The sequence below is a fragment of the Meles meles genome, chromosome 11, assembly GCF_922984935.1.
Source record: "Meles meles chromosome 11, mMelMel3.1 paternal haplotype, whole genome shotgun sequence".
NCBI lineage: Eukaryota > Metazoa > Chordata > Mammalia > Carnivora > Mustelidae > Meles > Meles meles.
In genome coordinates this window covers 19,466,579-19,744,840 of record NC_060076.1, presented here as the reverse complement: position 1 = coordinate 19,744,840, position 278,262 = coordinate 19,466,579, and the positions used below count along the sequence as shown (strand labels likewise).

Genomic DNA, 278,262 nt, shown 5'->3' with positions numbered 1-278,262 from the left:
TTCACAGAAGAGGAAAGTCTGGATGGGACTGCAACTGGTCCAGATGGTAGATCTGGGGTTCAGCCCTGGGGGGGTCTGATTCAAAGCCCTGTGCCTAGCCCTGCCTTCTCGCCACTCTCTCAGTGACCCCACCCACCCACCACCGCCGGATCTGAGCGAGGGCAGCAGAATCAGGCACGGTTGGGTCAAAGCGGGAAAAAGAGGGGCTCACCGTGTGCAGAGTGGGCTTCGGTTCCTGCTCCCCGGGGACACACTCACCTAGATCAGGACAGTTGAAAGAGGTGAATAAGAGTGCTCTGTTCCTTTCATCATGCTAACTGTATGTTAGCTAACAGGTGGGCACTAGCTGGGACCAGTCTCGGGCATCTGCCCACTTCAAGAATGGCTCCACGCACGCGGCGTGCTGAAGGTCATTACTGGCAAAGCGACAGGCTGGTGGCCGTGCCGTCACTGCCGCGGGCACCAAGACACCAGCGGCAACGGCTCATCTCCACTGAGCCCTTGGCAGACACCAGGCATGGCACTGCTGTATTTAAACGCTAGTTCGGTGACTCCTCACAGTGACGTCTAAGGGAGGCATTGTTAACCCCCCATTTTACAGATCAGGAAAACAAGGCTCTGGAAGGCGGAGTAGCCAGAAGTCCTCCCCTGGCACGTGACATCCTGTCCAGCACTGAACTGCCTCCTAAGACGTGCCCATGGGTTCTGGATATAACCTCACTGAGACAGGTGGCACTAGGGGGGACTGGATCCAGTCTCTGCTCTCCTGGGTATATGCTGCGTGACCTGGAGCAAATACGGGGCCCCCGGCTGCCTCCTCTGTAAGACGGGTGCGGGGGGAACTATAACCCTACTTACCTCAGAGGGTTGCGGGAAGTACCCAGGGGCTGGGAAGATGTTCTCGGAGGGCTGTGAAGGATGAGGAGGGGACCGAACTGTGACGGGTGTTGAGGCTGCATTTACCTTTGTCGGCCATTGTGAAGATGGAGTCCTCGGGGATGCCCACACCCAAAGCGACCTCCCGGAACTCCTCCAGCAGGCTTTCTCGAAGCTGTGGCTGTCGCCCTGCAGTGGAAGCAGAAAAGACGCCTAGAACCACGGTTGCCTGGACTGGCAAGGCCTGAGATTATGGTGCGCAGGGATTTTCATTTAGAAGTTGAAGTTGAAAACCATCAGCCCAATGCGATCCCTTCAAAACACTTAGGGAAAGATTGGCTCCCACGAGAGGAAAAGGTGTCCCTCCCAGGCTCCCACCCACATCCCCCAAATCCCCACACATGGTTCTGTCCACTGGTTAAGGGCCTGGAAGCTCTGGAATTCTCTGGGCCTAGAATCTTAAAAGACCAAAAGAGGATTCTACTCAGATGGAAGACTGAGCTCTGCCTCCTCCAGGAAGAGTAAATGTTTCCACCTTCCCCATAGCTGGAGTTTCCTCACAAGGATAAAGCAAAGCTCCCAACTCCTCCCCACTCCACTGTCCCTAAATCATGGCCCTCCTTCCCACTCCCAACTCCCGCGGGCTTATCTAGCTCCAGGCCATTACCATAGAGCTTGGCAGTGATGGTGGGCCCGTGGCGGTGGCTGAATTTCTTGGTCAGAAAGATGGCATACTCATCATAGTTGGTGTGGACCACGTAGGACTCCATGGTGATGTTCCATTCTGCATGGGCAATGCAAGAAGCCAAAGGGATCAGTGGTCAGAAGGCTCTTCTGGCCTGAGGTCCTTCACCTATTCCCCCACACATCATCTATCCATCCAGCCTTCTGTCTCTCCGTCTGTCTCCTCCGTATATTTATTAATTCATCCACTGTCATTCCATCCATGCGTCCTCTCCGTACATCAAACCATAAATCCATCTATTTCCTTCCCTTCTTCCTTCTTTCCTTCCTTTCTACCCTCCTTTCTCCCTCCATCCGTTAATCTATCAATTGATCTGTCTGATGACTAACTCACCCGCCATCCGTATCTACATTCACTGACTAATCACTTGCTGCTTGATTCACTCATCTTTTTTTCTAACTATCCATCTACCCAAACATTCATATGTTCAACCACTAATGCGATTATTCAACACATACAGCATATTCGATAAACATTTGCTGGACGAATGATAAAATTCATGTCCAAGTCTCTCTGCCACTCAGCCCCGTGCACACTGTACGTGGTAGATGCTTAGCAAATTCTCCTCAGCTGACTATGGAGGCCTACCGTGAGGGCTGACGGAATCTTCATGCTATCCTCAGAATGCAGCAACATCTTTCGTTCTGGATGCCCATGAGTGCACAAGAGAGAAGGAGAGAGCGAAGGAGGACAAGGAGAAGGAAGCCGAGAGGACATCTCAGAAAAATGGGAGGGGAGGCTTTAGGGGCACAGAGAGCCGACGCAGAAACAAAGAGAGCTTAAGACACATGGAGGTCTTTTCTCCAAGGGCAGAACCGCGGGGAAACCCTCCTACTCAACTTACTGGGTTTACGATAGAGGAACTTTCCGTTGGTGCTGGTTTTCTCATAAGCCCCGGAGATCTCCTCACAGGTGCCTCTCCTGGAGATGGATAAACCAGAAGAAAGGTAACCACTGGGAGAGACCGAGGTCCTGACACCCACTCTCCCCCAGGGTCCTTTCCACTTTTTTTTTTTCTTTTCGTAATTTGGAAAGTAACACTCTCAAATGTCTTAAGCTTCACACCAGTCCTAGGGGACCAGTTCACGTGTAAAGGAACAGAGGGACAGAGAAAAAAGGGACGTCCGTGCCATCCTCTTGCCAAAGCCAGCACTAAACATCAGCTTCCTTCCCCAAATCTGCATATCAGCACGGGGAAGGGAGGGGCGGGTGATGAGTGAGTGCTTTGACGTGTTTATTACCCTGCATCCCTCTGGCCTCAGTTCCCTCATCTGTGAAATGGGGCTCGTGAAGCCTTCCTTACATGGTGGTTGTGAGGTCCAACGGGATACTATTAAACAGCTTCCAGCAAGCACTATGAACATACCAGCTGTCTTTACAATGACTGCTCATTATCTTATGAACATTTATCAAGCTACATCTATGTGCTAGGCCCTGTTGAGGATACAGAGGAAGGCAAGATGGACTCTGTCTGCTCACGGACCTTACAGCTGAGCGGGGCCCAGGGGCAGGCCAGAGACAGACGCAGTCAGTGCGATACGTGCCATGCAGGGAGAAGACTGAGGTGCTCCAAGAGCAGAAAGGAAGGCTTGTAACCTGAACCTCGGGGGTGGAAGGGGAGATGTTAGTCAGGGAGGGCTTCCTGGGCAAAGTGACATAGAACCCGAGTCCTCAAGGGTCTATAGGAATTAGCCCGGGGAGATGGGGAGAGGTTTTCCCAGAAGCAACATCAGGGGTGAAACGGTGGAAGGTTCCAGGAACTGAAAGGTCTACTTGGGTGGGTCACAGAGTACCTGGTGAGTGCTGGGAGGGGCCTGGGAGGTGATCTGAATTTTATTCCCAAGGGCCACAGGATGCTATGGAAAGGTTTAAGCAGACTTGAGTTTTTAAGAGGTCTTTTGTTTGCTGGGTAGAAGATTTGAGATTAGAGGTAGGGAGAGGCATGGGCAGGCTGCTGTAGAGAGCCAGGAAAGAGAGGCAGGTGGCCTGGGCCAGGGCAGGGACAGTACAGAACGGAGAGGCAGATAGTGTGAAGGGATTTAGGAAGAGAAAAGACGGGGCCTGATGGTGGACGGAACGGTTTGTGGCAGCAGAGAGGAGTCTCAGCACCTGCCTCCCACCCAGGTTTCAGGGTCAGGTCCTGGGGCCTGGAAGGACCCTGAGCTAAGGGACATCAAAGGATCGACAGCAGGTTCCGAAATAGGCATGTACTGGGGTGTGGCCCAGAGGTGCTGATGGGACAGTACAAAAGGCGTGTCCTGCTGGAGGGACCTGGAGCTCAGAGGCAAGGTTTCCCCTGGGAGGAGACAGCTCAACTCTCCAGGACAGGGTGGTGACCAAAGCTAGGGGGCGGTGACAGGTGGGCCTTGGCCTCTCGTCCCTCCCACCCTGTCCCCTCACTCACCGCCAACGTGTGCTGGTCATGCTGATCTCCCCGTCTGTCACCCCCTCGCCCAGCACCAGCGTGCTCATTGACATCCTGTCCATGAACTTCTTCAGCCATGGGCAGGTGGAGCCCATGGCCACGTGAAACCATTTCCCATAGATCTAGGAGGCAGCCACAAGCTCTGAGGATCTGGGTTTGCCTCAGACCGCAAAGACGATTTGCCAGACACCTGCTCCCCTCCCTCCCTCCCTCCTCTCAGTGAGAAGCTGTAATGTCAGAGAGCTATCTGCAGGCCACACAGCATCAAGGAAGGACAGACCTCCTTACAGCAAGCCTAGGAGGGGAGGTGCAGATGGGGTCCCACCCCGCTCCGTGGAGGGCCTTACTCCGCTTAGGTACAGATCTGTGCTGCTCGCTTGCATGAGGCCCAAAGCCCTAAGGTTGAAGGTCACCTTCAACTGTCTTTTGCCCTTCCAGGGACAGGGAGCTCAGTACCTCGCAGGCAGCCCATAGCTCCATGCTAGAAAGATCTCCCCTCCTTAAACTATCTCAGGACAATCCTGCTACCCTTTCTGGCCACACAGCAGAGAGGTGACTAAGCCCTCACATCCTAGGGAACAATTCAGTGAGCCTCTAACCCTTCACCATCCCAGACCACCGCAGGACCCCCTCACAGTGCCCCTACACCCACAACCCCTGCTGTCTCTGAGCATAAACAAAATCCATAGCTAGAAAGGTCTGAGAGCCCCTTATACTGACGTGGAGACTGAGCCCCCCATGGGCAAGGTCCTGTTCAAGGTCACCCAGTGATTGGGGATAGTGCAGGAACTGGAAGGTGGTCCTGCGGTTCCCACACACACCACCTGCCCAGCCCTCTTAATCCCTCCAGCCCCATCTCCGCCTTGCTTCTCTTCTCCCCAATATCCCATGTCTGCCCTGTGCCACCCGGGATCTCTGTCCACAGCCAGGCCTGCAAGGGCAGAGCACCCGGGATGGTAATGGGCTGTGGGGAGGGGGGAGCAGCCAAGAGAGGGGCTGGTGGGGGTGGGGGCAGTCACCACAAGAAGTTAAGCACTGTGAGGCAGCCACAGAAGACTTCCCCGGGGGAGGGGTCCTGTAATCTGTAGTGGGAGGTGAGGAGCCCCCTGAGCCCCGGAGGGCATGTTCACATGTGAGATCGTGAGATCGTCAGACAAGGGGCCTGCGGAATGGCAGGTGCATAGCATCGTAACTTCAGTGAACCCCAGATGGTCTGAGCAGGAAGGGCCCCGAGGGACCCAGCCCCGAGTTCCAGATCAGGAGACCTGCCCCCCGCCGCCCCCATAAAGCCATCGCCACCAGAGAGGCCAGCCTTACCCGAGAGATGTCGAAGTTCTCTTGCACTTGGATGTCGTCGGGCGGCGTCACCATGGGACTGCCACTCACAGCCAGGCAGGCAGTCAGCAGCAGAAACACAGCCCTGAGACTCCACATGGTTCTGGGCTCTCCTACCTTGGAAGTCGCTCACAGGCTTAGGCTGGGGACAGAGGACACACGGCCTCTCTGCCCACAGCAGTTGCGAACTGAGGCTGGGGAGGGGGCCAGCAGCTTGTAGGTGACCTTGGTATTTGCCCTGCTCAGCCTGAACCAATCAGGGCCCTGAGGCCGGGTCTGATCGATCCCTTGCAGTGTCCTGCCTGGGGTCAGTGGTCCCAAGGGGTCAGGGCGGCTGTTTCAGAGAAGGCGATGGCCAAATACAACCCAGCCCGGAGGCAGCCCAACGCGGGGTTTCAGGCCCCAGCCGGCTCCCCGCAGAGAGGAGAGGAGCAGCCTGTCACCTTTCCCGCTGCCACCGGTTCAGCGGCCTGGACCTCCTGCTCCGGGAGTGAGCAGCGTGATCCCCATCGGGCCCCTTCCTCGCAGGTGAAGACGGAGGTCCAGGGAGAAGAAACATTGGAGCAAGGACCACAGGGGTTGGTAGGGGGGAGGGTCTAAAGGCACAGCCCAGAAGAGAACTCCGGCATCCTATCTCCAGAGTTCCCCTCTGAGCCCTGGCTTCCTGGAGCCGCAGCAAGTAACAGCAGGAGTAATGACCATGATTTCCACAGCAGCTTCCATTCCCCGAGCACTTTCCACAGCAGCTTCCATTCCCCGAGCACCTGCTCTGTGCCAGCTTTGCACCAACACTGTACACACGCCACAGACTTGAATTCTATCCCTACAAGAACCTAGAAAATAGGTGCTATTCCTCCCCTTTCAAGACCGGGGACTTGAGGGGCCTTGCTGCCTCAGTCATTAGACATTTGCCTTCGGCTCGGGTCATGATCCCAGGATTCTGGGATCAAGCCCCATGTGGGGCTCCCTGCTCAGCAGGGATCCTGCTTCTCCCTCTCCCTCTGCCTCTCCCCCCGACTCATGCACACACACTCTCTCTCTCAAGTAAATAAAATCTTTACGAAAAATAGAAAATAAAGACAGAGGACTTGAGTCTCTGGGAGGGAGCTGGGGCTCCCTGCGGGGAAGCAGAGCTGCTGGGGCAGGCGGCACTGGGGGGCAGCAGAGAAGACTCCAGAGCTAGACCACACCCCGTGCTGACCTTGGGCAAGTGATGTGTCCTCCCAGTGCCTGCGCTTCCTCGCCAGTCAACGGGGACACTGATCGCTGGTTCACAGCGCTATCATGAGGTCATGGGCACCAAGCTTTGCAAAGCCCGAGGGCAGTGTCTGGCATGTGGTAAGAGGTGAATGTGTTTGCAGCAGGTTGAACATACTACCTCCCGCAAAATTCAGTGCACCTGGGACCTTAATGTGACTTCACCTGCAGAGGCCACTAGTTAAGATGAGGTCACACTGGATGAGGGTGGGCCCTCCATCCAACGCCTGGTGCCTCAGGAAGAGAAAGGGGAGTGAGACTCGGACGCACAAACACAGTGACAGGCAGGGAAGACCGCCACGTGAAGACGGGGCCGGAGGTGGGAGCCAGCCACAAGTCAAGGCACGCCAGGGACTGCTGGTACTCACCAGGAGCTAGGAAGACGCAAGCAAGGATTCTTTTCTAGGAACTTCAGGGAGACTGTGGGCCCAGTGACAGTCTGGTGTCAGACTTCCAGCTTCCAGAACTGTGAGAGAACACACTTCCGTTGTAAGCCACCCAGCTATGACACTCTGTTAACGGCAGCCTTAGGAAACTGTATACTGTACATTAAGCAATTTCAAAGAGAATTTTTAAAAAACTTAGGTCTGTTTGTCTCCAAAGCTCGCCAGTGTTACTGCAGGCCCTCCCTGTGAAGCTCTTTCCCAGCCGTGAGCGCCGCTGTCCTTGCTTCCTCCCTGTTCCTGACATGGAACATTCCAGACTCACAGAAGGCCTCCTGCTATGGCTGGGCATGCCCCCTTCAGAGGGCTCCAAATGCAAAACTCATACTCAGGTGAGAATCCAGGAATTCCCCTCTTCCACCCAGTGGCACCAGCAAATGGTGTGTCCCATCCCTCTGTAGGAGCCACCTAACACCTTTGCTCTCTCCCAGCAGCAGGAACAAATGTCTCTATTCCTAAGTGAGTGTTTCCTTTGCTCCATGACCAACAGCTTGGCTACTGACAGCATTTCCTCTTTGCTTTGGCTGCCGGGAAGCTCAAAGCCATGTTACAAAGCTTTATTACACCAACCATCCCGGCTTAGATTTCTGGGACAATGACCTTCCCTCTAGTTCACATTTCTTGATCTTTTACGGTTTGGTTAGTGGTGGCAGGAAGAAGGCAGTCTGATTTATGAGGCATTCAGAGAGCTGGGAGCCAGGAGCCCTGACTTCTTTTCCACTAACTTTGCAGAGGTCTTTCCTGCTCTGAAGCCACTTTCCTCATTTGTATACTGAAGATAACAGGCCTTGTTCCGTCTGCCAAGAGGTCAAGTGAGGCAGTGGGACAGAGTGCTTTGTAAACTGCCCACTCTCCTACCTGGTGATGAGCTCTGGGCATCTGGGGAGAAACCAAGCTGCAAGGAGAATGAGACACCACCAGCGAATCAGTGGGAATAGAGGCCCCCTGTGGAGCTTGCTCGAAGCCGCACAATGGCATCAGGGTCGTCCACCCCACTGGCCCCACGGGAAGGCTGCGGCACATTGCGGTGAAGACAAGGAGTGGCCTCTTTTGGACAGGACTGTGCAGGCAGCCCCATGGCCTCTCCTGGAGGGAGGGCAGACGCCCGGATGTTGATCTCTCCGCCTGCCTCCAGAGATGTTTGCTCTCCTGAGATGATTAACCAGAGCAAACAGAGAGAGCAAACCCTTCTGAAGCCCACCTGGACTTTGAGCTGTTTTTTAAAAATCAGCCCTGGACTGCGGGACGCAAGGTCATAAGCGGTCTGGGGATACTGACCCCTTTTCCCCCTCTGGCCATCGGGGTGGGAGGGTGGAGGCTCTGGGACCACTTCCGCAACCAGTTCATGTGCAGAGGGTGGGGCCCACCGGTGCAGGAGGCGCAGCAGGAACAGTGGGTCATTTCCAGATGAACACATGGTGGCTGAGGGAGGGAACAGGGCTCATTCAAGGTTACTCAGCTTCCGGCTGAGCTGGGGGTCACATCAGCCTGACTCTAGGGCCCAGGCTTTCTCCCACACTTACTCCTTCATTCGCTCATTCATTCACCAAGCTCGCACTCTGTGCTTGGTGCTGGGGGTATGATGGAGTGCCTGAAGGACTCTAGAGCTCACTCCCCGTTGGGGGCAGGACGGGGAGGAGAAGACGATAAGACAGATGGTCATTGCAGTGACGGGGAGCAGAGGCCAGGGGAGGGGAAGACCCACCTAGTTCACCAGACAAAAGGGCAAGGGGGCCCATGGAGGGAGGACAGGGTGCTCTGGACAGAGGGATAGCACCCAGCGGAACCACAGAGGAGGCAGTTGGAGAGAAAAAATGGTCCATCTGGAAAGCAAAAGCCAACCAGCCAACCAACCAGCCATCCAAACCTCGGAGTTGAAACTAAGCAGTGGCTGGGGGGTGGGATGGGGGGGAGGCAAGGGGCGAGAGTGAAGCTGGGGAGGGGGCCGAGGCCCAGCAGGTAGGACTGTGATGCCCCCCCCAAAGGTCGCTATGAGTCTCAAGTGTGTGGGGAATGCTGGTGGGTTTCCAGAAGGGAATGGTCGGTCAGATTTGTAATTGGGAGAGATCCACAAAGAGGGAGCAGAAGCGAGGGCCAGAAAGCAACTCCCTTCAAGGTTCTCCAGAAAGAAGGAAGGACCAACAGGGGCATCCAGGCCATGGGATGGGACTCAGACCAGAGGGCGCGGTCAGGATTCGGGCCCTTCCTGTGCTAATGGTGGAAGGGGATAGTAGGGATCCTTCCTTCCTCACGAGGAGGTATCCAGCCCCAGGCCCTGCCCCAGACACCTCACTCTGCGCAGCTCCCCCGGACTCAAGAGTGTGACCTGTCCACGCATGGTGAAACTGGAGGTGGGCGGCACCCGGGACTCCATAACCAGCATCAGGAGAGGGGACCCTCTCCCTGCTCAGCTGTTTCTAGGCTTTACTTCTTCCCCACCCATCCCAAAGAGCTAGGCGACCTACAGCCTTGAGTCCCAGCCCTTGTGATTTGCTGGGTGACCTTTTCTTCCCTGACCTCACCTTCCTCATCTAGGGTCAAGTAGCTCACTGGAAATGGCTGATATAGAAGCTCAGGGAGGGACGCTCTCCCAGCTGCCCAAGTGCACACACTGGAGGGACCTGTGTCCTCACAGGCACTTAGCACAGCTTGGGGTACCAGGTAAGGGCTTAGAAATGCAGGAATTATGCTGCAGGGAGGCGAGAGTGCCCCAGGTCCGCTAGAGGGCAGCAGAGAACTTCCAGAAAGGCCACCCAGGTTTGCTCAGATGGCTCCACCTAGACCAGGAACCAGGGGCTTAGAGCAAAGGCCCACAGAAGTGGGAGAATCAGCGCTAGAACCCAGCCCTCCTTGCCCCAGGACTGCTTCAGATTTCCTGGGGAGTGTAGAACACTCAGCCTCTACCTCGCCTATCCCCCGCCTAGCTACAGAGCTGGATGCTTAGATGGGGCCCTTTCAGAAACCGTTTCCTGAAAGAGTCTCTCTGTGAGCCAGACTTGGGTGCCACGGCTCCAGACGGATTCAGTTCCTACAACATGCGAGGCCCCGGCCGGTGCCCCAGGAGCACATCTTACTGAACCCTCCTGTTAAGGCTCCGTCACTTTATTACAATAGTGTTTCTATCTTACAGAGAGGGAAACTGAGGCTAAGAGCTCAGGCAATCAAAGGTATCAAAGGCCACCTAGGCAATGAATCGCGATTCGAACTCGGATCTGTCTCCGACACCTGCTCTCCCTCTGCTGACCTCCCAGAGCCTGTCCCCTCCTAAATGGCACTTTGGGCTGTGTTCTTTCAGACACCTGGAGCAGCAGAGTGGGTCATCTCCCTCCACAGGCCTCCTCCCTGCAGGAGTCAGGCTGATATGTGCCTGCTTCTCTCTTCCCCAGCCAAAAGCAGACTCGGTGCCTGCCATACCATGAGACCTGCCAGGTTTCTTCCTCTCTGGAGCCAGCGGTATGCCGGGCACTTAGTAGGTGCTCAGTGAACACACACCAAGGGACATCCTTAGAGCTGTGGAGGAGAATATATTAGACCCCAAGAAGGTCCACCCAACTAGAAGGCAGCTGAGGGAGGCTGGAAGATTGGAATCGCTACTCCAAGTGCTTCAATCATGATCAGTGAATAACTAGAAAGCTCAATGACAGTCCAAAAGGCAAAGAGACTCGGCTTGGTGGTGGCATTTCCTTGTGTCCCCAGTTTTGAATTAGTCTGTGTGCCATGGCCAGGAGGACCCCCAAACTTAGTTTAGCAGAGTGATGGCCATGTGGTTGAACTCTGCCCCCAGACAGACCTGGGTCCCAGTCACTGCTGTGCCCCCTTCCTGCCTATGTGATCCTAAGTGACTTCACCTTTCTGGACCCGAGTTTTTCCCTCTGTTAAATGGGGCTCAGAGGGGCCACGGGCTGTGGAGGAATGAAATGATGGACAGGTCACATTCTCGCTCCTTGCAGAGAGCGGAGCGAGGAGTGTCCTTGGATGTTGTCAGTGTAGCTTCCTGCTTGCAGGAGAGGCAGGCTCAGCCAGGAGAAGCAGCCCACGAAGCGCGACACTCTGGAGCCGAGTGTCCTTGAGACCCAGGGGACAGAGCTTGCGGCCCGCCCTCCAGCTCCTTTTGCACCACTGAAGAAAGGGTTTTCCCCAAGGAGTAAGCTTCCAAAGTCCGGCCTCTGTCCAGGCAGAGGACACAGGCATCTTCCTGCTCTTTGCAGCCGGGTCTTATCTGTCCATTACAGCAGGACCTCCAGGGACCTGCCCTGACTCTTGGCTCACCAAGCTGATATCACCCAATGTCCTCACACAGACTAAAATAGCTCTTTTCCAAAACCTTGAGGCCAGCCAGACTCTCTGGAAAGTCCCCCTGGCCCTTCCTCAATGCAGACAAATGACTCGGTGAGCCCTGGCAGACTCGTCCCTGGCGCTCACACCGGCCAGCAGTGCCGCACGGCCACTTCCTCCCCTTGTAGGATGGAGCCCGCAGAGCAGCGATGAACGAGGTCATGCCTGTGCAATGACCAGGCAGCAGGTGGCGACACCCATTCCTCTCCTGCGAGGACAGGAACATCGCACGTGTGTGCTGAGAGCGTCTGTTACTAATAAAAACAGTAATACCGATTCGCATTCACGGAGCCCTGACCAGGGTGGCAGGCTCTGCCCTCAACAATTGATGTGGAGTCGCTTTCAATCCTCGTCTCCTATCCTCTGTGAGCACTTACGGGCTTCTCACAGGATAAACCGATCTTATCCCCACTTTACAGAGAGGGAGTCTGAGGTTCTGAGAGCTTAACTATCTTGCCCAGGCTCTCACAGCTGTAGCTCGGCCAGACGGGGGCTGGGAGAGGGGGTGCGTCTGCCGAACGTTCCAAAGCCTGGAGACCACCCAGGCCTCCAGCCTGACCACCAGGAGAGCAGGCCCGGCCTTCAAGAGGGACCTGGTAAAGGGGTGATGAGCGAGAGTCTGTGTGATCATAGCTGGGGGCTGCAGGAAGGCTCCTGAGGACGAGGCCCCTGCCAGCTTTCCAAGGTCTCCTTGCTGGCTGGCCAGGGCCAGGGTGGGGCTCCTGCGGCTCCCACAGGCGGTCTGCTGCAGGGCAGGCTTTGAGCCCAGAGCTCAGGCACCTGCGGCTCCTGCCCTCTAATCACAGCACCACCTGCTTACAACGCCCAGTGGCTACTGCTCCTCGCTTCAGAGCAAGACCAGCCCCTGCACAGAGTGCACGACGCTGCCCCACCATTAAAATAAAGGAAGGGGAATCAGGAAGCTCGATAAGGACATGAAGGAAGAAGACATCTAAGAGAACACAAAATGTCCCTCGGAGGGGCTGAAATTCATCTGTTGGGTACAAAACTGAGTATGAACTGGGGCAAATGGGTCATTAGACAAAGGGGAAAAACCCCCCAGAGCAGGCAGGACACGTGTGGGAGGTGAAAGCAGGCAGCGGCGGGTGCCGCCGGAGCAGACAGTGACTGGAGTGAGATGTTATCAGCGGTGGGTTCTACACACTCCGTCACACTGTCTACACCGGTGGCGTCTATCTTGGGGTTGATCGCCCAGAGGAGCCCTCAAAGGAAGAACAAGGACCCACAGGCGTGCCCTTCCTTAAGTGTGTGTCGTACAGTGACGCTTCCAGCCACACTCCCGCTCTTGCCCTGGCCAAGAGGGAAGGTCCCCAAGGATCTGGAGAATTCAGCTGGGGCTCTAGACATCTAGATTCATCTCTAGATTTGCCAGCATTCGAGAAACTCATGGATGGCCTTCCAAGCTCTGCTAAACATCCCCCCAACCCCCCAGCTAGAGAGTCCAGAGAATCCCTCCCAATTATTATGTGCAATTTCACAGCACGTGAAATTTCTGAGAGATCACTTAAGGATCTGGGATTCTGAAGAACGTCTACAGTGCTCCAGGATTTCCTAGAGCTTCCCCCAATTCTGATATACCAGAGACCTTCCAAGCTTAACAGTTCTGGAGAATGACTACCCTATTTCATGGGGCCGGAGAACCGCCACCCCCCTCCGATTCAAGCATCCTCGGGAAGCCGTGTAGCCTTCAGGGCTCCAGAAGAGCTCTCTGGAGTCCTCGAGCTCTCAGTACTACCAGACTTGAAGAGTCTTGATGCATTACTGAGGTCCTCTGGAATTCCTCCAGAGTTTCAGGATTCTGGACAAGGGGCAGCTCCAGAGCAAGGACGTTGACCCGGGTTTGGACACATGGCCTAGGACATGGGGCGCTGGAGACTGGTCTCCTTCTGTCTCTCTCTGGGAAAGTAAGTGGGGGTTTTGCTGAGCTGGAACTAGGAAACTGGAAAATCATAGCCGGCTCCAGCGGAAGAAGGAATCATCCAAACACAAAATGAACCAGCAACAGCCAGGGTCGCCCTGGGTGGTCCCTGTCCACCCTCCCAAGGCAGCTGAGGAAAGCTCTCACGCTCGGTGCCAGGGGACTTCCCTGCCGGGGGGCTGGAGACCTCCCAGCAAGCAGGGACCCCATACAGTGAGAGTGAGAGAGAGGGAGAAGGAGAGAGGGAGAGGGAGAGAGAGAGAGAGAGAGAGAGAAGGGCTCTTCGGAGGGGAGGAGCCCAGGCTCAAGCCTGCCAAGCCACCGGAAACCAGGTGGCACCACATTGAAAAAAGTGAAAAAAAGAGTTGAAAAAAGTGATCTGACGGCATTAACCAGGTTCACCCTCCTCCCCTCCTTCGGGTCTGGACATGAACGTCACCTGCATGGGACCTTTCCTGATCCTCCCATTAGAATTGCACCCATCCTGGTGGATGGACCTTCCTGCGAGATTTTGTTCTGTGGCACTTATCACCGAGTTCCCTCTATTCTGCCCTTTCTCTGCCCTTCTGTGTTTGGTGATGGTGAGGATTCTTAGGCTTTGTTCAATGTTGGCCCAAAGTGTGCTCTTCATAGGGCTTTGTGAAACGACTTTTTTTTTGAACCCAGATCATCGATTTCATCAAATGGTCATATTGACTGAAAGTTGCTTTTGGCTGAATTGCAACAAGCAAAGCCTTGTGCCACACTCTTCCCATCTCCAAGTAGATTTGATGCCCACAACTGTCCAGGGAGGGGCTACTGCTGCTGCAGCCATCCTGCCCATGAGAGGACCCAGGTTCGGAGCAGTGAAGCTGTCTGCCCGGGATCACTCATGGTTACAGAAGGCGGCAAGATTCGCACGTTGTGTGGTTCAGGCTGTGGACTTAACCAAACCCACTCTGCTGGGCCCGGTGGCCTGTGGCGTCTGCTTGTTACCCCCATGTCCCGGGCTCTGCCCCCTGGCACTGGCCTCCCACTGAGTCTCTGCGGCTGAACACCCTGAATGCCAGCCATGCGTCTCGCCTTTCAATACCCAGCCTCCGTGAGCTTCCTGGGCAAAGCCGCGTGTCCCTTCTCAGTCCTGTTCACCACCTAGGCTGGTGTCGATGCCAGGAGTGTCGAATGAATAAATGAGCGAACAAAGGCAGGAAGGAGCCCTGCAGGTCTCGGTTCCCCTAACTCCAAAATGGAAGAGTTAGGATAGTCTCATAGCTGCTTCTCTAACGAGGTCCTCCTACTGGCACCCCCAATTTCTCATGTCACATCTGGACTTCCCCCTAACTGTAGACCCACTGCACCCTACTGGGATCCTGACATTCTCCACCTCCTGACCCTCACCTGAACTTCATGAACAAGGAGCCTCTCCCACCCCATCTAGCTGGCTGAATACCAGAAAGTGGTCTGGGAGGGTTCAAGGCCTGCCCAAGGCCCCAGCAAGTGTGTGGCATCAGAACTCACACCTCACAACCCCTGCAGCACCAGCACGCCTGCAGCGGGCAAAGAACCTGGCTGGAACTGGTCTCCCCCGTGCTCCCACGGGGAGATGCTTGCTGATTTCCCCTCAGCTGCCCTGCTGCCTGTAGTAGTCGCTCAATTAAAACTGTATCACATACAAAGGAGAGGGCAACCCGGATTATCCCCAATCAGAAGGCGCATGCACCTCTACCAAGAGTCCTTGGCTCCTCCTCGGGGTCCCCTGGAAGCCCCTCTCTGGGCTGCCTCCACACGGAAGTGCCTGACGCCCCCAAAACACGACCCGCCACGCTCGGAGTGACACCTTTCTTTAATTATTTGTCTGTTTCATCACCCACTGCCTGGCTTCTCCCAAATCCAGTCTCTCCTTTCTCACAGTCTGGGGTGTCACCCTCCCTCTGCTCCCCCAAACTGCCCACCAGCCCCCAGCCGCAGCCCTCAGGAAGTGGCCTCTGCCCGTCACAAGTGCACAGGGGGACAGCAGCTGCCATCCCCATTCATAGATGGGGAGACAAAAGCCTGGGAGTGCAGAGCCCAGACCAAGGTCATGCAGTAGTCTCTTAGGTTTCTATTTTTCCCTCAGCAGGGAGGGAGGACTCGCTTGGGGCTCCCAGCAGCCTCGCTGGGGGGTGGCTGACTCCGGCCGCGGCGCAGGGAGCTGCCAATCTGGTCTCGGAGGGCCTCCAGTCTCCGGGCCAGGTTTGGAACTGCAGCCCCACCTGAGAAGCACACGGTGAGACTTGAGGCCTGCGCTCCCTTGGGCCCTCCCCACTTGGACCCATCAGTGTCCCATCATCCTCTGGGGAAGCCTCAGGGGGCTCCCCTCCCCCTCAACCTACACCACGGGCTCCTGCACACAACTGGACATACAGATGGCCCCGGGAAGCGAATTCCAAGTTTGGGAACTGGAAAGATCTTACAGATTGCCTCTCATCACACACCCTGTTTCAGAGATGGGTAGACTAAGGTCTGGACAGGGTGGGTTCTGGCCTAAGATCACCAAAAAAACACCCAGGAGGGGCCGCTCCCTCTCTCTTCTTCACCTCTCAGCACCGGTGAGGCGTTCGGGGGCCCTGCAGGCAGCGGGGGTGCGGAGGGTACTGCCTCCTCTTCCAGCAGCATCTCTGCCAGGACTCGGGCCTGAGGCCAGTCGCTAGGACTCCTGGGCCGGGGTGGGTTGGGTAGTGGGAGGTGAGCCTCGGGTTCCCAGGCCCGGTCCCCTCCTCTCCCGTCCCAGTGCCCCAAGGCTGGCCCACCTCTCTCTCAGACATTTGGCAGAGCCAGGGTTGCCTGGGGGTGCCCAGGGTGAGGGCTGGGCAGACAGGGGCACGCCGCCTGGGGCCTTAGGGCCAAACACCTGCAGGAAAGACCAGAGCCCACCCTGGGTGAGCCTGCCTCTACGTGCCCCATCCTCCTGGTGCCACCGCCATCTCTGCCAGGCCTGCCCCCTCGGGACACCAAGCGTATCAGGGGGACAAGGCGCAGGCTCTTGGTCCCTTTTTCTGTGGGCGGCAGGTAGCCCTTGGAATGTCCTCTCTGGAGATAGGAGCTCTCTGAGGGCAGGAACCATGCCTGGTCTCTTTTGGAATTCTTGGCATCCAGAACTGGGGCTGCCACAAAGCTAGAGCTTAGGGAAGAGTTACCGAGCGAGTGAGTGAACACGTAAGTGAAGACGTAAATGAGTAATGTGTGAGTGGACGAATGAGTAAGTGAGTGGCTCCGTGAGCTCCCGAAAGAAGGTAGGATGGGGAGCAGAGGGAGGCGAGCGAACCAGCCCAAAGCTACCCCTCACCCCACGATCCAGCCTGGGACCCTGGGACTCTGGAGCCTCCCAGGCTGCCGAGCCCTGGATCCAAGTCTCCAGCCCTCCCTGCTCGCTCAACCCCCTGCCCCCGCCTTTCCTACCTGGGGCAGGTGGAGCTCCCCACGTGTGCAGGCCCAGTGGGCCAGTGGTGCTCGGCACAGGGGGCAGAAGCGGCCGCAGGAGCAGAGGGGAGGCAGGGCCTGCAAGAGGGCATGTCAGAAGTTCTGCACCGGTCCTGCTCCTCCCCTCTCCTGGCCAGGCAGAGACTCACGTGGCATGGGGGAGCTGGCACCATCACACAGGGACACGGTGGGGCCAGGCCAGGGTGCGGCTGGTGATGGTAGCAGGCACTGAGGAGGCGCCTGGAGAGAACAGTGGGGTCTGTGCCTACAGCCCGCGAACCAACGCCGGGCTGGCCTCCACGTCCCCCCTGTTAACCAACACTCAGGGAGCACTAACTATAAGCCAGGTGCCGTGCTCAAGGCTTTACAAATGAACTCATTCAATCTGAACTCTACATCCACCCTGTAAAGTAGGCTCTGTATTCTCCCCATTGTGTATGAGAGGAAGCCCAGGCAGGGAGAGGTAAAATGACTCACCCAAGGTCACACAGCTAGTGGGTGTCAGGGCTGAAGTTTAAACCCATGGGGTCTGCGTCCAGAGGTCAGACCCGTGACCATTTCACTGAGCCACCCTTTCCCACCTGCCCCGGGTCCCAAGGCCTGTCTCCTGGCCGGCAGCCGTGCTCACCGCTCCAGCTCCTGGACCTGCTGGGCCAGGATGCGCTGTTCGTCCCGGGCCCTGGCCTGGCTACTCTGCAGCTGGCTCTTCTCTTTCCTGGGAAGAGCAGGCCCCAGGCAGGTGACAGGAGGCAGAGCTACCGGTGGGGGTATCCGCTCGCCCTCCTCTCTGCGGTGGAGTGCGAGCCCCAGGAGGCAAGCAGGGGGACAGTGGGGTAGCCACAGACTAGGGAGCGGTGCAGCTTGGCAGAGCAGCTCAGAGGGGCGGGGTGGGGCAGAGTGCCCCTGGCTGAGGCAGGCCCTACCTGAGCCTCTCATTCTCCAGCATGAACTCCTGGAGCATGCCATAGAGGTTCCGCTGGGCCCAGGCCACCCGAGCCCCACTGAGCCTGGAGGCTGAAGGGAAGGAGAAGATGGCTGGATCCAGAGGAGCCCTGGACCCTAGTCTCACCCTACCCCTGCCTCCAGGGAACTCATACCCTTGGGGTCTATTTGCCCCAGCTGGGACCGCAGGCAACGGTTCTCCTCCTGCAGCTGCAGTATCTCAACCTCCAAATGCTGGGGATGCTTTGCCTTTGGTGACTGCAGAGAAAGAGGCCCAGAGCTGCTGTCTGTGGCTGCCCAAGTTGTGCACTGCACAAAGGCTTCCCAGGGTGGGTAAGGAGAGCCTAAAACCCAGCCCATGCTTCACCGGCCAGCCTCGCACCCCTGGGCTACATCCACCTGGAGGAGGCACTTTGTGCTAACGGCATCAAAGGGTCAGGAAACCTTCACTGAGGCCTGGAGGGCCTGCTCTAAGCTGGACCCTGCTCCAAGTCCAATCTTAAACTCAGTTCCGTTCAAACCTTGGCCCAGATCCTGACCCCAAAGGAGACACTATGTCAGACCCCAACTCAACAACTCAGACTTAATCATGGTACCAGCTGGGATCCTGGCTACACCCTGAATCATATCCAAATCAGACCATACACCTAGACATGCCCTAACCCTGACCATAACCCTGACCCCACCCTACACAATCATGACCCCATCACCAGGACTCTGACTCTAATCCCGACTCTGACTCAGTTCCAGACTTCCCATAACACCAACTCGGACTCCAACTACTGCCAGATCCCTAACTATCTCCTCTGCCCTGCCCTTCTGCCTGGGTCTCCCTCCATTCACCTTGGGGGCCTGTGGCCGAGTGGTGACCCGCTGGGCCCGGCTTGCATATCGCAGGGTGCTGAGCGTCTCAGGAAGGCACTGGGCTGAAGGGGACACGCAGGCCACCTGGGGAGGACTGCCTCTGAGTGTTCCTCTCTGGGACCCCCCCTCCCTCAGGAGCCATTCCTCCCTGCCAGTCCCTCTCCGGTACCATGAGGGTGACCCCGCGTCCCCCCAGTGAGTCTGCCAACAGCTTGGTGAGCTTGCTGTCCCGGAAGGGGATGTGGCTTTGCTTCCGCTGTGGGTCCAGCAACAGGGAGATGCAGTGACCTGGTGGGGACAACAAGGCCGGCAAGGTCACCGCTCTCACTCAAGGCCACCCAGCTGGTACATGCAGAGTTGGGACCTCCACCCAGACCTGTGTGACTTGAAAATCCCTCTTCCTATGAGATCTAGTTACTTGGTCAGACCAGTCTCTGCCACCAGACAGGGGCTCCTGAGGGCAGAGATGGCCCTGCCCACCCCGATCCCCAGGGCAACCAAAGAGACTGACCACTCCTGAACCTGGCACTGGGCAGGGGCTCAGGAAATGAAGAAGAGTTCCCTGAAAATCTCTGTACACACACTGCCGAGGAAGGGACCTCAAGGCCCAGTGACCTGGGGCTGGGGTGGAAAGAAGGTCACTTCCTTCCTCTCATGGAGCCTCAGTCTTCCTAACTGCACATGGGGACAGGGTGAATGCCTGAGAGCTCAGCCTCTGCACTTGGATGTTTCTACTTCTTAAATGAAAATGTACCTTTATAAACCCTCAGTTTTATAGACTCATAAAGTTCTAAGAGGGGAGGCACTAGTTGATAGCACGGTAAGGCCAAGAGGAGGTAGGTGGCTAGTGGGTCACAGCTCTTGATCCCCCCACTACCACTCCTCTGGTTCCCCCACCAGGGACAGCTCTGGGTCAGGCTCAGGGCAAGGACACAGGACGTCCATGCGGCTGGCCCCACGTCTCACCCAAGGCCAGCAGGCTGCGGTTGATGCTGTTCGCCTCAAGCATCAGCTCCCCCCGGGATCCTGTGGCCGCCACCTTCTCACTGCCAGCCAGGTCTACAAAGCACAGCTTCCCCGCCATGGGGGGTTCCCCAGGGTCTCCTGGAGGCATCTGTGGGGCAGAGGGATCAGGGCTCAATGGGGACTTGTGACCAAAGTCACAAAGCCGAAAAGATTTCCACTATTACCTCCGGCACCTGACCAAGTTGCTTGCTATATCCAGAGGCAGACCCTGGCTGGGTGACCCTGGGCCAGCTCCTTCCCCACCTGGGGACACTCACAGTTTGGCGGCTGATGTAGAGCGTGAGCAGGGCATGGCTTCGGCTGGAGGCCTGGTTCAGGGTGTGAGCTGAGCTCCGTCGGCGGGCAAGACCTAGAGGCAGAAAATGGCAGGAGCTGGACCTGGTAGGAGGAGCAGGTGGTCACCAATAAAGGAAAAGAAGCGAAAGCATCCTGGGAGAGGGGCCAGCCCATGCAAAGGCACGGAGGCAGGGAAGGGGAAGGAGGGGCTGCCAGGGCTGTCTCTAGCATGGACATGTGAGAGGAAGACGGAGAGTCCAAAGCAGAGGAACGTCGGTCAAATTCACGTTTTATGAGCATCTCTCCCATTGCCTTGCGGAGAAAGAGAGAGACTCAGACAGAAAGTCCAGCTCTGGGCACACCTTTGGGGTCAGAACCCAGAGTCCCAGTGTCCCCAGTGCTCCCACAGGGTGAGTGCTCCATAAATACTTGATGAATGAATGGGGCTGGAACAGAAAGACGTCACAGACTAGCCTAAGAGGTATGACATTTACCTTTAAGAAACTGGAAGAGTCTGGGGGTCTGAAGAGGAAGAGGGATGTGGTTTGCTGCATGTAGGGGAAAGGACTGGAAGGGGAGAGCCTTGAGGTGGGGAGACCTCCTCAGGGGACAAAGATGGGGCCCGACCAAGGCAGAGGCCCTGGACAAGAGAAACCATGACCCTGACCCCACCCTACCCAACCATGCCCCATCGTCAGGATTCCAAGAGTTTGGACAGCAGAATCTGGAAGCCTGGCGGGGGGGCGGGGATGAACATCTCTGGGCTGTGTCTGAATTGCTGGTTTGCTGGCCCTTTCCTCCCACACGGAGCATCTCAATCCACAGCTCCAGCCAGGAACTCGGTGTGCACAGTGAACAGCTAAGGAATGGACGTCCCCACACCCCCACAGCGCCCCTGAAGTAGCACGCACCCGTTTGGAGAAGGTCCATCAGGACCCCCAGACTCCCAAATTCCACCACCCGCAGCTGGTCCACATAGAAGCCACGGGTCTTATTCCAGCGAACAGGGAGGGGCCGGGGAGATCCCACACTCAGAAGGTCACGAACCTGAGGTGAAGGTGGCAGGTGAGGGAAGGGGTCCTGGGCCCACGTTCCATTCACCCCTAGCCTTTACCAGCAACAGGCCCCCAGCCGCTTCTGTCCCTCCACCCCTGCTCCTTGGAGAGAAATGCCTCCTTCTCCTTGAGGGCTCTCTCTTCATCTCAGTCCCCCACCTGCTCATTGTAGATCTCCAAATAGGAGGCACGGAGGGTAACAGGCGCGCCTAGGTGCTGAACCCGGTCCAACAGCCAGGTGAAGGTCCTCTGTATGATGCCGGTTAGGTTGGGGGGTACCGGCACACCCTCGCCCTGGGGGCAGAAAAAGCTGAGCCTGGGGCTGGATCATGCTCCTCCCAGCACAAAGTAACAGTCATAACCACCCTTGGTAGAGGACTGCCCTACTATGCGCCAGAACTGTGCCAAGTTCCCGCGGAACAGGGTAGTAATCCTCGGTCAGAACTGTCACTTCCGCGTACCGATGGAGAAACTGAGAGCTACTAAGTCAAGTGGATAAAAGTGGCTCCATATGAGGCAGGCGCCTTCACCTCTCCCGTCCTCAGTTTCCCCGTCTGCAAATGGGGCTGGGCGGCATGAAGGCCCTTCCCCCTGGAAGCGTGCGGCTCCCCAGGGCCTCGCGGCTCCCGTTCCCTCCCCGCTCCCCGGGCGCCAGGCCCACCTGCGGAGGAGGCCCGGTCAGGGTGTAGGTCTTCCCGGAGCCGGTCTGGCCGAAGGTGAAGACAGTGCAGGAGAAGCTGCGGGCGGCAGGGGCGCGTCTGGACCCGGGCGGCGGTGGGCTGGGGGCTGGAGGGGAGGGGGCCCGGGTAGTGGTGGTGGGGGCCGGGGGCCCTGGCGGCGCCTCACTCACCCGCGCAGCGCCAGCTCGCCCAGGCGCCGCACGCCGCACGCCCGGAACACGTCCTCCTGCGTGCGCGCCCCGTCCAGCACCGCGCCGAAGCGGAACGCCACCTCCGGGCCGCCGCCTGGGGGGCTCACCTGGGGGAGGGGGCGGCCGAGGGGGCGGGGCACGCTGGGGCGGAGCCTGGGAGGGCGGGGCTCACGGGGATATCCGGGGGAGGCGGGGGCCTGGGACAAAGTTGCCCCGGGAAGGGGACGGAGGGTCCTTCAGGTAGGTTTTGGGGGGAGGGGTTTGGGGCTCGAGGGGGCAAGTGTTCCTCACTTGCAGAGTCCGGGTCCCCGAGCAGTGCAGCGCGCTCTGTTCCCCTCGACGCAACTCGGCGGCGCTCATGGGACGCACCCTGGGGTCCGTTGGGAAGGTGGACGGTCCATCCATTGTCGCCATCGGTCCTGTCCTCGCTAGCGCTCCCCCCCCCCCCCCGCCCCGCACTCCCCAACCAGCCTATACCTACCTGAGCACCACCTGGATGGGCGTTTCTGGCCGCTCTGGCCCCTGCTCCAAGCTCCGCGCGGGGTCCCTGTGGCAGCAACGGGAGTTACCATCCCTGAGCCCAGAGGCTCCTCGAAACCTCCCACAATCTCTGCTTACCCGTCTGGAGACCCGCGTTCCTCCATGTCCGGCTTTGCACACGAAGTTAGCTCCGCCCGAGTCTCGTTCCTTTCTCTCTCCGCTACCCGCCCTTTCCCACCTCACCGGGACTGCTGGACACACCTTACATCCCCCACCCCTCTTCCCCCTTCTCAGGCAGCCATCCATCCGGAAAGGCTCCAGCCTCCCCAGGGCTAGCTAGTTAAAGATTTACCCACCCCCACGTCTGGTGGAAAAAGTCTTCAGCAAAGGGACCCCTAGCTAGGGGGTTCTGGAGTCTGAGGATCCCTTGCTCTTGCCCATTCCTATCAGGAGGGACTACCCAGACCAGCCTTCTCTGTACACAGATGGGGATAGGGAGGGCAGGGATGGGAAGGGCTCAACCGGGCCTGGGCAGAGCATGGACCAGGCCCTCCCCGCTCTCCACCTACACTCCTCCAGCTTTGTAAAGCTTCCTCCCTGCTTCCCCACCCTGGCAGCTCCAGCTACTTGGCAGCCTGGGACCCAGGAAGTGAGGCGGGAAGAGGCGCCTAAAGGGGCGAGAGGGACGCAGGTTTCAGCTCTCAGAAGACCTGGCTGGATTGAGCTCCTGAGCCAAGCTTACAAAAGGAACAGAAAGAATCTGGTTAAACATTGGACCACCTGCTTCTCCAATGCCAAGGCTGATCTAAGGCCAGGGCTGCTGTTTAACCCTCTCCTGGGCTGGCCGTCAGGAGCCGCAGAGCTATGTGCGTAGGTGCTGGGGTGGGCCAACCACCCATTCAGGGGCAGTCTCCGTGCTGGGCATCGGGGCAAAGGAATCATGCGGTCTTAGTTCGGGACACAAGTAAGAACAGGCTAGTGTGCAGGAATTTGGGGGGGCATAGTTCAGAGTCCTGTAGAAGCTGGGGGGGTGAGGAGGTTCTTCACAGAGGGAACACATTGCAGGAAGCCTGGGTGGGGTGGGGAAATGTGGGAGACATGTAGAGGGGGTTCAAGACTGGACCAAGCTCATGGAAGGTACACGAAGGAGTCTGGACTCCCTCTTCAGGGAACCAGGAAGCCATTCATGGGTTACAAACACGGAAGTGACACTATCAAATAGGTGTTGTGATTATTATTGCCATTCTGGCTGCCTCTGTATATTCTCTGAATATTTCTGTCAACTTCTCCTCTCCCTGACACACAATAGGATGAAAGCCTTTAAAGATCACCCCTCCCCCACCCAATGCAATGTGCTCCGTACCACCACAAATGACAGCCAACTATCGGAGCCGCCCAGCTAGGGACTGGCTTAACTTGGGTGGCAGTGAGCTCCCCGTGCACTGGAGGAGTACAAGCAAGAGCTGGTGAACCTTTGGGTCATAGTGCCTTCAAGCTGGATCTACAGGGAGAGTTCAGTAGAGCAAAGAGCCACCGCTCCCAGCCCTGCCACTTGGGCAAGTCATTCCCCCTTTCTTAACCTGTTTCCTTCCTCCAAAAAGAGATGAATGATGTCCCTTGGTTGTCCTGAGGTTTCCGTGAGACCGTGTAATTGAAAGGGATTCATCGGTTGTAAAGAATTATCTGAGAACAATAATAAAAGTCCCTAGATGATCTCCAAGATTTCTTTCAACTGTGAAGCTCCTTAATCTGTTACATTTTTTTTTTTTTTAATCCTTGAGGTGGATAGGACAAGAATTACTTTTCCTGTTTTGTAGATGAAAAAAATGGGAGAAAAGAGGGGCACGCAGGGGAGGCTGTCTGGGCGGAAAGCAGCCGTGAGCGGCAGATCCCAATAGAACCCAGAGCTATGAAAGGCTGCGGGCCTGGGTGCTGTCTGTGATGGCAGCTTGCCTTTTTCTGTCGTGGACCCAGCAAGAGAGCAGCCTGCTCCTTCAAATGTCCCTAAAAGGGTTAAGGACTACCACTCATTTGAATCTTTGTGTGCTCTGGTTTAATCAAATTGCTGTCCCTCTTCAAACTGGACCACGATGAGCCACACGGAAGGGATTTTTGAGAAAAATGCCAAGACAAGGGATATGTGCGTGATGGGGTGGGATGGGCTGTTGGGCTGTGACTTCGGCAACCCGGGTCAGAACATGTACGTGGCTGGATGTCCGCAGGCAAGAGCAAAGTTCTGGTTCTGTTCTCTAACAGCAAGTGAGGGTATCTGCTATCCTTAAATTGTGAATTCTTTCAGATTTTTTTATTAAGCCTTCCTTGTGTGCTAGGCTTCCAGGAACGTGAGAGCTACACGACTGAACAAAACAGACACTGCTAAGTGTGGCTTGTGGGGCCCCTGGAACCACCCTCCCCCCACCCCGGCCCGCATGGCAGGCAGGAGTGTAAAGACAACCGTGTTCTGAAAACTATTTGGCTTGATCTAGTAAAGTTAACATGTGCCTATCTCGTGATCCAGAACTCCCCCTTCCAAGGTGTGTGCCTAAGAGAACTGAGTATACGCTTCAAAGACGGGGACAAGGAAATCCAACCATATCAGCCACCACCTCTATCCCCACTACCACAGTCCCTACCTCCCTCCTTGTCCTCATGACCATCACTGTAATCCCATCACTGCCGTCACTCCAATTCTGCCGTCACAACCAGTAGCTACAGAAATAGCGTTCCCTGCCCCCGTTGCCACCGTACCATCATCATCATGACTGTGACCATCATGATAGTGATAGGAGTCCACACCATCTCTGTCCATTCATTTGAGAAAGTTAAAGGACACAACCCCGGGGCCCACGTGCACAGCTGGGGCTGAGTCCCTCTGTGTCCCCCTCCCCTGGCCTGTCCTCTATTCCCTGGGGGCAGTGAGACTCCTGTGGTCCCGGTAGGGGCAGAGGGAAGAAGGTCTCCAGAGAAACAGTGTTGTAGAAGCGGGCCCACACCGCAGGGGTGAAGCTCCAGCCCTCACTAGAGGGCAGCAGAGCACTGTGCCGCCGGGGCCCGAGGGCTCATCACAAAGGAGTTTTGTCAAGTAAGGCCTGGCGCTTCGCATACATTTTCTCCTAGCCTGTGCCCTGAGGAGGGGTTTAGCCAGCCTGGTGCTGTGGAAAGGGGTGAGCAGGCCCTCAAGAAGCACTGCCTGGGGAGTGAATGAAAGCTGGGCTGAGTCAGCAGGGACCCTCCTCCACACACCCCTGCTCCCGCTTCAGCCCTAGACATCCCCCTTGAGAAAGCCCTACCCCGACTCCCTGGGGCCACGATAAAATCTGAGCTACCTTGGCTGGGACTTAAGGCCATTCGGGCTCTATCTCCTATTGACCCCTCTGGCTGTTCCTCTCCTCTCCCCCCCACCCTCCACCATTGCCTCCTGCACTCCCACCCAAAGCTTCTCGAGGCTTCCCTGACTCCTCTAAGCCTTTGCCCCTGCTCTTCCCTTGCCAGGAGTGCTCATTCGACCTGGTGGGCTTGTCCTGCATGCTGTGTTGTAGAAAGCCTTTCCTGGGCCCCTACCACCCAGTTTGGGCTGGAGTCACCCTGTCCCCACAGCGTCCTGGGCTCTCCTCTCTTACAGGACTGATCACATTGGATTGTGCCTCTTGTCTTTTGGGGGGGGGGGTTGCGGCAGGGACTATGTTGGCTTCATCAGTAGGAGTTCAGCAAATGTTAGTGGAGGAAGGGAGCCTGGTGGGCAGGCTACGGGGTGCATCCCTGCATCCTACCCTAGCCTCCCTCTCTCCCTTCCTCTCGAGGCTAACCACAAACACTCAACTTCTGGATGTAAGGATTCATTTAGGGCTCATTTATCATGGAGATCATCAACTCCTGCCATAAAGCTGCTCTCCGATGTGCCCAGAAGCTGGGTGACATTCTCTGAGCCCCAGCCAAGCTGGCCTCTCGGACCCAACCATCTGCTACAAATTTAGAATTCCCAGAGGGTGGGGGACAGGCTCCGCTTGGCCCCTGGAAACCTAAGTGTCAACGCCCTTTGCTCTTTCCAACACACTTCACGGAGGGCTCGTCCCCATTTGTCAGGTGCAGAGACTGAGGCCCTGGTGGGGAGAGGCTGAGCCCAGTCTGGGGCTCACACCCTGCAGGGATGGCCTCACACAGGACAGAGGTGGAACAGAAATGAGGAAGAAGATGGTGAGGAAGCAAGTTCTTTTATCACATGACACTCATCTCTCCTTGTTCGCTTGTGAACCCCACCCCCCAGCAGAGGAAAAGCCAGATGGGTCCAAGGCTTATTGTGAAATTTTCCGAACAGAGCTTGATGTAATCTTTAATTAAAACGTGAATGTGGGCCATGGGACTCATTCCACAAAATTGTCCAAAGCAGGAACCTTAAGGGATTATTGCATTGACTTCTATCTGGTCCCTGCCCCATCTACAGATGGGAAAACCGAGGAGGGGGGCGATACAGGCGTGGTGAGGAACAGTGATTTTAGATTGAGGTACAGAGAGTCACAGGAACACTACCCGCCCCCACCCCCAACCCTCGGCCACCACTCTCTGCCCTTAAACACCTGCCTCCTTTCCTCCGAAACCTTGCATGGCTTCTCTCGCTGGGTATGGTGGGTATTGGCAGCCATGCCTGGCTTCCCGCTCGACTAGGAGCTCAGTAAGTGTAGGGGGCCCATCCCATCGTTCTGCCCAGGGCCTGGCACAGAGACATACTCACTAACTGTCTGTCTGATGAAGACATGAGGGACCAGCAAGAGGAGATGAAGCATCCTGAAGCCACGCTGTGTCTTTTGGTGAAGATGAGCCTCTAGGGGGTAGTTGTGAAATTGAAGGACCCAGGGTTGTTGAAACTCTGCTGTTCCCAGAATCTCGGCTTTCCTCCCTAAACATGTAAGCAGCTTGCCCTGAGTCAGCTTCAGCCAGGAACGACTTACCTATGAGCTGGCTCTTTTCTTCTAAAAATGGTAATGTTGAGGGGCGCCTGGGTGCCTCAGTGGGTTAAAGCCTCTGCCTTCAGCTCAGGTCATGATCCCAGGGTCCTGGGATCGAGCCCCACGTTGGGCTCTCTGCTCCGCGGGGAGCCTGCTTCCTCCTCTCTCTCTGCCTGCCTCTCTGCCTAGTTGTGATTTCTCTCTGTCAAATAAATAAAATATTTTTAAAAAAATGGTAATGTTGATATGTAAGAATGGGAAAGGGTGTTAGGTACCATGTGTTGCACAGTAATGCCTCATTGTGTCTGGAACCTTCTGGGTCAGAGGATTGGGAGTTAATATTTATTGAACACCAAACACTTGTGCTACTTTATTTTATAATTCAAATTCAAAGCAACCCTCTGGGACTGGCCCTGGGAATGTCCCCATTTTACAGGTGATGAAACTGAGGTTTGGGGATGTTCAGTAATGTGCCAAGGTCAACACATGCTCTAAGTGGTGTAGTGGGGATCCATCTGTCTCCAGAGCCTGTGTTCTCTCCTCTGCTCTCTGCAGCTTCCCTTTGTGAGCTCTTCCACAAAGCTGAATTTGGATAACTGAAGTTGACCTTTCAAGTATATACAACTTGCCTTGGTTCAATCATCTCTGTGGAAACAAGCTCCCATATTGGCTTTCACACTGCCCGGCCTTCTTCCCTGGGGTATGTCCACTGCTACTTTAAGGCAGTGGAGTTCCAGCCTTGGCGTCAGAATCCCCACCCACCAGAGATTCTGATTAATTGGTTTGCATGTGGGCCCCAAGCGTCAGTGGTTTCAGAGCACCCCAGATTTTTTTTTTAAGATTTTAATTATTTATTTGACAGAAAAAGGGAGACGGCGAGAGAGGGAACACAAGCAGGGGGACCGGGAGAGGGAGAAGCAGGCTTCCTGCAGAGCACGGAGTCCAACACAGGTTCCATCCCAGGATCCTGGGATCATGACTTGAGCTGAATGGAGACACTTAACGACTCAGCCACCCAGGTGCCCCCCCCCCAATCCCAGATTATTCTAATGCATAGCAGGGTTGACAGCTTTGCTTTCAGTTTTTCTTGAGGACCAGAGTCATTCCATCTAGCCTGTGTGTTGGCCCTATATACTGATAGTGATTTCTCAGGTTGTGATGGGCATTTAAAGACCTTGTGTTAGCTTCTTCTAGTATACCCTTTCTCTTGGGACCAAACTTCCCAATGACCATGTCCCTGTGGTCCTCAAATTCCTTCTTTTCATTTCTATCTTGGAATCCATTGAGAATTCCTGGGCCAAACAGAGCAGAACGGCCCACAGGCCCTACCTGCAAGGCCTATGGGGCTCCGTTAGGAGTTTTCCAGACTTTTCCTTCCTCCCAAGTTTCTTCCACACAGTTGACAGGGAACTCTCCAATGTGTGAGCTGTTGCATAGTCAATCTGAATGTTAGTTAAGCATGCCCAAAGCACCTACTATGTGCTGGGTCACAAACTAGGTGCTAACATGCCACGGTGTCATTCGGTTATGAACACAGAGGCTGCGTCCTCTGTCAGGAAACACTTCTGGATTGCGAGGAGTCCTCTGAGGACCTATAGTCTCCTAGACCTACCAACATCATGACCTTCACCCATCTGGCTAAGGTGGGGTTGGGGTGTCAGCATCCATCTGTCTCAGAGAACTCTAAGCTCTGTGGGCAAGGACTGATCAGTGAACCTGAGTAGGTACTCCAGGCATGCCTGTTAAACGGAACCCTCATAGCAGCTGGAGCCAAACGGCATGGGAGCACAGGCAAGGCAAGTGAATCCTGACTAGAAAGCAAGGGCCAGGGAATCTGGGAGGGCTTCCTGGAAGAGGTGGCATTGAGCCAGGCTTTAAAAAACCAAAGACCCAGGGTGGAACAAGTTGAAGAGCAAGCTCTTGCTTACTAGGATCGAAGGCCAGGAAGATTGGTGGAATTATGCTTCAGACTGCCAGAAGCCAGAAGCTTCCATGGAAGTCTGGGCAACAGTCCTGGGTAAGAATTTGTCTTTACTCACTCTTCTGAATGAGCAGAGCCTGGGGATGCCCTGTTGCCCTCTTCTTGTTCTACTTCAGGCTCTTCCTAGGAAGCCCCACCCACTGCATCGCAGAAAGGACACTGAGTTCCCAAGGCCTGGGCGGGTGCCAGGCCCTGCTGCTGACTCGCCCCTTTGGCAGCTGAGAAGATAGAACAGGGCTCCCACATAAGCTGAGCCCTCAAAGCTTCCCAACACATTCCAAGTGTACATCACTGTCCCTGTTCTGTTACCCAGGGAGAACAGTGCCCCTCCCCCCACCCTCCTAGAGCCTCAGTGTCCCCGTATGTGAGGAAGACAGGGGACCCAAGCTTCCCAAGCCCTGCATGGTCCAGGGCTCTGGGGTACCCGGGAGCAAACACTGCACCTGCCTCCCTGGGGGAAGCTGGGGGCAGGGGATGCAACTTCTGTGACCCCAAGACTGCCCCAGAGACAGAGTCGTGTTGTCGCCAAGACCAGAAGGATTTGCTTCGTGCCAGTTTCTCGGGCTTTGCTCTCCTTCATTTCTTCTTGCCAGCTCCATCTGTGTGGGCCCTTCTCCTTTCCCATTTCCACGAATGGGAACGTGCCCCTGCTACCCAGCATCGAAAGGGGCGGAATTCTCCTAGCTTTGCTACCTCGCCCCTGGCACATGTGCCCACTTGGGCAACACTAGTACCACTGTCCTACCAGTATGTCTGCTACTAGTACTTCGACTACTATTGCTATCACTGTTTACTAGTACAACTAGTACTTCTACTGCTAGTAACACCACGGGTACTTCTGCCGCGACTATCGGTACTATTACTTCTTCTTACCCACACTGCAACAATTGTACCAGTTCTTCAGCTACGACTACCAGTGCTAGGACCTCTAACCACTACTACCACTAGTCCTGCTGGTCGTCCTTCTACTATGACTCCTCCTATTACTTCGACTCCCACCACCACTACTATGGTACCAGTGGTATTTATACTATTATACGGCTGTTCCTCCGAAAAGGAATATTTATTGGCTGATCCTTCTGATAGCAGCAGGCATTATGAATCTCAATGGGCCAAGGACTGAGCTGTCGCTATCCACTGGTGTCGTCTAATCGTCGCAATAAACTCCTGCGGTAATCATATTCTCCCTGTTTCATGGATGAAGAATCTGAGGTTTGCAAAGGCTAAGCAACTTGGGACAGGAAGAGACTGAAGCGGGTTTTTGACTGGCAACCGGACCGTGGAGCCCACGTCTGACCACTCTCCCCCTCTCTCCTTTGTCTGGTTGTCGTTGTCTGGTTTTACATCCTCGGCTTGCCTTGAGTCCTCAGGAAAAGATTCCCTGAAGTCGAAGAAGGGAAGAAGACCTAAGCGGTGCGAGATGTCTAGAATGCCATGAGCGATGTACACAGTAGGTGCTCAATATATATGTTGTTTGAGTTCATTGGATCCTAACAATGTTTGGAGGCAGGGACAAAGACCCAGATTACAGTTGGGGAAACTGAGGCTCTCAGAAGTGCTATGGTCTATCCAGTGGTAGAGCTGGGGCCAACCACTAGAACTGTCTTTTCATGACCTTGAATACCACAGGAACCTGCTCCCCCAAACCACGAACTCTTCTATGTGTGCTGTGATTTATATTTTACAATTTACAGTTACCGTTCATTTAATTCTCCCGACAACCCTCGGAGAGAGTGATCGACTCCATTTAAAAACAAAAAAAGATTTTATTTATTTATTTGAGAGAGAGAGAGTGCAAACAAGGAGAGGGATGGAGGGAGAGGCAGAGAGAGAATCTTAAGCAGGCTCTTCTCCGAGCGCAGAGCCGGACGCGGGGCTCGATCTTACGACTGTGAGATCATGACTTGAGCTGAAATCAAGAGTCAGATGCTTAACTGACTGAGCCACCCAGGTGCCCCAACTCCATTCTACAGATTAAAAAAAAACGAGGCTCAAATTGCTAAGATAGCTTTTGAAAGGCTCCTCGGGACTCAGTGGCAAATCTAGGATTTGAACCAATTTGGCATTCCCCCACCCCCCAGCCACAGCCTGAGAGAAGGGGCCTCCCAGCTGGAAGAATCCAAAAGGCCTCTCTGGGACAGGCCTCCTGCCCCACTCCACCCAGCCACCTCGGCCCCTGTGGTGGGCGAGCCCACAGCCCCCAAGGGTGGAGAGCACTGGTTATTTCCAACCTGGTACTTAAGGGCTGGCCAGGGAGTGGGGTGTGGGCTGGCCAAAGGACTATGTACTTCCAAAAGGGTCTGGCCTTTGGCTGCTGAGAGCTAGGCAGGGGGTCAGGGATCTGTCCAAGCCACCTAGGCTAGCCAAAGCTGGGCGGGTGTCCCAGGAGAGGGCAGGCCACCCCCTCCTCAAAAAGGTATGATGTAAGTAGCCAAGATGCACACAGTCAGCTCATTCAATCCCCTCCAGCTCAGCTCAGCTCACCAGCTCAGCTGACCCTGTCCGGGCCATGGCCCAGGCTGAGGCACTACCCGTGCTGCTCCCGAGACCTAGAAAGAGCAGGCAGCTCTCTTGATAGGGGCTTGGAGCAGCCACAGGAGGTTGAAAATCAGGTGAGAGCAAACACGTTATGCTGCGAGCACCTACTTTGTGCCATCCTCCCCTCCCACATCTGCAAGGTAGAAATTACCGGCCCACAGGCCCCTCTCCCTCTCATATGAGGAATGCGATTGCCACGCTGGCCTCCTTTCAAAGCATTAAATATTTGCTGCTTCAGGACCTTTGCACATGCTGCTCCCGCTGCCAGGAGTGCCCTTCCTTCAGCTCCTCACATGACTGGCTCCTCTGTTTTCAGATTTCAGTTCAAAAAGTCACCTTTCAATGATGTCTTTCCCGACTCCTCTAACAGGTTTCCCCCCAACCCGGTACACACACCTTTTCTCTTCCCTCTGGGGTCAAGGGCAAGGTCTGTTTTATTGACCATCATGTCCTGAGCACCAGCAGAGGGGCTGACACCTAGAAAAAAGGTTTATCCCACGAACCAATGAAAGGGAGAGGAGGGCACTCGCCTGCACCCCACTGCACCATCAGCGTTGGAACTCAGCCCTGCCTTGCTGCAAAGGCGCCTCCATGTCCTCTGTGAGCATGCTCAGTGATGATGCCACGCTTCCTCCAGTTTCTTCCTTGGCCCAGAGGCATGTCCCTCACACAGGCACTCAGAGCCTTCTCCAACTGTCCTCACACGTCCCTGTTTCTGCTGGCCTGTCTCTGGAGGACAGGGGGCTCACCCCATTCATTGGGACATTTAGAACTCCCTTCCGAAGCCCTGTGACCTTCTGAACAACGGAGTGGACTGTTCCTCGCACTATCTCATAGGCCGAGGAGGGCGAATTTCTGCCATTAGCCCGAGACTGCAGACTTGGACAATGTACTTTTCTGTTTATTCACTTCTTTCCTGAGCACCCACCATGGGCCACGTCTGGGGTCACAAAGCACAGAGCCACACAGCCCTGGTTTGCCTGCTCGAGGATGGGCAAGGCCTGTGACAGCCCTGATGGTTGGGGAGTGTGGGGGGGGAGGGGTCACATGCTGCACGTCGGCTGCTTCTGGAAACTTCTTATGCTCCCGCATCAGCCCCGGAATCTCCAGACGCAGATTTGAGGACCGTAGATCTGGGCAGAGAGTCTGCCCTTCTCAGCAGTTCTCAGGGGGACGCCGCTGCTGCTGCTGGCGCATGGGCCACACTTTGAGCGGTGAGGTGTGGACCCGATGAGCAAAGAAGGCCAGGGAGGCCCAGAGTGAATAAGGGACTTGCCCAGGGTCACCCAGCCAGGCAGCAGGGCCTGAGAAGGGAATGTCTAACTCCCTGGGCCAGGACTCTGGAATTCATGGCGCAGGCTGGGCTCAGTGTGCCTTTGTGAGGCCCGGCATACCTGAGCTCACCCGGGCCGCCCACCCCAGCCCGTGAATAGCAGGCCTCTTTCCTTCCTGCACCCGGCTGGCCAGGAGGGCGCACACCCATGGCCGCCCCCTCCCCTGCACATACACTCACACACACTCACACACCCCGGCCGGCCAGGCTGCCCTCCCTGTTTGGGGAAAGTCAACAAGAGCATTTGAAAAGTCTTTCTGTGTGGAGCATCTGTTTGTATAGGGGGAGGAAACGCAGAGCTGGCCAATAGGTAGAAATATTAATGAAGCTTGTTATAAAGGGCCCATTCACGGCTCTCCGAGTAAATAGGGCTCTTGTCGGGCTGCCACGTTATCTGCCAAGTTCAAGAATGTGGTTTGAAAAAATAGAATTTAAAGGGGTGAGGTGGAGCCTTATAAATGGCCGGCCTGCTGGAGCTGGGGCCCAGTCCAGAAGGAGCCTGCGGGAGGGGGCTGGGGTGGGGGGGGGCGCCACGGAGAGGGGCAGGGGGCTGCTCAGGGAGAAGGGCAGTGGGGAGGAGCTGCCCAGGAGGGGAGCTCAGAGAGCATCCCGGCCACCAGTGCGGAAGGCCAGGTGCCCTCCCTTCCTCCCTTGGTGTCTGGCCCAGGGCTTGCAATGCCTTGATTTGGCCCCCAACTCGGTGCTGGGGGTCAGGAGCAGAGCGAGGCTGGGGGGCCGGTTAGTCACAGCGTCCCCTAACTCCTCCGGGAATGTGGCCCCTTGGGGTGCTGGTAATGGGGTCTCTGCAGCAGGAGGAGGCACACAGTACTGGTCCCCAAAGTTCAGCTTCCCCTCAGCTGCTAAGCTCTGTTTTGCGAATTGTTACCCAGGGGAACATGAGAAAGAGCACAAGAGCCCGAGGTGGTCAACCCATCCATTTCACACAGGACAGCCTCTGCGCCCTGAGAAGGAGGGCAACCCACTCAAGGTCACTCAGCAAGTCTTCAGCAGAATTGGGTCTGACTGCCAGGGGTTTCTTGTTGGAGCAGGGCCCCAGGACTGAGCACGGCACCCACCCACACCGAGGAGGCACCCTGTCCATGTCACATTCGCCATCTTATTTTTAGCCCTGGACTGAAAGCCACTTAGAAGCAAGGGTCCTGCCTTGAGCCAGTTTGCCCCTGGCCAGTTGGGTGGCCTCCGGCAGGTGGCTTTGACTCTCAGAGCCACACCTTCTCTTTCCATTGTAAAATGGGGTCATCAAGACCAGCCCCTCCCATTGAGAAGACTCAACGAGAGGATGTTGGTGAGGTGCCCAGCGCTGTGCCAGGCCCTCAGTGGGTGGCCGAGGAGCAGCGGCTATGGGATTTCTTTCTCTGTCCCAGCCTGTGGCACAGGGAAGGGTCTCCAAGAAGACTGTTCCCTGGGCTTTCGGTGTCAGAAGGTGGTTTCTGCTTGGGTCCTAGAAGTCTGGCCTCTGCGGAGGGTTGTAGGAAGCTGGTAAATTGGAGGTCAGGGGCCTTTGCCACAGATGGCGTTAGATGGCACGGTCACACGTGTGTGTGACCTATCACAAGGGTCTGTGAAAAGGGCCTGCCGGAAGCTGTGGCCAGCGGCTGACCTTCCGCTCGCTCCCCAGATGGCTGCTCAGACTCTGCCTGTCAGACAAGGGTTAACGCATGTGTGGGGAGAACACTGACATTGGCTTTTCTTTGCAAGTAAAAAAAGGGGGGGAAATTCCTATAAAGCAGAAAGGAAATAATCAATGCAAAAACTAGATGGAAACATTTTTTAAAAGGCTCTGCCAGGAGCTTGCTGTGTGACTTTGAACAGTGGGGACTTGAAGAGATTTGGAAAGAGGAAGTCGGTAGCATCCCTTTAAGGGAAGGTGGTGTTGGGTATGGTCACATGCACAGTCATTGGAGTTCACAGACCAGGGTTCAAACCTAGGCTCCACTCCTCACTGGCTGTGTGACCTTGGGCAAATGATGGCCCTCTCTGGGCTTCCATTTCTTTGATCTGTCCAAGAAAAGAGAAGAGAGAGTTAAAGTGTGTGAAGGCCCTGGCACATTGTGGATGCTCATTAAATGTCCATTTCCTTTCCTTTTTGGGCCTCTTGGCAGGCTGAGGGGGAAGTGTCTGACAGGTCTCACCAGCCAGACCCGAGAGAGACACAGCTCGGCAGGCCTCGGCGCCTGCATAGGCGCTCAGCAGCCTGATGGCGACTGTGTCTGCACAGCCTCTAACTGTTTGCAAAGCATTTGCCGGCTCACCATCAGGGCCTCTCAAGAATCCCGTGAGGTGACTGGGGCGGTGTTCATTACCCATGGCACCAAGACTGGCAGAGAGTAAGGGATTTGAACCCAGCGTTCTTAGGGTCCAAATCTGTGTTCAGTTCTTCACTCTTTCGCCAAATACTGGTTCAGGGTTTGTTATGTGCTGAGCACTGTGCTGAACATGGGGGATACAATAGTGAGTAAAAATAGACACAGATGATGGATGGATGGATGATTGATCAATTGATGGATGACAGATGAGTGGATGGGTGACAGATGGTTGGATGGATGGATGGATGGATGGATGGTTGATTGATCAAATGATGGATGACAGATAGATGTATGGAAGATGGATGGATGGATGGATGGATGGATGGATGGATGGATGGATGGGTGGATGGGTGGATGGATGGATGGATGGATGGATGGGTGGATAGATGGATGGATGGATGGATGGATGGATGGATGGATGGATGGATGAGTAAATGAAGGAAGAATGAAAAGTTTCTTGAGGGCAGCCCCATGTCTCTTCTTTCCATCCAATGCTGAAGACAGTTTCTGGCACAGAGGAGGTACTAACCCTTGCCATACCATGTCTCCTTTGTGGTGTGGACTCAAGAACCAGACTGCCTTTCTACATAACTCTCTAGCTATGTGACTGAGGGCAAGTTATTTAACCTCTGAGTGCCTCAGTTTCCTCTTTTGTAAAATAAGTCCCAGACAGTACTTTTTAGGGTGTTGTGAGGATTAAATGAGTTAATCCACGAAAAGCCCTTCGAACAGTCTGTGTCTCCCTTGTGCGTTGTAAATCCCAAGCAAGCATCATTTTCCTAGATCCACCAAACTGCGCCATCTTCTGAAAAGGATGATAAACCCACTGAAGGCAGGGCAGTGGGTGCCCTATCTGGAGTGCCTCCTGGTAAAAATATCTGTTAATGGTGTGGTCCCAGAGATAGGAAAACCTTGAACCTAAATCCAGGTCAGAGATTCGGGAAGCACATACCACTGAGGCCAAGGGCAGAGTCGACTTCTGGCTGAGGGAGGCAGGACAGCAGAATGGTCAGACTTTCGGACTGGGAGGTGAGAGGTCCCATTTCTATTCCGGCCCATGGGGCCCGGCCTTCTTTGAGCCTGGGTCTCCCCAGTTATACATCGAGGGAGATAATCTTCTGTGAACTATTCAAGGCCCAGTCTGAGGAAACATGAATCAGGCTATCTTCGGCTCCTCGTCCTTAATTTTCCTTTCTTTGAACGGATTTTTTCCGGCTTGGAAAAACTGAGCCTTTGCTAGCCTTGGAACACACACACGCTCGCTCTCCCTGCCGAAATGCTGTGTCAGCGGCAGCTACTGGTTGAGGATGGCACCAGATGGAGCTCTCATTAACGCCCCCGAGCAGTGGCCCAGGGTCCCCCCGGGTCACCTCCCCAGAGCACACAGGCCCAGCTTTCTCTCTGAGGGCTGCCTACAGTCCCACCTTGTCCCAGCCCTGCGATTTTTAGGAGCCAGTGGTAGACACAAGTGCCCGCCCGGTGTGGGCTCATGGGCCCGTGGGCTCAGCCCGATGCCAAGAGCCACAGAAACATCTCCCGCCTGCCTGCCCCTCACTCTGTAAGTGAGTCACTGGGGTTTGGAGTGGGCCACCCTGGGGGTGGCTCCTTGTTGGAATAAGACAGTCACCCTCAAACAGAGCAGGCAAAGATGGCATGCCAAACCCTTCGTTTGGCAAGGCTTCTGCCCAGAGGGCACCAAGACTTCTCCCTTCAGCCAAGGAATCGCAAGCACTCAGGCTGGCATGGCCGTCTGGGAGCCTTGAGCCCAACTCCCCCAGGTGGAGAGAGGGAGACGGAGGCATAGCTAAGGAGGGATGCTGAGGAGGCCATGGTCAAGGGCAGAGCTAAAACCATGGACACCAGGTTCACAGACATCTCATGCTCCCCTCTGGTCCTTCTGCTCATGGAAAGGGAACCACTGCTTCAGCCGAGCCCCGGCTGGTCCTCTGGGAGCCAGGTGTGGGCTTGCACGTCTAACCTTCGGGACAGACTCCTGGGTCTCCAGAACTTCTAGGCCAGTCAGTCCGATGGCCCTTTTGGGTGACAGGAAGAGAAAGGGATGGTGTATAGGAGAAAGCCTGGAGTTTTGCCGTTGGGCACACTTGGCCATCTTGGCTCTGTCTGTTACTATCTGGATGATCACAGGTCAGATACTTAACCTCTCTGAGCCTTGGCGCCCTGATCTGTACAATGAGATAGCATTATCACCTACATGTACATTTGTCTGGGGAGAGTTCCAGCGTTTCATCACACTCACATAAAAAGCCAACACCCTGTGGGTTGAAGTCCAGGCTCTTGGTCGGCACTCAAGGCTCTCCCCAAGGTGGCCCTGGCTGAAACTCTAGGTCTCAGCGTCTGCCCCTTCTTGCCCACCCTTACTCCACCTCCACTGGAGAGACCCAAAGTTCAGCCCAAATAATCCCCTTGCCATTGTTCTTGCTGAGATAACTTTCCTCATCTCCCCTCCTGGAAATTTTCCTGGTCTGGCCCTTTCCCAGTCCCTACTATATTACCGTGGCCCTTCCTTTGCCATCGTTCTCTCAGTCATCCTGTCCTCCTCACCCTCTAGCTCTTATGGGGGCTCAGACCCTGTGGACTCTTGCCTGGACAGTTGCAGTAGCCTCTTGTCCATTGCTCTGCCCTCCCCTCCCCAGGGCCAACCCCGCTGTGACACTCTCCTCCCCCAGGTCTCTTACCTCCACTCACCTGAGCTGGATGACAGGGTAGAGGGGAGACAGCGAAGGCAGAGGGGGAGGGAGAGGAAGAGAGACAGAAATGAGAAAGAAACAGGGCCTTGCACAACAGAGAGAGAGATGCAGAGTCAGAGCAAAGGAGGGGCGAATGCAGAAAGACACACGGAGAGACGATGAGAGAGAAGAAAGGGGGTGAATCAGGTAGATAAGACATAGAGACACCAGGAACAAGAGAGAAACAGAAAGAGACAGAGTGATGCAGGGCAAGGCAGGCAGAGACAGGGACAGAGACACAGAGGCCACGAGACAGAGAGGGCCAGAGCAAGAAGTAAGGTAGAGAGAGCAAAAGGGAATGAGGCTGGGAAAGCCCTAGCCCTGCGCTAGAGAAATGGCTTTCCAGTGCCTTCCATCCCTGGAATCCTAGCCCTCTTCCCCTCCTCTGAGCAACTGATCCTCCCAGGAGAGCAAAAGGAGCAGGGCCTGGTACTCGATCCTGCTTTCTGATGGCTCCCCTCCCTCCCCACACTGGGGGCTCTGGCCGGGCTCCCTGTCTGAGACTCATGTGAAAAACTCCAGGAACACCCATCGCTGCCCGCCTTCCCCCAGGAGGTGACCTCAGGCCGAGCTGGGCTTAAGGGTGTCACAGAATTTTAGAATTAGGGACCTCCAGGTTAAGAAAGTCCAGCTGGCTGCCAGATAAGCTGTGTGATACCAGCCTGGGACCTTAACCTCTCTGGGCCTCTGGGGAAGTCAAAGGGCAAATTCTGTGTTGTCTGGGATGGACGCTGAGAGGGGTTGTATCACACCCCTTCAGCCCACCTGCTCCCAACACGCTCCCAAGCCCGGTCCCACTGGAGGCCGATCTTGTTTCACAGTATCTATGACCACTGCTCTGGAAGGCAGGAGAAGAAAGAATTGGGGGGAAGCGGTAGCCACTTTGCTGGAGAGCACGTGGCCCAGGGACCCTCTCACATTCCAGCCTCACCTCTGCGATGGAGTCCACCTCTGCATCTGAGATGGGAGTTAAGTTGCCTGTCACTAGAAAGAGCTTGGTTAACTCTTCTTTGCCTGGGAGGGTGGCCTGGTGCCTGCAGAACCAGGGGCCATTAGGAAACCGGGCTGGAGGATGACAAGGCTGGCTAATACCCCTGAGCTCTCGGCTACTGCTCTACTTCTCATTGTGCAGCCTGATTCTCCCCACTGACAGACAGGGAAACTGAGGCTCAGTGCCCGTGAATGGTGGCACCAGGATTCAATGACCTGAGAGCACTCTTGTCCCACTAAAGGGCAGGCCGAAGAGTGACAGTATTATGGGTGCCACACCCACTCTGGCAACAGTCCTATGGGCCTAGCCCCATGCTGGGAGCTGGGAGCCAGACGCCCAGGAGGCAGTGGTCCCACCTTGGGGGTGCTGAGCGCCCAGTGGGGGAGAGAAGGCTGTTCCCCAGCAGGCAGACCGCTGGCCCGTTAATGAGAACTCCCTGCATGCTTGGCTCTGCAGAATGCTGTTCAGGGCGTGAATTCATGCTACTCGGCTTATCAACTGTGTGACCTTCAGCAAGTTACTTACCCTCTCTGTGCCTCCGTAGCCTCATCTGGAATCGCTCCCTAGAGCTGTGAGGACAGAGCACACGGATTCTTGGAAGGGTCTCGAAAGCTGTGCCTGGCATGTGCTGGGGGCTTAGACATGCCCTCAGCCATCACCTTCATCAGCATTATCGTCAGCTTCCTCTTCCTCATCAGGCCTCTCTGGAGACCATCCTGTTTAACTCTCCCACTAATCCAGAAGTTGGTTCGGTGATCCCCATTTTACAGATGAGGAACCTGAGGCTCAGAAAGGTACAAACTAAGATTGGAAAGCAAGGCTGGAGAAAGCAGAGCCTGTGTTTTTAATCATCTTTGTTGTGAGTCACAGAGGAAACTCTTTTCTTTCTTTCCTTGACTCGGGGGTTATTTACTGAGCATCTTCTACGTGCCGGGTCCCGTGCCAGGTGTTGGAATCTCAGCGCTGCCCCTGGAGCCCAGAGATGCGTTTTCTCCTGCTCCTACCAGAATGGCAGGCCCTGGGGCTCCTCCCACTCCCCCTGGGGCTCCTCCCATTTCCCCAGTGGCAGGGGCAAAGGGAGGAAAGCTTTGATTGGGCCCCAAAAGGTGGGTGGCTGGGCAGGCCTGGGGGGTATCCAGTTCCAGAGGCAGGCGCCCCGGGACACATGCCCCCGTTCTGTTCCCCACTGGCTCTCCTTACCCTCATGAGAAAGTGTACTTGTCCTGGCCTCCATAAGACTTGACTGAGTAGAGTCACCGAAAGGACATCTGCGAGGAAAGGACAGGCCGTGGGTCATGAAAAGAGAGCACACCGGAGGCCCAGAAAGTAGAGGCCTTTGCCAAGATCTGCCAAGAACCCATGGGGTGGGGGGGGACCCTGGGCCAGTGGGGCCAGAATGGGAAGCACAGGGACCAGTCCTCATTCCCCCGTGGAGGTGGGAATTACATGAGAAGGGTTGTCAAGTCCTCCATCGTGGGCCATCTGAGGCCCAGTCACCTTCCTTCTGGAACCTTCTCAGGCTGGGTCCAGGGCTTGGGTTCCCACAGCCCCTTGACCCCCTATTAACCACTTGCTACACAGACTGGGGCTGACTGTGTCTACCTGCCTCAGGCTCCCCTCTGGGCTTCGGCCCTTCTGTTTCCTCTCCTTGGGACCTTCTGCTCCTGGGTTTGCTCTGCTTCCTTACCTCCTCAGGGCTCTCTTCAAATGTTATCTCCTCAGAGGGGCCTTCCCGGGCCACCCTATGTAAACTGGCCTTGTGGTGATTCTTAAAACATGGCCGCAAAGTCCCTGGCCCTCCTCCTAGCAAGAGGTGGCACCTCTGTCCCTTCCCTCTTGAATCTGGGCAGGTTTGCGGCTGCCTTGACCAAAAAGCGTAGTGCGGGAGCGACACGGTGGGGTTTCCGAGGCTGGCTCATAGGGCCGTGGAGCCTGGGCCTTTTCCGTTCTCGGAGTCCTGCAGGCCTGTGGAGAGTCCGGCCGCTCTGAGGCCGCTGTGCTGTGAGGAAGCCCGCTCCACACGCAGCGAGAGGCCCTGTGTGGGTGCTGCCGTCAGCTCTCCGGGCTGAGCCCATTTTCCAGTTCCCTCAGCCAAGGCACAGGCCATGTCGTAGGAGCTTCCTCTTGCTGCGGTGACATATTACCCCAGACGTCAAACGGGGCTAAAATCAAGGCGCTGGCTGGCCTTTCCTTCTGGTGCTGGTGGGGCCCCCATTTCCTTGAGCGTCTTCCATCTTCAAAGCCAGCCCAGGAGCATCTGCTAATCTCTCCTACGACCCCTGCTTCCTTTGCTGTAGCTTTTTCTTTGACTTTCCTGCCTCCCGTTTCCCCTTATAAAGCCTCCCGTGGGACGCCTGGGTGGCTCAGTGGGTTAAAGCCTCTGCCTTGGGCTCGGGTCATGATCCCGGCATCCTGGGATCGAGCCCCGCATCGGGCTCTCTGCTCAGTGGGGAGCCTGCTTCCCCCTCTCTCTCTGCCTGCCTCTCTGCCTACTTGTGATCTCTGTCAAATAAATAAATAAAATCTTTAAAAAAAAAAGACAAACTTTTAAAGCCTCCCATGATGACACTGACCTCACCTGGATCACTTCAAAACCCTGAATGTACTCACACCTGCAAATCCCTTTTAGCAGGCAAGGCGTGCCTTCAGAACAGACAGGTTCCGGGGGAACGAGGACGAGGCCATCTTTGGGAGGGGGTCATTCTTTTGCCTCCCACACATGAATGGAGATACTTCTAGGTGGTTCTAGCCCCCAGCTGTTTGGGTAACCCTCGGTCATTTAAATATTCCCAGCTGAGGCCCCGGATCTCACGGAGCTGAGATAAGCTCTCCCCACTGTGCTCTGCCCAAATTCCTAACCCACGGGATTCCAGAACATAGAAATGGTCGCCGTGCTGTGCCACGGAGGTCTTAGACATTTTTCATAGAGCGGTGGATAGCTTTAACGGGCCCCATCTTTCTCATCATCTCCCAAGCCACTTCACCTGCTCTGTTTTTCTTGCAGTATTTAGAAAATCATATTCTACATTTATGGGTTTCCTTGTTTATTTTCTGTCCCTTCCAACTGGATGGACTATGAGGTCAGGAGAACCGAGGCTTGTTGCTGCGCCCCAACACTTAACCTGCCTCCCAGACATTTATTTGATGCAAAAATTCACGTCTCCCCATCAGACTTGAAGCTCCCTGAGGTTAAAAACAGGTCTGTGTTGACAATCCCTGGGTCTCTGGGACCCCCGCAGGGCCCCAACACAGAGCTAGGGCTCAAGACAGGTTGAACAGGTGACTCTCTTCTCTGCTGAGAAAAGAGAAGTCAGAGGGGGCATGGGAGGCACATCTGAGCTCCTCTTTTCAGGGGTCACATACTCAGATGCCCATAGGTGTCACCCGGGGCATAGGCAGAAACCGGATGCCTACTCTCGTTATTTTCTCCGCCATCTTGGGTCCTCCATCCACTCTCTGCCCTTCCCTGTCCTGCCCTTTGCCCCAGGCAGCTGACTTCTACAGGCTGGATGGTTCCACCTTGGCTCCCTTGCCCCCTAACTTCTGAATGGCTTTGGTCTGTGGGAGGCACCGGCTGGTGGGAGGGCAGGAAGAGAGAGAGAGAGTGGGGTGTTTGCTCCCTTTCCGCCCCGCCCTGCCGTCACTTTGGCGATGGTTGCTTTCCAAAGGCTGCAGCTCCTGCCTGACTCCACTAACTCGTTCCCTCCCTCAGGCCGTTGAGGCTGGGATGGCAGAGGTTTGTCCCTGTCTCCAGCCCCAGGGACTTCTCCACCCCTGGCTGGTTCCCCAAATCCTGCTCACTCCTCTGGGGATGCCTTGCTTAGAACATTTCCACTGAAAAGTTTGGTTCTAATCTTCTTGATTGTTATCAGTAGTAGTAGTATCATTATTTATAAACTACTTGGTCTTTTTGGCCTGGGGCAATAAATGCTCTCTCAATTGACCCCTTTAGCGTGCGCCGGTCTCCTGCCAGGATCCTGAGTGTGACAACATCTGTAGACCTCATTTGGCCCTGGATTCTGATCCAGGCCCCTGACTGGGCCAAGAAGTTTCCCCACAAGCCTCTGCCAAGGAGTCATTGATTTCTGCCTGTGTTGTTCCCTGTCTCCTCCCCCGTGCCCTCCGCCCCAGGATGAGTCCTTTCCCACCTGCTGCTTTTACCCTTTGGCTTTTTGAACCTGGACAACCTCCTTCAGGGCGTAGGCTGACGTCTCCCTCGGGAGTTTCCCCGGAGGCCACCCAGACCACATGGGCTGTTACTCAGTCTCCCCACTCCCGCATCCCACCCAGCCATACACCGGTTGGTCCATGTCTGTTGTCAGTCTGGGAACTAGAGACCAAGATGGGGATGGGACTGGGATTTTCTTGTAACAGTAATGAGTCATGTTACCATTAACAGAGAGACTTAATGAGCTTTGGTGATAACTTTCTCGTACACTTGGCTTTGATCGTTGTGTTCCCTCATACCCTGATCTCTGTGGAACGCCCCAAGATCATGAACATCCATAGGCTTCTGCCACGGCCCAGCCAAAGGGGGTTGGGTACAGTTCTGGCTCTGGTACCCTTTCTGGGTACCCAAGAGTCTCTGTCTCTCTCTGGAACGATTTTTCTTCTTTCGAGAAATGAGTTAGTTTATATTGGGTGATTTAAAAAAAAAAAAAAAAAAGCCTGAGCCGGTCGGTATCTGGGCCTTCTTTTCCAAAGCACTTTGCCACGGTAAGTTTCTGTTCACGTGTGTGATTTTCTAACACACTTCTCGCTGTTAGACCCCGGGCTGGGTCAGGGTCGGAACCTTTGTTTCCTCTGGGTGCCATGCGTAATCTGACAATAGTAGGTGCTCAGAAGATGTGGGTTAAGTGAATGACCTCCTGGCGCTGAATTTTAAAAATGTTGTCCCCAGCTCAGCCCTGCAGATTACCTGGGACTCTGTGCTGGTCCTCAGCCCAAAATGAGACATTTAAGAGCTTCCTTGAAAAATAATTTTTTTTTTATTCTTTTTTCCTCGTGGCCCGCCTGACTGCCCAGGCCCCCTTAAATGCCCCAGGAATATTCCTCCGAGGCTGCCCTGGTACATGAGCCCAGAGCTCTGTGAGGAGCTGCACTGGGTTGCCTATTTTTCCTGCTGCCTCCTAATATTAACCGGGCACTGGGCCCCCAGCCCCCACGCAGTGATGGGAGGCCCTGGATGGAGCCAGCAAACAGATCCATCTGGAAATAGAAAAATAATCCCAACACTAGCGGTTTTGTCTGGCCTCCCCAGTGGGGTGTGGAGCAGGCCCATGAAAGGGGCTTTGAGGGCCGGTGGGTGAGGGCTGTGGCAGGGTGAGCCTCTGCACCCAGCACCAGCTGAGTACCTGTGCCCGGGGGGTGGGAGGGGGCTGGCCCCCCAGGGCAAGGACCAGATCCACAGGGAGTAGGGCAGGCATCCCAGCGACTCCGTGAGCTGCCAGAACTCTGCGGGGCTGCAGCCTCAACTCCAATCCGTGTGACCTTGAGCGAGTCGTGCAGCCTGGCTAGGCCTCCTTGCCCCTATATTTAAAATCGCGGGTCATTAAGACCTCCCCGCCTAGGAAAGTCTCCATATGCCAGAGCTCGGTGCTAGGGGTGGAGAAGGGGCTGAGCGAATATTCCTACAGCCCCTATTGTTTCTGACTTCAGGACATGTGGTTGACCAAGCACTGTGCCAGCCCATGGGCCTCCATCTTCCCACCTGCGTGGTGGGAAGTGACCCAGAGCCCTCCAGCTCTGGAACCCAGTGGGTGAGGTCCAGAAGCAGTATGCCCCAAGGACTGCAGGAGCCGCCTCCGCTTCGGCAGGGAGCCTCCCTCTGCCTTCGGTACCTCAGCAGACCGTGCAGCAGTGGCTGGAAGTGCCCCACCAGCTTCCTAGGAGAGCCCATGAGCATCCTTGGGCCTCTGCGGGGACCGCTCACTATTTCCATCATCGGGAGGCTGGGCATTTGGCAGGAAGAGACTCAGAGGGCCAGAGATGGGGCAGGCACTGCCTCAGGCCGGCCCACAGGCACTCCTCCTGCCTGCTTTACCTATGGAGGGCTGGGGAGGAGGAGGCCTGGGTTTGGGTTCCTTTCTGCCGTGTTTGGTGTGTTCTTGGGCAGGTTAGGTCCTTCCTTGTCGATGTTTCCCACGTACGTACTTCGTTCATTCATTCATCCAGCAAACATGCACAGAGTAACGCCTCTACTCCAGGCCCTGTCCTTGTCATCAGAGATAACAGTAAATGACAAAGTGTTTCTCCTCTGTGGGGGTAGGAGGTGGGAGAGGAGCACTGGTGGGGGCATAAGTTGGAGTAAGGGAGGCGACCATTCAGTTTTGGGCGGCTTGAAATCGTGCTGTCCCTGGGACAGCAGGGAAGAACCTCCGGGCAGTTGGATAAATGGCCAGGAAGTTGGTGGGAGCCAGCCAGAGCCAGAAGGACCTGCCTGGGCTGTCGTCCCACTTCCCCACATCCCTCTGTAGTGGCAGTGCTGGTGAGGACCGTGTTAGTGACAGCAAGGATGGTGCAGTGATAACAAAAAGCATTTATCAGGGGCGTTTGGGTGGCTCAGTTGGTGAAGCGTCTGCCTGCAGCTCAGGTCATGGTCCCAGGATCCTGGGATCGAGTCCCACGTCAGGCTCTCTGCTCCGCGCGGAGTCTGCTTCTCCCTCTGCCCCTCCACCCACTTGTGCTCTCTCTCTCTCAAATAGATAAATAAATAGTGTGATGCCAAAACAATGAACACTGTTATGCTGTAAATAAACAAATAAACGAATTAAAAAAAAAGATAAATAAATAAATAAATAAAATCTTTAAAAAAGAAAAGTATTTATGAAGGGCTCACACAAAGCAGGCCCCAATAGGCAAATATCAGGTGATTTGCATATCACCTTTCATTTACTTATCAGAGCAAACCTCAGGAGTGAGTCTGATTCTCCCTATCTTCAGAAAGAGCTGAAGCTGGGAGGTGAGTGTCTTTGGCTAGGGTCCCTAAAAACAGAGTCTGAGAAAGAGAGTTTCAGATGTGTGTGGCTCACTGAGAAAGCCAGGAGAGGAGTGGGGCCGTGAGGGCAGCAGGAGAGAGAAGGAGAAGCGGGAGGCTCTGGGCTCAGCGGCTCAGCCACACGGGAGCCCGGGAGCCCGGCAGCCGTCGAGACCCACTTGTCAGAACTTGGCCTCTGAGGGCAATTCTCTGGAGCAGGCCAGGAGACTTTCGTAACTTCGAGATGGGTGCACAGCCAGTAAAGGGGAGTCCCACAGCAGTGAGGTTGAATGGGCGTACTGGGTCTGCCGGAACTGGGGGCTTCCGAGGGGCTTCTGGGAGCTGTCGGGGGTCTGTTGAGTGTGATGGGCCCTTCTGGCTAGAGATGCAGTTCCCGTGTCTTCCAGCTCCTCTCCTGGCCTGACCTTGGTGCGTGTGACTGTGTGTGTGGGACTGGGTGTGAGTGGCTGTGTGTGCGTGCATGGGTGTGTGTGCGTGACTGGCCATATGTGTGACAGTGTGTGTGTGACTGTGAACATGCGTGTGCCTGGATGTGTGCGTACACATGATCTGTGACTGAGTCCTCCTGCCTCTCCTTGGTCCACCTCTCTCTCCCTTTCCCTTCCAGTCTGTCTTCCTGTGTCTCAGTTTCTCTGTCCCCGTGTCTTGCTCTCCTCTTACGATCTCTCCCTCTCTCCCCCTTACAGCACATCTTTCTCTCAGGGCCATCTGTCTCGCTCCCTTTCTATCTATGTCTCTTTTCCTCTCTCTTCTTCTGTATGACTCTAGCTTCTCTGTGCCTGCCTCTCCTCTTGCTTCCAGTTTCCTTTCCGTCCGTGAATCTCTCAAATTCTGCCTCTCTCTGTCTTTTTCTCCCTCCATCTCTTGGTCTCTCTCCCTCTCTCTCTCCTTTCCCATCAGTGCCCCCAGCTGGGCCGGACCCCGCGTGGCCAGGATGCTGGGAGCTAGAACAGGGACTGGTCATCATAGGGGGGCAAGACGCCTTGACGCTGGTCTTCTGGACTCTAGAGCAGAAGAAGCCTCTGTAGCTGACCTCCTTGCTGGGCAGTGCACACTCTCCCCCAGGGGGCCAGGCTCTGTGTGTGTGTGTGGTTGCATGTATGCGTGTGTGTGCAAAGAGTGGGGGAGTCCCTCCTAGTCTTGCCATGGGGAAAAAAGAGCCAGGAGCTGTAGCCCCTCTTTTCTTCCCCATCCTCACGGAGATAAATTCGACACCTAGCATTCTGTAAGTTTAAGGTCTAGAGTCATGATTTGCTATATGTATATATACCCACTCCCCACCTCCCACAGCTACAATTTACGTGTGTGTGTGTGTGTGTGTATGATAACTTTTAAGCTTTACTCCTTTCAACTTTCAAATATAAAATAGAATGTTTTAGTCTCCCTGCTGTACGTGACCTCCCCAGAACTTACTCATCTTCTAGCTAGAAGTTGATATGTTTTGACCCCCTACACTCATTTCCGCCACCCCTCCCCCCTCTCCCCTGGCAACCACCAATCTCTTCTCTCTTTCTACGCCTTCTGAGGGTTGGATTCTACCTATAAGTGAGGTAATACAGTATTGTCTTTCCCTGACTTATTTCACTTAACACAATGCCTTCTGGATTCATTCACGTTGTCACAAATGGCAGGATTTCCTTTTTTTCTTGGGGTCGAGGAATATTCTGGTGTGTATACTGAGACGCAGCCGCTTCGAATGGGCTTGTGCCTCACGCCATCCCCCACCACCCTTGAGACCAGATTCCATTTAGATCGCAGCCCTTGGCCAGCTGTATTCAAGATGGCAGGCAGGGCTCAGTGGAGACCCGGGTCAAGGACGCTTCTAGACCCCCATTTGAAAATACACCGTCATCAACACAAGCTACTCAGGACCTAGCCCCATGGGAGGGGAAGAGCAATGCCCATATTTTCAGATGGAGACCCAAGGTGTGGTTGAGGGATGATGGGCAGACTCGTTCCAGGTCTCACCAGGTCCAGGACTGGAAGTCAGGGCTCCAGATTCCAAGCCGGGAGCTTTTTACACAGCTCCCAGATGCTTCCTCATAAGGTGTGGTTCTTCTCTCTCCCCAGGGGTTCTCAGGACCCTTCCCAGGACCAACGGAGCACTGAACCAATGAGTCTTCCCCAGAAACTCCTTTCGGAACCTCTCCCTCCCAACATGCCACACGCAGCTCTAACTTCCCACAGGGAACTTCCTCACTGACCCCACAACCATACCCAGGCCATGCCCCGTTCCTCCAGGGTGTCACTCGTCTCTGTCAGCAAACCATCAGCCTGTTGCTCCAATAAATCCTGCAAGATCCGGGCAAAAAAATGTGTGTGACACAATGAGCTTGTGAGGCACTAATTGGCACTGTGGCCTGTGTGCGACCGCCTTCATCCCCAGTTCAAGGAGGCGATTGGCCCTCAAGATGTTCTTGTCGCTGGAGTTTTGAAGGATCTGAAAGCCAGGCCTGCTTGATGTTAAGTTCTGTGTGAGCTTTGAGAGGGGATGAGGCTGTGGGTCCCAGAGGGGCAGGGAACAGGCGAGAGCCTCTGAAGACAAGGAGGAGCTGAAAGTTGGTATTAGTGAGTCCTCAGGTGGGGGGATACCGATCAAGCCCCAGGAGGGATGCTCTGGCATGTCTCTCAGAAGTCTGGGCCCAACACATTGGTGTCTCAACTTCATCTGTCCAAATCATGAGACCAGGTCATTGGATGTAAAGGGACATCTGGCACTTTGAGACAATGAGTACCTGAGTGGCCACAGATGAGAGCAGGGCAGAGAGACCTCTCAGAATGTGTTGTTCTTCGTAGGACCCCAGGACCTTTGCATGACCAGAACCGTGGATCAGGGATGTAAGGGAACCTCAGTAATGACAAACACTGAATTTCCTGCCAGCAATGGGGGCACGGTGGAGTCAATGTTGGATTTTACTTCTTTCTTCTTTCGTTTTTTCTTTGGGTCGTGTTTATTCAAAGAAAACAGAAGAAGGTCCTCCTTCTTATGCCCTGAGATGCGGACTGAGATTTAACTTTCATGCATGTTGAATAACTGAGTAGGAAAATGAGAGAAGACAAGGGGCCCCCCTCTGTCTCCAGCTAGCACGGTCTTTCTGGAGCCCTTCATGTTCAATGAGCATCTCCGACAGATGTGATTTCCAGCACAGGAAGGCTGTGGCTGAGGCTGATAGGAACGTTCCCAAATATGGCCACTCTGATGCTGGACAAATCAAGTTAGCACTGGGTCCAGGGACAAGCCCACCTTCTCTAGCTTCTCCACTTCTGAGTCCCCAGGGATTATACTGCCTGAGCAGATATATTCCCTGCCTCCCTTTCTCTCGACCTATGGGAGTGGGTGCTGATGGGGAGGTAGGGTGCGGGCGGGCATTCTGGCCTCAGCATCCTTGCCCACAATTGGTGACACAGACCGAGAGCGACCAGGCGGGACTAGGTGGGATTGAGGGGGATCCAAGTGAGCATACATGATCAGGTAAAGGTCAGAAGGCAAGCTGGGCTCCAGGAGGCTCTGGCCACAGAACGCTGCCCTTCCCAGACGGAGGCAGGTCCAGCTCGCCCCACAGGGCATCACTGTTGGGAATGTAATCGCCGCTGGAAATGAATGCCCTCTTGTGTGAGGTCCTTGTCTGTCCTGAAGTAGGTCGCTGAATTGCAGGATCATAGAAGTCCTAGCCTCAGAAGCACAGAATCATCGAAGCTGAAAGTCAGTGCCAGGATTTTGGAGCCTCAGGCCCTGGCGTGAAAAGGCATCAGAAGTCTGGCGCCAGGGGCACAAACATTTTATGGCTCAGGTGATCTAGAACCACAGAATCACAGAACCTTGCACTTGGATGACCCTTAGACCCCGAGGGAATCTGATGGACTCCCTGATACTGTGTTCCCTTGTAAAAAGTTCCAGAAGGTACCATTCTTCTTCAGAGAGACAAGGAGTTTTAGAGTGTGGAAGGAGGACACAGGTTTCTGTGTGGGATGCTTTTTGGAGTTCTAGTATTCTAGTATTTCCTTTTTAAAAAAAATTTTTTTTATTTATTTGACAGATCACAAGTAGGCAGAGAGGCAGGCGGTGGGGGGTCGGGGGAAGCAGGCTCCCTGCTGAGCAGAGAGCCCGATGTGGGGCTCGATCCCGGGACCCTGGGAACATGACCCGAGCCGAAGGCAGAGGCTTTAACCCACTGAGCCACCCAAGTGCCCCTGGGTCATATTTCCTGACCCTGAATGTCTTTTTTCAGTGGCTCTGAGAGTTTGGAAATCTACTATTAGCCTTTCTTTCTTTGGGTCGTGAAAGCCCTCTGACCTCCAAGGATCTACTTTGCTGTAAACTACTTCCCAGGTCAGCAGTGCTCCCAGGGCCTCCTATGTAAGAGCCCTGTGATGAGCAAGGCCACTCAAGATCCAGATGTCAACCCTGGGGCTCTCTCTGCCCCAGCCCTGGGACCCTCTCCCCACCCTCCATGCCTTCCTGTGCCTTGACCACCCAGCTCCTGGCAGGAAACCAGCCGACTGGGAAAGGCGATTCCAACAGCCCCGGGGCGGGTCACAATGTCCAGTGTGGTCCCGCTTCTAATCCCATCACCTCCTTGGGGCAGGCGGCATGGGCAGCAGCCTATAATTTGGGGGTGGGAGATGGGACACCCAGGTCAGCTTTGACCATGGGGTCCCTAGAGGAAGGGAGTGGTCCAGGGGCTTGGGGAATCAAAGCCTTCCTCTCAGCTCCCTTGGTGATCAGGAAGATAAAAATATTTATGGACAATTTTCCTCACTCTGGGGACAGCCAGGCACAGAACAGGGCTGTTTTTTTCCTTGGCTATGGCTACGCTCACAGGATGGAGGGAGCTGGGGCAAATACAGGTTGTTTATAAGGCCTACAGCAGGCCCAGAGAGACTCGGCCGCATACAGTTTCCCCTTTCTCAACAGGGACGTGAGCTTCTGGAAAGTTGCCCAGAGGAACAAGGGTGGGTTTCTGTCCTCTGTTAGCTTAGTTCTTGGTGGGGTTGGAGGGACTTTTTTTTTTTTACCCTGAAAGATGGGGCGAGTGTTTTAGGGTGAATAACATGTTTCCCATAATTTGCCTTTTGAAAACACAAGGAAATTTGCGTATGTGGCTGACACAGTCCGGGCAGAGAGCCTTCTGGAGAAGCCAGTCCTTCATTTCCCCACCGTGTTAGGCTGCTCGAACTCAATAAACACTTGTTGACTGAATGAATGGGTCATAGAAATGGCAAGCTGGAGCTGGAAGGAAGGCCCCGTGGACATCCTCCGGGCCAAACTGCTCAGGTTTCAAGGTAGGGAAACTGAGGCTTAAAGGAGGCTGCTCACGGGGATAGATTTCATTGCTGCTGCTGCTGCTGCTGCTGCTGCTGGTGATGATAATGATAATAAATCATTTTTTCTGGGCACTGGGTGTTTTCCAATTTAACAAAAGCTTTCTCACTGGCCAGATTCCCAGCAAGACCGTGGAAGAGGCAAGAAAAAGATTAGAATTCCTGTATTGTGGACCAGAGAAGCTCCAAGATACTGAGCAACTTGCCTACTCATCTAGCAAGCGGTGTTGTGGGGGTATAGCAACGAATTCGGGCTGTTTTCCCATCACTCAGCAGATGCCCCTTGTGTGAAACCCACCACGCACTTAAAAGGAGGGAACCTGTCTCTGCCCAAGTTAAAATCCCAGCTCACTGTGCCCATCCAGGCCTCAGCTATCTGCGTCTATGATTTGGGGCTTGCCCTTGCCATCTACGGGGCGGGCCTCACAAACTGGTAGGAGAATGGCATTAGAGAAGGGGTATGGCCCGGCTTGGGAAACTGTCAAGCAAGAGGGAAGTCCTGATGCTTGAATTATGATGTGTCCGTGGATCCCTCCATCCATCCAAGGGAGACAGCCTTCCGATTCCAGCTCTCGAGATAAAAATAGCTTTAAGGGGAGGGGGCAGCTCCCCAGGATATCTGGGCAGGATAAAAATAATCCTCAAGAACAGCTGGCTCCTTTTCTCCACTTTGGTATTCACCCACAGTCTTCTGATCTCTTATTTGGTTTCCCAGGCCGACCTACCATCCCAGGCAAACAATCCTCCTTGTTCTGGGGCCAGGCGGTGGCAAATATATTCCAGGCTCTGGAAGCAGAGAGGCTTGGGAAGCAAGAAATATGGGTCCCATCCCAGTTCTGTTTACAACTCACTGTGTGGCTTCGGGAAGTCATTCTCGGAGTCCCCATTTCCCTCGACGCAGTGTGGTCCAATAGAACTTTCTTTGAGGATGGAAATGTTCTATATCCTCCCTATCCAATACAGTAGACACCAGCTGCGTGTGGCCACGAACACTTGAGCTTTGGCTCATGTGACTGAGGAATTGAATACAAATCTTTAATTTTACGGAACTGAAATTTATCGAAGAGCCGCATGTGGCCAGTGACTGCTGTATTGGACAACACGGGCCTTTAAAGATGAAGATGGGAAAGCACTTGCCCCTTGACATGGGGCGGGAAGGATGGATGATGTGTGTATGGAGCCTGATGAGAGATGCTCACTGCTTGTTCAGTTCCCTTCCCCCACTCCTGCCCCGTGGAAGTGTGGATACATGAGTCCTTGAGCTGAAGAATCCTTTGGGAACACACAGCTCCTCTTTGGAGACTGGAGGAAAAGGGGCATATGGTGGTGGGTAGAGAGCCTTGGGGGCTTCTGGGATGTGTGGGCATGTCTGAAGCATAACAATGCCAGGTCAGAAGAAAGACGAGATGGGCTACAACTGCCCGTTGCCAGCCCAACTTCCTACCTTTTAACTTCCGTGAGCACCAGTGCTGAAAAGCAGTCTATCTTAGTAACTCCCTTTCTTTGCCTGGATGAGGTTAAGATCACGGACTCTTAGAATCAGACGGTTCTAGGTTAAAATTTCAGAGCCATCACTTACCAATTGTGTCTCCTTGGGCAAGTTGCCAACCTCTCTGCTTTGCGTCTGTAAAATGGGTAGACTGATGCCTGCCTCTGGGGGTTTGTGGGTCATCGATGCGTTAATGTGTGTGAAGCCCTTTGCAGTAGGCTGAGCACATATGAAGGTCTTAAAAATTGGAAGGCTGTGGCCGATCTTACAGAAATAGAACCATTTAACTCCCATCTCCACCCTGACTGGGGTCCAGTGAGATGCCTGAGGATCCAACGCGGGGGTGTGTCTGGAAGACCTTTTCCAGTGGTCCTTGGGGTAAGGAAGGGACTAGGCATGGGGACAAGCCCTGGTGCCCTCAGATAGCAGATGACCCATCAAATTGTAGAGCTGGAAGTCATCCTGGGGTATTTACACTTGGATCATCCTTCTGTTGACCCGGCCAAATGAGAGTCTTCTGGGATGCATCCAGAGGCAGGAACTCCAGAGCTGACAAAACCAAGAGAAAGTCCCTCCTGGGATCTAAGACAGCTGCCTCGCTGTGACTTCCCACCCTTGGTCCCAGTACAGTCTCTGCTTTTCCAGATTCAACTTCCTTCCCTTGCTGCCCCGGGCTGGAGGTATCTGCAGATTAGTTCTGGTGGAAATGCCTAGCCTAGAGACTGGCTCACCAGGTCAAGGGCAGGGTTAGTCTCTATTGAGTGGGGAGAATGAAAACTTAAAAAAACCTCAAAACCTGCCCTTAGGGAAGAGTAGAAGGTGCCTTTCATCCACTTGTCTTATTCTGTGGGCAAAGGAGCCAAGAGATGGATCTCTCCATCTACCCATCCAGTGCTTTGCCGGACAATAGTTACTGAGCACCTGCTGTATGCCAAGTTTTAGGAACAGAGAAGTGAATTCCTGTTCTCAAAGCTCACAGTCTGGTAGAGGAGACATCTATGTCCACAGTAACTATAGCAGTGTGGTATGGGTTATTAGGTTAGAGCCAGAAGCAGGTTGAGGTAAGTGAGGTATGCATCATGGGAACAAAATTTTTTTTTTTTTAAAGATTTTATTTATTTATTTGACAGAGAGAGATCACAAGTAGGCAGAGAGGCAAGCAGAGAGAGTGAGAGGGAAGCAGGCTCCCTGCCGAGCAGAGAGCCCGATGCGGGACTCGATCCCAAGACCCTGAGATCATGACCTGAGCCGAAGGCAGTGGCTTAAACCACTGAGCCACCCAGGCGCCCATGGGAACAAAATTTAATGCAATGCCCAAAGAACTCAGCCATCAAGATACATAGTATTGTATTGTGATACTTTTTAAAACTCAAAATTAATGCCAGAAAAGCATGGATGAACAAAAGATCAAACTTTTCAATGAAGAGAAGATCCATATTAGTGATTCCTTTTGTCTCGGGCTCCAATATGGCTTGGCATGGTGCTGTGTTCTGGGGGATGTGTGCAGGCTGTGTGGGACAGAAAAGGCAGGCATTACACCTAGCCAGTAGTATCCTGGCCTGGACTCCTATCGGCTTATGCACCTCTTCCCAGCTTCTCCCTCGGGACTGCAGGACCTAGGTTGAAATTGATCACGATGGAATATTTACACCATGGTAACTGGCAGATGCTAAAAATCAGGGCTTTCCCCCATGACTTCCGTAGAGCTGGTTGTTACAAATGATCAACACATCATTATATCCAACCTGCCCTGGGGTGGGAGTCCGTTAAGAGAGGTTTCCCAGAGGAGACACCTTCTGTATTTTGCAGAATAAGAATCTAGAAAAGAAGAGAAAGAACGTTCCTGCCAATAAGAAACTCAGTTGGCAAAGTACTGGAAGAATGGGGGGGAAAAGCACATTGTTTTTAAGGAACTGCGAGGAACTGAGTATAGCTGGAATGTGTGATGTTGCAGAAGAGGGAAGTTTCAAGAAGGCGGAGAAATTTGCCGCACCACGGGAGGTCCTGAGATTGAGCCGGATAGGGGTCTCTGTTCTGGGATGGGATTGGAGATCTATGGAAGGTCATGGTCTCTACTTCTGCAGTGTCCTGACTACTAGACCAAGCAAGAGACAGCAGTGGTGAGCTAGTAAATGTTTCCTAACAGGATTTCTAAGCAAAAAGAACATTTGCCAGATATTTATAACATTTGCCAAATATCCCCACCACGGCCAATTTCTTCTTTTTTAAAATTTCTTTAAATTCAGTTAATTAACATATAGTGTAGTATTAATTTCAGAGGTAGAGTTCAACGATTCATCAGTCTTATATAAGGCCCAGGGCTCATTATCTCAAGTGCCCTCCTTAATGTCCATCACTTACTTACCCCATCCCCACTTTCCTCCCTTCCAATCCCACATCAGTTTTTTTGCTATGATTTAGAGTCTCTTATGATTTGTCTCCCTCTCTGATTTTGTCTTGTTTTATTTCTCCCTCCCCTCCCTTGTGCTCCTCTGTTTTGTTTCTTGAATGCCACATCGGAGTGAGATCATAGGATAATTGTCTTTCTCTTGATTGACTTATTTCGCTTAGCATATGCCCTCTAGTTCTATCCACGTTGTTGCAAAGCACCACGGTCAATTTCAAGCTACTTATGTGATGGGATGAATGCTGAATGGAAGAGAGATGCTTCTAACACACCATCGAATGGTACTTCCACCATCTACCTAAAATAGAAATAAACAACCTCAAGAGCACAGATAATAATAAAATGTAGTAGGAGAACTAGGAAAAGATGAGTTTTGAGCATTTGTTACTTCTATTTTTAGTATAATTTATTTAATTATAAGTTTATGCAATTTAATTGATAACGGCTTAATGGCAGCACAACAAGTTTCCTGAAAACTGAACCATCTGCTCTCACGAGCCACTAGGAACCCGAATAAGCCCTCCAGTGTGCTCCTGGGAGAAGAGATTTGGGTCCTGACTTGCTGCAAGTTCACTGGGGATGGGCGCTGCCTGATTTCCTGGGTCTCACTTTCCCAACTTGAGAGACCGGACCCGGTTATCATGAGGTGTCCTTTGCCCTGATCTTCTGTGCACAGGGACATGGATCAAAGCCTCTGGGTGACTTCCCGGAATGAGGCAGCATTCGCTGGGACATGAGAGTATCAAAAGCAAACAAGATTCTCAGAGCAATTTTTGTGCTCGGAAAAGAAAAGCCTGGGGCCAAGGTTCCATAACCTCCTCATTTCCAGAGTGTTGTTTTATTACAAAGTCGTTGGCACCTAAACTCTCTGAGAATATAAAAAAAATAATTATAGTAATAAATGCAGCTTACATTTCTTGTACTTTTACAATGTGCCAGACACTGTCCTAAGTGCTTTACATACACAAGTTCATTTGATTCTCAGATCAGAAGCACGAGGTGGGTAATAGTATTGTACCAACACAAAAGATGAGCATGCTGCTGTTTTCACAGTGCAAAAGAGAGAAAAGTGGGTACAAAGAGGTTAAATAGTATACCCCAAACCACACAGCTGGGGATTTGAACTGGGATTTGCTGAGGGCAAGGGCAGCAAGAGAGAAGGAGGGGGCTCGTGCCACACGATGCCGCAGGAGACCCCGTGAGTTTGGGGACAGCACCAAGCCAAGACCAGCTGACTTTAACTTTAACGAGGTGATGGCTCACCTCATAAGGACTGATGAGGTTGGGAGGAAGGGTATCACCACGGAGGCACATGCTCATCACTCCCAAGCTCACAAATGAGTTCACAGAAGGGAAAAGAGAGTCCACGAGGTCCCACAGTGCTAACACAAGGCAGCCCTCTGACACGGATGTCAGGGTATCAGCACGGCCATGGTGTGCAGCCAGCTTTCAGTGTGGGCAGGCTTGGAGTTCATATCAAATCACAACCATCCCCAGATATCTAGGTAGGCAAGACCCTCAAATAAGAATCTGATTGAAAAACTACAGAAAATATGGAAAAATAGTCTTCTATGAACAAACGGCCTGTCCCCAGAAGAGTGGTCAATTACCCATCTCTGATGACCTACTAGAGCGGTTGCCACCATGTCCCTTGTCCCTGAGCAAAGGTCTGTGCCTACAGTAGGGTCCTGCATGAATGACAGCAGTTCAACAGGATTTGATGGCTCAAGAAGATTCACGAGACTCAAGATGTCAGTGCTTCCAAATCGCTAGTTCATTGCAGTTATGTAGCAAACTCACTAAGGTAAGAATGTTCCTCTCGGCCACAGGCTCCCTCAGAGCTGGGATCTGCAGACGCCAGCTATGAACTCCACCATCCTCTCTCTCAAGGGCATTATCAGGCCACACTTCTACACCCAGATCAGGGACCAACTACAGAACACCTCAAAGCCAGGGAGTTCAAAGTGGAGACTCAGCTGGGCTTTCTTATCCCTGGTTGGTTACACAGGCATCTTCTTGCTGTGAAGCCAGTGCCAATGGCTGAGTTTTCTAGGGGTCTCACCAAGATCAGGAATAATTGTTAGACTCATTGTTATCCATAAACAATGCTGACAATTTGGTACAAATCACACTGAAATGCCTTAGTCCCATGGGCACAGAGCAACACCATGAATCATTATGGCTATCAGTATGACTAGTGGCCAAGGTCCTGTAGTCACAGATCCTTAGTCAAAGACAGAGAAGCATATCCAACAAGCAACAATTCAGATAAGCTAAAAAAATGGACCATACTTATCCAGGACTCCCCTCAGTAGGAAAACAACTTTATTGCCCTAGAGGAGGCACATGACAAAAACCTTAGAGGTTCCTGATAGTCATCAGCTTGGTGAGAACGTTGTGGTGTAATTGCTAAGAAAGCGAATATGCACCCAGGTTGTATTAACAAGAGCATAGAATATATATGGAGGGAGGTGAGATTCTACTCAACTCTGTGCTGGTCAGATGAAACCTGAACCCTTCAGCTTTGCTGGCAGCAGTTAGGTGACTGAAAAACTGCAATGCTTTCAGAGGAGACAATGTTGGAAGATATGAAATAGGCACCAGATGAGCAGTGGTTAGAGGAAATAAGACCGCTGGGTCTGGAGAAAGGATGCCTTAGGGGGTGGGACTGTTCCTTTCAGAATGATTTCAGCTATAGTGTCAGGCCTTAGCTGACTTCCGAGCTGTTGTTCTCAATAGCCATCGTGAAAGGGGCTTTGGCGTGACGATCCCTGGAGACACACGCGAAGAGCTCCTTACAGAACTATTTTTTTGGATGGGGGAGGGCTGTGTGTGCTGCTCCTCTGTCCTCACTTTGTGTCAAGGACAAGCACCCAGAGACATTGCATTAGCCCACTTTCCCTGGAACTACACATAAGCAGGAGTGTATCATGTCACGGGGCCTGGGCACCGGGTACCGAGACACCTAGGAGCTTAGAGTGCAAATTGTAGCTAGTGGTGGGGAAACGATGACTGTCCATCACAGCTGTCTCTCCACTGTGCCTGATAGCTGGTGGGCCGCCTGAAGACATCACCGAACTGGGCGTTGGACTGGGCAAATGTCCACCTTGTTGAAATTTACTTGGAGGGTGGGGGATGGGGTTGGGGGGTTCCCCTCCCCAGCTGGCTCTGACTGGCCACTTCTTAGCCTGTGAAGGGACCTCCCCCTGACTCCACCCCCACACCGCAGCCCTTGTTCTGCCCTTACTTCTGGATAAGCTTGGGCGAGTCTCTTCCCTTTTGGGATCTGATTCTTCATCTCCAGACTAGAGATGCAGGTATCTGCCCTGTCTCATGGGGCTGTTGTGTGGAAACTGACAATGAAGTTGTTTGGGGCTGTCTGGGGGGAGGGGTTATTACTGTCATTGTCATTGCCATCCCCTGGTTTGTCTGGTACGGACCAGAATTCCTATTCCTCTACTACATCAACTGGGACACTTTCAGAGGCTAAAAATGGCCTTGCCAATGAGAGACACTCTCGTTTTGCGAAAGGAGGGGTCCCCAAGTGATTGAGCATCTCAATAACGTCTTGAAGGCCCCGGTTCCTTTTCTGTCATCCTCAGTCCATTGGCTGGGGACCTCACTGTCACCTCATTGTGGCAAAATGACTGCAGCCTCTCCAACAGCACATCCTCACTCCATAATGTTCAGAAAGAAAAATGGGAGGGGCATCTGGGTGGCTCAGTGTGTTAAAGCCTCTGCCTTCAGCTCAGGTCATGATCCCAGGGTCCTGGGATTGAGCCCCACATAGGGCTATCTGCTCAGCAGGGAGCCTGCTTCCCCCTCTCTCTCTCTGCCTGTCTCTCTGCCTACTTGTGATCTCTGTCTGTCAAATAAATAAATAAAATCTTTAAAAAAAAAAGAAAGAAAGAAAAATGGGGTATATCCCTGGAGTGTGTCGACTTATAAAAGTGAGCAAAATTTTCTCAGGAGGCCCAAGCATATGTAGTTCCTCTCATGTCTCAGTGGTTGGTCTGTATCTTATGTCCACACCCAAAACCCTCCCTGGCCAGGGGAAGGAGACTCTCATGGTGGGCTTAGTCCAAGCAGGAGCCAGTCCTTGGGGCTTAGGAGGACACAGTCTTCACTCAAGAATGAAGCTGCTTGGATGGTGGACGAAGATGGAATTCTGCTAGTGTGGACGAACTACCAGTGTCTGCCACATCACGGGAATGTCCTGGGGTGAGGGTCAACCAGCCTCAGCTCTACCTCTACACCCTCCCTCTCTCCCTCATTCATCCCACACTTACTGAGAGCCTACTGTGGGTGAGCGCTTGGTACACCCCTGGGGATTCTACAAAGTTAAGATACAGCCTTGACCTTGAGGAGGCCCAGTGGACTACGTGTGCATATAAGGCAGATATATATGTCCTGACGGGACCTGGCGTTCTAGTACGGCAGGAGGAGGGGAAGTCGCGGGGAGAAAAGGGAGGCCATGAAGATCACTCGGGAGAGGATGTCACAGGAATGAAGGCCCAGAGCTCTGAACTCATCAGCACTCTGCTTTCACTCTCAGCTACGGGGGTGGCCCAGAAGCCATCACTTGTAGCCTGCTCGGTAAAGCCAATGGCTCCAGACACATCCTCAGGGAGAGTCCAGAGGTCTTAACTCGTCACAGCTCTCACTTCTGGAAAATGGGTCTAATTCTTTCAAGGTTGGCTGAACGGATGGAAGGAGGAAATAGGTTTGACTGTCTATGGTTAGACATTGACGTGGGAGGCCTGACTTCTCACCCTCGCTCTCCCATTGACGCTGTGCGACCTTGAGAAGGTCGCATATCCTGTCTATAAGCCTCAGTTTCCCCACTTGTAAAAAGAGGAATTTAGGCTAGGCAGCTCTAGGGGCTCTTCCGGACTTGAATTTCTTTGGGGATCCCCATGTGGGTCACTATCAGCGCTGCAAAGTGGAATCTGGGTATCTCACTGGCCTCCCCCACGGGCCCAGGCCCGAGGAAATAAAGTCAGACTGAGGTTGGGAAAGAAAGGCTCCAGAGATGGTCTGAACTGCCCAGGGGATCACAAGCCCAGAGGATGTCCCTTCCTGTTTGTTGGCCCAAGAGCTTCCCTGGCCTCAGCCTTCATTCCTCTTGGTGGAATGATGGTGTTTGGGGTCTTGGAAGTGATCGGGCTGGAACGATGTGGCCCCACAGGCAGAGCCCAAGCCCTGGGAGACAGGCGGGTCATGATAACACCCAGCATTGGCTCCAGCCACTTCCTCGGGGGAGAGGGACTGAGCTGGGATTGCCTTGGGGGGGGGGGGGGACAGAGGGAGGGGACAGGATTGGAAGCTGCCTCTCCCTCCCGCCTGGTGTTCATTCAGTTCCTGCCAGTGAAACGCTTTATCCCAGCTGCTGGCAAAACAGGCCCAAGTGAGGCAGAGCAGGGCCAGTGCATCTGCACACCTAGAGTCACGCACGGCACGTGGCCTACGAATATTTGCTGATGGACCAGTGTCACGACGTGGGAAAGAAAACAGGTGGCCGGAAAGCTAATCTCTTAGGTGTAATCTGGCAAACTACTCTCGTGTATTCATCCCCTCTTTCACTTAGCATTTTTGGAAGACCTCCCACGTACCAGGCACAGGAAGTCAACACGGCCATGGGATCTGTTCATCGCAAGGACCACAACGCATAGTTGCTGTGACCAGTGTCCTGCTCAAGGCTTGAGGCACGTCAGCATCTCCTGATTGGTCGAGTGACCTGGGAATGAATGACTCTTCTAAACGAATCTCTTATTCGACATGTATTGTGCGCACACATCCTACGCTATGTGCTGTGTGGGGTCCAAATAAGAAAGAAAACCCCATGGTGTGTCCCGCAGGACAGGGACTTGGGGAAATTGGGATCCGAGTTCTCCTCCTGGTTCTGCAGGCCAGTGAAGCAAGTATGACTCAAGGCAAGGCTTTCTGAACCACAGTTTTTGCCTGTCTCCTTGCTGGTCTCCTCTACCAGCCCGACTGGAGAGAAGGAAGCATGGGTGGGCACACAATGGGTTCCCAGAAAAAGCTGGGTGGAGAAATTAATGGGGTTTAATATCTGGCTAGTGTGCAGCCTCTGTTCTTTTCTTTTTTTCTTTTTTTAAGATTTTATTTATTTATTTGACAGAAAGAACACAGCAAGAGAAGGAGCAGAGGCAGCGGGGGGGGCGGTGCGGGGTAGGAGAGGGAGAAGCAGGCTTCCCGCTTAGCGGGGAGCCTGATGCGGGGCTCAGTCCCAGGAACTTGAGATCATGACCTGAGCCAAAAGCAGACGCTTAACGACTGAGCCACCCAGGCGCCCCTGCAGCCTCTGTTCTGCAGGCTAAGACTTCAGTAGTGATTCATTCATGACTGTTTACTGAGCACCTACTACGTGTCTGCCAGTAAGGCTTTTCAGATGAACAGTTCGTCTCAAGGCAGATGCACCTCGGACAGCAAGGGTCCATGGCTGATCTGCTTGGGCCACTATGTGGCCCCTGGGGCCCTACCAGGCCAGGAATTCTTATTCTTCTACCTTGTGTCTGAGATGTCACCTGGGCCTGTCAGTCACTGTCCACCCAGTTCCTAGTCTCATTGCCTTTTAGCCCACAGAGATGACCCAGTTTAGGCTGGCTCGTGAGTGCCCCTTCCTGTGCACAGAATAGGCAATGGCTCAGTGTCTTTGGGACCCAACCTCTGGCAGAACTGTTTCCCCAGTCGCTGGTGTGGTGCCAGGAACCTACTTGGCGGGAAGACTGGGTGTGACGCAGCAGCACAAGAAGCAAGATCCCTTCCCAAGAATTCCTATCAGTGTCCATGACTTCTGTTTCCAGCTGACCGTGAGCCCCGGGAAGACCGTGAGTTTCATTGCCCTCCTAACCTAGCCAAACACAGTTAGCCCTCAAGAATTATCTACCAAATTGGATTACTGTTGAACAGCACTCTCGCACTCAGGAGCTCAAGGACTCACGCAGGTGACCGTGTGTGACGCACCTAGTTTACACATGGAGAGAGTGAGGCTTTGGAAGAAGATACCGTCGATCTTCATGCACTTTACAGGGTTTCCCATGGGTCTTTGCAGCAGCCCTTCAAGGAGAAGGGGTCCCTGGGCCTTAACATTGCATACTTGGATTTGGAAGTGAGATTTGGAAAGGCCTTGGTGCTCAGCCACTGACACCCCTCCCTGACCTTTAAGGAAATGCATCCCCTTGCCTGGAAATGGCTTTGTGGCCAGTGAGTCACGGGGCATCACCCACACAGTGCAGGGGGGAACTGGATAGCTTCTCCACTACTCCCCCTCCCCCCCACCCCCTCAAAACCTGCCTGAAATCCACTCCCACACTCCTGGCCTTTTGGTGACTCTTCCACTTGAATTGTCTTCCCCCATGGCTCCATGATCATTTAACACACCCTTCAGGAGCCAAAGGCCACCTCCTCCTGGGAGCATTCTCTGGTTTTTCTCCACCCCTTAGCTCTGCTTGACAATTCAATTCATCGGTGGCATTTATCACATTCTCCTTGTGTTATCTTGATGTGATTGCATGGAGGTGTCTGATATCTTCCAGGCAGGCTCTTTCCTGCCCCCAAGCTGCTGACTGAGCATGCCTTCTGTCCATGTTACAAATGAGTGTGTGCCCAGAAAGCAGGACCCTGTGCCAAGTTCTTTGTCTTCTCGCCCACAGTGGCAGACCCTCTTCCTCGGTTTTGTACAGGGTTTGCACGCTGGAAGAGTTAAGGAAACTCATTTAAATTATTAATGGTTTGAGCCTCTATTGTGTCCCAGGCTCCGTGCTGGGTGTGGGGACACGGAGATGGATGTGACAATGACAACACCATGTGACATGCGCTGTAACTCGGGTGTGGGAGAGAGCTTGAGCTGCACTTGAAGGACAGGCAGCAAAGTGGGGGGGTGGGATGGGGAGGAAACCCGGGAGGAAGCAGCCTGGACCAGGCCTTGAAGTAGCCTAGCTTGTCCAGAGCTCGTCCAGGCATCAGAGAGATTTGGGCTTTGGGGCAGACGATGAAGCTGGGGAGGCTGACAAGGGTCGGCTCCGAACCCCTTAAAGGCAAGGGTTTGGATTATTGTGCTCAGCTGCGGAAAACAGGAATCAGACCACCTTGGTTCCAGTTCCACCTCCACAGCCTACCAGCTTGGTGAGTTCAGGAGGGTGACTTAATTTTTCAGAATCTCAGCTTTCCCATCTGTAAATGTTGATAGCAGGCCTGCCGTAAATGGCGACACTTAGCAGAGTGCTACACCTGGCTAGAAGGGGGAGAGAAAGGGTGCAAACCCCTTTTGGGATTTTGGTACCGGAAACAACTCTCAGAAGTGGAGTATTGGAATTAAGGGGAAGCCAAAAGACCCCTAACAAATCAAGATACATAATATTTTAACACAATAGTTTTTAAATGTCAAAACCAATGCCCCCCCCCCCAAATCCATGATGAACAACGTATCGAAAAACTATCCTTAAGGGCTCGATCCGCCTAGCACAAGGTATGCAGCTTCAAAAACCGCCAGCTGCAATTGGTCTGGGAATGAGATCTCAACCTTCCAGGGCTTCAGAAAACCTGAGGAAAACCCGTGGCCCCTCTTACTCAGAACGCTCAAACACACATCCTCTGTGCAATTTTGGGGTGTTTCTGCCGCCCCCTGGGGCTCGTCCGCGTGGAGGTTAAGAATCCAGTTCCACGCGGTGGTGTGAGAGTAGTTGTGGGGGGGGGGGGGGACGTTCCACGCGCCACCGGTCATCTGCGGGTTCCCCAGCACCCGGCCCCGCGGGCCTCCTGGCAGCCATGGGTGCTCTGCCCCCTGCAGGAAGCAGCGCATAGCTATTCCGCTTCTTTTTTTTTTTTTTTCTGGCTTGGCTCCCCCCACCTACTCCCCTACTCCCGCCCGCCCTTCGCTTCGGTTTGGGACTTTTCCTAAAGTTTGCTGAAACCAGACACCTTGCTCCATCGAGCCCGCGTGCAGACACGGTTTAAAAGGCCGCCTTCAGCGCCCCCTCCCCGCCCCCAGCGGAGACTTCAAAAGGCCCGGCGGGCGCCGCGGCCCCAGCACCTATGAGCCGCCCCCCGCGCCCAGAGCCCGCGCCGGAGTCGGAGGACGCAGAGCGGACGAAGTTTGAGCGCAGGCGGACCGGGCCGGCGGCGCAGCCCCGCGCGCCCATGCCCCTCCCGGTGCCGCTGCGCTCCGAGCGCCCGCGCCCAGTTTAGGGAAGGGGACCCCGCACCCCCGCCCCCGCGCCCGCTTCCGGGGCTGCGGGGACCCATGAACACAAATGCCGTTAGGCGCCCGAGGAAGGACTGACCGTCCAGCCTCGCAGCTAGGGACCCAGTAAGTGCTCCGGGGCTCCTGGAGCTCTGGGGGTAGCGGGGTGTGTGCGTAAAGTTGCGCGCGTATTGGGGGGGGTTGCACGTGTGGGGAGTGAATGCGTTTGTGCACGCTTGCGGTGGGCACTAGCGGATAGCTGTGTGCAAGTGGGGGTGCGCGCGCGCGCGTGTGTATGTGAGGTGTGTGTGCACGTGAAGGTGTGTGCGGGAGTGTGTGTTGGGGGGATACGGATACGCTAGTGTGCATTTGTGTGCGTGTAAGTACTAGTGTGTCTGCGTCTGCTTGTAGGGAGTCCGGGTTGCGTTGGAGTCCAGACACCCCAGGGTGTGTTTGCGTGAGCCCTGGAGGAGTGCGTGGCCAAGCTTGCATGTGGATGAGTGTGAGTGTGTGTCTGAGTTTGGGGTAAGCGTGGATGTGTGTGGGAGTTTGTATGCACCGGTGAACAAACCATGGAGGTGGAGGCGGAGGTGGAGGGGACTTCTAATGTCTGGGCTCGGACTGGGGTCGTGGCTGTGCGAATTTCCTGGGCGCTTGCAGCGGTGTCAAGGTGTGTGCCGGGGTGCGCTCCAGCGCGGGATCTGAGGAGTCTTTGGTCGCATTCTGAGGGTGTGTGTGTGTGTGTGTGTGTGTGTGTGTAGGGGGGGGTGTTTAGCTCCCATTTCTTACCGACTGGACAGGGAAGGGAAGAGAGTGACCAGCGTTTAACAACCTCACCCACTATATATGTGCCGGGGAGGTCTGTTCTCCAGGGTGTTCTGAATCTAGGAAGAGGAGTGTGTATGTGTGGTGGGACACTGGGTTGTTGCTGTTGTGGGAGTCTAGATACTGAGTACTGGTCGAGATCTCTCCTCGGAACACTGGGTTCCTTTCAGCAATAATATTTGTCCCCTTTCTCCTTCTATCTCGCCCCCCCCCCCAAGCTCGGGGACCTCTCCCAGCCCCCCAGTCTCACAAGCCAGAAGTCCCAAATCTTCGAATTGTGGTCGCCCTGCTGTGCAGCCTTGGCCGTCTCTTTCCTATTTGTGAATCTCAGTTTCCCCATTTTTACTGGGGGGGGCGCGTAGGTGGGGGTGTCTCTGAAGAGTTGCGGTGGGCCAGCCGAGGCTGTGTGACCAGCTGTGGCCGGCAGGGGGCAGCATGGGGCAGCAGAGGCGGCTCGGCGCGGGGAGGAGAGAAGGTGGAGAGCCACCGCGGGCCGAGACTTTAAATCGCCTTCATTTCCCCCAAATCCTTCCTTTTCCTCTCCTCCCCCAGGCCGGCGGGGAGGCAGCTTCCACCGCCCTCCGCGCGCCCTCGCCCGGCCTCGCTCTGCCTCCGGGGACCGACAGCAGCCCGCCTCCAAAAGTTTGATCATCTCTCTTTTTTTTGCCTTCTTCTTCTTCCTTTTCGGTGGAAGCAGAAAAAGAGCGAGGCAGGGGCGAGCGCGGCGCCGGGACTCCTGGGACCATGGGCCTGGCGCGGGCGCCCGCGGGGCCCCGGCCGCGCTGCCTGCCTGCTCCGGCGCCCCTGGGCGCGGGGCTGCGCTGGGGGCGCGGGGGCCGCGCGCTCTGAGCCGGCCTGGCGCGGCGGGGCGGGGGGCTGGCGGCCCCATGGGGCGCGCCCACACTTGCCCCCCGGGCTCGGGAGCATGAAGTAGGGGCCCGCCATGGGAGCGGGATCGGCGCGGGGGGCCAGAGGCACAGCGGCGACGGCGGCGCGCAGGGGGTGAGTACGCGCTCAGGGACGCCCGCTCCCCAGCTTCCTGCTGCTCCAGCCCGGGGGAGGGCTGGGGGTTCCCCGCCGCGCCGGACGCTTCCCCGGAATGTCGGCTTCCTGCCCCTTCCTGCGCCCCTCTGAGGCGGGCCGCCAAGGGTTAACGCGGGCTGCGCCCCCCCACCCCCCCCTGCCTGGCGAGGCTTGGCGAGCGCTGTCTGCCCTGCCCCGCTGGCCGGGCTCCGCGTTCGCGTTGGGCCGGGGGCCGTGCTAGGGAGGGTCGGTGCGGAGCCAGCCCTGGGGTCGGCATTGGGGGTGGGTGGTGGCGCCTGGAGCGGCGGGTTGGGGGCGGAGGGGGGCTTTGGGGACGCTTGAGGGAGGAAGGGTCCCGTTTCTGGTGTCTCGGTGTGTTTCGGTGTCGGTGTCTACAGGTCTTGAGCTTGTAAGTTAGTCAGTTCTTGTGAAACTATCCGCAGGCGTCTAGGTCTCCGGGTCTCGGCTTCTGCTGCTATCTCGGCGTCTGTGTGTCTTTGCACGTCCCTTGCTTCTGGAAGTCTCCGCATGTGTGTCAGTCTGTTTGGGTCTGTTCGTCTCAGTGTTCCCTCCTTCTCTGGGGGCTGGGGGAGGGTGTGTCTCAGTCCCTGTCATTTTTGGGGTGTGAGAGAGAAAAAGTGAGAGCCAGCATGTCAGAACAGAAAGGGCCCTTGTCATTGCGCCGAGGCAGAGACTGGGGGCCAGCAAGGGACAGGGAATCTCCAAGGAGGGACTGTGGCAGAGCTGGGATCCAGGGGCTGATGGAGTAGTTGTAAAGAGTGAGCGTGTGAAAGAGCGAGTCACTGAGCGTGGGTGTGTGTGGGAGTGAGTGAGGATGGGAGCAGCCCTCCGGGCCCTACGCACTGTGGCTCATAGGACTTGCTCCCTTTCCACCCTTCCAGAACCAGAGGACATTCCCAAGAGGCTGGTCAGGGTTGTAGCTCCGCCCTGTCCCACATGCCCTGCCCCTTGGAGCTGGAATCAGGAGGATGATGTCCCCCCCACTTCTTTCCCATGTCTTGGAAAAAGCTGGCTGGCTGAGATTCCCCCGCCCCCCACCACAACACACACACACACACACACACACACACACACCCTGCGCAAGTAAGCACACTGCTGACTCATTTTCTCCAGAAGACCCTGTGCCAAGGCAGATGCCAGCGGCTGGGCAGAAAAGTGGTGCCAGGCGAGCACCCCATAGTGGGGCCCGAGCTTTGGGCAAATGGGCAGTCACGCTGCTTTGAGGCCCAGCCTCTGCCTTGCCTGGTCTCGCTGCCTCCGTCAGCACAGCAGTGCCCCAGATCCTGTGCCCTCTGGTCCTGGCGAGACGTCCAGCCTTGCTCTCCTTTACCTCGCCCAGACCAGGCTCCTTGACATTATGGAGGACATCTCTGGCCTCTTCTCTCCTTTTCTTCCTCCCTGTACTTGGAATGCTCCCCTTCCTGGTGCTTTCACGTGCCCTGCTGCCCCTCGGGTCTCATCTCAATGGCCATCAGCTCCCTGGGTGGGGTGCACTGGCCAGGGGTGGGGGGCTGCCCTTCCCATGTCACCCACTCCCTATCTCTGTCTGAGCACATTCTGCCTGTTACTTCAGCGGCATGTTCCCTGTTCCCCACTCTGTGTCGGGGGACCCTCTTAGTATCCCACAGCCTGGCCCGGTGGGCAGCGGGTTGGAGGGCAGGGGAGCCCTGCGATCAGACAGTGTGGGAACTTGGACAGGATCCCTCCCCTCTGGGCTTCCCTTCTTTCTGATCCACAAAACGGGCAGCTAAATTCTCGGCTCACAAGGTTTAGTGAGGATTAACAGAGAATCGTGTTCATCAAGGGCTTAGAACAGTGCGTGGCATGTAGTAAATGGTCAATAAATGGCTTCTGTTATTTGTATTATTATTCACTTTGTCTTGAATGGACGTGTGAGTCAACTGGAAAATTCTGGGCTGTATCCTGTCCAGACAGATGACCTGTCTGTGTTCCTACGGAAGAGGTATCAGGTGTGATGAGAGGAGCCTGGGTGTGGCTGTCTGGGCACACGGTGGCCTGGCCGGTCCACAGAGGCAGGTGGGACAGGTGTGTCCCCCTTTGCTGTTCTGCGGTCCTCAGGCCAGCTGCCTGCCCAGCTTGTCCTGTGAGCGCACAGCCAAGCCTGGAGTCCACAGGGACGCTTTCCTTGTGTGTTTTTTCATGCCCTGGGTCTCAGCTCTGAGCTCTTGCAGGACGTTCAAGTTGGTATGGGTCTCTTATGATCTCTTACAGTCGTCTCTTACGATCCCAGGTAGCAAGCATGGGGGGAAAAACCAAGCATACCAGGTGTAGTCTGGCAGCCTACTGGTCCTGGAGTAGCCACATTTGGTGTGCTGGCAGAGGGCCCTTTGCAGGGATAGGGACACCTGGCTTCCCTTCCTGGAGGGCTGTGTGGCCAGGCTGTGTCTCCAAGGTCAGGTTCTCTAACGCGTAGGTAGCCGCCATCGCAGCTGCCTCCTGCCCACTCCGCTCCCCAGGCTCTGGTCTTCCCGACATTCTGGAGCCCTGGGTTCACCGAGCCAAGGCCCACGAGTCAGTGGTGAAAACAGAAGTCGGGAAGAACAAAGCTTGAGCCAAAACGCAGGCACTAAACATTATTAGCAGTAGCCTAAACAGCGTTGGAACGGGAGCAAACGATTCGGCAGGGCCTCCCTCTGGGAGCCAACTTTCCAGGCCTGGAGCTCACTTAGATGGCTTGTTGGCTCCCTAGGCTGCGCCTCTGTTCCTATTGGTAAAGGCTGGACTCCGCTCTCTGGCAAATAGGAAGTCCCTGTAAGTGTCCAGTTTCCTCTCCACAAGAGACAAGTCAAGTGGAAAGGACTGTTTGCTAAGTAGTAGAGCAAATCATGTGGGTCACTGACATGCTGTGTGGCTTTAGACAAATCACTTCCCCTCTCTGGGCCTCAGTTCCCTATCTCCACAACGAGGGGATGGGACTAGAATCTGGTCTCTGGTTGATCTCAGAGGACCTTCTCCTGCTGTCTATACCGACCCTTCACTTTGGCAGGATATGAGTGACGGGCACGCAGCATTCAGGTCCAAGAGGTCAGTTGCATTTGTCAAGGTGAACGAATGGAGAGGCAAATTCATTGATCACAGGCCTTCAGGGCTGAAACGCTTGAGTTGGAAACCATGGTGCTGGGAAGCTTAATTGAAGCAAAGAGTCTGATCCCATCCCTCCTGTGAGTCTTCTTTCTCCTGACCTTCAGGGATTAAAAATGTTTCCCCCAAGTGTATCCTTATTCTCTCCAGAGGGGTCACCTTGGCCTAATGGCAGCCAGAAAAATCAACTAAGGACATGTATGGTTCTTATGCCTTCTCCTCTCCACCAGGCCTCTCTTCATCAGCTTGGGAAGCATCCTAAGCTGGGTGGATGTGACATCACACAGTGAGACACTCAAGGAGTGAGGGCTTGTGCCTGGAAGGGGCTGGGAAGAGAGGATGGAAGGAAATGGGACAGAGATGAGGTTGTTGGGACCCTGGGAAGTGAGGGGCAGTGCCTTCAGAGCAGGCATTCTCCAGAAAAAGGAATTCCCAGGTCCTCTAAGTCTGGGGACCGCTGATGGACAGAAAGCCCTGTCCGTGTCTTCATTGCAGGACTTCTCAGACCCTTTGAGAGGCTAGTTCCATTTAGCTCTTTGTTTGGTTGTGCTTTGGGAACTGTCGGGACTAGGATGCAGTTCTTCCCCAGTTGATGGGGCTCCAGTTTTCTGAAGTGTCTACCTGGTGCATGTGGGAAATAGTCCTGAAGAATTATGACCTCAGAGCCTTCCCAGGGTGACCTCGAGGAGGAACCTGGCCTCCTGAAGCCTTGGTTTTTGTCACAGCAAACGAAGCCTCCTGTCGTTTCTTTTCAGGGCCGATGAGGCTGCCGTGGGCTTCAGGCGGGCAGGCCTTGGCAGAAGGGTCAGTCTCTGTTCTTGCCCCCAGGCAACGCCGGGGCAGCGAGACACTGGTCATTGCTAGTGGCGAGCTGGAGGCGAGGCCCGCGGTGGCAGGGAGGACAGGCCACATGAAAAAGGGTCTTTTCACTGCAGTGGCAGCAGATTGGGAGGCTGAGGGGGAGCTGAGGGTTATCTGGAAGCAACCCTGGAAACAAGTCAGAGGTAGACAGAGGGCCTCTGGGGAGATGCTTTTAAAGTCCAGAGTCCTGTAATACCAGGAACCATTCATTTCTTCCACAAAGATACACTGAACATTTATGATATGCTTGCCAGGTGCTGGGAATATGTGTGAACAGGAGGTGGTTCCTACCCTTCAGGGACTTGTTCTAGAAAGGGAAATGGGAAAACAGGCAGTGGGCTCACACGGGACACCTGCTGCAATGAGGTATGCGCAGTGAGGGGTGACGCCCAAGCTGGGGTCTAAGGCATGTGTGGGAACTGACCAGACAAAAGAGTGCTGTCAGGAACACTTGGGAGCAGCACAGGCAAGGGCCCAGATGCTGGAGAAGGCTTTCAAAGGACCACCATCAGCATCTGAATCTGAATGCGATTTCATTCAGTTTGCCTTGTGCTGCAAGTGACCCGATTCGACATGGCTTACACAAAGGGAGTTATTAACTCCCATATCAAGAGACCTAAAGGAAAAACAGTGACGGGTTGGCTAATTCAGCATCTCAAGTGTCATCAGACATCCACTGTTTTTCCATTCTGTCGTCCTCACGTGCTCGTGGGGCCTGTTAGCCTCATGTGCACAAAATGGCTGCAGCAGCCACGCATCCCTGCTTAATAACATGCAAAGGCTAGAAGAAGACCTTCTCTCTATCCCCTGGAAATACTTTCCCAGGGGCTTTAAGAGCCATCCCTAACATCTTACTGACCATGTTTGGGTCATGCATGCATGCCCACAGCGGTCACTGGCATGGCAAATGACATTCGAAAGATTGGCTTAGACTTACCCAGATTCATCCAGTGTCCTCTGAAGTCCCTGCCTGCCTGAACAAGAAGGGCAGGGGGATGACTAAGGGTAGGTAACCACCAGTGTCTTCTACAGTGCCCATCGGGATCACTATTGATTATAACTGCAATTAAATGGGAGTGATTGCCATTAAATCAGAGAGTGTGAGCTGGTTTTCTGGAGCGCCTAGGGAGCTGGGAAGAACAGGGGGTGCCAGACATCAATTTTGGCGGACAGGTTTTCTGGATTACGCGATTCCCCAGAAGTGCACCATTCTAGCTTTCCTCTTAGAAATGGCTCCCGGGTCTGTGTGTCTCAGCCTTAGCCCGCGCCGCCCGCCGGTCGCGGCTCTCTCTGCCTGCATCCCGGCTGGCCGGCTTTGGCCACGTGCCGCCCTCCCCTCTGCCTGCTCAGGGATCAGATGCCCCGGGTGGCTTCGGGTGTCGCCGGTGGCTGCTCCCACAGGAAGGTGAAATCGGATCACTGCCTCTGCCCATCTTGGCAGGAGCCACTGAGCAGAGCATTAACCCTTCTGGGCCCCAGAGTCCGGGGGCAGCAGTGATGCCGAAGGCGCACTTCTGTGGCTGGCACCAGGCCAAGCCCTTGACATGCATGAGCTCATTTGATCCTCACGCCTGGCCGGTGAGATAGGGAGTGTCGGCCATGCCGCAGAGCCGGAGGCAGGCTCAGGGAGGCTGAGTGACTCACCCAGGGTCACACAGGTGGTAAGCAATGGGGTCGCGTTTGCACCTGGGTCTGATGACCCCCCTCAGTGTCCTCTGTTTACTCTCCCCCCCTTTCTCTGCCAGCCTGAGGCCAGGTGGACAGCTTCCTTAGTGTTCTCTGATCCTGCTTAAGGGGTCTTCTCCCCCTCCCCCTTGTACCTACAGAGGGATTTCTCATCGCCTTTGTCCTTTGAGGATGTCCGTCATCTAAGCGAACCGGTGCTGGTTTTCCCACTGACCTTTCAGTCCTGGCTCTGCTGCCCATTGGGCCTCAGGATCATGACGCCATAGTACAGATGGGGAAACTGAGGCCCAGAGATGGGGAGGGGCTGGCCCCTTGTGGCTCAGTGAGTCAGCAACAGATTTGAAGCTGGATCCCGGGTCTCCTGACGCCCACGACAAGGCTTCCTGCCCAATGCTCCCTACCTTGCGACCTTGGTTTCCTGATTTGTAAAAAACAATATTGGGGCGCCTGGGTGGCTCAGTGGGTTAAAGCCTCTGCCTTCGGCTCGGGTCATGATCCCAGGGTCCTGGGATCGAGCCCCACATCGGGCTCTCTGCTCCGCGGGGAGCCTGCTTCCTCCTCTCTCTCTGCCTGCCTCTCTGCCTAGTTGTGATTTCTCTCTGTCGAATAAATAAAATATAAAAAAAAACAAAACAAAAAAAACAAACAAACAATATTGTACTTGTGACTTGTGCCACGTGAGCAGGTCCTGTCCCTAGAGGTTATGCCTGGAAACCCCAGGACCATGGGCTACCCTGTGGGGTCATAGAGCCTGGGCCTGGCCTCCCCCGCCTCCAGTGGGCAAGCCTGGCCGGGATGGGGGTGTCTGGGGGTGGGTGATTCTTTCCCAGCTCCCCAGCCAGATCTGGGCCCCAGGGTGGAAGCTGATGCCGCCTCTGCTGTGTCTTCCCGTCTCTAGGGGGTTTCTCTTCACCTGGATCTTAGTCTCATTTGCCTGTCACCTGGCCTCCACCCAAGGACCTCCTGAAGGTAATTCCCTCTTCTCTTTGTGTGGGGGGTGGGGGGACAAGGGAGGGCAGAAGAGACCTGAGAACTCAGGGCTTGGAGACCACCATGGCCCAATTGGAACTCAGTGCCTCAGTTTTCCTGTCAGTTAGAATGGAGCCCATCATTGGCAAATTCTCTCCAGGCTGAGAAGAGTGACATTTGGAGTTTTGTAAGGGGCAGCAAGGGCTCAGTGCAGAAATGTGGGAGAGTGACCCTTTCTTTCCTACGGGGGCAGGGGCAGAATTGAAAGAAATCATGGTTCGGTAAGCCTCAGTCGTCCTGATTTGTCCAAGAGTTATACTAAGATCTATCAGAGGAGGCAGGAAGGCCACCACTCCCTCCCCTTGCCGTGAGATCCTGTTCTCCCCTGCCATCCCCAAGGACCCAGCCAGGGGGCCAGAGCGGCGGTGGGCTGGCTCCACAGCTGCCCCGGGGAAACTGAAACCTCTCCCACATCTGTTTGTCAAGCAGCACAAGGCCTCCTAAAATAGCGGCTCTTCCCCTCCTCCACGCTCGCCCGTGGGCCGGGGGCAGGCAGCGTGGGGCACTCCCAGAGCCCCTGTGGCCTGACCTGGCCGCAGCAGGGATTGGGTCCCTGGGAGGGGAGGGCCGTGCCCGGAAGAGACTCCGGCTGCCCGGCAACATTTTGTGCAAATGTCATATTTTCCGAGCTTGCTGTTTCCCCCACAAAGTAGGTGAACAGCTGTCCAGAGTCCTGAGTCAGGCAATGGGGGGCGGGGGGTGTTGGGGAGAGGCCGGAGCTCCGCGGAGCCAGGTTTATGTAATAAAGGGATCTCGCCGCGGCCAGCTGGCAGCGTCCTTCCTGCTTGGCGTCGGGCTGCATTCATTCCCCTGGCCCCCAGCTCCTGGCCCCTGGATTCTGGATGGGTCTCCACCCCACTCTCCAGCGAGTCTGAGGGGCTCCAGCTCGGGATAGCATTGTGCTAAGAACAGGGATCCTGGAGCCAGGTGGCCTGGGTTCAAGTCCCGGCTGTGCCTTTTGTTATAGGCTGTGTGACCTTGGGCTTGTTCCTATAGTGAACTTTTCTGACCCTCCTCAAAGGGGGGATGCTAAACAGTATCTTCTTTAGAGATGATTGGGAGAATTGGGCGAGATAGAACACATAAAGCACTTGACACATAGGAAGTAGTCCGTAAATACTAGTGTTTATTGTTGTTAACTCTAGTATTTACCTGACCACTTGGGCAAGAACGGTCCTTCTCCATCCCCCCGTGGTGCCCATGGTGGTCAGAGGCCTCTGCCTCCGGGGTGGCAGAGTGTGGGGCTTTGCCCATGCCCTGCACACCGTCTCTGAGGGAGGCCTGGAGACTGGCTGGGGTCAGCTTTGAAAGCCACCTGCAGAGGACAGTTGGGGAAGCTCATCGGTGGCACCTGGCCAGGCAGGTAGAAGCAGCTGTCAGCTGCAGAGTGTGAAGGCATGCAGTGCAGGCTGGAGGGGGATGGGGGCAGGGGGGGAGCTGGGGGGGCCACCCAGGGGAGACGAGGGGAGGGAGAGGTGGCTTCCTGCCCTCACCTCTTCCCCAGCAAATGCCTCCTCCCCTGGAAGTTGTTTGCAGGGAGTAGTAGTTTGTGCTTACAGAACGTTTCCGCGATGGAGACGTGGGAAATCCACTGCGACCAAGAGAATCTTGGAGCAGTGGTTTATTTGAGCTTAGGAGCTCAGGACAGATGGAGGTGGGAGAAAGGAGAATTTGAAGGGAAATGAAGGCCCACAGATCCTCAGGGAGGAAGACAGGTCTTCAAGCCAAGCCAGCCCCAAAGAGCAGCCTGGGACTATGGTGTTCTCAGAACATCGTGAGTGCTTAGTGGCCGTCTTCATGTCTGGCTGCCCTTGCCTTCTGGGCGGGGAAACTGAGGCTCAGGGGTCAGGAAGAGACTGGTCTAGAGGTGTCTGGGCGAGGGCGGCCAACAACCCTCTGATGGAGGCGTTCTTCGCCGCCTCGTTTTTCCAGCGGAGGGAACGGAGGCTCAGAGTCTAGACTCCCGGGTGGTTCTGTCTGGCTCTAAAGTCCGGTCTTCGGACTCCAGAGCCTGCTGTGTACGCACAGCACTCACTTTCTCCGGCCCATCTATCTGTCCATCCACCCGTCTGTCCATCTCACAGCTGCTGGCCGAGGGCTAAGCGCTAAGTGCCATATCCAGCCCCACGTGGACCCCACGTGCCATGCTCAGGGACTGGGTTGCTGAATTCAGGGGGTTGGTGGGAGGGAGCTAAGGATCCGAGCCAGGCCCCCGTTCCGGAAGCGGCCTCTCCTTTGCGAGTCGGAGTTCGGGAGCTGCCTTCTGCAGACACTGGCAGCTCCGCTGACTGAAGGAGGTCGATGACCCTGCGAGAGGCAAGGTCAGGAAGCCTTTCCATAAACACTCGGGAAGCCCTCCTTTGGCGAGCCCCACCGTTGTAATTACTGGGCGGATGTGACCTGGCCAGGCCGCAGTCGACGTCCAGACACCTCGCCAGAGGACAGAGGTTACAAGGATGCCTCGATCGCTTCCTCTGCTCTGTCCAAGGCTGCACAGGGAGGCGGGGAGTCCTCGGATGGGTGCTCTTCCTCCTGCGCGGACGGCAGCTCCCCCAGTCTGCTCGGGCTACAGACAGACCTAGGGGGTGCAGAGGGGGCTGGGGACCTTCCTAAAGGCAGTCAAACCAGTCAGGCCCGCTGGACGTCCTTACCGAGCTCCTGTGACCCTGCTCCCTCACTCATGGGACGGCTTCCTGGAGGAGGCGGCTTCTGAGATGGACAGGGGGAAGAGTCCGAATACTCACGGCTAGCCTCTGGTGACGGTCATTATTTCTGGTACAAAGAGCTGTCCTTAGCAAGCGCTTACTGGGTGGCAGGCGCTTATTTTCAAGCGTGCAGCTCGTTCGCTCTTCGCGACAGCTTTCTCAGTCTGGTGCTACTGTGATCGCATTCAACAGATGAGGAAACCGAGGCACTAAGGTCACACGTCTAGCTCAGGGTCTGTGTTGTAAACAAGTACAGGGAGGGCCATTCAGCCAGACGGGGGACTGGTCCCCACTCCGCGCTCCCGGCCCCCAGCATGGGGTAGCAGCGGGTGGACGGGCCTCCCCGTCTGTGCGCCTGGAAGGGGCCTGGGGCGGGATCAGGCCCTGACCGCACCCTCTCCCCTCTGTGCTCCCTCTGCAGATGTGGACGTCCTCCAGCGGCTGGGCCTCAGCTGGACGAAAGCAGGGGGTGGCCGGAGCCCCCCGCCTCCGGGGGTCATTCCGTTCCCATCGGGCTTCATCTTTACGCAGCAGAGCCGGCTCCAGGCCCCCACGGCCGCCGTCCTCCCCGCCGCCCTGGGCACAGAGCTGGCGCTGGTGCTGAGCCTCTGCTCCCACCGGGTGAACCATGCCTTCCTTTTCGCCGTCCGCAGCCGGAAGCACAAGCTGCAGCTGGGCCTGCAGTTCCTCCCCGGCAAGACGGTTGTGCACCTGGGGCCCCGGCGCTCCGTGGCCTTTGACCTCGATGTGCACGATGGGCGCTGGCATCACCTTGCCCTGGAGCTCCGGGGCCGCACTGTGACCCTGGTGACGGCGTGCGGGCAGCGCCGGGTGCCTGTCCCGCTGCCTTTCCACAAGGACCCAGCCCTCGACCCCGAGGGCTCCTTCCTCTTTGGGAAGATGAACCCACATGCGGTCCAGTTTGAAGGCGCCCTGTGCCAGTTCAGTATCTACCCTGTGACGCGGGTCGCTCACAATTACTGTACCCACCTGAGGAGGCAGTGCGGACAGGCCGACACATACCGGCCCCAGCTGGGACCCCTCCTTCCCCGAGACTCGGGCACGACCTTCACCTTCCAGACCGACCTTGCCCTGCGAGGCCTAGAGAACCTGACCACTGCTGCGCCAGCCCTGGGGTCACGGCCAGCAAGCAGGGATCCCAGGGGGACCCCGGTGCCCGTCACACCCGCCAAAGCCCTGAGGACTAGCACCACAGAGCCTCGCTGGCGTGCGGCCACAGGGGGCCCAGCCCGGATCCTGCTGCCGCCTGCCGAGCTGTCAGCCGGTGGAGCGCTCCCTGCTGTGCCCCCCGCCTCTCCGGCCAGTTCCACCACACCTGTCCAGCCGTTGCGGAAGAGCGCAGCCACCAAGACCCCCAAAAGCCATCCAGCCAGGCTCTCGGTCCCTTCTCCTTCAATAGGCCCTGTCCAAAGCCCCCGCCGACCCCAGAAGGCCGCTCAGCCTTCCTTCACAAAAGCAGCCCCACCCACCAAGAAGCCAGTGCCCCCCACTTCCCACCTACTTCCTGCCAAAGCCTCCCGCCCCTCAGTGAAGCCGATCCAGAGGACGCCTGTGACACCCAGACCTCTGCTACCCAGCCCTCGGCCCCTACTTCTAGCCACTGGCTCCTCCAAAAAGCCTTTTCTCCCAGCGGGCCAGACCGAGGCCAAGCTGAGCCGTCGCACCAGTGATCCGGCCCTGGCCCGCACTGGCACCCACAGACCTCCCCAACCCGCTGTTTCGCCCCTGCCCCCTGTCCTCCCTCCCGGCTCTCCCAGGATCCCTCCGCCAGCCACAGCGATGCCTCCCACCCTTGCTCCTGGCTCGGCCCTCACCAGAAGCAAGAAACCCTCTGGATCAGAAGCCACAAAGAAAGCCAGACCCAAGAGCAGCCCCCGGAAGCCCGTCCCCCTCAGACCTGGGAAGGCAGCCAGGGATGTCCCGTCGAACGATCTGACAACCAGGCCCAGCTCCAGACTGTCCCGGCCCCGCTGGCCGACCACCCCAGCCCCAGCGCTGGTCCCCGTGCGATTTCTGTCCTCCAGTCCCTGGCCCACGAGTCACAGCTACTCGTTCTTCCACGGGGCGGGACCCACGCCTTTCCCGTTGCTGATGGGACCTCCAGGGCCCAAGGGAGACTGTGGTTTGCCGGTAAGTTGGGGTGAGGTGTGCATGTTGCTTGGAGCTCAAGGGGGTGGCAGGGGCAGTTGGGACAAGGGGTGACTCCTGGCATTCGGGCAGAGCCAGAGAAGCAACTCAGAGCAGGGAGGTGGCCCTGGGCAAGGCCTCGGCTGGCTTGCAGACCCTTGTTCCTCTCCCTGTGATGTGCTCGTTATTGTCTGCTCTGCTGTGACCCACGGTCCACTGGGGCAGCTCTGGGTTTGGTGGCCAGTGCCAGGAGCAGAGCACCCCTGGGCTTGGGCGGGCCCAGGCTCCAGGTCATTCTCTGCTAACCCAACTGTGAAGGTCAAGTGGCTCAAGGAAAACCACTAGCTGACTGGCCCCCAGGTCACGTGGTCTCCAGAGTCCTGCTCTCCCAGCTGGTGGAGGAGAGCCCCTCCAGCCCACTAGCTAGTCTGGGAGCTCTGGACAAAGGTCACACACGGGTAGTCCTGAACGTGTTTTGTTTGGCACACGCAGCATTGTTTAAAAATATTTAATAAGTTACTAATGTTTTAAAAATGTGAGAGATTTCTTATAAAAGACCCGGTGACCAGCTTCTGTTGGAAGGGGGACAGATGCAGTAGCCTGTGGCCTGCTGCCTGGTCAGAGCCTCCCCTTTAGACAGGATGGGCCCGCTCCCATGTGTCCCCACATCTCCCGATCGGGGGCTTCCAACCCAGTCCTTTCCCCTGTTCCCACTCCTCTAAGTGTTTGATGTGTGGTCCCCGTCGGGGAGTCACACATCAAGGCCCCTGTTGGACGGTCAGGGTAGGCCTGAACGGTCAAGGAAAGGAGAAAGAACATTCCACGTGCAGAGATGTTCTCAGGCCCGGTGCCTCTAGCATGCCTGGGACTGTCTCCAGGGGCAACGACCTTTCTGCAGCTGGAGGCCAATTCCTCCGGGGCGGGGAATGTAGGGGATGGAGTTTCCAGAAAGCTCAGGCCTCCGCTCTGTTCTCCTGCTTTAGAGATGACCACCGTGTGGTTTTCTCCTCCCTGAGGCTGGGTTTCCCACCAGGCTCTGTGTTTGAGGTTAGGCTCCCTACAACGTGGAGACGGTGGCAGATGCTGGGAATTCCCAGGCCTTACAAACACACTTAATGAGTTTTAATAATCATTAGGAATAATATTTATTCAGCCTGTCTCCAAGGGGACTGAGAGCCCATTTTTATTATAACCATATTGTAGAACTTATGGAAATTGTATGCATTGCTTTGCAATTATGTCAACGCTCTGTTCAAGTCCTGTGCTCCGAAATTGTCGGGGCAGGAGGTTGGGAGCCGAGAAGAGAAGGACCTCTTCTCACCCCACCAGGCTGCCCAGGCTGACTTAGGCTCCGGGTGCCTCCGAGCCCTGACAACTCAGCTTCCCAAGCTGTGTGGGTGCTGGGCTCACTGGCCGTGAGGCCAAAATGGGGTGAATGTTCCCCCTCCCCCCACCGCCGAGAGACGGTGTGAGCCTCGGGGTCTCTACCCCATCCAGTGGAGGAGGTCAGCCCTGCCTCCGGAGGCTGTGTGTGTTGTGGGGAGAGGACAGCCATGTCCGAGCCGGCACAATTGGAGCAGGAGTGGTTTTGAGAGTATAGAATCTGCCTTTGAGCCTGTCGGGTGCCTGGGCTATATACTGTCCCCTCGGGGTTTGGCAATGTGGGCCAGAAAGGGTGAGGCCTCACTCCAGATCTGCTGTTCAGTACATGGATACTTAGGGATCATTCCATTCAGCCTTCCTCAGTGGGCAGGTGAGGAGCCTAGAGACTGTGCCCGGAAGGGGCCATGACTTACCCAGGGGCACACAGCAGAGTTGAAATTTACGCCCCAGCGCCAGATGCCAAGACTGGCACATTCTATCCCACTCCGCTGAGGGTCCACTCTGAGACTCTAAGACTCAGGGCAGGAGGCTGGGGGCTTCAGAGATGTGTCAGGGCCTGTCCTTGGCCTCAGAGGAAGATCTCAATGTCTAAAGAATCTGCTGTTTCTAGACCTACCAGATTTATGAGTTACATGAGTGGTACCTTCCTTTAGGACCTCACAGGACCTGGGTCAGGAGGGCAGGCTCGGAATGCTGATCCCTGCTCTACAGATGGGGGGACAGTGGCTAGAGGGACAGAAGACTCGGCCAAGGGCACCTAGCATGTCCTTGCAGGGACTGGAATAAGACTTTGGGTCCCTGACATCCAGAGAGGCCGTTGGCTGTCCCTGCTCCTCCAGCCCTGGAAGGCCAAGGGCAAGAGGGAGGACATCAGTCTGCTTGGGTAGCCTCCCACCTCATGGCCCACCCTGTCCCCTAATCCCACCCTCCCTTAGCTTGGAACCTAGCCTCATTCCAATAGGAACCCAAAAAACTTTGAGACGCCTTGTCCAGCCCATCATGTGGCAGGTGGCAAACTGGTCATTTCTATTGTGGCAGAGCCCAGAAGTCCCATAATGGAAGTGGCATCTCTGAGTGGCGGTGACAAGGGCTCTCACTCCCTCTGTCCCATCTTACATGCCTCCGACCCCCCGTATACATTTGGGATCTCGTCCCAGCAGAGAAGAAGTTGTGCTGCTCTGGGACGGGGGCTTAATTGTCCGCCATCTGCGGACATGCAGACCTGGGCTCCAGCTCTGACTCCGCCCCTTACTAGTTCTGTGGCCCTGAGCCACGCTAAGCCTTGGTTTCTGCAGAATGGAAGTTAAGAATAGCTCCCATCTCCTTTGAGGAAGCGAGCTGGGTGATCTCCAAGGCCCCTTGGAGATGTTTCTGCTGGGTGACTTTGGGAACCTCTTTCCTCTCCCTAGGGCTGTCTCCCTTCTCTGACAGCTTTGGAAGAGCTCCCTCCCCAGAAATAAGTGGGCTTTTATTTTGGAGCCAGAGATGGGTGCCGCGGCTGCGTCTGATGGGATCCCCGTGGTCCCCAGGGGCAGGAGTCAGACTGGCAGAGGCGGAGACAGCTCTTGGCCCCGGGCCTGCCAGCGGTTGTAGCCACGGAGCGAGGGAGCTCTGTGGGAGCCCCAGCAGTGGCAGGGGGGAGCATGGAAAAGCTGAGCTGGGCTCCGGGTGAGGAGGGGCGGGGAGGCTGCGGTTCACAGAGACTGCACAGAAGCTGCACAGAAGCCCCACGCCTGGGAGGAGGCGAGTCAAGGCCTTATTTATTCATGATCAGGCCGCTGGCATTTGCACTCGCTTGCACTTTTTGCAAGCGTCACCTCAGGGAGACCCGGATGAGGGCCTGGCTCACAGCAGATGCTCCATGACTATCTGTGAAATGAATGAAGGAATGTGATCTTTACAGAAAAAAAAAAAGGTTGTCTTGACTCCCAGGACAGGCTCCTTGAGGTTACACAGATCTCTGTTGCTGGTGGAGTCAGGAGGCGGCGTGGAGGGGAATGGCGCACAGACTTCACATTTGGAGTGACCTGGGTTGGAACCACTCCCTTATCCAGCCCTCCTTTCATTCTGTCAGCAAATGTGGATTGAGTGCCTTCTTGGGGCCAGGTGCTGTGTGACCTTTGGTGAGTCACTTAACCTCTCTGAGCCTCCGTTTTTACCTTTGCAAAACGGGGATATGGCACTCCCTATGTTTCTAGAGTTGTATGGATCAATCGAGATGCGGGACATAAAGCATCCAGCGCTAGGATCTGGTCCCGGTGGTTGGTTGTGGCTGTTTACTGATGTGCTGATGGTTGAGATGAGGGTATCGCTGCCTTAGGAGGACTGGGACCGTCTGGATCCAGGAGGGCCTTCCTACTGTTGGTGGTTAGGAGTTGGGGCTAGAACTTGAGAAATTCACCCCTTATCCTAGTTATCATCTAGAACCCAGGAGAATGAGGGCTGTTTTGCCTTGTCTTTAGCACAATGTTTTTTGAGCTCCTGCTATGTGCCAGGCTCTGAGCTAAGCAGTTTGCCTGCCATATCCTGCAGCTCCAGGTGGGGAACAAGGTCATTGAGAGAGTTCAAGGCAGGGGCTATTTGCAGAGGTGTGGGCGGCATCAAAAGAACCGACAGCAGCTGGCAAAGCACACAGGTCGGACCTGAAGGTACAAGGGGAGGGCATGTGTGACCAGAACCCAGTGAAAGTTAAAGTGTGAACGGTAGTCTGTGGTCCTCCGCTGGGCAGAGAAAGTCCCCGCCCACTCACTCTGTCCACTCTTCCGTCTCTTGTTGGGACCTCCCGGTGGCCAGACCCAGCCAGAAGCAGAGAGCAGGAAGGCGTGAGGCTGCAACCTGTAGGCCGGATTCCCAGGGCACGCAAGAGACCTGGGGAGCAAGTGGAGAAAAACCAGCACCTGCATACGTTATCTTGGAAGCTGGATGTTATATCCCCATTTTGCAGCTGAACAAACTGAGGCCTGGAGGCATGGGGAGATGCAGTAATCTGTGTAAGGCCTTAGGGAAAAGCTCTGGCCCAGGAGGCTAGGACAGAGACTGGGGGAAAAATTCTCGGAGCCCTGAGGTGCGCTCAGATGGTTGGAAGTGGGAGGGCCCTTTGAGGACCCCTGCCTCTCCCCATCAAGCCACAGGCACCGAGCAGAGGCCCAGAGACTGAAGAGTCCCAGCGACTGAAGAATCCCAGCATAGGGTCACCGGCAGTCAGCAGCACACGCAGGCCGGGACTCAGGTCTCCCAGATCCTCCGCCGGGGAACCAGTCTGCTTGCTGTCGCGGGCCATGCCAGCCAGGACTTACTTCTTTCTGCAAGGCTTGGCAGGCGGGCTATTGCAGCTGGACACAAGGGTGGACTTGTTCCATGGGACAGGGTTCCCCGAGGTCCTGCTGTCGGAGGCCAGGACCCCCGGGGAAAGCCCAGAGCTGCTGCTTGTTTGTTTCCAAGGCTGTGTTTGTGCGAGCTCCAGAACCCAGGCCTCCTTCACCTCCCCCAGGCAGGCCCGTGGCCCCCGCTCCCCTCCCCCTCTGCTCTGGGCCCTCTCAGAGGCCCCGTTGTTTGCAGCGTGGAGTGGAAAATCCCACCCCGGCCTTCGTGAATCATCCCAGAGTCACCCGCTCAGGCTTCAGGCCCTGGAAAGAAATGGCAGCGTTTTTCCACTGCGTGGAGAACAGACAGGGTCTCGGATCAGGCGAGAGGGGGCAGGGGACGCCCACCCTCACTTGCCCACAGACAAAGTAAGTCCTGAATGGGGAAGGGTTGGGCCTGCGGCTGCGGCTGCGCTGCTGGGTAGCCCCGCCCGGGGTTGGTAGAGGAGAGCCTGGCCAGGCCTGCAGCTGAGGGCTGGGCGACCATGACACGGAGCCGGGCTGTGGACTGACATCACCAGGCTGGGCCATGGGTCCCAGCTGGCACTCAGAGTCTGCTCTGCAGATGTTGTGGGTGAAGTCAGATTCCCAGCCTGGATACCCCTGTTTCTGGGGCAGAAGAAATGCCAAGAGGGAATGTCCAGGCCTCCAGAGCGCTGACCCACCAGGGTCCCTGAGGGAGCTCTACCTTCTGGAGACTGTCTCTCCCTGGAGCCCTGCATGAGCCCAGCCTCGCTGGTCCTTGGCCTTCCTTTCTGTGAGCTGGGCATGGTGTCCTCCTTTCCTCTCCTGCCAGATAACTGGAGAAGGAAGTCATTGCCACCCTGCAACACAGGAAGGGCCCGGGTTGGGAAGGTTCCGGGATGCTCATTCCCTAGATGCCTGCAGAGGGGAAGGGCCTTAGCCAAGGCTGCACACGGAATCAGGACATACCTAGCCAAGATTCTCTGCCTGGAAGTTGCCCAAGAGAGGAGAACAAATCAAATGTCCTAGATTGAACCCAGGTTCTGCCTGTTAGCTGTGTGGACTTGGGCAAGTCACTTTGCTGCTCTGAAGAGCTCCTCGGGGTCTCATCTACTAAAAGGGCTGGATAACGATACTGGGTAACAATACAGTTTAGCTTGAGCCCCTGCATTTCCCTTTCATTCTGGGTCACCTGGAAGAGCAGGGCCAACGAGGGCCTTCTGGAAAGGGAAATCTTTGCTCTTCCTGCAAAACAGATGCCAAGGAGGGTGGTTTAAAATTCTGAGTTGGGAAGCTTCCAGGAGCTTGCTTAACAGAAACAACAGCTAACTTTTGGGCATTAACTGTGTGCCAGGCCCCAGGATTAGCACTTCTTATAGATTATCTGTCAGCTAGGGGCCTTCATATCCTCATTTCACACTTGGAGAATGAAGGCTCGACAGAAGTAGCGTGCCCAGAGCCCATGCGGGCGCGCCCAGTGTGAACCCAGGTTCCTGGGGCCCTGCCGCTCCCTGGGGAGGAGCTGAGACCAGCCTGGCCTGAATCCCAGCAGGGAAACCTGCTGAACAAGATAGAGGAGGAGAAACATCCACCCAGCCCCCGGGCTCTGGATTGAAGGAAGGCAGCTGCCAATTTGGCCAAAGGTCCCTGGAGGCTCAGAGGTGTCTGGAACTTGCCTGAGGCCACGCAGTCACCCCCACCTTCCTCCCCCCCAGGTCCTTTCCAGTTCCCCTGGGGCCTTGGTGCCCATATCTGCCTGTCTGGATCTCTCTTCTGATTTTTATTCATGGCCGAGCAAGCACGTGGTGTTCATAGGCCAGAACTGTTAACTGAAGCTGCCCAGCGTGAGATCTGGATTAATTACCAGCCAAACCGTACTGGGTTTTCAACACTGATTTTAACTCTGGGCAGGAAACCTGGAATCTCGTTGATGGTTATTTGAAACAAATGAATTCCCCAGGCCTCACACATCCTCGAAAGCCAGGCTTCCTTCGAAGGTTCTGTGTTCAGTTCCTCACATCAGACGCTTAGTTAATCCTCATTGATGCCTTCAGGGTAGACGGGGCAGTGGCCACTGAACCCATGGGGACGGGGAGCAGTGGATACTCAGGCTGAAGGGCTTGCAGAAAGTCTCCAGCAATTGAGTGGCAAAACTGGAATTTGAACGAAGGTCAGCCCTCCATTCAGTAAGGCTGCTTGGCGGGCTCCCTTCCATTCTGCAGGGTTAGGCCTTTCTCTTGTGGGAAATAGGGAGCCATTGAATGTCGCTGAGAGGGAGAGTACTTTGGGAAGATGAACAAGGCTGTGGCCAGGAGGACAGGAGGGGAGAGGAGGTGGACATGGGGAGACCAATGAGGGGGCTCTTGCGGGTTCTCTGGGAGCAGTGATGAAAGTTGGATCAGGCTGTGACCCCTGGAACAGATGGAAAGTTTGAGTGACATTTAGACCCCAGTCATTATGTTAAATGTTCAGCTCATTTAAAAGTTAAAAGTCTCTCATTTCATCCTGTGACTGTCCTGTGAAGAGGGTATGCTTGCCCCTGTTTTATAGGCACAGGCTGGCTGAAGAATTTGGCCACGCCCAGCTGGTAAGTGGCAGCATGGGGTTTGAACCCAGGCCTGTCTGATGCAAAAGCCTTTGTCTATACCCTATAATGCTGCATGGCCTCTCCATGTGCGCAGACACACCGTGGGCAAATCCCTTCCCTATCTGGCTCTGTGGAGAAATTGGCTGAGCTCTGAGGTCTCTTGCTGTTTTACTTTTTTTTTTTTTTTAAGGTTTTTTATTTATTTGTTTGACAGAGATTACAAGTAGGTGGAGAGGCAGGCAGAGAGAGGAGGAAGCAGGCTCCCCGCTGAGCAGAGAGCCCGAGGCAGGGCTTGATCCCAGGACCCTGAGATCATGACCTGAGCCGAAGGCAGAGGCTTTAACCCACTGAGCCACCCAGGCGCCCCTCTTGCATTTTATCTTATCAGACATTTAACTGAGCCCTGGGGAGCGAGAATTGGATCCTTTGATCACCACGAACACCTGAGACCCTGGTCTAGTGGGAAAGACAGGCTTCGGGGCAGACACTTCCCCAAATAATATATAAATAAAAAATGGAAAGCGGGGACTTGACAAGCTGGGGGAGGGATCAGGGAAGCCTTCCTGGAGGAGGTGGCACCCTGGGTAAGTTTGCGGAGTGATAAAAGGCGAAAACTTCAAAGACCGTGAAATAGCAGCTGTGAAGGCCTAAAAGGCCCCAAGAACATGAGTTCCTTAGGCCTCAGAGAACCCCTCTTCTCGGTCATGGAGTGGCCATGCCCAGAGCTCTGGAGATGCTTGTGGAACGGCTGCTTGAGCCCATTCCCTGCTGCCCCGTGGTACTGACACTGTCTTCTTGCTTTTTCTTTCAGGGTCCACCTGGGCTGCCTGGGCTCCCTGGACCCCCTGGTGCACGGGGACCTCGGGTAAGTGATCACATGCTGTCCTTTGAGTCTCTGGCTGGCTCTTTGGCCTGTGTCCCAGTGCCCCTGAAGTTTCAGACTTGCTGTGTATCCCCAGGCTGTTTCCTGCCTTCCCCCAGCACCCATTTTTCACTTTGTCCATTGGAGCGAACTTGGGGCTCTTTGGGGGCACTGTGTGGACGGGCATGCCATGGGGACCACAGTGACCTCTTACAGGGTCTCAGGTGTTTGTGGTGGGTATCACCCTTGGCAGCCTGGAGTGGAGAAGGGGTTTCTGCCGACCACACCCCCTGAGCTGATGGGTTTCAGCATTTGTCCAGGAGAAAAGCTGCCTTGGGAGGACACGGCCCTTGTGTCCCTCCTCCCATCTCCACAGGGCCATCCTGGGGTGGGGATGCTGACACAGGCAAGGTAGGTGGGAGCTCCCCATGCTGAGAGGTTTGATCAGAGATGGAAGGATGGCTTTGCAGGACTGCAGCGGCAGAGAGGAGCTAGCTTGAGCCTTGGTGTGGAAAAGAATTCCCATGTTATGCCTTGCATGGAGGGAACGCAGCTCTGTTTGAGCTCCTCTCCCCTGCCCCAGAACCCCCGTGGACCAGGATAATCATTCGCATGTTGGGGATGAGGAAGCCGAACATATAGGAAATGGAAGAGCCAGGATGGGAACCTAGTCCCTGAACCATATGCTGGCACCCCTGGGGGTCCTCTTGGAGAAAAATCTGTCCTTTTCCCAAGAGGGCTCAGACCCATGACGCCTGGCACCTGCACCCAGGCTGAATCAGCCTTTCCCACGCTGGGTGCCTGGCAAGGCTCTGGCAGAGACAGCTGCCTGGGGCATATTTTTAGCTCGGAGCCCAGCGGATGGTTCTGGTTATGCAATTACTCCAGACCTGGCCCTGTGCTCTCTGGGCCCAGGGCTCTGGAATCTGCTGTCTGAGGCAGCATTTCCTCCTGGCTCCAGAGCCTCTGTGGAGCACTTACCCAGAGCTGGGGACCCCAGAAGTACCAGGGCTCCTGAAGCCTGGGTGCAGGATGAGACCTTTTGACTTAGCAGGCAGTTTGCCCTTCCAAACGCCTCCTCTGCACCTTTGCTAGGTCAGCCTCTTGCCCTGACCTGGCATGCCCTTCTTTGCAAGCTCCTTCTCCATCCCCTGCTGAGATCAAATGTCATTTCATTTGCTGACGACCGTCCCCTTCTCCGAGTTCCTGCAGCAGATTTTCGCTGCTCTGGATGGCACGGATGAGTTTCCTAAAGCTCACACAGACCGCTGACCTCTCTTGGCGGAGCTGCGGCTGCGTGATCTTGTCCCACCAGCCCAGCCTTCCCTAGAAATGGGCTCCGATGTTGTCCCTGTGCTTCTAGATGAGGAAACTGAGGCTCAGAAAGGTTTGGTTACTTTGGAGAAAGTCAACCAGAGTGTCGATGCCGGAGCTAGGATTGAACCCAGACAGTCTGATCCCAGAACCTGGGATCTTAACCATCTATCGTGCTGATTTCTCTCTCTACCCAAATGAGACCCTCTGGGCCAGAGCCAGGCCCCGTTTCTTTCTCTTTCTCACGCGCTGCCTGGCAGAGTGCCCTGCATGTGACAGGTGCTGGGCAAATGGTTACTGAGGAGTTCTAGTCTGGGAGTCAACAACATTTCTGTCGAGAGCTGTGTGATCTTAGGCAAATCCCTTCCCTTCTCTGGGCCTCAGTTTCCCATCTGTAAGGCATGGAGTCCGCTCAGGATTTGCCACAGCATTTCCTTGGAACCATATTTCCAAGGCTCCTCCCAGCTGTGAAATTCCATGAGTGAGGGAATGACTCTCCCATCCTCCTTCTCAGGCTTTCTGTGTGCTCTCCCTCCCCACCACGCACCCACCCCCACCACCTCCCCGCCATCATCCTGTTTCTAGGCTGGAAATGCCATAGATCATAAAATTCCAGAGATAGTAGAATGTGAAAAGTAGACCATCCCAGCTTCTCTCTGCACAATGACAGCTCTGGGGCTCAGGGAGTGGCAGGGCCCAACCGGAGGTTGTCCGAAGCTCAGTGGCATCCCCCTGCCCACCTCCACATACTTCCCTAGCCTGTGCAAGGATGTTGGGGAATCCCTGGGCCCTCCCCACACCCGGCTTTCTGGGCCGCAGCATTTATAGTATTGGTCTGCTTGGCTCCCGGTCAACTATGTGCTCCGTTTCTTTGCAAGGCAGTGGCGGGAGACGGGTGGGGAGGTTGGGGGGTGGGGGCGAGGAAGCAGGAAGCCCCTGCTTCCACAGGCTACAGCCGGGTGGGTTGCAGAGCACTCCAGCCCACCGTCTTTGGGGCAACTGGGGGCACAACTGGGGAGAAGGTAGCCATCCTTGGCCTCCCACAGCCCATGCCTGTTCCTGGAGTGTTGGTCAGGGGCCCCTTCTCAAACACGCCTCCCCATCTTGGGCCCGATTCCGTCTGAGCTCTGAGGTTAGACCCCAGGAGCCTGGGCTGGGGTGAGCATCTCAGGTCTTCCAGATTCCTTAGAGACCGGCGGGGGTCCCAGCTACTCAGTGGACTGTTGGGGAGAGCGAGGCTGGGGAAGAGGGCTGCTTACAGCTGGTTCCGGGTCCCATCCTTGTGCTGGAAGACCGTGTTGGGTGGAATGCTGGAGAGGGCTGGAGAGTGGGTTACTTTAGAAGGAGGGTCACCCATGACACCGTTCTCAATTCCCCAGGCGGAGTGAGCTTCGGAACACTGTTCCTTTTCAACGTGTTTAGAGAAGGGGAGGGTCCCTGTGCAGGCATCGAGGAAGAGGGAGGTGTCTTGGATGGAATGTGACAGGCTGCAGCTGGAAAGTTGGCCTCGGAGAGGGAGGAAGGAAGCAAGTTCATACACAGCCAGCCAGATGAGTCAAGAGGGGCCAGGGACAAGGGCAGTGTGTCTAGAAGCTGGCGTGGTGGGGCACCTCTGGGCTTCTTGAGCCGTCTCTCCCCACCCCCAGTGCTCCAGATTATTCCTGCTGGACAAAGACTCTGGGGAGTGACCCGACTCTTCAGGCTCTGTTTCTATTACTGGCTGCAAGACCCTAACCCAGGGTCCTTGCTGGAGAAAGTGGACATAACAAGCTCCAGCTGTTCCACAGGATTCAGAGAGGACCTGGGAAAATCTGGTGCCATGAACAAGGCCTGGACCCTAAGCCAGCAGGCCTGGGTCCCAGCCCTCACTTGGCCACCTCTCTGCTGTGTGACTTGGCCAAGACTCTTTGACACTCTGGGCCCAGACTTCCTAGCTGCTTCAAGGTCCCTGGAGGACCTGTCGGCTCAGAGCTCATAGGAACCTAAGGGAGAACTCTCTGGCTGGGCTGTGGCCACAGGAGGGAGGCTCCTTTGTTCAGAAGACGCCAAGTCCTCCCTCCACTGGGCTCTCGACTCCAAAGGCTCACATCACAGTCCCATTGGAGTCAAAAGGGAGCAGTGTCATTAGGCCAAAGTCCTAGAAGATCCCCTGGAGGAGGTGACATGTAAGCCAGGCCTCGTAGCACAGGGCTGGTGGCAGTTGGAGGGGATGGATCAGAAGGAAATGCCAGATGATGGGAATGGCACAGGGCACTGATGAGCAGCGGTGGAGGGAAGCAGGTAGCTAAGTCCACTTTGAGCCCGGGAAGCCAGCCTGGGAAGGGCTGCTGGGCCAGGGGGAGAGAGCCAGAAGGCAGTCAAGAAAAATTCAGAGGTTGAGGCCTTGTGCTCTGAAGTCACACATCTGAGGCTGACCTCTAGCTCAGCCCCCGAGCAGCTGAGTGATCTGAGGAAGTTCTCAACCTCTCTGAGCACTGGTTCCATCTTCAAAGTAGGAATAATGATAGCCCCTGCCTCTTGGGTTAGTAGAGTAAAATGAGGTAATGGGTGGCAGGTGTTCACGGTGGGGCCGGGCATCAAGGGGGCCCTCCCTAAAAGTAGGCCACCATGACAGTCCTGCTAAGAAACTGAGAAGCTTCTGGCTAGCTGAGAAGACCCAGTGGGTGGGGGCGCCTGGGTGGCTCAGTGGGTTAAGCCGCTGCCTTCGGCTCGGGTCATGATCTCAGGGTCCTGGGATCGAGTCCCGCGTCGGGCTCTCTGCTCAGCAGGGAGCCTGCTTCCCTTCCTCTCTCTCTCTCTGCCTGCCTCTCTGTCTGCTTGTGATCTCTGTCTGTCAAGTAAATAAATAAAATCTTAAAAAAAAAAAAAAAAGAAGACCCAGTGGGTGGAAGGCTCCTGCCAGGTGTTGCTGTGGGAAGTGGAGTGACCCCCACTTTTCCTTCACCTCTTTGTTTCTTTTCCCTTTCAGGGTCCTCCTGGGCCTTACGGAAATCCAGGCCTCCCCGGCCCTCCTGGAGCCAAAGTAAGTATTTGCTGTGGGGTCTGGAGGTAGGGTCATGGAGGGGGTGTTGGGGTTGGGACTATGTTGGAGGTGCTTCCTAGGGACCTCTGTTGGGAGGGGCTCCATGCCACGGGCGCCCCCTAAGCACCTCCCAAGTGGCAGGCGGTGGCACGGTGAGGACTTGAAGTGCAGCATCTGGTTGGGGGAGGGATTAGGGAGAGAAGGACAGTTGGAGCCTAGAGCCCTCAAATGAGAGCAGGAAGAAGGGTCATTTGCTGCCAAAAAGGGAAGGGCTCGAATGTCGGACTAGAGGTGGAAATTTTACTGGGTCTTCAGACTTATCCTAGGAGGCGTGTCATCTTTGGAGCCGGGGAGGAACATGGTCATGTTTCAGAACGATGGCTGGATGTCGTGCGGATGTGGACAGGAGAGGGCACCAGAGCAGAGACAGGGAGACCCTGGGGGTGGGGGAGGGGACAGAGAAGGGATGAGGCTAGTCCAGCCAGCTTAGGGGTGTGGGAGGAGCAGAAGCGGATGCATTCACGATGTGGAGGGGGGGTTAGAGAGAACGCAGCCGCGGGTGAGCTATAAGAGACCAGGGATACCCTGGCGTTAGCCTCAGTGACCCAACCAGGCTACCCTGGAGAAGGAAGGCGAGGGCCATGTTCCTTCGGGAACTGGGAGCCCTGCCGGGTGGAGATGATACCTGCACACAGACGTTCTGGAGCTCTCTGCAGAGCACTGAGCTGGAGATGAGCCCTGAGGGGTGGAGGCGACCGCACAGATGCCACCTGCCCCAGGGAGCCCTCCTGGAATGCTCCAGTTAACTTTACCATGAGACCACAGAGACCAGAGTGAGCGGCACCCTGACACCTGCTGGGATCCCCAGCCCTGGAGCACCCCGCTCTGTTCCTGGCGCTCCAGCAGCAAACAGGGCTGTCCAGGGCCGCACTTGGAATGAGCAGTCAGAGCGCCAAAAAGTGTGCCTGGCCAGCAACATTTAGGTCATGGGGAGAAGTCTCCAGGAACGGCTGGAGACCGGAGGAGGGCAAAGAAGTTGCGAGGTCAAGGGAGCCAAGAGCACGGGGGCTGTGCTGAAGGGACGTGAAGCAGGCCCAGAGGGAAGGCAAAGGGGTGCCTGGCTAGGACACCGCCTGGCCCAGCCTGTCCTCCCTGGGGTAACCCGGGTGGCCAGCCCCAAGGCCATTCTTTGCTAAGGCTGTTGTGCAGATGGAGTGGTTTAGGGAAAGTTAAACTGGTCCCTAGGTCATGCCACCTCCAAAGGCCAGCTCTGGCACTCACCAGCTTATCTGGGAGTTTGGGACACATGGCCAGGGATGGGCTGGGGTCCTTCCTTGCAGAGCAAGCTCAGAGACCTTGGGTGCCCCATGGCCAGCAAGTGCCCGGAAGTGCTGTGGTTTTAATGAGGTGAATGGTGCAGGGTTTGCTAACATAGCAGTCTTCCTGGGCAAACACAGACAAAAACAATCGCCTGTATGCGGGCCCTTACTGTGGGCACTGTGCCCAATGCATGTACTTGACGTTGCTTGTCTTCATTTGATCCCCACAAAGACCCAAAGACATGGGAGGAGATCCCGTACCCGTGTGCAGATAGGGAAACGGAGGCTCGGGCACATTAAGGCGCCATCTAGGAAACGACTGCAGGACCTGCTCCCCCCCCCACCCCCCCGTGGGCTAGGCGCAAAGAAGAAGCCCCCTTGCTCCCCCTCTGGTCTGCATAGGCCTCAAGCCTCCCAGGCCGTGGGGTCCTTCAAGGGCTGAGGACCCAGCTGTTCTGCACTGCCAGGTTCGCTCAGGAACATGCCGTTCTGGGTCTGCTCAAGGACTGTCCTGTCTGGAGCTTCCCGCTCCGTCCCGCTCCCGCCCTTGCTTCTGCGCTCTGTCCAGCTTCCAGATTGATTCCTTGCTTTTGTGGCAGCAGATGCTTCACAGGTCCCTCCTCCGGTCCATGCCGGCCCCGCACGGCAGGGCCCCAGCCCCAGACCCGCGGCAGCCCCGGTCTGGCCCGTAGCCCACTCCCATTCCAGAGCAGATGTGCTGAGGCAGGAGCGGGGGCCCAGCCGTTTCTCCCTCCATTTGGAGAAGCAGCTCTGGGGTTGCTGAGGGAGGCTTGTATCTGGCAGGTGACCCCTCTTCCTGCGGCCACATGGGGCTGTGTGGAGGTGGGGTCTGCTGGACGGGACTCCCGCCTGCTTCTGCGTACAACAGAGAAGGGTGCAGGTTCCAGAAAATACACTGCAATGGGAGGCTGCTTCTCCCGGTAGTGCTTGCATAAAGCGCCAAGGGGAAAAGCCATGCCCTTTGCCAGACACCTGGCTTGCAGCCCGGGGGTGAGCACAGGTGGCCCCAGGACAGGCCAGTTGGGTGGGAGACCCCAGTTGGCTGGGCTCAGGGTTGCCCTTGGGCTGTCCTTGATCTGAGGTGTGGCCAGGACAAGGTTAAAGCAGAGGCTCTCCCAGAGTGGAATTCCTGACTGAGCTGAGCTTGGCAGAGAATGGGGGATATCTGCACCTAGGGTGTGATTCTGGGGAGAAGGTCCTCCCTGTGTCCCAGATCCCCATTGGGCCTGGGAGGTGACCTGGTGGGACTGGAGGGCTGGCCTCCCCCAGACCCCATGCTGGCTCCCCCTCTTGCACACGATGTTGCCTCCTAGAGCCATCGTGCCCCCCCCCACCAATCCGGTCATCTCCTTCAGTTGGCAAATGTTTATTGAACACCTACTGTGTGCTGTTGATGGAGAAATCAGTCAGACAGGAGGGTGTGCTCAGGTGGCAGGGAGGCCGCACTCTGTCTGGACGGGTAACTGTGCGCTCATTACTTCAGTGAGGTTATGGAGCCCTTGGGAGCTTACGGCCTTGTGGGATAAAGACTGAGGGGTGGGAGAGACCAGTGGGGTTAGGAGGATCTAGAAGGGGAGGAGGATCAAATGAAGGACTTGAGGTCACAAAGACACCAAGGTGACTTGCCCGGCGTTACTGGCGGTGACCAGCACTGGCAGGACTGCTTTGGGATCCTTGCTGGAAGACCCTTGTCAGGGCCATTACAGTGTGACCACCTCCCCCAGACCCCAAGGCTTTACCCATGTGCCATAGACTGGTACACCCCATGTTCAGATCTACCAAGGTGAGGGCAGGTCAGCTCCCACATGGGGTCAAGATCCAGGACTTTGAGCCATCCGCCTAGGACGACAGCCCTGGCTGGCCTCGGAGGCCCAGGGTTGAGTCATTGCATTGATTCATATTGCCAACCGACCCACATATGTTGTTGCAGGAAAGGGCAGAGGTTAAGAGCACAGACCCTGGAGCCAGATGATCGAAGTTCAAACCCCAGCTCTGTCACGTCCCAGTTCCCTGACTCGGGGTACATTATTTCAGCTTTCCGTGCCTCAGTTTCCTTATCTAGAAAACAGAGGGGAAGAGTTGCTGCCCCCTTGAGTTGTCACGAGGAGTAACCGAGTTGCTTGGAGCAGTGCTGGCCTGTGGAAGGGTCAGCTGTCAGTATGGATAAGGTGTTGGCCCTGTACTGGGGCCCCAGCAAGGACAGTCCCTGTCCTCGTGGAAACAAGCTAATCATACTGATAAATGCAGAATCATGTCATGATCATGGCTACATGTTGAGAGGCCTGGGATGCCTGCCACAGTGCAGACTGGGCCGGTCTAGGAGCTGAGGCACACCTTCCTGGAGGGCAGATGGGTCAGACTGAGGTCTGAAATGTACCAGGTGACAAGGCACAGGGGCAGGAGGAGGCCAGGTTAGGCGGCAGGCCTGGGAGGTGGTGGTAAGGCTTTCGGGCTTCACCCAAGCAACCACAGGAAGACACGCAAAGGTTTCTAGCAGAGGTGACATGATCAGATGAGGTCTGCAGAAGCCGCCGGGCAGCCTGAGAAGCAGAGCCTGGCTGGCAGCCAGCAGGGAGGCCCAGAGTGGCTGTGCAGGGGATGCTGATGTGCACCATGGTGCACACAGGTGGGATGCAGGGCTGGGGGCAGGTGAGGGGCCCTGGGCTGGAGGCAGTCGGGCTCCAGCTGTGCAGGAAGGCCAGGGCTGCCCATTGCAGAGGAGAAGGAGCCCAGCCCTACTCTTCCTGGCAGGCGGCCGCTCCATCCCTGGTGTGGCCTGCTTAGTGCAGTGAATTACCCAGGATGATTAGGGGCCCTCCGGCACTGGGGGGCTGGGCAGGGGGAGAGGCAGGCAGGAAGGAGCAGACTTGGTGAGCCAGGGGGCTGCCAGCAGAGCTGGTTGAGGCTGAGGTGGAGAAAGCCTGCAGGGTTCTCAAGTCCCAGCCTCCGCTTGTCCTTCCTCTGATGACAGAGGTGGGGCATGCTCATTAAGGGACATGTGGAATAGTCTAGATTATCAAGAAGAAAGGAAGCTGTCTGCAGTGACTCTGCCCGGTGACTAGCACTGAGTGCCTTTTGAGGATGGGGCCAAGGACTGGCCAAGAGCTTTACACCCTTTGTGGGGCAAATGTTAACACCCCCATTTTACAGATGAAAAAAACTAAGGTCTAAGTGGTGAAGTAACTGGACCAGGGTCACATTTCTGATAAGGGACGGAGACAGGATTTGAATGCTCTGCTGCCTAACTCCCAAGCCTGTATGTGCTTTTAGCTACAAGGCAATTTTGCTCCATAGTTCCATGGCCTTCCTCTGTAGAGTAAGTCACATATGCATTATACATATGTTTGAGTATGTATATATTATAGATACAAGTTCTCTATAAGTATCTCTATATATTTTTATAATATTTTTATATATATAAATATTTAAATATATAATATAATATAATTATATATAATATAATATAATATAATTATATATATAATTATATATAATATAATATATAAATATATAATATTTATATATATATTTTATATATATTTCTATAATATTTTTAATCAAAATAAAGAAATCAGAATTTTTATTTCTTAACATATGTATGTTAGCGTACATGTAATGTAATATATATGCTAGTATACATATATGACATTCAAATGCATGCATACAGACACAAAGATACAGATGTATCTACACGTACAGGCACCCATACCTGTGTATGAATCATTTAAAATATGCCCTGCACGTAAGTGCTTTATGGGTTTGCCTGTTTTATGAGCAGTTGCCTTCTAGAAAGATTGAACCAGTCATGCTGTTGCTAGCTTCCGAGGAGGATATTTTAAAAAGTCACTTTATTGTTTTCACTTCGGTTCATCGGTCATCTAGAAGAAGAAGGCTTTTCTTACATCTGTTTGCCATTTGTATTTTATCATTTATGCATTTGTTTATTTGGGGGGTTGGGATGCTGTCTTTCATTATGGATTTGTACAGTTACTGATATTTGCATAGTAAGATTACACAGGCTTCATCGGCCTTGTGAGTATATTTCAGTTTGGCTGTTTGCCTGAAGAGTATTCATGATGATATTCACAAATAAAAAGTTTTATCTATTTTTTTTGGACTAACAATAACAGCTAACACGATCTTATGAGGAACTTATGTCAGGAGTTTAGAGAGGGTTCCTCCCATATGTAAAATTGATCGTTCCTCACGTTGATACTTGGACATTTTTTTCCCACCACGTGATCAGATAGGTTTTCATTTATATTCTAGTCATTTCATAGTTTCATTTGTTTCTTAAAGATTTTAAACCATCTGGTGTTAATCTTCGTAGGGGGGTGGGTATGAGATAGGGCTGTAACTTTATTTTTTTTCCCCCATAGTTAACCATTTATTAAATAACCTTGACTCTCCTGCTTCATATGATAGAGCAAGGTCTATTCCCGGCTATTCAAATATGTTTCCTTGCTCTGTTTGTATACTTTTTGCTAAAATACTACTTTATATGACATCTATGATATTTTTGTGTCTTCTTTCCTTGTTGTTTGAAATATTTCTGGCTCTTGGGGCGCCTGGGTGGCTCAGTGGATTAAGCCGCTGCCTTCGGCTCGGGTCATGATCTCAGGGTCTTGGGATCGAGCCCCGCATCGGGCTCTCTGCTCCGCAGGGAGCCTGCTTCCTCCTCTCTCTCTGCCTGCCTCTCTGCCTACTTGTGATCTCTCTGTCAAATAAATAAATAAAATCTTTAAAAAAAAAAAAAGAAAAGAAATATTTCTGGCTCTTTATTCCATCAGATGAACTTAATGCCCATCTTAATCATTTCCTTAAAAACATCTTTGGGATTTTTATGGGAATTATATTAGATGTGTATATTAATTTGTAAAGAATTAGCAGTTTTATTTTTTATTTTTTAAAGATTTTATTTATTTATTTGACACACAGAGAGAGATCACAAGTAGGCAGAGAGACAGGCAGAGAGAGAGGGGGGAAGCAGGCTCCCTGCTGAGCAGAGAGCCTGATGCGGGGCTCGATCCCAGGACCCTGAGATCATGACCTGAGCTGAAGGCAGAGGCTTAACCCACTGAGCCACCCAGGCACCCAAGAATTATTAGTTTTAAAATACTACATTTTCCTATCTAAAACCATAACATGTCTTTTCATTTGGTTGAGTTTTTTAAACACCTCTTAATAAACTTTTATAGGTTTTTTTTTAAGATTTTATTTTTTATTTGTCAGAGAGAGAGCGGGAGAGAGGGATCACAGGCAGACAGAGTGGCAGGCAGAGTCAGAGGGAGAAGCAGGCTCCCCACTGAGCAAGGAGCCCGATGTGGGACTCGATCCCAGGACGCTGGGATCATGACCTGAGCCGAAGGCAGCTGCTTAACCAACTGAGCCACCCAGGCGTCCCAAACTTTTATAGGTGTTATTGTATAAAACCGGCACAGCTCTGGTTTTTGCTTAGGAATTTTATATTTTTGTTGCTGTTATGAGTGAAATATTTTCCCCATTCCATTTTCTAGCTGGCTGTCAGCTACTGATGAGGACTGTTGACTTTTGTATTTTTGTACTTTTTGTGTTTATTTTATAACCACACCCTGTACTGTGTGATTTTATTGGTTTTAACAGTATTTCAGTTAGTTCTCCTGTATTTTCTAGACAGGTCCTCATATTGCTTGCAAAAAAGCACATACTTTTGTCTCCTTTTCCTCAAAGGCTAGCTGTCCCATTTGTTTTTCTTGCCCTATTGCATTGGCCGGAACTTCTCAACACATGACATAGTGATAGTGGGAGGCCCAGGCTGTCTTCAGTGGAAGCCCATCTGAGCCAATCCCAGCCTTAGAGTTGTCTCTTGAGATTTCTATTCATTCATTTGCTCATTTGTGAAATATTTTATGATGTCTCCTCTGTTCCAGGCCTTGTGCTGGGTACTCGGATTAGAGATGACCTATGCCGGGGACTTCTGGCCCAGAATTTCCCAATCCTTCACGATGTGTTCCTTCTTTGTATCAGTCCCTCTCTAGACCTTGGCCTCTCAGAACCCTCTATTCCTCTGCTTTCCAACCCCACCTGCAGAAAAGGAGCTCAGCACAGTCCCCATCCCCACTATGTTTATAGCATTTATGGCTAAGGATATACCTTCCCATCTGTCTTCTAGTTTCCAGAGGCTCTGTTAACGAGTTCGGAGGGAGTACCAATCCCCACGCAGACAGGGAAAGGGGTTCGCCCTGGGTCACATAGGCTTGTTGGCTGGAGAGCTGGGCTGGCAACCAGGTTCTCATTTTAAACAATGTGTAAGCAATTAATTAGACTTTATATATTCCTTCTTTCTCTCATTGGGGAATTTGTAGGAGTCTGGCTGGGAAGCCATATAGTCTTTTCCATCCCAGAAGTCTCACCTTCACCTGACCAGGGGTGCTTCGAGCATCCCTGGAGTTGAAAGTTCATCTGCCTCCCTCCTTGACTTACTGAAGCCTTAGCTTAGCTGGAACTCCCTTCAGGGATTTCCCCTCTGTCTGGGTCAAGTTCTCCCTGATGTCTTCCTTATTCCATTTATCATTGGATGGTAGTTTTTAATCTGTAGTGTACTGACAGGTAAAGAGCTTGGGCTCTGAAACCAGACCCTCTGCCTGGGTCAAAGTCCCATTTACATATCATATGACATTGGATAAGTGACTTAGCCTCTCTGTACCTTAATTTACCCATCTGTGAAATGGGATGGTGATCATTGCTACCTCACAGATTTATGTGTCCAGGGCTCAGAAGAGCACCCAGTAAATGCTAATGCTGATTATCATTACTGGTCTCTGGTTTCTCCTTCGAGAGGCCCCCATGAACATGAACTGTGCCATGTTCCCCATGGCGCTGTTCTGTGTTCACCCCAAAGCTTGACTTGAGTAGATGTTCACTGTGTATTTGTACTTGTGGCTATGGTACTCAGGTAGGGCTTACCTCTTAAGCACTTTGCTGGCTGCTGAGAATGCAGAGAGAAATCCACCCATGATGGAAATGGCCCAGGTAAGGAGCCCGGACAAGGGAGCAAATCCATCGTATCTTCAGGTCTTGGTTTCCCCTTTTATAAAGCGACAGAACAGGATACAAAAAGGCCCACCCCTGACTGCATCTCAAGTCCAGCTGCTCTACCAGCCACAGACCGAGGTGGGCGAGGGCGGGGTGGGGAGAAGCTGCTGTCCTTTTCTGGCCATTGGAATCCTTGGTAGCCCTGAGCTTGGCTTTGTATTTGTGCTATGGACATAAAAGGCATTGGAGTGGGGCTTGTGAGGAGCCGAGGGTGGGAGATGGGTGTGGGAGCAGCCAAGGCGAGGTGGTAGGTCCCAGCAGGTGGGTTCTGCAGAAGTGACCTGGAGGGACCCAGGTGGACAGGCGGTTGGTGTTCCAACAGGGAGGGCCTGGTCTCTCCCCAGGGATGGCTGTCACTCAGTCAGAGGGAGTGCTGGAGAAGCAGCTAGGCTTTTCATTCATAAACGAGTAAATGAGTGCTTCGAAGTCAGACTGAGCGGGCACTAGCCAGACCTGGGAGGACCTTGCCTCTTACCTGCGTGTCACCCCAGGCAGTGACCCGGCCTCTCTGAACCTGGGGCTCAGTCCTGAATTGCAACCACTGGTGTTAAGAGGGCGAATGCACACAGTGTTGGACATGGAGTCGGTGGCAGAGAGACCTGCCCTCTTTAAGGCTTCGTCCAGTTCGAGTGTAGTGGCTTCTCGGGGAGAGCAGTGGAGCCAGGATTCGGAAGGGCTGGGTTCTGATGAAGAAAGGGACCAAATGGGAGCTAATTAAAGTTGGCCAAACTACTTCTCCCATGGGTCACATTCATTATCTCACTGGTCCTTGCCAAGAAACTCAAGACGCTGGTGGATGTGTGTGTGTGTGTATGAGAGCGTGCACCCATGTGCCTGCGTGTGTTTGCATGCACTCGTGTGCATGTGTGTACGTGAGCACACACCCGTGTGTATGTGTGAGTGTGCCCATGTGCGTGCACCTACGTGTGAGAGAATGTGTACGCACGTGCCTACATGTGAATGTGTGCATGTACGTGCATGTACCCGTGCAGGTGTGAGTGTGCGTGTGCTCTCACACGCACGTGTGCCGTGTCCGTGTGCGCGTGTCTATTGCGCAGCCCCCATTTTAAGGCTAGGAAGTGGAGGCTCAGCGACGTGAAGTGATTTGCCCAAGGTCCCTCTGGGATTCCCTGCCTATAGCCCAGGGCTTGTGACTCAGGGCCCAGCTCGGGGAGGGAGCGTGGGAGTGAGCACGAGGGATAGAGATCAGGGGTTCTTGGAAGGTGACATCAGGGTGGACCAACTCTCCAAAGGACTGTTTTCTGAGTAACTGAGCCACGTTGGGCCAAAGGAGCAGGCTGGCAGCCAGGAGTCCTCGGCAGCGCCAGAAGAGAGAGAGCTGCTGTACCCCGCGGGTCCTGTCCCTCAGCCTCGTGCTCGGAGGAGCCGGGATCCTCGCAATGGGGACCTTCCCATACGCTAGGCCCAAAGGGTGCTTGTCTCTGACTGGGAACCCGCCGCTTCCTGGTTTCTCCCCGATGTACTGCCTATTCTAACTCTTCAGGTCTCAGGACCTCCTGGAACACAGATTTGGGAATGACAACTTCAGGAGTCTGTCTGAGCTCTGCCTGGGCCTCAACATGGGGCCTCAGATCATCCCTTTCCTCCTCCTAGCCTCAGTTTCCCTAAGTGAATGGGGGGTGGGTAATAACACTTCCCTTTCCCGCACCATCAGGCTATTGTGAGACTCTCGTGAGACCAGGGTACCGCACACAGTGAGGGGCTGTGCACAGACGTGAGTGGGTCTTATCATGCTGACCCCCGGTAAATGGAGAACAGCGAGGCGAGTGTACTAGAAATTCAAGAAGAATCGGGCATGCTTCCTCGACGGGTCTCCCAGGAGTGCTCTGAGAGCCCAGGGGAACAAGTCAGCAGGCGATCCTAGCAACACGCACGTGCAAGGATTGGTCAGCAGAGATCTACCAGCTGGTGGGGAGGACACCTTCAGGCTGCATCTTGGAAAATGTCCATAGTGTGGTGAATGCTACTTGAGGAATGGTTTTCTAGGCGGGGGTGATGGCCTGAGCCAGGACCTGGCAGCAGGGAAGTACAGGGCACGGCTGATGAGGGGCTGAGGTCTGGCGAGGAGTAGAGGGCCCCTGTGTGTGGGTTTAGCAGCTGGAAAGAGAGCCAGGTTTGCAGAGGGTGGGTGGAACCAGCTGGTAGAAGACACGGGACGCCGGAGGAGGAGTTCAGCGATGTCATCGTGCAGTCAGTGGGGAGCTATGGAAGGCGTTAGGGCAGGGAAGAATGGAACTCGGAAAAGACACAACCCCCCCCCCCCGGCTCCCAGAGGTGGGTGACTGAGGGGATGGATGGGAAGGCATTTTAACAGGGGACAGGACTTTGAGCAGGGGTTGTGGGGAGATAGCCTCTCTAGACGACTCTAGAAAGAATTATTTTTCTTTCAGGGACAGAAGGGGGACCCAGGGCTCTCACCAGGAAAGGCCCTCGATGGGGCAAAGGTAGGTTTCCAGGGACCCCAGCGTCGAGGACAGTGGGGGAGTGGACCGTAGGGAAACATCCCTGGCCCGGCAGAGGCTGCTGCGTGTCAGAGGCAGGAGGCGGCGAAGTAGCCAGAGAAGAGTGTGGTTTTGGTGTTTTCCTTGAAGTCCTGCAGCTCTCCCCGTGCCAAACCCAGAGTCCTTCCCTGCACTTTCTTTGGGGGTGCAGCCTGTAAGACTGACAGCCGCTTTTGCCTGTGGACACACCCTTGGCGAGTGATCTTTTGTGTAATGTCCTGCATTTCTGTAGGGCCCTCTAGGTGACCCTTGGCGTGCAGAAGCTTTCTGCTAACACACACCCAGGAAGCTTCCAAAAAACATTCAAAATCGCCTCTGAGGTTAATGTGAGCCGACAGGTCTGTGGATTTCTAGGAGGTAGGAAAGGATCAGGCCAGAGACTCAGGGCTCCCTATCTCTGAAGGGCTACGGGACCAGAAGTTTCTCATGGAAAAGGGAATACTATCTGGCTCGTTCTGGATACAAGCCCAAGAGCCCTCCTGACAGAACACGGCTTCTCAACCCAGCCTCCCATGCTTAGGCACATAGAAGCCACAGGTCCCTTTGATTTCCCCAAGACTTAGGTGGTTCATTCCTTCACATCCTCATGGGTCATTTTTTCATGCGGCGAACATTCGGTGAGTTTAAACATCCACATGCATGCCCCTGTGCTCATCGAAGCCTTGTAGTATAGGACAGATGGGCCCGGCTTGCAGATGAGAAAACAGAGAGGCCTCAGAGCAAGTGGCTTGCTGGAGGTCACAGAGCTGGTCAGGAGCAGAGCCGAATTTGTATCCAGGTCTGACGAAGTCCAAGAGCCCGGGCTTCTCTCTTCCTCCCGAGTTGTCTGTTCTCAGGTCTCAAGGCAGAAATGCCCCCTACTGCCCACCAGGCCCAGCCAGGAGGAGGAAAGGGCAGAAGAGAAGGGGTGTCAGGACCAGGTCTCAGGACTTCATTCTCAGGAATGCAGAGAGAGAGAGCAGATTGGAAAGGGACAGACAAGTGGTGTGTCCCCTGGGGCAGTGATTTTCAGATGCGGTTTTAGCAGCAGACCCTGTTCCCTAGATGGTGTCCTGTGCCAGCATCCAGGGTATAAAATAGATCAAGGGGAGAGACTGGGTTAGTGGGGAGGGGCTGGGTAGCCGCTCACTGAGCTTCCCTTATCTCTGCCAGAGGCCTCCGGGCCTCCAGGAGTCCTGGTCACAGACGGTTGGCTGAGTGAGGACAGACTTGCCATTTCACGAGTGTCTCTGCTCCTGTTCCCCCCGCCTCACCCGTTTGTCTGTGTTTTGCAGGGCGACGTGGGCTTGCCTGGGCTCTCGGGGAATCCAGGACCTCTTGGACGAAAGGTACACCTTTTGTTTTCCGTGGTTGGCCTTGTGCAGTGGGCTTTCTAGCCTCCCGGCCCAGGTCTGCCATCCCTCAGGACTCAGCCATGCTCATGCCTATTCCAGATAGTCCTCCTGGAACCCCAGCGTTCAGTCCAGGAGCCTCCACTCTGCTCAAGGACCATTTGCCCATCTTGGTTATTTTCAGCCCAAAGTCTAGCCTCACGGATCAGGGCGTGCAAATCTGGTTTGGCACTCTCCCTACTGAGCCTAGCACAGGGCCTGTGCATAGTAGGTGTTCAGGAAATGGGGGTGGGGGTGGGGAGGACAATGCAGGCCAAGGGTCGACTAGTTTCACAGGATTACTGATGGGGATTCCAGGAGGTTCATCGGCCTAGAGCCACGTCTTTTGCTTCCACCCCGGCTGCCTGCTGTGGCTGCAGCCACCGGCTCTCTGGACCATCTGATTCTTCTCTGGACGTGTCTCCTGGCTCCATCTTGTCCTTGCTCTGAGGGTCTCTGTGGCACTTGAAGCGTCATGTCTCCTGCATCTTCTCCACCCTCCAGGGCCAGAGCAGGCCAGAGCATACATCTGGAGAGGCCAGACCCAGACAGGAGTCTGTGGCTGTCTGTGAACTGGGGAAACATGGTATTTTCTGGCTCAGAGAACACAGGGACTCCCTCTCCCCACTCGCTTCCCTCCGTGCTCCAGCACTTTCTGATGGATGAGGTGTGAGTGGAAAAGTCTCTTTCCAGTGGCGGCTCGTAAAGCAGCCAGTGGTGGTCTCGCTCTGCATGGGGGTGGGAGTCTAGCAGAGGCGGCAAGAGATGGGAAAAGCAGGCTAGACCTGCTCCTGCCGGAGCTGCAGGGCTCCCTGTTCTCAGCAGATGTCCAGGGAGGCCCAGAGCCCCCATCCAAGAGGGACCAGCTCACCTGAGAAGGGTGAAACGTCTTTTCTCAACTAAGGAAGAGTCTCTGTGCGGTTGGGAAACTTGCAAAACCGTTGACACAGAGGCCCTGGGGCCCCAGCTCAGGCAGACATACAGGAGTTGGTCTGTGGCAGGCTGGTTGGCAGATCATGGTTGGGGGGTGCCTCGGGGCCCAAGGCAGGGACCCTTGACCAGTCGTGAGGGCCGAGAGGAAGACCCGATGGGTAGAATGGTACTTGGAATCATCACGGCTTGTAAGCACTCTCTCCTCCCATGAGTGTCTTCAGTGACAACAGCGGCCACTTTGTCCTGATGCTCTTAAGTGGCTTCTCTGCATCGTCTTGTGTGGGGAGCCTTGGGGGGAGAGGGGACCCCACCCTGGGCGGCAGGTGAAGTGGGCATCCTCTGCTCACTGGCTCATTGACTTGGGGTGTCACCTCAGGGCGACACCCATAATCCCATTCATTCATTTCTTCAACAGAAGTGATTACATCCTTATTATGTGCCAGGCAGAATGCAAGGCGGGGAGCTGAGTAAATAGACAAAAATCCCTGTCCCCTCAGAGCTTGCATTCTTGTGTGCGTGGTGGGGCGACAGATACTGAAAAGAAAAAACAGTGAAAATGGAAGGATAAATGGAAAATGGACAAAAATTGGCAGGAGACAGGGAGTTTTGGTTGGGAGGGCTCCCAGGTTAGGTCGTGTGGCGAATTAGAGGGGGCATAGGAGTGACTCTCCTTTGTCACATTGTGTCCTCTCGATAGCACTATTAAGCCTATCTTACAGCTGAGAAGACAGGCTCAGATGGACCTCATTCATTCATTTGTTTGATCGCTCCTTCTTCCAGTCATTCAACAAATATGTGCTTAGGTCCCAGGCTTACCCAGGTCAGCGGTGCTGGCACGGGTGTTGAGTGAATGCCAACGAGCTCACTGAGGGGCTCGTGGAGAAGAAATTCAGTAGCAGTGCTCTCCCCCGCCGCGCCCCTGCCTCACTGTGGATAAGAACCAGCCGGGGGCTGTGGGCAGGGGCTCTGGTCCTGTTGGTGTGAGTGGGATCCAGGTACAAGAGTCTCATGAGCTGCCGAGACTGAGAGCTGCTGCTTTGACGGACAGACCCTGCGGAGTCACTAAGCCACAGAGTTGGGATCTGAACCCAGGTCTCTGACCTTCAAGCCTTTTCTCTGCCCAGCGCTGGCTGAGACAGCTTTTCAAATAAGAGAGGGCCCACTAAGTGAAAAACAGCATCCCAGGCTGAGAAGGTCCTTTTGTCTGCCATCTGCTGCGATGTTTGCTGAAGGCCTTTGCTGAGCCAACCCCTGAGGACTGTGCCGGTGCACAGACCAGACCAGACAGGTCTGGATTTACCCCAGCTCTGTCCCCTCTCCTGATGTGTGAGCTTGGGCAAGCGGCCTCACCTTGCTGAGCCTCAGCTGGGATTCATGGAGAGGTCGGGTGAAATGAGATATTCTAGCCCCAGCACTAGCGCGGGGCTGGAACCGTAGGCACTGCGTGCATGTTTGTTGAATGGATGAGTGATCGCGATCTTGAAGGAAAAGCGTTGAAGGTCTTGTCCATCTGGTACCATCGGTCATCTTGCCTAGTTACCAGGTAACGACCCTCCACTAGCCAAGAAGGCTACCAGAACCCTGTTTGCACATTGGGAAGGTGGAATCCTGTGCTGTCCCTTGTCTGACCATCTTGTCTTCTTTCCTTAGAGCTGTGCTTCCCAACTGGGGGTGATTTTGCCCCCCTCCCAGCTCAGGGGACAGTTAGCAATGTCTGGAGATGGTTTTGGCCATCACCACTGGGAGAGGGAGGCTACCAGCTTCTAACAGGTAGAAGCCCGAGATACTTTTAAATATCCCGCAACGCACAGGACAGCCGCCCTTCCCCAGCCAAGACGTACCCGGCCACCATGTCAGCGGCTCCATCCTGGGCCTTTCTGCCTCCCTGCGCTTGCTTACGCTATGCCCTCCCCTGGTTTGACCCTCCATGCTCATCTTCATGCGTCTGTCCCTCAATTCTATTCTCCAACACTGTCTTCTCCAGGAGCACCTTCCTGGCACCCCCCAGGCAGAGGTCCTGCTTCCTTCCCCTGATCATCCCGCCCACCTTCTCAGCCTTTCTGGGTCTCTGCCCCTTAGGCTGGCAGGAGACTCTCAGGTGTCCTTGGGGTGTCCTCCATCAGCTGGAGCAGGTATTCACCCTTGTTTCCTTTTGGGGGGCTGAGCACAGTGCTGGACGCACGCATCTGCCCCGTCTCATACCTCCCTCCTCTCCTGCCTATGGCAGACATCATTCATTGATCTTTCCTGTCAAGCCCTGATGCGGCCTCAGAATCCTTAACGCATCGCCCCATGTAAGACATGACTCATGGAAGAAAATTGGGACTGCAGTTCAAACTTCCTCCCGGCTCCCTCTTGCAACCCTCCCCCTGCCCACAGGCCCTCCTTGTGCCGCCAGAGTTGGCCACTTCCATGCATAGCCCCTCCGGAGAACCTTCTCCAGATTCCCCTGCTGCTGGGCTGCCCTGGGCTTCTGGAGCCCAGCCCCACTGCTGTTTCTGAGCTCTGCTGTCCAACCCGGCCCCTCCTTCAAGGGAGCGTTTACAAGGCCACTCCTTCCGGTTGGCTGTCTACACTGTCTTCGCACATCCGTGCTAAGGAGCGCTTCTCCTTCAGTCCAGTTAATCTGTGTTACCTTCCAGAAGGTAGGGAGTGAGTTTGTTTTACTCACCAGTTTATTCTTTGTGCTGAACACAGGGTCATGTTTAGGGTTCAGCAAACCCTAGTTGAATGAACGAACGATTGGTTGAATGAATGAGCCAGATAGAAATGGTGCATTCCTGCCCGACCTGTCTCAGGTACCCAGTGAGCAGAGTTTGGCTCATGGGTCATGATGGACTGTGCTTTTGGACAAACCACCCATTTCTGAATCCTACAGTTTCTGAGCCGACACAAGGCTTTGAGACGCCAGTGGGGGAAACTGAGGTCCAGAGAGGAGCAGGGACCTGGGCAGTATCATGGAATGAGTCACTCGGCATCCTGGCCTGTTTCTTCCTCGCTGATCCTTTCTGTCCAGTGGGGCTCTCTGTCCCGCTGATGGCCCCCAGTGGGCTGCGGAGGTGGTCGAGAAGTTTAGGGAGTCTTGTGGTGTGCTCGGCAAGCATGGCGAGTTCCGTTTTACTGCCGAGGAAGCTGCTCCCACGCTGAGGTAGAGCGGGGGACCAGCTGAGGTCTAGGCACACATTGCTCCCCGGGACCCCCAGGTACGAACCCCCAGGTACGAACAGGACCCCCACCCCCACCCCACGCTCCCTGCCCGAAGCCCAAATAGCATCCCGGCCAACAGAGAGACTGTCTGCAGCCACCGTGAGGTGATGTCTGGTTTCTCCTTGCACATTGTAAGCAATGATTAATCTGGCTCCCAAACCAAAATATAGACCGAGTTCTATTATAAACACGGGTCATGTGGAGACCCGCCTGCTGGGCCGCCAGAGGCCCCTTACAGACTCCGTGGTCCCTGGAGCTCCCTGGAAGCACCGGCCCTCCCCTAGTACCCGCCAGGCACCCATCACACAGGGGCAAATCACAGCCCGTGGGTCCACCTTGCGGTTAGCACTCACCCCGTAATTGCTGGGGCCCAGGAGAAGATCATGGTTTGGATTCTTCCAGGTCCTGGGGCCCTGTCATTTGAAGCTATTTGGCTGGCCCCAGCTTGGTAAACACTGCTAAGGTACTTCCAGGGAGCACAGGAACCTCCCTCTAACCCTCCCGCCATGCCGTGGTCGTGCTCGGCCTCTCCTGCTCTCAGCCAGCCAGGAGAAGTGGGTCGTTCCCAGCAACGTGCAAGGACCCTCAGGGTCCACTGATTGGGACAGACCTAGGAATTGTGGCCTGTTGGATGAAGCGCAGCCCGGGGGCTGGTGGGGCGGGGTGGGGTGGCGTCAGGAGTCCTGGGGAACAGTCTAGGCTTGGCCATAACTTGCTAAGGAACCTTGCACAAGTCCCTTCCCCCTGGTAAGTCTGTCTGATGAGAACAGTGGTCAGATTGATGGCGCAGGTCCCCTCCAACTCAGATACTCCAGGGCTCTGTGTGATGGTCCTCTGTTCCAGTCATGCTGTAGTGACCCATATGCTCTGTCTTGGGGAAGAAGGTTTGTAAGGGGGTCTCTCCCTACGTGGCTCTGTGTCCTTCTAGGTGGGTCTTGGGCCTCAATACGTATGTCTTATCCCATGATTGGGTGGTTAGGATTTAGAGACTGGAGTCATACCTTGGCTTTGCCCCGAGAAGCTGTGTGGGCTCAGGGAAGTCTCTTTACCTTTCTGTTTAGCCTCCGTTTCCTCGTCTGCCATGTGTGCATGGTAATGCCTGCCTGCTAAGGGTGATGGCAGGGAGTTGATGAGCTGATGTATTTATTTAAGGCTCTAGTACCAGGCCAGGCAAAGGGCAGGCCTGTGTCCTTATCCCCGAAGATCATGCATTTCCTTTCTTACTGTGTCCTGAGTAAAGGGTTTACTTAAAATCTTCTGGGATCTCCCTGGCAGCACTTCTCTGTGGGAGCATTGGTTTCCAGCAGATTTCTTCCTGACTGCAGGCGAAGCCAAAGGAGCTGGTGATGCTCAGGGGCTCCCTGGTCCCCTTTCTTGGTTCTCTGGGGATTCTTACCCCATTATTGCATCGGCTTTTGGAAGCAGCCCCAGGCGGGCTGAGAATGGCAGAGTGAGGCTCAGAGAGGGTGATTGCCTGGGCGGAGTCACACAGCCTGAGCTCAAGGCTCAATTTTGCTCTTTGTGGGAAAGGCTTTGCTTATTCTTCCTCGTGAGCAAGTTTCAAGTGGAGAAAGGATAAGAAAGACGATCATGTGTGTCCTTTCATGACACATCCCTGCTCAAAATCCTCCTGTGGGTTGCTGCCGTGCTCCTGTCTTCTGTGCTCTGGCTTCTGGCTTCTTCTTAACCACCCGCCCCTCTCCGCCTCACCCCTCCCTCATTCTGCTCCCATCGTGGAGGCCTCAGGCTTCGTCCAACCCACTTGAGAGGGTTCTTGCCTCAGGACTTCTGCACCTACTGTTCCCTTTGGTAGGAATGCCTTTCCCCAGAGAGCCAGCCCTGCCTCACGTCATTTGTCCCAGTTGCAGCGACACACCCCTCCCCCCACAACACCGCCTCTCTCTGTCCTCTGACTCTGCTCACTTTTCTTCGTTGCGCTGGTCCCTGCCACACTGTCACCGTTTTCAAAATTGTAGTTTTTAATCACAGCAGAAACCACACAATATAAAATTTTTTATTTTAACTGTTTAAAGTTACAGGTCAGTAGTGCTAAGCACATTCACATCCTGGTGCAAAAGGCATCCCCAGAACTTTCCCATCTTGCAAAACTGAAACTCTACACCCCCCCCCAAAATTCCCTTTTCCCACCTCCCCCAGACATTATCTTTTATATTTATTTGTTTTTACATCTCCTTAATTAGACTGTCAACTCCATTAAGGCTAAAGGATGTTGTCTTCTCACTCATCCCAGGCCTGGAATGGAGCTGGCTCGTACAAGTTCCGTAAGTGTTTGTTTAATGAATGAATGAAGTACGAAGGTCGCGATGGTGACAGCAGCAGGTCTTGACAGGGCCCCTGAATTCAATGCTAGGTACTGGGCTGGGTGCTTTACACACGTTATATCATGTGATCCGTGTGCTAGTCCTTTTGTTTTCATTTACAAAAGAGGAAACCAAGGCTCAGCGAGGTGCCAGCAGTGGCCTCAGATCATACAGCCCTCCAGGAGTGAAGCAGGATAGTTCCAGATTAGCCTGACCTGAGAGCTCTTAGCCACTCTGCATGTGAGCCCCCAGCTATGGCCTAGGCTTTGGTCTGCTCCTGGGGGAAAAGAACATGCCGCCCCCCCGCCCCAGGTAGAAGTCGTGCCCAAGTCCCGTTGCCTCAGTCTCTCAGGCCCCACGTGTGAGGTGTAATCGTCTCGCCAAGCCATCCCGAGGCGTGAGTAGGTGCCGAAAGAATGCTTGTAAACCCCCCAGAGCTCTTGGATCCAACCGGCACTGCTGTTTATAATTACGACTCCTGCTTCCTGGGGGCCTGTGGGGGTGCCTAGTGCGTGTGCCTGTGTGTGTTCGTGGACATGCGTGAACGTTTACTGTGCCTGGGGATGTCGGCCAGGCTCTCGATGTGGCCGCAGGTGTAAAAGGGACCCGGCGGCGAGCGGGAGCCCAGTGCTTCTTAGCGATGGGACTCGGAGAAAGCTCTCTGAGACTCTGTTTTCTCCTCTGTCAAGTGCAGTCAATAATCCGGACCTTCCACCGTCCCCCCACCTGCACCTTGTCAGGCTGGCGTAAGGGCTAGAGGGGGTCATGCTGGCGTAGGCTCAGGTCAGCAGCCGTGCACGGAGGGGATCTACAGGCGTCGTCTCATTTATCGCCGTCCAGGGGAGCTGTAAACTCTGGAGTCCTTGAACACCAGAGCCAAGGGGGACTGAGAGGGCTCGTGCCCTCGGCTGAGGTCCAGGGTAGGGTAGAAGCCCACCAGCGTTGCACGGTAGGTGAGGGGCGGTGTCTGAGCCAAGCCCTGGGCTCTCTGTGCCGGGGGGTCTGACGGAGCTCTGGGTGGCTGATTTGTCTAAACTGGAAGGCCCCTGCCCGGTCTTAGCTCATAGCTGCCCTGGGGTGATGGAAGTTTGAAGTCCCGGGTTTCCCTTCGGAGAGCCCCTAAGTCTTAGGAAATGAAGGCTCTCGTGGTGGTCCCTGGGGCCGTGAGTAAAGCCCACACTGGTTGGATTCTCTTGACCTAGAGACCTGGTGGTTGGGCCGTGGCGATAGAGGGTCAGGGGTGGTACTGGCTGGTGGCCAGAGTCCTTCCCAGTCTGGCATTTGGGTGGCCTCTTCCTCCCTGGGATGGGACCTGGGACCGGTGGGAGGAAGGGAGGCTGTGCCTGCGGTTCCCGTATTTGGTCGGTATGTGTGAGATCTTTCCTGATAGGGGTTTATGAGTAAGGGCAGGCCTTGACACAGATCCCAGCAGCACGCGGTGGTTGTGCGTGTCCCAGACCTGAAGGTCCTTATGGGCCCACCCATCCATGGAGAACTCGCTGTACCCCTGCTGGCTTCGGATGGGCTCAGCCCTGTCTGGATTTGGAAGGAATGGTTGGGATACAGCCTCACTGTGCCCTGGGGGGCTGTCTCCCAGTTCCGCTCACAAAGCCCGCGGGAGGAGGGAAACACCGTCCCAGATGGCTTCTGTCTGAGCGCCCTTGGTGGCAGACGAAAGCATCCTGCTAGCCTGTATGTATCCATTCAGCGGGCGGTCAGTGAGCACGCATACTCCACCCCTGCCGTGCACAGAGCATACAACACTGTAAAGGCAGGTGGGGCGCCTGGGCCTCTGCCATCTGATCTGCAGGCCCAGATGCCTTCCTGGCCTGATGCCCTTTCTTCCCCCCTACTCCGCCCTCCCCCTCCCCCTCCCCCCCCCCAGGGACACAAGGGCTATCCTGGACCAGCGGGGCACCCCGGAGAACAGGTGAGGGCCACAGCCTCAGCCCTGCCCTGCTTACACTCCCCCTTCTCTGCCCCCTGCCCCGCTCCATCCCTGTCTGGCCCTGGCCTCCTCCCTGGGCCCCGTTCCATGAGTGAGCCCCAGAACCAGGCAGCTCTGCCTCCCATGGGCAGCCTCCCCACCGTGCCCCGCTCTCCCCCAGCTACCTCGGCCGAGAGGAGCTGGAGTCCACGCCGAGCTGGCGTTGGCACGAGCCGCTCGACTGCAGCCAGAGCCATGAATAGCTGGCCTGTTCCGGGCGATGTTAGGGGATATTATGCATGCCGCCGTGGGGTTTGCAGGAATTTGGGCTCTCCTGGCCCAAGTCAAACAGCAGCCCCTGCCAGCGTGGGAGAGCCAGCCAGGGCTCCTCAGAGCCTTCTCAGTCCTGGGCGGCCGGCGCAGGACGCTCGTCCTTCTGAGCTGGTCTGACCGGTTTCGCAGAGGGGTGGGCTGGGGGCCCAGCAGGCCTGTGGCTTCCCCTTCCTCCACATTCAGCTCACATTCCTGCCCTTGTCTTTGTCCACTGTGAGTCAGCCCCAGCCCCGCAGCGGCCCCCAGACCCAGAGCAGGGCAAGGTCTCCCCTTTCCTTATGTTTCTCCTCGTTCTTTTGCAGGGGCAGCCAGGACCTGAGGGCAGCCCAGGGGCCAAAGGTTACCCTGGCAGGCAGGTGCAGTATATGGCTTCTGGAAGCTCGGTGGCCGTGATGGTGTGGAGATGGCCATGGGTCCCCCCCAGGCAGAGGGAGGCGGCAGGCTGGGGCCGAGGAGCTGTGCCTACTGGGTGGGCCCTGAAGGAAGTGCTATTCAGGGGGCTGGACTGAGGAGCCCTCTCTTTGAGGGCAGTAGGGTACAGGATGCTGAGAAAGGGAGCTGGGGCTAGGGGGTGGGGCCTCAGAGGCTCCTCCCACTCAGCTCCCCACCCCCACCCCCCATCCACTCCCCCTGGGACTCTGGGGCAGAGTGGGGTCCTCAGTGTGAAGACTGCAGGTCTAGCCCCACTCCCTTTCTACAGAAGGGGCAGCTGAGGCCCCAAGGAGGCAAGACTCGCCCTAGGTTGCGGGCAGCAGGGAGAATGTTCCCCTATGTCCTTGCCCCTCTGTCTCTTGTGTTTCAGGGGTTACCAGGACCAGTAGGAGACCCTGGCCCGAAAGGCAGCCGGGTAAGTGGGCCTTGGCAAGTGCCACTCAGGTTGGGGCCCTGGGGGGGGGCTGTCTTTCCCTGTCCCCCCAGCAGGCCTGCTGAGAGGTAAGGTGTGCAGGGTCTCTCTCCAGTGTCTGGTGCCTTTGCCCTCCCACGTGAGTGCTCTCTGGAGAGCCAGGGGGCAGCAGGGTGGGCAGGTGATGGGGAACCCTGAGCCAGAAATGCCAGGCAGACTGGGCAGCAAAGCTGCGTCTGCTGGGTGCTGAGCGGCCCAGCTGCCATGGTCAGGCATTTCCTAGCCGTGTCCCCTAGCACATCGCAAGTGCTAGAGGACCTAAGTCGGGGCTCCTTCGTCTGCCATTAGAATCCTCAGACGCCTCTCTCCTGCTTCCCTCCCGACCCTTTTCAGAGAGCAGGGGAGGCTGATGGGGGATGCGGCTCAGGCCCGGAGGCTGAGGGAGCATCAGCTCTCCCTCTGCGGAGCAAACCCTGAGTAGCCAGCAGCCTCAGTTTGCCCATCTTTACAATGGGAGTGACGTCCGTTCCCACCTCCAGCATGGTTATGGGGCTACCAGGAGTTTGGAAGCAAGTACTGCTGAAGAGGGGCCCCCAAGTGGGCTGTGGGTGGTGGAGAAGATTCTGGGTGCACCAGATGACGGTAGATGGAGTTTGAAAGAGGTGGTGGAATGCCCTTGTCCCTGCACAAGGAAACTGGGTTCATGGTGGGGAGCTGACAGCTGCCGTTCGCTCTGCGTGCCTCAGGTGGAGCTGGGACGGGGACGTAGGTGTCCCAAGGGCCAGACTTTCTGCCTCTCAAGAGAGTGCTCGGCAAGTGGGTCACACAGCTCTCGGTCAGGCCAGGTCAGGTGTGACGTGTCCTCCACTCCCGAGCCAAGGCTATTTATGGCCACAGTCTGGGCCTTGATCCCTGTAGCTGACATGTGGCTGTTAGAGCGTCTGGGAGGTGGGCGAAGAGGTGGGCGGGCAGGTTCCTCGGGACGTGATGATGTCGGTGGTGATGTCATGCAGGGACCTAGGGTGGCTCCTGTCCTGTATCCAGCTGTTCCCACGAGCTGTGGCCCCAGAGGCAAGCTGCTGACATCTGGGGCTGCTTGCTGTTTGCCCTGCGGATGGCATCTTGAGATCACATGCGGCCCAGACTTGATCTGGTGGCAGCGCCCTCCTCTCTGGGTCACAAGGCCCTGCGCAGCCTGGGGGAGCTGGGAGGGCCGGAGCCACCCTCCCACCCCTGCCAGCACCGGCCTCATCATGGGGAAGGTGGTAGAACGCAGGCTTTGGAATTAGGGCCACGGACTTTGAGACCGGCTGTGCCCTTATCCAGCCGTGGCACGGCAGGCAAGTTGCTGGACCTCTCAGAGCCCATTTTTCTCATCTGTAAATCTGGGCTAGAAGCCCTGGCTGGCAGGATCAGTAAATGTTCCTCGTTACAGGGATGGCTCTTTTCACCAGGGATGCCGAGGAGGCTCAGTGACCTCTCGTCTTACTAGGGAGGGAGAGATGTGGTGCTTGCTTGCTGGCAGGAGGCTGTGTAACCGAGTGGTCCGGAGGCCTGCCGGGGAGTCCGATGACTCGAATTCCAATACCAGTTTTGTCATGCTCCAGCCCTGTGGCCCTGGGCAAGTCACTCCACTCCTGGGCCTAAACGTTCTCACCTTTACAGGGGGCTGACTGATAATACCCTGCTTCCGGGGCTGTAGCGAGGACACGGTAGATGCTTGTGTGGACACAGAAGTCCTGAGAACCGGGCCTGGCACGTGGTTTGTGCTCAGGAAATGTTAACTTTTGGGAGCGTTATTATGAAAGCATGCCACAGACATCTAGAGAGCACAGATAACACTAGGTGCTCGGGGTTAGCTCCCTGCCCTTGAGGACATCCCAGACTAATGAGGGCATGAAATACGGACCCAGATTATAGAAGATACATGGGAGAAAGTGGTGAATCCTATTATGGGGGGCAACAATGGCGCGCAGGTGGAGGGAAGGGATGGGCGCCGCTTGCTGGAGGCGAGGGCTTCGGAGCCCAGCTTGGAAGGGGTGGCTTTGCCTTCGCTGAGCTGGGAAGGGCCTGCCCGGTGGTGGCCACAACTTGGAGGCAGAAAGTTAGGTGCATCTGAAGGCAGGGGACTCCCAGCTGTGCCCTGACTGCTTGTGCCGCTTTCTCTCCAGAACCTTGGTTTCCTGGTCGGCGTGGATGGCCAGCCACAGTGTCACCGGGTGGGTCGAAGGCAGTGGCGTACGCGTGCCCGAGGGGCAGCCGCGCCTCCTGCTGGCGCTCAGGCAGCTGCGGGTGGATGGGAGCCCCATGTCCAGGGCCTTTGGCAGCCTAGGAGAAGGCACCGTGGAAGCCACGGGCACCCGGCGGGGTCCCTCGGAGCGAGTGGACCCTGGTGTCCCTCTAGCCTCTAATCCAGCCGAGAGCTTCCTTCCTGCAGGTCCAGGAGCCCCGGTGCGGGGCGGGCGTCCCCCCCCCACCCCGAGAGTGCCCGCGCCCTTCCCTGGCGTGAGCGTATGTGCCTTTGGACTACATCGTGGAAGCCAGCACCATGCAGTCCATGGGCATATACACTTGCCTCAAGGCCTGTGTCATCGAGGAGCCACCAGAGTCACCGCTGCCACCAGCGAGGAAGAGGAGCCTGGACGTGGGAGGGCAGCGAGGGGCGCGGGGACGGGTCAGGCCAGCCACACCCTGCCACTCAGTCCCTCTGACCCCTTACCTGCTCTTTCCTAGGGCTACATTGGACTCCCAGGGCTCTTCGGCCTGCCAGGGTCTGATGGAGAGCGAGTGAGTAGGCTTTCTTTGTTTACCTCCTGCCCACCGACCCACCCCTTCTGCCTGGAAAAGTCCGGGAGTCCCTCCCAGAGGAGGTGCCCTTGAGTTGAGTAGGAGTCTGCCGAGGGGTCAAGGCTGACCGCTTCCAGACAGAAGAGAGAGTGGGTGCAAAGTCAGGGAAATAATCCTGTAATCCGGCAGGATTGACAGTGTATACATCAAAGCTCTCAGTGCGGGGCAGGAATGGTTAAGGAGATGAGCTTGGAGGGGGCCCCTGGGCAAAGGGACGTGGGTGCTCAGGGCCCAGGTCAGGAAAGGGACTCGATTCTGAGAGCATGGACAGTCACCTCCCAGCTGAGCCCATCTTTGGGAACTCAACTCAACAAGCTGAATAGAGAGGACCTTGAGTTGAGTGCCTGCTGAATACCAGGGACCCTGGGTGCTCTCCTGGGCATTTCCCCAGTTCAGGTCCACGAAGACCCCAGTCCTGTAGAGTGTAAGCACCATCCATGTGATGGGCACATAACTGACAGCGACTGTGTGTGACCTGCTCCATAAACCCTCTGGGACTTCCTCTTATGGGTGGCTCTGGGGCCGGTTTGGGACAGCACTGGTTGTCCCTTGTGGAATCTCCTCCTGACCTCTTCCCTGTCTCTCCCCTACAGGGCCTGCCTGGTGTTCCTGGCAAGAGGGGCAAGATGGGTAGGCCGGTAAAGATTTTCCGTGTCTATTATGCAGACTCTATGGGTGAATCTGACGTCCCTGGGGCCACACCCCCCACCCTGTGCTCCTGCAGCCTGCGTGTTCTCTTCTTCTGTCCGCTGGGCCGTTGCTCTGCTCTGAGTGTGTGGGCCAGCATGCGGGGCTTTCTGGGCCTCATGTTCTGCTAGCAGGACACTGACCGGTGGCTGCCTGGCTGCCTGTGGGATGGCTCTTCTGTGTGTGTGTGTGTGTGTGTGTGTGTGTGTGTGTGTGTGTGTGTCCTGTGTCTGGGGTCTTCTGTTGTCTGGGCCAGTGGTGTCTGTGGGCCTGCTTGGACTGGGGGATCATGGTTAGACCTGGGTCTGGGCTCCTCTTTCCCGGAAAACCCTCAGTCTCTGTGTTGTCTTGGGGTGGCCACAGTCACACGTGCACCTGTCAGGCCAGAGGGTGGTGGGCGTGTGAGCAGGCCCACAGCAGGTGTGACCCCAAGAGAGGCTGGCCGTAACCCCTGGTTCACTGGTTTCGCCCATGACTCTCCGGCGTGGCAGGGATTGCTTTCCTCCTGCTTGGGCACCTGCGGGGCAGGAGGAGAAAGCCAAGGCACAGAGAGGTTAAGTCACTTGCCCCCAGTTTTGCAGTCAGTAAGGAAGCCAGGATTCTAGCACCGCCATCCACCTCCAGGGCCTCTAACCTCAATGGTGGATCAAGAGCTCAGATTCACTGGCTGCCAAGAATGTTATAGACACACATGCCCCAGAGTCTTCACCTGCTGGGCGAGACATTAATTCCAATGCGCTCATTATTCACGAGGGAAAGCTGAGGCTTCCCCTTCAGTGATATGTGTGGTGTCCTTGCTGCCAGCAGAGGGAGACCCCAGACTATAACAGAGGCATATTTCTTTCAGGCCTGACCTCCGTTGGTAGCTTAAGGTCCCATGCGGTCGTCCACAGGTTAATCCCTAGACTTGGAAGCATTGTCCGCTTGGGATCTGGGCTTCTCTCTGCTGGTGGTTGATGAAGAAGGGACTGTGGGGAGGTTGGAATCTGAGAGGAATCTGGAAGGGGGCCAGGAGCGCTCAGCAGTGCCCAGAAAGGGGCTTCTCTGTGATTCTGCGGTTGACATGAGTGACCAGGGGCATCTTACCTGTTGTAGTGTATGGATCTGGGCCCTGTGGGGCCCAGTGTGGTATGCCAAGAAAAGCAAGCTCCAGGTCCTGGTCTCAAGGACCAGAGGGGCACCTCATCTTCAGACTAGACCTTTTGGGCCCAACAGCCCCTCTATGCCTGGTGGTCTAACACCTGAGACCTGGATCTGGGCAACGTGTAGCACCTAATGCTTCTTTCAGGGCAAGGACCTTGCATCTCTGAGGGCTGGGCTGGTGTCTGGATCTGCTCCTCAAGCCAGGAGACCTTGTACAAGGAGATCCATCCAACCAACCATCCATCCATCCTTCTATCTCTCCGTCCATCCTGTGAATATTGACCGTATCCTGTGGGCTAGGCACTATACTTAGTGCTGAGCACTGAGCAAGACAAAGTTCCCATTTTCATGAACAGATAGACAATGAACAAGGGAAGGAGTGATGAGTGAATGAATGTCAGATGGTGCTGAGCGTTAATACAGAGTGGGGAAGGGATACAGTGAGATCAACTCTTCGAGTTGATCTAAGAATCCTCCTCACTTCTTGAGAAACCTTAATGAGGTGAGAATGAGAGCCCTGTGGCTATCTATGGAAGAGCTTTCCTGGTTGAGGAGATAGTAATAGGAGGTGCAAAGGCCCTGGGGCATTGTTGGTTCAAAGCCCCTGAATTGCAGTTTTCCTTTATGAGAAATGGGGATAATAGCTTCTAATAGCTTCTAGCTCATGGAGTCATTCTGCTTCCATCCCCCCCCCCCCCCCCCCCCCCCCCGGCCTCTTTAGCTGCCTTCTCCCTGCCATGTACTTGTTTGCTCCTTGGAGCTGAAGGCCAAGCTGCTTGTGCCCAGGAAGGCAGCACCTGCTCGCTCTGAGGTGCTGGGCACCATTTTGCTATCTGCACGTCAGATGAGGCTGCTCATTCGTTTTTTTGTTCAATAAAAATTTTCCGGGCACCTCCCAGGGGCCGGGTGCTGGGGATGGCACTAGTAGCCAACACATACCCCCCAAAAGCAACATTTATTGAGGCCCTTAGCCTGCGTGGCATCTGAACTATGATTCTCTGAGGTGAGATTGGCTCCACCTGTTTCCAGTTTTGGAAACCAAGACTCAGTCAAAGCCATTTGCTCTGATGCCCTCTGGGGGCCTCACCAGTCTCGAACCCCCACAACTGACAATTCATTTCTGCTTCCTTCTCCTTGCCTTTCACTTCCTAGGATTCTGCCCTGTCCTTCACTGCGGTGTCGGGCATTGGGGGTGGGGGAAGAACCCCCCTTCTTCAGCAAACAGTGCTGGGGCCACACAGTGCCCCCGAGGGCCGTGAAAGTCCCCTTGACCCTACTGCAGCTGCCGTGGTCAGCAGATGGGCGGGGTCTGCACTGGATATGATTTGGTGGTGTATGGAGCAAGACCGCGTGTCCCCGAGTCCCTCTGGCTTTGTCTCTGCCCCTGCCAGGCCTCAGTCTGCAATGCCCTTGGCCTACGTGTTCCCTAAGTGATCTTTGGGGCCATCCCCCTGTTGCCAGTGCTCCCGAGCCCTTGATCTGGCTGGTGGGCTGGGGGGCAGGGGGTGCTCCTTCTGCAAGGGTCCTCTTGTCAAAGCTTTGCGTCAGGCGATTTCTAGGCATTTATTAACAAGAGGAAATGTCGGGAGAATGAGCCGAATTCCCTCATGCCAGATCGCAGCTGGCCTCATTTCTGGCAGGGCTGGTGATGATTTTGCTGTAGTTCATCTCTCTCCAGCAAGCAGAACTTCAGGCTCGGGCACGTGGCCTCCTTAGCATCAGGTCAGGAAGGAGGGTGTGTGGGAATCTTTTGCCGATGGGAACCCTGAAGGAGACGCTAGAGGTCAGAGCCTGTCAGAGCTGTGGAAACTTTTTAGTGATGAGCTGGCCTGACCTCTCTGTCAGACAGAAAAGCAGACAGGGCTCAGAGAGGCCAGTCATTTGGCTGAAATCACACAGCAAGTTGATGGCAGCGCCAGGGCCCGACCCCGGACCGTTAGTTGCTTTCTGCCTTACACTTCTCTCTGCACTTCTATCTTTAGCTCCAAAGGAAAGTTTAGGCTAACGCTCTCATCTCCTCACGCCTGCTAGAATGAAAAGTGTTGTGGTTTTCTGAGGAGGGGTCCGGATAGAAGATGTTACAGACTTGGCTGGAGCTGAAGGGGTTTCTCCTGGGCTGTCCCGGCTTGTTCTGGGCATGGCACCGTGAGGCTCGCAGCTCGGACAAGGGTCCCTCTCGGGAGTTAGGAAGACGTTGTGGTGAATCGTGTTGTTGGACGGACGCTCTGTGAATTCACTGTCAAGCCCACTGGAATGCCTGGGAAGGCCAGCCACAGCTCACAGCGTGTCTCGTGGCCTCTGGCCGGGCCTGCAAGGCTGGTCTTATGTAGCGAGTCAGGCTGGCAGACCCCCAAGCTTATAGCTGGAAAGGCCCAACCCTGGTTCCCAGTCCTTGGGTGTGTGTCTCAGAGACAACTGGGACTTGCCCAAGGCCACGAGCCCATAAGGGGTGGGAAGAGCTTCTACCATGGTGCCTTTGGGTTTGAGGACCCTTTCCGATTCTCATACTGTGGGGAGCAGGGAGCAAAGTGACAGAGGCCTCATGTTTCCAGGTAGGGAGACCGAGGCCAAGAGAGATGAAAATATTTTGCAGTGGCAATGCTGTGTGTGTGTGTGGTGGGGGGAGGGGGGTATGGTCCTCAGTGTCCTAGACTTGAGCTCGAGCTGCCCAGGTCAACTGGTGACTCTGGGGTACTGGCGAGACTTGATCTACCTGTCTCCTTCTTGTTCCCTGACGTGACTGTTCTTAGATGGGCTCCCTAGTGAATTCCAAAAGGGCAGGGTGAAAACATGCTCAGCACCGTGACCTCAAGGGGTCTTTCCATGTCAGCACACTTGGAGTGCACACATGTTTTGGAAAGGACTCCAACAGGCTGCAAGTGCAGCGGGAGGGATGCAGGTTAGGTTTGCCCCAGCATTTCCTGTCTGTGGAGAATCTCAGCACTGTAAAGAGGCCCCCTAGATCCTTCTACGGGCCCTTCCGGGAGATTACTCTGTATTCCTACTGTAGAGGCAAACCAGAGCTAGTGCGCCCTGGCTCCATAGAGCATGCCGGACTGCATTACAACATTTCACCTCTTCAGCCCAGCTCTGCTAGCAGAGCTGGCAGGATGGACCATGTCATAGGTCAGGGAGCTGAGCCTTTGAGGCATTAGCGGGACTGCTGATCCCGGAGGCTTCATGCCTCCTCTGCCTCTCCAGCCCACCTTCCGGAGCAGATGGATGGGGTAGACACTGCCCGGAGGCAGGGGAATGCCTGAGGTGGCCCTCAGCAACCTCCTCGGCCCTTGGCATCTCTCTGTGGTTGTGACAAGGACAGCCCTCTCTTCCTGTCTGTTCCTGAACCGCTGTAGCTAAGATAGGATTTGGAGTTCTGTCCTGGAGCCTGATTCTGCCTCCTCCTGGGCCTTGTTCTGCTCAAAGTACAAGGCGTCCAGTTCCCCGGGGGCCCCGACCTGGGGAAGTGGAGACACCACGTGGCTGGGGCCCCGGCAGGGTGCCGAGCTCATTCCTTGGGCCTCGGGCCAGCCTGTTGCAGCCGGGAGCTCAGGCCTGCGGAGGAAGGTCCCGCTGCCTGCCGGGCTAGGACTTCACTCCATGCACGAGGAGATACAGCCAGACAGAGGGAGGCAGAGTGGGAGGAAAGTGGGGCCACACTTCTAGCTTGGCGGCCCGCCTCTCTGAGATCCAGAAGGGCACAGATCGGGGCCCTGGGGCAAGTGCCAGAAATGACCTATATGTCCAGCCGTGGAGGGGTGACACAGGCTAGCGGGTGATGGGCCCTTGGGCACGCTCTGGGCCTCAGTCTCCCCACTGGTGCAGCAAGGTATGGGTTGTCAAGAACACCAAGAAGACCTAGGGTCTTCCCGTCTTTGACATTGTTCCAGTCACAGATTTGTCCTCCCTTTGCTCCAACCATTACGCTCCTAATTACTCATCTCATTGGGCTGCTGGGGTTTGCTCTTGTCCATCTTTGTTCTTACCCTGTTGTTCTCAGCCACTGGCTATCTTCAGGCTCCTTTTGTCTGCAGAAGTGCCTTCCTTTGGGATTTTGACCTTTCTGACCGTCTCTCCCTCGCTTATATTCCGGGGATGTGCCTTCACATTGCTGCTGTCGGCAAGGGACGCCTCTCCTCATCCTGTTTGTGCGCCGCATCGTAGAGCAGAGCAGACTACGGCTCGGAGGGGCCCGTGGATGGCAGAGCCAGTGTGGGCACTGGATGGCCCTGCTTCCAAAGCTTCGTGGGGGAGGCTGGCCTGGCAGCGGGGGCTGAGAGGAGTCCTCGGCCAGCCTGAAGTGGCCTCTGAGTGCAGACCCGTGGGCTTGGCACCTGCCTGGTAGCTGCTTTGGGTGAATATGTTGGACTTTGCTGCCAGGAGGCGTGCCTGGGCTGTGGTGTTAAGGTCTCCATCTTGCCCCAGGCTGGGTGGCATTCCTGTGTGTAGGGGAAGAGGCTCCTTCCTTCCAGGCCTCATCTAGGGATTGGGACAGGTGTTCTTAGAGAATGCCAACCTGACCAGGGCAGTGGGTCAACGGAGGGTCTGCCCAAGGTCATACAGCCAGTCTGGAGGTGAGCCAGAGCTAGTCTCCAGACACTAGACTTGGCGAGCTGAGCACAGACTTCCTGAGTCCTGCCCTTCATGGGCCGTGTGGAGTTGGCCAGGTGCCTGGCTGGACAGCATTGGCCTCGTCCTCTGATGGATGGTCCTCCTCTTCTGCCAGGGCCCTAACACCAGCCTCCAGAGGTGAAGGCAGAAAGGCAATGCCTTCAAAATTATCCTCTGACTACAGCCCAGCTGGTATCTCTGGCCCTAGAAGGGGAAGGGATCTCACTTACAGCTTGACAGAGAGGGGCTGAATTCGGGAGAGGCTAAATTTGCCAGGGGGAGAGGAATCTTAGATAGGATCAAATGTACCCCCACAAAGGTTTGACCTGGAGATGGGCCTACAAATGCGCGCGCGCACACACACACACACACACACACACACACACACACTTGCCACTCTCTGCAACTGGCTGAAGACACGTTCTAGCAGCTTCTACGGGCCATGATCTGCCCGTGTGCAACTCATACAAACTTGACGGAGTTCAGAGAGGTGGGGACCTGGGTTCAGCTCTGCCACAGACTTGCTTTTCTTTTTGGTTTTGCCTTAGCCTTAGCCAAGTGACATTGCCTCTCCAAGCCTCACTTTCCCCATCGGTTAAATGGGACTGATAACCTTTCCCTCAAGGGTAGATGTCAAAGGCAAATGAAGTTTGCATGCCAAGGGACTGGCTTGGTCCAAATCTCATTACTCTGTCCTCATGTCCTCCTTCGGTGTCTGAACGAAGCCACACCTCCTCCAGGATGGATGCCAGCCCTTGACCTTCTGATCCAGGGAGGCTCCCCGACAGAGAAAGGATCCGAGGAGGGTAGAACAGCTGGACAGGGCAAGGACAAAGGCCGGGGCACACACACAATTCAAGGTCTCTTTGCTCAGCCAGGACAGACGTTGTCATTGGTTTGGGGTTTGTCCTTAGGTTTAATCTAGTCCCTGGGTCCCCCCAGCTGTGTTAGAAACCAGACACAAATGACCTTCTGTGAGGAATTTTTCTTTACTGAGCGGCTCAGGCATCCATTTGGTCAGAGAAACATGTGCTGTGTTTTTTATTAAATTTCCCTGGAAAAACAACGATTTGAATTCAAGCAGGGGAGAAGAACGGTTTCCCTACATTCCAGACTTGAGGATTTCCTTTTCCTTTTGAAGTGAGATGAAGTTGCCCCCCACTCCTGCGCTGGCCCCCAGAGGTGTCCCCACAGCTGATGTTTTTCCAGCTGCCTGTGTCCCCGGAGAGTATGGAGTGGGGTCCGGGGTGGGATGAGAGGGCCAGACCTGCCTGGGCCGGGTGGCCTGACCTCTCTCAGGGCTGCTGAAACTTCCCTCTACCAGTGGTGCGGAGAGTCACCAACCGTGTGACCTTGCCTCACCTTGACATTTATCCTTCCAGAGTCCCTCTTTATCTGTAGAAATGGGGATTGTGATTGCGTAGGTGGTTTTTGAAGAGTGTGTCGTGAACACAGGTCTGAGCTGGAAGGTGCCGCAGAGGCCTTCCCTCCTTCGACTAGTGGGGAAACTGAGGCCCACCGGGGGAAGGGATGTCCTTAAAACAGTCCACGAGTCAGCTACTGGCTCAAGCGTGGACTCTGCTTCCTGACCTCAGTTCTCATCCTTCCTGCCTCCTGGGTTCAGGTCTCAGATTTGGGGGTGGGCATTTCCATGCCACCGAGTCAGACACTCACTTCTTCTCAGAGTCTATGTCAGTAAGAAAAGGGCTCTCTAGCTGTGGGCTCCTCCCCAGGACCCAGTCCCTGAGAAGTTCTTCATGTAGGGGTGTTTGTGGAGGGCACTGCACAACTAGGGACCCTGTCGCCTGCCCAGATCCCAGAACCCAGGAGTGAGACTGCACGGACATGTCATGTGTGCCCGTGGGGGTTCGGACGGACGCCGCCCCCCAGGTATAAACACTAATCTACAGATGTTTCTTCTCTCTTACGCCTTTAGGGGTTTCCTGGAGACTTTGGGGAAAGGGGTCCTCCTGGACTGGATGGGAACCCTGTAAGTATTTCCAGTGGTGGGGAACAGGAAGGAGATTCCAAGCTTTGGGGTCAGACAGAATGGGTCAGATCCCAGCCATGCCACCTGTGAACCGAGGCTGCTATCCACTGTGGGGGTCCTGGGCTCCCACCCCAGGGAAGCCCCCCCTCCCCACAAGGACTCAGGAAGGTTCTGGGTCACCTCCCACTGGGGAAGCCAGACTACTAGCATCTTATAAAGCATCAGCAGTGTTTATGGGATAGCAGCGCCATGGGGGAGCAGATGGTTTGCAGGCCCTGTGTGGAGGGGAGAGCGGAGTTCTAAAAAAATGTACAACATTGGCATGTTTATAGAGTTTGTAAATAATCAGAGGCCTGTCATTGAGGAGCCAGGTCAGCCTGCCCTGAGGGGCTGAGCCCGCCTCTCCCTTCCTGTTCCAAACTCAGGCTCAGGCAGGAGAGAAAGCGTGTTCCCTATCCCAGGGGAGCAGACTAAGTTGAAAGCTCTTTGGAACACCTGCCGTGCTCCGCCCCCGCCCCCCCCCCGGGCCTTCCCACCTAAGCAGCTGTGGCCAGCTGTGCTTTCTGTCAAGGTGACAGCTGGATCCACGATCAGCCCCTGAGGATGTAGGAATTTCAATTCTGCAGATGCTCCCTGAGCCTGATCCCACTTGGGCTCACCCCAGCTCCCCTGGGGGCTCCAGCCTTAGTTTCAGAGCCAGGAGGACTCGGGTTTGATCCCTGCGGTGTCGCTTGGACACATCAGTTCCCCTCTCCAAATCTCAGTTTCCCTCTCTATAAATCTGGGGGTTGGAATGCCGGCCCCAGAGGGCTGGCGTTAAGAAGGAAATGAGAGGGGGTGGGAAGGTGGTGTGCTCACAACAGGTGTTCCTGGGATGGGGCCGTTGTAAGCAGTCGGTCACAGCAGGGACATCGAGGGTCCCTCGAGGAGCTCATGGCTGTCTGTCCAGTCCGTCGTACCAGGCAGAGTGAGATGTGTGGGGTCAAGGGCGCCAGATGCTGTGGAGGAGGGATAGAGGAGCAGGGAGACTCCTGGGGAGGGTGATGTTGGATTGGGGAGAGCAGAGATGTGAAGGGACATTCCATGTGGAGGAAAGGCCACCCGGGAAGACACAGAGGCGAGAAATCGGAGCCTTTCCTTCAGGATGTCATCCCCGAAGCCCGCTTGGGGACGGGGCAGCGGTGTCTTTGTCCTCAGTCCTGGGGGAGCAGAAAGGGGGCTGATGAGCAACCCCAGCGTGGCCATGCAGTTACTGAGTGACCTTGGACCAGTTGCTTCCCTCATTTAAAGCCAACGCTGGTTCTCCCCTCCTCTTCTCGGTGGCTGTAGTGACAGCCTCCTGTCTGGAGGGGGCTGGTAATTCCCACTGATAATCAGCCTTTCTAGAACATCGTGTCCCCCTGCCCCTGTGTGCAGCCCTATCCCCTGACTCCCAGGCGAGAGCCCTCTCCAGCATCTGGGAGGCAGGGACCTGACAGCCTCCTTTGGTGATGGCGGGCTTCTCTAAGCGCCCCAGCACCTCCTGGCTGGAAGAGGAAGGAGGCCAGCCCCGTGGCTCTCAGCTTGGAACTGAGCTGCTGTGTTCTTCCCTTGCACTTGACCTTGGGCCCGTCATGAAACTCTTGAGCCTCAGTGTTGCCATCTGTAAAGTGAAGGTGAAACGAGACCTGGGCCAGACACCCAGTACGTCTTTATTGTCAGGATCAGGATTCCGCCTCTTCTTTCACACTTGGTCTGGAAATCCAGCCTCCCCGTGTTACAGATGTGGAAAGCTGAGAGCAGAAGGGGGAAGAGTCTTGTCCAAATTTCAGGCCAGGCACCAGGATTCACTAATCAGGCACAAGGAATGGTCGGCTCCAAAGGATCCCTCCAGGCGCCCACAGGGGGATAGAGTCGAGGGAGTGGCCTGGAAGGGAGATAGGGCAAGTAACTGCTTTGCTTTCTTCCTACCTGCAGGGAGAGCTGGGCCTGCCAGGGCCCCGAGGAGTCCCCGGCCTCATTGTAAGTACACAGATGCCTGGGTGGGGGGGGGGTGAGAGGCAGCGATGAGTCTTGGTGGAGAGGTCTCTCATCAAACACCAGGAGGAGCTGGGGGAGCAGGACCTATCACTCTGGCCAAGGGGGCAGAGGGAGGAAAGCCCTGCTGTGTGTCCTCAGGTGGATTGCCCACCTTCTCTGAGCCCCTTTCTTCATTAGTTAAATGAAGGCAGGTACTTGGAGCGTGAGAGTACAGATGTGCTTTCACACCTGCTGCCTGTGTGTCACACCGCAAGGAGGTCTAGGCCGGGGGATAGGACGCCTGTTCACAGATGAGGTGCTTCCAGTCCAGAGGAAGGACGCAGCTGGCCGAGGAGCTGAGGCTTTGGGTCTCGTCAGGCGGGTCTTCCTCATCCTTTCCTTCGCAGCACTGACTCTGGAGCCAGACCCCCTGAGTTCAAGTCACGGATCTGCCCCATCCTGACTGTGTGGCCTGGGTGAAGTTGCTTACTCTCTCTGAGCCTTAGTTCATCGTCTGTAAGATGGGGATGGTGATAGAGGACTCTGGGGGGTCCTGTGAGGCTTAACCAAGGACTGACATGTGCAGTCCTTGGCCCAGGGTCTAGCCTTTAGTATGCGTGCAATGAGAGGAAGAGATCATTACATGAATCATTGCTATCACTTCCTGATAAGCTGAGGCCTGTGCACAGGGAGGTGGGAGGCAGGCTGATTGGGGTAGGCCTTGTGGAGTGGTTCCAGAAGCCAAAACCAGGGCCTCCTGCTGGGCCCTTGGAGTGGAACCTTGACCTTGGGAGCCCTTGAGATGTCCAGGCCTGGGAAAGGACTCTAGGAGTTCTCCCCAGGGTTCCACACCCCCTTTGCCCTGTTCTCTGGTCATTCCTCATGGGGCTTGAGTCTGGGGAGGCCATGGAGGGACCTAAGTAGGCTGTTGCCTACTTTGACAACTGGGCTGCCGGCCTTGGCTACTCTGGCAACTGTGGCATGAAATTCTGGCTGGAGGGAGGCTAGAGAAGGCCCCAGGGGCATTCAGGGTCCCCATCGTTCAGGGGAGGCCAGTCCTGGTAAGAGGCCCCACAGGTTTCCAGTGGCAACGTGCTCATGATCGAGCAGACGAGTGAAGAACCCGGGCGGGGTAGGGGCCGAGGGTCCTGTCCTGCCGTGTGCACCTGAGGCTCGCCTCGCCTCCTGCTAGCTCTGTGTTCTTCAGCTCTGGCCTCATTCCTTGAGCCTCAGGACCCCCCTCCACGGGATGAGATCGGCGTGCCCGCCATCGTGAGGACCGCAGATACACACTGTCCAGTGTGGTCCCGTGACTGCGGGGGCCAGTCTGTGCAACCAGACCACCTGGGTTCAGAGCCTAGCTCGACCGCTGGTTGCATTCAGACTCTGAGCAAATTTCTTAACCTCTCCGTGTCTCACTTTCTTTATCTGTACAACGGGGACCGTCATAGTACCTGCCTTAGACTTCAGCTGTGAAGATTTAAAGACACTAGTGCATATAAAGTGCTTCGCACATAGCAAGAATTCAAGAAGTGCCAGTCACCGTAATAATAGTCATTGTTAGTTCACACACACACACACACACACGCATGTGTTATGCATAGTAGCAGTCCTCTGGAGTGCTATGTGGAGACAGATTTCAGAGTCACCTTGGAACTTAGTGGGAGCAGCAAAGTGTCCCTCTAGGAGTTGTGCATTTGTCAACCCTGATGTCCATTCAGCAGGGCTTTGATAGGCATCTTCTTTGGCACAAGGCACTGACCCAGATGCTTTGGAAAAGGAGTATCTGCAAGGAGAGGTAGAGAACCCCAGTTGATGAGGACCCCCAAAGTCTTGTCCTGCCTCCTCTAAGCTCACAAGGATGCCTTCTGGAACATCCTGGTCACTTGGTGATTACAGTCCAGCTCGAACAGCCTGGTGTTGGACGCCCTTTACTGAGGGAGCCCAGGCCACTCTACGGAGTTGTGTCCTGAGCCCCAGTCATTCCCCTGGGAGAGGCTGTTCATGATGAAAAGATGGCAGCTCTCTGTCCTTGCCAAGCCTCCATGTTCTCAGTTCCCAAAGCTGACCGGAAGGGATGTTTAGGCATCCCCGCTTTCATCATTGGCACGTGTTCTCTTCGTCATTGTCTAGTGTCCACTAGGTTGGGTCCTGAGAGGAGCAGGCGTATCCTTTGTCCGAGTGAATGCAGGCTCTGGAGGCTGAGACGATGCCCTTGGCCTTCTTGGCACTTTACAAAGCTCTTCCCCACCTGGGCTCTCCTTTGCTTTCCACAGCGAGGGTTGTCAGAGAAAATAACAACATGCCTGGTGAAATTTGGATTTCAGATGCAATATTTAGAATGCAGTTTACACAAAAATATCCTTCGGTGTTTATCTGACATTGGAATTTAGCGGGGCAGACCTTATTTTCATTGGCTCGATCGGGCAGCCCTAGTCACGGGATCTCTTAGGAGAATCCCATTGGGCAGATGGGAAAGCTGAGGCCCTGGCCAAGATCTCTCACAAGGCAGGACAAGATGGAGACAGGATCGTCCAGGACCCTCCTCCCGCTGACCCGGTTCTAAAGGGCCTGAGCTGGGCTGTTCCTGCATTCCTCAGACTCCGCCCCCTTGTGATGTCCCTTTCCAAGTCACTGCTCAGTGCGTTCTCAGGCTTCCCTCTCCCCTGTGTCTTTCATTGCCACTTTCAGCCTCACTTCCCCTGTTTTATTTTTTTTAATATATAATTTATTTATTTGACAGAGATCACAAGTAGGCAGAGAGAGAGAGAGAGGAGAAAGCAGGCTCCCCATGGAGCAGAGAGCCCGATGTGGGGCTCGATCCCAAGACCCTGGCCTGGGATCAAGATCTGAGCCTACGGCAGAGGCTTTAACCCACTGAGCCACCCAGGCACCCACTTCCCCTGTTTTAAAATTCCCTCCACTGTCAAAGTAATATTCCCTTCCTCCTGTAGTGGGGCTGGGGGTCACAAGCACGGACCTGAACCTGCCGGACCACCAGGGGTCCCTGGACTGGTCTCATTTCTTACCAAGCCCCCCCACCCCCTGGATTTTTGGAAACCACAGCTTCTGTGCCCTGGTAGGGGTGGAGGAGGGCGGGTAGGGAGAACAGTGGCTTCCCCAGAGAGCTGGAGAGGAAAGGAATTTTCTAACCAGGAGTTAAAGGGGAAAAGGGATCATGAGTCACCCCTGGTTTTCCAGAGGATGTGGGTTTTTAGCTGAGCGAATGGGAATTCCACATATTGATAATCATTTTCGTGGAGTTTCAGGTTTATTCAGTGCCTTCTGTCTAGTCAGCTGAAGCAATTTGCATGCAGACTGAAGCCAAAACGTCCCCAGTCACCCCCCGCCACTCCTCACCCCCTAGGTCCTTGTAGGCAGGATGAAGGGTGTGAGGAGAGAGACTAACATTTATGGAGCGTCTCTCTGTGTTGTGTGTGCTTGATGTGCATTCGGCTGGGGAAGCCTTGAGGTACTGGAGGGAGGTGGCCGCAGCCCAGTCACCCAGATAGGCAGGCTGGAGCCTGGGGTCACCAGCTAGGACTTGCAATCCAGGTCTGTGTGGCCTGGATCCCAATAAGCGGCTGGTGGCCCCCCTGCAGCCTCTGAGGGGAGACTGCCTCAGGATAGCTCCCTCTGAGTAACTGAAACCCTTTGGCTGGCCCTCAAGAAAAGCGTGCCTGGTTCCAGGATCTTCCCAACAAAGATTTCTGTCTTTTTTTAATTTTGAGTGATAGAAAGGGAATTTTGGGTCCTCCTTGGGTCTAATGAGACCCAAAGAATATGTGGTCAGGCCAAAACCCAGCATGTGGGGTATAGTGGACAGGTCCCCCGTATTCTGTCGGTAAACGATCATCTGGCTTCGGCTCCTTGTGACAGAACCGACACTTACCAACCCCTTGTGTGCCAGGACTTGCGCTAAGTACTTAATGATCCCGGCAAGCCTCTGAGTGTAGGAAGTGGGATTACCATGGTACACTGAAGGGAACTGAGGCACAGAGCAGCTGAAACACCTGCTCAAGGTCACACAGCGAAAGCTGGACCTGGGTCTGTGCCCGTGGGTCACGGACTTCCCTACCGCATCCCGCATTCAGCTCATCAGAATGGAGAGAGCAGATGTGTGAGAGTGTGGACCACGCCAGGGGTTGTTCTGTGTGAGATGACGCTTACGAAGACCACACAGGAGCCAGGACTGGCCGCAGCCCCCACCCCACCCCACCCCACCCCCGTCCCCAAGCCACTGATCCCTATCAGAGTTTCTGGAAAGAGGCCTTGTTGCCTTCAAAGGCAGTTCTAGGAACACGGAGGCGAGATTTCTCCCTAGAGGGTTTGTAAATGAGTGGAATTAGCTTTCTTTCTCACCCGGTTGTTAAGCCACTCTCCGCCACATAGACACGCACATAAATGGTCACCAGTGTGGCAAGGACAGTGCGACCTGACCACAGGGGGCTGACCCGGCCTGTGGGGTCAGGGAAAGGATGCTGGTGCTTCGGCAGAAGGATGAGTGTGCATGAACAACGCGAGCACCACGGAACATTCTGGGTCTGGGAACACGTGGCCAAGGATGCCACAGCTGCAGCCGAACAGCAGGGCAGGAAGGGAAGGCATACATGAGGGATGGTGGGAGGCCCTGCCAGACAGACAGCCCTGGGTTCTGGTCCTGCCCACATCCCCTGTGGCTGGCTTAGTCTTGGGTGACCGACTGAGCTTCTGTTTAAGCCTTGGATTTCTCCTCTGTAAGACGGGCCTCATGGGGTTGCCGTGAACAGCTGGCCGGGGCCCAAGCAGCACGTTCCAGCCGGGACCCAGCCTAAGGCCTGCGCACGGCGGTTGATGGGACCTCAATGTCTTGAGCGTGGAGCCTGGCACACAGTAGGAGTTTGGAAAGGGCTGTGGACATGGTTGTGTTTTGGTGAGAGTCAGCAGGACGAAGGTCAAGATGTTTAGAACGGTATCTGGGAGCTTAGGCAGAAGTGGGAACAGGGTCCAAATTCAGGGCATTACTCATTGTTCTTTCTTGTGAGGACATGACATGCTGTGTGTTGCTCAGCCGGGCTGCCCACAAGGGTGTCTAGCGCAGAGCTGGTGCTCTGTGGGCTGTACTTGGGGGGAGAGTGGCCTGGAATTTTCTCTGTTCCTCTCCCGAGGGCTTTTAGAGCCCAGCACTGGGGATCCTGCCAAGATGGGAAAGGCCTGCTCTAAGCAAGCCACCACGGTCTCCCCATGTGCCCTGCAGCCAGAGTCCCTTTTCCACAGATTCCTTGTCCTTAGGGGTTGGACACCGATGCAAGTCCCTGCCTCCCACCACACACATAGACCTTGTTTGGAAGGGCTGGCAGGGGTGGCGGGTGTGGTGTTGCTGTAGCTCCCCAGGCTCCCAGCTGTCAGTCAGGCCCATATTGAATTCAGTCCCCACACAAGGCACCTTCAGGCCTGCAGCGGAAAGAAGGAGCCTGTGTTCCTGGAGCTGCTGGCTGGTCCCCTGCCCACAGCTCGGGCCCCAGCTGGAGCCAGTTGTGCCAGGAGAGCCTCCTCTGTTTATTTGTGGATTATGGGGAACTCTGGGCAGGCCACCCCTGGCTCCCTTCATCCAGGAAAAGAGAGGGAGAGAAGCAGCAGCCAGCATGGCCGAAGGAGCTGCACTTCTCTGAAGGGCTGGCTTTTCCTCGGACCCCAGCCTCTCCCGGCCAGTGATTCTGGCCTCACCTTCCTCTCCCAAGATGACTTCAGAATTGCCTGGAAGCTCTGGAGCCAGATTGCCTGGTGTGAATCCCAGCTCCATCCAGTCCTAACCTTATGGAGCCTCAGTTTGCCCATCTGTAAAATGGGGATGGTAGGAGGGTGAATCTCCAAGGGCTGTTGTGAGGAGTCCCGGAGTGGAGGCAGGTAAGGTGCCGAGCCCCGTGCCTGGCACACACTGCTGTTTGTGTCAGTCTTGGCGCCTGCGGAGACCTTCCTTCCTTCAGGAGAAGATTACTTGTTGGAGCTGAAAGCACCATTTCTTGGCAGAGGAACAGCTAGAAGGTTCGGTTTGACCTAATCAGGTGGGGATCCTGAGGTCCAGAGAGGGCAAGGGTTTTGCTCAGGGTCACACAGCCCATCCCTGGCAGGGCCGTGGCCAGATGGTGGTTGGCCTCTGCGGCAGCTGATCCGAGCCACTGCAGGGGCTGGATGGGGGCGGGGCGACAGTGCCCAAGCAGACCTCACCACCGTCTGTGAACTCGGCACCTTCCCTTCGTCTCTCTCCTTGGGCCCATCGGCCCTCCTGTGGAAGTCAGGCAGGAATGTGATGGAGACATCTCTGGGCGGATCCCACAGGAAAACTGGGGCAGCTGGCCTCCCCTGGGGGCTTCCGAGCACTGGCCAGGGACCCCCATGGACCCTGACTCAGGGACGTGAGAAATTGAGACCCAGAGAGGTCAAGCGCATTGTGGGAGTGCACATAGCAGCCAGACACTTTGACAAGTCACAGCAGATGGAAGGAGAGGAGAAGGACACATTTTCGGGGGCTCCCTATCTCTGGGCATGGGCTTACCCAGATGGCTGCAGCCGGAGCAGTAGCCGGAGGGGCGGGCAGGAGCCGAGGACCCCTGAAGAGAGGAGGGTGGGCTTGTGCACAGAGGATCCAGCCACCCCTTCATTCTCAGCCAGGGTTCTCAACTCAGCACCGTGGGCATTTTGAGCCAGATCGTTCCGTGTCGTGGGGCCTTCACCCACGAGATGCGGTAGAGCCCCTTCAGCTGGGACAACCCCACGTGCCTCCAGACCATGTCCAGCACTTAGTATGCTTAAGTCAGTTCTTCCTGAAACAGCTCTAGGAGGTACATAGTACTGACCCCCATTTTAGGTGGGGAAACTGAGGCACGGGGAGGTTAGCCACCCCAGATCATACGATGCACGAGCAGCGGAGAGAGGAGAGCGGGTGGTCTGATGGAGCCAGCGGTGTTGTGTCCCCAGCATCCCAGGCCAGGGGCCGCTGGGGATCATCCCGCCCAGGCCAGACTCCTGGGAGCCACCTCTCATCATGCCTTCTTCTCTTTCTCTTGCCAGGGCGACATGGGAGCACTGGGTCCGATTGGTTATCCAGGACCCAAGGGCATGAAGGTAAATGAGCCATCCCTGAATCCAGGTCTCGTCCCAGCCAGGTGCCCCCCTACTCCCTTGGCCCATGGCAGCCCAGGGGGAAGTGGGCCTGGGCTCAGTGTGGGGAGAGGGGTGGGCGGGGATTCAGGGGGGTGGCCTGAGAGCCAATCCTCATCTGTATGTCACCATGGCTGACGTGTTTCTTAGATGGCAGTCCTTGAGCTGGGCGTGAGTCTCATGGGGTTCTGGATGCCAGGGCACTGAAAGGCCAGCGGGGAGTGGGGGGCATCACAAGGGGCATAGAAACTATAGCAGCAAGCCAGTGAACTTGGTACAGCCCGGGTGGGATGGGCGTGCAGGAGAAAGGTGGGCCCGAACTGCTAGGACCTCGTTCTGAAGGTGATCCCGGGTGGCCAGCATGCAGGGGACAATGCTCGTGGAACCCATCTGTCCCCACCAGCAGCCTTCTCCGCTGGATTTGTTCAGAGTGCCGTGGCTGAGGAGTCAGCTGTCCCTTCTTGTGCTCCTTCAGTCCACGTCACAGCCCTCCAGGCTGGGGGTCATTGCCCCCTTTCAGGGATGAGAAAACAGAGCGCTGGGTGGGGCAACGAGCATCGGGTGGACACGGCAGGCCAGTGGGTGTCGGGCAGGGCACTTGACTTCCGTGGCTTGGAGCCCCCCACCCAGCAAGATCTGGCCTTTTTCTTGCAGGGACTGATGGGGAACATGGGGGAGCCCGGACTGAAAGGTGATAAGGTGATCTGAATACTCCCTTGTTGCACTGTGTTTTATCTGCATGCGACCCTCCCCTCCCCCCAGTGCTACTGCTGCTTTCTCGCCAGGTCCACTCCCCCACACTCCTCCTGTCTCTCCTTTGGCCCCCCGGCTGCTTCCTTGTAACTCAGGTGGAGCTCAGGCAGGCGGCGTGGGGTATGCAGACCCTGGAAGATAGAGCCTGGGGAGGGGGCTGTTGAGGCACAGGTCGGGGGTAAGGCAAGGCAGTCTCTGAATTCAGAGAGCAAGGTGGAGGCCAGCCCAGGATCTGGGCTGGGAGGCCAAAGCCAGAATGGGGGTGGGGTGGAGGAAGGGGGGGATCGTCACTGAGAGGACAGGCCCTGCGGTGGGCAGGTGTGGTGCAGGGGCCAGAGACCTCTTCCAGCCGTAAGAGATGAATCCACATAAACCGCCCCAGTTAGAACTGGGAACCCAACCCCGGAGAGCACGTGGTCTGAGTGTACAACAGCAAAGCTGGCACAGGCCTCTGAGCCCCTGACCCGCTTTCCTCCCAGTTGCCATGGGGAGGCCACCCGTGCCACGTGTCCTCCACACAGTCCTGCTGCTGAGCTCCCCCGGTGCCAGACCGCAGTTGGACGCGGGTCGGGGGGATCCCGGGGCCGAGAGCAGGGCAGCGCCTGGCCCCGTCATGCGGTATCCGAGGGACCAAGCCGTGAAGGGCTGGGGGCGGTGCTCCCTGCGCTCGGCCCTGTAGCTGTCTCCCTGCCCTCCCCCTCAGCTTCTCCGTCAGCGAGGCACCCCAGAGTGGGTGTGGGAGGGTTTTCAGACTGCATCCAAGTTTCCCCGAGTCGGAGCAGCTGAGTGCCGCTCCCGCGGGCAGGATCCTTGTGCACCTGTCTTCAGATAACTCGGGTCCCCATAAACCTGAGAAACGGGAGCAGGTGCCAGGGCCTGGCACCGTGTGAGTGCTCTGTGGGGATTAACCCCCCCACCCTCTGAGCCTCTGTGGGCTGGGAAGCTGTGAGGCCAGGCACGTGCTCCGGAGACCTCAACCGTGCCTCCATTTCAAGGAGGGGGACAGCCCCAAGAGTTCGAAGAGATGTATCAAAGGCCCTCGGACTCTTAAAAAAGAGGAGATGGGGGCTGCCATGGGCACACCCAGATGGTCCTACCCACCTGCCCCCTAGGTAGTCAGGGGCATGGTGCTTTCTCCATGTGTTTCCACCTCTGCTACCTCCTCACTGTCTCCCGCCACCACCGCCCCCCCCCCCCCCGGCCGCCTGCAGGCCTCCGGCTGCAGCTCCCCCCGCCCACTGGGGCTCATGTGCTGCGCCCCGGCCTTGCCCCGCTGGCTCCTGAGTCCCCTCTTCTGTGGTCTTCCCCTCGAGATGGAGGAACTTCCTCTCCACGGTGCGGCTCTCCCCCACAGCTACCTGTTTGCTCTGGGGTTCGAGACATCAGCGCTCTGGAAATGTTGAAGTCATGGACAAGGGAGAAAGGAAGTGGGGGAGTGGGGGGGGGTGTAGGCTTTGAGCTTTTTATAGGCCCCTCTGCAGAGCTGGCCTCCCGCTCCCTGGCCCTGCAGGAACATGGAAATAAACGTGTTACATGGAACTCGGCTGGCTTGCTGACTGCTGGTGCCTGGCTCGTTTCGAGATGTGAAAGCTTTCTGGAAAAAAAAAAAAAAAAAAAGAAGAAGCAAAGGAAATTGTTTTCCTGCTCGTAGTTTTCAAGAAAATCAAATAAGTCTTTGGGGTTGGAAAAAAGAAGGAAAGAAAAACGACTTTTCTTTTCTGCCCCTTGGGCTGGGGAGGGGTCGTAACATGGCTGAGAGTACACCCATCCCCCCCGGGCCCTCCCCTGGGATGCCACAGCCATCCCTTCGTGTTCCCCCAGCCTCCTGCCTAGAATCCTGGATTTTCCATGACCCGGCCTGGCCGCGGTCCCGCTTACAACCACTTGGCTCCTTCTTCCTGCGTGGAGGCGCGTTCTGGACCCGAGACTCCTGCTCCAGCCCAAATCCATTGTCCTGATTTCTTTGGTGTCTTTTTAAACTTTTTTTTTTCTTCTTTTTAATCCCCTCTGCTCCTCCTTTGGACCTTCAACACACACACACACACACACACACACACACACGTGTGCACACACTGGGGGGGGGGGAAAGAACCCAAAGACTTTCTTGGCTCCCAAACCTCTGGGATATTGTACAGGGTTTTCCAGATTGGAAAAACCAAAGTAAGTTTTGTTTTTTTGTTTTTTTAAAGCTATTTATTTATTTATTTATTTGTCTATTTTAATTTTGGCTTTTGTTTTATCAAGGAAGCTTTTTTTTTGTTTTGTTTTTTGTTTTTTTTTTTTTTTTGGCTGGCTCATGGCCTGAGCTGCACGACGTGGGTCTTCTGAGAGTCTCCATTCTTCCTGGGTTTCCTGCCCATCCTTCCAACTGCTCCCGGGGCTGTTAATGTTTCTGGAGCGCTGGGGCTGGGCTGCCATTGGGAACATCCAGCATGGCAAGCTGGAGATGATGAGGGCGACGTGTTGTGACTCCGGCTGTAAGAGGAACCGTCCTCTGGTGTGGTTCTCCCACAGCTCGTGTACCAGGATGTGGCTGAAAATGGGGAGGGACCAGGAGAGACCCCTGATGGCCAGAATCTCTGTCGCCTTAGGAAAGAAACAGTCAGAATTAACTCGAGACCCGTTTACTCGCTGTTTGCACCTAGTCTTAGCCGGCCAGTCTAGCTGGTTTCTCACGCTATAGCTGATTACCGGCAGCTGATTAGAAGCGGCCCTCCACGGATGGTTGACGCAGAGACTCCCACAGGAGGAAGTCACAGCTCCCTACCCAATGGCGAAAAAGGCTAAGCAACAGATACAAAGGCTCAGAACCCTCCCTGATGGGGGTGAAAGGGGCTGCACCTGCCCCTTGTGACCTGAAGCTCATGAGGAAGGTGTTGAAGGATCAAGAAACAGTTCCTTGGATCTGTGAGTGACAGTTGTCCAGGAAAGGCCAGGCAGTTTGGCTTCTGTTAGTGGTGTTTTCAGCCACCTGAGCAACCCCAATCAGGTGTGCAGTGAGGTCGGCTCCGTGCCCCCCAGAGCCTGCCCTGCCCAGCCAAGCATCCCCGCGGGCCTGCCCTCTCACAAGGCTGCTGCTGGTCAGACCCACTCTGGGAATAGCCTCAGCCAAGCGGTGTCTTGCCGGTGGGTCTGGAAGTGGAAAGACTTCTGGAACCCACCGTGGTCTCCATTGTAATGTTCTCTGCTGGTGTGCATTTAGGGTGAACAAGGGGTTCCGGGTGTGTCAGGAGAGACTGGATTCCAAGGAGACAAGGTAATTGCAGCGGATTTTCTCCCCAGCCCTGCTTTTCTCTGGTCCCGGCTTCCTTCTCAGGGTCTCTTGTGGGCCAGGTCCCCCCCAAAAGATGGCTTCCTTTCACATAACTCTATCTTCTCCAGCTGCAGTCCGCCATCACCATCTCTTCCATGGCCTTGACAGCCTCCTGACTCACGGTCAGGTTCCCCATCCCTTCTCTCCCAGTCTGTCTTCCTCACTGACATAAAGCTCTGCTCTGTGCTCACAGACCATCCGTGGCTCCCTCCTGCCAAATCCTGGCTCCTCATCCCTGCGCGCAGGACCCCAGTGAGCGAGGCCCTCGGACCTGTTCCTGCCCCTCATCCTTATAGCCCCCCGTGCTCCCCCAAAGGGCCCTCTGCCCCCACACACTGCTGTCTTGTCTGGCACACTGTCCACTCAGCCTCTGCACGGCCCCATTCTTTAGAACCCTGCTCAGATGCCGTTTCCTCCACCTGCTTGGACGGTGGCCACTTTCCTCTCCACGTGCCCCGAGCAGCCCATCCGTCTGTCATCGGAGGCAGCACCTGGTTGATGGGGACTTGTGCTCAGCCCCATGCCAGCCAGTTAGCTCCCCAAGGGTATTGCCCCAGACAGCCCTGGCAGAGCTTAGCTTGGAGTCCTACACAGAACAGTGAGCATTTAGGACATGTTTGAGTAAGTGAGTGAGTAACCGGCCTTCCTGACTGATGGGTGAACTGAGGCAGCTTGCCGAGGCCGGCTCCTCTTTGCCTGTGTCCGGCACCATGTGGCCACATCTGGACCTCACCCAGCCAGTCAACAAGGCCCAGATGTTGGCCCACTCTCCCTCTTCCTCTTTCCTCCCTCCTGGCTGGCCTGTCCTGACCCATCCTCGGTGTCTCCAGACTGTGAGCCATGCGGGCCCCGGCTGCTTCCCCCGCTGGGCCCCCGTCTCCAGAATTCCTCAGGCATAAATCGCACTGCGGAGCTTCCTTGGAGCCCCCCGGGGTCCCAGGTTCCAGGATGACTTGGTGAGGATAGGGCCTGCTATATCACCTTTGCACCCCTGACACCCAACCCACAGGGGTGCCCCGCTGAAGATTGGAGGCAGGGAAAGTGAAGGGGAAGCTCATCTCCCCCAAAAAAGGGTGTGTTCTCCAGGCCCCGGGGGGCAAGGACAACTGAGCAGCTGTTCCCCTGGCCATTTTCACACCTTACTCACCCCAGCCTGCTCTTGGTCTTTTCCAGGGGAGCCAAGGATTGCCGGGGTTCCCAGGAGCACGGGGGAAGCCGGGGCCTCTGGTAAGTACCTTTGGCTCTGACTCCCCCAAACCTTGCGCTCTGCAGTCATGAATGTGGCCAGGGACATGGTCACGTCCTGGACCGCATTTCCTCCTGCAGCCACCTTGGGAGCCAGGCAGAGCAGGACAGGAATGAGATTCACCCATTTTACAGAGGAGGACACTGAGGCCCAGAGGGGCAGGAACTCACCCAGCATCAGAGACAGGCCTGGGTCACTGTCAGAGTTCTGGGGAGAATCAGAATCTGGGGCTCCCAAAGCCCTGAAAACAGCAGTGGCATTGATAATACGAATTTCCGGAATGCGGCTGTGTGTCAGCTCCCTGCTCTACCATATACTTCTTTGAAGGCTGCCAACCACCCCGAGGGCTAGAGTGTTATTATCTCTCGCATCTTACAGATGGAGACACTGAGCTTCTACCAGATGAAGCGTCTTGCCCGAGGATCCATGGCTCTAAGTGTAGGAGGCAGGCTTCGAACAGTAGCTCCTAGTTATCTAGGGAGATCTCATTCATATGCCTCTGAGGTTTTCAGCCCCCCACAGCCGGGAGCTAATACAAAGCCCTCCCTTACCCGTGCCTCCCCTGCCATCTTTCTCTTCCCCAGGGCAAAGTTGGAGACAAGGGATCCCTTGGGTTTCCTGGGCCTCCTGGACCCGAGGTACGTGAGGCCATATTTCTGTGTCTGGCTACAATCGGGGCTGGGGGTTGTCCTTGGGAAACCAAGATCCAGAGATTGGGAGGAGGGGGTACTTACCTTGGGGCCAAGAATAGAAATTCCAAGATCAGTGATCTTTCCTTTTCTGCCTCTTTGCCCCTGGTGACTTTCAGTGGCAGTGGGACAGAAGCTGGCCTCGGAGACCCTCCCTAACTTTGTGGTCACCTTTATAGCTTCCAGAAAAAACATCAGGAAGCCCTCTGAACTCGGGCCTGCACCCTTAAGAGGAGCTCCTGTTTCTCCAGCCTGAGCTCTGGAACTTTTCCAAACACCCACACTCCCCCTGGAAAAAGTTCAGGGCTCAGAGTTCCAAGGAACGGGAAGCAAGAGGCAGACATGAAAATTCTGGTGTTTGAATGGAGAATGAGAAGTCATGAAGGATGATTTAGCAATTAGTAGAACTTGACTGAGAGCTTCTGATGCACGGGAGAGTGAGCACAGGTCTGCTGTCTGGTGGCTAACGTGCAGACTTCACGTAGGCGTGACGGTGTGAGGCAGCTGGTTGAGCTCTTCCTCCCTGCCCCTCCAAGGGGGACCATCTTTGGAACATGGGGTGGTCCTGCCAGGGCTGCCAATTGCCCAGGATCCTCGGTACCCAGGCTTTCTGGCCAACCCCAGCCAGCCCCCATTGTGTACGCACATGTACACATGTGCCTCCCCATCTTCCACAAGATCTCAGAGACAAAAGTCTCAGTCTGCTGGGTTCTCCAGACCTTTCCAAAGATCACTCCTGGTATCACCCAGATAGATGAGGGATAGTTTCCTGCAAGCTCCAAGTTCTGACTTCACGCTGTGTTGACTTTGGCCGTGGCACAGTCCTATCTTTAGACGAATGCAGTTGGCCCCTCTTCCACGACCTCGATTCCTTCCCCTGGCCGCTGTGGAAAAAGAGTTTTCTAACAGCCCGGGTTTCCCAGCAGTCTGGCCACCAGGCGGGGGGTGGGGGGGACGTGTGCTGCCTTACGTTTATCAGGCACCCCCTCGTTCGGCAGGCTGTGTCGTAGGTTGGGGACGAGAACACGTTGACATGCAGCTACAACCACATGAGGGAAGTGGTACCGCACTGTGACAGATAAGGAAACCGAGTCACAGCGCCATGAAGTGACTTCCTCAGGGTCACTGCTGCTGGTAGCAGATAAGCTCTGCCTTGGTTCTCTCCTGGGTCCCTGGACAGATCCGGGGTCTGCGTCTCCCACCTTTGGGTTCTGTCTGGATTGGCTAACTCTGTGTCCAGAAGATGGACTTGCTCCGCTGAAGACAGAAGCTGAAGAGCACGTCAGCATCAGCACCTTCTTGGGTCTCTGCTCCTTCTGAGACCATGCCCTCCCTAGGATGGGGGGTGAGAGAGGTGGGTGGTGGTGTGGTTCCTGCTCTGCATCCTTTTGGATGCGGAGTCCCTTTGGATGCGGATTTTTGCTGAGTGCTCACCAGGTGCCGGAAGCCAAACTAAGCCCTTTGCTTGCATTCTTCCCTTCAAGCCTCAGAAGAGCCCTGTAAGGTGATGTGGTCACCATTTTGCAGATGAGCAAACCAAGGCCCAGAGATGCTCGGGAACCTGCCCGGGGTCACACAGTGATTCGATGGCAGAGCAGGACTTTGAGGCTCTTGATTTGAAGAAAAAAGATGTGGTAGCTTTGGCTTTCTCTATTAGCTCAAAATTCAGACCCATTCTTGCCGTTGCTAGTAAGAAGGGTGAGAGGATGTTTGAGCTGGAATTGAATGGGAATCACCAAAAAGGAAGGGAAAACGCCGCTTATGGAGGCAACGTGGGAGGAGGCATTTTGGTCTCAGGGATTCATATAAGATTTCGGTTTAAGGGAGTAGCGGGGCTGCCCTAAAAGTGACTGTAGGACTGGGATGAATTACCAGAGGTATTGCACCTACAACAAGGAAGGGGATGTTCCCATGCTGTCCTCTGCTTGTCTGTTCACACCCAGAGACACACTGGCATCCTAGTGACTGCCAATAGTGGAAGCTGACTGACTGGAGGTGGCAAGACTGAGGGGCCCTGGGCCCCAGAATGGGAACCATTGAAGGGACAGCAAAGGGCAGGCCTCTGGGGAGGGGAAAACTGGTCTCCAAATTGTGCAGAGACCATTGTGGAAAGAACGACTCCTACCCCCCATGCTTTGTACAGTCCTATGGGGCAGCACGAGGTTGTCAAGGGGAAAGGGAGGGGGCTCTGCTCCATGTCACGAAGAAGCCTCCAGTGCGTGGCCAGCCATCGGGGACAGGCTTGGTCTGGGAGCAGTGAGCCCTCCTTGGTGGTATGGGGCAGAGTCTACACACCAGGCCGGGATACAGGGGGTGTTTCAGCTTTGGAGAGGAGGAGCCGAGCTTAGTTAGACTAGCGTTTCCCAAGCCCGTCGAAGTTGTAGCAAACCCAGAACAGCATCGTGTCTGTAGGCACACTGCAATCAAAGGCGACCATTTCTCGGAGCAGAGGAGGGCTGGCTTTGGGTCTCCAGCAGCAGCAGACCCGGGACGCGGGGAATTCTGGGTCACACAATCTTGTGTGTACTGTGTACTTGTTCCAATATTAAGTATTTTCTTTTTCCTTTTTTTTTAGTTTTTTTTAAAAAAGATTTTATTTATTTATTTGACAGACAGAGATCACAAGTAGGCAGAGAGGCAGGCAGAGAGAGAGGAAGGGAAGTAGGCTTCCTGCTGAGCAGGGAGCCCAACATGGGGCTCAATCCCAGGACCCTGGGATCATGACCTGAGCCAAAGGCAGAGGCTTTAACCCACCGAGCCACCCAGATGCCCCCCAATATTAAGTATTTTCTTGCATTATCTCATTTAATGTTCTCAGCAACTCTCCGAGATGTACAGGCTCTTACCCAGGTCCCTGTTCTAGAACAGAGAACTGCAGGGTCCGGGTGGTTAATGTACCTGCCCAGGGTTCCATCCGAAGCAGGAAGGGACAGAAACCTGGATTGGTCTCCCTACAAGACCGACGCTCTTAGCACTTCCCTTCACCTGTGGGTGACCACTGTTCTCTGCTTCCCCTCAGGGATTCCCCGGAGACATTGGCCCCCCTGGGGACAATGGCCCAGAAGGCACGAAGGTGAGTCCCTGCTCTGTGGAAACCACGGACCTCTGGGGCTGGCTGCCTGGCTTGGAATTGTTGGGGGTCTTGCCAGCCTCTGATGGTTGTGGAGGTGCTGTCTCTGAGATCTCTTTCTGTTCCCTTCTCACCAGGGTAAGCCTGGAGCTCGAGGCGTGCCGGGACCCCGTGGGCAGCTGGGGCCCGAGGTGAGACCATCTGGCCCTGTGTCCCCTGCCTGTCCCCTGCAGCCCCACTGGTTCCATCCTGGGTCCTGGAGGCTTCTGCTGGGGGCCAGGGCTCTTCGGCCCGGACAGCTCCCCCGGGCTGCCTCCGGCTCGCCCTTCTGCTCATCCTTTTTGGCTCTACCCCGTGACCTTGCTAAGGTCTTTCTCTGGCCTGGCCTGGCTGGCAGGTGACTGTCTGCCACCACTGCATCCCCATGGCCTGGGGCTTTTCTCTCTGGAGGCCACTGTGGCTGCTCCTGTCTGTAGCATAGCTTCCTGGGGTGTGGGTGTGGGAGAGTAGATGGCGAGGCCCTGAGACTCAGGGTGAGGACATGTGGTGGGTCGCATGGTTAGGGGCAGGCAGGGTCGGGATTCAAATCCAGGTCTGCTTGAGCCCGGCGCCCATGACAAAGACCCTGTGCCAGTAAGTCTGTGCTCCTGGGAGCTGCCCCGGGGGGCATCCCGGAGAAGGACCCAACTGGCAGAGCTAAGAAGTGGCAGATGGACATTGGCTCATTTCTTCATTCATGCCGAAGGGGATCGAGAAGTTCTCTGTGGGCCCGTTGGGCACCCCACGGGCTGGCACTGGGTTTTGCCTATGCCTGAGGCCCCCCACCACCCTTCTCAGCTCAGACCCCAAGGCCCCCGTGACACATAGACAGCCCCGGCTGAAAGCCCAGGAGGGCTGGCCTCACCACAACCACAGGCAGGCATCCAGCGGACACAGATCCCTTTGCAGGCTGGTCCTGGGTCTGGCGGGGTCCCAGCCCTGGCTCTGCGAGTGGCCACGTGGGGCTGCTTTCCTGGAAGCTGGGATGGGGGATGGCCCCCAAGGGGGGCCTCTGGGTTAGGCCTGGAGTGCCAGAGGGGCTGGTTTGGAGGCTGTCCTGGCCTGCGGGAGGGCCCAGAGTGGGAAGGGAGGGAGGGGCAAGGAGGGAGGGACGGCGCCAGCCACGTGCCTCTGTCTACACCCACGTTACCACCCGAGAGCCTGCCACTTGCTCACGTGCCCGTGGATTCATTCATCCACCCCTGCATTCATTTACTTCTCCCTCTCCCCACTCTCTCATGCCCCTCGGCCCCATCTGCAGTCCCCACACACCCTTCCTGAATGATGTTTGTGACAGAGGAGGGGTGGGGCCTCACCACTGTCCTCTAGGAACTCCACATAGGCTATTGGTCATACTTTAGGACTGTCCTCTCTGTTGGCACCATTTTACAGATGGGGAAACTGAGGCATGAGGAGGTTAAGGTCTGTCACTGAATCAAATCAATGGTGGAACTTAGAATAGAGTTTGTATCTTTGAGCTGCCGTCGAGGCTCTGTACCCACAGCATATGATAGGGTTTGACCTCCTGCCCAGCCCTGCCACGAACCCCGTGCCTGTCACATTCAGACGGCACTGGGAGCCCCCTTCACATGGAAGTCCCTGTATGGCCTGGGTGGGGGCCTGGAATGGGGAGACCAGGCATACCATTTCTCTTGGTCCAGGAGGGCTCTCCTCTGTCCACCCCTTTCCCTCCTTACAGGTCAAGTTCTCCGAGACCCTCACTGGATTAATTTCTCCTTTTTCCTCTCCCACCTCTAGGGAGATGAGGGACCCATGGGGCCTCCTGGGGCCCCCGGCTTGGAGGTAAGTGTCACTGGCCCCGGGGAGGTGGGATTTGTCTTTCCTGAGCCCACAGTGTGCAGATAGGCAACACACGGGGGGCGCTCTGCCGAGAAGTCATCGCAAGAGCTTTGGGCCAGCCAGAGACGGGACTAGAACAGACACAAAGGACAAGAGACAAGAGGCGGGAAACCGACTGGCTGTGTCAGCCCTGTGGCCGTGTGCTGGGCTTTGCACCAGCTTTCATGCATTTGATTCTCCATGAGAACACCATTGCTGGTCTTATTTTCACCCGTGGCCATCAGGATCAAAGAGCAAGGGGTTTAGCCCAGCGTCTCAAGCCCAGAACTTCACCTGGCATCCTCCCCACTGCTCTGCTCCAAGTGGCCTTCCACGAGGCCCATGCCAGGGAGGGCGTAAACCAGAAGTGCACGAATGTTTTGGTCTTGAGGCCTCTTTACCTTCTTAAAAAAAAAATGATTGTGGACCCAAACTTCTTTTCTTTGTGTGGGTTCCCTCCATGGATATTAGTGATTAAAACTGAAAACTTTTAAATATATTTATTAATTCATTTGAGATAATAATAAGCCCATTTCATGGTCACAAAATAATAGTTTGACAACAAAACAACACAAAACAAGCAACCGGCTATATTTTCCCAAAGCAAAATAATCTAATGAAAAGAGTGGCATTGTTTTACCGTTTTTGCAAATCTCTTTAATGTCTGGTTTAATAGAAGTCAGCTGGATTCTCCCATCTGCTTCTGCTTTCAATCTGTTGACGGTACCACATGTCATGTAGCCTCTGGAAAACTCCGCGTACACTCACGAGAATGAGAGAGACACAGGCAAACAACGTCTTAGCATCATTGTGAACCTAGTTCTGAAGTCATGCATCTCCTGGGAGGGCTCCAGGGATCACAGGGGTCCCCAGGCCACACTTTGAAGACTGCTGGCATAAACTCTCCATTCTCCCGGGACCCTGTATCTTCTGTCCAGTTCCTTCCTCTTCCTCATTCCTTGAAAGCAGGTTTCAACATCCCCATTTACAAAACAGGACTGGCCTGGGAGGGGAGACTTCCCCCCTTGAGGTCACACAGCTGCCAGACCTCACCCCTACCCCCCTCCCCTGCATCTCCAGACCAGCTGGATGCTGGTCTCCAGACCCCAGTGATGCTGCACCCCCCTCCTCCACCTAGTCCCCCCTCACTCACCTCTCTCTGTTGCAGGGCCAACCTGGCAGGAAGGGGTTTCCTGGCCGGCCCGGCCCGGATGGCATGAAGGTGAGGGGCCCTGGAAGTGACTGGGCTTTGAGGGCAGGCATGTGTGGAACAACTGGGGAAGAGAAGAAGAGGGGAACCAGGAAATAAGGGCCCCAGTTGGAACCCGCATCCCAGGGACAGCTGTGGAAAGGCGGTCAACGGTCCCCATTTATCACAACATATTGGTAATAGGACAAAATGAACAAGAACCTCAAAATCCAACAGCGGGGTAGAGTTCAAGTAACGGGTTGCCACCAAAGACAGCGAAGCGGACGAGTTCATGAGACGGGAAAATGCCCGTGTGTGTGGGAGTGGTGCTGTGGCAGTATTCGGAAGCAGGTTCCAGAAGGAGCCTGTTGTGGGGGCCCGTTGCACGGTGGTCCTGCGTGCTCGGAGCAGAGGCTGCAGTGAGGGTGGGGGCTCTCTCCAGGTGGTGGGAACAGAGGACAAGCCTGTTCTCTCTTGTGGGCCTCTAGCTTTTCCCCATGATGTGCAGTCAATATGTATTACTTTTGGTAACAGTTTTGTTTTATTTTATTTTTATTAAAGATTTATTTATTTAGTTAGTTATTTGACAGACATCACAAGTAGGCAGAGAGGCAGGCAGAGAGAGAGAGAGAGGAAAAAGCAGGCTCCCCGCTGAGCAGAGAGCCCGATGTGGGGCTCTATCCCAGGATCCCAGGACCACGACCCAAGCCAAAGGCAGAGGCTTTAACCCACTGAGCCACCCAGGCACCCTAAGTTTTTTTTTGTTTTTTTTTTTTAACGTATCAAAAAAGACCTGGCCTGGGTGGGAGAGTGATGGTCCTTGGCACATGGGCACATGACCACTAACCTCGCTTGGTGGTTTTCCAAGGGCTCCTCTCGCGGGTTGGATTTTCTGACCCATCCTGGACAGAGTGTTGGGCCACGTGTACCTCTGGGCAGACACGCGACGCTGAGGGCAGAGCCAGGGTAGCCCAGGACATCCACGTCCCCCTCCGCTCAGCAGACATGGCCCGTGTGTCTGTCTGGCCCCACTGGTTCTCATGAGCGGGAGGTCTGGGGGAGGCGCCGGAGGGACGACTGGGAGGCTCGGACCCTGATTGCGGTGAGCCGTGTCCATCTGGGATCCCAGCTCCTGACTAGTTTGGCTCGCTTAGCCCTTGTCCTGCCCCCTGAGGTCTCGGTCTTACTCCCTCAGATACCAGCTGGGTTTCTGTGGTGAGAGCGGTGACATAGTCTGGGTGGATTTTTCCCACAGGGCTGCTCGCCTCTCCAGCGCACGCTGTGGGGAGACCAGAGTGGCTGTGGCTGCCTACAGGACAGGAGCCACCCCGGCATGGGATAAAGCCGGCAGACAAGGCTATACATGAGGCCACCAAGCCTGAGAGCTGGAAATAGCCTATGAGACAAATGAGTCTGATTTCCTTTATTTATAGCTGGGTAGGCTGAGCCCGGGACAAGGCTCACTAGTCATTCTGTGAGCTGGTGGCAGAGGTCTGGTGGCTTAGGGTCTAGGATCTAGGTGCCCTGACTCCCTGGCTCCTGATCTTCCTGTGGTGGGGCAGCCTCATCCAGTAGAAATGGGGATTTCAGATTTCAATCAGTCAGACCAAAGTTCCAAGTCTAGCCCTGCCTCTAGCTTGCTGTGTGGCCCTGAGCAGATCACCTTGCCTCTCTGGGCTTTAATTACCACCTCCACAAAATGCAGTGGGTTGATGAATAGCCCAAATGAGATACAGACCCGAAGGTACCAAGTCATCTGCCAAGGGCCACTCAGAGGGAATGGGCGGCTAGGGCCATATCTGGGGCCAGAGGTTCTGTCCAAGTGTCCCATCGTTTCTGCCATTTGTTTGGGGTCTACAAGGTTAGACTCTGGAATTGAAGTTCCTGTCCTTCCCTAATTCTGGGGACGAAGGCCAGTCACCTGGGGTGTTCTCTGGGAGGGGGCGAGACTCCCATCACTCATCCCAAGTGATACTCCTCTGTCCTTTGCAGGGGGAGCCAGGCGACCCTGGACGGCCAGGGCCTGTGGGTGAGCAGGTAAGTCAGTACCGGTCTCTGAACATGAAGACTCTTTATCGAACGCTGACTCTGTGCCAAGCCCTTCAGTAAAACGTTCCGCACACATCCCCAATATCCGTTCCCATACTAGCTCCTGGGCCCAGTGAGCTTGTCTCTCCCTTTCACTGAGATGGTCACTGACTCTCAGGGAGGTGAAGTCACTGAATGAGAACGCCGTGAATCATAGTCCCATGGCCTGCCTCTGTGGATGTTTTTGGAGCATTTGCCCAAAGGGATGACATGACTTTGCTCCCAGAACATTACAGCTGGAAGAGCCTTCAAGAACCACCGGCCGTGCTCCAACTAACTACAGATAGGGAAGCTGAAGACCAGAGAAGCATAACCACCTGGCAGGGGCTCTTGGTTCGGGCCATCCTAACTTACGAGGAAAGTGAAATTCAAACCAGTGGTTCCAGCTAGCTGGGAAGTCAGGCCAAGGTCTGAAGAGGAGAGGAGGTTGCAAGTCGTCATTAAAAAGAAGGTTCGAGAGTCACGACCTTCATTATTGAGGCCCAGGGTCCTCGGTGCCACCGAGAAGCAGTTGTGTGTGCTGTGGAGGGGGAGGGACAGATAGCCAGGCACCACCTGAAAGCTTGACCTCTGGGCTTGGAGGTCAGGGTGAAAGGTAGCAATCTTCTCCCCTCCCTTAAAGAAGCTCCCCTGAACCCTGCAAGGGGCTGCCCCATGCTGGAGGGGGGAACAGCATTGGGGACCCTGAAGAATCTGCCTCAGCTGAGAAACGCCATCAATGGCGTGAGAGTCGTGCACGACGGGCTTCCTCACCAGGCTGGCAACATCTGTTGGGGGGAAGAAAGGAATTAAAACAGGGGGTGGACTGGATTTTTGAAACCTTTCCAGTGTCATTCAAGCGCATTCTGTGGGAAGCCCGGGAGTTTGGAAGAGCTTTCACGGCCTGGATATATTTCCTGATTGGAAAAAAAAAAGGCCATGCGACCAACAAATTTAATTTCATAGTTATGCTGATGGTAAGGGCCCTCGGGACACAGAGCCTCAGAGTCCTAGAATGCCGGGACACGAAGGGTCCTTGCACAGCGCTGTGTCCCAGGCAGGCTGGCGAAGCTCACGGACCCCTTCTCAGAATAGAGTTTGAAATGCATAAAATGCACAGTGGAGTATTACAAAGGAAATCGATTATTTGGAAATACAATGAGGAAAGTATGCTAAATGTGATCTATTCCTAGATAGCTCCTTTATTAATGCATTAAATAATGAGATCCAGGAGCAGGTTCAATAACGACCTCACTTTTGAAGCAGTGACAAGCCTTAGTGACGCATTTTGAAATCTGTGCGACAGTGGTTGTCATGTGATGTGTAAATATCTGGGACAGTAACAGGTACCGTGGGGTTGTCGTCTACTCTCAGATGTGAGGGAAATGGTAAATTTCAGAGGACAGTGAAAATAAGTTGTGATTTTTTTTTTTTTTTTTTTGCCTCTTCAAGTTCAGGGACCCCCTGATTCTATCCACGGGGTCTTCCAGAAACCCCAGGTTAGGACCGCTGTACCCTAGCCCACATCGGCACTCTGATTAGCAAGGGTGACTGAGTGAGGCAGTGGCAAAGCTGAGGCCAAGAGGAGCGGCCACCAGGCCCCGGGGCATCTGCAGGCCCGCCTGGTCAGCAGAGCCCCCAGCCTGAGCCCCGTGGCTGCCCATGGGCATGCAGGGATGGCATGTCAGCTATGCCCTTGGCTCCCTTCCCATGTGGGAAGGGGCAGGCGTCTCTTATTCACGGCAGAATCAGAGGGTCCCCAAGAGAGGTTATAAGGTCCTCCCTCGGATGGATGACAGTATTGACTCCACTGATTGGACCATTGGGTACCAGGCCCCAGTACCTGCCTTCGCTTTCCGCGGCAACCCTGGGGTGGTCGTTAGTCTCCCCATTTCACAGATGAGGAAAGGAAGGCTCTGGGAAGTTAGGTCACTTGGCAGGATCTCCCAGACAGCAACACAAGTGTCAGGGCCAAGGTTGAGCATAGCGCCGCTGGGTTCCCAAGATCTGCCTTGGAGGGACTGGAAAATCCTTGCCATTTTGTGACAGCTAGGGAGCGCGCTGAGGGCTTGCCCGCGGGCCCTGTCCTCGGTGCTGGGATACAGAGATGATCGCAGGCTTGGGCTCTTGCCTGGAAGCAGCTCTCTCTGTCCAGGGGGAGGCTGGGCGTGCAAACCCTTACCCCGGAGAGGCCGATTCTCGCGGAGGACCCATAGCTCTCTTGTTCCCATGCACCCCCAGTGCCGGGCGGAACGGCACACGAGGAAAGGGAAGGAGGAAGGAGAAGAGGAGACATAAGCAGACAACAGTCGTGTATCTGTAGACGGCGTGAGGACCAGGGCAGCCCCCTGCCCCAAATTGGGGACTCGGACCTGCCTGTGTGGTACCCATTGGAGGTGACAGAGCTGCCCCCTCCCCCGTGTCCCCATGCTGGCTTAAGGGGAGCCAGCCAGGCCTGCAGCAGTCAGAGCTGCTCCCCCCCCCCGCCCCCGCCCGCAACTCCCCTGGCCAGGTGCAAGCCCTGGGCCTCCAGGGCTGGCTTCCTGGCCAGCCTCATCTCCACCCGGAGGACGGTCCAGCCAGGATCTTCTGGGACAGCGCCCCATGGGTGTTCTGGGGGCTGGGGTGGGGAAATGGGGCACTTGCTGTATGGCCCTTATTCATTAAGGTCCTGTTTGGCTTCTTGTTTGAGGTTTATGACCCGCCTGCCTTCCAGGACCCAACAACTCATAAATTTAAAGTAGCTATGAAATTTCTGTTTCTCTGGGCCAGTCGGCCCTGGGGCCTCTTAACAGAGCCGTTTTTATTCCCATTCCTCGGCATCCTCTAAACATCTGAGTGCTCCCTTGTGGGGCGCTCAGGCCTCTGTCGTAACCCTATGCCCTTTTAAAATAAATCGGAAGGAGACGGGGGGGGGCAGCTAACATTCACTGAGTGCTATATGTACCATGCATTATCTTCAAGACTCAGGACGGCCCCCAGGAGAGAGGGAGAGACCTTTCTGGAAAGGGCCGCCCTCTGCAGAGGATGAGGCTCGGAGAGGCTCTGTGACTTGCCCAGGGTCTACACACCCAAAGGCTGAGTGAGGATATCAGAACAAGGGTCAGGTGCGGGGCTTGGCACTCAGCACGCCTCAGCTGTTGTTCCTCACACTGCTGCTGCCTAGAAAATGCTCTAATTGTTTTTTAAAGTAAGTCGTTGCAAAAGTCAAATACTTGGTGATTGTCTGCGACTTACTAGCCATGACCTAATATCTTGTACCTCACCCCCTCTCACCTCATACTTCAACCCTGAAGGGTCTCGGAGCCTGGGGAACCAGGACCTCCACGGTGTGGTGATGGTGTGGGGTTGCTGGTGGTGGTGGGGTGGGAGATGTGTGTACCCTGCTCACGGCCACACGCTGTGGAGGCCCCCAGGTGGAGGGACAGGCGCATGGGCCTTGGAGCCACAGCAGTAAGGCACACACGGTCGTGGCCTGAGCTGCCATTTAAAACTGTCTCCGAGACCCACAGACCTAAGCCTTTGGAAATGGGCGCCACATTTTCACCCTATTGGATGGACAAGTCAGCCAGCTTCCCTGCCTGAGCATGCAACTTGCAAACTTTGACCTGTGTCCCTTCCGTCTCAAGGTCTCATTCCTTTCTGGACCCAGCTGGGGGACCAGGAGCAGATCACATGGGAAATCCCCTCCTCCCTCAGTCTTCCCCGATTCTCCTGAAAACTCTTGGTGGCAACCCCAAGTTCTCCCAAAGCCACTGTTGCGCCCCTGAACTGCATAAGACCCCTCGCCCCCTTGCTCCAGTCTTCCTCAGCAGGGAAGAGCGTGGAGCCTGGACAGGGAACCGTCTGCTTTCCCGAGGGGCTCCTCCAGGCCGTTCGGGCGGGTTCGGGCATGCCTTGTCAGGCCCAGCAAGGCTGGCAGCCGCCTAGAAGAGCCCCTAGAACACAGAGGCCAGTTATCACCCAGTGGAGTTAAAAAGAGCAACCGGAACCACAGTGTGAGTGGGTGTGTGCCCTGCAGAAAGGAGAGGAACCCTTTCACAAGACAGCGTAAAGGCCTCCACTTCCCACGATGGAATCGAGTCTTTTGATGGAAGCTGTTCCACTGTTTCCATCCTGGCGAACGGCTTTGTTTCTCTCTTTGAAGCGGCCCCAGAGCCCTGGAAGATGGGGACAGATTTCTAACAGGCAGGGCTCTTCCCAGCACAGCGTAAGGGCCATCCCTGCACCCCCTGCCCCCCCATAGCCCGTCCCCCAAACCGCCTCCCAGCCTGCTTCTGGCGCAGGAAGAATGTGTAGCCTCCCAGGGATATGCTGGCGGCCGCCCCACCGCTTGGCTCCCAGATCAGAACCATCTGGCGGAGCGAGGGAAGTCAGGACGGTGCCTGGAGAGAGGCGGCTGTCCTCTGTGGCACCCCGCTCCTGCAGGATCCCCAGGCGCGGGGCAGGGGGCGCCGGCCAGGACCCCCAGGGGCTGGGAGACGCCAGCGCGTTGCCTTTCAAACTCGGCACGTCCCCAAATTCACGTGCCTTCCTCTTCTCTCTTGCTTTTTGCGCGTGTTTCTTCTAGGGACTTCTGGGATTCATTGGTCTGGTCGGGGAGCCGGGGATCGTGGGAGAAAAGGTAAGTTAGGTTGTGGAGAATCCATCAGCAAACAGGACTTGTGGTGGAGATTTTAAGAAGAAGGGGCTTGTTGCCCTGGGGATTTTGGCCTTCTCTGCCCTGGCTTCTCCTTACTTCCCTAGCATTGCAGACCCTCAGAGAGCCATGGTCCCCTGTCCCAGCATCCCCTGGGGCTCTGCCCTGCCCTCCTGTCAGCATCATCACGTGCAGCCAGACTCCTGTGTGACAGCCAGCTTACGCATGTGGTCTGAGCCCTCCGGGCTGTGCACTAGAACCACATGGGGTGGGCCACAGAAGGGAGCGGGCATGGCTCTGTAGGCTGCCTTGGGAATCCTCCTTGCAGCTCTGTTTTACAGACCAGAGAACCAAGGCTCCTCCTTTCTGAAGAGCTAAACCACGGGGCTCGCATTAGCTCCCAACCCACAAGCCCCCTGTGGCTTCCAGTTTCCCACCATGGGCCCTGGAGGGGACCTGCTTTCTTTTTAGGGGCTTATCTGATTGGCAAGCTGGCCTTCTGGGGAGCCGATATGCCCACTGGATAGATGGGGAAACTGAGGGCCAGAGAAAGGAAGCCTCTGCGCTAATCGGGCCCCGCCTTCCTTTCCAGGCTCTTCGGGTGCCTTCTTATCACTCCACATCCCAAACCCTTTCTCTTCCTCCTTCTCCTCCACCTTCCCTATTTTCTCCTCTTCCGCTTCTCTTTTGAACTTTTTATTTTGAAGTAGTTACAGAGTCACACGATGTTGCCAAAAACAGTACAGAAAGGTTCCGTGAGCCCTTCACCCTGTGGCCGCGGGCGGTTCCATCCTTGCTCAACTGTAGTGCAACGTCCAATGAACTCTGGCCTTCTTTATTGCTCAAATGTTCTGTGTCCCTCCTCACCTACAAACCATGGCCGTGCCGCCCCCTCCCCCCAGCCAGGTACACGCCTCCTCCTCCCCCGCCCCCTCTCCCTCTGTGCCTGGGTGAGTTAGCCTTCAGCTCTCTGGGGTCCAGCAGGACTTCCCCACCACTCCTCTGCACCTGGAGTGGGGGTCAGATCCCCTGCTGGAGGACCTTGGCACCGAGACCCATGCCCTCACTTACACTTTGGTATCTGTGTTGGTGATTTGTGTCTGTGGTTACAAAACATAGGGCTTCACAAAAACAGAGGCAGGATTCAAATTCGCTTTTCAAGTTCAAATTCAAAGATTGCTTCCTCCAGCGATCTATCTCTTATGGCTACGGCCTCTGCCCCCGTCGGACTGGATGGATTCAGAGGAAAAGAGCTGCATCTCAGATGTTCCAGCATCTCATCCTTGCCTGGGGGCAGCCCACTGCGTGGGATGCCACAGTGGGTGCTGAGGCCTCCCGGGGCTTACTGGGTTCCTGGCTTCTGCGGAGTGACATCCCAGCACCCCTTCCCCTGTTGCTACCCTGGGTGATGTGACTGTAGACTTTGGACAAGCCCCTACCCCTCCCTCTTTGGCCTCTGGAAGGCCTCTGCACTTGCCCCCCCACAGAGCCACCCCCCAGCCATGACCTTCCTGCCTTGCTGTCTCCATCACAGGGTGACCGGGGCATGATGGGGCCCCCAGGCGCACCCGGACCCAAGGGATCAATGGTAAGGAGCAAATGGGTGCTGACTGCCCTCTCCCGTCACAGGGGCAGTGATAGCCCTGTTCTCCTCTGCCTGCTCCCGTATACCCCGAGCATTCAAGAAGACCGGCTCCTCCTCCCTCCAGGAGGCTGGGCTGCTGCCCCTGTGCACTGGGCTAGGGCCGGGGCCGGGGCCAAGCCAGCTGGGGCGGAAGGAGGAAGAGTTACCTGCTTCACCTGACTCCTTCTCTCTCATCTCTCTCTCGGTAGGGTCATCCTGGAACTCCCGGTGCTGTGGGGACCCCCGGAGAGCCTGGACCGCCGGTAAGCAAAGCCTTCATGAGCTCAAACCCCCCATCCAGTAATAGTGAGGAGTCCAGGTCTCAGAGTCAGACAAACCTGGCTTTGAATCCCAGCTCCGTTTTGACAGGAATGATCATTGAACTTCTCAGAACCTAAATTTTGCTCATTTGTAACACAGAAGATAATCGTGGTCATGGTAGCGTAATCCCATGGGTCAGATGAACCAGGCAGCTCGTGTTCATTGCACAGAAATGTTCCCGGCACAGGAGCTTCTTGGTCAAGGCTCCGTTGTTGCTTTGGTCATTCCCTCGGGGCATACCCCGTCATGTGTGCCTGGGGCCAGTTCCGAGAGTCAGGATGCAGCCATCAGCAGGGCAGAAAGCTCCCACTGCCCTTTAGGAGCTTCTGTCCTGGCATTTGGGAGAGAGACAGCCCAATACGTAAGTGACACCTGCTCTGGAGATGATGAGAAATGCTGGGGACATGGGGGCTGAGCACAGTGGGGAGGACACAGGGCTCCTAGACTTCTTGTGATGACTGAGGAACCAGGGAGATTCCTGAGGAACCCACGGCAGGGAAGGATGAGAGAGGCAGGGTAGCCGGGGTGGGGGACCCCCAGTACTCTCCCGAGGATGGTATTGGTGGGGAGGGGTGGTTGTCATCCTGAGCCCTCACAGGTTCTGTTCCCTCTGTCTCGGCTGATGGAGGATGGCGACTGGGAGGGGTTCTCACTCCAGCCAGGGCTTGGGCTCAGGGCTGGGAGCTCCCTCTGGGGAGGCAGAGAGGTGGGCTTCAGGCAGGTAGAAAGGGTATAGAGGAAGGGGATCGGCCCAGGCAGGATCCCAGGGAGGACTAGGGGTCGATGAGTTTGGGTTGACCAGACTGAGGGACTCCCTGGAGTCTGATGAGGGAGGAAATGGGAGTCTTGGAGAGTCTGAATCCAAGGAAGGCACGCACACACCAGTTTTCTGTGCCAATGAGGGAAGCACACTTGTCTGTGCACCTGCTGTGTGCTGGGCCTATGCTCAGCCCTGAAGGTGCAGGAATGATTTAAAAAAATAATAATGCACCTGCTGGGGTGCTTGGATGGCTCAGTTGGTTAAGCGTCTGCCTTTGGCTCAGGTCTTGATCTCAGGGTCCTGGGATCAAGCCCTGCATTCAGCATGCTGCTCAGTGGGGAGCCTGCTTCTCCTGCTCTTCCTCTCTCTCTGCCCTTCTCCCCCTGCTCGTGGGCTCTCTCTCTGTCTCAAATAAAATCTTAAAAAAAAAAAAAATTACATCTGCTTTTAAGATCCTGTAGGGGGAATGCCAAGTATAAACATCCTTTCCCTTATTAACAGAACTTTACTGAGCACCTGCTACATGCCAGGCAGTGCTAGTTGCTGAGGAGGGATACAGAGGGACTAGCCAGGGATGAGAAGCCTGGATACAGTAACTGTCATCCCCAGACAGAGGTACTGAGCAGCAGGTGGCTTTGTCTGTCCCCTATGATCCTTTCAATGAGATAGAAAACTCAAAGCAGAGAGGTGCAAGGAGAGCCGCACTCCAGCCTCCTGGGCCTCAGTCTCCACATCTGTGCAGTGGGAGCAGGAAAGCCTGGAATGGAGTTGCTGGAACAAAATGGAAGGCCATTGGGAGGTAGGAAAACAGTGGGTTCATCCAAGCCAGCGCATGGAAGGAAGCTCCTGGCCTCCTCCGAATCCCTTACCTCTGGGGCTCCCCCGACCTCCCCTCTGCTCTGTGTCCTCAGCGCTCGCCACTGCTCTGGAGGTGGGCTCAGAGTGAGTGAAAGCAGTCACGTGGTGCTTGCGCCCCACACCCCACCGCGGGGGTTGCCGTTGACCTGCCCCTGCTGTCCTATGGGGTGGATGGCTTGGACCTCCTGGGGCTCCTCCTGGCTGGCGGGGGGAAGCAGTGTAGCACCGAGGTCCAGAAATCTGACTTCAGAATCAGACAGCTGTGAGTGAACTCCCGGTCGCTTACCAGCTGGGTGATGTTGGAAGTATTCGCAACTTCTCTGTGCCTCCGTTTCCCCATCGGCAAGCCAGCATGAAACTCCGTTATGAGATTGCTGTGAGAAAGCCGCGCCATCAGTGCATGACGTCATGCTTAGCCAACTGCCCTGCTTATGCCCAGCATCTACTGACCAGGAGTAGTGGTAACTGCTGTTTACTAGGCAGGTTAATTACCGCCATTCCTGTAAGACTTCTGCTGTTCAGGTGACGTTGCTGATGACACTGTTCAGGCCTGATGAGCAGTTTCCCACTTTTCCAATCTCGTGAGATCCACGTTCTCTCTCAGCCTGCTGAGGCCCACTGAGATCACTATCCTCAGGGCCCCAGGGGTGGGGGACCAGTCAGACTTCCCGTCTCTGGCCCCCTCCCACACTGAGAGAGCTGAGAGTTACCCTTTTATTGAGGATGTCCCATGTCATTTCCTTTTCCCAGCAACTCCAGGAGCCAGGGATTCTTCTTACCCTATTTCACAGATGAGGAAACTGAGGCCCACCAAGTTGAAATCCCTTGCCAAGGTCACAGAATTAGAAAGTGGCGGAGCGGAGATTTGAACCTGGTTCTCTGAGGAAGCAGTTGGTCCTTTTGAGTCCTTTATTCCTCTGCCTCAGAGTCAAGACTTGGCTCCTGAAATCTCCCAGTGACGTATTGCATGCCTTCTGCAGTCTGAGATCCTGCTATAAAATGGCTCGTTCTCACCCAATCTTCCTGTCATCCGCCATCCAGGCGTCAGGTCTGTCTTCTCACTGGGCCGAGCGAGGGTCCATGCCCTGCTTGCTCTGCTGACAAGGGGCAGATTAGAAGCCGGCCCCACACATCAGCCCCTCCACAGCAGCTGACTGAGGGCCTGCGCCCCTCAAGGCCATGGAGAGAGAGAAAAGGGAACAGCGAGTTGTTCCCGAGGCCCCAAATGGAGCTGGGCCTCTCTCTGGTATTTGGAGGGGAATGAAGCTGCGTCTTCCTTGTGAAAGGAGCATGCCCAGCCTGAAAGTTGCTGCCGAGCTGGGAGGTTCTGGAGGGGTCCCGACCGGCTGACCGTGGGTAAAGGCGCTGCTTGGTGGATGCCGCTGGGGCCCAACCCCGGAGGAGAGATCTGGTGTCAGGCAGCCTGCTTCTTCTCGTCTCCCTTTGACCCTCTGTCCTCTTCTATTGTTAGAATAGCCTTCCCTGTTGCCCTTGCTACTGGAAAGGCAGCTTCTCCAAACTCTTTCTCCTCCCCGCAGGGCCCTCCAGGATCTCGAGGCCCACCAGGCATGAGGGGAGTAAAAGGACGCCAGGTAAGTGGGGCCCAGCCTCCAGGAGGCTGGCACTGGCAGGGGCCGCCTGACAGACAACCTCCTGTCCTTGCCCTGTGCCCAACTCTGAGACCTGTGATTTTTATGGCATCAGGCAGGGTTCTAGGCTCGTCCCGGGCCTGGCTGTCAGGCCCCCACCCCCTGCCCTTTCCAGCTCGTCTTCTCCAGCACATTTCTGAACACCAGGCCTTGCCATTCATTCCACGGGTTCAAACAGGCTCCATGGTACCAGCGTTTTGTCCATTTGTTCATCCATTCATTCCACCACCAATTATTTAGCACCAGCTGTATACCAGCCACTGTTGGAGGCTCTGTAGGTACCATGGGAAGAGGGGAGAGGCGTGACCCCGCCTGCCCTCATGGCTCAATCAAGCAGGTCAAGGAGACAGTATCTGGTCCTCGGCGTGTGGATAGTGAAGTACAAGCGGCTTGGGAGCCTGGACAGGCATCAGAGCACGCTTCAGGGAGAGGAGGGGCCTGCAGCCAGTGCCGGGCTCCAGGCAAGGGAAAGCCCCAAGGTGAGAGAAGGCACGGCCCGTTTACAGGCCCCCCACTGGTTCCACAGTGGGTCCGAGGAGAGAGATGAGATCAAGAATGAGCAGGTGGCAAGCCTGCAAACCACAGTTAGGCCTATGGGCTGTGCTCCCAGTGCAGTGGGGAGCCACAGAAGGTTTTCAGCACGGGCTGGCCTAAACACAGTCGCCAGAAGTAACCGCTGGTACTTGCTATGTGTCGGGTGCTGTCTAACACATACATTGACTCGTTATCCTACAAAGAAGGTGCTAGGCTTCATTCCCTTTTATACACAAGGAAACGAAGGCACAGAGAGGTTCTGTCAGTTGTCTCAGGTTGCACAGTGAGAAAGTGCCAGAGCTGGGATTTGAACCCAGGGAATCTGACTCTTTTGCATACTGAAGGTAGTCTCATTTTCAGTTGTGCAGCGAGGGCTGAGGGAGTGGTTCTCCACCCCCAACCACATACGGGCCAGGCAGCCTTGTAGAAGGGAACCATGACGGCACAGGTAGAGCCAACGGCCCAGGCCTGATACCCAAGCTCTATACGGGGTCTGTGATTAGTCTCCTCTTGGCTGAATTTCAAGTGGTTTTAAATTTTCCCCCAAACCAGATGGCCAGGAGTCAGCCTGGCGGGGGGGGGATTACGAGGCATTCCTCTGGCCCAGCAGGGCCCCTCCCACTGCCATGTCCGTCTCTGCAAGTGGACCCAGGCCCATTGGCAGCCTGTTCCACCTTGACCCTGTGCCCATGGCCTCCTGCCCCAGAAGCCAGATTAGCTGGAGAATCAGGTCCTCAACTCACCGAGCTCCCCCCAGCTTTCTCTAGCACCCCTTCTCAGCTCTGGCTGCAAGAATGTCTGTCCTGCTTGAGGAAACCCAGGCTCCCAACCACATCAAAAGTCTCCAGGGCTGGGAGGGAAGCCTCGGGAACATGAGCTCCTCCCCGCTGCTGGGTTTGGCAGGAATGTAAAACCTGTGAGATCGGCCCCCTGGGTCCCCGGCCTAATAGCCCACCATTGGCCACTTCACTTCATGGTGTGTGTTTGGGGGGGGGTACCTAGAGGGGCAGCCCTCCTGCCTGCAAAGGAGCTCTCTCCACTATCTCCCTCCACCAACCACTTTGGGGGATTCTGAGATTCACATGCCTGACAGTAGACTCTACTGCCATGAATGGGGTAAGAGCTCAGCGGACCTGGCCTGGAACCCCGGCTCTTTCTCTTTGACCTTGAGCAACTGACTCTGACTCTCTGAGGTCAGCCACAGAACTGACCTCTCTGGATGGCCATGGGATTAAATCCCTTGGCAAGCGCCTTGCACATGGTGAGCACCTCCCTTAGATTGTCCATCCCTTTGTCACACGAGCTGCAATTGACCGCATTTTCTGTCCCAGCCTGGGTGAAAGATAGCCCTGGCTTCGACTGCGAGCATCTTCCTGGGGACTGGCTATAAGAGAACAGACATATGGTTCTGATGGAAACCCAGGCTTGCCTCCAGCAGGGATGACGGCCTGTACTCATTTGAAGAAGGAAGGAACAGGATGGGGGTACCCTCGGGACACAGGACGAGCTGCAGAGTGGCCCAGAGCAAGGGTTAGCATGTGCAGCTGTTCTGCCCCTGTCCCTGCCCTGGGGAGCCAGGGAGCGAGGGTGGTTGGGGCTCCGTTGCCTCCTCCTCCCTCTAGACAGCAAGGGCTCGCCCTATTTCTCCCAAGCAACGCCAGCTTCTCCTTGAGCTCTCTGGTCTCCCAAGGGACTGCAATCTCCCAGGTATGTGGGACTTTAGACATCATCTTCTCCAACATCCTCCTCCAGGCAGAGCCACCATGGCAGACTTCTCTAGTCCCTGACTTGCACACCCTCATGACGGGGAGCTCACTCCCACACTGCTAAGCAGTGACAGATTGTGGTGGAAAGAAATGGGCTTCTGGCTCAATTCTGGCTTCTCCACTTCCCAGCAGTGTGACCATGGGCTGTTTCCTTATGGCAAAATGAGGATAGCACCTTTCAGTATCATTACTACTACTGTTGTTGCTACTACAATTATTGTACATGACAAACTTTCTCTCAGAAAGGCTTGGATTCCTGGGATACAGTGCCATGTGATTCACAGCAAACCAGCAACACCTCTGGGCCTCCCTGCAGTCCCAGAGTGATCCCTTTCCAGGGAGGTTTATGGTTCCGCTAGAGACAGGCCAGGGGCCAGAACCCATCTCTCAGGAGAGCCCAGATGCCCACCCATCAGCTCAGGCTCTGTCCCAGCTCCTAAGACCTGGGATGTCCCCACCTCAATCTCAATCCATCTCCACCAGGTACCTGTCCACAAACCAGGAATGGAAAGTCTAACACATGGTCTGACCATGTCCATCTGAGAGAGAGAGGCCCAGAGAGGGGAAGGGGCTTGCTTGGGGCCACACAGCCATCCAGTCACAGAACAAGGACCAGCACCCGTAGCTAATCTTCTGGTATATTGGATCTATGGAAACTCTCAGCTGGTTCTCTGTAGCTTGCTCTGAGCTGCCTGTCCTGAGGAGGGGACTGAATCCAGATCTTCCAGGCCATTCCTCTGTGTCGCTGGCCCCAGGGAGGGCCTGCTGCCTCCTCTGGCAAGGCCAGCTACTACCAAGTGCTGACAGGAGGCCAGGTGCATCGCCTTTCGCCATAGGGAGAGATTCTCATTCCCATTTCAGAGACAAGATAACTGAGGCTCAGCACGGTTGCCTGTCCAGGTTTATTCAATCCATGAGGCGTTATTTAAAGCCATGGGAGCCCCAGGTAGCCGATAAGAGGAGTTGTGGCTTTTTCTGGCTCAATTATTAACTGAAAGTTTCCTTGCTCAATTTTTAAATGATTTCTTCATGCTGTTTTTCTCATCCCTCATCCCCCAACCCCTACCCAGACATGTTCCTGGTCCCCTTTTGTGGCTGGCCCCCAACTCCCAGGCCAGGGTGGGCCAGCCTTCTGCACAAGACCTTCTTCGTCTCCCCCCCAACCATGACCTCTCTGGTCCCTTGCAGGACAAAGACCACACTGTTCTCTACGGGGGGCCTTTTCCAGAGGACCCCATCCCATCTGTGTCTCTGTGGGAGTCCCTGTAAGGGGATCACTTGGGCCAGTGGGTAGAACCGCGGAGGGGAAGCACCTGCTGGTGTGCTAAGGGACCTTAGACAAGTCACTTCCCTTGGCTGGGCCTCAGTGTTCCCATCTGTGCAGTGGGGGAAGGGCCTGCCTCGGGGGGTGTTGGGGATGTGCTCCCAGCTTTCAAAGGAATAAGGCTGCTGTCTAGGACTCCACTGAACGGCCGCCTGAGTCCCGCCCTGTTCTTGCCCCTGCGCACGTTGTCACTCTCCATCCGTGAGGAGGGTCAGACCAACTCGCACATCTGCTCTGCACACTGAGCCACATGCCAACCCTCCCGCGGCCCTTCGCTGTCAGTGTCCCCCAAGGGTTATGGTTCAGACACCTGTTTCTGCCTCACGTGTGCTCGGGGAAGAGGGTGCAGCAGCCGAGTCCGAGGGGCTGATTGTAGGGACTTGGCCACGTGTATCCAGCCCTCGGCCTGCCCAACTCTGAGACGTGTGGCTGTCTGACCTCCGAAGTCTCTTTCAACAGGGTCGTTCGTGCACCCCCAGCTCTATTCCAGAACATCAGGGCCTCTAGTGGAGTCCCCGCCGTGCCTCACCATCTCCGCAGGCGTGCTGCGCATGGGAGACCTGCCTTAGGGTGGGAGCGTGTGCGCAGCAGGAGGAGAAGGGAGCCCCAGGCTCGTGCCAGGAGAGGCCCGAGGCTCTGGCCAGCCCTGCCTCTTGGTTCCCAGCCCGAGGGAGACCCCTGCTGTCCACCGTGCTAGTCCCTTTTTTCTGTTCCAGGGTCCCCGAGGACCAGATGGACCAGCTGGGGAGCAGGGGTCCAGGGGCCTGAAGGTACCAACCCCAAGACCTGCCCTTCCTCACATCTCCCACGCTGGGTCAGGAGTCCGGGCACCAAGGCTCACACCTTCCTCAGCGCCAGGCCCCTGGGGGTGGTGGGGAGTCCAAGAGAGGATGGGAGATCACGGGCCGCTCCTCTTGGTCCTGGAGCCTGAGCCTGGGGTCTGGGGAGAAGGAGCACAGAGAAAGAGCCATGAATAAGAGGGATCCAGAGGAGGGGAGGGAACCTCGGGTGCCCTCTGACCCCTTCCCTGGGGCTTCCTGCCCCCTCCAGAGCCCCCCGGGAGCCGAGATTGCTTCTACTCCCAGCAGGAGCGAGGGGTCCTTGGTTCTCCAGAGCTGATGATGACTGTGGCAAACCACTCCCCTTGCCGGGCCTCAGTGTCCCCACCTGCACAACAGGGAGAGGGGTGGATCTGGTGATGACACGGGTTCCTTCCATCTCCCACGGAGTGCGGTCCTGTGTCCGTGAGGTGTCCCCCAGTGCACCCTCTCCCGCCCTCATCTGCTTTGCTTCCCGCAGGGCCCTTCCGGACCGCAGGGCAGACCGGGCCAGCCCGGGCAGCAGGTACGTCAGGCGGAAGCTGCCAGCCCCCTCCCCGCTCCCCGCCGGCCCATGTGTGCCTCTAAGACCCCAAATCTGCTTCCAGGGTGCGGCTGGTGAACGCGGGCCGTCGGGCGTGCGAGGCTTCCCCGTAAGTAGCACCAGTTCTGGAAATTCCGCGGGGCTTTGCCAGGAGACAAGAGCCGCGGTCCCCAGTTCCCGCAGTGCCGTGGAAACCACACAGGTTCCGGCTGCCCGCTCTGCCCTGAAGACCCTTCGGCCTGCCTCTTTCCCCTGAGACTCAGGCTCCCCTTGGGTCACGTGGCGGGTGGGGGAGTGGGGCCCTCACACACTGCGAAGGCTTCCGGACAGGGCGAAGGAGGCCACAGAGGGACTGAGGTCACCTTTGTTCTTCTCCGCAGGGCATCCCGGGTCCCTCAGGCCCCCCTGGCACCAAGGGCCTCCCAGGAGAACCGGTAAGTGCTCGCTCCTCCCTTTTTGGCCTCTTTGCCCCTGGCGGGCTGGTCCCAGTTGGGCCTCCGCCTGGGAGTGTGGGATGTGGTCAGCCAAGAAGGAGGTTGGAGAGGAACGGGGCCAGGCCTCTGTTACGCTGATGGCACAGGCCTGGGGGGTGGGGTGGGTAGGGAGGGGCACTGGCCAGGGAGCTCAGGAGCTCTGGGTTGGCATCTAAGCTCACTTGCCCCCCAGCCTAGTTTTTTTTCTCTTTGCATATAATCAGGAATAATTGTCCCTACCATGCCATCCTGTTGTAAAGATGAAATGAGCAAATGTATACAGGGTGCATAGTCCAGTGAGAAGCTGAGGGAACAGAGTATTCAGGTTTCCAAGGGACCGAGGACGGGCATTACAGGGTCTGGACAGGAGCCAGTGAGGGGTTTGAAACCAAGATAACCCTTCAGGAGGTGTCCCTGGAAGGACGGGATTGGGGGACAGCCCAAGTGTCAGGACGCCCCGTGAGGAGGCAGTGGAGTGGTACTTCTGGCGAGGGACAGGAGAGGACAGCCTCAAGGGACAGAGGAGGAAGGATCCCTGCGTGGGGCAGGGGGTGGACAGGAGGCTCCTGCCCCCTGGGGCCGTGCTACAGTCCCACATCGATAGGCCCAAGGAGACCCGATTTGAACAGTGAATTGACCAGGAGCCGGTGTGGGTTTCCAGAGGCGGATCCCGGGTGGAAGGGCATTCAGACAGATGGAACAGAGTGAACGAGGCTGCTCGGAGGGGCTGGAAGGTTTCTGAGTGGGAGAGGGCTCCCTGGGTTTGAGGGAGAGAAACAGGAGAGAGGGCATTTGGTTTGAGGGGGAGGCAGGAGACCGGTGGTGAGGGCGGAGCTGCAGACAGCAGGTCCTCGGCAAGGCAGGTGATGGGGGGCATGGCGGCAGGGTCCCAGGTTCTTGGACCTTCTTCCTTACCTGCCCCTGCAGACTGCACTATTGGGCCTCAGGGCCTCAATAGCTACCTTCTCAAACTGTTGTGTGTGTGTGTCTGTCTGTCTGTCTTACAGGGCCCTCAGGGACCCCAGGGGCCACTTGGCCCTCCGGGAGAAATGGGCCCCAAGGTGAGTGCTGAGGGCCCCTTGCTTGTCCTGTGATGTTGCTGGGGCCGTATCCGCACTTGGTGGCCCTCCTCCACCGGGGGATCCTAGGCCTGGCCTGGGAGATGATCCTGTCCTATGTCCTGCAGGAGCCAAAGGGTAGACCCCCAGGCGGGTGGGCAGATCCATGCTAATGGCGTAGGGGGAGGAGATGGGCTCCAGATCCCAGGGGCAGCACATGGCCTGCAGGGGTGCCAGGACCCTCCTGTGGGTTGGCAGGGCCTCTTCTGTGCCACCACGGAAGCAGCAGTGCCCCCTGCCTCCCCGCCCCTGTGGGGACTTCCGCTCAGCACCGAGGTTTGCCTGCAGAACCTGTCTTTTACAGGGCATGCGCTCTAGAGGGGCCTCAGACCCCTCTGCCTTAGCCAGAGAAGGAAGCGGAGCCACAGCTTTGTGCAGGGGCTGTAGCCATGCCGCTGGGAATGACTCGGACCCCTTCCCTCCCTGGGCATCCTGGCCCAGCTTTGGAGTAAAGCATGGGGATCCGTCCACCCTGAATACAGCCTCGGTTGGCTTCCTCCCCTGTTGTTATGTGAATCATGCTGTTTTCCTCCCTGTGCTGGCCAAGGGGGCTCCTCATGCGGTAACCCACACTCGTGGGGAAGGAGAGAGCTCCAGCAGCCTCGGAGCCCCCCCAGGGCTCATCCCCCTGGGCGCAACCACCACCCGCCCTGTGGTCCCCACCCCAAGCTCCCAGAAGGCCCCGAAGCCTACTCCCAGCTCTGTGTCTCTCCTGCTGTGTGACCTTAGGCACATTCCTTGCCCTCTCTGGGGCAACCTCAGTTATTCTCCTCCCTTACAGTCGAGGCCAACCCTTGCTGTAGGAGGGACCAATGGCATTTTCTTGCAGGGGCCGCCCGGTGCGGTGGGAGAACCCGGCCTTCCTGGGGAAGCCGGGATGAAGGTAAGGCAGGATGAAAGAGAAAATTGACTTGTTGAAACCAGCTCCCAGCTGGCAGCCACGTCCTCCCCATGGAAGAGAAATGGGCCTTTCTTGTGTGGGGATAATGAATTCTCTGTGTTCCTGGCTGGGGAGCGGGTCCTGGCTACGGCCACAGTGGCGGGCCCAGCCCACCCCGAGCCCCCGCCCAGGCCCCCTGCCCAGCGGTGTTTTCCCTGGCACCTGCCCCACGCCCCAGCGGCGGCCACACCTCCTGGCCTCCCGAGATACCATCTGCATTTCAGTCCCCGAGCCCCTCATTACCTGCAGGGGAAACAGGCGCCCATTGATGCCTGGGCTCTGGGGAGAGCCCTGTCCCCGCTCTGCTGTGGGAGAGAGTGCGGCCTATCTAAAACAGACGGAAATGGGATCGTCCTGATTGGGGCAGGGCTGGGGGCTCGGTGCTCCCCCTCCTCCTGGCACCCCCCCACCCACCCAGACGTCAGCACAGAGGGAGACTAGTTTAGAAATCCCCATGTGGTGATCTTTTGCGGGGACGGGTGACGTTTACTCTGGTTCATTTCGGGCCTCTTCCTCCTTTGGGTTTCTTTCCAAGGCTCTCAGGGAGAGTAAAGAAGGCGGTCAGCCACAGATTTGCCATCCCTGCCTCTGGTCCTCCCTGGAGCCAAACTACCCAGGTTTGGATCCTGAATCTGTCCCTTCTTAGCCTCATGGGCTTGGGCTAGTGACGTGACCCTGAGCGTGGTCCCTTGGTTTCTTCATTCATAAAAGAAGATCCCTTCTCTGGCAGGGTTGTTGTGAGGTTTCAGTGCTGAGACCCACACGGCCCGGGGGGGCCTGGAGCAGGGGCTCTGGTTGGCATTTTGCAGTGTCGCTTTGGTTCTCGGGAAGGAGGGGCTTCCCCAGCTCCCCACCCAAATCAGAGCTGGTGAGGACAGGAAAGTAAAGCGAGTGCTGGACTGGCCCTACCCACCCCCATGGACTTGTGTTTGGCTTCTCCTAGGGTGACCTTGGGCCTCTGGGCACCCCTGGGGAGCAGGGCCTCATTGGGCAGCGGGTAAGTCAAAACCAAATTCATTCTTCCTGGAAAGCCACCTGTGGGGCACTTGGGTTGGGGGAAGGGCTCTGGGAGAAAGAGATGGTGAATTCCTATAGCCTCATCTCATCTCTCTTGCTGAGCCAGCATTTCCACAACATAGAGGCTCTCTTGGAAGAAAACAATCTTGTGGTCAGAGTGTTTGGGATTCACTGCATGTTCCCTGTTCCCTCTCCACATTAGCAGTAGCATTTTCAAGGCTCTGAGAAGGCCAGCAGCCAAGACAGTGGTTCCTTTTGGATTAATCCAAACTTAAATGACCTGCAGGCACTTTCACTTTTGAAAAACACCTGTTATCATCCTTGGAAACTCTTCCATGGAAGGTTATGTTTCTCTTTTCTGAAAGAACCTACAAAGCTTGCCTTCCTCTGAGAAGCTTTGGGATGCCACTCCGTCCACCTCTCTATGCTCCCTGCCCAGTTTATACAGTCTTTGCCCAAATGTGGCTGCAGGCGTACTGGGAGGGGTACAGAGCAGGCATCCTGTAGCACCTGCCAGGTGCAGAAGGTGGGGTCCCAGAGGGAGGGGGAGTTAGTGTGGGCCTCAGTTCCTGGGGGCACCAGAGGCAGGTGCCCTTCATTTCTTATCTCCCCTGTTTTTCCAATGCCTCGTGCTCCCCCTGCCCAGAGTCAACTGAGGCTCCACAAATTGAGTTAAGACATAGAAGGAGCAAGAAAGACCACAGGGCAAGGCAGGATGAGTGTGCAGCCCGAAACCCCAAGATGGTAAATCTTGTGTGTCAACAAAGACTGATCAGTACGGTTTTCTTAGAGTGCTGTGTTAAGAAGGATCCTGAGGTTCCATCTAGGCACAGTAGAAAGGAGAGTGACGAGCACTCACTCCATGCCCACTGTGTGCCTGGCCCTTCTCTCAAAGCACTGGGAACGGAGCAATGAGTAACAGGAGGCCGTGTTCTTACGGAACCACATTCTAGTAGACCCATTAGTGACATCTGCCACGGGCACAAGAAGGGTGGTATGTACATGCTTGTGGTACCTTTGCCATCCCTGCCGCTGATGAACTCTAAAAGCCGAGAGAGACCCAAACTGATCTGACGGCCAATTTGAGAACTCAGAAGGCCAGGGGCATCTCTAGAGCGGGGGCTGCAAGCAGAGAACCTAGCTGAGGGGATTCGGGGTCTTGGCATCGCTCCCGAAGTTGCTGGCCAGAAAGTCTTAAGGCTGGCCTCACCTTCCACATCTGAGAAATGGGATTCCACGGGGAGTTCCACGGGAGCTCACTCCAGCTGCAGAAATGATATGTCAAACGGCTGCCAATTGTGAGCTGCCTACGCTGTGCCTTACAGGCACCCTCACAGGAAGTGGTGTCGGCCCAACCTTCCGATGAGAAAACAGCCGCCTGTGGGGGCTAGGTAGTTTGCTTGTGGTCACACCGCCAGCGAATGGGGAGCCCAGCGGGGGAACTGAGGTCTGTATGACATCACACCGCCAGCCAATGGGGAGCCCAGTGGGGGAACTGAGGTCTGTATAAAACTACGGAGCAGCCGTGTTTCCAGCCAACCAACTAACTAGGACACTTTGTAACTGGTGAGCTGGGGTAGCCGCCAGGTGACCCACCCTGCAGACAGGCTAGGGCTTGGGGGTCTGCTCTTCCTTTCTGAAGAGCTGGGAGTGGGCACCGTGGGCACCCCAGCCCCCCCAGCCCCCGGCTCGCTCACTGGTTCAGCCAGTGTTGGGCACCTTCTGTGTGCGGGCATTCTGGGGTCCTATTGCCTGGAGACAGCAGGGTTGGGGTCCCGCCCCAAGGAGGGGGAGGAAGTAAAAGCACATTGGGCCTCTTCCCCAGGAATGTCTCATCTTTCCCCACCACCCTTTCCAGGGAGAGCCAGGCCTCGAGGGTGACAGTGGCCCTGCAGGGCCTGATGGGCTGAAGGTGAGTGTCTTGCTGCTGTGGGATCGGGGGAGCGGGAGGGGGCGGACAGGGGTGTGTTCTGGAACCGTCTTCTACCTCTGCCCGCATTCCCCTCCCATCCAAGACCTGAGCTTTCTCCCGGAAGCACTGTGTTCCCATACAGCTCTGAGACCAGAGCTCCAGCCCCTATCGCAAGCACACCCCACCCCACCCCATACAGTCCCCTGCCCGCCGTTGCCTCCTGCCCTGCTCAGACGGGGCTAGGAGCCATTCCCCTTTCCGCTCCTCACTGCTACCCTTCTCAAAACCACAGCTTCTCTCGGTTAAGGGGACTGTATGTACAGCCCGCTCTGGGCTAGACCCAGAGCCAGCAGCTTAGCTCTCTGTTATCTTGCAAACATCCCAAAAGATCAGGAAAATCATCGTCACCGCCCATGACCTGTAAGCCACTCTTCATGGTGGGCTTGTCGCCTGTGTATCAGGTACTATGCTGAACCCTTTGTTTATGTAACACCTCAGTTAATGCTGCGGGGTAAGTTCTGTCTTTTTTTAAAGATTTATTTATTTATTTATTTATTTATTTGACACAGAGAGAGAGAGAGATCACAAGTAGGCAGAGAGGCAGGCAGAGAGAGGAGGAAGCAGGCTCCCCGCTGAGCAGGGCCCAATGCGGGGTTCGATCCCAGGACCCTGAGATCATAACCTGGAGCTGAAGGCAGAGGCTTTAATCCACTGAGCCACCCAGGCGCCCGAAGTTCTGTCTTTAAATAAGGGAACTGAGACACAGAGAGGTTAAGCAACTTGCCCAAAGACACATAGCCAGTAATTGGCACAGACAAGACCCAAGCTTCGGCTCCCTCTCTGCACCATGCACCCATTCTAAAGATGAGGAGGCTGAGGCTCAGAAGGACGCAGAGGTGCACTCCTCCAGAGTCTACGGCTATGAGTGGAGAATCCAAAATTCAAACTCAGGGCTCACTGGTGCCTGACTCGGCCCGGCCACGTCCCGTAGATTCCTCTGTCAGCCACAGGTGCCGGCACCTTCAGGAGGCTCCAGGGCTCCCCTGCACTGTGGGGCCGGCGGGGGTCGCTCTCCTACTTACCAGCTCCAGGTTTAGCCCAGGCCTGTCCCTGGCTGCAAGCCCTGGCCCAGCCCTGGCCCAGTACCAGGTGGGCTCTCCCCAGGGTGGCCTGTCACACTGAGCCAGCTCCTCAGCCCAGGGCCCCAAGGGCCACCTCCCAGGATTCCCTCTGTCACCTGTTTACTCTCCACGTGACCTCAGATAAGCGGCCCTCAGTTACCCCGTCCCCATGCCCATAGCTGCCCTGGGTCCCGGGCTTCCCCGTCTACCAGAGTGCCTCAGGGACAGGCCCCTGGCTTGCTCCCCAGCTGCCCCAGGTTTTTCTTGCAAGGCCAAGAGCGCCCCCTGTCTGCCATCCGTCTGCCTCCTCTCCTCTCCAGAGGGGCTGCATCCTAGGGTACAACCGGCCCCTGCTGCGGAGGACAGGACAGCCCCTCCACACCCTTTGCCCAACACCTGCTTGAATGGCAGTGACGCTGAAGAACATTCTAGCTGAAATTCTCAGCATACTCACCGTGCACTCACATCACCTGCCTTAAGAGCTTTATGTGACTGAACCCGTGTCATCCTCCCAGCTGCCCTGGGAGCTGGATTCATTCCCGTCCCCACGTGACAGATGGGGAAACTGAGTCACAGTGCAGGGGTCTCTTCCATTTCTGGCCAGCCACCTTTCTTCTCCCTGGAGTTGTGCTGAGGTGGGATGGGAGGTGGGGCTTCAAGGCATGAGTGTCTCACCTGGTCCTTCCTGCTCTCGCCGCACGGCTCCTGGCACTAGCGTCCTCCTCCTCCTCCTCCTCCACTCCCTTCAAAGCAGTTCTGTCTCAGACCTTGGGTCAGAGTAGTTTCTGCAGACGCCCAGCATCTTCTCTGTGTCCTCCTGAAACCCAGGAGACACTATGCTCTCTTCACGGTGTTTGTCCAAGAATCACCTTCATGAGGAAAACCACCTCCCGGACACACACAGTTCGTAAGAGTCTGCAGCGTGCTTTTCTGCTGCCAATCTCTGGTGACTCGCAGCAGATGGTGGCGGGGACAGTGGTGGTGACTCCTGGGAAGGCTAACCTTCGTCTGGAACTCACATGCCCAACGCGTCGCTAAGCTACTTACACGGATTAGCTCTTTCAATCCCCATAGTAACCCTTTGCTGCTTACTTTACAAATGAGGAAATTTGCCCAGGGTCACACAGCCACTGAGAGGTGGCAGCAAGATTCAAATTTAAGTGTCATAACCCCAGGAGTGAGAGAGGTATTGTCTCCTGCACAGAGAAGCTCGGAATCCGAACCCTAGGGTCTCACGCATGCTCAGCCACTGACTTCCCTGTGTGGTTGGGAAGGCTCCTCCTCCCTCCGGGCCTCAGTTTCCCCATCTGTAAATCGAGAAGTTTGAGCTAGACAATGTGTACGGCTCTTCTGAGCATGGGCGGATGTCCGGGGGACTCTAGGATTCTCCAGGAGGCCCCTACCCAGAGCCCATTCTGTAGGGGAGCTACAAGTTTGCTATGCCGGGCTGGAGGGGGCGGGGTGTCTGGGCAGCCCCTGGAGCTGGAGCACCTGCCAGTGCCAGGCTGGGGCCCCTCTCTGAAAACCAGCCCAGCCCCCTGGAACAGGCTGCCTGCCTCGGAGAGCTGGGAGGGCAGGTGGCCAGGGATGACAAGCCAGAAGGGGGGTCCTGGAGCTGGGGTCTGCAGAAAGGCCATCATGACAGCACTCTGTCTCCCTGCCGGCTGTGCTGGGAGGCCAACAATCTCAGTGGGGAGGGATCTCACACACCAACTTGTCCGACCCTCTCCGGGTGCCCAGATCTGCTCTACGCTGGCCCACGGCTCAGCTTGGAGTGGCCCCTCCCCCTTATGCATGCCATCTCTTGACCCCTCTTCACTAGGGAGTCTCCCCCACCCCCTATAGCTGAGCTAGAAACCGCCCCAAGAGACCACTGCGCCAGCCTCCTGTGCCTAGAACCCAGGCTCCAGCTTCATGCCCTCCGCACCCTGATCTTTCTCCTGGACCCACACCAGGTTATCAGCGCTCCTTGTAAAGTGTGGCGCCGGGAAACAGCATTGGCAGAGAAACTCTCCCCTTCTCCCAGCCTGCTCCCCCGCCCACCCCTTCCTCCTGGCCATGACTTCATCCCCTTTCCCACGGGTCTCCAACAAGTCCCAGCTCAGCCACTTGCAGACTGGCCACATGCCCCGCCGGGCCCACCAGCCCCAATGGAGGTGACCTTCAGACAGGCACACCACCCTGTTCCTCTGGGGCCGCTGCCCATGCCGCACCCCTCATCCCTGCTCTGCCCACAGCCTGCCACCCCGGCTGCGAGGACGACCTGGCCTGGATGTGGCAGGTGCTGTGTCCGTTGTGAACTGCCATCCTCTGGACGAGGAAGTTCTCTGCCGCCGGCAAGGACGAGAGCCGTGCAGAGCAGATGGCAATGGGAGATGCTGTTCGCAATAGAGTCGGACAGCAAAAAACAAAACAACACAACATGGAACCAAGCAGTGCACTTGGATTGTGCCTTTAAAGCTTCATGTACTGCTAACTAGCTTCCTTGCTTTCCATTGGCTGTCCCACTGCTTGGAGCCTGGTACATAGCAATGGAAACTATGACCTTTGCCTTATTAATATTATAAACTGTTTGCATGTAAGCAAGGGTTGAAAAGGCAACTCAGAAAAATGGAGTTGGTTCTGAGAGGCAGGATTAGGTGAATTGCTTTCCTTTTTTAAAATTCCCTTCAGTGTCTTAAGACTCTTGTCCTCCCCATGTGTCGGTGTTGGGGAGAAAGAGCCTGAATGACCCAAAGCTGTCCCCTCCTTGTGAACTCAGGGGGCAGGAGTGGTCAAGGTCCTGTGTTCCCTCTGAGTGACTTTCTCCCTGGCCTGAGTACCGTGTCAGGGGTATTTCCTGCACCTGCCAGGACATGCCACCCTGACCCTTTCGGTGGCTCAGGGAACCATCAGGGAAAATCCAGGGGCTGCTTGGCTGTGGACCTCCAAATGGAGCCCTGAGGTTTAGTGTCTCTGATTGGCTGAGGGACTGATTTATTATTCTCTCTCTCCTCCTCATGCCCTTCCAACCTAGGGGGACAGGGGCGACCCTGGGCCTGATGGTGAACGTGGCAACAAAGGCCAAGAGGGACTGATGGGCGAGGACGGGCCCCCTGGCCTCCCTGGCATCACTGGCATCCGGGTGAGTGTGCACGGCTTCGTGCCAGCACCGGGGGCGTCTGGGCACATGTACCACCCCTGTCTGTTCAAGCAGATGGACAGGAGGTCCTTTGATGGCAGCTGCCTAAAGGCCTTCCGCTTCCTCCACCTGGGGTTTCCCAGAGAACAATCTACCCACAGCCCTCCCTTGCCCCAAGCCTCCCATGGCTCCCAAGTGCCCTCAGACTAGGATCACCTCCCTCAGTCTGGCTGCCACGGCCTCCGTGAGCCTGGCCCTGCTGACCTTGTCCCACATTCAGCCACACTGAATTTACCAGGGGGTCGGGGAGACTTAGCTGGAGAGGCGCTGGCCACCATTCCCCACTAGGAACTCACCGCTGCCCTCTCTGGGTCACACTTTTGGTACAATGAAGGATTTGGAAGGAACATGCTCCAACATTCCAGGAGCTATTTCTTAGTAAACGCTTGAGTTCATGGCTGACGAATGGGCCAGAATGTGCAGCAGAAATAGCCTTGGGCCCAGAGGCCAGAGGGTGAGTCCTGGCTCGAGAACCCACGGTCTGTGTGACCTTAGGCAGATCATGCTGCCTCTCTGTGAGACTTGGTTTTCTGATCTTTAAAGAGTCAATGAAACTTTGGAAAGGAAAGTGCTTTCTACAATGTGCCAGAAAATGAATATTGTCTTTATGAAGCTAGAGGCGGAAATGACTGGAAGCTGGTGGTAGTGATGATGTTGATGGTTGGGTGGAGGTGGAGATGATGATGATATTGATGATGGTGGTGATGGTGATGATGGTTGTGGTGATGGTGGTGAGGATGGTGGAGATGATTATGGTGATGATGATGCTGATAGTGCTGCTGCTGATGGTGATGGTATTACGGTGGTGATGCTGATCGTGGTGATGGTGGTGCAGATGGTGATGGTGGTGATGATGGTGATGGTGGAGATGGTGGTGATGATGGTGATGGTGGAGATGGTGGTGATGGTGATGATGGTTGTGGTGGTGATGGTGGTGATGGTGGAGATGGTGATGATGGAGGTGATGGTATTACGGTGGTGATGCTGATCGTGGTGATGGTGGTGCAGATGGTGATGGTGGTGATGATGGTGATGGTGGAGGCGATGGTCTTAGTGACGGTGGCGATGGTGGTGGTGGTGTGATGATAGTGATAATGGTAGAGACGGCGAGGATCCGCAGTGGTGGTGACAGTGCCCATGCTGATGGGGGCCATGTTGGTGGTGGTGGTGGCAAGCGGGTTAATGTCTGCATTTTGCCATCTCCGCCAATTTCATCTACTGGAACGGGAAAGAGATTCACTGCGGCCAGACTGCGTGTGTGTTGCTGACAGAGGTGGTGAGAGGCTTGTATTTGAGTCTCTTTGGCATCAGGGCTGCAGGACAAGTATCTCCCACTCTGGCCGGGAAACAGTGGAGTATTTAAAATTAGAATTTTATGAGCCATCAGAGCCTTTCCAGAAATATATCTCCGTGGATGGGGGCCCAGCAAAAGTCTTCATTCGGCCCCACGGCCTCACCCCACTGGACGCTCCAGCCCTTACTCAGGATTTCCCACACCATGAGGGCTGCTCCCAGTGGGAGAGGGCCTGTCAGAACAAGTGGCCGGCCGCTCTGTCCTGGGGGGGACTCTCGGCGTCCTGGCCCTGTGCTGAATTCTTCCGTGCTGACTCACACGGGATGTGACAAGGGATCAGCCATAGCAGTCACCTCGGCCCGCTGACCCCTTCCACCAGCCCCTATATCATGATTAGACAACTGCCCAAATATGACCAGCCTGGGACAAGGGGTCCCCTGGACACTGAGGACCCACATCTCATCTGAACCCAGAGAGGTGACCTGCGGATCATGTCTTCATCTCACTGAGCCTGTGTCTTTGGCTCTCAAATGAGATAAATAACCCCTTCCTCCCAGCCCCGTGGCCAGAATTGGGGGAGGCATGACGTAGAACACAGACACGGTGCCTGGCCCATGCCTGGCCCGAGGTCATATTGGTTGTGACTCTTTTATTACTGGAGGAGCCAAAGACCGGGACATGGTCTAGTTTCAGTGCTGTGGGTGGAGACAGGAGATGAGCTACCTGTGTAATTTAAAAATTTTTAATACTTACATTTCAAAACCTAAAAAGAGGTGGATGAAATAAATTTTAATAGTATATTTTATTTAGCTCAATATAGCCCAGATACGAACATTTCCAACATGTAATCAATATAAAAATCATTAATCAGGTATTTTGCCGTCTTTTTTTTTTAACTAAATCTATGAAATCTAAAGTGTAATTTACTCATATGGCACATCTCAATTCGGATGGTAAGTTTTCATTGGAAATACTTGTTCTGTGTTTAGATTTCATAAAATACATAGCTGAAAACGTAGGTTTGTATCCCCAAGTTGTTCCAAACACATGTAAAGGTTTTGTGATAACTGAATTATCTGTATTTAAATTTAATTTTAAGTTAATTAAAATTAGATTGAATTAAGAATTTGGTTCCTCCATCCAGTCACCACCCTTTCAAGTGCTCAGGAGGCTTATGTGGCAAGGGGTCACAGACGGACAAAGCTAGTTCAAGACTTACCTATAAGAGGCAGGGCAGCTGAGGCACCTGGAAGGGAAGGGGCTTGTCCAGGGTCACATGAGGACTTAAGCACCAGAATGCAAGGGAGTCTGTGCTTGGCCCTTCTAAGACTACCATTTCCTCCCTCCTAAGGGCCCTAGGGTGATCTCACTGGCACTGCCCTTGGGGACAGAGATTTGTCTTCTCCAATCCACTTTTGCCATGTTTTGTCCTTATGTAGAATCAAAGGTGGCCTCCCTGTAATTTCCATCCACTGATCACCCCAAAGAACACAACTACCCCTCTGTTCTGCAGATGAGTGTCAAGTGCCTTTCCTGCTCCTCTAAAATCCCATCTTCCTACCTTTCCTCCATCACAGTTAGTCATTGCCCCCTCTTATTCCAAGGTGGGGCCATCACCTCCCTCATCCTACAGCGTATACCTCTGTTAATGCAGCCAAAGGGTTTGAATTGAACTAGTTCTTTAGTGCTTACCAAGAACGTAGATGTTCTTCCCAGCTCCCTTTGAGGTTTGGGTCTTGAAGGGACTATCCTCTGGGGACCATCAGGATGTCCTTTGCAGACCAGAAACACTGCCTATCTTACTCCCTACATCCCAACCCGGTGTGGCTCAGAGTTGGGATTCCCTTCTCTCTCTTTCTTTTCCTCTCTTATCTGTCTTATGCTCACACGTGCACACTTATACACATTCACTCACCCTGTGAGTGACCCTGACAAGAGCAGGGCAAAGGAGAGCAAAGGGAGGCCCTGTGAGGGAGGGGGCAGAGCAGCCTGTAGGAGGGTGTGGCCTGGGAACGCCAGTGGGAGAGTAGGGGAGGGCGACTGACCTTCCAGGCAAAATGCCCCACTGGGAGGATCCCCTCCCACCCTCATCTGCAAGAGAGGGTGCCCCTGTCCATGGGACATAGCTTCGGGCTGGTCAGAAGTGCCCCGTGGCATCTCAGAGATGTGGGAAGAGCTCCCCTGCCCGCCGCATGTCATCAGAGCCCCAGGAGCCCCGGGCATGGAGTCAGACAGATCCTCAGTTGACTCAGCATGCTGGGCCATGTCGTTTCACCTTTGGGCAGCCCAGGGGTCACCATCCATGGTGCACGCCTCAATCGGGCCTCTGGCTCAGGGTTCCCCGGGGGCTGGAACACTGTGTGGCCCGTGGCAGGTGCAGAGACCTGCTCCCTCTGGGACAGCGCGGGCGCCTCGCAGTCACCCCGAAACAGGGATGTGTCCAGGACTGACTATGGGCCAGGCACCCAGAGAGCACGAGGGGCCATCCCCGGGTTAGCTTCTCAGCCCCGTGTGGCAAACAGGACCCCTGTCCCCACTTCTCAGGCCAAGCTCCCACATCACAGGGTCCCCGGGGTACGGAGGACAGGGTGAGTTCCGAACCCAGGCAGCCTGCCCTCAGAGCTCCTGTGCCGACACCCCTTAGGCTCCGTGGCGCCCCCTCAGGTTGCTCTCATTTCTCACCCTCCTCCTTCCCTCCTTCTCCTCCCAGGGTCCTGAAGGAAAACCAGGGAAGCAAGGCGAGAAGGGCCGGACCGGAGCCAAGGCAGGTGCCCAAACCCTGTGGCCATGATCTCCTCTCCCCCTCCCCCACCTCTCTCCCCACCCCCTGCTGGGGCTCCGTGACCGTCTGTCTCTCCTTCTGCTGCAGGGTGCCAAGGGCTACCAAGGACAGCTGGGTGAGATGGGCGTCCCTGGAGACCCCGGACCCCCTGGCACCCCAGGCCCTAAAGGGTCCCGGGGCAGCCTGGGACCAACGGTGAGAACTCTCGGGGTGGGGTGGGTGGACAGGCACAGAGCAGGGGTGCAGGGGGTGGGGGGGCAAGGGAAGTAAGAGAGGTACCACCTGCCACTGTTCAGCCAAACCTTTGGCTGTCCCCTGTCCTCGCTGCTTCCCTTGCATCATGGGTCCCTTGGGGACCCTACAGAAGCTGCCACCTCTCTCTCTGAGAAAATATCCCCAAGGCCAAGTATTTCTTTCTGTTTGAAGGGGGCTGTGGGTCTTCTGAAGCCGGTTACAGACCCAGATGGATAAGCACCCATTCTGGGCAGAGGGGGAAAGGGGACCTTCCCCTCAGGAAGGTTTTACAGAACAAGGAGTTTTCCCACTGGAAATGGGCTCATGAGATAGGGCTGCAGATCGCTGGCTGGCGCCGAGGCCGTCCCCACCTCTTGCTGGTCTGCCGTGAAGGACAGTCCCAGGGCTCTGCTGGCTGCAGGGGGAGGAGGCGGGGGGAGGCAGGCAGGTTGAGGCATCTCTGAGCTGCCGGTGTGTGGCACTGACCGGCGCCCGCAGTGTGAGTGCTCCCAGCAAAGTGTGAATGCTCCCACCATGGCTGATTCCATGCCCCTCTGTGGGGTGTCCCCGATCACGCCCTCGGGAGGAGATGCACGAGAGTGTCTGTCACCGGCTAGTTCTACCACGTGCGCTCAGTAGACGGAAATAAGCCAGAGCCTAGTAGTGGTAAAATGGAGCAACATTATTGGAAAGGGAGGAGTTTTGAATAGATGTCATCTTTGCTTTTAATAGAATTGATTGAACTGTGCGTTCATATAATTTAACTTTCTATAGCTGCTTCTGTTTAAAATTGACTCACAAAAGTGAAGATGGTTTAGCCACTGGGTCTTGTGAACCCCCAGAGCTGGGAGAAGGGAGGATCGGAGGGAGGAGGGGAGCTCAGGGAGGAGCTCCGCAGCCTGGATTCTGGGCCGCGGACCTGCAGGTCGGTGGGGCTGAACTGGGCTGGTGCCAGGGCCCAGGTCGCTGCGGTGAGAACCACACCTGTACCGACACGCATCTGCTCCTGTCCTAGGGTGCTCCAGGACGGATGGGGGCCCAAGGAGAGCCGGGACTGGCTGGTTACAGTGTAAGAAATCTCACTTCCCCCCTCTCGGAATTCTGTCCTGCAGGCGGGGACCCAGGCTGGCCTCAAACTCTGCCCCACCACCTCCCTGCTGAAGCCGGTCCTTGGGCCACGGAAGATCCCTGGTGGGCCCCCAGAGTAGGGTGGGCAGACAGAAACACCCTCCCCCTCTGTATGCCCTTGCTGAGTCCTTTCTGCCCGTGGTGGGTGCCACGTGTGTGTCCTGTCCAGGCGTCACGCCGGCTGAATGTGGACGGGAAAAGCCTCACCCCGCTTTTGCATCCAAGCTGGCACCCCCTTAGAGCCAAACCCATGTGATACAGTTGGGGGACTTGTCCTCAGAGGCTCCGGGCCCACTCAGAAAGGGAAACTGAGGCTTGGGGAGGCTAATGACAGCTTGTTAAGTTTGAAGATGGGATCTAGTGTCTGAAGGAGACACAGCAGGGAGTTGAGGAGGGGGAGAGGAGGACAGAAGAAGGACAGGGCAGAGGACATGGGAACCAGAGAGGGGGCACTGGAAGCCCAAGGGAGGAACGTGCCTTTGTGCTTCCCGCCGTGGCCTAGGGAAGTCGGTTGGGGCCAGCATTTTGCCCCTGCCCCAGGGGACACCTCCAAGATCTGGCCCCAGGTCTGCTCCAGGCTGGCGTGAGCCGCGCCCCCGACCGTCCAAGCGCCCCACCCCTGAGAGGTCCGTCAGGGACTGACCCGGCATGTCTGGGAGGCCAGGCCTCAGAGAGGCACAGGGCCAGCTCAGAGTCACACAGCGAGCTGGGGCAGAGCCAGGGCCCCAGACTCATAGCCCAGCGTCTCCACCTTGGAATTTCTGGCCTTCATCACTGTGCCTCTCAAGCCCTCATTCCCCTATGCTTTTACCTCTTACCGTTTTGTTTCTGGCAGGGACACAAAGGCATCATGGGCCCCCTCGGACCTCCTGGACCAAAGGGTGAAAAGGTGGGTGATCCCTCCCGTCCAGGCTGGCAGGAGTCAGTGGGCCGCACTGTGGCTGGGGTAGTGCGGAAGTTCATGGTCGGCTCACCCCTGCTCACACAGCGGCTGGCCAGGAGCCATTAGACCCACATTCAACACAGATGGCCTGCGTGTCAGGTGTGTGCCCAGCACCAGAACAAAACCACAGGTCCTGCCTGGCCAGGGCTTCCAGTCCAGCAGGAGGGAGGGATGCATCATGTACAGACTAGAACTGCAATTCCATCATCTGTGTGAATGTGGGCATTGAAGCCTTGCTAGGGAACGAGATCCCCCAGTGAGAGCCGGTGCAGGGCTTAGGACAGAGAGCGAGGCCAGCCTTTCCAGCCAGGAAGGGGCCACTGAGGCAGAGGGAGGCCATATCCATAACCCATCGCTTGGCTCCAGCTTTGGTGGAGGAGAGAAACTGCTAGAAGAAAGCTTGCTGATGGTTGTGCCCTGCCACATGGTGCAGGTGGGGACTTGGGGCCAGGGCGTCGAGGCTGTGGCGGCGGGTCACCTTCTGAGGCAGCACCAAATTGGCCTTTGAATCCTACCTTAGCAGCACGAGTCTCCCTGTTCTTGCCTCCCGCCTTGCCCAAAGGCTTCACCTAGGGAACGCCTCCTAGCAGGCGGCCTCCTGCTGTCTCCTCCCCTCTCCAGCTCCCCCTTTGTGAGCTAAGTCAGCAACCCCCTCACTATACCCCTGGCTTACTGTCCAGCCCGTCCCTGCTTGGAGAAGAAGAGCTCTGCACTCAGCGGGCTTCGACACCCCACAGGAAGCTGCGGGGAGTACCACTCAGCACCCCGAGCCCCCCCTCGGCCCTGAGCCTGCCACAGCTGGCACAGGAGACCCTGAAACAGGGGGAGCCCTCCCCCCCACCCCAGCCACCTGCAGCGCCAGGCCTGGTTCCTGTGGCTGCTGAGAATGGGATCTGAAACTTAAAGCCTCCCTACGTCTGCTGGAGCCTCGGGTGGGATCCCAGGGTCCCCTGAGCCTTGACTGCCCCATCTGTTAAGGGGGTGGCTGCCTCAAGAATGCGAGGCTGAGCTGGACGTCCCCGATATGTCAGCCGTAGGCACTTTCCTCATGATAAGGTAGTCGATTCGTTCACACATGCGCTCAGCCACCTGACAGGTAGGGTTCGTGCGTGGTTAGTGATCATATAATGTCTTCTTGGCCCTGAGCTGGGGGCTGCAGAGATGCCCCGAAAGGGTAAAACCGGATGCAAGAGCAAATCACCAGGCACAAGCTGGGGGGTGCTGGGAGGAGAGGGAGCAGAGTCCCAAGGGAGACCCCGAAGCCCACAGCCGTGTGCAGAGCTCTTCCCCGGGATGCCTCCACAGCCCTCACCATGAGGTGTCAGTGTCCCACGTGACACATGGGGAAACCGAGTCTCCAGGCTGCTTAAGGACTCGGCCAGGACCAGTGGAAAGGTGGCAGGACCAGGAGGCAGGCTCTGATGTCAGGCTGTGCTTCCCTAGCCAGATACAGGCCCTTAGATGAGCTAATGTGCTGCTCATCTGGCGAATTCCCCGTGGGGCACGTGTCTACAGAGGTGGTGTCTGGAGGGACTGGCGATGAGACTCTGGGAACGAGGAGAAGCCAGGGGCTCCACCGGCTTCCTGCTGCTAAACCTGCAACCTCAAACTACAGCCACAATGTGGGGAGAGTAGATCTGTGTAGCTGGCTTTTGGGTCAGACCACCCCTTGCTTCCTGTGTGGCCTTGACTAAGACCCTTCTTTTCCTGGGCCTCAGTTTCCTCATCTGTAAAACGGGCCAGTAGTCATAGCCACATAGGAGTGCTGTATGGATTCTACGGAACATCTCCCAAAGGGTCTGCCATACGGAATGTTCTCAGTAAACACGGCCCTCATCTTCAAAGTGCCCCCGTCTGGCTGCCTCCCTCCGCAGTGGGACCAAGACTTGGGACAAAGAGCCATAGAGAGAGGTCAGGGAGGAGAAGGAATCCCCACTCCCTGGGCCACCCCCTTGGGTACAACTGGTCCGAAGCCTCGGGCCAAGTCCCTCCCGCTTTCAGTCTCTGCCCACAGGAGCCACAGAGGCTCTGGGCCAAGGCGCTCCAGCTGCCAGCCCTCAGGACTGATTCGGGCCTGGGATGGGCTCCAGCCCCAGGGATAGCTCCCTCTCCTGCCTCTCAGGCTTCCCCTTCCATCCTTGCCAACAGCCAGGGAGCCCCGGGCTGCCCCAGCTTGACCCTCCTGCCCAGAATGCACCCCCATGGGAGATGACCAGTTGTCTGAGGCTGGAATGTTCTGAGCCCTGGGGTTCGGCTGCTTGCTGCTCCGATCACACCTTCCCCGTGGCTGGCACACGGCCTCTGGCCTCCTGTCTTGCTTGGTGGCCCAGGGCCCAGGGTGGCCTGCCAGGGCTCAAGGACCTCCTCCCTAAACCCTACTCCTCCTGCAATCCCTCTGACAACCTCCACGCCACACATCGTCCCTGCTGTCATTGTCAACAACAGCCAAATGCATCGCCTCCCACCCCATGGGCAGTAGCGAGCTCTCCTCCCTGGGTCCTCAGAACAGTGCTGCCAGGCATCACACTCCTGTTTCACAGATAGGAAGCTGTCTTATGGACAAGGATCCCTAACAGGCCCACCGCTGAGTGCAACCTGGGGCCTGCTCCCGGGCTTCCCAACCAGGATAGAAGGTTCCTGTTAAAACTGGCTCTCTGCCCACTTTATTCCAGCAAAGATGGGAGAAAGGGACTCTTTTTCAGGGCTGACCAATGCAGCAGCCCACACGGCCTCTCTGTGCCTCAGTGTCTTCATCCGTAAAATGGGGAGAATACCGTCACCTGCTTTATAGAGTTGTTGGAAGTATTCAGTGAGGGCCTGTGCCCGCCAGCGGTTGGAATTATTGTCACTCTGTGCTGAGCACCACACAGGGACTCTTGGCATCATTTCCCAGACTCCACACCGCTCCCTCCTGGGTACCGCCATTGTCCCTTCACTCCACCTCTCCCCTGCTCCCCAGCTGAGAAAAAGAGCTCCAAGCCGGGAAGGGACCGGATGAAGGTCTGAGCCACTGGTCCTGTGCAAGCTGGGTGTGACCAAGGTCTCTGCTCTGAGCCGCCTGGATCTCGCAGCCCGAGGGCTCCTGCCTGCTGGGGCGGGCGATGCCCAGCAGGGGGCAGTAAAGGGCACTCTCTGGGTTCTGCAGCCTGGGTCTGCCCCTTCCCTCTCTGGCCTCCATCTTTCCACTCTGTGTGGAGTGTCTGGAATTCCCCAGATTCACCAGGAGCCAGAAAAATGTCCTGGTTGTGTCCACAGGGGGAGCAGGGCGAGGACGGCAAGGCCGAGGGGCCCCCTGGGCCACCTGGAGATCGGGTAAGCCCCCTTTTCTGTCCCCCGAACAGCCACCAAAGTGGAACCCTAGCTTCCTGCTGTGGGGGGAGGGGAGGGGGAGGGGGAGGTTGAGCAGGGGTGAGGCTGCCACAAACATCCAAGAGGAGACCCGATGGCCCATATTTCATTGCCATCCTTTTCATTCAGGGCCCAGTAGGCGATCAAGGGGACCGCGGGGAGCCAGGGGACCCTGGATACCCCGTAAGTATCAGAGCTCCTACCCAGTGGCAGCATCAGGCACGGCATGCCCGGGCCGTCCTCCATAGGAAAACAGCCTTGGCCGGGAGACAAGCCCTCCCTCCCACTGTTAGTGCCCAGCCTGAAACGGAGACCCCCTGAGAGAGGGCTCCGGCGGCCGGAATCCAAGCTGGCAAGGGGTGGGATGGAGGGGGAGGATGAGGTTGGGAAGAGAGACCCCTTCCTCACAGGGCCTCAGTCTCCCCGTCCTCTATGGCCGGGAACAGCTCTCCCGACAGAAGCAAGAGACAGACCGCTGAGTGAGCCCTGGGCCTCCACCAGGCTTCTCCCCTCCCCTCCCCTCCCCTGCTCCATCCTCCCTGGCAGGGTCATTTGGCAGCTTTGCAAATGAGCAAGCTGAGACAGGGACAATGACACAGGGTTGGGAAGAGCAAGGGATCCTCCGGATGGGAAGTTGCCCCAGCCCCCAGCCCCTCCAGGATGGGCCTCCTCACCCGTCTCTCCTTGGCTTCCAGGGACAGGAGGGTGTGCCAGGCCTCCGTGGAGATCCAGGCCAGCAGGGCCTACCCGTGAGTGGTGTTCCCTGTCCCATCCCCCTCCAGCTCCACGTGGGTGGGCAGCAGTGGGGGAAGGAAGAGACCCTCCTTGCACAGGGCCTGGGGCAGTGCACTCTGATTTCTCCTGCCCTGATGCTGGGGGCACCCCCAGATCTGCACCCCCAACCCCCTCCCATGCCTCCCCCTCTAGGCGGACACTGGCCACCCTCCCTGGGAGAGAATCCTGGGGCGGCTTTGCATCCTTTCACCTTGGTTTGCAGGGGCATCCGGGACCCCGGGGACGGCCAGGACCCAAAGGATCAAAAGGGGAAGAGGTAAGAGGACTGAGGTCCACAGGGGACCCTGGGAAGAGCAGACCCCCACCCAAGCCCCAGGCAAGTAGGAGGCTGGGCTGGTGGGTGCCCTACAGGGTGCTTCCTGGCCAAGATCTCTTCGTTTCCAAGGGCCTGAGGGAGTGGGGATCACCTGCCCCACTGTCAGGGCCTCCAGGAGGGGGACCATCTGTGGGGCCAGCAGTGGGATTCGAACCCAGGGCAGTCATGCCAGAGCCAGCCATACCACACTGAAGAAAATCTGGAGAAGCAGGGGTGCGGAGGAAGGAGGGGTTGGACAGGGATGCGGGTGGTGGGAACTGAGGGGCGGTCAAGGACTTTCCCACCCTGCACCCAGAGCCCCTGTGTCTGCCTCCACTGAGGTCAGGCCAGTGCTGTCTTCCTTGCCCTCAACCTCCCTCCAGGCCTGTCTCCTTCACCTGCACACCATCTCCCCGCCCCCGCCCTGCTCAGGGATATAGCCACACTCTTGAGGATCAAGGATCTTGAAGCCCAGCCAGCCCTGGCCCCAGGGTCCCCCTAGGAAACTGCGAGGGCCTAGAGCCTCTGCAGTAAGGCGAGCCAGTAGGGGCGCAGGGCCCAGAGCAGGCGTGAGGACAATACTGTTAGGTTCCATGGCCCGCCCTGCCCCTGGGCTTCCAGGCCAGGGTGATAGGACCATTTGCAAATTCAGACACTGAGGCCCAAGAGGCGGAGGGGCAGGGCTGGGCCACACAGGAGCGCCCATGCTCCTTTCAGTCCCTTCCAGAACGCCTAGGGTTCTGCCCCTCCTCCAGGCGGCCCCTGCCATGTGCCCCTTGATTTTTCAGGGACCAAAGGGAAAGCAAGGCAAGGCTGGGGCACCAGGACGAAGGGGGATTCAGGTGAGTGACCAGCAGCTTGTCCCCTCCTCCCTGCCTGCCTCCCTCCCCGCCCCCCTCCCCACCCCCCAGAGGCCCTCATCAACTTCTTTTTTGTCCCCAGGGCCTGCAAGGGCTGCCAGGGCCTCGGGGCGTGGTGGGGAGACAGGGCTCCGAGGGTGTCGCGGGCCCAGATGGGTTTCCTGGCAGGGATGGTCAAGCAGGACAGCAGGTGAGCAGGACCTGGGGTTAACTCTTGGTGTCTCCCTTGGAGACAAGATGTGTTGTGTGTGTTGGGGTCTGGGGGTGGCGTGGTGTTCTGCCAGAGGCCATGGGCCAGGAGGAGCAGGTGTGGAAACTTGGATGGGGCAGAACCAACATATCCAGAAGTTTCCTGCATGGGACCTGGGAATGTGGCCTTTCTGACTACCCATGCCTGTACCCAGAAGGACCCCCCCCAACACCCCCACCCAGGGGATGGAACTTGTGGTTGAAAGTTCCCTCCTTCTCCGCATTTACAAACGCCAGCATCTCTCATTTCACTGGTCCTGCTCTCCTCACGCAGAGCTAGGATGACCTCCCTCCTGGGGTCTGACCTCCTTCCCCCCAGGTCCACCCAGAGTTCACCCGGACTATGAGACATCTTGCCCCCTTGGCTGCCTTTGTTTCCTGAAACATGAGAGGTCCTCCTTTGCCCTCTTTCTTCACAGGGGGAGCAGGGAGACGATGGGGACCCTGGCCTCATGGGCCCTGCTGGGAAGAGAGGAAATCCAGGTGTGGCCGGCTTGCCTGGAGCACAGGGGCCCCCAGGATTCAAGGTCAGACACCTGTTATCCAAGTAGCTGCCTTCCCCCCTCTTTCAACCTTGATACTAACTATAGTGATACTGATTATAATGCTCACCTGGGCACCTATGTCCCAGGGCCTGTGTGAAAATGGAGTCCCTGGCTCTGATGTTTCACTGGGGTCCCTGCCCCAAGCTTGAGCCTGACTTAAGGGAAAGTTTATCCAGGTAGCCGGAAATCTAACAGGCAACCCGTTATTGAGCTGTCCTTGGTCGCCCTCTAGTGGGCCTTTGTGGAACATTGCTGTTGCTTGCAACCAGGACCCTCTTCCAAAGGGCATCTTTTTAATAAGTTTTCCCAAGCGGTGGAGCGGGGCGGGCGCAGCCATGAGTCAATCTGAACCCAGGCCTACACACAGAAGGGAAGATTGAGATGGATGAATCAGACATGGCTCCTCTGGCCTTCCCCAAGCGCCAGGTTTAGCTGGGGAAAGACTGGAACCCTCCGTGGGAACAGCAGGCAGGGGGAGAGGTGGACTTGGCCCAGGGAGGATTGAAATGTGGAGAGAAGGGGAGGTGGTATCCCAGGCAGGAGGAAGGGCTGGGGCAGAGGTGGGGGCCGGAGGGGCGCGGTTGACTAACTTCACGGTCTCCTGGGAGAAAACAGTGAAGAGGAGAGGCAGGGTGGGGGAGTGGAGGGCAAGTTGGAGCTTGAAATCCAGAGTAAGAGCCTATCCTCTTAAGAAGGCTGAAATTCTGAGCCCCAGCATCCTGAGAGGTCAGCTGACCCTGTGGCATCACTATTCTGTCTCTCCTAGGCCCCCCTACCCCTCCCCTAGTACCACGTTCCCTTTTGGTCATTTTGGTGTTTGGTTTTTTTAAGGGTGAAAGTGGGTTACCCGGACAGCCGGGTCCTCCCGGCAAACGAGGGACAGCGGGTGGAACCGGGCTTCCTGGGAGCCAGGGGGAGCCCGGATCCAAAGGCCAGCCGGTGAGTAAGCCCCAGGGAATACAGATGTTCTCACACTCGCGTGCACACACTCATGTTCACACATACACACACAGGCCCGGAAGCCTCTCGCCTGCTCTGTGACAAGGGCAGAGTGACACCCTCTCTGAGCCCCAGATACTCCTCTGCCTCCCCTGAGTGGGGGGTGGGGAGGCTGAGACATGAGATCTGAGTGGTCCCTTCAGAGTGAGGGGGGTGGATCACGACCTGAACCCAAAATAGCCTCACATCCAATAAAGAAGTTCAATCTGTGGTTTAACAAACATCTCGCAAGGAAAACTCTGGCCTCAGATGACTTCACTGGAGAATTCTAGTCAAAGTTAAGGGAAGAAGTGATACCGATTCTGCATAAACTCTTCCAGAAAGTTGAAGAGGTGGGAATACTTGTCAGCATATTCTATGAACCTAGCCTTACCCTGATGTCAAAGCTGGACATGGCAGGAAATCTCCAGACCAATATACCTCAGAAACATAGATACAGAAATTCTCAACACGATTTTAGAAAAACCAATCTAAGAATGTATTCAAAAGATAGTTCATCGAGGGGCACCTGGGTGGCTCAGTGGGTTAAAGCCTCTGCCTTCGGCTCAGGTCATGATCCCAGGGTCCTGGGATCGAGCCTTGAATCAGGTTCTCTGCTCAGCGGGGAACCCGCTTCCTCCTCTCTCTCTGCCTGCCTCTCTGCCTACTTGTGATCTCCGTCTGTCAAATAAATAAATACAATCTTTAAAAAAAAAGAAAGATCGTACGTCAAGACCAAATGAGGTTTATCCCAGGAATCCAAGGATGGTATAATGTTTGAAGATAAGTCAATGTAATGCACCATATTAACAAACCGAGAAAGAAAACCCATTTGATCCTCCAGGGGATGCAAGAAAATCACTTGGCGAAATGCAACTCCATTTCTGACAAAAGCACTCCGTAACCTTGGTAAGGAAAAAGGAGCTTCTTCAACTGGGAAGAGGGCATTTGTGAAAAACGGGTGGCCAGTATCATACTTAATAGTGAATGCCTGAATCAGTCAAAGCAGAAATGAGTCAGAGACTTGTTCTCACTTCTGTTCAACATTGTGCTGGCAGTTCCCACCGATGCCATCAGGAATGAAAAATAAATCAAAGGTATTCACATCAAAAAAAAGCGAATCTTTCCATTTGTAGATGAAATTACTGTCTAGAGAGAAAATCCAGTGGAATCCACAGTCAAACTATGAGAACAAGTGAATCCAGCAAGACGGTGGACAGCAGCAAAAAGGAGCTGTGTCTCTGTATACCAGCCACGATCAGAACCCAAAATCTAAAAAGCAATACTATTTATAATAGCAGAAAAATGGGAAATACTTGGAGATACCTATGACGCTAGATGTACAAGACATGTGCATTGAAAAACTGAGAGCATTTCTAAAATATGCTGGGGAAGACCTAGGTCAATGGAGGTGCTGTGTTCACTGGTCAAAGACTCAGTATTGTTCAGATGGCCGTTCTCCTCCAGTTGGTATATGGATCCAATCCCAATCCTGATCCCAATCCCGATCCCAATCCCATCAGACCTTTCTCGTGGAAAATAAGTAGCTCTGTCTAATTTATTTGGAAATGCAAAAGACATAGAATAACCAAAGCAAGATGAAAAGAGAAAAGTTGGGAGCCTCCCAATTGGTTGATTTCAAGACTTATTATATAGCTACAGTAATCAAGAAGGGAGGGTATTACCACAAATATACTAATAATTGATCAAAGGAACAACATAGAGAGTCCAGAAATATATTCACAGGTACATGGATAACTGATTTTTGACAATGTTGCGAAAACAACTCAGTGGATACAGAAGTCTTTTCCAGCAAGGACAATTGGAAACCTTATACCACGTACAGAAGTGAACTCAAACCTAAAATGCTAAAACTTTTAGGAGGAATCATAGAAGAAAGTCTTGGAGACCTCGAGTTATGCAAAGGTTTCTTAGGTATGACACCACAAGCATGATCCATTTAAAAAATTGACAAATTGGACTTTATCAAAATTGGAATCTTTTGCTCTTCAAAGGGCAGATGCTGTTAAGAGAAATGACAAGACAAGCACATACCAGGAGAAAGTGCAAATTCCAGACACAAATCCTTTACTAGACACGTAAAGGAATTGTGTCTGGAATACGTAAAGAATGCTCAAAACCCAATAATGAGAAAAGAAGCAGCCCAATAAAGAAATGAGGCAAAAGACTAGAACAGACATCTCGGAGAAGGTTGTACAAATGGCAAATCAGCGCAAAAAGGAAACTCAGTATCGCTAGTCGTGAGGCTCCTTAAAGCCACAATGAGGTACTACGGCACACCTATTAGAATGGTAAACATTTCATTGTTTCTGAAGATTTTGTTTATCTGAAAGAGAAAGGGCAAAAGTAGGGGGAGGGGCAGAGGGAGACAAGCTGATGCCCCGCTGAGCAAGGAGCCCGGCACTGGGCTCGATCCTAGGACCCCAAGATCATGACCTGAGCTGAAGGCAGATGCCTCGCCAACAGAGCCACCCAAGCGCCCCAGAATGGTAAACATTTTAAAAGACTGAACAGATCAAGTGTTTTCAAGGATATGGAACCACTGGAACTCTCCTCCTCTGCTCACGGGAACGTAACACGGTACAACCACTTTGGAAACCCGCTTGGCAGTTCCATTAAAAGTTAAGCATATAATCCAGGCCTCCAGAATCGTTCACCCCTGATCACTCCCTGCAGTGACCTCTGGGTGAATATGAGCAAGTCCCTGCCCTCTGCGAGCCTCAGTGTTCTCATCTGTGAACAGGGCATTTTGTGCCTCCGTGGGCGGAAGTCAGATCATGCATGCGTGGTAATCCCTGCAGAGCCCCTGGCTCGTAGATGCCCACAGTGGATAGACTTTGCCATGGGTGGGGAAGAGCCTGCAGGTCCTCTCATTCTCTTCCCTGAAGACCTGGGACAGGAGGTCCTATGTGTTCTAGAGCCTTCCTCATGGAATCCCTGAGCTGGCTTCCACTGTCTCGTGTGACAGAGGCACAGGCCCGTGCTCCCTCTGAGCCCAGGCTGACCGGTGTCTAGCATGTGAGCTGTCCACACTCATCTGCTTGCCTAGGGATGGAGTCGGTGTTGTCTGTAGGAGGAGGCAGGCCCAGGGGGCCCCACTCACCCCACGTCATTCCGCTCTCCCCGCAGGGTGACTCTGGCGAGATGGGCTTCCCAGGAATGGCTGGCCTCTTCGGACCCAAGGTACAAATTCCCACTCTGGCCTGCTTCTGTCAGGGTCCCATCCACCCACCTCCTGGTTTGTTTCTCCATGTACTCACTCGACAAAGATTTCTTGAGCGCTCAGGTTGGGCTGGAAAGCCTCCAGAATCAAGCAGGTACATCCTCGGTCCCCAGAACTCACCTTCCAGCAGACCTAGGTTTTAAGCTTGGCTCAGTTTACCTGCTCTGTGCATTAGGCAAGTTACTTTGTATCTCCAAGCCTCAGTTTTGTCAGCTGTAAAATGGGTATGATAACCGTAGAGGGTTCTAACCCTGAAGTCAGAGTGGAGGCTTATACCATGTCGCATGGACCATACACGCTGGTTCCTGCATGTTGGTAATTGTGGACATTTGTTACTCTCCCTGGAACCTCTCTTGACAGGGAGGGCAAAGTGTGGCCAGCCCCCAGGGGTCATGGAGCTGCTGGAGCCCCGACCCAGTGGCCACCCAGACATAGACAACCCTTCCTCTGCCTCCCACAGGGCCCCCCTGGAGACATTGGCTTGAAAGGCATCCAGGGCCCGCGGGGGCCCCCTGGCTTGGTGGTGAGTCCTCTCGTGGTCTGTCCTAGTGGGGACAGTCGCCCAGGCCCAAGGCTGGCCAGCCATCAGCTGGGTAGACACCTGCTCTGTTCCTCCTGCTCCTTCAGACTTGAGCCCCCACTGTCCACAGCCTCCATCCCCATCGCCATACCCTTGCTTCTGCCGGTCCTGCCAACTGGGCTGCCATCCAGCCCCTTTCACCTGCTCCCCTCTCCCCCCTCATTGCCCCCCTACAAGGCACACAGGAGGGGCCCAGAATGTGCATGGCTGTGCCCCTGCTTGAGGAAATCTCCCTTCTATCACCATGGGACACTCAGCCTGCTGTCTCCTCTCCTGTCCCTGGGACTCTGTTCCCCAGACCCCGGAATGAAGACACACAAACCTTTGTCTCCCATTTAGGGAAAGGAAGGCATCATTGGGCCCCTCGGAATCCTGGGACCTTCGGGACGCCTGGTATGTGTCGGGAGCTGGCTGGGAAGACCACAGGGACAAGCTTGTCTCCGTGACTCAGGGCCAGCTCAAGACTCAGTTTCCACATCTTGGAAATAGAACTTCCTGAGTCCTCTCTTATGGGGCGTGTGATTTATTGCAGGGTCCAAAGGGTGACAAAGGCAGCCGAGGGGACTTGGTGAGTTGAGGGGCGGGGGGGAGGGCAGGGCTTCGGTGGGTGGGGGAGGGGGGAGTTGGGGGAGGGATGGAGGGCAGAGCTCAGCCCCGTTCCCTAACTGTCTCTCTCTGCTTCTGTCCTCCTCCAGGGATTGCAAGGTCCGAGGGTGAGTGGGCTGGGGTATGGGGGCTGGTGGGCCAGGGGAGGAGGGCAGGGTGGGCGCCCTAGGCTCCCCTACCCATGCCCACTAAAGTCCTCAGGTGTGTTCTTTCCCTCTGGACCTCAGTCGTCCATCGGTACCCCTCTGTGCTGGGGGCATCACTGTCCCTGGGTCTTGGGTCTGCTCCAGGAGGCCTGGGGTGGGAAAAGTGGAGAGGCTTTGACCAGGGCCTCACTGTTCTTCTCTTCCTCCAGGGTCCTCCTGGTCCCAGAGGGCGGCCTGGCCCACCGGTAGGTACTTGTGCTCAGTGCCCCTGGGACTCTAGGGCAGGAGGCGGAGCTTGGAGTGAGACCCAGGGCTTTGCATGCAGATGTTCGTCTTGGCCCTGACCTCACAAGCTTCCTCAGACTTCTAGGAGAGTGTAGAGCGGCCCTGGCCGGACTAAGCCTCCAGAAGAGCAGAGACCCATTGTGCACGTCCTCTCGTGCCTGGATGGCCCCTCCAGGCTCCTGACAGCCCCTGGGACCCCCACACCCAGTCCCTCTCAAATAGTCACTGAGCCTCTTCTTTTGCAGGGTCGGCCAGGGAGCCCTATCCACTTTGTAAGTTGGAGAATGTGCTCTTTTGCCTATTGGGGGTAAGGCCTGGGAGGGCGGGAGGTGGTTGGCAGCTGACCTCTTTTCTGGGTCACAATAGCTAGACCCCTAAGCTAGGCCCAGGATTACCTGTGAACTTTTGTCCTTCCATCCTGGACCCTGGACTTTGCAGCAGCAGAAAGAGCCCAGAGGCAGAGAGTGGGGAATCCCGGTTTTAGGCAGGATGTGGCCCTGACCTTGAACCTGGGAAGCTGCTCCCATAGCTGGGCTCCTGGTCCTGTCAGCAGCCTTGGTACAGATCAGCTGATTGCCAAGGATCTAAACAGGTTCTGTTGTCAATTCAAGCTTGGGGGGGAGGGGTGAGTGGGTGTTCCCCATACCAAAGAGCACGTGGGGGGACAGCAGCTGGGCACCCCATAGTTCAACTCAGTTCTGACACTGTGCACCAGGATGCAGGGTTAGACCTCACAGGTTCCCAATCCTGCAGGACTCCTTCCCCATCCTGCCCCGCTCAGATGCCAGCTTGTCACCGGCGCCTCTGACTGACTGAGGGTCCCACGGCCCTCACTGGTGTAAGGCTGCTAGAGCCGCTCTTAGATCAGAGAAAACATCTCACTTACTAGCTTACCGGTTTCTTATAAAAAACACCACCACCTCAGGAACAGCCGGAGGGAAGACAGGCACAGGGTAAGGCAAGGCTCTCAGAGCTCCCGAGTCCTCTCCAGGCAGCCGCTCCCCCCAAACCTCCACGCGGTCACCAGCTGGGAAGCCCTCCGAATACCAGCCTTTTGGGTTCTCACGGCGGCTTCATTACGTAAGCACGATGGATGGAATCATTGGCCGTGGGTAAGGGACGCCACCGCCATCCCTTCTCCTGCCCCGGGGGTGAGCGGTCCGGACGGAAGGCTCCCACCCACCTCTCCCAAGGTCGCTTCCCTGGGCAAGCTATCCTTTGCTTACCCAGGGGCTTGCCAAGAGTCACCTCATTCGGGTGACAGAAGACTTTTGTCAGGTTTTAGGAGTTCGGTGCCAGCAAGAGGGTCAAAGACTGAATCTCTGTTTCTTACAAATCACGATATCACAGGGTCTCCTCCCCTCCGATTCTGAGTCCAAAGAGGGTCAGACAAGAGAGCAGACTGGAGGAGGGAGGCTGCGTTCCTCCCTGGTGGGTACCAGCCTGAACGTATGGCCCCTCTTACGCACCCCTGCCCAGAGACCCCTCCCCCGTTACCACTGCCCCTGTTGAGGATTATGGTCAGGCCCTGACAGCGTTTCCCGCCCCTTTAGTCCCCCAGTGGCTGAGGGAAACCCAGCAGGAGCCCTTGGGCCATGAGCCCCTCGGATTCTCTGCTCTTTTCATCTCTCAGCTTCTCACTGTCTGACCCCCCAGCATCATCCATGAAAATGAATGGACAGCCCTGGCCTCGCCGCCACACCCTCCCTAGCCCTTCTTATCATTAAGGAAGCCAGATGGCTCAGGGAAAGTGAAGAGATCCAGACAAAACCCTTTCCCTCCTAAAAAATAAATAAATAAAAGGAAAATTCGAGGATTTTACATTGTGTGCGCAGTAGCGGACATACTGAGTATTTGTGACAGGCAGACGCTGTTAGGCATGCTGCCTCTGGATTAGCTCACTGATTCCTCTCAAGGTTCTGAGAGTGTTACTGTCACGCCCATTCCCAGGATACTGATGCAGAGAGACCGTAAGCACCCTGCCCAGGTCCTGCAGTCACCAAGTAGCAAGGCTGATATTTGACCTTGAGAAATCCCTCTAGCCTCTGGGCTCTGGGCCACTTGGGCTTTACCCAACATCAGAGTCTCCCTGTCACTGTGTTCACAGTAAGACCACTTCTGGCAAGCCCTGTGCTAGGGCTGGAGGCACAGGTGTGGGACAGTTACACAGAGAAAGGGGCCGCCCCCAGCCTGGGGGGGGCGAGAGCACCAGGAAAGAGTTCCTGCAGAAGCTGGCATCTGGAAGATAAGTATAGGGCAGGGCTTTTCAACGGCAGCACTTGTGGACATTTGGGGACCAGATGATTCTTTGGTCCCCTGTGAGTGACTGTAGGATGTTTGGCAGCATCCCTGGCCTCTACCCGCTAGATGTCAGGAGCACCCCCTCCTCCAGTTGTGACAGCCAAGAAGTCTCTAGATGTAACCAAATATCCTCTACAGGGCAAGATTGCCCCTGATTGAGAACTTCCAGAATAGTAGATAGACAGATGGAGCAATGGAAGGAAAGAAGAATGTTCCAGGTGACGGGAGCAACACGTGCAAAGGCCCTGTGGTCAGATAGAGCATGGTGCTTAGCAACTTAGCAGTATAATGGTGTGTCTGGTGCATAGAGCATACGTGCGCAAAGGAAGAGAGGCTGGGCCAGAGGCCACAGCACTCAGGCCAGGTCTTGTAACCATGTGGAGGATTTTGGACTTAATCCTATGGACGATGAAATTCCTGGAGAAAGGGAGAGAAAAGGTCAGCTTTGACTCTCTCTGTAAGTGGAGGAAGGACAGAGAGTTGCACAGAAGGCAGGTGACTTGGCCACTGGGCTTAGACCCTTGGTCTTCTTATTGAGTCCCAGGGGATCCTGGGGTGGTAGGGGGTAGGATACACACCCTGTTATCTCTTTGCACAGCAGCAAGATGACCTGGGAGCAGCTTTCCAGACGTGGATGAACACACATGGAGCACTGAAAGCAGAGGTACCCTGAGACCACTGCCCACATGGGATCCCTCCCTGGGGGAGACAGAAGGGACGGCTCGCGAGTGCTCAGTGCCCTCCATGTGGCCTGCCCCCAAGAGTTCCATAGCTCATTGATTCCCTGAGCCGGAGGCTAGACGAGGTTGGCGCTGTGTCGGCTCTCAGGATTCGTAGTCCAGGGAGAGGGCAGCCCAGAAGAACCCGCTGACTTCCTCCCATCCTGGGGGTGGTCGGAGGAAAGACCACCTCCACTGACCCCTTCTGGAGGGATTTGAGGCCACTGCCTCATGTCCTGTCCCCGCCCATGACAGCCCCCACCCCGTTCCTGGCCCCCAGTTCCCTTATCTCTCAAATGGAGGGAGCCCCGTCACGCCCCTGGGAACTCAGGGACATCTCCTGAGTAGCAAGAACTTAGGGCTGTGGAGGCTAAGACCCTCGGGCCGGGCCAAGATCTCAGGGCTAGTGGCCCCCCTCTCTCTTCACGACAGGGTTACAACCATCCGGACCGGCTGGTGCTGGACCAGGGAGGGGAGATCTTTAAAACCTTACACTACCTCAGCAACCTCATCCAAAGCATTAAAATGCCCCTGGGCACCAAAGAGAACCCCGCCCGGGTCTGCCGGGACCTCATGGATTGTGAGCAGAAGATGGTGGATGGTATGAGGGCCTGTGGGGTCTGAAGAGGGGCTTTCTGTCCCCGGGGGTGGAGCAGGCAGGGCAGGGGAGTTCCAGGAGGGGCTGGGCAGAGGGACCCGCCAAGTCTTCGCTCACTGGGACCAAGTTTCTGTCCTTGGGGAGGCAGACACACAAGCAGTCGCTTACCTGCTCAACAGCCACTGAGCCTCACAATATGGCGGACCTTGTGCCTCCTGGAGTGTGGGCGAGTGATTTTACCCTTTCAGAGCCCACAGATCTGCAAGCTGGGGACAACTATTTCAGGGCAAGGAGACAAGAGCTTTGGCAGAACAAGCACCCAAAGGCCGGGAGGGTACAGGGGGTGGGGGAGGGGCTATCATGGATGCCCCAAGAGCCAAGATTCCCCCCTTTCCACCACACCTCTTCCCTTCACTGACAAGAAGGTGGACCAGCATCTGGTTGTCCCAGTCTTTGAGCTGTGGAGCCTTTGGCTTCCTTGGGAGCCCTGTGAGGAGACCAGATGCCGGCACAGGTGCCCAGTAGATGGGAGGAGCCGGCTTCCCCGTCCTCCCCAGACAGGCCCCTTGGAGGAGCACTAGTCTTGGGGAGCACCCGTTCAACTAGATGAGCCCTAAATCCTTGGGGCTGGTCAGTCAGTCACTCTCCGGCCTCAACTGTCCCCTCTGTAAAAGGGACCCTTGACAGTAGCAGTGCGGGCAAGTGCTCAGCCGCGTGACCCCTCCAAGGGCTTTGCCAACTGTGAGCTCTGCCCAGAGCCTTCTCTTCCATCTCAGTGGCTCCTGGAATCTTTTTCTGCTCCCTCTCCTGACTTCAGGCCCAACTGGGGCTCAGCGGGTCCCAAGGTTCGGGGTCCACCTGCATAACGGGGCCCTGGGCTCCCCTGCCTCACACACCTGTACCATCCCCCCTCCACATCACCTGCAGGTACGTACTGGGTGGACCCAAACCTTGGCTGCTCATCCGACACCATCGAAGTTTCCTGCAACTTTACCCATGGTGGACAAACGTGTCTCAAGCCCATCACGGCCTCCAAGGTACCTGTCCACACCCCCATCCGCACCGGTGGGCCCTCTCCATGCCCATCCAGCCCTGGGCCACCACCTGCCTGAGTTTCGGTCTGAGCCTGGACTGTCCTGCTGCGCGGCTTCTTTGTGATCCTTGGTTTTCTCACCTACGAATTGTTCTAAATCTGTGGTTTCTACACCCTTCCGCAATGCATGATGTTAATGATTTTTGTTTCAAATAGAACTTTCTTTTTTTTTTTTTAATATTTTATTTATTTGACAGAGAGAAATCACAACTAGGCAGAGAGTCAGGCAGAGAGAGAGGAGGAAGCAGGCTCCCTGCGGAGCAGAGAGCCCAATGTGGGGCTCGATCCCAGGACCCTGGGATCATGACCTGAGCCGAAGGCAGAGGCTTTAACCCACTGAGCCACCCAGGCGCCCCCAAATAGAACTTTCTGCTCCATACCTAAAACAGCATAGTTGGCCAAGCTGGCTGGGCTTAGAGAACCAGGAACCATCCGTGCAAACTAAGTCATGGTGCCCGAGGCGTGTATGCAGGTTTAGCCGATGTTCAATGCCTGCTTTCCAAGTGCCTATCCCCGGGCTGAGTCCTGGAGGTGGCTTAGGGTGGCCGGTGGCAGTGGGGCACCCCACAGTGGACTGTGGGTCTGTAGGGATGGCAAGTCCTCCATGTGGGAGGATTCAGGCTCCAGGGAGAGGAGCCCCTGCCCGTAGGGGAGGCGGGGACCCAGACACCCATCCCATCCCATCAGCCCTCCTGGGGAGGCTCCAGGAGGTGTCTGAGCCTGACGAGGTCAGACCCAGGGTTTGAGAATCTCTATGTGGGCCCACTGGTCAGCAAGTCTTGCTGGGTTCCTACCATGTGCCGGACACTGGGATTCAACAGGAAACACAGTATCCTCACCAAAGAACACCCACCAGCTAGGTCCTTTCCCCCCTGACTCTGACTCTGAGCCAGACTCGTGCAACAGAGTGGGGAGACCACAGCTGGTACCTGCCCGGGTGACCATCCCCATCAGGAACAATGACCACTGTTTTGTACTGGTCTCAGCCTATAAATTTCGAACGTGGTGGCTGGACCAGCCCTTGTGGGTCTTGCTACGATCACAAGATGCCCCTCACGATGAAGAAACTTGGAAAAAATAAAGATTTGTTACTTACGGGACGTGGAAACTACACAGCACACCGGGGACCACCCAGCCAGGTTGCTGGGGGAGAGAGAGAGAGTGCACGAGCCTGGGGCTCTGCTGTTATTGGAGTCCAGGGTCAGGGCCTTAGGGCTTCCTGGGCTTACTCTTTATTGGTGAATTGAAAACATAAGATTGGGAATTTAGAGCACAGGAAGAGGGGGGGAAATGGCTCAAATGGCCAGCATTGGCAATCTTGAAGTTTAAAACAAAGGAGGCTCAGTGCTGGGAGGCAGCTGGGCTCTTCATCTGGCCCGTGGCTGGCAAAGCGTTTATTCGAGATCACAGGCTTTGGGGTGGATGCTAGGCAATCAAAGCTTCAATCAGGCCCTTGCATCACACAAAGGAAAACCAACCGTCCGGGCTCTCGGGGCACCCATTGAAGCCATGAATCCCATCCTTATTTGAGGTCACTGCCATTTCCGGCATCTTGGGACTTAGAAAGGGTTGGGGAGGCCTCTTCTCATTTTTCCTGCACTTGAAGAGCCTCTTGGTCTTGGGCTAGTTCCTCTCCAGGCTTTGGGATCCCAACTCAGCTCCAGAGACAACCCCCACTCGCACACGACCATGCTGTTGAGGGAGAGACTTAGGACTCTCGTAAATCTGGCTGTGCACTCAGGCAGCCCTTAGTGCTTTTCTTTCCTCATCACTCCTTGGCTATGGACTGGTTCACACAGACCTCAGTTTCCCTGTGTTGTCTCAAGTGGTCACACATCTGGGAGCAAAGCTGGAAAATGCTTACCAGGAAAGAGCGTCTCCCTGCGGCCACCAGAGAGAGGGGAGGGTTTCCAAGAGCCCCGGCCGGCTGGCCTGGCCCTTCCTCACCGCTGTGTCTCTGCTGCAGGTCGAGTTTGCTGTCAGCCGGGTCCAGATGAATTTCCTGCACCTGCTGAGCTCTGAGGTGACACAGCATATCACCATCCACTGCCTTAACATGACCGTGTGGCAGGAGGGCACTGGGCGGACCCCAGCCAAGCGGGCTGTGCGCTTCCGGGCTTGGAATGGGCAGATCTTTGAAGCAGGGGGTCAGTTCCGGCCAGAAGTATCAATGGATGGCTGCAAGGTAACATTGGGGCCCCTCACTGGCCCCTCATGGGCCCCTCATGTGCAGACAAGTTGAACAGATGCGTTTTTATTATAAAAAATAGTATGTAACAGTTTAATACATACCGGTATATTACATCAGTATATTAGTATCATCTAGTATATTGTATTAGTATAATATTAGTAAGTACACATAATTTTTATCTTTGTGTAATAATTTTATTATAACAGTTTGTAAAATCCTTTGTTTTCACCGTCCTCTGGGGAACTTCAGAGAGAAGATCTGGCTGATAAAAATTCCATAGGCTGTTAACTTGCAAGGCTTCTTGTTGAAGAATGTATATCTATTCTCTCTGCCTACCCTCCCCACCCTGGCCAGGCTAATTTCTTCTTTTAACATTTTTTTGGTTATTTTTTAAATACCTGGGATTGGGAGGGTTGTTAGTGGAGAGGGAGTCAGAAAGTTGTCCAGAAAACTAGTTTCGCAAGATTAAACAAAACTAGTAATACGCAGTGTGAGTGAAGATGTGGGGAGACCAACAGTCTTGCAGAAAGCTATTTGGAAGAAAACTGGTAGAGGCTTTTGGGGTAGTCGTTGTAGAAATATAGGGATACCCCAGAGATATTGTGGGTTTGGTTCCAGACTGCTGCAATCATGTGAATATTGCAATAAAGCAAGTCTAATTTTTTGGTTTCCCAGTACATGTAGGCATTATGTTTACATTATACTGTAGTCTATTAAGAATGCAACAGCATCGTGCCTAAAACAACAATGTGCATATCTAAATTAAAAAATACGTCATCAATCAAAAATGCTATCCGTCGTCTGAGCTTTCAGTGAGTCATAATCACAGACCACAGGCCGCCAAAACACATGTGAAAATGCTGAAAAAGTTTGAAATGCTGCGAGAATTATCAAGATGTGATGCAGAGACGTAGTGAGCAAATGCCGCTGGAACGAGGGCACTGACACTTGATGCAGGACGGCCACTAACTTCCAGTTTGTCAGATACACAACATCTGGGGAGCTCAGGAAAGCGCAGTGCAATAAAATGAGGTATGCCCGCATAGCCAGTGTATACGCAGAGCCTCAGAAACCTACGTGTCCTTCCATCCGGTTGCTTCTAAAATCTGTCTAGGGGACCAAGGAGAGGAGAAGAGCATGCACAGAGGTTTAGTCGCAGTGATACTGGTCACAGCATTCCCAACCTGCATAGACACAGTGGCAGCAGTCTAAGAGGACAAATACAGGTCTTTGCTACAGGGAAATGCCATGTGCCTGGTACAAAAAGTGGGAAAGCTGACGGGGACATGCACACGTAGATGACGTGGGTCACGATAGCTTCACGTGTACCCTTTCCTTCTCTGCTCAGGTCCAGGATGGCCGCTGGCACCAGACGCTTTTCACCTTCCGGACCCAGGACCCCCAGCAGCTGCCCATCGTCAGCGTGGACAACCTCCCTCCTGCCTCCTCAGGGAAGCAGTACCGACTTGAAGTTGGACCTGCGTGCTTCCTCTGACCTCTGACCTCCTGGCTCCTCTAGGCCTCGAGGGGGAGGGAAGAGGAGGAGGAGGCAAAAGGAGGGGACCTAGGGGCACGTGGGCCCAGGAGAGGCAGCTCACCTGCCCGGGGATCCTTGGGTAGGCCTCAGCTGTTGTCTGCCCAGTAGAAGTGGCTGGAGGGGGGCGGGTGGCAGGGGACTGGGTATCCCTGGGACCAAATCACTGATCCCAGCTCAGCCCCAAAGACCAACCAAAGAGCCAGCCAGAATGAGCTGGGCCTGCAAGCCGCCTGAGCCCTGCGGCCTGTCTCCCAGCTCTGCGACCACCCCCTGCCCTCCCCAGCTTCCTGCCCAAAGAGCCCCACGTTCCAGCCAGCTCAAGGGGAGGGGGCATCTTGCCAGCTGGACCCTGCCAGGGAGCTTTGATGTGCAATATTAGAGAGGAGACATGAAAAAGGAGAAAAGGAAAGAAAGAAGTATATATATTTTATTTAAACAAACACAAAGAAGGTGCATTACTATTTTTTCACCCGAGAAAGAGGTGAGAGAAGGAGCAGCCAGAGGGTGGGAAGCGGTGGAGGCCGAGAGGGGTCAGTGCGACCCCAGGGGCAGGGGGGGATGCTCATGCTAGCTACCTCCCACTGTGAAATCGATGGTGCTTGTTGTCTCATAGCGTAGGTGATTTTTTTAAGGAACAAAAGAAAACCTATTTAAGATTCTGAAGGTGCTACCGTTTATGCCACAGACTTTGAAGAACCATTTCAATGTGGGTTATTGTCCACATTCTCCTCTCCTTCAAATGACAAAGTTTGGAGAATCTAAAAGTGTTCCTAGTATCCCCCTTGTGCTCATCAGGTAATCGACTATGTGTGGGGAGGGGAAGGAAAAAGGAAGGAAAAAAAATGCAAAGCCAAAAAAAAAAAAAAGGGAAAAAAACAAAAAACAAAAAAAACAACCTACCAGAAACAGAAGCAGAAAAGATTTACTTTTAATTTATGGACTTTGAAATGTTTGTCCTTTTAAGGCAGGGCGAGGCCTGAGCATGAAGGATTTGGCCTTGGCCTGTCATAACCCTAGAGGGACGTTAGGCTTACCTTGGAAGGTGGGATCTAGACTGGAGAGTCGTGGGAGAAGCCTTGACCTTGAAGAAAACAGCTGTAAGGGCAGTGTTGGGTCAGCGTTGGCCTTGGAGGTAGAATGTCAATTTGGAGCCATCTTACAAGGCCCCGGACCATTCCCTAAGATTCTCCCTCCCAGGAGCTTGCCCCATCCAAGATGTAGCCATCCCTCTTGCTTTTCCATCATCATTAAACCCTCTAGAGAGAGACCTGGTGTCATTAGATCCAAGTGTAAATGGGGGCTGAGGAGAAAGAATAATTATGGGGATCTCGGGGTTCAGCATGATGGGGAGAGTCAGTGTTATCTGAGTTGCCCTCTATCAGAGAACCAGTCAGCACCCAGGTTGGATTTTGAGGTTATTTTAAGTATGGAATTATTTTTCTAGAAGGGGAAATTTTATGTGAACGTCTATTTGTGTCTTGTTTTTTTTTTCTTCTTCTTCTTCTAAAGTTGTGTCTCTTTGGGAATTGGATTTGATTTTCATTATTTAATACCTCAGTCCGGCCCACCTTCCCCGCCAGACACTTCCTGTTACGCCTCGCCCTCCCGTCCCAGCACAGACGCTCCCCATGGAAGTGTGTTGCAGCAGCTCGGGCCTCATCTCAGCCCTCGCTTCCCCGCCCCCCCCCACCCCCCCACCCCGCCAGTCTCCACCTGGCCTCTGTCTTGTTCTTGGGATTTTCTGCTGTCCTCGTTTATGTCTGTCCACATGTCAGTGTGTTAAAACCCCAGTGGGTTCTGTTACTCCTTTTCCCTTCTGGATTTTAAATAAATATTTAAAACTGAGGCAATGGAATGATGCATCTGGGGCTGTGTGCTTCTTTGAAAAGCCCAGAGGGAGGTTTCTGGCCGGTCTGGAGAGAAACGATGCCCAGAGGATGCTGCTTCCCCCGAAGGAGGTGGGTAGCGGGAGGTACAGCACCAGGGGGTGGGGTGGGGAGGTGAGCGCTAAAAGTGAGTGTGGGTCTGGGTTCCATGGCGCATCTGTTTCTTAGAGTTGCTATAGCCGTACCACAAACCTAGAGGTTGAAAACAGCAGAAATGCATTCCCTCCCAGTTCGGGAGGCTGGAAGTCTGAAATCCAAGTCGTGGCAGCTCCATGATCCCTCTGATGCTTCTCCGAGAGGTCCCTCACCTCGGCCAGCTTCTGGTGGTGGCCCCAGGCATTCCTCGGCTTCTCCCTGTGTGACTCCGTGTTCCCCTCTTTTTATGAGGACACTAGCCCCGCTGGATGAGACCCACCCTACTGAGCCCATCTTGGCTCGATTACGTCTGCAAAGACCCTACTTTGGTCTTTGCAGGCATAATCTGCAAAGTTTACGTAAGGTACGTGAATGTACGTGAACGTAAGGCCACGTTCACAGGTAATAAGCTTAGATCTTTGACATGGCTTTTGGGGGACACAGTGTAACCTATGACACAGGGCAGAAGTATATCAAGGTTCACATGAGCCATTCCTTTTTTTTTTTTTTTTTAAGTGTAGTAACTTACACAGAAGACACCATTCATGACACGTAATATATTCGCCCTGTACAACCTGTGCAACCGTCTAGCTCCAGAACATTCTTATCACCCCCAATGGAAGTATCTGTGAAGCAGTCACTCTTAGTTCCCCTCTGCCCGCGCCCCTGGAAAACCACTACCCTGCCTTCCGACTTTGCCTACTATGGCTATCTCACATAAAAAGAATCCTATTTCAGGGGCGCCTGGGTGGCTCAGTGGGTTAAAACCTCTGCCCTCAGCTCAGGTCATGATCCCAGGGTCCTGGGATCGAGCCCTGCATCGGGCTCACTACTTAACAGGGAGCCTGCTTCCTCCTCTCTCTCTCTCTGCCTGCCTCTCTGCCTACTTGTGATCTCTGTCTGTCACATAAATAAATAACATCTTTTAAAAAATAAAAATAAAAAAAAAGAATCCTATTTCAGATTGACAGATTCCTGTTTTGCAGATGGGAAGTTCAGCCAACTCAGCGTCTTCTCCCCACCACCACCCCGAAAGCTCCTAACAGGACCCTTCATCCCTTTTTATGACTCGCTAATATTTTATCATATGGTGGTACCACTTTTGATTAACCATTCATCCACTGATGGACTTTGGGGTTGTTTCCATCTGGAGACGCCTGTGACCAGTGCCTCGACATTAGCGATTCCCACCTATGAGATTCTTGAGAGAGACCACGACAGCACCTGCCTTGGAGGGAGTGAGAGTCAGATTTAGCAAGTACCTATCAGGGCCATGCAGATAAATTTGAATTTCAGATACACAATGGCTTTTTTTTTTTTTCTTTAGCGTAGGTATGCCCCCATGAGATACCTGGGACATATTAGGACATACTTATACCTGCCGGATCTGGAACATGTATCTCCCGGCCTTTGGTTTGGAGTTCTTCCTTTCTGAGCTTGGTCCTCCCACCCCGGGACCTTGAATAAACCAGAGGTTTGCTGCCCTTCTCCCGGAGGAGAAAGAACAAATCATAGGCACTTGTATTCAGAGCCGGAATTGTATTATTTTGAAAAGCTTTGCTGTAAGTTTCCAGGTTTTCCAGGTCATCAGTGCCTGTGCAGTTGGGCCTCTCTCTGCCCCCGCATCCTGGCCCCTGTCCCAGGTGTTGCTCCTCTGCTGTGGCTCGAACAGTCCTGTCCGCAGACCCCAGAACCTGTGGTCTGGAAGGGTTTGGAGATTCCCACATCCCAGATACACCTGTCATTTTACGTGGCATGTAGCGAAACCCAGGGAAGCACCTGAGCTCACCTGCCGAGGCCAGGGCAAAACCTTGATTCAAACCCAAGACTGCTGACAGGTGGGGCTCAGTGTGGCCCCTGGGATTAGCAGAGTCAGAAGCACCTGGGAGTTGGGTACGAATGCACATTTTTGGCCCCAATCCAAACCTGAATCACAGATTCCCAGTTCGGGGCCCAGCGGTCAAAGTAGTATTAAGCCTTCCTGGAGATTGGAATGCATGTGCTCAAGTCCCAAGAATGGGGGCCCCCCACTCTTTCCTACAGCTGGAAAACAGGGTTTCCAAAACTGGGGGGGAGAAGGGTTGGGAAGCCTTGGAAATGAGATAAGAACGTTCTTTTCATTTCTTTGAAAATGAATCCGAAATGAAACTTGAGACAGCATGGCCTGCTTCGACGGAATCATTTCCTGAGGCCTACCCTATCCTGTCACCCCCCCCCCAGGGAGTCTGCCCCACAGTTGGATCACACCTCCAGATGGGACAGTCCAGTCACTCGGACATCTGTTGTCCCTGCTGGAAGCTCCAAGAGGGCGGGGGAGGTGTCTTGTCCTCTGCTGTAGTCACGGAGTACAGCACGTTGGAGGCGCCCAACTTGTTCAACAAGGCTCGCTAGGTCATTTCCTTGACACGCACATCTCAGCAGCCCCTTCTGTCTGCTGAGCCTTCTGTGAGCCCCGGAGTCCCAGGGACAGGTCTGACAGGGCGTCTGAGGGGCTCTGCGTCTGGTGAAGGCAGCCAGAGGAGTGGGACCTTGCATGGTTAAGAGTTAGGAAAGCGGGACCAAGAGGCCACACTGGGGGGACTGGGGGCACAGGGAACAAAAGGCGAGTGTGGTTAATGTAGTCTCAACACAGGAGGGTAGTTGGGGGGGACACTCTGTATTAGCCAGGGTCTCCAGAGAAACGGAACCAATGGAATGTGTGTGTGTGTGTGTGTGTGTGTGTGTGTGTGTAAAGAGATTTATTATAAGGAATTGGCTGATATGATTGTGATTGCTGGCAAGGCCTGAGATTTGCAGAATGAGCTGGCCCATTCAAGACCCAGGAGAGCAGATGGAATCATTCCTATGTAGAGCCTGGCAGCCTGGAGAGCTGGGAAAAACCAAGAAGAACCCATGTTTCAGTTCATGCCAAAGGCAGAAAAAGACAGGCCTGTCCCAACTAATCAGGCAGGAGGAATTCTCTTAGACTTTTAACTCTCTTCAGGCCTTCGACAGATTAGATGAGGCCCACCCACACGTGGTTGGGGAGAAGCCATCTGTTTCACTCAGGTTTTCTATTCCAATGTTAGTCTCATCTAAAAACACCCTCACAGCTACGCCCAGCGTGTTTGATCAAATTTCCAGGTACCCCATGACCCAGTTAACTTGACACATTAAATTAACCATCCCAAGCTGAGGCTCTCCATGACAGAGGATGCATGGCATTTTGCCAGGTGAGGATGGACACCGGGAGGAGAGAGGGCAGCACCAGCCAAGGCTGGGAAGTACAGGCAGCACTGCCTATTTGGGTAACAGTATACTCGCTGTTCAAAACGGTGCTACAGGGTAGGAGATGGGGAGCCCTAGAGTCCTGGGCTGGGTATTTTACAAGCTGCTGGTAATGCAGGAGAGCAGGGTTGGGTTTGGCTGGCCAAGCTGGGTTTGAGCTGCAGCGGAGCACCGTGGAGCTGTCCAGGAGGCAACTGGCTGGGCTGGAGGACAGGAAAGAGGTCTGTACCACGGTCAGAACTGCAAGGAGGTCAGCAGCCTCTGCGGGGCTCTGAGGTCCCGGAGCAGGGGAGAGAGTCAAAAGGAAGGGCCAGAGGGGAAGAGGAGGATGGTTATGTCAAGACCGTGACACGCACAACTTCCAGTCGGCATTCCAGGAGGGCTTCTGGAAGGTGGCCAGTGAGGCCCCTAACCCTGGGCCAGCTCCTTCCCAGCAGGGGCAGGTAGAACATTGTTAGGAGCCAGAATGCAGCTCTTTGGGGGCGGGAAGCCGCCGCGGTTCCCAGTCTCCCGTTTCACAACTAAGTGTCAGGAAACAGCCAGAGTAGACTTCCCAGTGGGGCCATCCTGTGTTTGCTCTGCCCACAATGAATCAAGCCACCGCCGTGGACAGTCACTTTCCACCAATGACCAGCTGCCCCGTGCTGGGAAAAGGACAGAGGGGCAAGCAAGAAGGGGAGAGGCTGGCAGGTGGATTCCAGTCCCTGCTTCCTGATCGGGAGGTGGTATTGGGGAGGTCATTCCTTCTCTCTGGGCCTCAGTTTTTCCCTCTGCACAATGGGGGTGCTGAGCCCTTCCCTGCTTGCTACCACAGTCCGTGCTATAGCTTGTTCTGTAGCAGCGGGGTGATTCGTCTCACATGGAATGGTGTTCAACCACTCTATAAAGAAGCAGTTTCATGTAGTTCAACCCAACATGTAGCACCTTTCCAAATAATCGCAGCTACGGGGTCTTGCACACTTACTGTGAGCAGGAGCTCTGTTGGGGTGTGAGACGTTTTCATCTCACACACAACCCTCTTGAGACACATGTTACTACGCGGCTCTTTGGATGAGGGAATTCAAGTCCAAAGAGGTTATGTAAGTTGGCCAAGATCACAAAACAGGATTTGAACATGACCAAATCATTTTGAGTGTTTCCTCAGCCCAGACACAAGGTTCCTGATTAGGATCTTCAGCTCTGCCAATGTATTTTCATGACTGTCCATGCCGAAGACCGCGAATGAGTCATCAGACACAGAGCTCAGTCCTGGCCTTGGCCTTGGTGGAGAAACACCATCCACCAAGTGGCTTTCTCGGAAGACAGATCCTTTTGAATGGGTACAGTCCCCTGATGATCTAAAACTCACCTTCCACCTGACCTCTCTGACCTATTTGTTTCCTTACCCAACCAATGGGGAAAGTATCCTGTTTTCTCCAACCTCCTATCGACCTGTTTTTGCTCTTTGATGTCTTTAGATGTGGGATGTAACCCACCGTCCTGGAACTGTACGTGTAATGCAGGAGTCTATTTTTTCTCCCATCCCAGCCAGACATTAAACAAATGGTGATGGGTTTTATGGCTAACACACAAGTGTGTTTCATTTAACGAAACACACTTCTGTATTAGCCATATACATAATTTACACACTTTACAAATGTGAATTGATTTAATCCCCTTAAAATCCAAATAAAGGAGCTACTCTCTGTATCCCCATTTTATAGATGGGAAATATAAGGCACAGAGAAGCTAAGTAAGTTGCCCAGGGTCACACAACTAGCAAGTGGTCGAGCCAGGACACTACTTTACCACCATCCTGCATGACCCTGATTGCTTTTCATTTTATTTCCTGCCAAACTTCTCTTGGCATTGGGCCTGGGCCAGTTGGAGGGGTAGCAGGAAGGGTGTCCAGATGCTTGTCCCACAGAGGTACTAAAGCATCCCTGAAATGTAGGAAGAAGGAGAAAACGGTACTGCGTCAAGGGGGGGTGCGTGCTGGGTGCACTTGAAGGAGCTACTTGCAGAGCCTCTTGGGAGGAGACAGAGACCTCCAGGGGCACCTGAGCGACAGTGGGGACCCCTCGCTCCTTCTGAGTGGCGCTCCATTTACTCGCTGCAAAAGAAAGCCTTCATTTCTCTCGATGCTACTCAACACACACGCGGCCACCGAGTGCGATTCAAGGACAGGACGCAAGAGGGAAGAGTTGTTGGCCTGGGGCCTGACCAGCGTTGGTTGTGAAGAAGGAGGTGTAGGGCTGTGGGTCACTCTCGTGCCAGTACTGGGCACCAGATCCCAAGTGACAGGCGGGCTTCTCTGTTATTTAATAAAATTTGTGCGTGTGTGCATGGACGTGTGCATGGATGTGTGTGTGTGTGTGTGTGTGCATGTGTGCGTGTCTGATACGGGACATCCTCTAAAGCTTGGAGCAGAAGCCCCATGGCCAGGGTAACGGGGCGCTCTCCATGTGACAGGCAGCTTCCCCCTGAGAGAGGCCGTGTCTCCAATCTGCCCCAGTCGCATCATCTCACACTGGGACCACTGGGACAGCACCCGGCTCCTCTCGCAAGCCGGTCCCCTACCCTGACCCCCCAGTCTTCCCCACCCAGGCAGAGGGAACTTTCTAAAGAGCAAATCGACTACTCGTCTCCCGCCTCACTGAAAACCTTCCCATTTTTCCTGATCCCTGTGCGGTCCGGGGCAGACCCCCCCAGCCCGGCTCCTGTGCCCTGCAGGCTCGGTTCCTGCCAACCTCTCCAGCATCGGCCCCGTCACTCCCACACCATCCCACTGCCGGCCACTCGGACCCCAGGTCCGAGACACGCCCCACGCTCTCTGCCCTCCACTCTTCCCCGCCGACAAACTCCTCTCCTTTTCCCGAGACTCAGATTAGGGCAATGTCAATCCAAAACCCCAAGTGAGCTGGCAAAAAAAAAAAAAAGAGAAAAAAGAGAAAAGGAAATCCCCCTTCTGACAAGGATGTGAAGGAGGGGACTCATCTATGTGTCACCAGTTTGGCACGTTAGACACTGTTCGTGTTTTTGATTTCTCATGTGTTTTGTCATCTCTCTTTGGGGAGAGAGTTTGTTTTTTTTTTAATCAGCTTAATTGAGGTGTAATTGGCATACTAAAACACACACATTTTAGGTTCAGGGTTCAGTGAGTTTTCACAAATGTGCATTATGCGTGTAACCACCCTTGCGGTGGAAATGGGGCGTTCGGCCACGGACTTCAGAAAGTGCTCTTCCAACCTCTGGCCCTAAGACTGCCCTCCTTGCCTTAGGCAACCACCGGTCTGATTTCTGCCATTCTGATCCATTTGGGGGGTTCGAGAACATTCCATACCTGGAACCAAACACTATGTGCTTGATTAGTCTGGCTTTTTTTGTTCAGCAGAATGTCTTGGAGATTCATGGCTGTTGTCTTATATGCCAGTACTTGGTTCCTTTAGATTGCTACGTAATATCCCCTATATGAAACTGTTACAATGTGTCTTTTCATTTTCCTGATGACTGGCATTTGAACTGTTTCTAGTTTTTGGCTATGTGGAATAACATCGTAGTCTTGTCCGTGGCATGTTTTTCTCTCTCTTGAATGGTAGGGTATGGTAGAAAGGGATTCGGTCGCTTCCTGACACGTAGCATTCCAAGGAAACATCACCATATGAAATGCTAAAGGCAATTCTCTCTCTATAAAGCTGGAAAAGAATAAAATGCTACGGATATAAAGAGAGGACACCATTAAGTACGGGGAACCAGGAAGAGCACGACAGGGGTGTGCATCCATTAAAAGTATAACCACTAACTACACGGAAACATGGAAAATGACTCAAAATATATGAAATGAACAGGGATATAAAACTGTAACATAACATAAGAAGGCTTTTGGGAAGTATTTGTTCATAGGGCTAAAGATCTGACCCAGTCAGGCAGAAACACTCACGGACTGTGGATGCGCACATCTGGGGTGCTGGGCACTGTTGGGGCCTGGGACCTCCTGGTGACGACAGAGGCCACCTTCCTGTCCCACGGCAGGGGGTGGAGACCACACGTGCATAATTTCTTGTTTTAGATGTTGGGAGCTAGTTCAGGAACCACCGCATTTACTGGAAATAGACATGTAGCTTGGACACCTCCTCCTTTTAGAAGGATCCCTGCCTCCAAGGCTGGCTTGGCAGCCCCCCTCCCCCAATGGACTTTTGTTCCCCCATGGTTGTTACCACACTCAGCTGGAATGGAACCAGTGGTTTGCCTTCATGCCCTCACACCCGCCCCAGAGCCCTTCCCCATCACCCACCCCCACCCCACCTAGCCTGGGAAATGTCTAAATCACTTTCAGCATTTGATTTGTGGTTGGCTTTCACTCTGGATGTTCAGTGAGACACAAATTGGGTAAAAAAAACCCCGAGAGCTTTTAAAACGAGACAAAATAGGGCCAACTGAGCGACTCAGTCAGTAAAGTGTCTGCTTTGGGCTCAGGTTGTGATCTCAGGGTCCTGGGATGGAGCCCCATATCAGGCTCCCTGCTCAGCAGAGAGCCTGCTTCTCCTTCTCCCTCTGCCCCTCCCACCTGCTGTGGCTCTTCTGCTCTATCTCAAATAAATAAATAGTCTTTAAAACAAAACAAAACAAAAAGAAAAGAAAAAACCTCTTAGCTTGCTTAGAGGTCTCTCTGTAGAAATCTACACATGTTTAATAATACCACTCCAGCCCACACCCACCTGGCTTTGAACAGCCTGATCTTGGGGCCCCTGTAACCCTTCAGGTCAGGGTTCTGAATTAGACCCAGGCTTGGAGGCTTTAGCTACAGCTGGCTTTGGGGGAGGGAGGGAAGGATTTGTGCAAAGCATTTCACAAGAGCTCATGGATTGTGTCACCAGGGGGCTCCAGGGCTCCTCCCACAGCTCATTATAAAAGTCAGTCTACCCTCCAGCCAGCAGTTCTGCCTGACTCCAGGTGTCTCTCCATCTAGGCATGGCGCTGTCCTGGACCCTTGCTGCCCTGAGCCTCCTTCCTCTGCTGGATGCCCAGAGCCCAGTGTGTGCCAACCTCACAGCAGCGCCTATCACCAACGCCACCCTGGACCAGGTGCGTCCCTCAGTCCCTGAGCGCCAGGGGCAGCTGCCTCCTTCCCTGGGCTCCCCTTCTCCTGCTGGCTTGTGGTCAGCCCCCCTTGTCTGATTCTGCCTACTTCTGCCTGCTTCTGCCCTTTTCTTTCCTGGGTCCTGGGGTGACCCTCTGACCAGGTTCTGGATACATTGTTCTGCTTCCTAACTCAGAAGCCTCATTGCAAGTTCCGTCAGAGGGGACATTCCGTCCTGGTCCCGGAGGGCCACCCAGTGTCTGGGGGAGGTGCCTGACCCTCAGAGTGAGCTCCTGCATGTGCGCTCCTTGCCTAGGGCCCCAGTCTCCCTCCGTGCAAAATGGAGGGGACATCTCTGTACCTGGCTGGCTGGCAGGCAGGGGCATTGGGCTCCCAGCCTCTGTCATCAGCTCTTGGCTTCTCCCCAGATCTCTGGCAAGTGGTTTTATCTTGCCTCGGCCTTCCACAACCCGGAGTTCAACCAGTCAGTGAGAACCATCCACGCGGCCTTCTTCTATTTCACTCCCAACCATACAGATGACACAATACTGCTCAGAGAGTACCTAACCATGTAAGACCCCCACATGCTAGCTCGCTCCAGCCCCAGGCTTCTGCTCCTAGCTGCTGGAAAACTTGAGCAAGTCCCTCCTTCCTCCTGGCCTCGGGCTTTTCATCCGTGGATGGGGAGGACGGGCTAGTCGGCCCCAGCTCTTGCCCTTGATGATAGTGACCGGTAATTGTCCACTTCTTCTCAATGATCTTCCTCTTTTTCACCCTTCTTCTGTCTGGCTTTAGTGGGAACCAGTGCATCTATAACTCCAGCTATCTGAAGGTCCAGAGAGAAAATGGGACCCTGTCCAAACACGGTGAGGACCACCCCTCAGCGGGAGCACTGGGGTGTGTCATGGGGACATGTGGATGGCCCAGACAAAAGGGTCAGTGCTGGGGCGAAGCCACAGAGAACCCAGGACAGGCCCTCTTCCTACGTTTCTGACTTCCCAGGGTATCCGCATTGCAATAACGAGTAATAACCGTCCCCAGACTTGAGCTCTATGTGCCAGGCACTGTTTGAAGTACTTTTACCAGAATTAATCCACAAGCAATCTTAGGAGGACCTGACAGCGATCAGCAGAGGAAACAGAGAAACAGAGATGTCAAGTGGTTTCCCTGAAGTCACACAGCCTGTAATTAGAACTAGAATTCAAACCGAAGGCTGGCTGCAGGCCCGCCTCTCTCCACTACTCTTTTTCCTTTGGGACCTGAGGGTGCCAGTCTGTGTCAGGAAGGGAGTGACCCCACTCCTGTCCGCGCCATCACTCATGAGAGACACATAGTAGAAGCATACAAATGCTGGTGGGATTAAACCTACAGCCCTGGGCTGCCCTGAGGCTCCTGTCTGGGCCTCACTTTTCTCATCTGGAAAATGGGGAGAAAGGCCTGACAGCCCCAGTCGGCACGAGGCTCCTACGATTCCACGTCTCTGCCCAGGGCCCGGCACACAGAGGGAGTGAAGGTCATTGGCCCAGGTGAACTCCCAGCCTTCACTGACCGCTGGGGGGCCACGGGCACACTCATGGTCCTTCACCTGTGATCAGACCCATTGTGCTGTGTGGTCTCACCCAGAGGTTTTCTTCTCCAGAGTTTGGCAAAGAACAATTTGCCGATCTCCTGCTCACCAAGGATCCTAAGATCTTCATGCTTGGCTTCTCCCTGAGAGATGAGCAGAACAAGGGACTGTCCTTCTATGGTAAGCACCCTTCCAATGTCCACCCCACCCAGACCTCACCCAGCAGAGCATTTGTCCCTGTGGCTGGGCCCCCAGAACCCCTGCCCACCCCTGAGCCCCAGCTAGGCCCCCGGCTGCTCACCCAGGCCACTTCTTCCCTCCTGCAGCTGACAAGGCGGAAGTGACTGAGGAACAAATGAGAGTTTTCCATGAAGCCATCAAGTGCTTAGGCATTCAGACATCGGAGATCAATTACACCGATGCAAAAAAGGTGAACGCAATGCAGACTAGGCTATGCCATCCTGCCTGGGGGCAGCCCCAGAGGCCTGGATAGGGAGACCTGCTGGCCAAGGCTGCATAGTGAGGCAGGATGTCCTACTTTTAAGCACCTGCCTCCCTGCAGGGACAGCTGAGCTCCCCAGAGGCCCAAAGCTTGACAGCCCAGGAGGGAAAAGTCACTGGGAAACAGGGAGGACAGGAAGGGAGGAGGAATAGCAGGGATAAGGGGGGCAGTGGGAACTTGACAGAGAAACACACAAGGGTGATTATCGCTTACACCTGCCGGCCACACCCCAGACATCACACACCTGTGGATGGGCAGTTGCTATGGTGGTTTTTAGCATCCCCCCAAATGCCCCAAGTCCATGACCACCACCCTGATTTCTGCTTTAACAGAATTACCTGTGTAATAATCTCCTTAATACTTGTCATTGAACCCGTGTTCGGGGAGAGGCTTTCCTTGATCGTGTCCTATGAGACAATCTCTAAAATCACAGAGCTGCTGAGCGGGCTATACTTTTCAGATATGCATGACATACTTTTATTATCAAAGTAAAAATGTCTCTGTTGGCCACCTGAGGCCATCTCTCCTGCCCACCAGCGGCCTAAAGCTCCTCCAGTCCCCACTCCTGGGAGCCGCAGGAAAGGACTGGGCACACAGCACCAACTGGCCCTGGCGTGCAGCCTGCCTTCCCGGTCCACTGGCTGGGGGACCGCGGACAGGCCACAAGGCCCTCTGAACCTCGGTTACATCATGTGTTCAGGAATCCAGATCGACCCAGGGGCGTGGCGAGTCCTCAGTACATGCCAGCTGTTCGTAAAGCCTCGAGCCCCCATCTGGAGTGCAAGAAGCTGAGGCTCAGAGCTGGACCGAGCCTCGTCCCGGGTCCCTGAGCTGGCGCCACAGTCCGGAGCTCATCCACCTTTCCCCTGACAAGAGCCCCTTGCATCACCGGGCTCCCCTCTTACTGTCTTCCAGGATCTGTGTGGGCCGCTGGAGAAGCAGCAGAAGGAAGAAAGGCAGAAGGAAAAGGAGGGACACACAGCGTTGGATTAGGACCTTGGGGACTGTGGGGCCCATCCTCAGCCCTATGCCCACCCCTCAGGGTACATCAGGTTTTTGTCTCAGGTGCATCAATAAAGCTTCTGCCTTTAAACAGGAGGCAGGGACTCATTTGCTCATGTCGTCATTCATTCATTCATTCATTCATGTGTGTTGAAGCCCGCCCTGAGCTGAGCCCTGGCTGATCAGGGCATAAGGCCCAGCCCTTGGTGGGAAGAGCCCCCGCTGTCATATCCAGCATGGCTGGGAGGATGATGGGCACAGAATGTTGTGGGAACCCAGCACGGGGAGGTTTCTTCTGCAATGGAAGTCTGGGAAGGCTTCCTGGAAGGGGCATCTGAACCCACCTAGAAAGATTTGGAGGTTTGAACACCTGCTCTTCCAGCTGCAAGCCAAAGATCTGGGAGGATGTTTGGCAAACACCGAGGCAGAGAGCCCCAGTAGGAGTTCAGGTACTGAGGGTGGGGCGGCGGGCGGAGGACTGCAACAGGTGGTACCAAGTGTGCGGGACCTCCCATCAGACCTCACCGCGGCCATCTGGGTAGGTGAGTTGGGAGGGGGCCGGCCTGGAGGCAGACTCTGGCACAGGCTGCTGTGAGCATCCTGGCAAGAGGAGAGTGCCTGGGCAGGGGCAGGACGGGAGGGGGAAGCAGAGCCGGGGCCGAGGCCAGAACAGCTGTGTGTCTCCAGAGTATCCTCGGGGTGCCCATCTGACGCCCATAAGGATACACCTAGGGGAGAGGTTGGCCCCTAAAATCCAATCATCTTGCAAATACGTTCGGAGCCCTGGAGATGGGGTCACGTCAGAGGCAGGCCCACTTAGAGGCACAAAGAAAACTGAGCCCCCGACATCGCGAGTCCAGCAAGGAAGGTCGGCTTCCTCACATGCCCAACTGCCCCGTGAGTTACTGGCACGGGTGGGAAGAGGCACTACCTGGGTGGGGGTGGGCAGAAAAGCTGGGGCCACATTCTTCATACAATTCCGTGCGTGAGTGGTCCAAGCCATCCAGAGGGACGGGACCATAACTGTGGCACCTGACACCCGTTCCTTGGCTTCCGGGCCATTGCCCTCCCAATAGCATGGACACACAGACCCACACCTGCCACATCCTTTGGTCAAAGCAGGAGCCACACCATGCCTGGGGCGCTGAGGCTGGGGACGCTGCCCTGGGTCCCTACTGCCACACCCTGGGCTCCCCCTTCCCACCTTCATCTCCCTGCAAAGCTTCTTGGCACCCATTTCGGGGGACCCGAAGGCTCAGAATCTACCAGAAATCTTCCCTTCTCAGCTAATTGCCATTTTCAAATCCACCGAGAAGGACCCACTGAAAAATGAAATAGAAACAGGTCTTGGTGGGCAGGGAGTGCAAGTGTAGTGGTCAGCTAGGTGGGTGTTGGTGGGGGCTGGAGAAGAAATGAAGGGAGGACGCAGCTGGGGTCTGCAAGAAGCTCTGGGAGCGTACGAAGGAAGTGCAGTGACAGGGAAAATAGACTTCGGAGTCAGACGTTGCGAGATGGTGCCCGCAAGCCTCTGGGACCGCAGTATCTCATCCAGGAAGGGGGCACATGGCCGGGGCTTGGGGGGATGGCATGGCATGGCATGCCGAGTACTGAGCTCAAGGATCAGTGTCTACTGGGTGCTCAGGAAAGGTGGCTGGTGTTGCTGTCTGCTCCTAGGCAGAGCACTGGAAAGAGAGTCCAGGTTCGTGCTTTGGCAGACACCAATCTGCTGTGCGTCTCCTAACAGCTCTGACCTCAGTAAGGAGGGGCTTGGCCAGGCAACCTCTAGTCAAAACTCCCAAGGTCCTGATGTAGGCTTTGGAGGAAGGTTGGAGAAACAGAAACCCCCATAGGAAGGCAGGCAGAGTGTGGAAAGGGGCACTCAACAGATCCCCCGGGGGCAGGGTTCGGCTCATCTTCTAACCTTCCACGTCACAAACTGGAGTCAAGAAACTACACGTGGAGGACACACACCACAGATGTGGGCAGCTTTGGGATTTTTTTCTTTTCTTCTTTTTAAAAATGATCAATATTCATTCTTCTTTATTTGCCCTCATGACAAAAATAGATACATATTATTAGCCAGAGGTGGACGGTGTGGGACCAGGAAACCCCAAAGATCGCATCTGGGCAGAAGGCAGCCAAGGTCCCAGCACTTCCTATAGGGGCCGGACCCCTGGAAAGTTCCCTTTCCAGACCACCGGGCCAACACCCCTTGAACAGTGGAGACACCCAGCAGGCAGGGCATGTGCTAGAAGGACACCACTCAGGAGGGGCCTGTGGGGCCTTCTGCAGTGACTCCAGCCGACCCCCCGCCCTGGGGGGGCAGCAGTAGCCCGCCCGCCAGCCTGCCCCCGCAGCCCATTCTGGGTCTCTAGGGAAGTCAGAAGAGGCAGGAGCCCCGTAGGCTTCGTAGGCTCCGGGTCTGGTGCAGGTCGGCGGACAGGGAGCGGCTCATGTGCTTGGTGGTGGCGCGGATGCCGTCGGCGGCCTGTTTGGCTTCTGCGAGCGCCGTGTTGATTCCTCTAGGTCCTCCAGGTCCGGCTGGATGGAGCGTCGCTGCCCCCGGCCACTCGGGAGGGGGCCGAGGGGGGCCAGTCAGCAGGGGCTGAGTGGGCTGAGGAAGCCTTGGCACAGAGCCCAGCCCCCACGTGGGCTCCAGAGTGTCAGGGCTCTCTCTTCAGCACGGGGTCCAAGATCACCCAATGCCAAGTGCACAGCAGAACTTTCCCCAGGCTGCTCTGGCTCTGGGCAAGACACTTTCCACATCTGCATCTGACCTCTTTAAGTCAAAGGTCCCAGAGAAGGGCCTTGCCTCCCTCCCTGGCCTGGCCTGAAGCCAGTGTCACCCCAAGGGGAACCAAGTGTCCCCAGAGCAGAATCACAGGCAGAAGGCCCTCCAGTCCCATTGCATCTCCCACACTCACCTGAGGCCCCAGGGGTCTGTGGGGCTTCGGCAGGGCCCGGCCACTGCAGCACAGAATGGGGCTGTGGGATGGTGAAGGACAAGACCTTGGTCCCCTGGGGCACCGTCCCTGTGTGGATGCTGTGGCTGGGCTGGGGCGGGTCCGAGTATAGGTTCACCTGTCCGGGAGGGGAGGCATGAGCAGAGCCAAGTCAGGGTTGGAGCAAACTCCTCAACAGGCCTCCCTTCACTCATACCATCACTTAGGCACTCAACAAACATGCCTTGGAATAATTACTGCTACCTTTAATGGAGCCCTTGGGTCGGGGCCAAACATGGGGCCAAGGACTTACATGCCCTATGCCCTTCCATCCTCTGTTCATGGCAGTCCTGAAGGGCAGGCCAGGCAGGGACTATCATCTCTACTTTACAGAAGAGGAAACTGAGACTCTAGTTAACTCACTCAAAATCTCCAGCTGGAAATCCCTGGGCTGAGACTATAACCCCGCCATGACCCTAAAGACTCTGGTTTCTCGGATTAATCATTTTTACTAATATTTGTTACCATGATTTACAATGTAATGGCAATTATAATTAACATGGTATTTTACATTTAGCAAGTATAATTATAATTATATATTAATAAAAACATTTTTAATCATAATTATCACATTGATAATAATAACAATTGATGACTGTCTGAACGAGTGAGTAATCCAACAAGGGAACGAACTCCTCTCTCCGCCGTAGCAGGTCTCCGTCATCTGAGGGTGGATTTCACATGGTAAACAGCCCAGTGGGTGAGGGAGAAGTCTGGAGTCAGGCCGATAGCCAACCAAGTCCATGTGAAGCACCAGATTAGAGGAGACCCGGAACGGACGGTGGGCCAGTGCAGGGCTGGGCAGCTACGGTCTGTTTTGGTGAATTACGTTCTAGTGGACACAGCTGTGCTTGCTTGTGTGTCATCTAGGGTCTTCATGCTACCACAGTGGCCGTGAGTCACTACCACAGAGACTGTATGGCCCACAAAGCTGAAAATATTCACCTGTGGGCTTTGCCACTGGCCACTCTGAGTCGTACAACAGGCGATTTGACAGACTTCTCTTTGCGCAAAGTGACTGCTCAATAACCAGAAGCCACTACCCTCATATTCGTCATCACCATTATGATTGCTGTTCCCATCATTACACATCACCACCGCCACCGCCATCATCACCATCAGCATCATCCCCACTATCACCACCACCATTATCACCATCATCGCCATCATCCCCACCATCATCAGCATCATCATCATCATCATCACCATCAACATTATCACCATCACCATCATCACCACCATCACCACCACGATCACTATCTTATTACCATCACCACCATCACCACCATTATCATCATCGCCATCATCGTCATCCTCACCCTCATCACCATCATCATTACCACCAGCGTAACCAACACCATCATCACTATTGTCACCACCATCACCATCACCACCAGCATCACCACCATCATCAGCATCAGCATCACCTTCACCATTAACAGCATCATCACCACCATCATCACCATCATGACCATCAGCACCACCACCACCATCATTCTCTCCATTATCATCACGATTGTCATTTATGAGGCCATCATGGAGGCAGGTCCCTGGAAAAGCTCTTCCCCTGTGGTGCCTCAGTGCCTCGCAGCTGGTCAGGCAGCTTATCTTACTGCTCCCTGCTGCCCCAGGGTCAGGCGTGGCACTTTAGGGTACATGCCTGATACAAGGAGCTCCCTAGCCCCCAGGCAGGCAGCCTCTCCCTGCTTAAGCTGCTCTTCACGTCCTGGCTGTGGCACAAAAACCTACTCCAAAGTGAGGGAAAATGGCCCAGCACAGCCTGGCCCCTATTGCCTCCCCTTCTTCAGACCCAGCATCTGATGAGAACAAAGCTGGACTTTAATAATCCTCTCTGCCATCTGCTCAGACCCGCCTGTGGGGGCTTTCCCACTAGCACCCCTTTCCTCCCAGGGTGACCCAAATCTGGGGAAGGCCCAGGACCCCACCCTGCCCCTCCCCCACCCTGCCCTGGCAGCCGCCATGGTTCCCAGTCTCCCGTTGCACAACTGAGTGTCAGGAAACAGCCAGAGTAGACTTCCCAGTGGGGCCATCCTCTGTTTGCTCTGTCCACAATGAATCAAGCCACCGCCGTGGACAGTCACTTTCCACCAATGACCAGCTGCCCCGTGCTGGGAAAAGGACAGAGGGGCAAGCAAGAAGGGGAGAGGCTGGCAGGTGGATTCCAGTCCCTGCTTCCTGATCGGGAGGTGGTATTGGGGAGGTCATTCCTTCTCTCTGGGCCTCAGTTTCTCCCTCTGCACAATAGGGGTGCTGAGCGCTTCCCTGCTTACTACCAAAGTCTGAGCTATTGTTCTGTAACAGCGGGGTGATTCGTCTCACACGGAATGGTGTTCAACCACTCTATAAAGAAACAGTTTCCTGTAGTTCAACCCAACATGTAGCACCTTTCCAAATAATTGCAGCTACGGGGTCTTGCACACTTACTGTGAGCAGGAGCTCTGTTGGGGTGTGATACGTTTTCATCATATTTCCTTCCAAACTACTCTTGGCATTGGGCCTGGGCCAGTTGGAGGGGTAGCAGGAAGGGTGTCCAGATGCTTGTCCCACAGAGGTACTAAGGCATCCCTGAAATGTAGGAAGAAGGAGAAAACGGTACTGCGTCAAGGGGGGGTGCGTGCTGGGTGCACTTGAAGGAGCTACTTGCAGAGCCTCTTGGGAGGAGACAGAGACCTCCAGGGGCCCCTGAGCGACAGTGGGGACCCCTCGCTCCTTCTGAGTGGCGCTCCATTTACTCGCTTCAAGAGAAAGTCTTCATTTCTCTCGACGCTACTCAGCACACACACGGCCACCGAGTGCGATTCAAGGACAGGACGCAAGAGGGAAGAGTTGTTGGCCTGGGGCCTGACCAGCGTTGGTTGTGAAGAAGGAGGTGTAGGGCTGTGGGTCACTCTCGTGCCAGTACTGGGCACCAGATCCCAGGTGACAGGCGGGCTTCTCTGTTATTTAATAAAATTTGTGTGTGTGTGCATGGACGTGTGCATGGACGCGTTTTCACAAATGTGCATTATGCGTGTAACCACCCTTGCGGTGGAAATGGGGCGTTCGGCCACGGACTTCAGAAAGTGTTCTTCCAACCTCTGGCCCTAAGACTGCCCTCCCTGCCTTAGGCAACCATCGGTCTGATTTCTGCCATTCTGATCCATTTGGGGGGTTCGAGAACATTCCATACCTGGAACCAAACACTATGTGCTTGATTAGTCTGGCTTTTTTTGTTCAGCAGAATGTCTTGGAGATTCATGGCTGTTGTCTTATATGCCAGTACTTGGTTCCTTTAGATTGCTACGTAATATCCCCTATATGAAACTGTTACAATGTGTCTTTTCATTTTCCTGATGACTGGCATTTGAACTGTTTCTAGTTTTTGGCTATGTGGAATAACATCGTAGTCTTGTCCGTGGCATGTTTTTCTCTCTCTTGAATGGTAGGGTATGGTAGAAAGGGATTCGGTCGCTTCCTGACACGTAGCATTCCAAGGAAACATCACCATATGAAATGCTAGAGGCAATTCTCTCTCTATAAAGCTGGAAAAGAATAAAATGCTACGGATATAAAGAGAGGACACCATTAAGTACGGGGAACCAGGAAGAGCACGACAGGGGTGTGCGTCCATTAAAAGTATAACCACTAACTACACGGAAACATGGAAAATGACTCAAAATATATAAAATGAACAGGGATGCAAAGCTGTAACATAACATAAGAAGGCTTTTGGGAAGTATTTGTTCATAGGGCTAAAGATCTGACCCGGTCAGGCGGAAACACTCACAGACTGTGGATGCGCACATCTGGGGTGCTGGGCACTGTTGGGGCCTGGGACCTCCTGGTGACGACAGAGGCCACCTTCCTGTCCCACGGCGGGGGTAGTGACCACATGTGCATAATTTCTTGTTTTAGATGTTGGGAGCTAGTTCAGGAACCACCGCATTTACTGGAAATAGACATGTAGCTTGGACACCTCCTCCTTTTAGAAGGATCCCTGCCTCCAAGGCTGGCTTGGCAGCCCCCCCTCCCCCAATGGACTTTTGTTCCCCCATGGTTGTTACCACACTCAGCTGGAATGGAACCAGTGGTTTGCCTTCATGCCCTCACACCCGCCCCAGAGCCCTTCCCCATCACCCACCCCCACCCCACCTAGCCTGGGAAATGTCTAAATCACTTTCAGCATTTGATTTGTGGTTGGCTTTCACTCTGGATGTTCAGTGAGACACAAATTGGGTAAAAAAAAACCCGAGAGCTTTTAAAACGAGACAAAATAGGGCCAACTGAGCGACTCAGTCAGTAAAGTGTCTGCTTTGGGCTCAGGTTGTGATCTCAGGGTCCTGGGATGGAGCCCCATATCAGGCTCCCTGCTCAGCAGAGAGCCTGCTTCTCCTTCTCCCTCTGCCCCTCCCACCTGCTGTGGCTCTTCTGCTCTATCTCAAATAAATAAATAGTCTTTAAAACAAAACAAAACAAAAAGAAAAGAAAAAACCTCTTAGCTTGCTTAGAGGTCTCTCTGTAGAAATCTACACATGTTTAATAATACCACTCCAGCCCACACCCACCTGGCTTTGAACAGCCTGATCTTGGGGCCCCTGTAACCCTTCAGGTCAGGGTTCTGAATTAGACCCAGGCTTGGAGGCTTTAGCTACAGCTGGCTTTGGGGGAGGGAGGGAAGGATTTGTGCAAAGCATTTCACAAGAGCTCATGGATTGTGTCACCAGGGGGCTCCAGGGCTCCTCCCACAGCTCATTATAAAAGTCAGTCTACCCTCCAGCCAGCAGTTCTGCCTGACTCCAGGTGTCTCTCCATCTAGGCATGGCGCTGTCCTGGACCCTTGCTGCCCTGAGCCTCCTTCCTCTGCTGGATGCCCAGAGCCCAGTGTGTGCCAACCTCACAGCAGCGCCTATCACCAACGCCACCCTGGACCAGGTGCGTCCCTCAGTCCCTGAGCGCCAGGGGCAGCTGCCTCCTTCCCTGGGCTCCCCTTCTCCTGCTGGCTTGTGGTCAGCCCCCCTTGTCTGATTCTGCCTACTTCTGCCTGCTTCTGCCCTTTTCTTTCCTGGGTCCTGGGGTGACCCTCTGACCAGGTTCTGGATACATTGTTCTGCTTCCTAACTCAGAAGCCTCATTGCAAGTTCCGTCAGAGGGGACATTCCGTCCTGGTCCCGGAGGGCCACCCAGTGTCTGGGGGAGGTGCCTGACCCTCAGAGTGAGCTCCTGCTTGTGCCCTCCTCACTGGGGCCCCAGTCTCCCTCTGTGCAAAAAGGAGGGGACCTCTCTGTACCTGGCTGGCTGGCAGACAGGGGCATTGGGCTCCCAGCCTCTGTCATCAGCTCTTGGCTTCTCCCCAGATCTCTGGCAAGTGGTTTTGTATCGCCTCTGCCTTCCACAACCCGGACATCAATCAGTTGGCTGGAATGCTCCAAGCGGGCTTCTTTTACTTGGAGCCCAACCATACAGATGACACAATACTGCTCAGAGACTACCAAACCATGTAAGACCCCCACATGCTACCTCGCCCCAGCCCCAGACTTCCGCTCGTAGCTGCTGGAAAACTTTGAGCAAGTCCCTCCTTCCTCCTGACCTCAGCCTCTTCATCCGTGGATAGGGAGGGCAGTCTAGTCTTGCCCTTGATGATAGTGACCGGTGATTGTCCACTTCTTTCCCTTAATGATCTTTCTGTTTCCCCTTTCCTTCTGTCTGGATTTAGTGGGAATCGTTGCATCCATAACTCTACCTGTCTGAAGGTCCAGAGGGAAAATGGGACCCTGTCCAAACACGGTGAGGACCAGCTTTCAGTGGGAGCGCTGGGGTGTGTCATGGGGACATGGGGTTGGACCAAATAAAAGTTGCAGTGCTGGGGCGAAGCCACAGAGAACCCAGGACAGGCCCTCTTCCTACATTTGTGATGTCCCAGGGTCTCCACGTTGTAATAAGGAGTAATAACTGTCCCCAGATTTGAGCTCTATGTGCCAGGCACTGTTTGAAGTACTTTTACCAGAATTAACCCACTTGAGACTCACAAGCAATCTTAGGAGGACCTGACAGTGATCAGCTGAGGAAAGAGAGAAACAGAGAGGTCAAGTGGTTTCCCTGAAGTCACACAGCCTGTAATTAGAACTAGAATTCAAACCAAAGGCTGGCTACAGGCCTGCCTCTCTCCACTACTCTTTCCCCTTTGGGACCTGAGGGTGCCAGTCTGTGTCAGGTAGGGAGTGACCCCACTCCTGTCCCCGCCATCACCCATGAGAGGACACATAGTAGGAGCATACAAATGCTGGTGGGATTAAACCTACAGCCCTGGGCTGCCCTGAGGCTCCTGTCTGGGCCTCACTTTTCTCATCTGGAAAATGGGGAGAAAGGCCTGACAGCCCCAGTCGGCACGAGGCTCCTACGATTCCACGTCTCTGCCCAGGGCCCGGCACACAGAGGGAGTGTGGGTTGCTCAGCTCAGGTGAACTCCCAGCCTTCACTCACTGCTGGGGGGCCACGGGCACACTCATGGTTCCTCACCTGTAATCAGACCCATTGTGCTGTATGGTCTCACCCAGAGGTTTTCTTCTCCAGAGTTTGGCAAAGAACAATTTGCCGATCTTCTGCTCACCAAAGATCCCAGGATCTTCATGCTGGGCCACTCCCTGAGAGATGAGCAGGACAAGGGACTGTCCTTCTATGGTAAGCACCCCTCCAATGTCTACCTCACCCAGACCTCACCCAGCAGACCACCTGCCTCTGTGGCTGGGCCCCCAGAACCCCTGCCCACCCCTGAGCCCCAGCTAGGCCCCCGGCTGCTCACCCAGGCCACTTCTTCCCTCCTGCAGCTGACAAGGCAGAAGTGACTGAGGAACAAATGAGAGTTTTCCATGAAGCCATCAAGTGCTTAGGCATTCAGACATCGGAGATCAATTACGCCGATGCAAAAAAGGTGAACGCAATGCAGACTAGGCTATGCCATCCTGCCTGGGGGCAGCCCCAGAGGCCTGGATAGGGAGACCTGCTGGCCAAGGCTGCATAGTGAGGCAGGATGTCCTACTTTTAAGCACCTGCCTCCCTGCAGGGACAGCTGAGCTCCCCAGAGGCCCAAAGCTTGACAGCCCAGGAGGGAAAAGTCACTGGGAAACAGGGAGGACAGGAAGGGAGGAGGAATAGCAGGGATAAGGGGGGCAGTGGGAACTTGACAGAGAAACACACAAGGGTGATTATTGCTTACACCTGCCGGCCACACCCCAGACATCACACACCTGTGGATGGGCAGTTGCTATGGTGGTTTTTAGCATCCCCCCAAATGCCCCAAGTCCATGACCACCACCCTGATTTCTGCTTTAACAGAATTACCTGTGTAATAATCTCCTTAATACTTGTCATTGAACCCGTGTTCGGGGAGAGGCTTTCCTTGATCGTGTCCTATGAGACAATCTCTAAAATCACAGAGCTGCTGAGCGGGCTATACTTTTCAGATATGCATGACATACTTTTATTATTATCAAAGTAAAAATGTCTCTGTTGGCCACCTGAGGCCATCTCTCCTGCCCACCAGCGGCCTAAAGCTCCTCCAGTCCCCACTCCTGGGAGCCGCAGGAAAGGACTGGGCACACAGCACCAACTGGCCCTGGCGTGCAGCCTGCCTTCCCGGTCCACTGGCTGGGGGACCGCGGACAGGCCACAAGGCCCTCTGAACCTCGGTTACATCATGTGTTCAGGAATCCAGATCGACCCAGGGGCGTGGCGAGTCCTCAGTACATGCCAGCTGTTCGTAAAGCCTCGAGCCCCCATCTGGAGTGCAAGAAGCTGAGGCTCAGAGCTGGACCGAGCCTCGTCCCGGGTCCCTGAGCTGGCGCCACAGTCCGGAGCTCATCCATCTTTCCCCTGACAAGAGCCCCTCGCATCACTGGGCTCCCCTCTCACTGTCTTCCAGGATCTGTGTGGGCCGCTGGAGAAGCAGCAGAAGGAAGAAAGGCAGAAGGAAAAGGAGGGACACACAGCGTTGGATTAGGACCTTGGGGACTGTGGGGCCCATCCTCAGCCCTATGCCCACCCCTCAGGGTACATCAGGTTTTTGTCTCAGGTGCATCAATAAAGCTTCTGCCTTTAAACAGGAGGCAGGGACTCATTTGCTCATGTCGTCATTCATTCATTCATTCATTTATGTGTGTTGAAGCCCGCCCTGAGCTGAGCCCTGGCTGATCAGGGCATAAGGCCCAGCCCTTGGTGGGAAGAGCCCCCGCTGTCATATCCAGCATGGCTGGGAGGATGATGGGCACAGAATGTTGTGGGAACCCAGCTCAGGGCTTCCTGGAAGGGGCATCTGAATCCGCCTAGAAAGATTTGGAGGTTTGAACACCTGCTCTTCCAGCTGCAAGCCAAAGATCTGGGAGGATGTTTGGCAAACACCGAGGCAGAGAGCCCCGGTAGGAGTTCAGGTACTGAGGGTGGGGCGGCGGGCGGAGGACTGCAACAGGTGGTACCAAGTGTGCCGGACCTCCCATCAGACCTCACCTCGGCCATCTGGGGAGGCGAGTTGGGAGGGGGCAGGCCTGGAGGCAGAGAGGATCAAGTGTGGTGGTCGGCGGAGTGGTACGGGGGGGTGCTGGGAAAAAAAGCTAAGGGAGGACGCAGCTGGCATTGGTGAGAAGCTCCCGGAGCTTACGAAGTGCAGTAACAGGGAAAACAGACTTTGGAGTCAGGCATTGTGAGATGGTGCAGGCCAGCCTTTGGGACCTCAGTCTCTCTTCTAGGAAGGGGGCACATGGCAGGGGCCCGGGAGGCTGGCCCTGTGTGAGCCTGCCCTGCTGAGTACCGAGCTCCGGGATCAGCATCTATTGGGTGCTCGGGAAAGGGTGGCTGGTGTTGCTGTCTGCTACTAGGCAGAGCACTGCAAAGAGTCCAGGCTCCTGCTTTGGCAGACACCAATCTGCTGTGCGTCTCCTACCAGCTCTGACCTCAGTAAGGAGGAGCTTGGCCCAGCAGCCTCTCTGGTCAAAATGCCCAATGGGGGTGCCTGGGTGGCTCAGTGGGTTAAGCCTCTGCCTTCAGCTCAGGTCATTGTCTCAGTGTCCTGGGATTGAGCCCTCAATCAGGCTCTCTGCTTCCCTCTCTCTCTGCCTACTTGTGATCTCTCTGTCAAATAAATAGATAACATCTTAAAAAAAAAAATGCTCAATGTCCTGACCCAGGCTGCTGGGGCAGCATAGAGAAACAGAAACCCCCATAGGGGGGCGCCTGTGTGGCTCAGTCGTTAAGTGTCTGGCTTTTGCTCAGGTCATGATACCAAGTTCCTGGGATCAAGCCCCACATCTGTCTCCCTGCTTGGTGGGAAGCCTGCTTCTCTCTCTCCCACTCCCCCTGCCTGTGTTTACTCTCTCACTGTCAGATAAATAAATATCTTATAAGAAAGAAAGAAAAAAAAAAACCATAGGAAGGCAGGCAGAGTCTGGAAAGGGGCACTCAATAGATCCCCCGAGGGAAGGGTTCAGCTCATCTTTGAACTTTCCACCCCACAAACTTGAGTCAAGAAACCACACCTCGAGGACACACACACGCCACGAATGCGGGCTGCTTTGGGAATGGTTTTTTTTCTTCTTTTTAAAAAAGATCAATATTCATTCTTCATTTGCCCTCATAATGAAAATAGATTTTAAACGCATCAAATATACAAATATCACCGATGCATACACGTTCCAGAAAAGCTGAGGTACACGCTGCTACGAGGTGGGGAGCACGACAGGGGCTGGCCTCCCGGCTGCACAGCGCGGCCCGACAGGTAGCTGCCTGCTAGCCAGGTTCCACAGGATCCCAGAGACAGACCGGGGGTGTCAGGATGAGGTACAGAGAGGGACCATGGTGGATGGCTTCTGGGTCCTGCCCCAGGAGTGGGGGTCTCTCTTCCCAGCAGGCCCACAGGCAAGGACTCTCTGACCATGGAGAAGCTAGGTGCACGTCCTCCTAGGGGCCTGACATCTTGACATTTCAATGGTCCCAAAGTGCTCTACTGGCCACCAGTCACTAGGGGGAAAAGACCCGGGCATTGCTTCCCCAAGATGCCGACTCCAGAGCGGCGGGTCCTGGACGAGGAGACTCGTTTGCACCAGAGACAAAGGCCCGAGCCCTTCTTATCTGGCCTTGTAGGCTGGATCAAAGATCAGGAAACTCTGTTTCAAAACAAATCTGTCCATCTGTATATGAAATACATATTATTAGCCAGAGGTGGACGGTGCAGGACCAGGAGACCCCAAAGATCGCATCTGGGCAGAAGGCAGCCGAGGTCCCAGCACTTCCTGCAGGGGCCAGGCCCCCGGGAAGTTCCCTCTCTGGACCACCGGGCCAACACTCCTTGCGCAGCAGACACACCCAGCAGGCAGGGCCTGAGCTAGAAGGACACCACTCAGGAGGGGCCTGTGGGGCCTTCGGCAGTGACTCCAGCCGACCCCCCGCCCCGGCGGGGCAGCAGCAGCCCGCCCGCCAGCCTGCCCCCGCAGCCCGTTCTGGGTCTCCAGGGAAGTCAGAAGAGGCAGGAGCCCCGTAGGCTTCGGGTCTGGCGCAGGTCGGCGGACAGGGAGCGGCTCATGTGCTTGGTGGTGGCGCGGATGCCCTCGGCGGCCTGCATGGCTTCTGCAAGCGCCGTGTTGAGCTCCTCCAGGTCCTCCAGGTCCAGCTGGACGGAGCGCCGCTGCCCCCCGGCCACTCGGGAGGGGGCCGAAGGGGGCCAGTCAGCAGGGGCTGAGTGGGCTGAGGAAGCGGAGGTAGGTCCTGGAGGCACGTAGTACCTGAGGAGAGAGGGGGCTGCGTTCACGGACCGTGGTGAGGGCCAAGCAGAGCGCCAGGGTCGGTATGCACCCCATTGTGGCCCCAGCTGGGCCCCAGTCCCTACTCTCGGGGGCTCAGTATCCGCACCTCTCAAGTGGGAGTAATGAACAGCTCCTTCGAGGATGCGGCAGAGGGATGAAGCGTGAGGACAGCAGTGCCTGACGCGGAACAGGTGTGCAACGACGGTCGTTCCTTCTCCCCGTTCACTCGTACGTCTTTATCAATCCTATACTATGTGCCAGCCGCTGAGCCCGGCCCTGCGGCTACACTGCTGACCCGCTGCCTTCCCGGGGCTTCTACCCTGAGAGCCAAATCGCAGGGACAGCAGGGTCACCCCAGGCTCTCTGGGATCAGTCCTGCAGCTCCTCACAGGTAAAGGCACTGCCCCACCCGGAGCCGGCACGGCATCCTGGGTCCGGGGACGGGCTCAGCGCTAAGTGTTTGCTCTACCAGCCCATAAGGTTTGCTTCTTTGGTGGGCACCGTTATGCTCACTTTATGGATGAGCAAGAGCAGATCAGAGGGGCTACGTAAGCAGGAGGCTTGGCCCCCAATGCCAGCTATTCTGGGGGGTTGGCCCCAGGACGCTGGCCATGGGACTTTACTCTTCAGGGACTACTGTCCCCCCACCGAAAGGAGCCACAGCTAACCGAAAGTTAGCCACCTCCCAGGATCGACCCAGCAGGAACTTTCAGGAGAAAAAGCTCCTGAAAAGCTCCACTGGCTGCCTGGGCACTCACAGTGCCTCTGTCAATGTCAGGTCAGGGTCCGACAGCTGCAAGGAGTGGTGCTCCGTTCACACCCAGACCAGTCATCAGCACCCAGTGACACCCATACATACCATCTGAACCCCATGAATAGGCTTCTTGCCTCCTAGTCCCTCCTCTGGGGACTATCTGGTCTAACTACTGGGTTTCCACACACCCCTAGCTTCTAGGAACTGGATGACCAGCTTGGCCCCAAAGTGTTTCAAAACTCCCCCTAAGGCAGAAGCTACAACCTCCCTACTCCATCAAAACAAAAACCTTTTTTAGCTAGAAAGCCCTTAGTGCAGAGGCTGGAAGACAGACGGCCAGCAGGTGGCAGCACAGGCCCATAAACATTCCCGAGGGCGCCCTGGCCTGTCACTGAGCATGCTCAGTTTGGCTGAAGACAGCTGGAGAAAACGTAGGGCATCATCAGCCCCAATTCTAGGAGCATTGGAAGTAGTACGGCTCCTGGCCAACTTCTACATACTGTTGGCTTTCCATGCAGTAGTTGGTTTACTCCCTACCACAACCTATTACACAGAGGGAAACACTGAGGCACAGACTGAGAACAAAGTGACCCCCGTCCAAGGTTATATGGCTCCCACCGACCAGGTCTGCCGGGCACTACAGCTCAGGGCCTTTCCCCTTCCCTACGGCCGGGCCATTTCTGGGGACAGCAGCCTGGTTAGGTCTGTCCACAGGTCTGAGCCTGGAAGGACATGGAACAGCCTCAGAAGCGGCGAGTCCCATGCCTACGGGCGGCACTCGGAGCTTTATCCCAGGCCACCAAACTCCAGGCAAAACCTGCCCTTCCCAGTGAGCAGGAGCATAGGCAGGGGTCTCAGCCCCTGTGCGGGGGGCCTAAGCATGCAGGACAGACTCTCGTAGCTGATGGAGCAGAATGTTCCCAGACTCTGCTGAGGGCGGCAAGACACCCCACTGCAGGCCAGAGTCCTCACGGGGCCCGGGGGCTGGCTGGTACTGGTGCCTCTGCTCCCACCAAGTACCAGGCCCCACAGGGACCCCCACCTCTTGCTGCCACAGACAAAGTCTTCCGACCAAGACTCCCGACAGACTCATTTTCCATTGAGGGAAACTGAGGCACAGAGCTAGTGGGTGTCCTGTTGAAGCCACCTTTCCTCATTTGTCTCCTAGGACAGCAGTGCGCAGTAGTGCTCTGGGTTGGGAGGACGGTGCTGCCCTCTGATCGGGCCGCGAGCTCGCGCTGGCACCGCCCTGCACATTCCGCACACATCTCTCGAGCGCCCGGCCACGCGCCTCATTTAATCCTTGCACAACTGTCCCTGGTCCAGACTATTGCCCCATTTACCAGGTGGGGAAACTGAGGCTCAGAGAAGCAGTTGCTCTACTGAGGCCGTGGCAGCAGCAATGAGCAGACGGGAGTCTGGTGCAGCTCCGCATCTCCAACCTGAACCACTTCTGCCTCCAGGGCTCACATCCTTTTTCTCCTGCAGATGTTCTGTCCAAATCCACAAAGAGGGCGTGCTCCTCCTGCCACAGCCCTGCCCAGTCCTCCTCCATGCTCAGGGCCTCAGGCACGGGGAATGTCTTAGAGATGGTTACAGCCAAGAGGGGCCTAAGGACCCACAACCACCGAGGGGATTGTACGTGGCCTCCTGGTTGGGATCCTGGACAGAAGAAGTTCCAGTAAAAACGGAAGAAAGCCCAAGAAACTGTGGGCTTTAATTAAGAATAAGTTATTACTAAAAAAAAAAAAAAAAAAAGAATAAGTTATTACTGCTGGCTCACTATCAAAGGTGCCGTATGAACATAACGACAAGGGAAACTGTGTGTGTGTGTGTAGGGGCTATATGTAACTCTTTGTACTATGCTCCATTTCTCTTACATCTAAAAATGTTCTTAAAAATAAAGCCTATTAAAAAACAGTGAGGGAGGCATGCCTGGGTGGCTCAGTGGGTTAAAGCCTCTGCCTTCGGCTCGGGTCATGATCCCAGGGTCCTGGGATCGAGCCCCGCATCGGGCTCTCTGCTCAGCCGGGAGCCTGCTTCCTCCTCTCTCTCTGCCTGCTTCTCTGCCTACTTGTGATCTCTGTCTGTCAAATAAAAAAACAAAAAAATCTTTAAAAACAAAAACAAAAACAGTGAGGGAGCAATCACTTGCTTGCCGGGAAGACCCACAAGGAAATGGGGAGCTTCCCACGTGCTTTCCCTGCGAGCTCCTAGAGCTCAGGGCCCTCTGCCGGCTCCTTCACTGCCGAGCCCCTCACCCTGCCAGGCCAAGCCTCTCCCTGGGAGGCAGGAGCATTCGGGGCTTGTTGAGTGACCACTTGAGTGTTCAGCATGTTTGGCTGGCTATAAATGCGGGGGAAACACAGGAGTACCAGGTGCCCGGGTTCTCAGCTGCCTGACCCGGGTTTGACTGTGAATCCCGCAGCAACTCAGACAGGCAGGGAAGGAAGGAAAGGAAGGTTCTTACACAGTGGCTGATGGAAAAGGCATGACAGGAACCGAGGAGACGTAGGCCAAGGCCGCAGGGGTGGGTGCTGGGGGCGCGGCTGCCAGATACCACAGTCCCGGGGGTGGCCGGGCCAGCGACCCGGCACGCTTGCTCCGCTGCATGGGGCTGGAGGCTGGGCGTGCGTTTCTCCCGCTGGCGGCCTTGTCTGGCCCTGGGAGGGAGGGACACCAGAGACAACAGTTTGATCACTGGGGAAGATCTAGACAAGACCAGGGGGCCCCCCAGCCCCTGCCCTGTGACAGGTGGACACTGGGCTGGCCGCGCTGGGCTTCGAGAAACAAATCTTCTGTATACTTTGCTCTATCCCACACCGGGAGAGCCACCATCCCAGCGAAATACCCTACGGGCCCATGAACCCCCATAAAGGAGAGCTGGGGGTCACTTTGGAAGAAGAGAGTGAGTGTCTGTCCCTACCTGAGGCGGCTGAGTCTGGGCCATCCGTCGCTGGGGGCAGCCCGACTCGACCACACAGGGGGCACGGCAGGGGATCAGTTGGGGACGGTCCTGGTGGGTCCCTGGTGACACTGCCAGCTGGAAGAGGAGGAAGAGATATCAGGAGAGAACAAGGTCCAGATCACTGGCCTGGAGCCCCCAAGCAGACCTCCGTCAGCACCGAGCTTCCCTCGGGGGCCACTGCGGAGGGGACAAGCTGCCTCCGAGACAGCGGGGGTCAGCATATAACAAACCTGGGCTTCTGCTGAAGGCCTTCATGCATTCTGCTATCAAATCCAACAAGCCACGGGGCTAGCTGAGACATCACTCCCATTTTACAGACTGGTGAACTGAGGCTCCTAGAGCTTGAATGATTTGCCAAAATGTCCAAGTAGGAAATCAGCAGTGCTGTCTGAGCCCAAGCCCGGCTCTCCAGAATGCAGGCCCTGAACCTATGGTCCCTCCTCCACACTGAGACAGGCCCACTGTCCATGTGGGAGTAGCCCACAGTGAACCCTCAGCCATGGGGGGTTGGGGGGAGCAGTCAGTGGAAGCCTACGGGAGCAGGCGGAGGGTGGGCACCTTGTTCTCTTCCCCTACAAATCCTCAACACCTCCCCTGGGTGGAATTCCAGGGCTGGCCCACTTCTTCCAGCTGCAACTCAGTGGGAGGCCTCCCACCCACTGCCCTGGGTTGCAGGCTCCCACCTGTGTCTCCTAGCCCAGCTCAGACGACTGTTTTGTCCTTGTCTGCTTAGCCCACGGCCCAGGATGGGACGGTGCTCAATGAGTGAGTGAGTGAGTGAATGAATGAATGAATGAAGGAAGGAACGAATGAACAGGGAGGCCTGCAAAGCAACATAATGGTGACGAGCTAGAGCTCTGGATTCACAACCACCTGGGTTCAAATCGTAGTAAGCTGTGTGCCCTTGAGCAGGTTACTTAACCTCTCTGGGCCTCAGTGTTCTCACCTGTAAAACAGGCGTAGGAATAAAATGGACAAAACCCATTTCATAGGGTTGTGAGGATTAATGTTTGTAAATCCCTTAGCATGATGCCCCGCTTACAGTGGGGGTCTACTAAGGGACAGCTCCATCATTATCATCATTGCCTGAAAGGGCCTTTGGACCATCTCTAATCCTTTCATTCAGGATGTTGAGGCTGGAGGCTCAGAGATGTTAAGGAAGTTGCCTGAGATCACCCAGCAAGTCAGTGGCAGGACTGGGACTAGAGCCTAGTGCCCATATTCTCCGGCCAGTGCTCTCCCCATGACTCTTCCCTGTTGGGTCTGGGGGAAGGAATCAGAGTGGTGAGGATGGAGGGGAGACAGGACAGAATCATCACCGCCTGGCCACTACTGCCTGGCCCCACCCCCACTTTATCAGGACTTAGGTCATGTGCATGGTTTCTTCATGTCCTGGTCAAGGAGGGTGGCATCAGGCAGCAGCACCTGGAGACACAGGTGTGAGGACAGGAGACACTGGGAGGACTCAGGAGCCCCACCAAATCCTGCTCCCTTGTCTGTACCTTGACCTGCCACTGAGGTCAGGGCAGGCCCCCGTCCTACTCCCTTTCCTAACAGGAGCAGCCGCAGCTTCTACACACTGACCACTTCCCCAGGTACCATCCCTCACCTGAGTCCCGTGTCCTGGCAGGTCGGCACTGGGGACAGGAGACTGAGCCACTGCGTCTTGGGGCCGTCTTGGGGGTCAGAACACGGTACTCCTTGCCTGGGGAAGAAACCAGACCGTCCGCTTTGGCATGTTTGGAGAACCGGGGAGGATCGGGGAGGTCATACAGAAGGCATGAACAAAGTCCAGCTCTGGCAGGCTGGGAAGCAGGCCAGGAGGACAGAAGAATCAAGGACAAGCAGGGCTGCCTTCCCCAGACCCGCCACTTGCCAGGTGGCATTGGGATGGCTTGGGCACGGGGTGAACTGGGTCTTCTCCTTGTGCTGTGGCTGTGAAATGGGGACCGTCCCAGTCTGGGTCTCACGGGCGTCATAAGGGGTGAGTGGGGCCGTGTCTGTGAGGTGCTCTGCCCGACGTCCAGCACAGGGACAGTGTTCCTAGTTGTCAGAAGGTTGGACAGATGCTTGGGTCTTTACCCAGACCTGTCATCTGCCGCCTCGTCCCTCTCTGAGCCTCAAGACAGACCTTCGGGATGTGGCCTGATCACTCCTCTTCTGGTTCCCCGACTTCCTATTCCATGTGTGTTGCCTCGGAGCCTCCGGACCGGCCCGCTGATCCCACGTCTAACCCCTCAGCTCTGTCTGCTCCGTGGAAGGGGACACGCGTCTCTCACGTTCTGCCATGTCCCCTGCCCTCGGCCCTATGGATCTGAGGTGAACTGCCGTCCCTCCCAGGCTGCTACGAGTGACAGCCACCTCTGTAATTCACACACCTGATATCATGGCTCATTTGTTGTTCGGCTACGCAGTCAGAAGTCGGAGCTATGTCCGTGTTTGTTTTCAGGTTAAGCACTCTGAAATCCTACTCTGTGTCACCAGAGTCTTACTACGTGCTGGGTGCCTAGCTCAAGAGAGACGGGGGCTGATGCCCTGGGGAATCTGACCTGAAGGTGGGCCAGCAGCCAGTGATCTGGCATCTGCCCTGCACACAGCAGAACCCTCTTTGTGACCGACCAGCTACAGGGGCTCCCCCAGAAGCCAGCATGGGGTCTGGGACAGGGAGGCATCAGACTGTTTGCTGGGGGAAAGAATGGATTCACAGAAGGGGGCACTCCCTGCTGCTCCCTGTGTCACAGAATTCACAGAAAATGCTCATCTTTCAATGGCCCATGGTGAAAGGGGGAAGGCTTCCGTGATGGGGGTCCTCCCTGGGGGTTGGGCCATGCCCCGCAGCCCACCTGTGTACTGGCCCCAGAAGGAGACCCTGTCTGGGCGCCTGGTGCCGCCAGCCTCTCTCATTCTGTCCCGAGTGGATTGGGCGCTGTCCTCGGTGGCCTGGCTCTTCTCAGAGAACCGCTGGGGGGAGGTTGGCTCAGATTCGGAACCTGGGGTGGGAAAACAGGGGCATCGAAGGGGGACAGGGGACGTGTCAAAGAGCTCAGGGAGAGATCCAACCCTAAATTGAGGCTCTGGGGCTGAGCTCGGGTTTGATCCTGGGCCTGTCCCTTAGTAACAATCCACTGACACATGGGGACCCCTGACCTTACGCTGAGCACTGGGATGGACCCACCGGGCCATGCGTCCACCCTCACGGCAATCCCTGGACGTGGACACTGTTACCACTGCAGTTAGCTGTCCCTTTAACTGCAACAGAGCAGGTCAACGCCCGGGCCAAAATCACACAGCCAAGAAGGAGTGAGGTGGGCTGAACCCCACCCCTTGTCCTTCAGGCATTTCCCCTGCACTTCCGGGCTCTGGTGTCTTCATCTACAGAATGTGGGTGATACGCCCCCCACCCCTTGCAGCAAAGATGGAACACGAGGACCACACAAAGTCCTTCTAGAAACCCTCACGTGCGTGACATTCCATTGCCATCACTGGAAGTGCACTGTACCCCAGACAACTACGAGGGCCTGAAGAACACACAGAGAACCTTCTCCAGGTTTCTTCTAAGGCTACTGCTATGGTCCTTGACCACTGAGCTAACAGGCCCAGACAGGAGCCTCCAGACATCGGTCCAGGCCGGTGCTCACTTACTCAGGGACAGCTGCGGCACCTCCCGAGGCACCGAGGAAGACCTGGCTCGCCGCCTCCCTGCAGGCTCCGCTCTCTCCCCCGCTGCGGGCTCAGCAGACAATCTCTCTGTGGATCTACTAGCAAAAAGGAAAGAGGAATGATGTCAGCAGATGCGGTTTCATGCAGACTTTCCAGGTGATCAGCAAGTCAGCCAACCCAGGAGGAAGCACAAAAGTCAAAATCAAAGACTCTGAGTCATGCTCACAGAAAGCCTCGGTGACCCTCCGTTTCCTCATCTGTCATAAGGGGATGAGAACAGCAACTACGGGAAGGATTCATGAGACAATGTCCGTGAAAACCTCAACCCAGTGCCCTCCCATAGGAACACTTAGGAACAAACAGCTGATCACAGAGGACACGCCAAGGAGGGAGCGAGCAGGTGGACGTTCTGGGAATTTCTAGCTCTTGGAGCAGGCAGTGAGTTCAGGTGACACCTTAGACATTTTATGCATCGAATATTACGTAGTAAAAATCTGTCCGAGTGGGAAAGGGGTTTCAATCCCCATGTGTGGAAAGCCCCAGAGGCAGCCAAGTCTCCCTCCTGCCGCTGGCACCAGGGGACAAGGGTGAATGTTTGGGGGTCACCTACCTGCCATAGTGGGAGCCCCAGGAAACGGAGGCATCCGCAGGCCGGGCCCGGGCCCGGGTGGGGCGGCTGAGGGTGGACATGGGGCATGTCAGGCTGCCCTGGGCTGGCTGGTGCAGGCTGTCTTCCAGGCGCAGACGGAGCCGGGAGACCTCTTCCTGCAGCTCTCGGATGGCCTGGCTGGGGTGGGGCGGGGGAACAGAAATGAAGACCGCATATACAATGCCTCAAGCTGCAGCCACCCCAAGGGCTGCCCAGATGCCCGGGGCTTGTCCCTTTTCCAAAAGGCACTGGGTCCAGCTCTGCCATCAACCGATTTTGGAACTTTCTGGTGCATCCATTTTTCTTGCTACCTATCTCAACCTCTGTCTGAGCTTGTGTCCCTGCACATTCGGTGGGCAAAGCTGCACATCCTTCGAAGGTCACCCAACTCAGCCCCGCCCCATGCAAGGCCTCTGAGTAGCTTTTCTGAAGAATCAGATCGCAGGGAGGGTGCAGAATGAAGCCACTGCTGAAGGTCTACTTTAAATCTGCCTTCTAACTGGCCTGGGCTGCCCTCTATTTTTTTAAAATATTTATTTATTTGACGGAGAGAGAGAGAGAGCGCACAAGCAAGGACAGCGGCAGGTAAAGCGAGAAGCAGGGAACCTGCCATGGGTCTCAATCCCAGGACCCCAGGAGCAGGACCCTAGCAGAAGGCAGATGCTTCATCGACCAAGCCACCCAGGCGATCCCCCCAACCTCTGTGTGTAGAAATGTGAACAGCTCAGGCTGGTTTCCTTCCCACCCTTACTTGGCCATCCCTCCTGGCTTCCCCTGAACATTTCCCACGTTGTTCAAGCCTGTCTGCTGGTGACAGAAGATGCTTGGACATGAGCAGGCTGGAAGGGCACAGCACTCTCAACAAGGCTGCTGTGGTCCCCAGGGACTCGCAAACACAGCCCAGCCTCTTACAGGCAAGTAGCTCAATGAGGGGCTGGCGTCTATGGGGTGAGTACTGTTTGCCTGTCTTTCCAGCCACCACCCGTATATCTGGGTCTCATCTGAGACTCTGGCGTCACGGCCAACGGAGCTCCCCGCCACCCTGCACATAAACCCCTACACACAATGCGTCCGCGTCCGGGCTTGGCACAGCCTGGGCTGGTGCAGGTGTTCCATCTCCTGTTTGGGCCAGCTTCTGGGGCAGGGCTCCCCTCAGGGCTCCCTCTTGCTTGGTGGCCCCGGGATGGAGGCTGAGTGTCTCCAGGCGCCCCCTGCTGCTCTCCCAGGGTCTCTGTGGGAGCGGAGAGCTCTCTAACTGGGCCCCAGGCTGTGTGCGTCCAGAGCAGTCAGGTCTCCTGGCAATCCCCAGGGAGACCTTTGTTGGGGTTTCCAAGGCCAAGAGCAGGGCGTCGGCAGGAGGCAGGAGGGCGGGAGCTCCTGTTACCCGTTCACCCCTGCATGCAGGACTGGAAGGCAACTCTGGGAGGCGAAGGCGGCCCGGTACTCAGAACACTCACTGGGGTGTCGCTTGCCCCCTCTGTGTGTTTCCAGCAGGATCTCAGTCTCGCTGACTTCATGCTTTCGTGATGGAGAGCCCACTGACATTTCAAGTTCATCCTTCTCTGTCAACTTTTTCCCCTGCTGAGTTCCCCATCTCTGTATCAGCATCCAACTGGCTGGCCAGCCAGAAGTCTGACTCATGCGAGACCCTTCTCCCTCCCTGAATGCCCCCCAAAGTTAACCAACTCCTAAGTCCTGTGGGCTCAATGCTTATGTCTCTTTTCGAACGCACCCCATTCCCACCTACTGGCCCATCGTGTCTGTCCTGGGGGAGCAGCTTTCTTGGCAGTCTGTCCACCTTGCCTCCTCACCCAGCGAGTGGCCAGACAACTCCTTCTAAAACATGAACCTGACCTTCCCACTCTCTTTTAAATCCCCCTCATCGTCCTCAGCTACACCCGTATGCCTTTGTGAACATTAAGTGAACTCATTTCTCTGAGCTGAGCCACTATCCAAACCTCTCACCATGGTGTTCGAGGCCCTCTGAGGCCCTCCCAGGTCCCAGGTCTCCCGGTATCCCTCTCCACTGCTCAGTGCTCATCACAGCACCCACACTCAGACCCAGCTAAAATGAACTGCTCTGCCAAGGTGACGGGTGCTCCCTCACCCACAGGCCTTTGCACATGCTCTTGTCCTTGCCAGGAACTCTTCAGTGTCTCTAACTTCTGGTCTCCGCTGAGATACTTCCTCCTCCAGGAAGCCCGCCTTGAAGCCTCTGACTGGGCCTGATGTCCCTCGTCTGTGTTCCCACAGTCCCTAGAGCCTCTGCTGCCACCGCATTTAGACTGGTGAGTGTGACAATGTGTTTCTTTGTTCATCCTACAAGATGGCGAGATTTCCTAGGCCAAAGACTGTCTTGTCTGCTATCATATTCTCAAGGGCTGGTGTATCGCTGACCCACAAGCTGGAACTCCTCTGCCAGGGCCACAGGAGACTGCAGCAGGGCCCTTATTAAACTCCAGACAGGAAGCCCAACGCTAGACCTTCACCCGCTTCTGCAAACAGGGAACATGACAGGCCCATGACGGCACAGGCCCGGAGGCCTCTGACAGGGTCCCACGGAGCAGCCTTCCCCATGCACTTGGGACAGAGACCCCCAATCCCACAAAGGCCTGTGATTGCTTACTGGCCAAAAGCAACTCAAAGGAGAGGTAAGAGGGCTGGCTACCCTACTTTCCCACTTCTGTTCAACCAAGCAAGGAGGAACTCTCTTAGTGGGACAATGTGCTCGGATTAAAAAGAAGAGAATCAAGGACCAGTCCCTCCTCAGTTCATACAATGGCAGCACCAACTGCTAAAAATCCACCTCCAGGAAGAGTAGACTGGCTTGGAAGAGAAATACTAGGGGACAGGGACCGAGGTCTTAGCACCAGAAAGGGGAATCCCTAGGTCATTTCCCACTGGCCAGGAAAGTGTCCTCAAAGTCCACATCAGTGAGTTCCCATGGAATGGCCCTGAGCTGGAAAGCAGGACACCTGGGTCCAAGGGCCCCCACACGGCCACCACTGGGTATGATTGCTGAGCAAGGCCCTGCCTCCCCTGTGCATCACTGTCCCATCTCTGTGCTGGTATGACTTACTCTCGTCCCGTCCTAGTGAGGAGGAAGGTGCGAGTGCTCTCTGTGGGTCTGGGGGGCAGAGTGGCAGCTGCAGGGGTCAGGGTGGGTGGGGGGCTGATTGTCGCGTTGCGGGGGAGCTGTTCGGAAACCTGCTTTCGCCCCTCGAACTCTGAGCCAGGAACCGCTAGGAGGCAAAAAGAGAGCAAGGTGAGTTGACCCAGAGAGGACCCTCGAAGCACGAATTTCTGCCGGTAGGAGGATACGGGCAAAGAGACAGTGATGGCTAAGGTCATAAGTGAAGTTTCCAATGAGGTCACTGGCCCGCTGCTCTCAGAACCCGAAGATGTGGTTTTTGCTGAGAGCCTGGAGAGCAAAGCTGGGCCTACAAAGCTCTTTCTACCTAGACTTCCCCCACCACCCACCATTTCAGCATCGGATGGGAGCCTTCAGGAACATTCCCCTGGAAAGCGCTCTTTGCAACTTCATGTGGACCCCCTCACACTCTGCTGTGCATCACTGTGTGGGTCTGCATCTGACTCCTGAGCCCCACCTCCCCCTAAAATCAGAGCTACACCTTTGCCTGTGTGCACTCTTCTGGGAGAGCCTCTCAAAGGCGTGGGCGACCAGAGGTTAAACGCCACTCATCTGGCCCATGCATTCGAAACAAGGAGCCCTTGGAACATTAATCAACAGTACAGAAAGGAATAGACTATTGTTACAGGGAACAACGTAGATCAATCTCCCGAGGCTACGTTAAAAAAAAAAAACCCACCCCCAAATCAAATGGATCACCCCATTTATAGAACATTCCTGGAATGACAAAACTATAGACACTGAGGACAAACGGGGAAGTCACCAGGAGTTCAGGAGGGCGTGTAGGCAGGAGGGACATGGACGTGATGGGTCCATAAAGGGGCAAGAGGAGGGGGTCCTGGTCAAAATCTGCCCCGTGGTTTTGCAGGATGTTATCAATGAGGGGAACACGGGTGAAGGGACACGGGAAATCCCTGGATTATTTCTCATAACTACACACGAAATCCTAATTGATTGAACTTTTAATTAAAGTTTAATTTAAAAAATTTTCAATAATGAGTCTTGGAAAGAGCCTTTGATGGGATGAGGGGCGATGGCAGGGGGAGCTGGGATTCTGATCACGCGGTTTGTGAAAATTTATCCATTTTTGTTCTTTCCCATATGTTTATTGCACTAAAAAGCTTATGTGCTTCGTTTTAAAGTTAAAAAAACGGCAATCACAGGATTTCTAGACACGGAAGTGTTCAGGACACGTGTTCAGTGAATAGGAGGTTATTAAACACTGAGAGAGTGTCATCCCATTTCCATTTACAGTGTCTCTAAATAAACGGGCACAGACTGGCAGAAAGGACAGCCCGTGGGTTCGATACCCGAATGAGGCAGCGATAGTTTTTAGCCTATTTTTTTCTCTTCCCTGTGGTTTCAAACATTCCCACCATGAACCTCTAGGATATTTTGTATCCTAAAGGGTAATGCAAGTTTTTTGTTGGTTTGATTTTTCAGTCCACGCCGTCTGGCCACTCCCAGGTTCTGGCCAACCCAGACGCACCCACTCACCCATCTCGGCCACCAGCGCCTGCTCTGTGCAGAGGCTCGGTGCTCGCTGCCGCAGAGGACTGGTCCGGCCCGAGGGTCGCCTTTGGGCTTGGCTCCTGGGTGTGCTGCGTTCCCTGGATCTTCTGGGGACTGGAGGAGCCCGAGTTTGGGGGTGGGAGGCTGCATCCCGAGGCTCAGATGAAGCAAAAGGCTGGACCAACGTTCCCGCGGTGCTGAGGGAGCGAGGAGGCAGAGACGAGCTGAGATCGCACAGACAGGCCCTGGCCTCCGAGCCCTTCCACACGCTAAGCCCATGAGCTCCTGACCGCTGGGACTGAGCAACCCTGCACGCTCAGTGTTTCTGAGCGTACAACCGAATTACACAAGCATTTCTGTATCTAAGGGAGAGCTGGGCACCTGTCTACCCACAGACACAAGATTATAAAACTCACGTTCATTTTTAGAAAATATACAGGGAAACGGAATTTTAATCCTTTCTTCCCCGGGCAGGTCTCCTGGGGGGCTGCACCAGCGTTTGAAGCTGTCACTCCGCATGGCAGCTCCTCACTGCACCCCTCGCCCGAGACCGTGCTGTCCCCGTCTCTTTCCCCATAGTCCCCCTGACTGCCCTTTAGCCTTGTCTTCTGCTCACCTCACACCTCTTCTCCATCTCGTTCCCCATTCACTCATTCATTCGCTCAATAGATACTTATTCCCCCGGCTGTCGCAGACTGGCTGAGGGACGCTGGGCTAGTCACTTTCCCTCTCTGAACCTTGGTGCCCCTCTATTGGTAAGATGGAGGAAAGAACCTTGGTTGCGGATGGGGTGAGGGTTCTGAGAATGCCCAGACCATCGAGCCCTGCTCTGGGCCTCACAGCACTTTGATCCCCAGGCTACCCCTCCACGTGCGACGCTGATGGGCAAGTGGGGAGTCTTGGGGTACCTGATGTGGGAGAGCCGGTGTTCTGGTGTTTGGGTGAGGGGCGACACTCTGCTGGTTTCTGAGCCCACAAAGCCACTGTCTGTCTCTGGGGACACCATCCAGGGCTCCTGAAAGAGGCGGTGTCCCTTTAAGTCTGAGCAATGTGTCTGAGGCAAGCTGGGAAGCCCTTCCCTGGTCCTGGCCTGGGCCTCACATTCCAGAGGCTCACAGGCTGGGAGGCTGGCCCAGCTCCCAGCAGCCAGGCCCTGCAGCGTGTGAGCGTCCTCAGGCGCTGGGGACCAGCACCAGGCCAACAGCAGGGACTCCCCGCCCCGACTCTGAGCAAGTCCTGCTTCCCTGAGGCCCTCGGCAGAGATCTTGTGGCAGCTATCCTGAACTGAGGAAGAGGGGAAGGAGAAGGAAGGAGAAAGCCATCTCATCCTGGAGATGGGATTCACACTTCCACATGTCTTCCAGCTCAAGCCTGCAACATCATGGTCCTGTCTGACTGCAGAAATGTCCCGGGCAATGACTCGGGAGAATAAAACTCATCCACCGTGCACCCCTCCTTGATACTGGGTCTAATGGAATCATGGAGACGCAAACAGGCGACACAGGTGCCTGCCCTCAATGAGTTCACGGTCTAGTCCTTACGACGAGGCCATGAGGACTGTAGGTGTGCATGCGTGCATGTGTGTGTGCGTGTATGTGTGCGTGCACAGGCATCTATACGCACTGTTCTATGAGAGGAACCATAGTGTAAGTGCCATTTCCATAGGGATCTGTGACTCCTGCAACTGTTTAAAAATTGCTGGTCTAATGTCACCAATAGGCCACAGAGTCAAGGACTCCCCCGATCTGTGCTCAGCAGGCTCAGAGAAATACAGACAATGGGCTCCAAGCTCTCGGAGGACAAGCAAGAGCTCCTGGGAGGGGGGCAGGGGCATGGGAAGTGACGGGGCATAAGCCCTGGATGTTGGGCAGAGTGTAACTGGCAGGGACGGGGAAGAGCAGGCATGCTGGAAGGGTGTGAGCAAAGACACAGGGGCAGAAGTCTCTAGGAGATCCACGCCCCATGGACGTGCTCACCTCTGGAGGGGGCCCCCCAGCTTGGTGCAGAGACTTCTGTGGAAGGTGCTCAGAGATGCCGCTTCCTTCTAAGCTGGTCAGACTGCTCCGGTGCGATCCCACGGTCTTGGTGCCCTGAGGGTGAGGCGGCCTGCTCGGGCCTGGAGGAGCTGCCTTGGCTTTGTCTGAGCCCTGGAGGTACCCATTTCTGGCCGCGGATGCATGGATGCCTGTCGGCTTCGCAGACCCCATCTGCTCTGCCGTCTCCCTGGTGGGGAGGAAGAGAGACATACCTACTCTGAGCCCTGTCCTGGGAGCCACAAAGCCCAGGACACAAGCTCTGGAGTCAGACGCCCCCAGCCTCCCACCCTGGTTGTTGTCATCTTCTGGCTGTGTGACCTTGGGCAGGGCACCGCGCCTCTCTGAACTTTGCTTTTCTCCTATGTCCAATGGGGATGGCCAGAAAATCCCACCCAACGCAGCCAGCAAATCCCACCCAACGCACCACAGCGGCAACAGTGCAGAAACAAATGAGTTACAGTATCATTTCTCAGGTTCCAGGAACCCTCCTTCTATCTTCCCTACCTCAGCCCCTTCCAGAAACTTCAATCTCCTCAAAGCCTTATTCATCGTTAGAAACGGAAGATCAGTATTTAATGTGACAAAAACCAACTAACTTTAGCCATAAACAGAAGATGCACAAAAACAGTATTATTCTATTCTTGACAGAGTCTGTCGTCTGCCCAAGGCTCTGGGCCTGGGGCCTGCTCACGGGTTCTGTCCCCTTTCTCTCTTTCTTCTTAAAGGAAGATCAAGAGAGGCTTTGAAGCCTCCCGGACAAACCTGGCAGGTGTGAGACTGAGAAGGAGAGGGATAGTACCTATTGTGGCCTCTGTCCTACCAGAAACCATGTCCGCCCCACCCCAAATCCCCACTTGTGTTCTTGGTGGTGCATCTGTCCCACAGCTTGGAGAAATGCAAGCAACAGGTCAGGAAAGACATGGCTAAGCCATGAAGAGCCGCTCACTCTCTAGGACCATGGCCACGCCTGTGGTTCCAGAGTTGATTTCAGGGACAAGACGGGGGTTCGCAGACATACGTGAAAGGGGACCCGTGACGTCGTTCATCCAGTACTGGGAGCCGCCTTATGGGGATCCTGGTGGCCTTGGAGTTTCCTAGAGTGGGAGCTGGCCCATCAACTTCTACTCTATGGCCTTGCCCGTCCTCCTCCTCCTCCTCCTCGTTCTCTATCCTCATGGCTTCTGGGAGGGACGTCGTGCTGAGATACCTGCGAAACCCAGAGGAGCATGACTTCTGCCCAGCAAGGCCAGGTACCATCCCGTCATGGGGCCAGCTCCATCCTGGTACTCACCGCTCCAGGAGGCCATGGAGACCCTGCTCCGCATCCAGCTCCTCATGCCTGAGTGGGGCCGAGAGGCCCAGGGGCCTGTCCCCCTCACTGCTCGCAGGGCTAAGCTCCACGTTCACGGCTGAGGCATAGGGGTCCATGCTGCTGGAGGCGGCGGGCTGGGCAGCAGAGAGACAGACATTCAGCAGGTAACAGATACCACTTCTCAGTGACCTACCTTCTACGAGGCTCACGCCGGGGGCTGAAAAGTAATAGCTGAGCCTCAAAAACCATGTCATCCTTTCCTGCGTGGACAGAGCGCAGGGAGCGGATGGGACCATCTTTAGCACTGATGTCATTCACGGACACCTACTCCTCGCCAGGCGCCACTCAGACGGCACTTCTCGGTAAGCCCAGCAGGGATGGCTATCACCGCCCATTTCACAGACAGGAAACTGAGGCTCAAGTGATTTGCCCAAACTTTTACAACAGAAGCAAGGGCAGAGCTGATATTTGAACCCATATTTCCTGCCAGAAGCATCTCTCCCGGCCGGCTCCATTCCAGTATGGACACTGAACCCCCAAAACTCCTCCCAGGCAGGAGCATGGGAGCCCCTGAAGAGGACACACTCGGGTTTTCATCCACTGGTGCACGAGGCAGCACTGGGAGGAGCTTCCCCCAGTGGGAGAGCTTCCCCCACATCCCTGAGCTGCCAAGAGCTCCCCATCACGGGTATCTCGCCAGCGCCTAGCCCTCCGGCAGCCCCCACCTCACCTGCCACGCTGTCCTTTCTCCTGCTCCATCCGCAACACACACACCTGTGCAGCAAGGGCAGCAAGGTCTAGAGACTCCCCTGCCGTCCCCTCACTCTGCTCAACTACATGCCATGCAAACAGTGGTATCTCTCAGGGGCTTGTGATGTTGGCCCTCTGGAGAGACTTCTACAAAGTCCCTTCTGTGCAGGGCCCTTGTCTAGTGTCTCCTAATCTGTGAATAGTCCCTGGGGTGATTAGTCCCCATTAGTCCCGTTCTCTCCCCTGCCCTTCCTCTCACTCCCATGGCACATCCAGGCAAATGGGTCTTCTATGCCTCTCTCAGGTCCACGCATCTCTCCATCTGCCCTGGCTCCTGCCCCACCTACCTGCACACCCTCTTTTAACACCACTTGCTGGAAAACCCCCCAAGAGTTTTAAGGCCAAGCCTTTAGCCCTGACATCATGGGTCCCCTGCCTGCCTCTCGAGCCACAGCTCCCAGACAACTGCCTCTTCACGTTCCATACTCTAACCACAGGGCCTCTGCACAGGCTGTTTCCCCAGCTGCATGACTTCTCTTCTTTAGGAAGGAATTCCCACTCACCTTCAGATCTCATTAAAAACATTTCTTCCTCAAGGAGAGCTTCTCCTGCCCTATAACCTCAGTCATGGTACCCTGTTACCTCTCCTAGAGCCCCATAATTCTTCTTTGGAGCCCTGAACAAAACAGAATTAGTCCCGCTAGGCAGAAAACTCCATGAGGGTAGAGGGCACCTGTTTCTGTTTGTTTCTCACTGAATTTCCGTCATGGACCAGGGCCACTGGCAGTTGGTGCCCACTTCACAAGTATGTAGGGAAGAAGTCAATTAATGGAGAAGAGGAGGAAGGGATGGTCCAGTACAGCTGGGCACAGAGGTACCTGAGGGCAGAGGGTCTGGATGGCGGCAGTGGGAGCTTGTCCTGAAGGAGAAGGCAGGCCTGCTGGCTGGTGCAGGGAGGGCAAGGATGGGAGGCTGTCTGGAGGGGGGTCTGACCCGACTCGTCCAGGCTCCTGCTGGTTCTGGTCCATGTGGTCCTTCAGCTCTTCCAGGCGAATTCCCAGCTGGAATATCTCCTCCTCCAGCTCCCTGCAAAGGGCAGACACCAGCACCTGGAGCCTGTTATGGCAGCCACATCGGGCAGGGCTGGGAGGCCGTGTTTCAGAGCACAGAGCCCAGAGAATGCCCACGGAAGGTCCATTCAGCGTCCTAATTTGAATGACATGGAGAACTCGACAAAACAAGGTGAAAAGGGACTCCACTGGGAACCAGGAAGCCTCTGCCACCAGCAGCCTTTGGGACCTTGAGTCAATCCCTTCCCCCTTCAGCCTCAGATCCCCACTCTGATGAGTGCTTTTAGGTTTCATCTCCAAGGTCATGTCTCACTGCAGTGAGTCCAAAAGGACACAGGTCTTAGCCTTCAGGCATTCCCCCACCTGGATATGCTGCTAACCAGGGTAGGATTTCTCCCTGTGCTTATAGGGGATGTGTGTATGAGGTCGAAATGTGCCCTTCCTGGCGACCAAGGGAACCAGAGGTCTCCCTCCCCAGCACGTACCTGCCAGGATCGAATTTTCCAGGCATCCTCTGGGATCCGGCAAGCTGCTGGGCCAGCGGCTGCTCCCTGCAGGCCTTCAGGTACTCCTCTTCCAGGGCTGCGTGGGCAGCCTTTAGGTGCTGGAACACCTGTGACCAGACCAGACCGAGAGGACTGAGCGCCCAGCCCCCCTGGGCTCTGACCCTGCGGAGGAGACAGCTCATGGCAGGGCTGGGGGTGGATGGAGACCCATCCTCTGGGCCCCCAAGTTGCTGGAAGGCTAGGGTTAGGACCATGGTCTAGCTCTCTGCCATCAGACTAGCAAGACAGAGCATGGCTTAGAGCCTTGGGACCAGCTCCAGGGAGCACCAGTCTCTCCTGGGAAGAGCTGCTAGAGCTCTGATGTTCCCTGAAGCTCCTGGGGGTCAGACGTGCCATCACGCTGTCCCCATAAGGACCTAGTTCTTGAGAGACCATGGATCCTCAGGCTTCTTTTCAAAACTGTGGATCTGGGAACATGAGTCACTCTGTTCCCAAATCCTCAGAGACTAGCACAACAGATGATCTTATCACCGTCATACCAGGGAAAACAGGAGCTAATGCTGAATCACTTTGCATTAGTCATTTAATTTCCAGCATAATCCTAACGAGAGGGGTCATGTATCATCTTCATTTAAAGAGGAGGAACTGAGGCACAGAGAGGTTACTGAAGTTAGTAAAGGTCACACAGTGAGTGAGCAAGGTGGAAGCGGGCTTTGAACCCGGGTCCTCTAGCTCCGGAGCTCATGGGCCTAGCAATGACACTAGGCCTCCATAGCAAATGTGGTGATAGCTCACAGATGGCTAAGACCGTGGGAGGCCAGATTATCATCCCTGCCTTATTATCATCCCCATCCCACTCATTCTAAGCAGACGGCAGACTGAGTTCAAGGGCAACCTAGAGTCTAGATCCTGGGCAAGCTTGATCTTCCAACAGCTCCTGATCTCCTCCGATATGGGTGAATGAAGATAGAGGGGAAGAAAGGGAATGGTTTTTGATGTGCAAGGTCCTTGGTCATCCTTTCAATGATGTAATATAACACACAGCACACATTTTGCAAAGAGATGATGTCTACAGGCTAACACAGTCATTGGGAACATAGTAATGACAGAGTGAAAATACAGTATTTTTTTTTCTTTACAAACAAGTGTGTTGCACTAGCCCCTCTCTATCCCATCTGAGCTCTTCTCTCCACCCTGCTCTGTGCCTCCACTGACAGCTGGCCTCCCCACCTGCTGGCTCCCCATGGGTCTGTGCAGCCCCTATGGGAGAGAATAGCCAGTCCTCCAGCTTCCCTGATCCTTGACAGATTCCCGGACACTGCCCACAGTCCTGCTCACAGCCCTATATCGACCCCCTCACTGCCAGCTCTGAGCGCTCCCCTGCTCCTTCCCAGGACCCTGGCTGAGGCAGCAGGAATCTAGATTTTATACATGACTACAGTTTATCTAGAAATACCAAAGTCCAAAGGAAGTAAGCCAATAATGGTTAGAAGAAGGCGCTTCTCCCCTTTCCCCCTTGGTTTTCTAATATTGGGCAATTACTTTGATAAGAAAGGTAGGTAAAGAGAAAGCCTGCTGCTGGTGGCTGAGAAGCCGCATTGTCAGTGGGAAGCAGTACAGGCCAGTGAGAACCACCTTGGCCTTGGAAGTCAAACGGACCTGGGTCTGGGCTCTGCTGCCTACTAGCTCTATGGCCTTCTCCATTCCGTTCCGGTTAAATGGGGGTGATGACTCTAACTGCCTTACCGGCTTTCTATGAGAAAATGAAGCCATGTGTATCTGAAGCTCACCACGGTGCCTGGCACACCATCGTCACGGCTAAGGAGCGGGAATCCTGTGCTATCATGACCGTGATCCTGGCAAGCTAAGAAGGGGCTATTTGCTCTCAAAGGAGACAGTGAGTCTGGGATTCTCTGGCCTGTCCTCTGGCAGACGAGGCTTCAGAGACTCGGCCGGGGGAGAAGAAGTCTCCTGCAGTGGGCAGTACCTTAAGTTGGTCCTGGGCCGTCAGCCGTCCCGCCTGTATCAGTCCTGCAAAGGACTCCACCTGGAAGTTGGGAAGACAGGAAATGCGCTCCGTTTAGTCCAGACCCTGGAAGATGGGTCCCACAGCCCCCCCCCCAACTTAGTCACATTTACACACTGGCACCAGGAACTGGGTTCCGCCTCAGGATGTGGGTTTTTTTGCCAAGCACGGAAAGGCAGATGCCAGTCACTGACTCCACCACGGGCCTCGGCCCTGGCAGTCTTTGAAAATATTGAAGTGGAGCCTCCCAGAATTTATCCAGAGCAAAGCACACTCACTCATGTGCATGAAGGCCTCTGAGACGGGAGTGTTCACTACAGCACTACTGGGAGGCAATGGGAAACCATCTAAAAGCCCATGCGCAGAATTCAAGAAGAGGAAGGGTAGGGGCACCTGGGTGGCTCAGTGGGTTAAAGCCTCTGCCTTCAGCTCAGGTCATGATCCCAGGGTCCTGGGATCGAGCCCCGCATCGGGCTCTCTGCTCAGCAGGGAGTCTGGTTCCCCCTCTTTCTGTCTGCCTCTCTGCATACTTGTGATCTCTCTCTCTCTGTCAAATAAATAAATAAAATCTTAAAAAAAAAAAAGAAGAAGAGGAAGGGTATGTGCACCTGCTCCTCTGTAAGGAAAGATCTACTTTTCAGTGTCAAATCAAGGGACAGGCCAGTCTTTTTAATATGCTACCATTTGTATAAACTATCGAGAGAATAAAAAAGGAAACATATAAATACATTTGCCTGTGTATTCTAGACGACCTCTAGAAGGATGCAAGAAACTGAAACCATTCATTGCTTCTGGGACAGAGAACTGGGTGGCTGGGGCGGGGTGGGGGACAGGGATGGCAGGAAGCATTTTTCCTATACGTATCTTTTGAACTTTGAACAAAGTGAATTCATTGCCTACCCAGAAATAGTCAACTTCGGGATATTTAAAAAGTCAGGGTATAGCATAGCATACATACTTAAGTGACCATTTCTATAAACACGCGTGTGTGTGTTGAACATTTTTGCACAAAACAGAAGGGCAAGTTTGCAGGAAAACAGACTTTTCACTGTGTATGCCCTCTGTACCATGTGAGGGACTTTACCTTGTGCATCTATTATCGTTAACCAAAAAATCTTTCACTAGGAAAGAAAGGGCAAAGGTGATTTGGGGCTTTCTGGGATTTCTAGGAAAGCTTGAGGTTAGTGCAAAATTGTAATATAGAAATTTATTTTTTTAAGATTTTATTTACTTATTTGACAGAGACAGGCAGACACACACACACACACACACACACACAGCGAAGAGAGGAAACACAAGCAGGGGGAGTGTGAGAGGGAGAAGCAGGCTTCCCAATGAACAGGGAGCCTGATTCAGGGCTCCATCCCAGGACCTGGGATCATGACCTGAGCTGAAGGCAAAAGCTTAATGACTGAGCCACTCAGGAGCCCCAATTTAGAAATTTATATAATACAATGATGTTACATAACTTCTCTCTATAAAACAGAAATGTAATGCAAGGTACATATGTAATTTAAAATTTTCAATAAAATAAAATTTTCTAGTAGCCATATTTAAAATGTAAAAAAGGAACAGGTAAATTAATAAAATAATAATATATTTTATGATCCTAAACCATTATCGTGACATGTAATCAATGCAAAAAATTACTAATGAGGTATTTTATATTCTCTTGTTGCATTAAGTCTTTGAGATCCATTGCTTTCCACTGATAGAGCATCTCAGTTTGGACCGGCCAGAGGTCAAGGACGCAGGAGCCACCTGACCTGTGGCTCTTGTTCAAACAATGCGGGTGCCCCAGCTCCTGTTCAGTGATGACCTTGGCTTTGCTTTATCACACACAGGACAAGAAGCCACATCCCTCTAGGGATGGGACTCAGAACGATGATGATTACATAGGAAAGTACTTTCTCATGTCACTGCCATCCATGTATGAAGACATTCTGCTCAGGGAAAGAAGGCGGACACAAAAGGATGATTATTATAGGACTCTATTTATATGACACGTCCAAAAGAGGCAAACCCATGGAGACAGAAAGTAGGTGAGTAGCTCCCAAGGGCAGGGGCCGGGGGAATGGGGAGCGACCCCTTCATGGACCTGCGGCCTCTTACTGGGTGCTGAAAATTGTTCCAAAGCCGACCATGGGGATGGCTGCATGACTGTGAATATAATAAAACCCACTGAAGCATTAACTTTAAAGGTGTAAACTGTGTGACATGTGAATTCTATCTTCCCAGTAAAACTAAACTTACAAAACTAACTAACTAACTAACTAAATAGATAAATAAACAAGGGCATGGTGGTATTACTCTGAAGGAATTATTTTATGGACATGACAATACATATAACTGTTGCATTTCCCTTTTTGCATTGACAACCAGGAACCTCAAAGCCAAACACAGACCTGTTAAAGCATTCAGAGTCCAAATGGACGTTTTGTTTATTAATTTTACACTAAGTTCCCTCTAGTTCTTTCTACCCTTACTTCCCTTTTGCCCCCAGTTTCCTTACTTTCATCTTCAGAAGTTGGTTATAACACAAGTATTTTCTCAGCCACTTTAAAGCCCTTTGGGCAGAAGGCCAAGAGTATGGTTATAAATAGTGCTACAAACAACTCAGTTACTTGGACTCTTTGGTGAAAATATAAAGGCCCTTTGAGAAGAGACTGAGAATGGATGTCTGTAATGAATGAACTAAGAAAGCAGGAACATTTATCCTGAAGAGGAACAGGTAGAGTGGAGTTCTGCTATCCTTCCAGAATCCTGGAAGGGCTCAAAGTCTCCCTTGGGAGGGGGAGGGGGACCCAGGAGATACTTTCAAGCACAACTGGAGGGAGTGTGATGAGACCCAACACCAAAAACGGGAGGGAACCCAGTGCTGAGTGACAAGGACGGGGCTCTAGCCCGAGTGGTCTCTAAGTGCGGGGAGAGGCTCCCGTTTTGGGGATGGACCATTTACCGCCAGCAGGGGAGGGACAGGGGAACCCTGCAGAGAGCTTCTCACTCAAGCAGGCAGATGCCCTGCTTTCTCCAGGTGAGTTGTGTTTCCCATGGGCAAAGGTGGAGATCCCCCTCACCTTGGCCATGAACCGGCGGGCCTGAGAGGCCAACTCCTGGGTCTGCTCTGCTGAGGGCTCGTCCTGGGTATTGCCTGGGTTCTCCAGAAGCCACGCTGGGGCAGATGAGGCGGGGCTCAGGTCTCCTTGAGCAGACGGCCACCCTGGAATGCACAACCACTCAATGCTGGGGCCCAAACAGTCCCTCCTGGGCCAGAGGGACTCACAGTCAACCTCAGAACCACACCCGCCATCATCAAGCTCCAACCGTCATCTCATGATCACACTGTCCTCACAGGGGCTCCAGATGTGGGTGGGTGGTGTAGTCCCAGGTACGGGGGAAGAACGAGGTCTGGATCTGCCCTAGATCACACAGCTGGGGCCCAGACAGGCCTCTGGTTTCCCCGTCAGTGGTTCAGGCTCTAACTCAGAAAGACGCGGGTTCACATCCCCACTCTCCCCTTCCTGCTGTGGCAGTGTGACCTTCAGCATGATCTCGCCTCTCTGAGTCTTGGTCTCCTTGACTCTCAGTGGGACCGATGTGGAGATTTAACTGGATCACGCGTGGCAAGCTTTGGCACAGAGCCCAGCCCCCACGTGGGCTCCAGAGTGATAGGGCTCTCTCTTCAGCAGGGGGTCCAAGATCACCCAATGCCAAGTGCACAGCAGAACTTTCCCCAGGCTGCTCTGGCTCTAGGCAAGACACTTTCCACATCTGCATCTGACCTCTTTAAGTCAAAGGTCCCAGAGAAGGCCCTTGCCTCGCTCCCTGGCCTGGCCTGAAGCCAGTGTCACCCCAAGGGGAACCAAGTGTCCCCAGAGCAGAATCACAGGCAGAAGGCCCTCCAGTCCCATTGCATCTCCCACACTCACCTGAGGCCCCAGGGGTCTGTGGGGCTTCGGCAGGGCCCGACCACTGCAGCACAGAATGGGGCTGTGGGATGGTGAAGGACAAGACCTTGGTCCCCTGGGGCACCGTCCCTGTGTGGATGCTGTGGCTGGGCTGGGGCGGGTCCGAGTATAGGTTCACCTGTCCGGGAGGGGAGGCATGAGCAGAGCCAAGTCAGGGTTGGGGCAAACTCCTCAACAGGGCTCCCTTCACTCATACCATCACTTAGGCACTCAACTAACATGACTTGTTATAAATTACTGCTACCTTTAGTGGAACCCTTGGGTCGGGGCCAAACACAGGGCCAAGGACTTACATGCCCTTCCATCCTCTGTTCATGGCAGTCCTGAAGGGCAGGCCAGGCAGGGACTATCATCTCTACTTTACAGAAGAGGAAACTGAGACTCTAGTTAACTCACTCAAAATCTCCAGCTGGAAATCCTTGGGCTGAGACTATAACCCCGCCATGACCCTAAAGACTCTGGTTTCTCAGATTAATCATTTTTACTAATATTTGTTACCATGATTTACAATGTAATGGCAATTATAATTAATATGGTATTTTACATTTAGCAAGTATAATTATAATTATCTATTATTAATAAAAACATTTTTAATCATAATTATCACATTGATAATAATAACAATTGATGACTGTCTGAACGAGTGAGTAATCCAACAAGGGAACGAACTCCTCTCTCCGCCGTAGCAGGTCTCCATCATCTGAGGGTGGATTTCACATGGTAAACAGCCCAGTGGGTGAGGGAGAAGTCTGGAGTCAGGCTGACAGCCAACCAAGTCCATGTGAAGCACCAGATTAGAGGAGACCCGGAACGGACGGTGGGCCAGTGCAAGGCTGGGCAGCTACGGTCTGTTTTGGTGAATTACGTTCTAGTGGACACAGCTGTGCTTGCTTGTGTGTCATCTAGGGTCTTCATGCTACCACAGTGGCCGTGAGTCACTACCACAGAGACTGTATGGCCCACAAAGCTGAAAATATTCACCTGTGGGCTTTGCCACTGGCCACTCTGAGTCGTACAACAGGCGATTTAACAGACTTCTCTTTGCGCAAAGTGACTGCTCAATAACCAGAAGCCACTACCCTCATATTCGTCATCACCATTATGATTGCTGTTCCCATCATTACACATCACCACCGCCACCGCCATCATCACCATTAGCACCATCATCCCCACCATCACATCCCCACCATCATCAGCATCATCGCCATTATCACCACCACGATCACTATCATTATCACCATCACCACCAGCACCATCATAATCACCATTATCATCATCACCATCATCACCACTATGATCACTATCATTATCACCAACATCACCATCACTACCATCATCACCACCATGATCTCCATTACCATGACAACCATTATCACCATCACCACCATCATTACAATCATCATCACCATTGTCACCATCATCACCACTATGATCACTATCATTATCACCACCAACATCACCATCACCACCATCACCATCATCATCACCATCATCACCACCACCACCACCATCATTCTCTCCATTATCATCATGATTGTCATTTATGAGGCCATCATGGAGGCAGGTCCCTGGAAAAGCTCTTCCCCTGTGGTGCCTCAGTACCTCCCAGCTGGTCAGGCAGCTTATCTTACTGCTCCCTGCTGCCCCAGGGTCAGGCGTGGGCACTTTAGGGTACATGCCTGATACATGGAGCTCCCTAGCCCCCAGGCAGGCAGCCTCTCCCTGCTTAAGCTGCTCTTCACGTCCTGGCTGTGGCACAAAAATCTACTCCAAAGTGAGGGACAATAGCCCAGCACAGCCTGGCCCCCATTGCCTCCCCCTCCTTCAGACCCAGCGTCTGATGAGAACAAAGCTGGATTTTAATAATCCTCTCTGCCATCTGCTCAGACCCGCCTGTGGGGGCTTTCCCACTAGCACCCCTTTCCTCCCAGGGTGACCCAAATCTGGGGAAGGCCCAGGACCCCACCCTGTCCCTCCCCCAGCTTCAGGCCCAGCCTACCCACGTCCAATCTGGGGAGAAACAGGAAAGGGAACCATTTCAGCAGAGGGGCCAAAAGCCCTTGCAGAGGCCTAGGAAGGTGGAGCTGGGGGTGAGGGTAATTTGAAGCTGCTCGGGACCCTGCCCTCTCCGGATCTGTCTCTGGACACAGCCACCACCCACCCCAGTGCCCCAGGGCACCCCTTTTAAGCCTGGGTGTCCCGTGGAGCTCCCTGAGGCCGAATTAGCTCCTTCTGGGGGGTTAATCAGTGAACAGTAGAGGAGCAACTGTGGGAAACACGGGGTTAAATAATGGACTAGTCTGCACAGATGGGTTTCTCACAGCCTTTAAAATGCTAATGTGCTTTATGAATGGGGCAAGGAGGGGAGGGGGGAGTAGAGAGAATAGGAGATGTTTCCCCCAACTGCTCTGAAGACTAACCTCCGTGCTCCCGCCCCCCCACCTCCATCAGGGGCTCCTGGACTAGCTAGTGGTCAATAGAACACACATTTTAGTAAGGGCAGCTTTATGTCAACCCCCCCCCCTTTCTGGGGTAGTGTCTGGTCTCCTAGCCCCTCCAGATGCCCCTGCAGGGACAGCAGCTGGGAGGAGGTGACAGCGTGGCAGCGCATCAGTGAGATCACCACCAACTCTGGCCCTGAGCTGTGGGAGAGAAGAGAGTCTGGCAGGGACTCAGGAGCAGCCCTGCCTCCCTGCCCCACCCCCAGTCCAGTTTCAGGGGTGTCCGCAGGCCAGGCCTTGGGGCTCCCCGCCAGCCTCCCCAGCTGCACGGACCATTGCCTAGTCTGGTTCTGCTAGAGAAGGTGGGGTTCATAGTGGGCTCACGAGCCAGACTGCTGGGTTCGAGCCCCAGCTCCAGCACCTGCTGGTTGGGCGATGGGCAAACAGTCTTAGCTGCCCCGTGCCTCAGTTTCCTCAGTGGTAAATATCTCAGGACAGCGTTCTGTAAACATCACTGTATCACTGCTGTTATCATCACTATTAACATCGTCATTCTGCCTTGTCCCTGTGCCTCTGCCACATGCCCAGCCCAGGATCCCAAATCCTGCCCACGCAGGCATGGGGAGAAGAGCGCCCACTCTGGAATCAGGCAGACATAGGTTCAATCCCCAACTTTAAATCCCTTCCCAGCTGAGGGTGTTAAGCAAACCACGGCCTGGCTGTGCCTCAGTTTTCTCTTGTGCGGATCAAAAGAGATGACCCTGGTAATACTTAGCCCGGGGCCTGGTGTCTTTTTACCACTTAGTATCTGCCGGTCCCTTTCCCCCAGGTCCCCACCCATCGCTGCCCACCCACTGCCAGGCTGCCTGGTTCCCTCCCACGTGGGGCCACCCCTTCCCCTTGGGCTCTGAGCAGATAGAGGGTGGCACTCAGCAGGTTACTGGGGGGTCCACTCCCGCCAGCTTAGTCTGAAGGAACAGTAAGACTTCTGTCTCCATGAACCAGACTCCCTGGCAAGCACTGGGCTCCATGTCCTCTAGAGCCCACCAGGACAGTAAGCCCTGCCTGTATGGCCATACCAGGGCAGCTGTGAGACTAGGGGACCGGGAGAGAATCACCCTGCTTCTGGAAGAGTCTAGCTGACCCATGCTCACCATTCTCTTGAGGAGCACCCCCAAACTAAGGAGTCATTGTTCCAGAAAGTCACAGTGGGTGAGCTGGTACTGAACCATTCCCAGCCTCTCCCACCTTCCCTCCTAGGCTCCTCTCACAAATAAGAGATGGGTCTGGGTCATCAGCCGGGACAAGGTGACCATCCATGGGGAGACTTCGGGTCCCCACTGGGTTGTGCTCCCATGGTGTCCATGCCTGCCCACGCCTGCATGGTGCTTGGCACACATGGGCGCCCAATAAACACCTTCATATTAATAATATTCAAAAGAAGAATTATTCCCATGTCTTTGGAAGTATTTGCCAGGGCCTGGTACGTGCATTCCATACACGGACTCACTCTCTAAACTGAGTAAAGGAGGAAGCAAGGAGAAGAGGGATGGAGGAGGTGCTCCAAAGTCCTGCCCCTGACCTTGAACTCTGATAGCCTCTGCTTCCGCTGGGGACCCAAGTCCCAATTTGTTAGATGGGGGAGCTGCGAGTTCGGACTTAATGGCCGGTTCCTTTCTCCGTGGAGCTTCTAGGAGTCTGCAGCCAGGTGCACATGGTTCCCCAGGGAGGACGCCTCACCAGGCCCCACCTAGGTCTCCCAAACTCCCCTGCCCTTCCACCCCAACTCTGGCTCCGTGGTTCAGAGAGCTGGAAGGAGCCTTAAGACATCAGGGGGACCCACCAGCTCCCAGGAGGTCGGTCTGATTAACCCCCTTTCGCTCGAAGGGGGCCAGGATGGAATAGATCTACCTGCGTCCAGACAGGTGTGGGGACACAGGAGAACTGCTCCCAGAACAGGACCTCCATTTTCTTATCAGGGCTGCCTCGGACACACGTCACAGAAGTGCCTCTGGAGGCTTGAGACTAACCTGTGGTAGGGGAGGGGTCCTGGAGCGTGACAGGGACAGGCCAGGTGGGGGCCCTGAGACAGCAGGCAAGGGTGAGGAAGGTCTGCCTCTCCATCCCTCAGCTCTCAGCCCCTCCTCCACTGTGGCCCCATGGGGCAAGAGGGGGGCAGGGGAAGCAGGAAGCCACCAGGGGCAGCGACAGGCCCCACATCCTGCCTCAGCCCCAGAAAGGGGAAGGTCCCAAGTGAGAATTCACAGCCTCCTCCCCAGGCAGGGTGCAGGCCCAGCAGGATGGGTGTGGATGGATTTCCCCCTCCTCACTCGCTCTGCTACACACTGGAGGCTGAGCATGAGCCATTCTGGAAGGATTAGGCCTAGAAAATAAGCTCCAGGAGCTGAGCAGAAACTCTGTGCTACTCCCTTGAGGTTCAGAAAGCCCAAGAAACTTGTGTGGGGTCACAGAGCTGGTCAGTAATGGAGCCAGGAGCAGAGCCCAAGTGGTCTGACCCCAGACCTGGTGAGAATCCTGGAAACCCAGATTCTAGGATTCAAGGACATCAAAGTTCATCAATGATGAAGGAGATGGAGCCCAGAGAGGGCAAGGTCAATGCCCAAGGTCACAGAGGGACCCTGTGGTAGACTAAGGATTGGGTTCTTGTATCTCTAGGGCCTTAGGAGGCAGGAGCAAAGACTGTGGGGGAGAGTTATCTCTCGGGGGCCAGGTCCCCCACCTCCCCCCTACCCCAACCAGTACCTTGGCCCCAAGGCGCAGCTGGTCAATGGTGTTCTCAGCCTCGGCGTACTTGGTGAGGAGCTTGTGGTAGTCCTCCTGCAGGAGAGGGAGAGCGACAGGGTCATGCACCCACGCCCCTCACCATGAGACCCCTCCCGGGAGCCCAGCCCCCCAAGGGTTCCTCAGAGTGTCAGAGCTCAGAGGAGGGAGCTGAGCAGAACTCCTCAGGCTCGCGTGCCACACACACCTCCGGGGCCAAATTCTGAGTGGGAGAGGAGGCAGGACAGCCTGCTAACCTCCCCGACCGTCCATCAGGGATGAGGGCCTCTGGGCTCGTTTACCTTGATGCATCACCCATCCCAGGGACTGCAACTCCCTGCCCATCCGTCCTAATTCCCTGCCGTCTGTCAGCTTTGCGGGCTGAGGCCTACATCCATCTTCCCCACTGCTCTGGTCCCCGCACGTCCGGAGCCTGTGCTTCCAAAGTGGTTTTTTAATGGCGGATGGAATGAATCATCCAAGGGTCCCGTAGAAGACTTGGGAATTATAATCGCATTTACTCAGTCACTACTTGCCCTCAACTAAACTGAACAGCTTTCGTCACACAACTAACGACAGGGAAAAGGCAAAAACAAATGGCACCCGCCGCTTCTGAAGGACGTCAGAGAACAGAGGCATTGGTCTGAAAACCCTTAATTAGAAGGACAGACTCAAGCGTTTCTCCCGTGTTTCCCATAGGAACAAGACCTTGATAACCAAAGAGTTGATGAGAGAATATTTTACTTTAGAGAAGATTTCCAGCAAGTGAATGCAGGAGGAATGACAGCATTAGGATACTCTCACTTTGTCACTGCCAAAGGGAGGACTGGATCAAGGCCATGGCCATCGGTAGCTGCAGACATCACAAATGAGAGATGAGCAAGAAGCCTGTGCCTCCTCAATGAAACAACTGTGACATGCTCTTACCCAAAAAAAAAAACCCAAAACAAAAAAAGCCCCTAGCCACATGGAGCCGGTGGTCTGGAGGGGAAATAGAGGGTTGCAAGCCCAAAAATCTTCGACCTCTAGAGGGACAACATGCAGGACAAGGAGAGGACAGTGGAACGTAGGAGAGAGACGAGATGGTGTGTCAGCAAACTCCAGAACGTGGGGGACTCTGCAGGACAGAACTGGTTTCCTCAACAAATACACTAAAGGGAAGAAGGAGATTTGGAAAAAAAAAACAACAAAAAACGGGTAGGATTGGGGAGACTTGAAAGGCACATCGAGGGGCACCTGGGTGGCTCAGTGGGTTAAAGCCTCTGCCTTTGGCTCGGGTCATGAACCCAGGGTCCTGGGATCGAGCCCTGCATCGCATCGGGCTCTCTGCTCAGCGGGGAACCTGCTTCCACCTCTCTCTCTCTGCCTGCTTCTCTGCCTACTTGTGATCTCTGTCTGTCAAGTAAATAAATAAAAAATCTTAAAAAAGAAAGAAAGAAAGAAAGGCACATCGATCACAAGCAACAGATGAGCCGTGTTTGACCGTGATTCGAACCAACTGAAATGAACGAGCCATTTATGAGACACAATCCAAACACAGACTGGAAACTGAGTAACAGTAGGGAACTGGTATCGGCTTCTAGATAAGCTGATGGGATCGCCGCGTTCCAGAGAGCGTGCCAGTCTTCCGACATACGCATTAAAATATTTCTAGGTAAGATGATTTGAGGCCTGAAATTTGCTTCAAAATATTCCAGTATGGTGAGAGGGGGAAGAGAAGGGGAGGGCGCCACAGGTAAAAAAGGTTGGTGGGGGCTGGGTGGCAGGTACATGGGGGTTCATTAGACCATTTTTCTGTCATGTATATGTTTTGAGTTTCTCACAGCAGAAGTTAAAAACAAGCACCGGATTATCCTTGTGGCGTGAGTGTCTGCTCTTTCTTTGAGCAAAGAGCTTAGGAACCAGCTTGGGTGCAACCCTTGCTCTACCGGCAGGGGATTCCTGGCCTAGTCCTAAGACCTCCTACCCAAACGGCCTCGAATCCTGGGCCAAGTACCTTGGTGACATGCCTATAGACACAAGACCAGCTTACCTGGAGCTGATGGACCAGCTTGGTGGCTTGCTCAGGTGTCTGAAATTCTTGGGGTACCCTGGTGATGGGGTGTGTAGCAGGTGGGTCCTTGGCCAGGCAGGTTTCTCCACTGCTCAGCAGAACCTCCTGCACGATCTCAGCAGGAGACTTGAAGATCAGCGGCCTGGCAGGGCCCTGGGGCTGCCTGCTGTGGTTCCTGGCCTTGGGGGGGTGGTAGCTCTCATCTCTGGGGAACCTTACCCGGGGTCCCACCTTGGAGAAATCAGGGAGTGGGTAGTTCAGCTGCCCCCGCCCATACTTGGAGGCATCAGAAGATGAATGGCCAGCCATTGTGGGTCCCTGCCTGGGCGGCAGCCTGTCCTGCCGGCCCGAACTAGGCGGATTCAGGGGGCTGACAGAGCCAGAGAATCGAGAAGGGAGTGTCTTAGGGGAAGTCCGTGTCCGTTTCCAGGCTTGGTCCCCCAACTGAGGGTAGGACAGGCTGGTACTTTCTTTCCACTTATCTGCCGGACCCTGGAGGCTCTGGGTCTGGGGTACAGAGGAGTCTTGGAATTCCATGGGGGTTGCCAGAGCAACACTTCCTCCAGTTCTGGTGTTTGGGTTTAGGAGGTGGTGGCTGGAGTTTTGCGGTAACGTTTCAGCCAGGCCAGTGGGCTGGGGGACATCAGTTTCTCTTTCCCAGGTAGAATCAAGGCTGTCATTGGGGTGGTCGAGGCTCACAGTCCCACTGCTCCAGGACCTTGCAGAGCTGAGGTCAACAGTTGGGTTGTCCTCAGAATGTTCTGGAAGTTTGTCTTCACTGGCTTGTTTGCCAGAGGCTACCCAGCCCACGTCCTGACCCCATCCCAGAGCCCTGGGGCTGGTGTTTCCATCACCCCCTGAGCTGAGACCAGTCTCATACTCCAATCTTGGGGAACTGTCTCCAGCTTCCTCCACCTCAGGACCTCCAAGGGTTTCATCTGGCTCCTCTTCAGTCATGGCCAGGTGAGGATCCTGCTCGGGGAGCCAGTTGAGAGGCAAGTTGGAACTTTCTGGGCTGTCCACATTCTCTGCTTCAAACTCTGGAAAGACAGGTCACTGCTCAGGATACACCAGGTCTGGACTCACTGTGTATCATTACCGGAGTCACTTCACCCCTCTGGGCCTTCATTTCCTCATCCTACAGTGAAGGCAAGAATCCCAGTGATTCCCACTCCCCCTCCTCCCTCCATATGGCCAAGTACTTACCTAGCACCTCCTCTAGTTGTCTCCAGTCCTCTAAACCTGATCCTCAAACCTGGCTAGCCCTCACTATTTCCTGTCTCAGCAAATGGAAACACCATCCCATCCAGTTGCACAAGCCAGAAGCTTGGGTGGCACCTTGGCCATCACTCCCCCCACCCCCACCCAATCCCTATAATCCATTCTGTCCCCTGATCCTGTCAAGATCACCTCCTACAGAGCTCTCAGACTCACCTAGAGCTCTCAGTCCTGCACTACCTTTGCTCTAGCCAGCATTGTCTCTTGCCTGGACCATTGCAGTAGCCACCTAATGATCTCCTTAATCCTCACCCTCGTCCTCCATCTGAAGACTCAGCAATATCGTCCTGTTCCCAGGACAGAGTATGGTCCTAACACCCCTGTCTCCATACCCCATTAGCTCTCCTAATCCATCTTTTTTCTCTGGTCCCCTCAGTCTCTCCCTGTTCTAGCCATTCCACATTGCTCCAACCACAGGGCTTTGTCATACTCATCTCTCTGCCAGGGTCCTCTTTCCTTTCTTTTACCTAGTTATCTCCTAACTGTCCTTCAGGCATTAGCTCAACCTTGACCTCATCAGGGAATCTCAGATTTCCTGACGAGGTCAGATACTCCCTTGTATAGGTTTTCATAGGACTGAATACCTTTACTTTGAAACACTTATCATAGCTCCAGTTCTCCATTTGTTTTCCTGACTGTTTCATTAATATCTGTCTCTCCCACTACACTGTAATCTCCATGGTGGCAAGGATACCCTCCATTTTTGTTTACTAGTGTATTTGCAGAGCAGGTGCTCAGTATTGGTTGACTGAATGGAAAGAAGGAAAAGAATGAGGCTGGGAGGACAATATGATCAAACAATATCCATCCACCCATCCATTCACTATGCTCCCAACCATGTACCCACCCACCACCCATTCACCCATGGATCCAACCATCCACCCACCCACTCACCCACCCATTACCCACCCACCCACCCATTCATGCACACTTCTAAGCATCATTCATGCAGTGTTTACTGAGCACCTACTTCATCCTAGAACCTATGTCAACCTCTGGGATAGATCCAAAGTTTCATGAGACACACTGTTGTCATCACCCTTGTCTCTCTGCTTCCCTGCAGCCTTTCCCCTAGCACCTCTACATCCTTCGACTCCTTAAAATCTCCTGCAGCCAAGTCTCTCCTGTTTATGGTGCAGAGAGGTTAGGTAACTAGCCAAGGAACATGCAGTGGCTCACAGCAACCCTGGCCTTTGGACCAAGGTCCCAGCCATGCTGGTGAGTTAGTCTCTGCAGCAGGGGTCATGCAGCACGATGGGGAAAATAGGCTTTGGGGCTAGGGAGCCCTGGATTCAATCTTGGGCCCTCTGATCCCTTCCTGGGGGCCAGGGACAGGTTGCTGACCTCTCTGACAACCCTTAACTTGGACCAGAGGCTAGTCCCTCCTACCTGGCAGAAGATGGTGAGGAGGGAAGGAGACACGGCTTGCACCCTGCTCAGCCCTGCACCTGGCACACACTAAGGACACTGGCAGTGGCTATTATGTCATAGCAAGGGGTTACCATGTGACCTTAGGAAGAGATACCTCTGCCCTTTCCTCCCAGTGTGTGCCAGTCACCTCGCCCTGATGGGTTGGAAGCGGCTCCTGAGCAGGTAGTGGTAGGCAAGCTCCGCTTTACGCCGACCTGGCAGAAAGAACTCTGGGTCACGGCACAATCTGCTACCAGCCTAATGCCTTCTCCACCGTGCACGGGGTCTGCACCATTCACAGAACCTGAAGTTGGAGCATTTCATGTTCGTGTTTTAAGTGCGACTGGAACCACGTGATCAAGCTCGAGCTGCTCTCAGTGGTACTGTTGCTCCCGTTTCACAGATGGGCAAACTGAGATTCAGAGACAAGGGACGGCTCGCAAAATTAGGAATTTAGTCTGAGCTGATCGCTACGCAAGGGAAACACTCGTTCTAGAAAACATGGCATAGCTCCTCTGTCATTTGCTAATTGGGATTTTTAGAAGATCTTCAAAATGGACATAACCCTGGGACCAAGCAGTTTAAATGACCAAGGCTATTAGCACATCACATGGGCAACGATGTACTAACAATATTCATCTCTGCATTATTTATGACAGCAAGAGATTGGCCCTCAAAGTACAGACTATCCACCCCATGGAATTGCTTGCATGCATTAGGAATGACCTGTGGAGGGAGAGATGAGGAGCTAGGAAGATGTTTATGTCTATTAAGTTGCAAAAACAGCAGGTCACCCTACCATCTGTAGAGTACTGTTCCATTTCCATTTGCATATTGTATTTGCATACATGCATATAGAAAAGAGCAATTATCTGGATAATAAGTAATTTTTTCTGTTTTCGCTTTCATATTTACCGATTTTTCTGCAGTGAACATTACAACTTATATAATTCAAATCGTTTAAAATTTTAAATTATAGGCTTTATGGATTTTAATCTTAAAAAAAAAACACCCTTCACTCCCCATCTCCACCAGAAGGTGGGATATTCAGCTCCCTGTGGGGTGGGGTTGGGGGAGATCAGTCTCACCCTCTCCCGCAGACTCTCCCGATTCGGAATCCTGGCTGTCAGCAGTCTGCGCGTCCCACTCCAGCGGCTGAAGGCGCTGCTGGGCCAGCCGGAAGTCTTCCAGGAGCTCGGGGCTGGTGGCATTGGGAAAGACCCCCTCTTTTCCCCCGCTCCCCTTGGCATCCTTCTCCTCTTTAGCCCAGGCCCAGCGCCGCCGCTGGGGCCCCCTCCCTAGGCCCAGCTCGGGCCAGCGCACCTCCGTCCTGGAGCTGGCCATGGGACCTAGCCTGGGCTTCACCTGGGCCACCTCATCTTCAGGAGACAGAGCTGTCACTGCGGGCGCCTCAGTCACCGCCAGCTTCTCTCAGTACCGGCCATCCTACCTGCTGCCTGTGGGAGACACAATCAAGGGACAGCATCATTCTTTCAGTCCCCTCCCAGCTTCGAGCAGGTTACCAACAGGAACGCCGGGATGCGGCAGCCCTGGAGCACCTGCTGGCTCCAGCCCGTGGAAGCAGCGTGACCTCGGGCAAGTGACACCACCTTCAGTCTCCTTAGCAAAACCAGGAGCTCAGTTACTTGAGATACAGGGTAAGGAACCAGAGTCCGGTCCTGGCAAGAGCTCCGGGTCCGGGGGTGTGCTAGGGATTGTCACTGTGTCCCAGGCTCCATGCATGGGTGCTGGGAGAAAGAGCCCAGGAGGGAGCAGACAAACAGGCAGTGACCACCAATTAAGGTGAGAGCATGACAGGGACACATGGGGACACTGGGAGGGGGCACAGCAGGCTTAGGAAGCAGGCAAGGCTTAGTCCAGGGGCCACTTCCTCTGGGAGCCTTCCCTGACCCCCGATGGGTAAGAATGCAGACTGGGAGGGGGGTGAAGAGGACATTCCAGCACTTCAAATAATTGAAAACAGGTACTCAAACCAACACACACACACACACACACACACACACACACACACACACACACACACACACATTCAGAGCAGCACTATTTGCAACAGCCAAAGGGGGGAAATGGTCCAAATGTGGATGGGCGGATGCGTGGATAAACACTGTGGGGTACACGTGAGACCTAACAGTGCTCAGCCACAGAAAGGAAAGAAGGGCTGGGACTCACTACCTTGGGGATGAACCTGAACAACATTAGGAGAGGAGAAAGAAGCCAGGCACAGAAGGTCACTTGCAGTAGGATTCTGTTTCTAGGAGATACCCAGAACGGGGAAATCCATTGAGATGGAAAGCCAGCTGGCAGTTCCCAGGGGCTGGGGGAGGCGGCATGGGGAGTGACTGCTTCACGGTTATGAGGTTTCCTTGCGGGGGTGATGCAAATGTTTTGGAACTGTTTACAGGTGGCGGTTGTACAACACTATACATATGCTAAATGAATTGTTCCTTTAAAGATCGTTAATTTCGTGGCATGTTAATTTCACCTAAATTTAAAGAGAGAGAGAGAGAGAGAGAGAGCGCGTGTCCAGGCAGGGGCGCCCTAGGCACCATGGAGGCAGGAGGGCGCGACACAGCAGTGGTGTCCCCGATAGCTGTGGGGGTGGGACAAGGCCTCCGTTCTGACAGCGGAGCGTGGGCAAGGAGAGACGGTGGCCAGAGCCAGGACGGCCTCTTGGGTCCCCTTCAGCACATCCCACCCTCGGGACAGCACACCAGAGCTGCTGCTAAGTTTCCTTTTGACTGCTTGGGGAGAAGAAGCCAGAAGAGGGAGTCTGGCTGCAGAAGGACCTTCTTCCTTCTATCCTCTCCTCCCTTCCCTCTTTTCCTTCACTCTCTCTCATCTCCCATAGCCTTTCTTTCCCAGCCCCCTGCTATGGCCAACACTTCCCAAGCCCCCAGCCCACAGAGCAGCAGCATGGTCCCTCCCAGAAGCTCCAGGCTGGCTCATACAAAAGCCTGACTCTGCAGGTGGGATAACTGAGGCCCAGACAACAGCGGGCCGTACCCAAAGCCACCCATTGGGCAAGACCAGGCTGGGGTCAGGCCTGGGCTCTTCCCTCCACACTGTGGAGACAGTGGTCTATAATCCTAGGCTTCCCTGGAGGACAGACAGGTTTGTGTCCCTGCAGCCTCATGAACACTTAGGGCCTTGGTTAGGCCTTGATTTACACAGTTGAGAAAAGTCAGCAAGCAACTATTTCTGGATGGAAAGTTCCCCAGGGAACAGTGCATCACTAGGAAGGCTGCGGCCTTCTCAAGGACAGGGGTGGGGACAGGGAGGGAATCACACTGCATGGCCTCTGGCGGCAACTTCTGTGCCTGCAGCAGGCCTGGAGGGAGGGGTGGCTCATGCCCTCCCCAGCACCCAGTCTTCCTCCCCACCCCCCCAGAATTGCCCCCTACCACAGATGCTGTGCCCGCTCTGTGCCAGCCTGCATGTTCTCCACCTGCCCTCAACCCAAAAGGGGAAGCAGGTCACAGGAAAAGTATTTTTCAGAAGGGAAAACTGAAGCCTGGCCTTGGAACAGTGACTTGGCCAAGATCACCCAGCTGGTTAGCAACAGAGCAAGATCGGAAACTATTCATTTGGGCCAGTCATCTCCAATTTTCTGTCACAACACTCACCAGAAACCTGTATTTACTCTCATCTCTCTCTCTACATATATCTTGATACCTTTGCATATATGCATCCTTGTGCTGGTGTATGAGAAAAAAATACAGGTATTAGGAAAAATAAATCCAAGACAACTTTTTAAAAAGATGAAATAAATCTGTTAAAGAGAAGCTCTAATCCTTGCTTCCCATACCCTCTGGGGGGCCTGCACCCCTCTCGGGAATCTGTGCCAGTGGACCTGTAGCTCGAGTGTTCTTAAGAATTCTCTAAGAATGCAGGGGCGCCTGGGTGACTCGGTTGGTGAAGCACCTGCCTTCAGCTCAGGTCATGATCTCAGGGTCCTAGGATCAAGTCCCGCATTGGGCTCCCTGCTCAGTGGGGAGCCTGCTTCTCCCTCTGCCTGCCTCTCCCCCTGCTTGTGCTCTTTCTCTCTGACAAAGAAATAAGCTCCTTTAAAAAAACAACCCTAAGAATGCAGATTCCTAGGTTGACCCCAAGAGAGCCAGACTCAGTGGCTCTGGGATAGGGCCCAGGAATTGGCATTTAAGTGAACGCCGCAGGTGAGGCCCACACTCTAGGGCAGGGGAGGCCTTCTGGGCCCTGCTACTTGGGGAGGTGTGGGAGGTGCTAAGAGCCGCTTTTCTCTTCCTGAAATCTCCACAGAGGAAGGGGCTGGGGAGGCATGTGGTTTTTTGACTTTTTAAAGGGCTTTTTTTTCTAGCCATGCCGCAAAGCTGGTGGCCCAATCACGGGGGCCTCTGGGTGCACAAAGAGGAACATCCTGTCTCCTGGGATGACTCAGTCCTCGCTGAAACTTGGTGCGCGGCAGAGGCAGCTGCGGTCACCAGCTGGAGTTGTGCGCATGCTCCCCAGGCCCGAAACCTGTGAGCCCCCCCCAGGGGCAGGGCCTGTCTTCGGTGCAAGCCATGGCCCTCGGGGCCAGGGAGCCCAGGGCCCAGCCAGCCAGTCAGCAGGTCGCTCAACAAACACACTCGGGGGCCAATTACAGCCCATCCTCAGGCTGGGATGAGGACACGCCCTCGCTGTGTCCTCACCCTTGCGGCCAAGAAAGAGAAGTCACTGAGTACGTGGAGACCAGGTTTCAGGTCTGGTGCTCTTGCTTCGTTGTCAACAGCTGTGCTGAACCTCCCCTCACTGGAAGATGGGGAAAGCACCCCCACCCCCACCCCTGCGCTCTGGCTTCTGCAAGGAGTTACTGCCCCATGAGCGTGGGCTGGGTGGTGGCTAAATGAACTTTGAGGTTCCTGGTTAACCGTGACCCCCAAGAGCAACAGCTTCAGAGCTGTTCACTCTGTCCTCCATCTTGAGGACCCACTACAGAGTCACCAAGATGTATACTGAACACCCAGTCATGCAAATTAACTTAAAAAAAAAAAACCCTATGACCTTCCGCTGTGTGCCAAGCCCTCTGAAGACGTCAGAAATACTGATATGGGCCAAAGTGTCCCAAAGTTTCAACTTGGGGGCTGGGTAACAATACAGAGGGTTGTATGAAGGAACCATGAAGCTGGGCAAAGAGGATCTGGGGGGAGAAGAATGGGGAAAGGCATTCCAGGCAGAGGGAACAGCATAGGCAAAGGCACTGAGGTCTGAACCTGAACGTATGAAGGGAACTTGACAGCTATGGGCAGGGCTTCTTGAATGGCAGTCAAAGGCTCGGTTGCTCCTGAAAGGCAGTGGGGTTGGGTGAAGGCCCTAGCCATATGATCTGGGGCCTGAACCCGAAAAAGCCCCATGAGCATTATATCCTCCCAGGCACTGGGCTGTTAGGATAAGGGTCCCCACCTGCCTTCAAGAACCTAGACCCCCAGGGAAGCACCGACCACTCCCTCCTCCTTTTGTATGGCTCTTCTCTCCCCACCACTGGCCCTGCCTCCAGCACTCCCAAGGGACTTTGAGCCCCTTCTGGTCTCTTTCTCCCATTCCCGAGTGGGTCTGCCCCCCCAACCCCCTACAGGGCTTCTCTGGCCCCCCTCAGCTGCTCCAAAATGAGGACCCCTGTCTTTATGGCTCAATCTCTCAGGTTGTCCTACGCCAACCGCAGCCATGCAGCCTGGCTTTGCCTCCCCATGCCTTTTGGAACCCTCTTCCAATCCAGCCAGGGTTGTGCAGGGGGCCCCCTCCGTACTCCCACCTCGATCCTGACATCTCCCAGATGAGAAAACGGAGTCGTAGAGAGGTGACTGGCTCTCACAAGACCTTGGGGACAGGAAGGGCAGCTCAGGGATTCAAACCCGGGGGCTATGACTCTGCAACCAAGTCCATGACTTGTGGGGAGGGCGAGAGGAAGGGGAAGGAAGAGTCCCCATAGCAAGTGACTGGGCCTCTCCAAAAAGCCTGAGCTCAGAGCCCCAAACTCAGTTGCCCTCCCTGAGCAGCTGGCTGGGCACAGACCTACTATTCTCAAGGGGTTCCCGCCAAAAACTAGTCCCTTGGGGAAACCCCAGCCACTCCCCCCCCCAGATGTACCCCCCTCCTGCCCCCAGCTGTCTCCTCACAACAGAGGCCGAGGAGAAAGAGGAAAGGTGCCCTGGCCGCTGCGGACTCTAGCCCCGCCGGTCTCAAGAACTCCCCTCGGGGTCCTTACGTGTGGCAGATGGGGCCTCTCTTTAGTGGGTACCCCCATCCCCGCAGCCCCTCATCCGAGCATCATCTCTCAGACCCCTTAGCAGCCCGAGGACCAACTCTCCATGCGCCGATGAGGACACCGCACGCACAGCGGGGACCAGCGCTGGTCCAGGTCCCCAGAGGTCAGAATCAGGGCTCGGACGAAGATCCAGCGCCCGGAAGCTTGATGAAATCCCCCGAAAATCCACCCGTGCCCCGGGCGCCAGATGTCCTAAACTGCGAAAGAAGTAGTAACAGCTGCCACAGCTGTAACTTCCTGGCTGGGCTGGTCCAGCTGCCCTGACTGTCCCAGAGAGTCTGTGACTGGCCAGTCCAGAGGGAAGGCGGCCTCCCTGGCCCGCCTAGCACCCTTACCTCTCTCGGGCTCCACCACCATCCTGCTGGCCCAGGCTCAGGGGACCTGCCTGTGAGGTCTTTGTTCCAAACCTGGGGAGCCCCCTGCCTCCATGGCGCCCTGGCCCGCCTCCAGGCCGCTCTGCCAGCCCCGGCTGCTGCTGCTCACACACAAGCATCGCTCCCCACCACTCCCCGCCCCTGCTGCGGCTGAGGCCGCCTCGCCTGGGCAGGAAGCGCCCAGCCTGATTTCCTACAAGTGTTTGTCAGAAGGAGGGGGTTTGTCTGCGTGCTGCCTGAGAGTCAGCGGGAGGAGCTTAACCCCTTGCAGGCCCTCTGCGGGTCTGGCTGCCCTGGCAAGGACTCCTGGGGACTCCCCAAGTCAGGGATCGGGACCATCTCGGCAGAAGTACTGACTGAGGAGACTGAAGTTCGGAGAAGGTCAGCGGTTTGGCCAAAATCAAACACAGCACGCTGAGCCTGGAAGGAGGCCTCTAGCAGCTTCAACCTTCTGGGAGCTTTTTCTGCAGCCTCTCCCCTTGAGGGCATGGCCTGGGCTAAGGCTCTCTCCCTCACCAGGCCTCGGTGCCCATCTGTAGAATGGGAGCTCAGACCAGATGCTTCTGGCTCTGACTTTCTGTCCCACCTACCATTGCGCAACCGAACATCTTAGGGAGGCTGCAGCCATACCTGCCATCCCACCCACTGTCCTCACCCCCAAGCTGGGCCTGTAGCTACTGTGAGATTTTGTAGGCAGCACTGGAGGTGGGGGATTCACTGACGAGCGGAATTTCTCCTGCTGTCCCCAGGACTTCTCAGAGGGCAAGCTCCCTTTTCCCAAGCTTCCATCATCCCACTCGTTCATTAGACAGGTACTTGCTGAGCTATTCTGCTGGGCGCTTGAAGGTGTTGGGAACATGGCAACATACAGGATAGGCTGGGTCCTTGCTCCACTCTCAGCAGAAACACAGGACAATAAAACAAATGCGGAGGGAGGTAGGGATAAGACCCACAAGGGTGGGTTGGAGTGGTGATCCGTATCCCAGGCAGCTTTTCATGATCCTGATGCCTGAGGCCCATCCAGACCAACAGTCTCCAGGCGTCAGCAATTTGAAAGTGTCCCAGCTGATTGGGATTTGTGGCCCAGGTCGAGAATCTGTGGGTCAGAGAGTAGCGGGTTGGAGAGGAGGGTTTGGAGATGGCTAGGAAGGTCTCGGTGAGAAGGTGACATTCAAACAAGGGACTGAAGGAAGAGAGGGGCAGGAGGGAGCCCCAGAAAGAGCTGGAAGCAGAGTCTTCAGGTAGGGCAAGTGCAAAGGGCAAGGTGGGAACCAGCTGGGCCCTCCCTGAGAACAGCAAGGCTGTGTACCCAGAGCAGAGGGAGCCAAGGGGGAGAGGCAGGAGCAGGGGCGGAGGGGCAGGCTCCGGGTCTGGGCCCCCCACGCCTCCCCAGCCATGTACGCGACTCCTTACACTGGCCCTACAGAGGATCCAGAATCCGGGAAATCGGATTCAGGAAACAAAAAGAAAAAGGAAAAACTCTGGCCTCTGTATTGCCCCAAAAGCCCTTCAGGCAATTCTGATGAGCAGCCAGGCTTGGGGACCAGAGGTGTAGGAGAGGGAAATGGATCCCGAGTCAGTGCAGACCTGGGTTCTGATCCCAGCCCCACCTCTTGCTAGCCTTCACAGCTCCAAGGTTGTTTTTTCATCTGTAAGACAGGGGTAAGAAGGGGGCTGCCACGATTGTTTGAGGTCACTCCTGCTACGTGCAGAGCTGGGGGCCCTGGAACAGCTTTTTTCAAGGTCAGCTTGGGAGTATGTGGCAAAGCCAGGGCTAGAACCTGGTGCGCTCATCACATCAGTCAACCCACCCCTCCCCCCACTCCCTGCCTTCTTCCCACATCTGGGTGGCGAGGCTCTACCAGCAGCCCCTAGCCCAACATGGAGCAGAGCCAACCCCTAACGAGGCTCCTCCCTGTCAGCTCTGGTGACCGGGTGGGTCTTTGTGTGAGGGGCGGGCTCCCCTGACGGGCTTGTCGCTCACTCACCCTCCCTCCCCGGTCATTAACCCAGGCAGCACCGCCCTCAACCCAGCAACACCAGGTGGCTGCCGCAGCCGGGCACGCCCCACGGCCCCCGGATCCCCCCAAACCCTAAGACCGACTGTCATTCTGGACCTTTTCCTCTGTCTTACACCCCATAAACCATCCATCATCGATTCCTCAATCTCCCCAGAACCCGCTACACCCCTGCATCCGTGCAAGGCTCCTGCAACAGCCTCTCCGGGGAAGCCCGGGGGTCCTTCCAATCCACACACTGCACCACTCGGATGGTTCCAAAACAGAAGCGTGCAAATGTGGTCCATCTGGGCTTAAAAACCCTCCACTCCTGCCCTACTGCTCCGAGAAAGCCCATGAAGGAGGCGCCTCTCCAGCCTCTCCCCTGCTCTGACCCCTCCTCAGTGCGCTCCTTGCTGATGCTGGGACAAACGCATGGTGCTCCCCTTCATCATCCGACCCCGCTTCTTCCTGGGAATTTGCAGGCGACCTATGGGTCTCAGCCCCACGAGGACTGGTTGGGAATTAGACCTCGGGTTTTTCTGGCACTTGGGAGCTCCCAGCGCCCAGCAACAGCGCCTGCCACACAGCAAAAGCACAGCAGATACATGCTGGGTCATCTACTGACTCTAGCCTGTCACCCAAGGCTGGCTGTGGCCCTCACATCCTCGGCAGACTGGTGTGACATCCCCATTTTACAGGTGGGTAAACAGAGGCCCGGAGAGCCTGAGAGACTTACCTGCTCTCACAAAGCTGGGGAGTTCCAGTGAAGATTGAAGCAAACAAAGGTCGGCCTCTTAACAGCCAAGCTGGGAGCCCATAGCACTGGGGGCCTGCAGAGATAACGAGTGCGTCTGCGTGATGACATTGGGAGTGGAGCTTACTGCCCACTAATTGCAAGTCCCTAAGCCAGCGATCTACCACGATAATGAAGCTCTGGTTCCACACAAAGCCTTTCACAGGCTTTTCTAAACTGCTCTCCTGTCCTGGAACTAGAGGCTTTACGAAGAGCCCTGGGGAATGGGCAGGACAGGAGTGTGATAGCATTTACCGGTAAGGAAACTGAGGCCCAAAGATGGGGAAGGGATTAGTTCCCAGTCAACCAAAATGAAAACAAACAACAACAAGATCCTTTGGCCCCCAGGCTTGAGTACTTTTACCAGAAACACGCCCACATCCTGTTGCAGGGGCACAAGCCTGCCTTCCGGCCCACGGGGGCCCAACGAACCTGTGGCCACTCATTCTCTCTAGCTCTTGGGTCCTGATGCTCCAGCACAGTAACGGCCATCCTCACCCACTCTCCCCCTGCCCGCCACTCAGCCATCCCTCTCTGGTCTCCCTCCACATCCCCACCTGAGCAGCACCTAAGGGCTCAGCATGGGAGCCAGAATGGAAGGTAGGTCTGCCTTGCTTCAAGCCTTCCAGTGCAGCCCAGGACATGCTCCGGGACTGAACACAACATCCTGGGGCCCAGGGGTACAGGGGAGCCACAAGGATACCCACCCACTGGGGGAAAGCAGGGGCTGGCTGGCAGCTTAAGAATTCATGGTGGCTCCCTTCCTTGGGAAAAGAAATGAAAACTCTCCCTAAGGTCAACCACTCCTCTGACCCGCATTGCTGATTTTACCCTCTAGTGAAAATCCACAGGGAGTCTGGGGGGCAGGTAAGGATTGCAGGAGCTGGCCAAGAAGAACTGGGGAAGGGGAGACCCAAGTTAGAGCCTGAGTCATAATGAACAGGGGCCTTCCCGGCTCTTAGCTTGGGAACCTTGGGGCTTAATGAGATTATCTCTGAGGTTATCAGAAATGACCTTCTAGCACTAAATCTGCAGGTTCTTGGATTCCACTTGCCTACACAGGTAGAAACGCCAGGGTGATGGGAGGCTACAGGGTACAGGGGTTTATGGAACATGTGCTCTGTGGGCAGAGACCTCCAGGTTCTCTTTGAAAGCTGTGTGGCCTTGAGCAAGCAGCTCAACCTCTCTGAACCCCAGATTCTTTTTCTGTAAAACGAGGGGTAATACTGACTTCACAGAATCATTGGGATGATAAATGAGACTACGTACCTAATGTCCTGGCCCATGGCCCAGCTGGCATAGAGCTCATGAATAAACGACTTTGGCCAGATCTGTGAAACGCCCATATGGCCTGCTCCCCACAGGACTGAATTTAATTTTCCTGGCTCCGGAGCTTCCCTAATACCAGCCACAACCCTCGCTTTGGGTCTTGCACAGAAAAGGGGATGGCGAGCTCTCCCAAGGCAGAGAGAAATGCTGCCATTTCCCTGTGACCCTCCTCCCTATGGCCCCCGGACGATCCCAGGGGTCACCAGTGCAATAGTGAAGTAGGGGAGGAGTCAGGCCTTCCTCCGCCAACCAAAACATGGGGTATAAAGAGGATGTGGCCATATGGAGGAAAATACACACATGCACACACGCTTGCACACACAGACGCCCACACTCTTAAATTCACGCTCCATGAAAAGAGTCCAACAACAACAAAGATGCCTAGGTGCCAGGAGCGCATTGCTAACATTACAGTACAATTTTATTGTGCACCGATTACCGAAGCCCTTAGCATGGATTTGGATGCCATTATTTGATCTTCGTGCCAATACAAGGAGGCAGGAATTAGTATCCCCCATTTCACAGGAGAGGAAGCTGGCTTTGAACCAGGCTGTCCGAATCCAGACAGTATGGTCTTCATCATTTGCGACTGAACCTTGCAGTGAGTGAAAAGACTGAAAACAATCTCAGTGTCCAGTAACAGGGGATCATGGAAACAAATCGGGACAGTTTCCACTCAAAGGCATTTTACACAGCTATTATTAGTCCTACTGCGGCCGAAGGTGCAGTCCCGTAAAAAGTGTGATACGCTGAGTGAACAAACCAGTTAAAAAATAATCTCTAGGGGAGCCTGGGTGGCTCAGTGGGTTAAGCCTCTGCCTTCGGCTCAGGTCATGATCTCAGGGTCCTGGGATCAAGTCCCACATCGGGGCTCTCTGCTCAGCGGGGAGCCTGCTTCCTCCTCTCTCTCTGCCTGCCTCTCTGCCTGCTTGTGATCTCTCTCTGTGTGTTGAATAAAGAAATAAAATCTTTTAAAAAAAAAATCTCTATCCAGTTTGAATCCCTTCAAGAAAAAAACGAAAGGGTAAAATAGGGAGGAGGAGAAGGAATTGAGGGAGGAAGGGAGAGCGAGAGATGCTCCCAAATGCTTACTTACAGTAATTAGCAGCAAATAGTACGACTGCAGGCAAGTTTACTTTTTTCTTACGTATATTTTGGAAAAATAACAGTTGCTTTACAAAAAAGAGTAAAATAAATATGTACTATTCTTTTTTTAAGATCCTGATTTTTAAAAAAGATTTTATTTATGTATTTATTGGGGGGGAGGAGAGCACGTGAGCAGGGGGAGGGGCAGAGGGAATCTCAAGCTGACTCCTAGCTGAGCTCAGAGCCCGACATGGGGTCTGATCTCGTGACCCTGATATCATGACCTGAGCTGAAATCATGAGTTGGCAGCTCAACTAACTGAGCCAGTATATACTGTTCTTAAAAACAACAACAACAACAACAAACAAAATAAGCAAAAGCCCCACTGTACACCTGCATAGTGTTTCATTCTGATGAGACCTTGGGCCTGCTCTGCCTCAGTTTCCCTGTGCAAGTCAGGAAGAGTGGTTAGGCCCTTTGAGGCCCTTTGGAGTGCTGACGCTCTGTGACATTCTGTAATTCCCTCCCCACACCTTCTCTTTTCCTCTTTTCTGTACATAGAGCCATTATGCAACATGTGGGAACACAGGAAATCACAAAAGGGAAAGCAAGGGATCTTAGCCTTAGCCCCTTTTCACATTTTGGGATATGGTGTGCGTTGTCTGATTGGATCCTTGTCATCAGGTATTTAACAGATGAGGAAAGGCCCAGAGAGGTCATACAATTTGCCCAGAGTCACACAGCACATTACAGGCAGAGTTGGATCTGCACCCACAAGTAAAGCATTATCCTCCAAATGAATCCTTGACCAAGGGGGGCTGAGTGCAGCCTCCTGGGCCCTGAGGTCCTTCCTGGTCCTTGGTCCTTGGCTGTGGACTCACAGCCACTCCGAGAAGACTGCCAGACAGGCATCACGCTCGGCCCTGACTGCCAGCCTCTGCCCCAGAACAGGGAATGCTGGCAAGGGTCTAGGGGCTGGTAGGGGACCAGGCCTGGGAGAAAGGGATCACTCCTGACAACCGAACTGGCGTCTGGCTGGCACCTTGCCAGAAGCTGGGATAGTACACTGGAATGGAGGCACCCAGGAATTAAAAATATAAGGGGTTGAGTCAGAAAGGCCTGGGTCCAGATCTGGTAGCCTTCTAAACCCCTCTGATATCCTCATCTCCAGAGGGGTACACTTTCCTCAAGGGTGCGCCTGTAAAGTAAGGGGACAATGTTTTTGCACCGCTTCTGCACATGCGCTAGCACACGGGAGGGACTTGGAAAACTCAGGAGGGGCGATGTTAGCCTCCTCCTGGCTCCCAGGTCAGCCTGTGCCTCTTCCAGTCACTTGGCCCCTGGCTCAGCCTCTCATACCTTGGCCGCACGCAGCTGGATAAATCTTCCCAGAGCATCATTCCGGTCAAGCCTTTCCCTGCTTAAACACGGATGGCTGTTGTCACGTTCAGGTTAAAGCCCAGACATCTTGACCCCAGAATTCAGGCTCACACTGACCTGCTCCCAAGTCGGACAGCTGGGGCACTGCACGACTCAACAGGAGGGACCAGGAGCCTCCTCTCATACAGGTTTCCTTCCCCAAATCCCACACTTCGGGGGAGCTGCAGGGGGGTGTGGGCCTTCTGGCCTGGCACCCCTGGGGCCCTCCTGCACGGTCAGAAATCCTCTACCTACTGCTGTCATGCAGAGCGATGCTGGCCTTCCAGCCCACAACACCCTTCACAGGCAGCTCTCTTAAAAAAAAAAGAAAGGAGAATGCCCAATTTGTGGCCTGATCTGCCGAGTTCCATAGTGTAAATACCCGTATGATGGCCAATTTCAAGGTACCAATGTGACTATCACTAGCACAGCCCTGGAAAGAGATGCACACGGTCAGCTCTCACAAGATGACTCATGCCTGCACATCCAAAAGTAAGGACCAACTAACTCCCATGAAAAGCTGTGTGACCTCAGCTGAGTGACTTAAAGTCTCTGAACCTCAGGCTTCTCCTGTATAAAATGAGAATAGCAGCAACCACTTCATGGCAACAATGTGAACACTAAATGCCAGAATCGAGGAGATCAACGACAGTGCACTCGATACCTGCTATGTCCAGGGCTCCATATTGGGAACCCGGAAGGTGACTGGTGATGAAAACTCCCACCCACCCAGACCTCAGTCACTGCAGTAAAATCCTTGGCACCGTGGCTAGAAGACAGCAAGCAATAACCAATAACCGGTGTCAATGCTATTGTGACTTTCTTTCTTTGGGTCTGAGATTCCTCCTCTCCAAACGTGGAATGCGGGTTGAATGAAACTTTCTATGGTAGGCGTTCAGAATGCAAGCTGGGTTGGGGACTCAAACCAAGGTCTTCTAACTCCCTGTGCCCAGATCTGTCCCACCTTCCAGGACTGCGGAAACATACAACGGACCTGGGATTTTTCTGGTGATTCATCTGGATGCTTTAAAAAGACTTTCTGCCCGCCCTGTTGACCTCCCCTCTCCACCCCCGGGGGTAAACTGAAATGTCCTTGGCAGGCACTAGTTTCCAAAATACACTCTCAGCATGAGGGCGGCAGTGCCCCGGAACATCTCCAGCCTCTCCGCTAACCCCAACCCCGGTGCCTCTAGCAGAATGTGCGGGCTGGTGGGAACTGATGAAATCCCCGTGCAAGAAGGGCTCACATCACATGTTTCAAACGCAAACCACTGGACTTTGGGAGGCAAGGCCCATGTGGGCACCTTCTCCTTCCCACAGAAGAACTGAAACGGCCTGTGAGAATAAACTAAAAATGTCCCCAAAACACCATGGGGTCCATCCCCCTAAGCCAGACTCAGGCCCCCTCAAACAGATGGGCAGAGATTCTCTTTTCTTGACAAAACAAAACCAAAAGCCAAAAAATAAAACCCACCAACTCCAGAGGCGGCACCTGGAAAATTCTCTTGGGGAAGTCCCCGTAGGTGTCTAACCTCAGTCCTTCATGATTTGGTTTCCACAATTTCTTCTGTTCTAGAGGACAGAAACAATGTCTCTTTTCTCTGCAACCTGTCTCGGCAATTCTTCTCAACTCCAAAATAGCCCGGGTTTGTTACCAACAACTTTCCTTTCCAACTTTATCACTGAGAAGCAGAAGCTTTTGAAACCTAGGTAATGATCCTCTCCAACCTGTCATGGCTTTCAACAAAAGCCAGCAAAAGGAACGGGGAAGAGTCTTGTCCCAGCTGGCACGCCGCCCGCGCCAGCCGCATCACACCGGGGAGAGGCCAGCTCTGCGCCTTCCCTGCTGTGCGCTTCCGGCAAGACGCACCCCCTCTCTGGGCCTCAGTCTCCCCATCTGTGTGCCAAGAAAGGCTGGCCCGATTTCTCGGTCCATTTCAGTTCCTGCCGCTGTCGGAGCTGCCCACCGTCGCTGCTGGTCCTTGCTCTCCCTCCCTTCCCCCCGCCAAAAAGAGGAAAAGAAACTTGCGTTAGGTGTCGGGGGAGGCCTTGCGGCTCGGAGTTGTCAGGCTGCGCGGGTTGTTGCCGGGAGAACGAAGCGCGCAGAAATCCCAGGACAGAGAAGTCCCACCTCCCCGGTAACCACAGCTACCCGGGCCACACCTCCAACCCAAACACAGCCCGAAGCCCCGCCAAGGACCACCCCCGGATTCCCTCGGGACCCCTCCCCGCCCAGAGACCAGCCCCAGCCGGAGCAAGCGAGAGGGAGGGAAAAAGCCAACGCCCCCATTGTGCGGAGGTGGAGACTGAGGCCGACGGCGGAGACTGCGGAACCCAGCAGCCGGCGAGGTTAGGGCTGGACACCGACCGCGCGCCCGGGGCGCCCTCCCATTCCGGGAGTGGAGATCCGTCTGCTTCCCGCGCGCGTGGGGTTTCCACGTGGGAGAGGCCGAGAGCAGAGCAGTCCCTGTGGATCGGAGCCCATCGGCGCTGTCCGCTCTCCCCCACCCCATTCCCCAGACCGAGAAACTGAGGCCCAGCGAGGGCCCAGCACCCGCCCGCGACCCACCGTGAGCCCCTCCCCGCGCCTCACCTGCTGGCTGTCTCCGCGCGCTGGTGGTTTCCTGGAGTTGAGCGGCAAACAAAGGCCTCCAATCCCGGCGCGGGGCGGGGCGGTGACTTTTTGCTTAATCCCCAAGGCGGGCCTGTGACGGGCGGGGAGGGCCCCGGGAGGCGGGGCCTCGGGAAGCTCCACCAATCGTTGAGAGCCGGCCGCTTGCGGCCCGCCCCCAGGGACTCGGCCCCAGCCCCAGCGATGCAGAGCTCACATCTGCGAGATCTGTGTCCCTCCTGGAACCAGCCCGAGAGCGTAAAGGAGCCTGAGGCCCAGAGCTAAGACTTTTGTGCAAGGTCGCATAGAACCAGAGTGAGCAAGAAAGCACAAACGTTCTTAGCTGAAACGGAGTGCTTCATAACAGTCGTAAGAATCTTACTAATAAACTTTCCTTGAGCTCCTGGGTGTCAAGGACTGCTGTGCGCTCCTCCTGTGATCCGTCCTCTCCTGTGGGGTAGCTGGGTATAGGCGCTGCCCTCCAAGTACACTCTCGTCCAGACCACTAGGAGCAAGCGGGAAAAACCCAGGTCTGCAGAGGGATAGCAACTTGCCCAGAGTCCCGCAGGACAGAGAGATCCCTTGTCCCCTGACAGCTCACCTTGAAGGGCGGCGGTGTAAAGAGTCGGACTGACCTCAGCTCCCGCCCCAGTTCTGCCACTGGACTTCAGAGCTGCCTCGCGCAGGGGATAAAATAAACCCAGCGCCAAGCCCAGAAGAAAGAAAGCAACGGCACTCACTTCAAGAGTTCCTCCACCAACCCTGTTCACAAGGCGGTTAATAGGCCCCAAGACAGGAAGGATTTTTCCTGGGGACCCGCGTCCAGCTGTGTTGCAGCCTCTTCCCTATCCTCCCTATCCTCCTCCAGATGCTTTTCCCGTTCCCCAGGGGGCCCGAGGCTCCTGCAGGTGCCTGGTAATGATCACAGCAGCAATTCCTGTCCACTAGAGGTATACTCCGTGCCAGCAGCAAATGTTTTAGACAATCCTTATAATATCCTACAGGCTAGATGAATACTATGCCCTCCATTTGAAACATGGTGAAACTGAGGCTCAGAGAGGTTAAGTGACTTGCTCCAGATCACACAGCCAGGAAATCATAGAGGTGGAATTTGATTCCAGATGTCAGACTCTGAAGTATGGACCCTTTTGAACGGGGTCTTGTTCTCTATCCTTGCACTCCTCACACTGGGCTGTTCTATCCCTCACCCTGTTTTCTCCCAGGCAAAGCAAGGTCCAGGTAATTTGGAGACCAACTCAGCACCTGCTTGGGCAGGCCCTGGCTCAGGCCAAAAACATGCGCTCTTCCTGCCTTCTTCAATTAGCAGCAGACCCTGACACTCTCCAGCAATACTGTCCCCACACCACCCCTGCCCTGATTCTGGCATCATGAATAAAGTTGTGAGGGCCACAAGTGTGTGTGGCCAGGGTGAACCTCTGACCCCCTCCCTGCTCCATTATTCAGAACTGCCTTAACCCATGGTATTGGGTCCCTTCAGAAGACAGCAGGACATATGCTTGTCCTTGGCTTTATGATGTGGACTTCAAGCAGCCATGCGTCCAAATTTAGTCTCTATTACCCACTAACTCTGCAACTTAGGGCAAGAACTTGACCTTTCTAAGCCCACTGGCAAAGAAATTTTTAAAAGTTTGTTTAAAATTCTACGAGAGGGAGACCCTAATGCCCAATGGACCACAGTCCGGAGTTGAGCCCAAGAATTCTAGAAACAACAGTTCCAGAAACTCTTTCTTGTCCTAGTTTTTCAGAGTTCAACTGGGAGCAATGGGCAGCAGCTGCTGGGAGCTTTCTTGTCTCCTGGAGTCGGAGCTCGTGGTCAGTTGGCTGGTTCAAGGCACGGTTGGTCATGAGGTCACCACTTGCCCAGAGCTCATAGAGTCGGTCAGAGGCTGGGCTGAAATTCACTGTGGGCTGGTGATAGATGAAAGCCTTTCAGTTCAGAACAAGAAGCACAAGGACTTGAGACTGCAAAGGGTGTGGTGTTTCTAAGGCCAGAGGGCCCTTGGTTCACGGTCACCATCATCCGGGCTGTCATGGTCTTCCTAAGGCTGACCCTGAGCCTGATTCTGAGCCTGGTTCCTGGGGCCCATGCACAGCGTTCCAACCACCATCGGAGGCAAGTAGTTGGATCCCCATTGAATTGTTTCCTGGGGTGGTTGTAACAAATTATTACCAGTTCATGGCTTCAAACAGCATTCATTTGTTCTCTTATAAAGCGATGTCAGAAGTCCAAAGTCAGTTTCACCGGGCTGTCCTCAAGATGTCAGGAGGCAGGTCCCTTCTGCAGGCTTCGAGGGGAGAATTTCTTTCCCTGACTTTTCACTGTCTAGTAGCTGCCTGTATTCCTGGGCTGTTGGTCCCTCCCCCATCTTCAGAGCACATCCCAACCTCCACTTCCCTAGCCACAATACCGTTCCCTCCTCCCATCAAGTCTCTCTCTTCCTCCCTCTTCCAGGGATCCTTGGGATTACATGGGACC

At 55.1% G+C, this 278,262-nt stretch overlaps 6 protein-coding genes across 21 annotated transcripts in view; 3 read left to right on the top strand and 3 right to left on the bottom strand.

The window, feature by feature from the left end:
- LOC123953532 (alpha-1-microglobulin/bikunin precursor) overlaps nt 1-5,642 on the bottom strand; it is a 13,214-nt gene extending 7,572 nt beyond the window's left edge. Inside the window, exons 1-6 of one of the 2 annotated variants that reach the window (XM_046023872.1) lie at nt 5,364-5,642; nt 4,026-4,168; nt 2,466-2,542; nt 1,544-1,660; nt 964-1,065; nt 212-258 (exon numbers count right to left, since the gene is read on the bottom strand). In XM_046023872.1, coding sequence (XP_045879828.1) covers nt 212-258; nt 964-1,065; nt 1,544-1,660; nt 2,466-2,542; nt 4,026-4,168; nt 5,364-5,480 — 603 coding nt within the window. In that variant the 5' untranslated portion in view covers nt 5,481-5,642. The remainder of the gene's footprint in view (nt 1-211; nt 259-963; nt 1,066-1,543; nt 1,661-2,465; nt 2,543-4,025; nt 4,169-5,363) is intronic. The other variant, XM_046023873.1, reaches the window with a different exon arrangement.
- An 801-nt stretch (nt 5,643-6,443) lies between these two features.
- Nucleotides 6,444-22,579, bottom strand: KIF12 (kinesin family member 12). Of its 3 annotated transcripts, XM_046024009.1 has the most exons (20): nt 22,446-22,579; nt 22,309-22,374; nt 22,119-22,197; nt 21,807-21,934; nt 21,618-21,693; nt 21,116-21,250; nt 20,813-20,948; nt 19,883-19,974; nt 19,566-19,713; nt 18,769-18,887; nt 18,579-18,683; nt 17,891-17,993; nt 17,717-17,807; nt 17,422-17,508; nt 16,943-17,033; nt 16,773-16,871; nt 16,124-16,224; nt 15,911-16,029; nt 8,360-8,503; nt 6,444-7,104 (listed from the first exon to the last, which is right to left on the bottom strand). In XM_046024009.1, exons 1-20 carry the CDS (start codon nt 22,469-22,471, stop codon nt 7,013-7,015), a joined length of 2,037 nt encoding a protein of 678 aa, XP_045879965.1. In that variant the 5' UTR covers nt 22,472-22,579; the 3' UTR covers nt 6,444-7,012. The 3 variants fall into 3 exon arrangements, with proteins under 3 accessions (XP_045879965.1, XP_045879967.1, XP_045879966.1); XM_046024010.1 differs by lacking the exons at nt 6,444-7,104; nt 8,360-8,503 and adding an exon at nt 15,172-15,586; XM_046024011.1 differs by lacking the exons at nt 15,911-16,029; nt 16,124-16,224.
- Nucleotides 22,580-65,907: 43,328 nt separating this feature from the next.
- Nucleotides 65,908-198,716, top strand: COL27A1 (collagen type XXVII alpha 1 chain). Of its 8 annotated transcripts, none has more exons than XM_046022077.1 (61): nt 65,908-66,414; nt 73,004-73,074; nt 76,261-77,990; nt 86,095-86,148; nt 90,428-90,481; nt 101,307-101,360; nt 102,692-102,745; nt 111,134-111,178; nt 111,811-111,864; nt 112,311-112,355; nt 115,086-115,139; nt 115,793-115,837; nt 123,574-123,627; nt 125,584-125,628; nt 132,676-132,729; nt 133,420-133,464; nt 136,721-136,774; nt 138,005-138,058; nt 138,662-138,715; nt 141,786-141,839; nt 141,974-142,027; nt 143,634-143,678; nt 144,883-144,936; nt 146,896-146,940; nt 151,541-151,594; nt 153,144-153,197; nt 153,443-153,496; nt 156,711-156,764; nt 161,162-161,215; nt 161,745-161,789; nt 161,872-161,916; nt 162,188-162,241; nt 163,288-163,341; nt 164,228-164,281; nt 165,282-165,335; nt 167,214-167,267; nt 171,405-171,512; nt 175,574-175,627; nt 175,733-175,840; nt 176,895-176,948; nt 177,843-177,896; nt 181,206-181,262; nt 181,428-181,481; nt 181,994-182,047; nt 182,296-182,349; nt 183,177-183,230; nt 183,331-183,438; nt 183,917-184,024; nt 184,874-184,981; nt 188,171-188,224; nt 188,725-188,787; nt 189,184-189,237; nt 189,377-189,412; nt 189,540-189,557; nt 189,806-189,841; nt 190,127-190,153; nt 192,781-192,846; nt 193,334-193,502; nt 194,427-194,536; nt 196,559-196,777; nt 198,132-198,716. In XM_046022077.1, the coding sequence occupies exons 1-61, from the start codon at nt 66,356-66,358 to the stop codon at nt 198,276-198,278; spliced, it is 5,535 nt and encodes a 1,844-aa protein (XP_045878033.1). In that variant the 5' UTR covers nt 65,908-66,355; the 3' UTR covers nt 198,279-198,716. The 8 variants fall into 8 exon arrangements, 6 of the variants coding, with proteins under 6 accessions (XP_045878033.1, XP_045878032.1, XP_045878031.1 ...); XM_046022076.1 differs by having other exon boundaries at nt 167,181-167,267; nt 192,784-192,846; XM_046022075.1 differs by having other exon boundaries at nt 167,181-167,267.
- Nucleotides 198,717-208,516: 9,800 nt separating this feature from the next.
- LOC123953258 (alpha-1-acid glycoprotein 1-like) lies at nt 208,517-211,846 on the top strand. Of its 2 annotated transcripts, none has more exons than XM_046023338.1 (6): nt 208,517-208,672; nt 209,096-209,238; nt 209,463-209,533; nt 210,307-210,414; nt 210,561-210,664; nt 211,652-211,846. In XM_046023338.1, the coding sequence occupies exons 1-6, from the start codon at nt 208,559-208,561 to the stop codon at nt 211,727-211,729; spliced, it is 618 nt and encodes a 205-aa protein (XP_045879294.1). In that variant the 5' UTR covers nt 208,517-208,558; the 3' UTR covers nt 211,730-211,846. The 2 variants fall into 2 exon arrangements, with proteins under 2 accessions (XP_045879294.1, XP_045879293.1); XM_046023337.1 differs by having other exon boundaries at nt 209,078-209,238.
- A 7,670-nt stretch (nt 211,847-219,516) lies between these two features.
- On the top strand, nt 219,517-222,853 carry LOC123953276 (alpha-1-acid glycoprotein-like). Its single transcript, XM_046023367.1, has 6 exons — nt 219,517-219,672; nt 220,095-220,237; nt 220,454-220,524; nt 221,311-221,418; nt 221,565-221,668; nt 222,659-222,853. Exons 1-6 carry the CDS (start codon nt 219,559-219,561, stop codon nt 222,734-222,736), a joined length of 618 nt encoding a protein of 205 aa, XP_045879323.1. The 5' UTR covers nt 219,517-219,558; the 3' UTR covers nt 222,737-222,853.
- A 1,443-nt stretch (nt 222,854-224,296) lies between these two features.
- On the bottom strand, nt 224,297-269,375 carry AKNA (AT-hook transcription factor). Of its 5 annotated transcripts, none has more exons than XM_046022658.1 (22): nt 269,264-269,375; nt 260,941-261,309; nt 257,144-258,204; nt 255,094-255,168; nt 249,851-250,007; nt 248,999-249,141; nt 245,883-245,942; nt 243,875-244,002; nt 243,198-243,405; nt 241,549-241,703; nt 241,276-241,464; nt 240,198-240,444; nt 239,130-239,236; nt 238,207-238,418; nt 236,638-236,800; nt 233,520-233,696; nt 232,892-233,007; nt 232,093-232,239; nt 230,859-230,954; nt 229,208-229,324; nt 228,752-228,944; nt 224,297-225,506 (listed from the first exon to the last, which is right to left on the bottom strand). In XM_046022658.1, exons 2-22 carry the CDS (start codon nt 261,194-261,196, stop codon nt 225,242-225,244), a joined length of 4,272 nt encoding a protein of 1,423 aa, XP_045878614.1. In that variant the 5' UTR covers nt 261,197-261,309; nt 269,264-269,375; the 3' UTR covers nt 224,297-225,241. The 5 variants fall into 5 exon arrangements, with proteins under 5 accessions (XP_045878614.1, XP_045878617.1, XP_045878615.1 ...); XM_046022661.1 differs by having other exon boundaries at nt 261,176-261,309; nt 269,264-269,367; XM_046022659.1 differs by lacking the exon at nt 269,264-269,375 and adding an exon at nt 266,489-266,649 and having other exon boundaries at nt 232,892-233,004.
- Nucleotides 269,376-278,262: the final 8,887 nt, after the last annotated feature.

What these genes read in the sequence shown, in the direction of transcription:
- COL27A1 (XM_046022075.1), top strand. Translation starts at nt 66,356, where the DNA reads ATGGGAGCGGGATCGGCGCGGGGGGCCAGAGGCACAGCGGCGACGGCG. An exon ending in GAGGAGTCCCCGGCCTCATT is followed by an intron (nt 125,629 to 132,675) that starts GTAAGTACACAG and finishes TTCTCTTGCCAG; the next exon opens with GGCGACATGGGAGCACTGGG. An exon ending in AGCCCATCACGGCCTCCAAG is followed by an intron (nt 194,537 to 196,558) that starts GTACCTGTCCAC and finishes TCTCTGCTGCAG; the next exon opens with GTCGAGTTTGCTGTCAGCCG.
- KIF12 (XM_046024009.1), bottom strand. Translation starts at nt 22,471, where the DNA reads ATGGAGGAACGCGGGTCTCCAGACGG. An exon ending in TGGAGATCTACAATGAGCAG is followed by an intron (nt 20,949 to 21,115) that starts GTGGGGGACTGA and finishes CCTTCACCTCAG; the next exon opens with GTTCGTGACCTTCTGAGTGT. An exon ending in CAGGTCCAGGAGCTGGAGCG is followed by an intron (nt 17,034 to 17,421) that starts GTGAGCACGGCT and finishes TGTTCTCTCCAG; the next exon opens with GCGCCTCCTCAGTGCCTGCT.
- LOC123953276 (XM_046023367.1), top strand. Translation starts at nt 219,559, where the DNA reads ATGGCGCTGTCCTGGACCCTTGCTGCCCTGAGCCTCCTTCCTCTGCTG. An exon ending in CTCAGAGACTACCAAACCAT is followed by an intron (nt 220,238 to 220,453) that starts GTAAGACCCCCA and finishes GTCTGGATTTAG; the next exon opens with TGGGAATCGTTGCATCCATA. An exon ending in TGGGACCCTGTCCAAACACG is followed by an intron (nt 220,525 to 221,310) that starts GTGAGGACCAGC and finishes TTTCTTCTCCAG; the next exon opens with AGTTTGGCAAAGAACAATTT.
- LOC123953258 (XM_046023337.1), top strand. Translation starts at nt 208,559, where the DNA reads ATGGCGCTGTCCTGGACCCTTGCTGCCCTGAGCCTCCTTCCTCTGCTG. An exon ending in CCAACGCCACCCTGGACCAG is followed by an intron (nt 208,673 to 209,077) that starts GTGCGTCCCTCA and finishes CTCTGTCATCAG; the next exon opens with CTCTTGGCTTCTCCCCAGAT. An exon ending in CTCAGAGAGTACCTAACCAT is followed by an intron (nt 209,239 to 209,462) that starts GTAAGACCCCCA and finishes GTCTGGCTTTAG; the next exon opens with TGGGAACCAGTGCATCTATA.
- AKNA (XM_046022658.1), bottom strand. Translation starts at nt 261,196, where the DNA reads ATGGCCAGCTCCAGGACGGAGGTGCGCTGGCCCGAGCTGGGCCTAGGG. An exon ending in CGTCACGGGTCCCCTTTCAC is followed by an intron (nt 240,445 to 241,275) that starts GTATGTCTGCGA and finishes CCTCCCCACCAG; the next exon opens with GGAGACGGCAGAGCAGATGG. An exon ending in CTGGGGGGCCCCCTCCAGAG is followed by an intron (nt 239,237 to 240,197) that starts GTGAGCACGTCC and finishes CGCCTCTTTCAG; the next exon opens with GAGCCCTGGATGGTGTCCCC.